The following is a 288,358-nucleotide window of genomic DNA, read 5'->3' on the forward strand; positions in this document are numbered from 1 at the left end:
GCTATTCTTCCTTGGGTCTGTTAAAATACAAATGCAGTTATAAAATACATACATAAATAAAAGAAGTTTACAATTCATTGTTATCATCAATAAACTGAACATTTCATGTCAACATATAAACCTAAAAACACTAAACTTTTATCTTTACAGCAACTTGAATTGCGAAAGTCAAAACAATCATTTGCATTCTTGTATTTCCTTGAGTAGTTCCTGTTTGAGTGTTTTTCTGAAAGAATATAAGCCTTTAGTGTGTTTGATGTATGAAGGTAACTTATTCCATAGACTGGAGACCCTGTAAATAACAGAATTTTTCAATCAATTCGGTTTTGGTTTGGGAAGTTCAAGGTGACCCATGGTAACCTGTCTGGTGCCATGATTATGTTGTAGACCTCTATGCCTTATTCTGTCTGTAAGAAAGTCAGGTTTCCCGTTCGCAATAGCACTCCTCATAAGATGGAGGAGGTTAAATTTAATTTTTGCCTCAACTATGATTAACTTGGAAAATGAGCTGCTGACATCAACAAAAAATGAGCTACCGGCACAACACAGACTTCAACATATATTACATATATACATATAAGTATACATATAAGCTTACATATGAGCACACTTGAATATTACATACTGAATGTTTAAAGAAAGACAATAAATTTTGATTGGGTACATGAAATTATTTGCTATTTGCATTTTACTTTCTCAACATCCGTATAACCACACACACCTCTTGATGTGTGTATCTGCATGTGGACAGTGCTTGACTAATCTGTCTTCATTAGCAGAATGGGTCCTGAGTGACTGCTGTCCTTTTGCCCTTTAGCTTGCTGTTGCGGTCTCAAAAGCTGAATAAACATCCCTGATACCACTTACAATGGAACTGAGTCGAATTAGAAAGGTGAGTCAAAGTCAAACATGCACCAGCAGCACTCGGCTGCTTAAAAGATACCGGCCTGAACAAATTAGTCAGAAAAACACTGCAAGCAAAGTCGGGGGGTTGGAGGCAGGGGCTGCTGGTGGGGGTTAGGAAAATAGTGAAAGATGGTGAGAGAAGGAAAAGAATGAGAGGGGAGAAAAACTTTTTTTTCTAGAGCAACACTATCACAACTGGCAGCAAAGGAGCTCTTAAATAAATGAACCCAATTCCCCAGTGTGCCTTTCAAGGGGCAATTCGCCAGGCCTATTGTTACTGCTTTAGTGTTGGCTATTGATTAGCTGCACATTTACATCAAGGAGGCTTTGTCGAGGAAGGCCTTACAGTGTGTACTGCTTGTCTTTTTTTCTGCTTCCTCTCCAGCTGTATCTGACATGGTAACGTAAAGGGTGCAGACTTTGCTACCATCTTAAGCTGATTTTTTTTTTTTTTTTAGCAGAGGATTTCTGATTAAGAACTCTTAAGCAGACAAATACAGATGAGAACGTAGAGTGTGTAAGAGATAGGAGACAAAAATACAGTAGCAGTTCACAAGTATTAGCAAGAAATGAGGCTCCTTCAATTTTTCAACTTTGGGATGGCAAGATGTCTAAAAATGTGTGTATTTTTCTAAGATTTATACTTGTGTTATGATAGCATTCCTTGTCTGTATGAATATACATGCATTGGCTATTTCCCAGAAAAGTTTGATATAACTTCATAAAATAACAAACAACAGCTGGAAATGGTAAAAAAAAATAAACAAATTTAAAAAAAGGGGAACTAGAAGCACTCGGAGAGCACAGACCTCTGCCAAGGCTGATCAGTGACCCCCCCCGTGGGTCCCCCCACGCCAAGGAGGTTATGTTTTTGCCAGGGTTTGTTTGTCTGTCTGTCTGTTTGTCTGTCCGTTAGTGTGCAACATACTCAAAAGTTATGGACAGATTTTGATGAAATTTTCTGGTCTGCCCCCCCCCCCCCCCCCCCCCCCCCCCGATCACCACCAAAAATTTAATCATTTCTTCCTTATCCCATTTCCAACAAACCCTGAAAATTCATCAAAATCTGTCCATAACTTTTTGAGTTATGTTGCACACTAACGGACAGACAAACAAACAAACCCTGGCAAAAACATAACCTCCTTGGCGGAGGTAAACATGGTGAATTCAAACCAAAATGATGGAAACCCTTTTGAGTGCACAGTTGTGGCTAGAAGTTTTAGTAGTGACACACATTTTGTTTTTGCAATCTTGGCTATTTTAAGGATTATATAAGATTCAAGGATTTTTGTCACCAAATAAATTTGTTTGAGTCAGCTTGTGTCATTACCCAAACATTGGTCATGACTATAGAGTATGGATCCGAGAGACTGGATTTAATATATACACCTGTCTACCAACTTTCACTGACTACCACATTTAGGCAAAACTGAATACAATGGATGACGTTTTGAAATTTTGATGAATTTCATGTGAACCATCAAAATAGGGTGTGTTGCCATTTTCTGACTGTTCATTGAACAACTGAAGTCTCTGTGGTTAATTTTCTTTTAGATGTGTGTTGTATTCAATTAGAAATTGCAGATGAATGGGTTAAAAATAGCTGAAGTTCATGTTTTTATTGTATGGCATCCTATTGTGGTTGGGTAAGTGTATAAAAAAGTGCAATGTGATTAAGTGATGTTAAATAGGGACAAATTATAGAAGGGATGGATGATTGGATGGATATAACAAATTCTGTTGACTGATAGAGAGCAGTTTTTGTCCAGTTACAAGCTTGCGTGGTTGATGAATTGATTACCCATCATGCCTAGTGCCTACAGCACAAGCCTGTGGGAGCAGCATTATGATCTGGGGTTGTTTCAGTTGGTCAAGTCTAGGTTCACCAACATTGTGCATCCATAAAATGACCAAAATAAATGTTTTGACAGTGATGCTTGTTGAAATGAAGCCACACTGAATGTATGCTGTAATTAAAGTTAAATGTAATAAAATGAACAGTGTTGGACTTCTGATGGCCAGGCTGTGTATGGTTGTTTGTAGGGATGGTTGGGAAGACTTTTTGTCCTTTAGGCATCATGGTACAGTGCTTTGTGGACTGTCACTTCTGTGATGCATGCACTTATAATTCACTGGCTCAAAAACTGCATGTTAGTTTATTTTAATACATCAGCGATTTTCAAGTGTAAGGCTCAAGACAAAAAAGGATGTTTCCATTAAACATCTTGATGGGAAAAAAATACCAGGTTAGGAAGAGACTCTAGCTCCCTATGGGCCTTCATGAGTCTCTAACCCCAGAGTGGAGTTTTCTCTCTTGCAAAATGCTGATCCAGCAGGCTGTGCCCTCCACAGATAGGCCCTGATGCTCACTGGCACATCCAGAAACGAACACAGAACCCAGCTCTTCTATTGTTGCTGCAGCCCCAAAGGCTTGCATACTGAAGTAAAAAGCTGAACGGACAGTTGATGAGAAAGAAGGCTCCGAACAGAAGCAGCTAAAGCTAATAGATATTCAGATGAGAGCAACAAATAGCACTGCGTGTGTTTCTGATTCTCTGCTGGAGAGAGAGGCAGAGGGGGAATGCTGTTGACTTTGCAGCAAAGCTTGCTTGCTGCCTTGCTCAGGGCAACGCTTCAGCAGATCACCACTCGCTCTGCCAGGGCCTTAATCGAGTGCTCTATAGTCTGTCACATTGTGTACAAACAGCAAGTGCTGCAGGTGATATGCACAAGCTACAGAGATGCACTTGTACAACAGGGACAACACGGTGCAGAAAGACAACGCTGCAGTGTATGAGTGTACAGCTTGACTTGCACAAAGTGTTCATTTAATAGGGTATCGTGTACCCATTTGAGTTTAACAAAGGCAGCAAAAGAAAAAATATAATTGTGAGAAAGTTGTGTGTTTTTGGAAAAGTAATACTGGCTTTTGTAGACAAACCAAAGAATCTTGTCATTATCCTGCCGACGCTATAGATTATATTGGCTATACTGAGAAAACTGGTGGTGTACATTTAAAGGTACAATGTGTAACATGTATCAGACTCAGTTTTATTGTCATTTGATCAATGGTACGTGATAGAACGAAATGTAGTTACCCAAGTCTTGGTTTGTAGCATAAAAAAGATAAAGAATAAAATCTAAAATAGCATATATAAATGGTAAGTAGGGTAGAATAAAATTACCATAGAAAATATGTAAAGAAAAATAAAAAAAAGATTAAAAAATAAATATATAAAATTAAAAAAAAAAAAAAAAAAAAAAAAAAAAATATATATATATATATATATATATAGATATATATAGATAGATAGATAGATAGATAGATAGATAGATAGATAGATAGATATAGATAGATAGATATATAGATATAGATATATATAGATATATAGATATATATATATACAGGGTGGGGAAGCAAAATTTACAATGAACATTTAGTTGTTTTTTCTCAGCAGGCACTATGTCAGTTGTTTTGAAAACAGACATATATTGATGTCATAATGATACCTAACAATATTATCCATATCTTTTCAGAAACTTTTGCCCATATGAGTAATCAGGAAAGCAAACGTCAAAGAGTGTGTGATTTGCTGAATGCACTCGTCACACCAAAGGAGATTTCAAAAATAGTTGGAGTGTCCATAAAGACTGTTTATAATGTAAAGAAGAGAATGACTATGAGCAAAACTATTACGAGAAAGTCTGGAAGATACTATTAAAGAAGAATGGGAGAAGTTGTCACCCGAATATTTGAGGAACACTTGCTCAAATATGAAGCATGTGAAGGCAGTTATTGAGAAAGAAGGAGGACACATAGAATAAAAACATTTTCTATTATGTAAATTTTCTTGTGGCAAATAAATTCTCATGACTTTCAATAAAGTAATTGGTCATACACTGTCTTTCAATCCCTGCCTCAAAATATTGTAAATTTTGCTTCCCCACCCTGTATATATAAATATATATATATATATATATATATATATATATATATATATATATATATATATATATATACTTAATATGTGAAGGAATTTTACAAATATGAATTGCTGTTATATTGCCAATGTGTTAAATGTGTAGCTTCCTTGACTTTATAGGTTGCCCACATCACTTCAGTGTAACTCAATTTGATTTCTATAGCCCAGTAAAATAGACATTGCCTTCAAAGGGCTTTACACTCTGCACAATAGACAACAGTGTATGTCTTAAACCTTGACGTCCAAGGATTCGGCTCATATTTTCCCCAAAACATCTGAAGGATGACATTTACATTTATGTTGACTGCCTCAGTGCATTTTTTATTTACCGTTAGGTTTTAAATGGAGTTAGCTAATGTCATCAAATATCTGGCTGTGTGTACAATTTAGTGACATCTAGTGGTGAATATGCGCCACTAGAAAACGATTAAGCATCTCCTCTGTAGTGGTTACTAAAAAATACCCTCATCAGAGACACTGTTTGATTGGTCCATTGTTTTTTGTTTTTTTTTTTAAGTTAAGGAGATATTAATAGGGGTATATAACAGTAACCCACCTCAGTGCTGGATATTACTTGCTATAAAACAAAAAAAAAGAAGAGGATGTCCATTCTGAACAACTGAAACATAGTGGTGCATCAAGGCCATCTGACATACAGATAATCCAGAATGGTGCATGTATGGGACAGTGACTCTGCTAGGTCTCTATTTAGTTTTGGAATATTCTTCTTTTAACTTTTTTTTTTTTTTTTCTAAAATAGTCCTTATCGTGGTGCTTTTCTAACCCTAACCATGTTGTGTCTAAACAGAGCCAATTCTTAGAAATGACAATGTCAAAGCCTACATGTAACAATCACATAGTAGGTTTATTTAGACTAGCTGTGGCATTTTTTCTGCAAATGTTGAGAATATTTGTTGTGGAAGTATGTGGCAACTGACTGATTCTCTCATTAACGAATGACGATGTGTTGCCTGAGAGGTAAAATACAACAGCATGCTAAAATTATTAGCAACCACTGGGAATATATTTATTGTCTATTTATGAACACCCTCATTGTTTTGTTTTGTTTTTTGTTTTTGTTTTTTTTCCCACACATAAAAAAAGTTATTTCGATATAAAAACTGTGTTTAGTTAGTATGTCTAAAAAAAAACAAACTGTGCTCAGGTGCCAAAGGTGACAGATCCACAGGTTGCTTGTTGCAGCAGGTTTACTCTTTGGCATCAATTATCTCTGGGCAGTAACAGCCACAGAGTTCAAGAACTGCTGCTTCACACCACTAGATATCGATCAGTGATTCCCCTTCAACATATACGACAGAAAGAGCTCCTGTGTGTGCTCTTTTTCAACACACTGCACAGTACATACAATGGTACACGTTTAGTATGAAAATGCCATTTCTCTCTACCCACCATGCTAAACAATTGACGTCCCTGATGGAGATACTGATGAGTAATGATAAGAGGACACAATGTGATGAAGTATGAGAAGAATTAAATAAAAGGCTGTCATCTAGTGGTGTAAGTGGAAATTGCCACTGTAAAATAGCAGTTGGGCTGATGCGCGGTGGATATTGTAAAAGTCCAAGCAGGGTAATATCCATCTGTGACGTCATGGGAAAGTGTTTTACCTGTTTCTCTGCCTGAATCAGTAATAAACTAAAACCTAAGCTCTGGAGGGTTATTTGCATAAACAACATTCACCATGAAGTACTTGTTCACCATTAAAGTGATGAGTACACACACTGTATTGATCAAGCTAAAGTGATTGATTAAGTTTTAATGGTGCAGCCATTGCTCATGAGAGACAATATTCAACGTCTTTAAAAAATGAAACTAAAAAGATGAAGACAAGACAATGCTAGTAAAGACTAATTCACATCATTGTATTTTCATTAAAAGATTGTGAATCTGAGCTGCCTTTAGGGAAAGAGACAAAATAATTTAGAGATTCATTCAGAGTGACCTAACTAAGGACTGTTGAATCCCATTGGGAATCCCTATCTGTGCTTAAAATGAAGCCAGCTAAATATAATCAATACAGTGGAAGAGGGTGCTAATTCCATTTGTATAAATTTAAGATATTGAGGTCAGCTAAAATCCACAGGTATCCTTGAACAGTTTATTAATATAAAATGTTTATCAGCAAAACTCATACTTTAGGAGTTTTTATTATTTGATTTTTATTCCTGACAGACAGTGCGACTGCAGTTGTGGATAAGAAATTGCAGAGTCACACAATGAATTCTGTTACGCTAACACAATTCCAATACTCAGCCTGTTACTCTAATTTGCAACATTAGCTAATGTTGATATTACCTTGGTACTGGATTATATTGGTCTGCCATCATATTACTATCACAAAACAATGGTACAGTATAAGATTTATCAAGAAACTGAAATTGTAATATATGAGTTTACTTAGCATTGTAGTCTATGTTTGCCATAACTTAAGTTATGCAACACTGACAATAGCTTTTCAAGCTTTCCAGGAGGCATTCCAGTTTCACTTGTTTTATTTGGAGCCTTTAAGAACTGGTCCATCTTTAAATTACTCCCCCATTAATCAGATCTCAGGTCTAATAGAAATTTTAATGTAAGACTTTGATTGACAGGTTTGTATGACAGCTCATTCACCTACTGAGGCAAACTTTTGTTTATTTAATAAAACTCTTCTTTTCTTGCAGACACTTCCACTGTAGTTGTGATTAATAGGCTCCACTGACAAGATGTAAGTGATGACTTTGTTAGACAATGCTTCAAGTTTACTGCTCAGTCTAAGTCAGAAAGCTAGCATTTAGCATTAGCTCACCCATGACCCACTGGAAATGCCTCTGGCCTCTCACAGTCCAACAGTCCTTATCAAAATTTGGTCACTTCTAGCTCCAAAAAGCCAAAATGGCAATAGCCAAATTGCAGAGCTACTGGCTTCAGAATAGCAATTCAGAAACCAACAGTTGACATAATGGTTCCTCTGTCCACTACAGGGTATGGTTAAGATTTATCACAGCTGAAATTACCTAGTGGTGTGTAACACAATGTTGTTGGTTAGCAGTATGATTAGTGTTTGCAATAAACTTTTGTTTAACATTACATGTGCCAGCTTGATTGCATATCTCTTTCTCCACCTCCAGTTTCCTTAATAAATATAGGCACTTGAGATTGGTTTTGAGGTGGGACTTGAGCATGTTGATTTTGCCTATTCTCAGTCCAGGATAAAAAAGATGTGGGATTTTATATCAAGACTAGAATCGTGACATTTCAAAGCATTTATTTATTTGCTGAGATCATTATGGGGGTTTATCTGGGATATTTAAAGAAAAAACTTATTTACCATAATGCTCTTGCTGTCCTTCTCACCTAGTCTTGATTAGGGATGGGAATCGAGAACCGGTTCTTTTTGAGAGCTGGATCCCAGTAGCTCGATTCCTTGGAATCATTTGCCTGCCTCCCTAATGATTCTGCTTATCAATTCCACCTTTGCTGCGCATGCGTGATGACGTCACACGTACGCTGCATTGTTTTGGTCAGAACATAGCCAACATGGTGCTGAGACAGAAATAGTCTAAAAAGATGACACCAGGGCAACTTGTAACATTGCAAAGCTTCCATGTCTTCAAAAGGGTGGAATCCCTCCAATTTGCTCAAACATTTGTCCACACTGCATGTGATTCATTTACAGGAATGTCACGTATTTGATATGCTACTTAGCAACGCTTGTGAATGTAGTGCAGAGTGAACGCCGGGCCCAGTTCCGGTTCTGGTGCGGGCAACAAACGTCGTACCCAAATACAAGTTTCTAAAGGTAGGGGAAAGGAAATGAGATGCACAACAACGGGAGATGAGCCAAGCCAAGTCGAACTGGTTCAACGTAGTGGACATGCGGCAACAGAGGAATTAGTAAAGCATCTTTAGTTTCTTTCACTGCACGCCAATTTAGTCTAGACCCCTCAAAGTCTTGGTTTGGTCCCACTCCTGATACAGTCTGGTCTTGATCATGACTTGGTGTCAGTTAATGTGGTCTTGACATTAACACCACTGGTTGTGACAACTTCTTTTACACAGTGATCTGTATTTAAGGCTGTTTTAATCAGAAAGAGATGATATTTTAACTATGTCTGCATTCATCTTGCCAAGTCCTTCTTAATACATTACCTCTTAGATGTTTTTTTTATTTTCACCAAGTCTCAAAAATAAAAATGTAATACAATTATACCAACTATACAACTATATATAATATATCTATACTATATGCAACTATGCCACACTGATGACATTTCTTCTGTCTTAGAGTGTGGCCATGGAAGGTTAAATGGAGTTCTAGCTCCAGGCAATTGTGTGACAGGTGCCCCTGAAAATGAAAAAGCAGAATGCTAGAACCTCCATTGTCTTGACGATATGTATTGACATGTTTGCCTGGGATGGATGGCAAAACAGATTGAAACTGAGACCAGTGAGGGGACATAATGGATACAGTCAGCATGGGTGGTCATATGGTTCCAGCATATAGGAGGGATCAACCAGCAGGACTGCTTTAAAAGGTTATTACACTGAAGCTGCATGCAGAGAGACTAGAATGAAGATCTCCAATACATTTACTGCTGGTCTCAGTGGTCACAGAATGACAATGAGCATTGGAGTCACTGTTGCAAGACTAGCTTACATGTTTTTAGTAAGACAGGTACTAGGTATGTTTAGGCTGAGTGATTGTTGGTGTTAATTTTAATTCAGTGGTATGAATTAAATAAGGCTGTATAAATTAAGCTGTGATAATTATTTTCATGCACAAAAAAACATTTAAAATGCAACTTAGGCCAAAGAAAATGTAAAATAAATAAAAAAAAAAAGTAAATAAAAAAAAAAAAAAAGAAAAATTCAATTCAATTTCCAGACAGGGAAAATATAGTCCCCGATTTTTTTACCACCACTCAGAGCAGCATATCCTCTACAAATTCTTTCAGCCACTAACATTTTAATGACACTGCAGGTATTAGTATAGTAGTATGCTGGCAGTACTACTCATTATTACACTGAGGAAGGGGTGTAATAGACTGTTGACTGGCTATGACACTGTAACATTCAATTTCCCCCACGTTACATTCCTTGTGATAGCATGTTTATATGTTTCATGGCAGACTTCTACTGTCCATCATTCCCTATTATATGTAAAACTTGGTATCTCAGGGATTACATAACTTCTCAAACTTTAGCACGTATGTTCAGTCTGCTTGTTATGGCTGACATCCTGATGCCATAAAGTCATTTCTGGATCCAAGCAGTCAACAATGTGTACTTGTTTACTATGACTTCTTTCTTTACTAAGGCACAAGTTTAGGGTTCAGAAGGGGTTACATTAATTTAATAAACTCAAATACAGTGATCATAAAGTTTTCCATGGTCTGTGTTTGCAGCAACACATTTAGGAGGTGGACACAGTACAAATACTACTGAATAAAATGATGCAAATTATCTGCCTGAAGTATACAATTAAATTAAGTTCTTCTTTCTTTCTTTCTTCTTTCTTTCTTTCTTGACATCTTTAAAGGCCAAAAATACCATTTCAACTGGTCAATTTACAGCAGTGCATCACCTTAGGCTGTATGTGTTGACATAAAACATTACTTTATGTACTTTCCTCTGGAATGAATAGCACAGATAAGGGGCTGAACAAAATAAGCACAAAGTGTGAATTTGTAAAACACCCAATAAAAGCCTCATTCTATATCAATGTATAATACACAAAGATCGATTTGACAGATGCAGTAGGATCTAATGTTAGTTAGCTAACACATTAACATTTGGTAACGATAAACTAGCATTGTTTTTTCCTCATTTGTTCAGACAGGTAACTTATCAGCTTCATCCAGTTCCCCAGCTCTTTATCATCACATGTAAAATGGGAGAATGACAACTGGATGTGTTTAATGGACTCAGGGACACAGTACTGCACTATATTGAATACAGAGAACTATACTGTATGTATATTAAATAAAGAAGTGGAGCAGAGACAGGAAACGATGTTACAGGTTAGCAAGTGGGTTGGATACAAGTATGAACAAAAAACATTTTGCTGTCCAAAAGTATTGCTCTGTGCTATTGCAATTTTATATTTGTCCATTGTTATGAAAATAATATAGTAGCAATTGCCTTGAGGATTATTTATTTTCTAATCTGACACAAAAATGTACTTCCTCACTAAAGAGTAATTGGATTTGGTGGCCAGAGGTCAAGGTTGCAAACACATTTTTGGCCTTAATTGGGAGTAATTAAGAGAAATATGAATATGATTCAAAAATTGGCAGTTACATTCACCGGAACTTCAGACAGCAATCCATATGAATAATCTGCCTGTTAGCAGGAAACATTAATTTTCTCTATAATAGTGAGGATATCATGTGTGTGGTTGTTCAACCCCAGTACATAATTTAGGTTTAATTTTTGTCTTTAGGAGGCAGTAAATTGGTCCAGTGTGTAGAAACCACAGTGAGGGGGGGAAAAAAAAAAAAAAAAAAAATTGTAGGTGGTAAAAAGCTAATAGAATATTCTCTTTCTCTCCAGTTTTCAGCCATCATTGTAAGCATACACTCACAAAAACTAAGCACTGTCAGCACATCAGGTCTAATACAAACTCAAATGACTGTATTTGTGATTGCATTCTTTATAAAAAATAAAGTCAGTCTTCAGATAGGCTACAGTGGCTTGATTTGCGCTGGTATCACACACCACACTATAATATATCTGCATATCAATTTCTATGCAGTGAATACTATTTTTCATTCAAATGCTGTTATGCATGGTAATGGGTTGTCGCTTTGGAACAACAGCCCTGGGGCAGATTGAGAAAATTGTTTCCACTTGCACTATTTATAAGCGTGTACCTTCACCTCCTGGTATGTCACTTATTATCTCTGCACAACAACACTTTTGCTGAGTGTGATTCACCTGCTTGTCTACGAGGATTAAATATTTCTCACTGCGAATGTGTGTGAGTTGATATGACCAAATAGGATGTCTATAGGAGCATAAGGAATCAGATACCTGTTTTATATGCTCACACTTGGCTTTGAATATGGTTTAACAATTTCTGTTATAAACAAAATCAAGTGTAATGTTTTTCAGACACATCTCACATTAGACAATATGACACTGCAGTATTTTAGCATAACACTTGATATATAAAAAATTGGACTTTGTTCTCCAGCCAGGTGTCAAAAACAAAAAAAATCATTACGAGACAGATGGCAAATAATGCGAGGAATAAAATATTATGGTCAAATAATAAGCAAAAGATGTGCTAGCAACCAAAGGATAATAATGATGGGATCCAAACCCACATCCTCATTTATTTGGTGCTGAGTTTGTTTGCTCTCTCTGCTCCATACAGGTTTCCTCTGGTTACTCTGGTTTACCCACCACCACCAATAAAAGGCACTGTATATGTCGGTTAATTCTCCCATCAATAGAGGGTATGCACATACGTGTCCCCCCCCCCGGGCCAATATGAAATTAAATTAAGGACAATTGAACTCGACATGGATCCGTACGAGCTACCAAAGAACAAGTGGTCCATGAACATTGACATGTGGACAGAAAATGGCATATCCTGTCATCCAGGGTGTAGAGGATCATCGCTATTTCACCTGAAACAAATATACATGGTTTCATCATTACTGACAACCAGGGTCCAAAACTAGGCAGAGAACCAACTGATCCAAAGTGCATCAACAGTAGAACCGTGTACTGACCCCAGTGAATACATGCATGATCAACTGGTACTGAGGATATTTACATCTAGTTCATATCAAGTACTTTATACAACACCGATACTACTGCTGTGGACCAGCAGGGTACCACTGGATTCTGGGAAATTATGATATTTTTCCCACCTGTTTTAAATTACAACTTATTCTTGTAATATGGCTTTATTGTCAGAAATATGACAATTTTAATCTCATAATGAGTGACATTTTGGTTAAATTATGAGGGTTTTGTTTATAACTACGACTTCATTCTCATAACATTGTGATTCTTTTTGTATTCGAGTTTATTATCATAAAATTACGGGTTTTATATCGATATTTTATGACTTTATACTCATAGTGACAAGTGTATTTATTTTCTTATGTGGCCCTAATACTCCGTCGTAGCTTTATTCTCCAGTTCCCCCCGTATTTGAAAAACTAGGTTAGCCTCAGTTTAAGTTAGTTTACAAATCATGTAGGAGCACAAGGTTCATAATCACAAAATGAAGACAAAAACCATGAAAGATCTGATCATGAAACCAAGAGCTTTGCTAAGAAGTAACATTAGCCAAAACAATACGTAATTTAAGGTCTGATTTTACCCAAAAATACAGTATAAATTAATGTTACCTGACACGAAACAGGATCCACAAATCTAGGTTTGGTTTTGTGGATTTGTGGATACATCTACTTGTCTTTTTTTTGTCTTTGGTGCCAGTAAAACGATAGCTCCGACTGCTTTTCAAACCTGTTCATACAATCAATCGCACAACAGCTCTTCCCCATTTTTTTTATTAAATATTGTTCTTAAGTTTAGATGGTATTGAAGCCAATGCTGTCACTCATCTCCCTCTTTCTGCCACTCAGTGGGCGGAACTGCTTGAGTTTTGGTAGCGGTGACGTCACGTGCATACCCTCTATTTGACCCATATGTGTGACCAATGTGCTGATGAAGATCTAGAGTTGGTTCTTACGCATCTTCAACGGCAGGTCACTGCTGCTACTGTGCTGAGTTCTAATACTAATGCTAATGCTAGCTACTGTATGTGTATTAAAAAATGTAATGTAAAATTTACATACTAGTGTAGCCTGACCATAGAAACTTCTTTCACAGTGCCTTGTGGGTACTTTATTATACCACATATGGTGATATAATAATTGTCTTTGGTGGAGTATTTTTTAGACACAACAATAAAATAATTTATATAATGTTACCTTGATTTACGAATGCATCAACTTACACCGTTTTCCGAGTTACAAGCAGTTGTTCAGTTGATTTTTTGCTTGAGTTGCTAGTCAAAATCCAAGTTATGAGCGAGCTTCAGATACTTCACCACCAATTGTTGTAGCTAATACAAAGTAAAATGTTTGAGGACAGCTAATAGGTGCAGTATTCTCCTGCCGGAACCTCCATCTCTCTGCTCACCATGGTGTCTTCGGGTGACGGGTTCCTCATGTGAACCCCATTTTTATATATCCTAACCGGGCAGCTCTGGAATGCATGTGGCTCTTTCAACCTTCTGCTGCAGCTCCCTGTGGGTTTGGAAAATTAATAATGAGTATTTGATTTAAATGTATTTTAATTTCATCCTAAAAACGTCAAATATGTCTATATGTCAATATGCATTGGAGATAAGTTCAGTATAAGTTACACAAAGGTTCTCATTTGGATATGCTAGACATTGGTCCAAATCCCAGTTTACCCCTTGGCCCTCCCCCTTCACAAATACACTTTTAACCATAACATTTCAGTCAATAAAAAGAGTCAAGTCCCTGTCACAGCTACATGTTTCTGTTTTCATACACTAACTGTACCTGTGAAGGGTTCCTCCTTCAACACTGCTGCCAAAAGGAAACTGAACAAAATACGGACAGTTCTACACATTTTAAATGGACATGCATGTGGAGATGAATGACGAGGCATTCTTTATTATCAAAGGTGAGGCTAATATTTGCTCATATTAGCTACCTGGCAATTTTGTCTTAATGATGGCTCATTAATTTTATTTAATTCCCAGAAGCATTAGACAAAATAGGTAAACCCATTTTCTTTAGGCATAAACCTAATCTAAACATATTTCTAGTATCAGATTAACACTTTCTACAGTTAAAAAAATTAGTCTTCACTGACGTTCTGCTGCCATGGATACAGGACTGGTATGGTTTTTATTCACTTGTATGGTAGGAGAAGTGTGAATATATTTTTATGTCTAAAGTTTCTTTTTTCAGATGGAATGGAAGCATTTGCTTGCTTCCAACAGAAAAATCATGCTGCCTTTTTGTTAAATAAATGCAGCAAAATAGGTGGTAGTGGAGGAATCTGTTGTCAAGGTGGGGATTACTACGAGCATGTGAAATCACATGAAAACTATAAATTGCATAGAAAGCCATTGTGTGTAGCTTTATGCAACCAAAATGGACTAAAACTGTGTCTATATACAGTACACGAACAGGTTAAAATCACTAACTTCACCTATTGGTGTTGGACTACAGTTTTTAAGCCTTGAGGTTTCGTGTGTGTGTGTGTGTGTGTGTGTGTGTGTGTGTGTGTGTGTGTGTGTGTGTGTGTGTGTGTGTGTGTGTGTTGCATGTCCGGATGTACAATATACTGACAAATAAAGATTCTTCTTCTTAAAAAGAGAAACATTTGCAGAAGAAAATCACTTCTCAACTGTACAAAGTCAAGCTGCATGTCAGGAAAAATATGTTTATTACCTCTATTTAATATTAGAAACTCCAGAAGTCCAACTTGAGCAACATGTTAAACATGCCAAAGTCAACTGTTCCTAAAATGTCATTAGCAGGGCATTCATCTTCTGAACCTGCTTTATCCTCTCTAGGGTCACGGGGGGTGCTGGAGCCTATCCCAGCTAACTTTGGGTAAAGGTGGGGTACACCCTGAATGAGTCACCAGTTCATCGCAGGGCCAACATACAGAGACGAATAACCAATCATTCTCACATTTGCTCCTTTGGACAATTTTTAGGTTAAGACCAGAATGATTCCTGGAAAAATTACTGACAGTGAATCTTGAGAGAACCTCAATGTAAGTCAACTGAAGCCAGACTCTTGGATGGCCAGCTTCAAATGGCTGTCAGTGGTATTACACTGTAAAATACTTCCAAGGTGACTTTGTTTCCAAGCTGTGGTTGTTGCTCTTGCCTGAAACCCATCATTTTGCCATGTAGTATAACATTTACAGTGAATTCAGCGTTGGTCTTAAATAAGCTCAGCTGTAAAATCCTTGTTAGCATCTTGGAAAGTATGTCACCGAAGCTCAAACACAAGGAGCAGAATGAAAATGATCAAACACCAACACAAACATCTATGAAACCAAAAGCTCCCACTGCTGTTGGTTTGCCCATTTAAAGTGAGCCAAACTCCAAATACACACACACACACACACACACACCCACACACACACGCACACACGCACGCACGCACACACACACCTATATACACATGTACACACATGCTTTACTTTAAATTATCACTAACAAACACACTTTCTATCTCAGTTCTCAGCAGGAGTTTTGTGGTGCCTGCAGCAGCATGGTATGAAAGCAAAGGTTGCAAGTTGGTTGCCTATTACCTTATCTAGCAGGCCCAGGCTCTGTACTTGATTGCCACTGTACCCTTGCACCGCCTCTAATTACATGCTAATCTTCAGGAGCGTTCAGAGAGATGGGTGCATGTCTCTGTCATTTCAGTGTGTTTCTGCTGTTACTGTACCTGCTACATACAATCATGTGTCCAGATACTGGGGATAGAAAGAAAAGATGAATGTAGTTTTGTTTTTGTTTTTAAAATTTCTCTGTTTTTTCCTTAGATGCCGGCTTGTCACATCATGTGCTCAGTTTGATTTCCTACCTGAGTATATATGAATAAACTATTGCCTATTGAGGCTCACATCGATTGGACAGGCACTTTCATGGATGATACAACATTCATATCTGCTGCTATATATTAAGAGCAGTGACGTGACACAATGACATAGCAAAAAAAAAAACAAAACTCACAGTGGATTATCTCTATGGAATAAGCTGTACAGAGAAAGTGACACATTGTGGGTAACAGAAATGGAGCTGGACTGCCGACTTGTCCATTCATGGTACTGGGACATCCAGCAAATATTACTGGAGACAGGTGTTATTAAGGAAGGGAGAGATTATTCCCAGACAGCAACAGTGAAGCATGTCATTGATTTGACATACCAGAGCTGCTTTCGAGTCCAAAATGCAAAATACAAGGCTACATTAAATTTCTGGGGTTGTCCAGAGCAAAAATGAGCTGTCCATTTTACCTTCTATAAGTTTTACTGACTATAAGTTCTATAAGTATTGAGTAGAAGAAAAAGAATTTGAATCCAATAATAATTACTCACATTTATAGCTCAAATATGTTTCATATATCACAAAGTTTTTTTGTTTGTTTTGAAAATGAATACAATAGAGCTAGACATTCCACGTCTAGGAATCAAGTTAATTACTGTATCTACAAGGAGTTGCATTGCAGATTTGGTTATGTGTATTTCTTATTAATATAGTTCTTATATGTTCACTGCTGAATAAGGTGAAATGACAGTACGACTTATTTTTCATGCTGTATCTAGAGGGCTGCAGATTCTATTGACGATAACCAAATGTTTGTTTTTGTCCTTTTTTAATATATGGTAATTGTATGTTCACTGATGGATACTGCATTGTACTAATATAAAAGTATGACTTTACTTTGTATGTGAATGGAACTGCAAGAAATATATTAGACACTACACCTTTTAACTTTATTACATATTGTGTTGAATATTTTAATTAAACATAATTTTTTGCTTTATTTTTGGAGTCTATTTATTTTTAACTCCACCAATGAAGTTATATTTTCACCTGCGTTTGTTTGTCTGCCTCAGAAATGTATTATATTTTGGTGGTAATTGGTCAGTTATTGTACCCTTGGTGAAACTAGTGAAACGCCACTGCCTGCAATTATGCTTTGTAGGCCTTCGTTCCTACAAATGGAACTACATTCCTATCATGTATGTTGGACTGGGAAACATAGGTACTGGGGAACATCGGTACTGGGTGACCCCCACAAGTTGGAGCAACTCTAAAAGGCCACTAGTGCCAAACTAAATGGGGTAAAAGAACAACATGCAAACTAAATCATTTTGGGATTGTTTTGAGAGGCGCCTCAATTGCATAAAGTTGTTATTTTAGCGGTAATTGTTATTTTATTAATTATTCATAAGAATATATGAAAATGATTTTTTTTCCTGGTGTCTGGACTTTTCCTTGTCTGGACAACATGATTTGTAATCCTTGGGCATCCCTGCAGCACCATGGTACTTCATGATAATGTATGTTGAGGTACAGTTTACTGTTATCAAATAATTGAAGCTCCTGCAATGTAGATACAACACTTCAAAATATTGAAATTGTGCTAATATTTTGATTAACTCAAACCTTGTCACAAAGTGGTTGTTGGGTAGAAGTGTGGTGCACATGCAAACTATAGGATGTTGACACCCGAGGCTGGCAAACTTGTCAGTGCTTAGGTAAACCAAACACTATACGATTAACTAGTCTTTAAAGTTTCTCCAGATATTTTCTGTATTTTGGGGAACTTTTACATGTAACTCAAATAGTTACGTTTGATCTAAATTGAACTCTAAAGTGTGAAACCTTCCCCCAGGTCATCATATTGACCAAACAACTAAATCTTGAGCCAAGGCACAGTGCCTTATTACACTTAAAGGTAATACTAGTGGTAGAGCATTGTACAATGATATCACAATTAATGTTTTTTTTTTTTTTTTGTTTGTTTTTTTTTAATTAAAACAGAAACTGGTCTGAAGAACCAGACCATGTAAGTGATGACAAGATGTAGGTATATGATAAATGGTGGTGTAGTAGCTATTACTGTTGTGGCTGGTGCATGGGTTTCCCAGGGGTCCTCTGGTTTCAAAAACAGGTACATATGGTTAATTGTCCTGTTGGTGTCCTTGACCATGGTGCTGATGAAGATCTGGAGTTGGTCCTTGAGCACCGTCAATGACAGCTCACTGCTAATGTACTATTTGCTAATGCTAATGCTAGGTGCTTCATATATTAGAATCGGTGAAATGCAGAGGGGATAATTAATCCTTCATCTTATGCAACCTTATTCATAAAGTAACACCATCAAACCAAAACTAACCAGAGATAATGTACTAAGTTTAAGGTTTGAGTGCAAAAAGCATAAACCTTGTTCTGACTTTCAGGTGTGAAAAGATCTTATGGTCACAATCTTTTCCCAACCCTTACAAAGGTTTCAAATATTGATGACTGGGTATATTGATGCAAAGCAAACAAAGTACATATTTCAAACATATCTTTCCCTTCTTTTTTTCTTTTTTTTTTTCTTTATTATAGCAAATCAGTTCCTCCTAAACATAACTTCTAGGACATGTTATGTCTTAAGATTTGCTGTGAACTTAAAGGTCTGACTGAGATGTGACATCTGTTGTTGTTTTGTAGATCATGTTTCTAAAATTTTGATTTTGGGAGATCTTCCTACTCTGTGAACGTTTTTGATTACAGAATCCAAAGGGAGAAAAAGGCCTGTAATTTCAATGTAGATAAAGGAAAGGTAATGATGAAAGTACACACCATTTACCATGGTTTACACTGAGTATTTCTGCATTCACCCTCCTACATGTGCTATGGAACATTTTCACCACACCATCAGCTAATGCACCTGAACTCTTGCCTCAGGGGAGGTAACAGTATAAGTAGGAGCACAGGATCAGAGATTGAGGCTGTAATTCTGTTTTATTTCATTGGCTCGGGGGCCTTGGGTTTATTGATTAAGTCATTATTACAACATTGATCTGTCCAGATCATAGAAACAACCAGCACAGCACTTAGGATGGCTCTGCTCTAACTGTTACTGTGCCCACATATTATTAAATGGGAACTTAAACTGACCCCAGCTGACTTAAATGAGCATTAGCCTAATGATATAAAATGAGTAAAACTGAGCTATATTCAGAGCCTGAGAACTAAATGCCCAGCATCATTATACCCGGTGGTCTGGCAATTTTTTAAGTAAACCATTTTTTTTGTTTAGAAGTTAGAAAGCTGAAACAAAATGTCTTGCATCACACCAGCCACTGCATTTTGAGGAAACATCTGAGCATCAATGAGGTTTATGATAAGGTTTATGATGTTTATGGTTTTGAAAAACAGATAACTGATTGGCTGAGGATAAACAATCAGTTCAATAAAGAAATACATACTAGTTTCTCTTAGGTACACTTTTTGAAAGTTCAAAATGTAAGAGTTGCATTTGCTTGAGTGCTTATTTGGAGTTTTTGTCTGTCTTATGTTGGCTGCCTTTTACTGACATCAGCTAGCTTAATTTCTAAGCTTATGGTAGCTAGTGATGCTGCTGTAGAGGAGCAAAAGAAGGGCACTGAAGAACTCAGGAGTGGAGCATAAGGACTGAATCATCAGTATAGAAGCTAGTGTAGAGGCTGCTTTTATGGGTGTATGCAACAAAGAGTCTGTAATTTAGAAACAGACTTCGCTATCTTCAGCAAACCGTACATAAATCGTGTAATATTGGACCTTCAACATATGGTATCCTGTTATTTTCACTTGTACCATATTAATCAAGTTAAGATTTTGTTATTAAGCCTCACACAGTTTAAAACAGGACTAGTTTAGCTGGTTTAGAGCTTAGCATAAATATTTGCAGGTTCTTACCTATAGCTCAAAGGTGTGGAAAGATAAGTGTGAAGAATCTGTACTGATTTTGTTTACATACTATGACATATTTCAGCAGTTTTTCAAAGTTATTAGTCACTCATCTATCAGACTTTAAATTATTTTTCATTTCCAACATGACATACCAGTAGTTTAGAAAGATGAACCTTAACCAACAGGAATAAAACCGTTTAGGGTCCACAGTGAACCATAAACAGTATAGCACCGGTGTGATTAGCTTGTTTCAAACCCACCAAAACAGCTGTAAAACTACTGATGGCAGGCTTCCACTCATCCATCTGCCACCTCAATCTCCTCCTGTTTGTCCTGCAACTTCTTTTTCTCTCCATAGGACATGCTGTAAAAAAATCAAACATGTTTAAACATGAGAATGTTTTGTTTACTCATGGTAGTTTCTTTGTGCCACCTTTGAGGCAGTTTTTCTAGTCATCTGAAATGCTTTTCCTCACCTTATTTGATCATATCCCAATGAGTGAAATAATCAAATAATATGGGTCTTATTTAATTTTAAACTCACCTTGTCTTAGTACAAGGTTTGAGATTAATCACATTATCTGTCTGCATATATGATAATGTCCTGTAAGGCTGAATTAGTTTTGGTTGTAAATTACTTTTCATTCAAGAAATCTGTGTTAAACAGCTGGACTTTAATGTTTGACACAGATATTAAAGTCCAGCTAAATTGTCTCAAAACTCAAAACACTGCTTTTAAGCTGCAGCTTTCAGTGTTCAATTTTAAATATTATTTTATAGATTTTTACATCATTCAGTGGTTTACCATGCGTACTTTATTCTCTTTTTTAGTTTACAGTTGAAATTTGTTATTAGTTAAGTGTTATTATTTAATATAATTTTCTCTTTACTTATGTCTAATATTATATCTTATACTATTCACATGTTTCTGGTTTGCATAGAATATCATATTTTGTACAGCACTGCTTCCACCTGCAATGAAATGTGCACGATTAATAATTTGCATGTTTGTTTGCCTTTTTCATGGCAATGATAAAAAGAAAAATTGTGCCATCTGCTGGTCATAAACATCTATTTCTGTTGGAACAGGAATCTGGTTATGTAGGGGCACCATACATGACTGAATAAATAATACATGTGATATTAATGCATTCACCAAACCTAATACCTGCAAATACTAACTGAATTTGTGCAAGTTCACAGTGCCACCTTAATATGAACTGTAAACTATCAACTGTAGTGCTTTGAGTTACATAGGGTGGTTTATGATGTATCTGTTCATCTGTTTTGTTTGTATTAGTGCAGTGTATCACTAAGAGTGACATTTGTAGCCAAATCACAAAGCAAAATGCAGTTTTTTGGACAGTTTGATTTAGACTATTTTAGGGGAAAGATTCTTGATTTCTTTTTTTTTCTTATTTTTTTTTTTTTTTTACTTTTGATTCGTCCTTTGCTCTATGGAGAAAAAAATAAATGTCTAGTGGATGTAATGAGAAGTCACTGTATTTGACCTTTAAACATAATTTGAGACTTGTTAAATAGTGTCTCCAGTACCATTATAAGGCTTAGACACACCAGTCAAGCCCTCTGGGCATCACCTACAACAAATTAATGCAAAATCAATTTGCAGAGAAAGCTCTTTTTTAGCTTTTGAGTATGTTGTTTATCTTTTCTAAGTTTTCCAAATCTTGTATTACAGATAATGTTATATTAATGGTCAAATGTTTTGTTTTTGTATAGAGAACAATGCTTACTTACATAAATTTGCTACAGGGTAATGTCGAGCCAACCTTGTGGAAGCCAGGACTGTACTCAGGGGAGCAGTAGGATCTGGACCCCACCACCTCATGGCAGGAGAAAGTATGTGTAAATATGAAGTTCAGGTCAGTCTTTAGGGTTTAGGCCTGATGTCATTTTAAATAGAAAAGATCATTTTGTTGTAACAAAAGTCTGTACGTGAATATGAGACTTAATGTGATGTTTCCTGTTCATGAAGACTTCATTATTTTATAGGAGAGCATCTTGCGTTTCTTCAGTCCAGTTCTGTTTGATGTTGGGATTAAACATCTACTGCTTCTTCAACTTAATGTATCATCTAAGAAGAACAATTTACACTGATGAATTGAATGCTAACATCAAAATCTGCTCTTGAGAAGACGTAAGTCTTGTTAAAACACTAATGATTAGAAAGACAGCATAACAAAGCTTTGTGAAAGGACAAAACAAATTATTACTTATGCAACAGCACATGCCAACTGGGAACTGAGCACATTATGGCCTTGGCCTCTTTCCAAACATAAAAATTAGAGGCTGTGCCAAAGTCTAGCTTTGCTTTGCACGCAAATAACTGTAGAAAGGCCAACACTGACACATATAGCCTCTTAATGATAACAATTAATTCCCAAGGTTGCTGTTGATGTTGGTTGACTGCTGCAGGACATCTTGGCTTACACTTGACTGAAATTAAAAGAAAATGAATACCTCATCATTTGCGTTGCTCAAGCAAACTTTAATCAGGTGGATGCTTGACAAAGTATAAGTGCCAACAGCAATGGGACCATTATAGCCACATCCTAAAGATTTGTCCTTGTTTGTCTGAGTTATATGTGTATTAGACATTGAACCAATTCTAGTCCACAGCAGATCTGTGGTTCAGTACAGACACCAAAGGCCTTTGCACATAACTCACTATTTTTAGTCTGAATCTGCTGGACTTTTTTAAAATGATTTCAATTCATTAGCTTTTGAGTAGTTTCATGTGTTGGCTTCTGTCATTAAGCTGAATAGTCAGTAAAAATTCACAACATGTTTTCGTAAATTTGGGTCCCGAGGACACTACATTCATCATTTGGGTCTTCAGCATAAAATATTTGAGTTCCACTGCTCAACAACCATTCTCTGCTACCCAGTGCAATGGTTTTCCTTAAAGCCAGCAACAAGTTGGTTTTCATTTCTGTTTGACTGATTTCTTTTGTGTATATGACAGGTTAGGTAAGAGGGGGGCCGCTGACCCCTCTGTAGAGCTTAAAGCTCCCAGCAGCCCTCCTAACGTTTGTGCTCTTAAAGTGTACCTGTACTGGTCATGCCTACGACAATAATTGTGCTTTGTGTATTACTTATAAGCAAAAGAGGTGCAAATTCAGTAAAAAAAAAAAATCGCTTTTACTTGCAACTAATACTTTTACTCTTAAAGAGCTTCATGGTTTTGATTTGTTTGAACACTGGTCTTGTTTCTGTTGTGCATTAAGATTTGGGTAACATGTTGATACAAAGCAATATATGACAAATATTTTAAAAGTATTTTTATGGCTCTTTTGTTGAATCCATATCCAACACCACCCTGCAAAGACCCCACCCCTTGTAAAACTTTCTAGATCTGCAGCTAGTGTTTGAGTTCCTGATGATGTCTTCAAAGGATGACATTTTGGTAATTCTGAGTCCTCATTTGTAATAAAGCAGCCTGTATGGCAGCTTGATCCACACTGAAGGTTGGCTTTGTTACTGAAGCTCACAGCAGTTGTAATAATTGTAATTTATTTGCATTAATAAGCAGAAATCTCCACGTGGTTATAATAAATACATTGATGGTAAAAAATGTGTGATGTGATCTGGAGATATTTTCTCATACAAAACTCATTCCACAGATGTAGAACATGATATGTAACTGTTTTCATAGGCTGCTCCCTGCCAGCAGCAAATTGACCTCAAGCACAGATGTTGGTGGCATTCCTCTTTAAAATATGTTTGTAACAATTTTGGCAGGTGTAAATGAGGCCTAACCACAGCCCTCTACTCATCCTGTTACAGTACAGTGATGTCAGACACAGTTATGAATGACTTGAAACAAATGAGAATATCAGAGAAGCTGCTGAGCGATGATGCACCATTGGATACTTAATCCACTGCATCACTAGTTGCCATGCAGACTCCTTGGTCCGTCTCTGCATCTACCTGTCTGTCTGTCCTCCTCACAGGCCTGCTGTCTGTCTCTCTTTGACACTTTGACATAACAACTTCTTGACGCCTCACAAAGTGGCCGACGGTGCTGTCATATCGTCACACGTATTGCAGAGGAAGAACGCTGTGACAGCATAGTGGTTAAGTGTCAGAGCCACAAAGACGAGTCCTGGAGTGACTTAGCACCAGTATGTGTGTCTATGCGTGTGTATCTGTGTGTGTGATGAGGTTGAGACGGATCTTAGCTGCTGGAGAATGAAAAGCTGCACTGCAGCAATTTTCTGTAACATCACGGGTGGGGGCTGACTGACAGGCTTAAGTGTCAGACTACAAAGCTCTCACATGAAGAAGCTCTGAAAGAAATAAGATGGCGGCTTGGGGTTCTGCATTCTCTCTTGCTCTTTTGAATAGGCCACTTCAGTTGAATGCTTAAACAACATAAGAAATTCTGAAGTGACACTTTTTGGAATATTTTGGTGTTTATCTCAGTATTTGTAACAAATATGAATTGGCTAGGAAAGTGTATCTCCTTTCAATACCAAATTTCAATATCCAAAGGAGTCAGTTCCATGTGTTTGATCTTTTACACATTTATTCATCATATTATGTTAAGTTGTTGAAAATACATTTATTTTTTCTGATGTAAATCTACTTTCAGTGGGGGAAAAAATTATAGGTGTCTGAAACCACACTAAGGAGTTTTTATGTTATGAAACTGCTCTGAGTGAACACAAATCTAGATGAACAAGAAACAAAACGATTTATTCAACAACCCACAACATGTAACAGTATGACTATCTGAACTTGTTTTAATTTTATTCATTGAATTGGTTTTAATTAGTGCTATTTTTTGTACTGGTCTAGTTTTAGTAGTATTTATACTTTTAATCTGCATATCTCGTATTTGTATCTTTTGATTTGTGTCTCAATTATCCTGTTAGGAAATACTGTCTTCATAGCAGTAAGGGTTTTGACCCACAATTTGTGCAGCAAGTGCTTCCACCTGGAATTTGTTAATGAAGTTGTAGTTTTCTCTTTGTTGATTGTAAAATTGGTATCAGAAAGTATAATTTAGGAGCCAGTACTGAAACCAATGTATCACTGTTGGTACTGGGACTGAGAACTATTTGACATATCTAATATCTTTTCTTCAAATACTCCCTTTCAGGCTTCAGACCTAAGTGCACCGAGTTCACTGTACTAATGACAGGTTTACTAATGAAGGGCTCTGGTCGTGATGGAGCGTAGAACCACTGACACACAGTTTAATTTTGATAATTAAACTACCACCATATTATCCTCACTTTATCACCCAGCTCCACAGTGTCTTCTAACAGCTCCTGTCCTAATGAACTGAGAAAAAGCCAGTAATTCGAGGCTCCTCAGTGAAGCCTCATCTGGTTTATAGCTGCTCACACCGGTGTCAATGAGCGGCGTGTCACGTCTCCCACTGTGAAGAAGACGGCTGCTTCTCAGTTTAAATGTATTTTACTTGAGAGAAAGCTGCAGGCTGTGACTTAAAACACCTCAGTAAGTTACTTCAACACTGTGTTCATTATTGGCTCGTAGAGAAAACACTGAATAGATCAGCCATTTATCTAGTCAAAAGTGCAGAACAACTTTACTACCGCGCGCTGTTGCTAGGCAACGAAGCGAAGTGGATGCGTGCATTCGTTTCCGTTTCCGGTCGGAACTTTCAAAATAAGGCTCTCATTGACGCATTAAACTTTTTCTTTTTCGTAATTGTCAAGCATATTCATGGCTATATTAAACTCAACGGGGAGCCATCAAGAAAGAAAGGAATATATATATATATATATATATATATATATATATATGTATATATATATATGTGTGTGTGTGTGTGTGTATATATATATATATATATATATATATATATATATATATATATATATATATATATATATATTATCAACACTCACTTGTATTGATGTTGTCTTCTTAAAATGGTATGATAGAGTTTTCCTTTACTGGGTTGTCCTTTATTCTCTTTCCTGTCCAGATGATCCCCTAGAACAGGGGTCACCAACCCTGGTCGTCGAGAGCTACTGTCCTGCATGTTTTAGATGTTTCCCTCCTCCAGCACACCTGACGGGTTGTTATCAGACTTCTGTAGAGCTTTATAGGCTTATCATTTGAATCAGGTGTGTTGGAAGAGGGATACATTTAAAACATGCAGGATAGTAGCTCTCAAGGACCAGGGTTGGCGACCCCTGCCCTGGAGCTACAATGTTTATCCCAAGACACAGTCAGCTCAGATAGGAGCACCAGCTTCTTCATCTCAGACCAAAACATGATGTCAGGCAACAGCATAGTGTGCATAATAGATACAGGGAACGGCCGCTGCCTGTCCATGTCCACTTGAAATGACCAGTCTGTGCCACTGGCCAGGATTGATGGTTTTCACTGAGGGGGGCATATCAACACTGACCGGCTCTGATAGCCCTGAGGCCTCTTGTTTGCCACCCGCTTGCTCTTTTGGTGTACTCCGCCAACTTCCACTGGACCTGGTTTTGCTGCCGCCTGTGGCTGCCATGGGCCAGAGCAGCACCCGCACAGGATATGATGGAGGTTCCCCTGCTCTATGCTGCAAAGGCCATTGTCTTTTTTTCTTTTCTTTTCATTTTTTTGCCACATACCACTGTGCCTGGTTGGCTGAGCTGAGAAGAGTAGTATAGTTGACTCTTTTTATCTGGGGAAATTCTTCAAAGGTCTCACCAACCAGTTGACCTTGGTAGGATGTCTTCCCACTTGCCTTGTTGCCCTTGGCGGACTGATTTTGCAAGGAGCCGATATTCTTTCATTTGCGTCACTTCCAAGACGACAAGGATCCATCCATCCATTTTCTGAACTGCTTTTTTCTGGTGATCGGAGATTGTGATTTATGTCTGCTGTGTTTACTAAAAAAAGGCTTGTCTTCTTTTTATTTGGACAGTGAGATAAAACCAGAGTACTCAACAAGAACCCACACAGGCATAGGGAGAAGATGCAAACTCCACAAAAGAAGGCGATAGTATCAAACCTAGGACCTTCTTGCTGTGAGGCGATAGTGCAAACCACTGTACCACTGTCCTACTCTGCTTTGATAGGGAGACTGAAACAAACAAACAAACAAAAAAAAAAAAACATGTGGCTATTACAACCTTGAAAAAACTACAAAGTTAATGGTGGCCTGAGACCTTTGCAATGGATATACATGTATTCATACAATTAGGCTATAACATACAATATGACAAAGATGAGATGACACATGAAATTCTGAATCTGAAGAATCAGATTTTTTTTATTCTTGTTTTTTAGTACAGCAGACAAATATTTCTCAGGTGCTTATGCACTTTTATTAAATATCTGCAAATGTTTCATTATTGGCCTTTGGCAGCTCTATTCAATAATTGAAAGTGTCACACGGTGGCGCCAAACTCTCAGCCAAACACTGGCCTCAAACCAAGCCTGGCTCCTAGTCCCTAGTCCTAGTCGACATGAATTTTAAAAAAATCTTTTTTAAAGAGCCAACACTTAAGTTTATTTATTTTTGTTTGACGGAGATCTGAATAATTCCGGACTTCCTGCATTCTTTTTTGGAGCATGTAGTGCCGAACCTATAATCATGTCAATGTGAATATTTTTCTTGTTTGCAAAATTGCCGTAGAGTAGAGATGCAACATGAGCATCAGTCAGTGTATTAGGAGCCGAGGACCAATTGTTTCTAATAATCCAGTTAGTCTTTTAAAGTACACCAGTTACACGCACACGCGCAGATGCACGCACACGCACGCACACCTGCTCTGTTAAACCCCCTGTTCACACGCCTTCCTGCACTATCTGCTCAGTGCCGCTGATAGATATCTTACTGTGGATCGAAGACAAACAGCAGCATCTATTAAGACATTGTGTATGAAGTGTCGAGGAGCTCCATCACTGACACCACCGCGCTTCTTCTTCTTCTGCAGAGGGTCTCCCGCTGCAGCCGCCGCTGCTGAATGGATTACCTACATACGCGTCTCCTGCTCCCGCTTTTGCGCATAAACCTCTTCTTACCACTTTGAATCCGTGACAAGAACGCTGCGTTTTTCTATGATTACCTGACCAAAGACACTGTGGCGGACGCACATTCATCATGCCAAGTGGACTGATTTGAGAGCGAGCGGCTGTTGTTTCTCTTGTGACTTCAGAGAGTGTGTTTGGGTGTACGCACACGCCGCTCTGATCATCTGGGTTTTTCCTGCAACAATTTGTTGTTGCAAACAGTGTGAGGAGGCGAAGTCATGATGCCGGTGCCACCTCGGCTTCTCACGGCACCTTGATAACTTTCTTCACCTTCTGTTTATTTCTTTTTTTTTTTTTTTTTTTTTTTTTAATTTTTTATTTTTTTATTGTTATTTTTTTGTTTGTTTCTTTTAGATGTTTGTCAGCGGGATCGTCCTTCTTTGGGAAATTATCCACCGTTTCCCCCTTTAATTATGTTCACTTTTGCTGCCTTCTGCTACATGCTGTCTCTGGTCCTCTGCGTGTCCCTGATATTCTTCGCAATATGGCATGTGAGTATCTTAGATTTCATTTATCATCCCTGCATCTTATCCTTTATATGTTACAAACAGCGAATATTCCGACACGCGCAGGTGTGATGTCTGTGCGTAATAGTGAGAATGCTGCTCCAATTTATCCACATTTACGTAAAAAAAAAAAGACAAAAAAAAAAAAAAAAAACGCGGGTCATTTCCCCATCATGTGTTTCCTTGGACACAAAAGGTGCGCACCTGTATCTCCATCCTCTTGCTTCATCATTCCAACATGTGCCTTTCGTTCGTTTCCACCACTTTGTCACAATCTTCACCAATCGCTCCCTGAATTTGGCTACTTTAAACATTTGCACTGACCCAATTTAAAATGCACAACTACTTGCAAGCGTTGTGCACAGCATCCTAGATCAATTAACCAGCCTTCTTTCCAGATCAATTAGGAAATCTTGTAGCGTGTTATTTCCCCTCTCTCATCTTTACGCTCTGCTCCCTCTGCCTTTAATCAAGTCTCTGCTTAGCTATGCGCCAGTGCCAATAAGACTGACTGCATTATGATATTTGAATAATCTAATTATTTGCTCCCCGAACAACATCTCCATCACAGGAGGCCTTATGTAAAGACAGATTTGGGTCAGTGTCTTCCAGCCTAGTGCCCTGGGTTCTGGCTTTTTGTGCGTGTGCATGGAAACAGCAACAGACCTGATGCACTTGGGATGACTGATCCTCTGGCAATTACAGCTAATAGTCGGTCTGGCTGTCTGTCAGACAGTGGCCCATGTGTCTGCTCACAGACCAGAAATAAAGAGCAGGAGACAAAAAAAATACAGTGAGTGCAAACCCTCATACTAGCACAATTATGCAAAAGGAGAAGACTGAAACCAATCATGCCAGTGACAACTTCTCTGAGATTCAAAAGCGGTTACGTGTCCTGTTATTGTGACAAAAGAAGTGAAACCACAAACACTTCCTTCAGTTATGTCTGTAATGTAAATTTAGCACTCACAGAGGATCACAATGGAACACATAATTCTGTGGCTTCAGCAATAATCCACATCGCGCCAGGCTTTATTTTGCATTCTGCTTAAGACGGCAGAAACAGTAGAAGAGGCCTCCTCCACTGATTCCCATTTTTACGGTGACATACAGACACGCAGCATAATAAGCTCGGGCTCCATACTGCGAAGAAACATAATTAGGAAGAGGCTGTGAGGTGGGAATATGGGGAGCTGTGGAAGGGAAAGCGTGCAGCAAGAGCCAAAGCTGCACATTAACGCCAGCCACCTGCCAAAAAAGAAGTCGGAACAATCTTTTTTGGCTGAAACTCTCTCACATATATCAACCACACTGGCCGGTAGCCATCTTTGTCAGTGCTGATTTTTTTTTTTAACATTTCAGGAACTCATCTGGTTTCAAAGAACCGCCGAAAACAATGAATCCCGCTGTCACAGTGGCCCACTTGACCAAAAGGTTACTGTTCATGCCCTCAGCGGTGGCGCATTTGCTAAAAAGAGCAAGTGAGCTGAGTCAAATCACCCCGGGTAAAATAAAGCTATAAATAAAATGAGCCAGTGTAAATGAACATAAAAAGACAGAGGCTACAGAGAGAGGACAATGGGAAAAAATGACTAATGAACCGGCCTGACTAAAACATATCACCAGGCCTGTCAGCAGGTAAGACGAGCCCTGGAGTTATTGAAGTCCAAAATGACTAATGGCTGCTCACATAGGGACAGAAGTCATTAATTGGCTATAATCAATCAAACACTATCCTACCAAGCCAATTAATTCCCATCTGAGTACCTTACCTTCACTCACTGTAGGTGCAGATAAGTTTTTTATTCTCTTGTTGTTCTCTTATCTCACTATGAAAAACACATTTTCTTCCTCAGAGATGTGAAACAGTTCTTTGGGACCGATGTAAAGGGGGAAAAAGGGGACAACGTGTTGGGTATATTTAGAACTTCTATCATCATTAATCATTTTCATCCCTTTCTGTTCCTGGATTCACAGAGGGCTGAAGCACTAACCTGCTAAAACCCACCAGATTAGTGTTAAAGTGTGGGGACAGCAGCAACACTAGTAACAGTCACTGTAGTGCTTATCAAGTTAGGGCTGCTGCTAGTGTGAAGTTTTACAAAGATGTAGTTAATGTTGTAAAATATACACTAATCAGCCATAACATTGTGACCACTGACAGGAGAAGTGGTAATAATATTGATTATTTTATTACAATGGTACCTTTCACTGGGTTGGATATATTAGGCAGCAAGTAAACATTTAGTCCTTGAAGCTGATGTGTTGGACGCAACAAAATGAGCAACGAAAGGAAGTGAGTGACATTGACATGGTTCATATGGTAATGGGGATGACTTGGTCAGAACATCTCCACAACTGTAGGTCTTGTTGGGTGTTCCTGGTCTGCAGAGATTAGTACTGACCAAAAACGGACCAAGCAAAGACATCCCAATCTCAGGACCATTGAGCATCTGTAGGAGATGCTGGACAAATAAGTCCCATCCATGGAGGCCCCACCTCTCTCCTTTCAGGACTTCAGGGATCTGCTGCTAACATATTGGTGTCCACAGCACACCCTCAGAGGTCTGGTGGAGTCTAGGCCTCAGGCCAGAGCTGCTTTTGTGAAAAAAGGGGAGCCTACACATTATTAGACAGGTGGTAATAATGTTATTCCTGTAAATGCATGACTGGTTGAGATCTGGTTGTGCCTTCGACTGCTTTTGGTAAGTTCTAACCTTTTTATACTGGGAATGACCAACAAGATCTGGAGATGTTCTGACCCAGAGATTTGACCATCTCAATTTGTTCTTTGTCAAAGTTGCTCAGATCCCTACTCTTGCCTATTTGTGCTGTTTCATCAACACATCAAGCTCAGGAGCTAAATGTTCACTTGGTACCTAAGTATCCCACATAATGACAGGTCCCATTGAATGGCATAATCAACATCATTATTATCATCACCATTATTATTACTGTTATTAATATTAGTAGTAGTTGTATTGTCATTGGTATTTATCCTACTATAATTCAGAAACATAGCTCTCTCTATATACTATCTGTTTCTAAATCACTTATAATGCTATATTAACCCCAACAAATAGTGCACTGACAGGCATTGGCCATATTACACTATAAGTGCTCTGTGTGTGTGTGTGTGTGTGTGTGTGTGTGTGTGTGTGTGTGTGTGTGTGTGTGTGTGTGTGTGTACACGTGTGCATGTGTGTTTGTGACAACTTAGACTCTGACTTCACTTAGAACAAGTTAATTTGGTAAATTGCTTCCACTGTGCTGTGCTGTAAATACCTATTCATTTCCATGTGATCAGTCAGGAATTTATTACTATATTTTAAGCTGGATCACTTTTTTTTTTACACTTTTAAGCTCATACTCCATATGTCAGTATCTCAGAGTCGCATTTGACAGCCCTCTCCAGTTCATGGCAAGTCTAATAATTCCATAAATTCCATCATGTCTTCATCCAGTTAAAAGCGATTTAAAAACTCTTGTGGTGATTGATTCAAGATTTTGGCTTGGGAGTGGCAGAGTTAGATACACTAAATGTAATATTGATGCTGAACATATCACAGTATCTCACTGTGGGAAATAATGACAGCAGCCAATCATCAAAATCTGTTCATTACATTGACTGCAGAGTCACAGTCACCCATGGGAACACTCGTGTAAGCCATTATGAAGCCATTTTAATTAATATACAAGGTGAACTGCGACCTCCGCCGAGCTCAGCGGCTCTGCACATTGATGATGCGACTCCACTTGAGTGAATCTCCTCTCATGTAACCACAGCCCTAATGTGCTCTGAGTGTCATTAAAGCCAGGAGCGAGCCAGACACTCCTCAGATGCATTTCTGATAGATGGGAAAGCCCTGTGGTGTAGATATGATGTAGAGGATGTCCTGGAAGTGTAGCAAAGGGTGGAGAGTCAGTCACATCATTTACTCGCTCACTTGAGATTTATGTTAAATGGTGGCACGTTTTTATATGTATTACATGCAAAGTACAGTGAGGTGCAAAAGCACGAGTAATGTAAAAGAAGCAGTAACAAATAAATCATAATCTGGGTCAAATGGGTTCCCACAAGACTCGCACTTACTGATAACATCATGATTTACTCCAAGTATTTAATTCATCAAATGTTGGACAACTTAAAAAAGTCAGTTTATGTGATAGTATGCATGACTTCAAGGTTTAAAGGATCACATTTAGGGGGATTTAAGAAGATTTAATGTTGTATTTGCAATTATGTTTTCTTTAGTGTACGATTACTTGAAAATAGGAATCATGTTTTTGTTTTGCTCAAGCCATTTTTGTATCTATGGAGGGATGTTTTCTTTGTAGCTCAGAACCAACATCCTTTTGGGAGGGGTATTCCAACATAGTGCATTACCATTAAAAATGATCTTGGTGTTGATCTTTGTGTGAACCATTATTTTATCCTATTAACCAAAAAGCCTAGACTGAACAAAAGTATCACTTTTAAATATCACAAATAGCATAAAATCATGTTGTGTTTTATAGAAAAAAGAGGGTAAAGTTGGAAAAAAGCAGAACATAAAACTGGAACATACAGAAAACACCAGCCACATCAATAAACTGTCATAATAAACGTTATAAAGTAATTGTAGATACTTAATGAATGTTAACACGAATAGTTGGGTTTGTCAAGCTCATGAAATGACCTGACACATTAATTACCATTGCCTGAGCTAATTAGCAGCCTATCTGACAGATCATTTAATTCAATGCATATTAATGCTAACATCAGTCACTGCAGTGATGTTATTGTGGTTATTGTCTTTAATTGTAAATAAACCTCATGACAGAATTATCTGATAACCTGTTGACCTAACTCCTTAAACACAACTACAGATGGTTGTCAGGCAGAAAAATAAGTTTCATTCAATAAACCAGAGCTACCGATATCCGACTCAGCAGCCAAGCTACGCTACCTGTCAATCAAAGCCCACACAGCACTGCAGACACAGACAGACTCTCCTGTCTATCACAGTGGCCACTCCCCGAAATATGCATAACATTTTGGCTTTGGATCAGAAGATTTTACCTTTTAAAACTTTTTGTTTCTATTTGGATAACAATAGATAATTTTACAATAGTCAAGGAAACCTTTTGTATGTCTGTCACATGGATCATTATACTAATGGCTTAATAGAATGTCCAAAACACAAAGATGATCTAAAACCCTGAAACTTTCCTAAAATATTAGTGTTAAAATGAAAACCAGTTAGTGTGGATGTATCCATACCAGCCTAAACTCCCCCACTGTGGCAGAAACATAAATCCATAAAGCTATTACCACTTTAACTTATCTAACATACAAACATGGTTTAATATTAACCATGTCTGCTTTGGCTTTGTAATAGGATGCAAATGCTGGTCTCCTGTATTTAAGTCCACTGGTTTGTTATTTCACAATATCCACCTCCAACCTACTCCTACTGAGAAGCTTATCAATACATCAATAATTTTACAAAAGAAACAACAATGCTTTTGCCTTAAAGCATGTTAAACAATCAAGCAGTATTGTTTTTTTTTCTGATGAGATTGGGCTGAAAATATCAGACTCTTTAAGGGGTTAAATGCTTCACCATGTCCGTCAGTTAGATAATATAACAAATCTGCCTCATGTTGCACACCTACAGGCTACCTAAAGGCAACAGGGGCCCAAAGTAAATTTAAGCAGCAGGTTTCCCTACCACCCTACCAGCGTAACCTGGTCCTGGGAGAACCCTTACTTTTCTCTCAGCCCCTTTCCTTCCTCTTGCCTCTCATTTATTCACGTAAATTGCCTCACACAAATCAAACATGGATAAATAACACAGGGAGGACACTAGACACCAGGATTTCACAAACACCAGCTAGCGTTGCTTCTTCTCTCAAGTATGACTTTGCATCACACTGAGATTTTGACAAGTACAGGGCGTTCACAGGCCCAACAGAGGTGTCATGTGAATAATCATTCACAGTGAACAACCATAACGCTCCCTCAGCTGTTACTGTCTCAATGGTGTTGTGAAGGCGAAACAAAACAAGTTATTTATGTAGAAAACTGAAGGGCAAAGGATGATGAGATTCACAAGGAAACTGAGAGAAGAGGGCTTTCCTTTGGCGAAACGTAAAGTGAGGAGAAGGTGCAGAAGCAAAATTCAAACTACAAGTGTTATTCAGCAGAAGTTTTCAGCTAATTTTGCTGAATAACATCAGCATGTGTGTCTGTGTCAGCGAAATTAAAAAGGAATGACAAACGGTATGAGCAGAGCAACTACCAATTTGGTTTTTGTAGGTTCAGACCAGGAGAGACGGCACCACTGGATAGACTGGCGCAGAATAAAAAATACTGATGATACAACATGAAAAGAAGGGTAACGGCAGATGCAAAGCTGCACATAGACAGCGATGTAGAGCAGGAGACATCAAAAGAACGCAGAGGTGATAAATAATAAAATTAAAGTTCTTTGTGGGGAAGTATAGCTTTGTGTTGAAGGGAGGGCATGCCAAGTTCATAATGGTCTCCATCTGGATTATTAATGTCTTAATAACAGCAATGAAATAAAGATGAATTAACTTTTTCACTTAATGCTTGGCTCACGACTGTCACAGCTGCATCCAAAATCATTCAGTCATTCTTTATTTACCACACTACTCTATATATACTATAGAAAATGCCCAGAGAGCTGTACAAAGTGTGCCAGATGGTAAATTCAGTACACAACAAAGCCATTACTTTTCCAGGCACCAGATTTCTTAGACCGTCAGTAGGGTAACACTTTTCAGATGCATTGTGGAGTCCTTTGAAAAGGCAGTGCAATATTTATTATCAAAACTACACTAAGATAAACTGTTATTATAATGACTGCACTTTAGACATATTGTGTTTTTGTAGGTTCTATTGTATAATAATACTATATTGTAGAGAAAAATAAAAGAAAAAAGGAGGCTGTAGGTCTTGTTCTTCTGTACAGCTTGTTGAAATTTTTGTCTTTTTGTCTTTATGTGCGCAGCATCAAACACTGGCAGTATATGTACACTTGAACTGCCTGAAAAAAATCACACCAAATTTGCTCACCAGTAGTTTTTGCTGATTATATACTTGTATTCTTTTTGTGTTATTTAGGAAAGGGAGTGTTCATGATGGCACAACTTGATCGTATTGAGACTTTTTTGTCCTCTGATTGGAGGATGGTGTGTTTTAGGCAGCTGTTATGTCTATATACTATGCTTCAAGACCAAAGGAAACATTTTACCATGAAGCTAGATAAATACAACCTTTCTGTTACATATGATGCTTGCTGTTTGTATTGTTTTTAGGTTTATTAGAACATGGTTCTTTTTCTTTTTTTTTTTCTTTTTTTTAATTATATATAGGGCTTATAGATATACTAGAAATTCCATTCATCCTTCCATCAGAGAATTTTGTCCAACCCATTTCTTGGACACTGTTAACCCAATGCTTTTCAATTTTGACACAATGTTCTTTACCACTTTGAGAGGTGCTGCGCACAGTTTGTTGGCTTTAATTTTTTTTTTCCACAAAAGTTTGAAAATTTCAACTGAGAAAATTTGTGCAAACCAATTTCTTGGACATTATTCACCCGATTATTTTCAAGTTTGACTCAAAAGGTCTTTGCATATGCCTTTCTCTCAATTTTTTGCATTTTTTTAAAAAACATTTTTGAAAAGTTTTTGAAAAGATTTGAAGTTATATCTCTAATAAATTAATCCCTGGGTAGGCAGGGGACAGGAAGTATTATGCGACCGGACGGGGGTATTATTACTTTTGCACTTGTTTTGCATAGCATTTGTAATGATGGACAGACCAGCATGATTGTCAACACCATTGAATTAAGTATAAAAAAAAGTACAGACAATACAAGTAAACAGTGATAGTACAAATTACAAGTACTCAGATAGGGGCAGAAGAATAGGTCTTTAACCCTACCTGATGCAGTGAGTAGCTTGTCATTTATTAAACAACCATCAGTTTGATAGAGAACGTACAGATTGGACCGTGTTTCAATGGGAAGAGGTCATGTGGTCTAACCCTGTTCCAGAGTGGTGGATGCATCAGGGTGAGCAGAAAGGGGAAGTGATTACCCATCGTTCCTAGTGCCTACCGTACAAGCCTGTGGGGTCAGTGTTATGATAAAACCTACACTGTCAAAGATGTACATATAACATTTGACTCTTAAATAGTTAGGTGTAAGTGTAAAGAAGTATAAAGTAGATTTTCTAAACTAAAGTCAGCACTCTCCTTAAAGCAGCATATGACTTTCATCACAATTATTTTTTTTTAATTTGTAAAACGTCAGTGATAGCTTAATTATCATTAATCCATTTGTCTTTCCGTGCACCTGAATCACTTCCCTCACAGTGAATAACTTCGAAGATGACGCCATCATAAACACAGTCCATTTCTTTACATAACAAACCGAAACATCACTCAGGGCTTTTCAGAAATTTTGTTGCGAAGTGCACTGTGGGAAGCGAAAGTAGTTTCTCACAGATTCAGCAAGAATTGCCAGATTGCTACAATGTAAAATTATACAGTCCACCAGGGTTGTTTTAGGGCATTTTCACACTGCGGACCCAAGTCTGTATCTGAGTACGTTGGACCCTAAAGTCTGCTTAATTTTATCAAAGTGAATGCAAACATTCTGTGTGCGAGTGCTGTACCTGAATCCAGCTGAGAAGGTAGTCCTAGGTACAGACTGCATGGACTCCAGTGCGGTACATTTCAGTGTGAAAGCGACCCGTTCCCGAGAACAGACAAGACCTAATCACCACTCTGACAACAGAAGTGATGTAATCACCATGAGACCATAGACGGCGCTCCTGTTGTCTCCTGAAAGAGCCTCACGCAGGCTTGCCTTTTAGACCGAACCACTCAGTGATATATCAATGACACTGAAGGTCGCTCTTCTTCACTTTGCCTCAAACAGGCTAACAGATAGTATTGCTGCCATTGTAGACAACTGAACAGAACAGTTGCTTGGTTGATGACGTAAGGGTTTGTCTTCTGACTTCCGCATTTGTTGGATAGTGACAGATTTCCTTCCACATTGTTACCAATTTCTTCGGCCCTGTAACACTCACTCGAACTCGGGCATGGGCCACGGTATGTGCCTGTGAACGCAACATCTGCGGGAAAGATGTGAGCGTATTCAGGTACAGCACAGATCCAGATACCCACTGTGAACACACCCTTAAAGAATGAGTATAGTTGGTGGATGGAGGTAAAGGCGACATGTGGGTTCAGCACTCACAAAGAGACAGCGACATTGCTGCTGTGTGTAATTCCCCTTCCCACAATGCACTTCGCGACAAAATTTTCGACAAAGCCTGAGTGACATTTTGGTTTGGTTTGTAAACATGCGTGTTTATGATGGCGTCATCTTTGAAGTTGTTCACTGTGAGGGAAGTGATTTAGATGCGTAAACACAGGAAGACTAATGGATTAATGATAAGTAGGCTATCACTTGGGTTTTACAAATTTGAAAAGAAATTTGTGATGAAAGTCATACATTGCTTTAAGTACCAGAGGCACTGTACTTGAGTAAAATAACTAAATTAACTCTTATTTCCACCGCGGCTGAAGGGGCATTAATCAACCCCCCAAATAATTTGGATATTACAACAGATAAGAGACATACAAAGAGTAAGAAGGAGATTCCTAAAAGCTAAAAACATTTTTTATTGGCTTACCATACAGTGTCTATTAAACTACGATAAAAGAAAATACAAATACATATGTTTTAAGGTGAAGTAAGGTAGGGGTACTAAGTGTTTAGCATATAGAGCCATGTTGATTTTCTACCATGCTCCCTGAACCGTGCAAACAACAATAGGAAATAGCTTGTGTTCAAGGTGCCCTAGTAAGACATCACATGGGAAAAAAATGCATAGGCGATCTAACTGATGTAATCTCAATGAAGCAAACAGTCAACACTGCTTTCTGGCACCATTCACCAGAGGCTAATGGAGGTGGTGTTCACTATATAGCTGGGCTGGCTCGGCATCGATCCACGTGTTCATTAACCCCTGCTGGCTCCTCATCCATCATCCTGACTCCACTGTTTCCATTGTTCCACTGAACAGTGCATACACTGAGATTATAGGGGTGATCCTTGTCCTCCCTGGCTGTTCTTCCAAGCATTCTGCTCTTCTTACAGCACCAGTACCTCTTTATTTTTACATTTTACAACAGTCACATAAGTACAATTACAACTACAAATAAGTTATTACATTCTTGCTTCAGCAGTGGTTCTGTTGATGTTACACGAGATTGGAGACTGTTTAGCCAAAACCACATATTCCCAATCACTTCTTAATTAGAAATGATTTCCCAAAGTCCTCAGCTCTTTTACTAGTGCCAACTGCAGACACACCACTCACACCATTAGACCAGTTATTTCTTTGTATTTTGGGTTTCTGAAAATGTAACTGGGGTCAGGTAATCACAGTCGACAAGGTAAAGCTCATAAAATGCATGGATTTAGATCAGCTGGATTTGCATTGATCTTTCGAACGTGCAAAGAGGCTTCGAAAATCCACTGCCGTTCATCACATATAGCAGTGGATAACACAGGGGATAATAGGACAGATAGATGGCTGATGTAAATGAGCATGATGTTTGTAGGGTTCCATATGCCACTGTAAGATTAGTCATGAAGACAGTTCACTTCTTTTTTCACTGGAACTGTGGTTTGTTTCTAATCTGTCAATGTAGCAGCATAGTGTAGGGTTTCTTAAATAGCAAGAAGAACTATGCTATCTGAGAGTGAGGCACAAAACACTAACCCAAAACATCAATATTAGTTTTCTTTCTTGCATCAATGCTAAGCCTGGAGTGCTGATGGAGGGGGGGTAAACATGACAAACTGATGGGGCGCAGCATTTGTGGGGGGCCCATAGAGCAGTGGAGGAGATCCAGTGGATAGAGGTTAGAAGTAGTGAAAATTTTGTGTAAGGTCCGCTGTATAACAGAGGCATAGAAGTCGGGAGTTGGACGTTGAAAGCATGTTAACTTTCAGTTTTCCGGTTTTCATTTCACCCTAGCGTAAGTGACGTCATGTATGGACCCCCCCACACACCACTCTGACAGATCGAGAACGTACTGAAATTATGAAGGGTCCACAACGTTTATGCTTTCATGGGGCCCACAATTGGTAGCAGCACCCCTGAATATGGCCTGTGAGATATTAGTCGTTGTGACCATATACCATAGCTTACTACATTAACACTGTAGCTAACATTTCACATAACTACACATTAACACTTCTTGACACACAGCTGAAGCTTGGTTTATATCTACACTGTGAATCAAGACAGAAAGAAAAAAAACAACAAAACACTGTCATTAGTTTGAAATTCAGGTCTGTTTTATTAAACTGGTTGTCGCATTGGCAAAAAGGCATTGCAAGCATGGCCATGGCTCAGATGGTAGAGTGGGTCGTCCAATAACCGAAGGGTTGGTGGTTCAAATCCCGCTCTGTCCCAGTCGTGTGCTGTTGTGTCCTTGGGCAAGACACTTCACCCTCCTTGCCTCCAGTGCTGCTACTCACACTGGTGTATGAATGTTTGGTGGTGGTCGGAGGGGCCGTAGGTGCAGATTGGCAGCCACACTTCTGTCAGTCTGCCCCAGGGCAGCTGTGGTTACAAATGCAGTTTACCACCACCAGAGGGAGAATGTGAGCGTGAATGAATAATGGATCCACTGTGTGCGCTTTGAGTATGCGTTCATAGAAAAGCGCTGTATAATTTTAATCCATTTTTATTATTACATAACACACAAAACTGGGATAGGTAACACCTGGGTTCTGAGTTTGAAGAAAACTTTTTTAATGTTATATTTGACCAAAAACTATAATAGACTAATATACAGTTAGGGGTCATGGAAGAAAGAAAGAAAATCCAAATGCTTAATTTTGAATACTGATATACATCATACTGATCAGCCATAACATTCTGACCACTGTCAGGCAAAGTAGTATTAATTTTGATTATCTCAGTACAATGGGACCTGTCAGTGGGCGGGATGTATTAGGCACCAACTGAACATGTAGATCTTGAAGGTGATGTGTTGGAAACAGCAAAATGGGCAAGTATAGGGATCTGTACAACTTTTACAAAGGAGAAATTGTGATAGCCAAATCACTGGGTCAGAGCATCTGCAGATCTTGTTACATTCCCAATGTAAAGTGGATAGTACCTACTGAAAGCAACTACAGAGGAACAACCAGATCTCACCCAGTCGAGTATCTATGGGTTGCTGCCTAATACTGTATGTACAATGCAGTGAAAGATATTGTAATGGAAAAAGTCAATATTATTACCCCTTTTCCTGTTAGTAGTCAGAATGTTACAAATTATTAGTGTATTTAGCTAACTTTTGCAGACTAGTTAGCTGTAATTAAGTAGATGTAAATCTGAAAAGAAGAGAGAAGGGAGATTGGGACAGAAAATGCTTAAATAAAATACAGGGAAACTTTTAATGAGGGGAAAAAGTGAAATGATAAAGAAAAAAAAAAGCAACTTCAAGGTTTGAAGTACACCGACACAATTTATTTATCCCAGTAGGTGGAATGTAATGAAACAATATTTATATATAAAATATAGAAGGAGTATTATGCAAAGAGGATAATGTATGCACCCAGCAGATATCAAAGCCAAGACCCAAAACCTACACTTATGAAACAAGCCAATGATTGTCTCTGCGAAGGATTTCATCCCTACTGCCTCCTCTTCATGCAAAATGTACAGCTTTAAGCTCCTCTTTGTTATCCTAACATGATATAAATTGCACGGACATTTTAATAAGTATATTTGCATGTGATTCTGTCCCTAAATGGGTGCTGTTTTCAGATGAGCAAACCAATTCCCTACTGGCCACAATTATGATCTCCTCTGGGAAAACAATCCAGAAAGTTGGAACATTTCTTGTAAAAATATCAAGGCGCAGATTTAATTTTAATTTTGATCTGTTAAGCACTGTATGCCAACACTTATTCTTTGTTTTACAAAGATCAAAATGATTCTGTACATATAGCTTGTGAAGAACCTTGCAAATATATTGTATATCGGAAATTGTGTTGCAATGCACACTGTAAGAAGAAAATGCATATCTCAAATAATATTACAGGAGGACATACAAATTTAAGATGCACTCAATAATAAATCCAACAACTGGTCCATTTCACTTGCATTTTTGTGTTTCTGAGCTTCGAAACAATTCCCATATGTACCATTTTAGATTCTACATTATTCAACCCCTCTGCTTAGCATCTGTCACATACTGAATATTCAGTATTTTGTATTTGTTATGTATTCACAACTTTGTGTCATTCTGCTCCATAATGAGATACTGACCTAATTTGGTGACCTCCAGTTTACAGCTGTGAAACACACATGATCTGTCACAATACTGAATTGCTTTTTGAGTGTCTCCTACATGTATCTGACACTAACAGCACGTTAGGTTAAAGAAACAAGTGCTGCTACGATCAATGTTTCCATGGTAATGTAACCTCTGCCATTGATTTCAGTATATTGTCTTGCAGTATATGTCAATGCAGCATCCTTACTTGGGCCAGTCACGTTGTGTGGACACTGCATTGTTTTTGTGTGCATGTTTGGATTATACTCAGCTGATATTCTGTCCACAGTAGCAGGCGTTTGGGCTTTAGCTTTTCCCTTTGATGCCTCACAGAAAGTCCTGACAGCTGAATACACAAAATGCTGATATAGGAATTTTCTGGAAGGAAGAGATTTGTCTCATTTGATCTCCTCAATGTGATGCAAGGGGTTAACTGTGCCAGCAGTGTTTATTAGCATCAAGGAGACTGCCTTCTCCAGCTGTCTATCCCTGCCAAGGTGTTCGGCTCAGATACAGGCTGACACTGACGGGAGCATGTTAGCGATTAAAACACAAGCCAACTCCCGGCACATGGACAGCCAATGACCTCTGGGTAGTCTGCAGGAGAGTGCAGGTTTTGATGTCCACTATGAAACCAGAGAAGAGCAAAAACGTATCTTCAGTTGCAGAGAAAGAGAAGCTTTTAGTGATGTTTCAGTTGATTTGATAGGAAATAAAATATATTCTCTGATTATTTGTTTGAGGTTCAGCATCAGAGTAATAAGAAGCCACTTTTGCGAACACACCTTTTCCAACTCAGGTCAATTCAAACTCTAATTTATGGACACAAGGAACCAATGATAATGTTAACCCATAAAGACCCAGTGTGACTTTTGTGTCAGTTCCCAAATAAATCTTTCTCTCTACCTAACCTTTCCTACATGATTTATCACCATTTTATTATAATATTATCCTCTGCATTTTGCATTAAAACAAACAAAAAAAAAATCATCTATTTTCCTATATTTAATTCACTGATCATGTCGATGTTCATCAAATCTCAGAGTAAATTCAAAGGTTATTATATCAAAATGTCGGGGCCTAGACTTCATGGTGAGAAAGAAAGAAGCACAATAAACCTGTAGATTTACAAGAATTTATTACAGAATGATGTTTCAAATTGAAATGAACAACCAACAATAATCAGCAAAGATCAGCACACAGATTCAGAGATGACGTCCCGCTGTTTGGACAAACAGGGTGCAGTCTGCTAAGACTGGACACCGACAACTAAAAATCAAAGAGTGTTTATACTGTGTAGGTCACGTATGCATGTTTACCTAAGTTCCATAACATGACCCTACAGTATCTGGTTTTAACTAGATTTTATTGATTTGCTCAGTATCTTCAGAATAACAAGTAGTCTAAAATTGTCACAATGTCTAAAGGGGCTACACAAAATGACTCATCAATAATTGGTTTTCCTTTCACACAAAACATAAAAACTGAATAAAAAGTGACTTGTTCAGTCAAACCTATCATTAACTGGACATAAAACAACTGTCTCCAACCAGTCATTCATCAAACTCCATGGGTCTTACTGATGAATTAATGTTGTAGAAGATTACGGTGTTTCCACGTTCACTACGGAGTCTCTGAATGTCTAAATGGGTCATTTCTGATGACCATGAAAAGATGACAAACTGCATTTTACAACAGTTATTGACATGTATTGATAGGATTAGTGGATCAACAGGTGTTAAAAAGTTTAGATCAGTAGATGCTTTTGGTCGACAGTTGATGTTTGGGTATTTATGGATTATAGTCAACGGAACCGCATTTAGTTGTGACAGTGTCATGGTTAAGGCTTGGTTTGGTACTGTCAGATTAACAACTTGGTTAAGATGAGGAAAAGAGTTATGGAAAGGCTTAAAATGAAGACAAATAATATGGCAATTATGGACATGGTTATGGTTAGGTTTAGGCACAGAAATGTTAGTAAAAGGCAGATATAAGACCAACTAAACTAACAAAATAATGTTAGCCTATGCTGCAACTAAAAGTGGAGCTAGGATGCTGTGTTTTCAGATTTATATGTATGTATATGGATGTATAACTTGACTTAAAATATGGTTACTGCTGGCTACAAAAACAATCCTGGTGATGGCCAAGACTTTAAAACAGCTTTGAAAAACCAAATGAATGACGGTTACATTGCCTGCATACACTTTTTTAGTACAGTTTATGGACTCCTCCAAAACCTCATTATTAAACCTACCATACATAACAACAACAACACGCTGTAAACCTAAGACAGACAGACCTCAGCCCATTATGGCCCGCGGTAGTCATTGCTTTTTTACTCTTTGCCTGAAAGAAGATGAAAATTTAATGCTCCTCATGGGGAAACTGGGCAGCCTTTGTTGCAAACTTTGCATCATGCGTTTTGGTTAATGCAGGGAAAAAAACAGATTGCATGAATTAAATCCAACATTGTTCAGTTGTCAGTTGGCTGCATGCAAATTAAGAGTGTTTGCCACTGCATTTGTCTGATTTTAAATTGCACGTCAGAAGTTGGTGAGAAATGGCTGTGCAGAAAATTAACCCGTATTGAGTGAGTTTAAAATTCCAATGAATAATTGAGGCAAGATTTTGAATAATTAAAATGGACCTTGTAGTCTTGCACATTAAAGTGGAGGTTCCTCAGATTTCTCTTGTTGTTTTTAGCGTTGTTATTTCCATATGAGTGCCTCATAGGCTGCATGGAGGGAAAACATATGTTTATTGCTTGAAAATAAGCACATTTTGTATTCTTTCAAGAAAACACAAAAAAATTAGGCTACATCCATCACTCTGTTCTTCTTTCTTCCCTTGGAGACACACAAACAGTGCAAGGTGTGAGTCCACTAGCATTGAAACACACTGTTTATGCAGGATTCAGGATGCCAAGACAGAAGCAGAGGGTGCCAGTTTGTTCACTGTTCCCGCCAGCCAACCTTGACTTCAAAGCAGTCTGCTGAAGTGAACATCCACATCAAAATAAAACCACATTTGCAAAATAAAAAAAAAGAAAGAAGCTATACTCCTTGCCAGTGGATATTCTGCAGGAATCACCATCTGAGTACGTCATAGATTTGAGTTTTGGTCCTCAGGTCTGCAGCTCAGGGGTAAATGCTGCTTCTGATTATGGCTGACTGAGGGATATGAGAGGAAATACAATTGTGTATTGAGGTGGATTTTCCCCAGAAGGAAAACACCATTTATTAAAACCTAGGTTGCATTTTTTCTTACTCGTAGTCATTACTCTCAATAGGAATAGTGCTTGCCAAGTTTTAATGCTCACAAATGGAGTTGCATCACATCTAAAAAGCAGTCACCAGTCTTTCATTTGACACAGAAGTATTAAAAGGATTCTCCAGAGGAACAGTGTTAGATCAGCTTCTGGTTTCACTTTGGCCTTCAGCTGGTTGTCTTGTACATTTTTAAGTAATAATTTTAACCTACCCTTCTTTGGCTTTTACCTCCAGATTAAGTTGAACCAAATCCAGAATATGGGTTATAGTTTTGTTACATTGCGTACAATTTGGTTAGTTTTGGTTTTACAGTTTTTCTTAGCGCACTAAAGAACTGTACAGTAGGCATGTAACGTGTTGTCATGATCTATGTGACCTGCGTGTCTCAGAACTTGGCATTGACTGGTTTGTCTGTTGCCATGTATGTCAGTTCAGGAAGAATCCTTCCATATTAATAGGGAAAAATGACTGAACCAATTAATTTTGTCGCTGCTGCACTGCTATTATTTTGGCATTGCTACATGTACAACTTCAAGTGCAATAATCAAGGCTAGTCTGTAACATTAAAATTTGCAGCATGTACAGGTTGTGTGGAAGTTGTATTGCTTTGTCAGATAATATTACTATTAACAAGTAATCTCCTCCCCTTCCCACATCCGATATGGGTAATTTTTCCTTTTGCAGGTCCTTTTTCCTCTTCTTCTTTTAGTTAATGACAGGCTGCCATAACTTTCTGTAATTTTTTTGAAAGTCTGAACCAACTACAAATGTGTTCTCACACTAGAAATAAAGTGAAATGTGGTTCAGTTTAGTCTCATCTTTGTTAGACCAATGTTTGTTTTGTTGCAGACTGTGGTTCACAAGAAATTTTCAATTTGGTTCAGGTCAAAATGAAAAGTTCTAACTCTTCTATTATTATTATTATTATTATTATTATTATTATTATTATTATTATTATTATGACCAGTGTTGTGCAAGTTACTTCCAAATTGTAATAGATTATAGGTTACTTACTGTTATTTAAAAGTAATTCCTACCTACCTTACAGCTTACCTTACTGTCTCAGAATTGTAATGTGTTACAATTCCCCCTATTCCATGAAAGTCAAATAATACCCCCCACCCCCAATACAAGGGATTGTAGAGCCTTGGGACACATACATTTACACCCTGAAGTACATGTGGTGGACAGCTCAGTAAGTAATGCTACAGTCTGCGATGTTGAACGCTTGTATTTTTTTCAAATTTTACATGTTCAAACGGGGGCACAGCACTGAGGACACCGGTAGATAACTTCGCAATCACAGTTTTGCTGTTTTTTATTTATTTATTTATTTATTTATTTTTTATTTGAGCAATTAAATTATGGGTGAAATGTGTGTTGTAACACAAGCGCTATTGAACATTCATTCATTAATTTTTTGAACCCTCACTAGGGTCATGGGGGTCACTGGAGCTTATCCCAGCTACTTACAGGCGAAGGCACGGTACACCCTGGACATGTCGCCAGTTCATCGAAGGGCTGACATATAGAAAGAAACAATCACTCTCACACCTATGGGCAATTTTTGATTAAAATTCATTAACCAATTAACCTATCAGTGTCTTTGGATGGTGGGAGGAAGCCAGAGTACCTGGAGAGAACTTGCAAACTCTACACAGAAAGGTCCCACCCCCATCAGCTGGTGTTGGAATCAAACCCAGGACTTTCTTGCTGTGAGTCAGGAATGCTATCCACTGCACCACTGTGTCGCCTTAGCTATTGAACATGTACTGAGTAAAATATGACTGAAAATTGATTTGTAACGCCTTACACTACTGCATTACAACAAAAAGTAATCTGTTACTGTAATGCATTACTTTTGGAATGCATTGCTCCCGATACTGATTATGACAAGCATTATAACAAGTTTTAGATTGGTGTTGTAGCTGCAGCTGTTACAAGCAGTCACAATTAATCATTTTGTCAGAGTGGTAATGCTTTATCTTAGAGAAATGATATTCTTAGAGTTGTTGACTGGGTGTAACAGGTGGAGGCTGCCTACATATATCAAAAAAGAACTTGTTTTGGCTGAGGAGTGTATTTTTTGATGTCACAGCAACCATAACCTTTGACGTATGGCCAGAACAATTTAATAAGTCCATCTTGGAATCCAAGTGAAATCTTATGCTTTATTCTAAGACATTTTGCTGAAACCGTTCTTCACATATCATGCCATAATACTGATGGCAGCCAACACAGAGATATAAGGACAGATATATCAAGATAAAGGAGAAAAAAAGGAAAAGAAGAAAAAAATGAGCTGCAGTAGCATATGGGAGTAGGAGGAGATGAAGCTTTTTTTATTGACATACGGTCTGACAAAGTAATAAAAACTCAACCTCAAATAACATTTACATTTATACAGTGAATTCAAGGCACTGGGCTTGAAGTCGGTGAGTTTGTGATGAGTTCATGTTATTGTCTGTCTCTGTATAATGAGAACCAGACTTTCTTATTATTATCTTATAGAGTTGGGTCAGTTCATGGTTTTGCTCGTCCATGTCATTACAACGGGTTGTGTCAAATTAAAACTGTATTGGTATGACATTTCTAAGTCCAACTTATTTTGCATCAGTAATGAGCAACACGACAACACGATGAACAAAACCTTACACCATGGCTGGTAACACAATAAAGATCACATTTCTGTAGAGGGTAGGGGAAGATATACATGGTACATGTTGTGTCTGTTTACCAGAATGTCCATGTGTTGAAGATCAGAAGAGAGGTGGCAGCTTTGAAGCAAGAAAGATGAGCCGAAAATATAGATGAGACAACATGTAACAGTGCAAGAAGTCATAAAGAATCAAGGACCAACTTTAGCCTTTAACCCTTTAATAGAGCTGTGCCAGCACTACTTTATCCTGTCTCCTCTTCTCACTGTGTAAATGTAGTTGTGAAGGCAGGTTAGAGATGCGTTACAGCTACCAAGTGGAGTTCAGCCATTTCTTTCTACTGAGTGGACCTAGTGGTAAAATGTGTTGTGAATTGTTGAGAATTTTTTTTACACAGTCAAAACTGTATTATTTTTATTTTTATTTTATGATAAGCAAGCTTTTAGATGTTTTACTGAAAACCTGTTTTTAATTTAGTCCTTGTTTTCATATATGTGCCTGTTTTTGTTGGAACCATCAGGCTTTGCTTTGACAGCGGTGTCACCATATAAAGTTAATAACCATATTGCTTCTTGGGATGACCATGTTAGCCAACTTGTCACTTGTGTGCCCCCTCAGTATTTGTGGATCAGATATCATATGGGAATGATAATGGAGATGTAAGCACACTGTGGGGATTGTGTTTATAACTATTTTCAATCTGTCAGACTACCTCCAGATTTGGTCAAGTTGATCAACACATTTGTGTTAGGATTTTCCGTGTTTGTTAATTGGAAGCTCCCAAGACAAGTTCAGGATGCACTTGGTCTCAGTTCAAGAATTTATTCTGATTACATGTGAAATATAATAGGCAGCGCTGGTCTCTCTGGACAAGACCTCCCACAGGAACTCAAGTCAAAGAGCCCCGAATTGTGGTTGACCCCGTGGTTGACAATTAACTTCTTGGGTGATTCCACCCCGAACAATGGGTTGGACATCACAGCGTCATCTGACTCCATCTTCTGATTGGACCTAACCTATTGACGTAACTTGCCAACCGTCAGTTCACGCCTTGCTGTTGGAATGTGGTACACAAAGTGTTATGATTGTTGTCGTAGACGTGTAACTGTTGGAGTGCAAGTTCTCAGCCCCTGTAGCCACAACATCCCTCAACATCTGTGAGCAGAACTCACCCTGAACTTATCAGTGGTGGCGCCCATGAGTTTACTGTGAGGCAAGTTTATCAGTACATGAGGCTACGGTGACACTATAATTATTTTTCATTTGTATCTTGCCTTAACATGCATTTTATTAGTGTGCATACAGGTTTCATGCAAGGTGTAAATGGGGTCTCAAATGTAGTGAAGTGGAATTATTATGATCTTGACTTCTTCTCAGAACATCCATCCTATAGTGTTCATTTCATGTGGTGCACATAAAGAGAGCTGTTTCTGCTGCACTTTGTATGCCTCTGTGGAAGATTGTGCTCCCTGTATGCATGGATTTATGCACCCATCATTATGTCTGCATGTGTGTGTTCCTATCTATCGCCCATGAGGTACAGCCCGGGGGAAGCTAACACACTGTAACAGAGCGAGGCAATGAGCCAGGATCACTGTAGGGATCCACTGGGAAATAACATGTAAAGAGCTGCCTGTCAGTGCGGAGGCGAGCTGAGGGAAATAACCCGGGATTGGTGTGAACCTCTGCTGTCTCTCTGATGTTAATTCCCCCCACACAGGCATTCACATGTATGAACACACATGCCACTGTTTTTTTTCCCACATACAACACATAATGCAAAGATATTTTTGCAGCACACAAACAGTAATCCAATTTTTCCAAATACTCACCAAATACACACACAGAATCCTGCAGCTCTCACATCCAGCAGTTCTCCCGTGGTGCACTGCACACACTGGAGACCCACAGTGTAGCTCATATTTCAGATACACTGACTGACACACAGATCTCTTTTCACAATATAGCTCTGTAGCTCATTCATACACACATTTTCCTCCTGAGGCCCACCCAGTTAAGCAATGACATCTGTCTTTGCTGTTGTCTTCACTGCAACACATGCAACATCACTGAAACTGTTGCAAACTTTCTGTGCAGTTCATTTCTTCTTACTAGGAGCTATACCTGACAGTGCAGCAGCGGGTGGGTAGCAGGATCAAATGTCACCAATCATGATCTCTTGAACGCAAAATTTTAGTTTGTCGTGGCAAATGTGAATAAAGAATTTCACAGAGAATAACATGATGATGATGATGATGATGATGATGAGGAAGACCTCTGTATGAAGATGTAGTGATTAGACGACCTGACACCAGTCCAATAAAAGCCCCATCCAGCAAATGTACTGTCAAATGCAGAAATGACTACCCAAAACAAAGATGTACATTTACATTTTTTGACCTTCCACAATGGGTTCTGATACATCCATGAAAAAGTATTTAGACCTAGAGCTTGTTTTTAGATTAGATTAGACTAGACTTTATTGATCCTACAAAATTCAAGTCATTCAGCAACAGAATAAAGTGCAAGAAGAAGTGTCCATGCATAGAATGCAAAAAACAATAATTGCAAAAAGTCAGACTTTACAGGTGAGACACATACAGGACAGGGTTACACTATTGTGTTGGGATGAATGACCTGCAGTCATGCTCTTTCTTACACTGTGGGTGTAGAAGTCTGCCACTGAAGGAGCTGCTCAGAGCCTCCATGGTCTGATGCAGTGGATGAGAGGTGTTGTCCATGATGGATGCTAACTTGGCTAATGTCCCCCAGTTCCCCAACTTTTCCAGTGTCCAGTGAGCAGCCCAGGACAGAGCTGGCCCTCCTGACCAGCTTGTTCAGTCTCTTCCTGTCCCGTTTTCAGTGTTGCTTCTATTTTAGGCTGTGAATAAAATATAAGTGATTTCATTAAGTTAGCTCTTAGTCCATTTTGTGTTCAGTCATGTAATTTTTATGTTTAAGGCCTTTATTGTGAAGGATACTGACAGAAGTGGTGGATCTGTAATGCATGGCAGTCTTGTGCTATTGTTTTGATTGAGAGATGCCTCGCAGCAGAAATGGCATCCTAGGATTTAACACAATTTTAAGGAAGGAAAAGTAACCCATAATATTCTCTTTATACAACCTAAGGGGGTCCGCAGGGGTGTGTGTGTGTGTGTGCATGCATGTGTATGTGCGTGCATGCATATGTTACTTCTAACACTGTTTGTTACATACATATATTCTTTCCCATGTGTCAGCCAAAGCACAAATGTAATATTCTATCATCACTTAATCTAATGTAATATCAGAGTCTAATCTTGGTATTAGAGAGAGGGAAGCATAGTTAGCTGCCTGATGGTGCAGCAGGTGGATTGGTTTGATTCAGCAGCTGAAATAGCATGCACTGTACAGCAGAAAATTGATTCATTTTGAACCTCAAATCACAACAGAGGATTGGAGGAAATATATGAAAAGAAAGCAGTGCAATGTGTGTATGGCCGCATGCTGACAGGATATCTGACATTAGTCTTTACTTGTCTCTCAGCATCCTTCTCCATCCATCCTGGATAGGAGACAAAAAATACAACATAATGGCCTAATACAGCTGTAGATTTTCAGTGTTATTCACACAGAATTATTATTATTATTATTATTATTATTATTATTATTATTTGTTGGCCACTTCTTTCATCTGAAGATTAATAAACAGTTGGTGAGTTAATGGGTATTGTGGCAATAAATTTGGCAGTGACTCCAAATGAATCTACACTGCCCATGTTCATAGTAAAAAGGTGTCACCCAAAGTAAGAGTGTGACTCTACAATGGATTTTTATGTTTGTTTGTTTTGTTTTGTTTTGTTTTTGCAATCAATTAATCATATAATACTTACTAGTGGGATTAAGTCTGTATTGCTTTTACTGGAATTACTTGACTGAAAAGAAAATGAAGAATACATGACTTCTGCTTGCACGGTACAGAAAGTAAATAGCTGTTTTTATCTGATCACTCTGCTCTTTCAAGGAAACGAAAAATAAATTAATAAAAATACAATGATGGCAATGGCCACTGTCACTGTACTGTGGATATCAGTTTGTCTGTTGCCACAGAGCCAATCAAATGTTAGCATTTGTACAGTGAAAATAAGCATTTTAATAACATTTTACATTATAACATTTTACATAATAACATTTTGTTGCCACAGAACCAATCATGGAAGCTGTTCCATGGACGCCTACTGTTGCCACAGTACTGCGGTGATATATACATCCTGTACACACAACAGTAAAATTATATCAATCCACAAAAGTTTGATATCATTTTGGCCTTTCGTCCACATGACACCAGTGGTGTTGGTGCCCTGAAATGGTATTTTTGGAGAACAGATCCCAGTGTGGAAAAATCTCACAATGCTGCCCTCATGTTGCCGTATGGATGGGCAAAACACCACTTTTTGGAAACAATGATGCCATAGCACCACGTGACCAGAAGAAGAAAAACCCTGATGTAACAACCGGTAACAACGACAACATCAACAACAATGGCGGATTACGGAGTTGTGTTTGTGCTAAAGGCGCTGCTAAGTTTATTAGCACTACTACAACAAAACCTGCCATCTTCTTCTTGTGTTTATGTTTGTGTACTCAGCGCGCTGAAGAAGGACCTCATGTGCATGCTCACTGCATTCTTCTGTGATTTTAGTGTATCCTGCGGCTCTGTCTTTGTTTGCAGTGCCACATATAGGTGTGGCATGCATATTAACCCAGTTTTCCTGTTTCCACCTCGATGCAGATATTTCTTGAAACAAAACGTGTATGGACGTGAACATTTTTTAACCCACAAAAGAGCTGGTAACTGGTACCCTAACCTTTTCCTGTAACTGGATAGACACATGGGATATGCAGTGCTTATTGTCACAGTACTGTAGCTGCAGGGTGACAGGTTACCAGTCTACTCTACACATGATATAACGAGGGTGCTCATTGGCTCTGTGGTAATAGACAAGTGAAAAAGTTAATCCCACAGTACTGTGGCAATAGCCACTTCATAATAATGTACTATAACCCTAACTCAAAAAAAGTTGGCATGCTGGGTAAAATGTTAAATAAAAGAACAAAGCAATAATTTACAAGTCTCATTAACCCATTTACTCATAGTACAACATAAACATATTGAATGTTAAAAATTTAAATTTACAAAATGTAAAAAAAAAAAAGTGATTTTGGTAAATTATTGCCATTAAATAAGGTAAGTTTGATGGCACAACACATTTCCAAAAACACTTAAATAGGGAAAACAAAAGGCTGGAAATGTAAGTAGTACAAAAATGAACAACTGGAGAAACATTTTGTAACTAATCACCCCCTCCAGGAATTTGCGATGTTGCGATCGCAACTATTAATGCAAATTCAACCAATCACAGCGAATTCCATGAGGCCAAATTTGACCAATCACCTTAGCCCCCTTTTGCCCACCCACTCTACGTGACATGTACGTCATCACATTCACTTCCTTGTTGACGATTGAGAAGATGAAGACATGTGTGACGCATAACGCCCACATTTACCGACAAATATCACTGCCAAAGTTCGTGCAAATCAGTTTTCAGATATGTTGCATGAAAGTGGAGGTAAACTGTTCTGTGGTGGAACACAAATGAAAGTGGCCGCTCCACAGACACTTTTCAACCGCAAAACAGCTGAAACTGGAAGAGGACAGACGAGACAAGTCCCAATGACAGAGGCTGTTATATCCAGAACAATAGCAGGGGCTGAAGGGATCAAGGTTAGCGCTGATATACTCTTTAAGGCAATATAAGTGAAGAGTAAATAACTTGTGGGGGCATGCTTTCCTTTTTAGCTTACCGGCCGACAGGCTGTAAGCTATTGTCATCTTGCATCATCGTCTGTTGTCATCTGTCGTCATCTGTCGTCGTCTTCTGTCGTTGTTTGTCATCGTCGTCTGTTGTCCGTCACAAAAAGTTCAATCGTCTTCTTCTCCAAAACTACAATTCCGATTGACTTCAAACTTGGTATACAGCTTCTTTATGATAATGTCAACAAAAGTTAGTGAAATTATTTGGATCCGGATCTGATTCTGGATTTGGTGCCACTTTGAAAAATTTCCCCATTATAAGAGATAGGAAGTGGATCGATGCAATAACTCAGTAAATATAAATGATATCAAGTTGAAATTTCTACAGTACAGCCCTGATGGGGAGATGACTAAAACATAATGGCCACATGCTGATCAGGATCTTCTTCTGGATCCGGGAACTTACAGAAAATTTAACATGGGCTCTTATGGGGAAAAAATTTCAATCGTCTTCTTCTCCAAAACTACAGTTCTGATTGACTTCAAACTTGGTTTACAGCTTCTTTATGATGATGTCAACACAAGGTATTGACATTATTTCGATCCAGATCTGATTCTGGATTTGGTGCGACTTTGAAAAATGTTCCCATTATAAGAGATAGGAGGTGGATTGATGCAATAAATCAGTAAGTATCAATGATATGAAGTTGGAATTTGAATTTTTAACAGGTCTGATTGGAATATGACTAAAACATGGGCTATATCTGTAATATAATAAATACACATAACTGGGTGATAATAAATAGCATCTGGATACATTTCCCAAAGCTTTTAATTTGGCCGGTAAGCTACAGGGCCATTGGTCCTATTTTTGTGTATTGTGTGTGTGTGTGTGTGTGTGTGTGTGTGTGTGTGTGTGTGTGTGTGTGTGTGTGCGTGAGGGAGTGCGAGCGCAAGTCTGTGTGTGAAGTCAAAAAACGAGCTCACAAACAAAAAATAGTTGTTAAACTTGGTGTTGATATTAATGTTTACTCTAATGTGTTAGAAAGCAACCTAAGTTTGGTTGCCCTGTGTACCTGTCTGTCTGTGTGTCTCTGTGTGTGCATGTGTGTCTCTGTGTGCATGTGTGTCTCTACGTGCATGTCAGTCTCTGTGTTTGCATGTGTGTCTCTGTGCATGTCAGTCTCTGTGTGTGCATGTCAGTCTCTCTATGTGCATGTGTGTCTCTGTGTGTGCATGTCAGTCTCTGTGTGTGCATGTAATGCATCTAACCCTAACCCTAAATTTACTACTATATCATTAAGGAAGCAAAAGTCATGCTTTCTGTGGTATAAATGTGAGATGGGGGTTCGATTTAATAAGTTTTCTTCTTCCCACTCCTTTTTGAGCCATGCATTTTTAAATTTATTTTATTACCAGTGTACATGGCAATTGATATTTTGTCTTGATCACCTTTATTTATTAATGTATTTGCACTGAAATTAATTCCTTGTACCCAAATTTTTTTTTATTATTTTCTTCTCCAAATTTTTTTTTATTATTTTCTTCTGCCTGCTCAAAACAAATAAATGAATGAATGGGGGAAAAAAAGCCTGTTTTGTTTAAAATCATTGCTAAAAACTCAAAAAAGATTGTTCTAGGTAATTTGCAAATGCCCATGTTCCTTTGACTTTAATAAAAGAAGCCTCAAATCATTGCAACTTTCATCGCAATTTTTTGGAAAAGCTGCCGCAAAATCAGGCATTTTAGGCCACAACAATAAAAAAAAAAAAAGGCTCGCGAAATCCTGGAGGGATTGACTAATGTGGTGAATTGGTTAGTGACATGATTGGGTATAAAAAGAGCATCTTAGAGAGGTGAAGTCTCTCAGAGGTAAAGCATAACAAAATCATGAGGACTTTGAATATCTCATACACAGTACATACAATAAATGAAAAATGCAGAGAATGTGGAGAAATCTCTGTGCACAAGGGACAAGACTAATCAGTATTGGATGCCCGTGGTCTTCAGGCCCTCAGACAGAACTGCATTAAAACAAGGCATGATTCTGTAATGGAAAACACTGTATGGGCTCAGGAACATTTTCAGGAATCAGTGTCTTTGAGCCAAATTCATCTTATCATCCACAAATGAAGATTAAAGCGCGATCATGGAAAGAAGAGACCATATGTGAACACAAGCAAAAAAAAAAAAAAAAACAACTTCTCTGATGGTATGGGGGTGCATTTGTACTGATGGCATAGGAAGCTTGTACATCTGGAAAGACACCAATGATTCTGAAATGTTTATTCAGGTGTTATGTACAGGTGTGTCTTTCAGCAAGACAGTGCTAAAACACATACTGCATCTATTACAACAGCACATGGCTTCATAAGTAGAAGAATCTGGATGCTGTGATCTTTCACCAATTGAAAACATTTGGTGAAACATGAAATGAAAGAGAGCAAGCATCCTAAAGACAAGAATGGGACAATGTTCCTCTTCCAAACTCCAGTAACTCACCTCCTTGTTCCCAGCTGTTTACAGACTGTTGTTAAAAGAAGAGGGTATGCTACATAGTGTATATATGATGGTACATTTTCTGAGTTTAAAGATTTGATATGTTTGCTGTGTTCTATTACAGACTGTTTGGGCTTTGTTAATAGTTGTGTCCATTTATTTATTTATTTATTTATTTATTTATTTAATTAAATTGGGTCATATTATTACAAACTATCATTCTATCATCTCTGTATTTTTCTGCCTATTCAGTAATGTGTTCATTTCCTTTCTCTCTCAGATAACAGCTTTCGATGAGCTCCAGGCTGACTTCAAGGTCCCCATCGATCAGGGCAATCCACTCCACGCGGTAGGTTTTTCATTCTCTTCTTCACGTATGGAACCCATTTACTTCGTGTGTTTCTTTAGATTACTGTTTTATATGTGCATAGTAATGCAGGCACTTACAGCAAATCCATTTGCCGAAGGCCAGGCACATTAAAACAAAACACTAGGCACACCTCTCGTCTTTGACTTTCCCGCTGTCTTTCCCTAATCTTCATTACTCTACCTTCTCCCCCCTTTTTTTTCCCTGCCTCCATTAATATTAAATCAGGCAGCTGGGAGCTTGGTAGTTTGCATGCCCTCCTCTACTCACTTCTCGGTTAACTACCAGGCTCCTTTTATAAGACTTTGCTCCAAAGCATTGGCTATGAATAAATCATCGTGTACAAATAAATCGTTGAATCCTCAAAATATATAAATAAAATAAATGTGACAAGCAAACATGGAATCTACAGTTGATCTGATCCAACTCACTTACACAGCACTAGTTTAAATGTAATTTATACTAATATCTATACCAGGTTTATGTGGTTGCTGAATACAGTGTCTCACAGTGAAATCTCTTGGTTGTATACTACTGGAGAGAAAAGGCTGAATACTGCAGGGGAGGGCCGGTCAATGTAGTCAAACTACAAGCCCAACACAGTTGCTTTAACACAGTTTTCCATTAACAACAGTATTTTTGAGGTGTGAAACAAACCCAAAACAAACTCTCACAGCTGGAATAAAGCATTGATGCTTGTTGTTGTGCTATTAGACTAATTGGCTATCTGCGAGACTAGGCATGTCACTCATCACTCGCTTCCTTGTCAACTTCAGTTGGTAGTTTGACAGTCTTTGGTTCAACAGTAGCACATCATATTGTATCGGTGCAAAGTATGGAGCTGTAGAAAACAACAAATGCATGAATATGGTTGCAAGCAGCAATGAATGGTTCAAGCGGCAACCATTTAATTACTGAAGCACATGAAGGATATGGAGGTTTTAATATGGAATTATAGAGACAAAACCAAGTGAAATAAGGCAGAAATCAGACTGAACACTCAACCTTTGGTTTGAGAATAATGTTAGATGTTAGATACTCAAAAGTTTGACAAATAAGATAAATAATGATTCTATTAATCATCTAATCTGAATCTATTTTGCATCAGTTAGTGTGTCAGGTTACATTCCATATTTTGTCCTTTTCGGTGTATTACTGCTGCATATCTCAAAATCTAACCATACTTTGAACATTGTAATGAATTAACAAGCATATGTTCATTCAGTTTCAACCCACAGACAAGGGATGCACAATTAATCAAATCACAAATTTTATCACAATAGCTGCCTGTGCACTTTTATATCCATGAAAGGCTGTATTTTAAAGAAATTAGGGTGATCTATTAACAAAAACACATCACTGTTTAGTCTCAGTGACACTGAGCAGAGGGCAGTACTGTGTAAAATATACACAAGTCATCACTGTATTTATATAGTTATTTATTTAATACTACTTTACATGTTATTTGTATTTCTAAATGAGAAATCCATGTATTTTGCTTTTATAAACAAATGGACTTAAATGGCATTATTATCCACAATATTAGCAATATTACATTTTATTTATTTATTTATAGATTTATTCATTCATTGGCAATTTTGTATTTCACAAATGTTGGAGTTAATTAGGTGTAACATATTGTAATTTATCCATAAAGGATGGTTATTTGTGTTGTATTGTGGTACAGATATAAATACATATAAGATAAATAATCATCATAAACATTAATAATGTTAATTAAAGAAATTTACATTTTAATTTTAATTATATTAATTATATAAATAGATATTAAAAGATTAGGATACAAGACAATTAACTTAAAAAAAGGTCAAAATAATGAACCAAATGTACTAAATTGAAAAGGATGAGTAAATTAGGGCATGGTTTCCTCACAGTTTACTATAGAGATAACACAAAGGCAGACAGAGTTTTCAATAGTTTTGTTAGTTTTGGCAGAAACCTCCAAACTCTACAAACACAAGCAGAAGGTAAGATTGTACACTCAATGAGCGTTGCCATACTGAGTGGATTTTTCTACCCTCTTGAAAATGTTCAGTTTTGCCCTCATTTCTGATCACAGTGTTGATTATCTAATCACTCATCTGGTTTGTACTGTCACGGTGAATGTTTTTGGTCATAGGAATCATTGCCCATTTATGTAGTTCAGAAACTCACTGTGGATTAAATCAAAATCAAATCAAATTTTTTTTCATATAGTGTCACATCATAACAAAACTTATCTCATGACACTTTACAATTAGACCTGGTCTAAACCAGACTCTTGAGCCAATTTACAGAAACCCGACAGAATCCTCCAGGAGCAAACACTCGGTGGCAGTGGCGAGGAAAAACGTCCTTTTAACAGGCAGAAACCTAGCCTTGACCAGTTGTGGTTAAAGAGAAAGGGTTAAAGGAAGAGAGAGACAGAGACAGAGAGAGAGAGATTGGGGGAGGGGGTAGATAGGAGGGAGACACATGGATGCATAGCAGACTGCACTACAACATTAAAAGTCAAATGAAAAATACAGATAGAAACCGAGCCCTGTTGGTCTGTATAGTTCATCATTACATTCTGCTCTTGATATTGTCAGGGCGAGGGTCTTTGTTGTAGTTTTGCAGTGCTGCAAAATATTTACAACCCCTGTATACCTTGGAAGGTATACAGTGGTTTGTAGGTTATTTTGAGTACAGTGGTTTCACAGACCTTATACAAGTCAGAGACATCAAATATACAATACAACTTCTATGAACATTGTATTGTAAAAATATTTAAAATTACATAGAAATTTAAAGCACAGCTGAGTGACTTCTTAGGAGTAAAATATTTGCAACTGACATTTTTTCCCGCTATGGTTGAATGAGTTTATACAGAAAGTAGTGAGTAGTTTCAACAGCAGCATGTACTGTACATTGACAGTAATGTGGTGAGAGTAGTGTGACAGAGAGCTGCACCATTCTTCCTGGAGGTGTTTACAAATGCTCATAGAATTTAGATATATGCAGTCTGGTTGTGTCCCATAGGGCCTCATTTCAGAAAAGAAAAAAAAAAAGTATTGTAGTCAGTGGTGAGAGACAAGAGACAGATAATTTTTGGTCTTGTTTGAGTTTTGCATCATTTACGCATAATGTTTGTTAGTTAAAGACAATTTAACAAGGCAAGTTGGTGTTACCTCTTTTTGTACTTTTTCACCTCACTGTTGGAAAAATAAGAAGAAATATTGACCATTGGTGTCCAATCATATTTTTTTGGTGAAGTTAGGTTCCAAAGGGCACAGCAAAAGGGACGGGAGATTAGCTCTCTATTGAATAGACCTATATTTGATATTACAAGATAATAAATTCCTATGTCCTCTATAAAATGGTAACAAATAAAAGAATATTACCAGCCACTCCACCCAGCCCTGCGTGTCTAATTTTTCAATAAGACCTCTAGAAAACAAAGCTATGATTAGTCAAATGTACATTTTTCCAAAATGGGTCATTTACTTCAAGATCACATTATAAGGCAATGATTCTCAATCTTAGTCTGTCGGCCCCCCCTTTGGAGGATGAAAAATCTCCAGGCTCCCCTCAACCCTATCAGTATAGTAACAGTGGTGCAATTATAACTTATGTCAAACAACACATCAATATCATAACAATACTTTTTGCTTTTCCTTGAATAATTTGTTGTGCAAATTAAAAATAACTTAGATTTTTGCTTGAACAGTACAACTCAACAAGACTGCTCCCTGAGATAATATTTTTCCAAATAAAAATAGGAAATGTGCAATTACCTTACAACTATAACAATAAAGTTACCTCTTTTAGAACAACAAACAAATTTTAGAAGCAAAGATGAACATTTTAACAGTATCAGTGGCTGCAATGAGCCCATTTACATTGCATATCTCAGAACATTAAAGTGCAAACTGTACAAACTGTGCAAAACAGAAACATTGCACATTTTTCTTTTCCAGTAAAATACTTGTCCATTCTCCAAACTTAAACTCTTTGTCTAGTCTAGTGACAGATCACTATGGCAGTAGATTTGTTTGTTGTACGTCCCTAAAATGAGTCCAGGGTGCTCCAACACTAAAACATGAGTTCATGCTACGTGTACTATCCTGAAGAAGAAGAAAAAACACCCAGGAGAGATCCCATGCCCCCCTGGCAAACCTTTGCGCCTCCCCTAGGAGGCCCACCCCACAGTTTGAGAAACACTGTCAAAAAGCAAGGTGCACCTACACTCCAGATCATGGGGTTTTCTGAGGGTTGATTTTGTTTGGCTTAAAAGTATGTATTTTTAAAGAATATTTTACCTTTAAATGGCAGCAAAAATGGTCAGGAACTTTTATTAATTCACAAATCCACTACTGTCACCCTTTATAGATAAGGCCTAAGGGCTTCTAGAAAATAAATGGGATGGAAAAAATAAATAAATAAAAACAAAAGACAGCCTGGTCCTTAAAGAAAAACAAAACAAAACAAAACATTGTATTCCATGTCCCTGTTCATCACAGGCCTTATTTATAAACCATTGTTTTACCACTACCCCTGCATCACCTTATAATTCCATCCCTAACAGCCAAACCAGACCTTTGGAAGTGACATTTGTTTAAGAAGTTTGAAGTCAAACACATTGAGGCTGAAATATTTTGTTTCCTCATGAGGCAAATAAACAGAATATACACTAAATACAAATTCATACTGAATACAACAGTAGTACAAGTATCAGAAGAATATTTTCAGTACTATCAACAACTTGGCTCTTGAAATGAAAATTTCTGTGGGGAAATAAAATGTTTGTGTATGGATGTAATAGACAGTCAACAGACTCAGCTGTCAGCAGAGTGGACATAGTTTGAGTGTGCACATCTCCATCCTTCAAGACCTCTTGGTGCTTGAAATCAGAACTTTCCTCATGGATTTTGGAAAGTATTGCAATGCATGTGTCAATATTTGTTCTCGAAGGATTGTTTAGGCTAATGCAGGAATTTTAGGCTTTCAGTTACACTGTATATCCAGTCTGTTTTACTAGGTGCAGTTATTTATTTGAGATTACAGCGTATTATGTTTCTACAATGCTCAATTCATGGATTAATGCACTGGATTATCCTACATTTTCTGAGTCTGGTAAACACAGAGGATGTGCAGAGAATATTCAATGCTGATCTGGAGACAGAATTTATATATGAATATGTGCAAGTTTAAAGTACTTGACCTTTTCATCATCCATCAGGGTGACCCTTTTAAAGGTTAGGGTTACATTTGAGCCATACTTGAGCTGTTTGTGGTTTAGGTTGTCTTTTAACCACACAGAAACTAGCAATTGTTCCTTTTCTAAACCCAAAACTGGATCATGGACTCACTCGGAAAGAGTGACAGAGAATATGATCAAAAAAAAAAAAAAAAAAAGCTATGTAAGACATTTCCTTTGACAGATGTTTGTGATACATATGCAGAAGCCTTGCCATTGCCAGGGCAACACCAACATTTGATTGAAAGATGACAGGTTAAGTTCATGTTGTCATTTTGTAGGATGATGCTGAAGCGAATATGACCTTGCAGCCTTGGAGCCAGATGCAACTGCCTGAGAGCAAATGTAAATTTTCTCTGGTACATAAATCTGTTTCTGCTTCTATTCAATTTGACTTCCTCTGAACATAGACTGGGTTGAGCCACTCACATCCAGTTAACTGATACAGGATGGGTCAGACAGTTTGATCACCTGTGACAGGTAACTTTTGCTGAACAGGCAATGGATATATCCAATCGCATCCACGTTTGAGCCTATAATAACGCTCTTGGAAATCAAAATTGAATGGACAAGGCCCAGACTAATTCTAATTTGAGAATAAGTCTGGTAATGACAGGTTATTGACCTTGAGAATGTTCAAGGTGAAATTACAGATGTCAACCATGAAAAGTGACTTGCACCACAGAGCAGGAAAACATCCCATTTTAAACACCTTGTAGAATCACAACAGGTGGGTCAGCCTCGAACACACAGTTGTGATTCTGAACTCACTCTATTAGAGTAATGCAGGAATGAAAAGATGTACATATTTTGTCTACTAGCCTATTTTTGAAAAGCAAATTTGCTTGGTTTAAATCCAGAAGCCAGTCATGACCTTCTGACCATGGGGAATGGTAGGTCCTGAAGTGCGACCAGATGAACAGCGGTGATCTAATCCATGCATTTTGGCTTAATGCTAACTCTAAATGCTTTGAAGACAAAAACTACAAAATGTCCCCCATTAAATTAGGTCTAATGTACATATTGAAGCTTTATGCTTATTTTGCTAAATGCTAAACTCTAAGCCTGTGCAAAAGTCGCAACTTCCACTTAAGGTTAGCATTACATTTGAGAGCTCATTTGAATGAACATGGTTTAGATGGAATGTTAGCCATACAAATCACAAAAGCTTGATGACTGTCCTGACCATGGGGAATTGTGAGTCCCAAGGTGAGACAAGTTGAGAAGCATTGGTCTAATACATGCATTTAGGCCAAACCCTAACTCTAGGCCCTTAAGATGAACCCTCACTCTAAGTGCTTAGGATTAATGCTGTTTTTGAGCTATGCTTGAACTGATATAGTTTAGATTGTGTTTTAGGTTTTAGCCTCATGCATTACAATAATTACAGTACATGCATTTTAGTTTTTTCCCTCCTCTGTTCTAAACTAAAATCTAACCATTTGTAAAATTTCCAATTTTCACTAAGGGTTACTTTTAAATTTGAGAATCTGTTTGGAATGATTCATGTTGTATTGTAGACACATGTTAATCACAAAATGTGTACAATTGTGGGACCCAAGCACACAGTACAGTAATGCTGTTGCAAACCTAACTTTAACGTTGCATATGTAGGGTTAGAATTACCTTTGAGCCATGTTTAATCTTTGTTATATTTTAGTCACATACCACACACACTGTAAACTGGAAGACATTCCCTTTCAGATGAAGTCTAGTACAAGTAGTTTGGCCTTACACTTCTTCTCTTAAATGCCTGACCCAAAGTGACCATAGCAGGAAAACGATGGATGTTGAAAGGTTAAGTAAGTAACTGTGGGTGCTATTAAAGTTAGTTTACGTTTGCATTGTGTTTTTTCCCCTCACCCCTTTAACCTGTCTCATCTCCCTCCACCAGCTTCTCTTTCTCAGGAATTCTCACAGTGAGGAAACAGGCAAATACGTTCTGCTTCATTGCTTCTCAAAATTGCCACAACAGCAATCACGAGCAGTTGAAGAATAAAAAATGTACATAGGCGGCGGCCAGCTTGAGGAAGCTGCCTGTGGTGAAGTTGTTTTAGGATGAATTCCAGGCCTCTAAATCCCATTCCCTTGAGTCTTTTGGGCTTTTACTAACACAGTTGGCTCTTAATAATGCATGGTGGCACAGTACAGTAGCAGCAGTTAGTTTGGAGGTGACTTTGACTTAAGAGCTGTGGACTGTATGGCTTCTCTGGAGTATTGACTTCTATACATCCTTGGGGAGGAGCAGAAAATATAAAGGAGGAAAGTTGGAGAAGGAAACAGTGACAAAAGTTGCAATCTGGATGAAAGAGAAGAGTTAAAGATGGAGACGGACAAAAAGAGAGAGATGGCTGAATAAGGGTTTCTGAAGAGGCAAATGAAAAGAATTCCTCAGCTTGAAAGGCATTTTCAAGACTCTGAAAACAGTGCATTAGACCAGATTTCCCCACTCAGTGCCACTTTCATATTTTGTCATATTTGCATATCATTATGCAATGCAGAGTGTATCAAAGGATTGAGTGTGGGAATGGGTACAAAAGGTTCCATCTCATTTTCCCTTCCTTTGCCTTTCTTCTCTCTCTCTGGATGTTTCCCAAACCCAGCCCTCTCATTTTGCCTCATGCTTCTTATATGATACATCATTTCCTGATGAAATTGTGGCCCTGACATGCATAATTTAGTTTTCGAACGTTCTCATTTTTTTTTTTAATACTCTTAAAAGTTGAGGCTAAAAAGATTTTTCATTTGCTAGTTAACATCGACTGGTTTCTCTCATGCATTGTGAAATCCCCAAAAAGTTGTTTTTAGGCCACCAGTGACTTGTAAATAACAACATGACACTGTTGGTTTTGACTTAAGTTGCCTATGAAGTGGCAATTTTAATGGAATAGGCCATACGTTCATTTATGGTCACTTAATTTATAAGATTAAGACTTCAGTCCAAAACCAGTTAAAACTCCATAGAACTGTGGACGTCATATTTAGACGTCCCATTTTATGCAATAAAAATAGGAATTCTGCTTGCATGGTTCGATTAGATTTTACTTATTTTGGTACATTTAGCAAATTATGAAATCCACAGGCACTTGCAAATAATGTTCTCATCAACAACTATATTTCAACTTGTAGGGATAATGGAAATTGGCAAAATTTGCAGGAAAAAAAGGAGAATATTTTTCATTTCAAATTGCAGAAAGAGTGAGGGGTTCAATGTGTAAGATTAAGGACTTACAGACTTTTTGTTCTTTGGTCTGTTTAATGGTGGGTGGTATCCAGTATTACGATATGTTACTGCCAACTTACTATGACTGAGTGTGGGTCAGCGTTAATGTTCCCTTTAGCTAATTAGTCCAGAGTGGAATAACCACTAAAGGGGAGGGTTAGGAGAGGCATATTCAGTTGTTTGCATACATCACCACTAGATGCCATATACTTAGATGTAGTAGAGGTCCGTCAGCAGTTTCCTCCCTTATCCACTATCTGCACATTAGGAAGTTCCCCTTATTACATGACAGGCCCTCATCTTCTGAGCTAACCTCTCTACACTGAAACTGGCAAGTTCTGACAATTATTCGCATTCATCTAAAACTTCCTCCTAAGACAGTTCTGCTTTGCCCAAGACAATTGTCTTTAATTTAAAGAAACAAGGCAAAGAGGAGAGTATTCTACTTATTTCACAGTGAAAATGACTTCAATTAAACCCTTTGGCAAGTCTGTATGACTGTTATTACCATAATATTCGAGACTACCAGTTCCATGATATATATATATATATATATATATATATATATATATATATATATATACACACACATATACACACACACACACACACACACACACATATATATATATATATATATATATATATATATATATATATATATATATATATATATATATATATATATATATATCTCCTCCACTGGTGCTTTTGATACTAATTATTAAATTTATAGAGTTACACCTGTCTTCTCATTGAAAATCAGTAGACATATACTTACAATTTCACAATGAATAATGCAATAAATTCAGCAAAAATATGTCAGTCAAATCCAGGAGTACATTCTCATATGAGCCTGAGTAAAGGTGGAAAATATTACAAAGAAAAAAAAAAAACATTAAAAGACAGGATTTCCTTCAGTACTCACACCTGCATAGTAGGCATTCAAGTTTCTTCTTACTGTTTGAATAACAGTTTGTTGGTGCATGAATTGAAGAACAGCACTATGAAGTGAAGTATTGATGCATGATTTAAGCTCCTCATCTCGCTGATCACTGTAAGTCTTACAGTGTCTTTACACTGAAACTTTTATGATCAGGAAGACCCTGTCATGAAGTTCATATTGTACTCATTAGCTGTTTGAAGCTATTTGCAGAGTTCCAGTTGAAGTTTGAGTATTGTTTCAGCGTCACACATTTTCTCCATTTTGGAGGATTTTATCCTTATTATGAAGCAGTCATAGCTCTGTTTCTTTCTATTTTCCACTCTTTCTCTGTCACACACAAGCGCACACTTCCAGAGATGATCCACATGATCCATCTAACTCTTGCATAATGTCTTCAGCGCTCTTTCCTTCCTCTCCTTCTGTCCTCGTCTGTCTTGCCTTGAAACCAGGCGGTCCAATTAGCAGTTTCTGTCAACCGGCTCTTTCGTGGAGGAAACTCACACTGAATGGACCCTCTGCACACACACATCTCCATGTGTTTAGGAGACTTTACATCCGCTTGCATCCAATTCCTGGAGACAAAGTCTGACTCTAAACTTCACACCGTACCTAGAACTTCAATATTCATTGTGTAAGATATAGGGCAATTCAGGAGGGCCTATTTGCAGAAATGAAATATAATATTCAGAATTATGTAATAATTAGTATACAATGATATACTGTTGTGTTTTTGTCACTTTAGAATGATTCAGTTTATCTACAGAGGGTGATCATTCAAGGTGTCTGTAATATTCCACAACCATTTTTCTACAGTAGCACAGACACTGTTCTTTTTTATTTTTTAGAGGGTGGTAGCTATACTGTCATCAATATATTCTTAGCATTTAAAAACCTAGAACTATTTTAGTGCACACTTTTTTGCATTTAACCTTTGCTATGTAATTTATCACCATTTCACTGAAATAGCTGAGTGGAAACTAATGACCCCATTTAATGGGTAAAAAAAAAAAATAAAGCATGCTCAAAAACTTTACTGTGAAAGTGAGGATTTGTCTGATTGTATGACTGTGACTGTATCGTTTCTATAAGAATTGCTTTTAGCCAATCTGAATAAATGAAAGAATGCAATTTACAACCTGTCCATCAAAGTGAAATAAGCACCTACTGGTCTTTTACTTATCAGCTGAAGCTGTGCCTTATAGATAACCATAAAAGTGAACTATGAACATATCTGAATATCCATATCCATATAGTCCTTATCCGAACTGTATGTATGTATATATCATGTCCTGTTAAATGGACGAATAAATTACTACTACTACTACTACTACTACTACTACTATTATTATCTGTAGCTGCCTCTCCACTGTAATGTTTTTATTTATCTAGTTATTAAGTACCATCCTTGCTATATATAGTATGATTGGTTCCTGGTACACTGTACTGTATTATATTGGTATTATTTGTGATATTTTCTTTCTTTTCTAGATTGTTTCTGTTTTTAGGCTGTTTTTTAACATAAGGGACAACAGATGAAAATTTACCCCGATGTCTAACTCTGGCTCATTTACAGGTTCTTATGTTTCTGTTTTTAATGGGCAGTGTCCCCATCAAGTAAAGCAATAAATAAATTTTCTCATACAATATTTCTAAAACTGCCTAAAATTACACTTGTGAAAAGACAGACACAGATTAGTTACCTTTATGTAACTTCTTTCTGTGAAATTTTTAGACAAGTTCAGACAGTTCAGACAGTGTGGATGATAATAAAATGGAGATAAATGTCATATCACATGAGGGAGAAAAAGAGGAACTAGTTTTGCTCTCTGTTGGTTCCCAAGGAAATTAGGGCTTCTGTTGCTAAAGGGGCTGATGCTTCACAAATTCTGATAGTTTATTCAAGAGCTGAATTATTGTAAATAAGAGTATTCATGTGTTTGGCTGACCATACTGTGTTAAGATTACCTGTGATCACGGCCTCTGATAGTGTTAGATAGTGTTAGATAGATTTTGTTACCACACCACAGTGATGTTAGCATATACCCACAATTTATTGTATAATTTATGTCACTGTTGGCAGGTTCAAGTTCAGTCTCTAGTGTGTTGCAAAACGCACAAAAAAGTGTTAAGTCACTTTTTCTACACTTACCAACTGTTAAAATCTGAAAAGTAGAGGCTATTTTTAAAAGTTTTGAACATGAGAGGAAACAGTTCTGCCATCTAATGTTATCTGTGAAACTACCACCAGTGGAGACATGATTGTGAATATCTCTATTTTCCTGAATAAGATCAGATAAGATGAGATGAGATGAGATAAGATATGCCTTTTTTAGTCCAACAAGGGGAAATTCCAGGTTTACAGCAGCACACAAGAGCAAAAGAAGTGCAAAATCAAGATAAACACAAATCAAGAAAGCTATATACGCTATTTACAGCTGTGCACATGCTGATCATGCCACAGGTTTATTGCACGGTTTACAGTACTGTTTACTGCACGGTTATTGCGCAGAATTTCTGGAACAGTATTTGTTGTGGAGCCTGACAGCTGCAGGAAGGAAAGACCTGCGATACCTTTCATTCACACACTTTGGGTGTATCATCCTCAATATAATGTTTTTATTTTTTATATTTCAGTTTCACTGTGTTTTATGGCTGTCTCTTCTTCTTATCAATTTCTAGTCCCAATAATGGAGAACAATAGAACTACTGAACTAGTCAACTAAAGTCATGTTTATAATACTGACATTTCTTTGTTTGTTTCTCTTAAAACTCCAGTAGGTTCTTAAGAGATCCCTTCATAGAGTCATTCTGTTATAAAACACTAATTCTAAAAGTGGGATCTGGAAACTCCTAGGGGTCAGTGTTCCATCTGCTTAATGAATAACTCTATATCTATTGAAAAAGGCACACACTGCAACAGTAGAAACTGTGATATCATTAGCCTCATAGCATAATTGCCTAACTCACACAAAAATGGGCAAAGGTATTGGGACATGTTGTATTCAGGTGTTTCTTTTCTAACAGGGGTCTGGGATACAAAACAATAATATCATATTATAGTCTATTCTATTGTGATAATTGTCATATTGATTATTAATATTGATATTCATATGTCAAATCAGCACAGCCGCCAGGTACACGGGCAGGTTTCTGTGTGGAGTTTGCATGTTCTCCCCGTGTCTGCGTGGGTTCTCTCCGGGTACTCCAACTTCCTCCCACCATCCAAAGACATGCACTAATAGGTTAATTGGTTAATCTAAATTGCCCATAGGTGTGAATGTGAGAGTGATTGTTTGTCTCTATATGTCAGCCCTGCGAAGAACTGGCGACTTGTCCAGGGTGTACCCCGCCTTCGCCCCTATGTAGTTGGGATAGGCTCCAAGCGACCCCCGTGACCCTAGTGAGGACAAAACGGGTTCAGAAAATGAATGAATGAATGTCAAATCAGCATGAACAGGACATCTTACAGCTGTAGCCATGATGTGTCCCAATATTTTTGTCCATATAGTTTATAAACATCAATATTTCCTTAATGTTTAATGGTAGATTTTTCTTACTAAGTGAGATGTGAAGAAAGTAGATGGTTAGCTGTGGTAGAAAATTATGATTTAGTCAGAGCATGAAAAATATTTAAGAAATTTAGAAGCAGAACATTTTAAATCTTAGTCATGGATAAAAAAAAAAAAAAAAAAAAAAAAAAAAAAAAAATCAATGTTGAGAGAAACTAAGTAAAAACTAATTTTGGAAGCAAAGATAACAATTTAAACCAAAATAACCAATGCAATGATATTTATCACAATATCTATGTTATTAAAGGGAAGTGGACTCTGGACAATCACAAACACAGCACAAATGGAAATATGCTTAATTAGTATTCTATGATTTAAAGGGATTTCCTTGGAAAGTTTTCTCTCTTGTGAGAGGCCCTGGTTCTCAAAAGTTTGAGAATTTCAGTTGTAACTTAACAGTAACAAATTCCACAGTACATCTAAAACTAAAATTGTGCTTGAACTAATTCATGGCCACAACAGACCGGCTGCCACTCAGTAGGTGCTTTGTCAAGGCAGTCATTTGGAAGGGTACTGTTCTGTTGCTCCTAATGCCAAGATGTATCACCATTTTGAAGCCTAGGAAGAAAACAGTCAGCGGCAACACAAAATATGAATTGGTTCACTTGTTTTGACTTACTCATATTAGATTTACAAGAACGCAAAAGGGAATGTGGTTTTTAAGTGCAGCAACACTGCAAAGAGCAGAGGAGGTGGTGTAAACTGCAGTTGTTAGAATATAAATAGTATGTGATGCAATGTGTAAGGCTGGGAGATTCTTTTGCCAAGTTGAAAACAAACTCATCTCTCAGTAAATAAGATGAATGAATACAAAGCATGGAATTAATATTACATACAGAGATGCAGCTCAGCCTGCAAAATGATAATCTGTGCGTAAACACACTTAACATGCATGTACGCACACACAGTCATGCATGTCAATACAGTGTGAGGTACGTGATGGGAACACCATTGGCTTTACATGTCTGTGATTTCACACGCATCGCTTTCTCATATGAAGACACATATTATGATCTTACTTTGCTTTGTTAAACCATAAAGCTACAGTGATTCAGAGCAACTGACATTAAAATTCTGATTTATTGTGTTCTCTTTTCAGTAATTTTATTCAACCAGTGACACTGAAATATCAATTAATCAAACAGTTTGTGGTCTTATTTTGGTAGGAATTTGTAGCTTTCTCTATCTCTGATGGAGTTACCATGGTAACAAATTTAGATAGCATTTATTTACATGTTTAAAACAGGCTGCCATGGTTCACACAATGTCAGTGTTACTCTCCATATTAACATTTTTTTTTTTTTTTACTCTCTAACTCTGCCTGTTCACTCCATTCATCATTTTACTCCCACATCACATAGAACTGAGATTTCCTCTACATGTTATATTGTTTTCAGATCTGGTAACAATAACATTATTGTTATTGTTTCTCGATATTTCATGACAGCATAGAGAATAACCACGATGTGTTCCACTGGGTCTCATTCAGTAACTGGATTTTCTCTTAATTGAAACTAACAATGTAACTATCTAAATCAGCTCTTATCTTTAACCTATGAATTAGTAATCCAACCATTAAATTACTTAAAAAATAAATTCTATATTTCAATAGGTACATCCACTCTTTGTACAAATTAAAAATCATTAAAAATGACAATGCTGTGAAAACTTTGCTACTTCACTAACATTAGCTTAAAATTACCCATTTGTCACTATAATTATGGCATTTTACAGAGAATGTTCCATTAACTGGGTTTGCAGCATTAATGTCACCGGTGTAGGTCACTAGGCTAGTGAATGCATTTCAGTGCATCTACAGTGATGCTTTAGTGTCTGTCTGGTCTAAAGTGTTCCTTTTCAGTCCACTTTAACTTGTAGAGTTTGTGTAATGTACTGCTGAAGAAATTATAATGAACAATTACTTTATGTCCATCAGCTGCGGGTCCGGACTCTGAACTCTGATGTGCAGTGAGTCTGATTTACACTGATATTTAGGAGTTATATGTAAAAATGTTCTTGATTCATCATAAGATTGATGGGAAAAATTAGGCTACAGTAAAAGTCATTCATTGAAACAACTGGAACGTCACAGTTATACGTAAAACAAAATGTGGACTAGTGTTTTATTTCAACTAGAAACTGTCAATGTTCTAATAATGTGTGTCCAAAATAATTTAAAATGTTTCTAGTTTCTAATTGGATAACAACAGAAAGCCATCCCACAAGCCAGAGAAAACTATAGGACTTGCAATTTGGTTGTAACGTGGTTACATTTGATAAAATACAATTGTGGATTCTACGTGATTCTACTTCAGAAGGTCATCGGATGATCTTTTGGTCAGACTGCCCATTGGGCAAACAATTTATGGACTCTGTAAATGAGACTTTGTTTTGTCACTGAAGGGCATTAAAAACAGATGCCAAGAGCACATGCAACGTCAAAATGTCATGACAGGTTATTTTGACACCTTTCGTTCTGATTCAAGGAGTAATGTAACAGGAAGTGTGACAGTGTTGCGCATCACCTTGTTTAAGTACGTGTTCACACTGCTCCGTGCCCCCAACACCACGCCCATGTAAATAGGTGGAAGCCTACTGTCTGTTTATGTTTAGCACCAGTACATTTTTGGCAGAGCCAATCTGCTTTATGGTAATGTTTGCAACATTGCAGCGTATCATACTCAGAGTCAGGCCTGGTTCAGTGCCCTCTTAAACAAATGTCCTGCCCCCTCAAATGAAAATTTCTGAAGGTAGGGAAAAAGAGAATGACCTGCTCAACAGTGGCAGAATTAGTAGTGTCTTAAGTTTCACTTTTCACTTTGTATGGTTGTATAATCTGCACATACTCATTGTGAGGTACACGTAATACGGAACGCATCCCTGTATAATCCCCCCATTGGCATGTGCACCCTTCACATTCCTGATTGCCACCTCGTACATGACTATTTGGAACTGGCCCCACACAGAGTGGTAACGAGAACTGTAGTTGTCTATTTCTATTGCTGTGGTCATGTGCTCAGCTCAGTTGTTTTGTTCCGGAACGGAGCACGATTACTGCTTTCACATATGCCCAATCGAACCGAGCCAAACACTTGTTCCAGAACAGTGGCTCCAATCAATCCAGGTGTGAAAACACCCTCAGCAGCAAGAATTTACTCAACAAACTATAACAGTGTACTGAGTCTTCAGTGTATTGTTCGTTCGCAATAGGTAGCAACTTTAGAAATGCACCAAAAACTCAAGCCAACATCACTTCCTACAGTAGTCACATGGTTGTCTCAGTTGACATGGTTTTTTCATGTTTTAGTTGCACTATAGCATATGATGTAAACAGCCTGCACTCATTAGCCTGGATGCATTGCTATAAACTCACTTAACTGTGATTTAACACTAAGCTACAATGCTGTAAATCAGGCATGTCCAAAGTCTGGCCCGAGGGCCAATCACGGCCCGCGGTCAGATTTTATACGGCCCACAGCTTGGGTTTTATATTATATTATTTATGGCCCGTTTGGACTGTTGAACCAAGTACATGAATCATAAAAGGTTCAAAATGCAGCTTCTCCTTTCACGTCATGGTGGCAGCACCACTAACTCTATCTGGCTCTGTGACCTTGCTGTGAACCTTTTTCGCTAATTTCTAACAATGGCGCCTGTAAATAAAAAAAACGAAAGTTGACAGTGAGGGCCGCCGCTTCCAGGAGAGATGGGAATTACAATTTTTTTTTCACTGAAAATCGAGGTGATTGTGTTTGCCTAATTTGTCAAGAGACTGTTGTCTTGTTTAAGGAATTCAATGTAAAGAGACACGAGCAGACAAAACATGCTAACGCATATGACAAGCTAGCAGGGAGTGAGCGTTCCGAAAAAGTGAAGCAAATTCAAGCTGCTTTAAACTCACAACAGTGACTCTTCATGTGAACCTGGGAGTTCAATGAATTCACCACCAAGGCAGGCTACCGAGTTGCCAGGTTAGTTGCCTGTAACTGCTGGTGTTATGTACTTGTAGATGTGACACGGAATATTACTTTCTGAATGATTTTGTGAAAGACAAGAGTAAGAGTCATATGTTTTCATCTTAAACGTTAACAGACTTTGCATTACTGAGTAATATATGAGTAATGATTACTCATATAAGTCATGTTTAAAATGAATGTGGGGTTAAGATTTTTATCAACTTGGAAGTTTAAGATACTCTATACAGTTTGCTCTATGTTATCTGACTCCAGATGTGAAAGGAAGGCAGAACTGTTTTGTTTTGTTTTTTTAATTTGTTCACACCTGAGTGGCTTAGATTTGGTTGCATTGCCATTTAAAAAAATGATATTGTGACAATGAAAATAAAATTGTTGTAGAACAGCACATTTATATGTAATTTTTAGTGTTTAAAAAATGTCTGAAGGGACCGCTGGCCCCTGGCAATGTCCACATTATCAGATCTGGCCCTCTTGAAAAAAAGTTTGGACACCCCTGCTGTAAATGTTATAATCATTATGAATCACACCCACGGAGCAGCTCGCCAGTAAACCAGCAGTGACTTGTTGTTACAGCAACATGTCATTCAGCTAAATTACCTTTTGATGGGGAGATAATTTCAGGTGCTACATGAAACCAGTGTTTGTATTGTGCGATTTCTTTGATCCATGTATTGAATAACAATTAAAACTGAAAAAAGAGGCTCATTTGCTTTTCATTTTTATTATGCTCATAATAGTTTTTGATTCAAGGTTATTTTTGCAGATTTAAGTATTCGCACTCACACAAAAAATAATACGCTATCTTCAGCATACACTTTATTGTTATTATAAAGGGATAAAGCCACAGCCAGGGGTCCTACTATTATTATTATCTGGGTGTGAGATTAGATAATAACTGAGAAAAGGCATCGTGCAAAGAGACTGTGGCTGTTTATAGGTCAGGTCAAGTTGAAGTGTTTTGAAAATTGACATTAAGTTAATGTTTATCTTTGTTTAACTGATTGAGACTCAGTATTAATCTACAAATGCAGTGGCAGCTTCCTCTTCACACTATTTAAACATTCCCCTCCATCCCACCTTCCTCCTCCTCCTCCCCCTCCTCCTCCTCTCCCTCCTTGTCCCCTGTATCTTTCCATCTACCCCCGTCGCTCCACGCCTGTCTTCACCACTAAAGTCTCACTCTAATGTGGGGAATTTCACTTCACACTTTGGCAACAGAGGAACAACATCAGCAACGGCTGGAACGTTCTCTTCACTTGTCTTTCTTTTAATCTTTTGCTGTTTTCCATCCAGGGAAGTTCCTATATATATATATATATATATATATATATATATATATATATATATATATATATATATATATATATATATATATATATATATATATCTGTTCTTAATGGCTCTGCCTTGTTACATGAAGGTCAATCTAAAGACCTTTGCTTTCCCCACCTCAGTCTTTTCCACCAGCCTCTATCTCTCTCCCTCTACGCTCTGTTTTTATACTTCCACGCCGCTCTCGCTTGTCAAGCAAATTCTCGCTGAGTAACATTTCAAAGAGCCATCAGCCTAATTGCCCACTAATGAGTAGACAGTTGCGGGTGTGTGTGCTCACATGAACACACAAACATGGCTGATTTGAGTGCAATATATTCACATGTCCTCATTGAAACCCAGTTAGGAATGAAGGCAGAGGAAGTTGGTGTTGCTCCAGATGTTAATGAGGTTTGAACCTTTATTGTGCCTGTCGTGCAGTGGTTTGGATGGAAGAACAATGTATATGTTGGGATCTATTGCTGTTGTTACACTACTAAAACAGCCCTATGAACCAACAGTATGTAACCAAATGGTCTTGTATTAAGCAAAAAAACAAAAAAGAACAAGAAAAGCACTTGTAGAGCGCAGACCTCTTCCTTGTGCCAGTATCAACATTTCCTGAAAATTTCATGAAAATCTGTCCATAACTTTTTGAGTTATCTTGCTATCAAACAAACAAACAAACAAACAAACAAACACGCACGCACACAAAGCAAAGCAGTCACAATACCTCCTGGCGGAGGTAGAGAAAGAAAATCTTCAAAGGACATGGCTAGATTTCCTAACACTTGAATAAAGATCTATCCAGTGACAGACAAATAAGTTTTTCATAAATAAATTAGAACAACTTATTATATGGCAAATTTTAGGGATGCACCGATACCACTTTTTTCCAGACCGAGTACGAGTACTTACATTTGAGTACTTGCCGATACTGAGTACTGATCAGTGGCGGCTGCTCGTCTTTCAGAGGGGGAGCTCATTGTCGGCTTACATCAAAAAAAATGTCAAGTTATTTAAACATAACTTTGGCCCTCCGTTCCTTTTTAAGAAAATGGTCGGTGACCTTATTGTACCAAGTAAAAAACGCTGAAATTATGTTAAATTGAAACAAGGAAGTACAATGAGTGTGTTTTATTTACAGTGCAAGAAATGAACAAGTAATTTTGTAGTGGTTTCTCTCTCAATTTCACAAGCAGAATGCACGACAGTATTAAACTGAAGGAGTATATCTCAAAATAGCTGTCAATCAAACGGGATTCAACCTTTGACTGATCCTCCAATCAGCGCGTGGAAGCCTGGCGTCCAGCCCAGCCAAGGTCCACCCACTGCTCCATTCACCCCCAGAGATGCCAAGCGCCCGGGGGCGGGACACCATCATGGCATTTATCCAATTACTATCCAGTTTTGAGGCAATGAAAAAAACTGTTCCATGAAGTCCGATTGAAGTGCATGGACAACGGGCATCTATGGGCAAATGCATTGACCATAGATTGTATGAGAAAACAGCGCAACAGGAATGTATGAGAAGTTAACAACATCGAGTCCGTTGATTTATGATAACACTGATTCAGAACAAATTCGTCTTTGAGATGAACGTGTCTTAACACATTTGTAGTCAATGAAATGTCAACACAACTGTACATATTTAACCATTTAATTTTCATAATTTTAGGTGAAGCCAAGCTTCCCTTGCAGTCTATGAGAAATCACCTCTGGTATCGATACAAGTCCTTAATAATGCCATTCCAGTTCTTAGTTCCTTTTGTAAATGTCCTTTATTGTTGTTGTCATTAGTCTGACTGGAACAAGATGGGCCTACTGACATTTAATGCGTTGGAATGAGCGTTTCTCAATCAATCCACCAGGGGGCGCTGCTCGTAATTAACCATACTGGACAAATACCACGAAGAAGAGTAAAGTTTTTTGCGAAGGAGAAAGTCAGTAATAACAAACTTGGAGACGACAGAGGCAACACTAATGTGATACTAATATTGCAGTGTTTTCACTGGTAAGGTTTAAAAGCTTAGCTTCAGGAGGTAGAGAAAAGATAAATGAGCGATAAGTTTCGTTTTCACTTCTGCTGGCGGCAGTCTGCACCACTCTGTACCCCCAGCCTAGCCCTGGGTAGTTGTCATAAATCTGTCAGTGGTTTTTTTCCCGTCCGTATCTGTCTGTGTCTTTAACGTTACTTGCAGTCAGCGTTACTTTTATCGCCGTCATTTATTTTGAAAAATCTCCACACTCTTCACACTCCCCACACAATTATTCCACCGCCGTGTACCTGCTGCACTGAGCTGTGAATGTCACACGGCTGTGAGTGGTATCGGTGCATTTGTATTGGATTACTTTTACGAGTATGAATACAAGTACACACACTGAGTATCGGAGCTGATGCCCGATACTGGTGTCGGATTGGTGCATCCCTAGTATATATCATTTGATTTATTCTGTTGTTGAGATATGTACATTAATATGTTTCAAGCTTTGGCAAATTCTGTCAGTTTGACTGGTTGATAATCAAAGAACCACAATGTTGGAAGTAAATTTAATATGGTACAAAATAAGTCTATGTTGTTTTTTTTTGTTTTTTTTGAGTGAGCTGAATGCATGTCTAAGTTAAAAGTACCATGTTTCCACAAATAGTGACTGGGGTTGTATTTTCCCTCAGCTCTAGCAGGTACCAGGCCTTTATCTGTAGGAGGCTCATATTACAGACAGGCCTTTATTTCTAATTTCTACTGGTTAAGAAGAAATGGTGCTTTTAGTAAAAAACAAACCTTGTTTTGATTTGCTGTTTATGTCAGTCTTAGTTACAACTGCTTGAAATGGCTGAAATCAATCACAGTAGCTAGTGTTGCACAGTGCTGCAGCTGTACAGAACAAGGGAGTTGCATTGAAACTGTAAGGATATTCATCAAAAATCCAACCCAGGTCCTCTATATAGAAATCTATATACAGGGTGGGGAAGCAAAATTTACAATATTTTGAGGCAGGGATTGAAAGACAGTGTATGACCAATTACTTTATTGAAAGTCATGAGAATTTATTTGCCACAAGAAAATTTACATAATAGAAAATGTTTTTATTCTATGTGTGCTCCGTCTTTCTCTATAACTGCCTTCACGCGCTTCCTGAAACTTGCGCAAGTGTTCCTCAAATATTCGAGTGACAGCTTCTCCCATTCTTCTTTAATAGTATCTTCCAGACTTTCTCGTAATAGTTTTGCTCATAGTCATTCTCTTCTTTACATTATAAACAGTCTTTATGGACACTCCAACTATTTTTGAAATCTCCTTTGGTGTGACGAGTGCATTCAGCAAATCACACACTCTTTGACGTTTCCTTTCCTGATTACTCATATGGGCAGAAGTTTCTGAAAAGGTATGGATAATAGTGTTAGGTATGATTATGACATCAATATATGTTTGGTTTCAAAACAATTGACGTAGTGTCTGCTGAGAAAAACCAACTAAATGTTCATTGTAAATTTTGCTTCCCCACCCTATATACTACTTAGATGGTCATGATGGATAGAAACAAGCAACACATTAGTCAATAGTTTAGAATGGAGTTAGCAAGTGGACCTAGTTGTGCTAAGTCCAGGTTTTTTATTATTTATTATTTACAGACCCCAATGTGCATGTTTAGTACATAAGCACACATGAATATTTCTCATAGAACCTTTAAAATAGACTTAAAATTCTTTAAGATTCAATACATAAGATGAATAATTACTCAGGTATTGGTGGTAGGGCTGCTCGATTATAGAAAAAAAAAAAAAAATCACGATTATTTTAGCAATAATTGAAATCACGATTATTAAAAATGATTATTTGTTAACCTTGAAGTTGTTTATTTTTTTCGTGCAAAACAATGTAAGATATACTCTTTAAATATAAATAAAGCTTTTAACCATTAAAACAAAGTATGTTCACTTTTGTACGAAACAAAAAAATCTTTGAATGCAAATAAGTATACTGTAAATTAAAGTATGTTTCCTTTTGTAAATAGTGCACTGGAATTAAACTGCTCTAGACTTGCCATAGAACTGGAGCAATTTAAAAAAAACTCACGTAAAGTGCAAATTATAAATTCAAGTATGTTCAGTGTAGTATGAAACATAGTAAATTCAGTGGCGTGCCGTGAGGTTTCAGTTAGGTTAATACGGGAGTTGCAGCGTAAAGAGATTCGGAGACTGAAGATTGCGGGCCTTTCTAAACTGAATGACGAATGACAAGGAATAACGAATGACCACGTAAGATTTGGCGAAGATCACGTAAGATTTAGCGTAACCACTGCTCCTTTGTCATTTGGAATAGTTTGCGTGGAATGACAGCTATAATGGGAACGACAGATGACTTCGAATAACGTTTTCAGATACATTCCCCCTTTTTTCCTACTTATACACATCAGTAATCACCTTTGACCTGCTGCAATGATTACATACCGACTGCATCCAGTTACACTTTATCAAGAATAAATCACAATACCACATTAATTTCATGGGAAGAGATAAAAACATTGTATTCCAACTTGATCGACAACAGTGCGTATAGAAATGTCACGTCACATACGTGATGCCTTGGCTCTAATATATCAGGAAGACGACAGTGGACGCTTTAGTCCCGTAAAGTTGATACGGAAGCGCTTTTATTTTGAAAATCAAGTTAGATGGGCTCGCGCAGCTCTCTGGAGCTTCACTTCCAGCTGAGGCTAGGGCTACACCGACAGCTAACTTCAGGGGATACATGTTGTTACTTCCATATTCTTCCATATTCTATATTTACTAGGGGCCGGCCAGCCAGCCAGTAAACCGACACGTCGTTTTCCGTTATTCGAAGTCATCTGTCGTTCCCATTATAGCTGTCATTCCATGCAAACTATTCCGAATGACAAAGGAGCAGTGGTTATGCCAAATCTTACGTGGTCATTCGTTATTCCTTGTCATTCGTCATTCAGTTTAGAAAGGCCCGAAGATTGCATTGCGGTCGAAGCTGTAGACAGAGTTTTTTTTTTTAATGTGTTTTAGTTTTTCATAAGATTATGATAAAGGTCACGGTGGTTAAACTTTAGATGGTTAAAAAGGTTTGCTGTGTTACCGGTTGGTGCGGACACAAGTACGAAACACTTTTTGCACGTAATGGGTTTTTGCTCTTCATCAAACCCAAAGTGATTCCATACAATTGAATTTGACTTGCCTTTTTTGTTTACCAAGCACTTCTGCTGCGATTCTCCTGCTATTTTTCCAGACCGCTAGGTACAACTTTCCTCTTGGGGTGGACCTGCCAGCTAGCAGGCAGCAGTAGCTTAGAGGGGCGCGGGGCAGAGCAGCTCATGGTAGCTTGCGTGCGCGTGAATTAAAACAACTCAAAATTAATAATCGTTTTTTCTCGATTACATAATTTTTGTAATCGTTGCGTGTAATAATCGAAATCGTAATTGAATTTCAATTAATTGCACAGCCCTAATTGGTGGCGTAATGGTTGGCACTTTGACTCTCAGTCAGACCACTCCACAGGCCCATCTTCAACCCTATTTCTGAGTAATGACACAAGAAAGGTCATTTTGAGCGCTGGCCCTTTAAATGCAAATGAGTCACTTCACGCCCCACCCCCTCCAGGTTGTTGATTGTGCTGCTCTGTCCCATTCAGTTGCTGGTGTTCATTAATGCAACCAACAACTGAACATTTTAGGTAATCAGATCGAAGTTTGGACATATTTTCAGTATGGACCACAACCGCTGCTGCTGACAAACAATTATGGCGTACTTGGAGAAATGTTTTTCAGAAGTCTTGACCTTATATGTGCAAATCTTGTGATATAACAAGTTGTAGACGCAACAAATTAAGAAGGAATTAAAACAGGTTGTAGAAATCCACTCAATTTTTGCCAGAATAAATAGAAAGATAGCTTTGCAGCACCTGGAGGGTTCAAATTCAAAGTTTTTGAACTATTAGGGTCCCCAAATACACAAATAAATGTACCAAAGACTATGGGTTTAGCAAAATATGACCCTTTTAACCTTTAACCTTCGTGTCCATGTGCTCATGCAAATGTTGTGTTGGAACAGTGTTGTACAGGAAAGCAATTGCCTGAGCGTTGACATATCTTATATTAACCTTTTGAGAACAATGATGACATCTTGAAGATAATATATGGAAGATTCATGTGTGTTTTTGAACTTACAAAATGTTAATGTTGGAGTCTTTGTTTGAAAGCTGGTCATTTGCTGGCCTTAGCTAACTGTAGACAAGCTAAATAAAGCCTGTGAAGAATTCAGGAGCGAGCATAATATTCTTAAAATTTCAGTATGTAAAATTTGCAACTGCTAATGTCTTTGCATAAAGTTTATATTAGAGTCTGTGCTGTACTGGTACCTGGTCAGTTGTTGTCCTTAACTAACTGCATTTCTAAGCTAATAATATATTGTTGTGGCCGACACTGTTGTTGCTATCAGCAGAAGGGAGCACTGAGAAACCTGAGCAAGCAAACATAAGTGTTTTTACTGAAAAACAAAATAGAGTCCTTTACACAGGAACCAGTTATAGTCTGATAGCATGGATGAATTCAACCAAGACAATCATTACCTGAAACAAGCTGCTGTCAGCTTCTTTGCTTGTTAAAGTGTTGGAAAATCTTATTAAGAAAACATAAATCTTCCTAAAATTAGTGTTCTTCTGATGAAAACAATCCCTGGCAAGATGACTCACTTTTTAAGTTTTTTGGATTTAATTTTCTTAGTGTAGGTGTGTGGAATCATACGAGATCAGATGGAGGACACATGATAAGATGGTTACAAAAACAGTTCTGAAGAACATGAAAGACTTCTTGTAAACTGCAAGAATCTACCACGATGAATACAAATTCAGAATTCGACCACACTTTTCCACTATTCCTCCTCCCAATCACAGATTCCCTTTACTCCCCATCATTCTGCTGTTGTACATTATGCTTCAAAGTCAAACTGTCTACAGCTGAAATAGCCTCTACTTGTACTGTGAAACATTTGAAGTAATGAAATCTTAAAAGGTATCGCCAGAGTTCCAACATCTTTTTTCTCGCACTTTCATCACTCTTGTGAAATAGGTTAAAAAACCAATAAGATGTTCTGGGAGATGAGAAATTGAAGTTGTGGAAGTTGTCAGCAAGTCTTAGCAGGTATTAATGTTTCAACATGCTACACCTTGTTTTTACACCCCTTTGACTTATTTTTTACTTTACCACCCACCACCGCTGTATTGTTACAGTGGTATTACCTCATCCTTCTACCCAAAAACCTCTGGTTTCATAATTTAGAGCACAGACCTATTTTAAACATTTATCAGGAGAAACAGTTATTTTTTAAAACAGTTATTAAATATGTATTCTTACATATTCATCGGTTCATAGTTTAGGACATAATATACTGACCCTAAATGTTGGAATAACATTAAAATTCAAACATTTCATTTTCATGCAAACATTTACCAATACAACACAGGGCTTGTACAACACAACACCTGTTAGCATAATGTTAGCTATGCACCCTGTAAACTAGCAAGGGTACAAGAAAGGCTAATAACTGTAGTAGCACAGTTGACGACACCTTCAGTGTGTGTGTTCACAGCACTGATATTCAGATTCATATAGGACTGATCACTGTAACTATTTTCACCAAAACGAGAGTCCCTTAAATGAGACAACAATGTAAAAAATAGGACATCACATCAGTCCATGGCCTCATTCTGTGTAAGAATGCCAGATGTGACAGCAGAACCATAGCCGGAAATCAGACTATTGTATGAGGCTGGACAGAAATGCTGGATCTGGGCATCGACACCATAAAGATCTTAATGAGAAGGCACAAATATTCTAACATCCATACAATAAAATATGTAACTATATGTCACAAGACAAGCAGAAATAGGCCAGAGCACTGACTGTCTTAAAATCAAAGTACCCACTGAGTCCATATCCATTTGTTTGTGGACAGCTACTACTTGAGACTGCCATTTTAGCCATTGCTTTCTTGCTTTATGGAGTCAGAAGTGACTGTGTACGAAAAAAGGGTGGATGTGTCGAGGAGCAAGATTTAATATTAGTCAAACGAATGTCACTGGTATCACGAACTCACTGAAAACATCAACCACACTGCTATCAAGGAAGCATCACTTTACATCTTGCCAAGTAATTTTAACAAATTTTATCTAAATGTAAGCACTCATACAGTTGTGTCTCATAATGGTAATACCAACATCATGTAATGTGTGAGAACACTATTTAGTGAACAGAATAGCTAACTGACCCTGCCATAGCCTCTTAAATGCTAACATTAGCCATAGCTATAAGGGATTTGGCTATGAAGAAATTAGGTTTGATCTAAATGCCACTTGCAGTATTTAAAAATATATGCATATACTGTACATGCTCACATTAAATGTGAACATGTGCAGTATATGCATGATATAATATTCATAACTACTCATCAAAGGTAACATTTCTATTCATTTTCTTTAAATTCCCCTATTACTTCCAAATACTGGCGATAGAAAGTAGCATGTGAGTTAAAAAAAAAAAAAAAAGGCACAGTTTCATGATATTGTCCTGTCAGATTGGCAGGACAGATGAATTTCTGTCTAATTTTAAAAAGTGTATCATTTATTTTATGGATTACTTTGTGTTTGAGATACTAAACGCCATTGACAAATGGGCAAAAGCCCCATCTTGCCCCTCTGACACACGCTTAATATTGTGTTTCTTGACTTGACCTCGTGTTTCAGTCTCTCATTCACATGAACATAACACCATCTGCTGCTGTAAGGTCTGTAGTTCAGAAAAGGTAGATCATCACTGCCACAGTTTGACACAGCAGAATGAGAGTTTTGGGCTTCGAGCCAGCACAGGTAAGTCAAAAACAACAAAGCCAGAACCTGGAGGATAGAGACAGTTTATAGATGGAGATAGCTTCCCATGTGTCTTATGTGAAAATGTCACTTGCAACAAGCAAGACCGCAGTGGAGTGTGACGAATAAATGTTGTGAGCTTTATTTTTAACACATTTTCATCACTTAATCCACTTTATCTGTGTGCTTCTATCAGTTCAGCCTTAGAGTCTCTGGCTTTGATGTTCTGTACAAGCCTACATGTTTTTTAATATACTTTAGCGTTCCCATGGTGTCTCTCTTGTTGACGTTTGGAGCTGCTTTATGAGAAGCAGAGATAAAGTCAAAGCGATGGTCCACAAGCCCAAACGGCGTGACGCTCAGATCAATATATGATTCATAAGCAGCCAGAGTTATGTATCGCCCTCTGTGGAACAAGCAGCACTGCCAGTCAAGTCCAGATTGCATCTCTATAGGAATTAGTTAATATTTAATGATGATGTTAAAAGCTTTGGTGGAATGGTGGCTGGTAGAGTCAGCATTGTAACAAGTGCTGATTTAAGCGTTTTACGATGAAAACACTCAAATCTCACAAGCAGTGACAAAAATAAATAAATTAAACAAACATATAGCTGAGTAATATCACATTCAGACTGGTACAATGACATGGGTTGAACACGCATCGGCGGTATGGCAGAATGGGTCAATGCAGGTCAGAGGACCCTCATTCCCAGCAGGGGTCAGTTGCAGGTTGACGCTCGCATCTACGTTTTCCCTGACACAGGTCGCCAGTCAGGAATTTGATTTGTTGTACTGTCAAGTGTGTGAATAAGATATATGTTCTTACGGGAAAATTGGCTGGCCGTGGTGGGATCACGCTCATTCTTCCTGGATGATTTATCACTGTTGGTGTTTGGTGTGCCACTGCCATTTATTCAAGTTCTTCATTGAACAGTTTTCATTATTGAAATATTCTGCATGTTTTGTGCAATGCCTAATGTTTGGCATTTGACTGCAAAACAAATCTATCCATGGGTATAAACAAAGTAACCTTAACCATTAGACTTCACCACTAGATGTCACTAAAGAAAAATGCTCACTGAACCTTTAAAATAATGTGACTCTCAGGTCTTAGATAGATATCTTTTGGGACCCTTCACTTATTTTATCATGCATTTGAGCACAAATAGGCCATCCTTAACTCAGGCCTTTTGTGAAATGCTGCCATTGTAACCAATCATGGTTACAGTCACCCACAGGGATTATTTGTGTGAGATTGCATTAATATTTAGAGTTTTTACCTCAGTACAAGTCCTAAATTGTCTTTTTGTCTTTTTCAGGCCAGAATGTTAGGGATAGGTGTGAATTCATAAATGAAGTAGTAGACTTTCTTTTTTTTTCTTTTTTTTTTTTTTGCGAGTTTTATCTCCCAAACATTTTTTTGTGTTTACCAAATCACATTACAGCTACACCAAAATATAACCAGTGAATTAATGAAACAAATGTACACATACTGATATGCAAAAACAGTGTTTTTTTTTCATGATCAAATTAGGTTTGCAGTCACATTTAAAACATTGTTTGTTGATGTTCAAGCATTTTTAACTCTAATGTTAAATGTTGATACGGCTACAAAGAGAGTCCTTGAATATAATAAGCAGCATATGAAAATCGTACAGTAATGAAATGAGTGGCTGATACATAGTCAGCATCAGGCCAAGGACAAGCTTGGACTATTTCTAATCTGTTCCATCTTTCATCAGATGCCAGTACGCACACGCATGCACGCACATACACATACACCAAATGAGTCATCAATAACACACTGTTCTGTGACTCCTAAAGCTCCAAACTTACCTTTTTCCTGTTTGTCCTCATTACAGAGGGAGAGACTGCGGAACATCGAGAGGATCTGTAACCTGCTGAGGAAGGTAAGCCGATGAGGAACAACTCACATCACGCTCAGGCTGTGGATCAGCTCCATAACTGGCTTTCTGTCATTAATGAGGAAAGCTCTTTACATTTCTATAAGGCTTCTGTAGTATTTGATTTTTGCATCATTTGAGATTATATTATAGCATATGTGTTTGGTGCAGGTCTGCCATCAGAAGTGGAGTTTTTTAATGAATTTTTGATTTGCACAGTGATGCTGTCTTTGTCTTCTTGCCTCATGTTGGACTGACATCAAAGGGGAGACAGAGATGGAGAGGTTCTGTGCTGTGCTCTGCAGAGCCATGCTGTCTCTTTGTGTTTCAGTGTGTTGTGTGCGTTGTCAGTTTGCCTTGAGTCCTCAGTATGAGGATGAGAACAGGCCTCCTCCCAGCCTCGATGAGACATCTGTTTCTCTCTCCACCTCTTTGAAACTCACACTGTGTTTGCATGTTTCATGCATGTGTGCATGCAAGTATGTGTATCTGTTTATGCTAGAGGTTCAGTGATTGAACAGCTGATCTTGGTGACTACTGTTGTCAACTCAAGCCCCCAGGCCACGGACTGTGGCCCCTGGGGAGCGCAAAGCGCCCATAGATACTTATGCACAGACAAATACACACATGTGTGATAACACAAAGCAGTTTACTGTACACACAGACATGTCCAGATGCTCTGTCCTTGTTGTTATAACCTACAATGGAGGGATCACTGGAGCTAACTGCACAACAGCTTAAAGGGAATATCAACTACTTTAAGAATGAATTAATCCCCCCCAAATCAATAATATTAGTTTCCAAATTTTCAAAACCTGTGATACAGTCAGCATACCATCAGAATCTACAGCAGTCCTCTGGCAATTTAAAGTGAGCCTCTGTTAAGAATCCATTCTAGAGTCTTTGTATTCTTCATCTACATTCCTTAATGCACCATTAGCAGGCTGTCACTTAGTTACCAGACACAGACACAGTTACCAGAAAAAGTAGAATTTTAGCAGTGCTTTATGGTAGCACTAAATATATTACTTTATTTAGACTTTATATTAAGAAGAGTCTCTGTGACCAGTAGGATCAGTAGGGCCAGTAGGTTTGGGGAGTGCCATTAGGAGGCCATGGATTTACATTCTGACCATCGCAATCCTAGCTCTGTGGAGAGTGAAATATATTTGGTAGGAACAGCACATCAATGAACATCTGTCCTGAGACAACATCAAATGCAAATACCCCCTGGACTGTAGCTAAAATGCTAATTTGTGTCCGTAAACTCTAGACAGGCAAGAAAAAAGCAGCAGCATTAAAACATACAAATAGAACAATAAAAGAACAATACAATAAAAATGACCAAATTTGGACATGAAAAGTGATGGGTGAGCTGATTTTAGATTACTGACATGAACCAGTAAGTTAATCAAAGAGCTTTTCTGTCAATCAAGAAACAATACATTTTGTTTAATATACAAGAGTTTCAAAATACCGGACCCAGCAGGTCAGGAAGCTGTCAATCACACCTGTCAAGCAAAGCCCCACATGGCAGACAGACGCCATTTTATTTGCCCTGTGATCTTCTTAACAGAGTAATTCCTTCAAGATTGTTTATCAGATCCCCTGTCAAAGGGTCCAAATAACATGGTTGAGACCAGACTAAAGTGGCAAAAGATACTGAATTTGCACAGTAATGTACATACAACCAAATCAAAATATTGAGCCATAGTAGGCAAAAAAAACACCCTCCATAAGGCCGAAAGACATACATATATTAAGGGTCAAACTTAGCTTTTATCAGGTGTATTTACCATTAAATTGGCTATTGTGGGTTTCCCTAATGTGTGTTTTTTTTTTTTCAATAATATTTGCTTTTTCAAATCTTTGTTACAGGGACAGGTAGGAAACTGAGCATAAACCAAAGAGCCGCTACAATATCCTCTTTTATGGGAAATGCAAAGAAAACTCAGTTAGGCAAAAGCCATTTTCCTTAAATGCAGGGCTCACTGAGACCATTACTTTGAAATTTGATATTGTGCTTTAGTGACACATATTCCTAAGCAGATTTGCAGATGGTTACTGGCACATTGTTAGATAAAGCCTGTGAGTCTGGGGTCCCAGGGCAGTTGGCTGATCTGGAGAGATTATAACCCAGCCCTATGTACAGTACAAGAATCACAACATTAACAGCACAAGGACAATCCCAAGGAAACTGAATGAATGAATTCTTAATCCTAAATATGTTAATTGACCAAACAGTAGTGGCTTTCCCATTGGACATCTGCACAAAACTTTACCAATATGTACTAAATATAAAAAAAACAGAAGTGTGTAATGTCGGGTTTCCATTAAATCACACGTGTGATGATTTTTTTTATTTATTATCATGAGATGACAAGAGAAGCCATTCCATAAACATGGCAACAAACATAAATATCACATTGATTTGTCAATATATTCATTATTATTATATATTACTCCACAACCGTACAAAATTTAAAAAGTATTCAGTTTCCTGGTGTTTTCTGTGTTTCTTTTAAAACTCTGCTTTGCTTGTTGTAACATCCGTCAACATCTGTTTTTTATTTTTATTTTTATTTATTTATTTATTTTTATTTTTTATTTTTATTAACGTGACTCTAGTTGCGGAAAAAGGTCTTTCCATTGCAGTTATTGATATACTAATTTTGCTATGCCCGAAAACCACCTCTTGCCAGTGCAAAAGCTTTTCATTGAAAAACGAGAGTTTTGGTGAAATTATCATTTTTCCATTAGGCAAATTTTTGTAGTTAAATGCGCACAATTTGAGGGTCAGTGGAAAAGCAACTAGTGAGAAACAATTTTTTTTGTAGGTGGTTGCAAACAAGAAGTGCAGAGATATGAAGTGTCCTGTCTAAACTCAACTCAAGCCGGCTGATGATATTTGTTTGGTTGTAGATCATCTGTCACAACATTATAAAGTCACAGTCCTGCTGAAATGCTGTCATGACAACTTTTTTTTTTTTCCATTTAGAGGTGACACCAGCCCCTCTAAATGATGCAACTGCTTTAAGAGAAATTCTCAACTATCATGTTCTATTACCTTTTCACTATATCATCAATATATAAGCAATGCAACAGTAGTGATCAACTCACTATAAGTGTAGTTTGATTAAGACACAGCATTTCTATCCAGCAGTCAGAACATTCCTATGGAAACAATACACTGGTTCGTCCAGTTGCATTGGTGTTACCTGGCAGGTGTTGTAGATTAACATATTGCAAGTATTTACTCATCTCGTCATGAATCTTTGATCTGAACTGGTTTAACCAGCAAAGATGCATACCTCAAAAATATCATAAATCTTTAATAAACACTGACTGACATTAATGATGCCGTTAAATCTCAGATCTAGATTGTTGCTTAGCTTCCTTTACCTTGATCATTTGATAGTCAGCATGTTACACCATTTACTACTGATGTACTACCATTTGTATCCTACAAATTGTAAAGTGTCAGGTACATCAACATTTATTGATGAGTTACCAACGTGTAAGATATCATCCGAGTTCAGGTGTTTAGCAAAACAGTTAGTGAAAAAGTCTTTTACTCTTTCTTTCATTAAACCCAAATGTGGAGTAAAGCTTAGGTTTCACCACCACCAACACTATATGATTAGTGGATGGAGGAACCATAATGTTACCCAAAGGTTTCTGAACTACTGTTTTGAAGCCAGTAATTTGTGATTTGGTCATCATCATTTTGCCTTTTTGAAGCAAGAAGTGACCATATTTGGACAAAAGAGGTGGCGCTGTGGGAATATAAGGGATCAGAGCCATCTGTGACATATCTTAGATGAGTTAATGGTAAATGCTAGTTTACTGATTTTGTAAAATGTTAAACTGGATCATATAGTCATAACATTTTTATTAAATAAAAAAGATACTCAGATAGTCAAACTCAGCAGGTGAGCAGGCTGTCACACCAATAAACAACCAGAGATATTATTAAAGGAGGACTGATTTCAACATGACCAGGCTACTTATTAGAAACAATGAACTGACTCTTATGCATTGACTTCATTTTGGAGTCAATGTCCTTGCTGGTTAGTTAAAAAACACCGCCATCACGGAACAGTTAATGGAATACACCATTATTACCACTGGTCATGTAGCTTAAATTACACCCATTTTACATAAATCACTCTCATAGCTCTTAATTTAAAGTCCATGCATTGTCACTGCACATACTATAACCGCAATTTAACATCTTACACATGGCTAGAAGATGTACATTCAGCTAGAGAGCTAACAACAAACACACTTGTAGCTTATAAAGTACTTAAATTACAGAAAATGGCAGTAACTAATTAATAAATATCAGACGAAGTCAGAAGGTACAAATGCTAATGATGGCCATGAAGTAAAGTCAGTAACTAATGAGATCTGAGACGGATCAGTCGCATAACAGAGCTTCCTATTGCCCTTGTTTTCCATTGTTTTATAACAGCTTATTAATGATTTATAAAGTGGTTGTAACTGAAATAATAACATATTATGAACATTATAAATCCTTTAGAATGCTACTCTTATTGGAAGATATGGTTTGCTTTAAATATAATTTATGTATTCTGTATGAAGTGGAAGCCATTGTTTCGTGATTCAAGAAGAGCAAAGAAAAACAGATATAGAATATAGCCCTGCCAAATATATCAAGTGACAATATTCTTTTTCATATTCACTATAAACATGCACAAAATGATGATGCATGATGTGCATTTCATTACTCTCTTGCATACTGTGTCTGTCAGTCCTGATGCACGAGGATCTGCTGCATTGTGCACGTTTTTTTTCCCTTACTTTCTCCCGAGCTCCTCTTTGCTATTCTAAACTATTCAGCTGCCTCCAACTGGCACAGTAACAGCACGGTGGTCCTTATTGATTTGGTTAAAAGCTCTGGCTGTGTTTCCTTATGTTGGCATACCTATTTGATAGTTTTCACTACAGACACACATACACATGCAGTCATATGGACACGTGCCATTTTTGTTCTCACTGGAGTGTGTTGTGTTCTGATTGGGTTTTTTGGAAGGCTGCAAACCAATGCAGATGACAATAGCTAGAGGGGATATACTGTGTTCTTTACTCTCCACTGTGTTTGTGTGTTATTCATTAGATGTGCAGTCTTGTGGCTTGAAGCAATGAGCCGGCACGTTGTCACAGCAACTAAGCAAACCTGAGTGTACTCATTAGTGCTCTTCCCTCCTTTATTTTTGGGTCTGTCTTCCTCTCTCTTCTCTGTTGTATCAGCCCCCCTCTCCTTCTTTTTTTGTCGTCCCTCCCTCGCTCCACATTTTACTAAGTGTGGTAATGAGTAGGTGACAGAGTATGAGCACAGCACCTTATAGATGCCAAGGTCCCCCCCCCCCCCCCCTTTTTTTAACCACTACGCTATCTTGGAAATTAAACTTTTCCAATCTTGTGTCTTTAGATGATTATCAAATCAACGAATATTCCAGAAAATAATCCTTGATTATCTTTGAACAGTAACATGTCCACAATGTCACAAAAGCAAGGTGCTTTTTGAAGCTCTGACAGCAAATGACTGACTGAACATAATGAAAAAGCTGCAAATGCCATCAGTGATTTCAGGTCTTTACAATTGTCCAGGTTACAGTCATGTAGTACCTGTTTATCTGTATAGCTGTAGCGACAACTGCAGCTTAAAATTAAAGTCTGGCTCCAACTGACTTCCACGGGGGGGTGTATAATGCTGCTAGACATGGGAATTGTTGCAGATTCCTTCAATAACAGTTTTCCGGCTGTGTGTGGTCAGTTGTAGTGTGAAGAAACGTAGAATTTAACTGCACAACAGCTGGTAACAGTGATGACAAAAAGAGGTAGGACAAGTTAGGGAAGGATACATAATTACTTAAAGACCCAATCAGGCATCAAATTCAGGAATATGCATTGTAACGCAACAATAGGGTTTCCAAACTAAATAGAGGTCAGCTGAATTTACAAAATTCTCTATTTAAGGGAGGTCAAAAAGCAAGGGGTATAACAGCAGAAAATGGCATTTACACTTTTTTTTTTTTTTTTTACATAGCTAAGGCTTGCTAATTGATGTGAACAGTGGACCTCACAGACTCTCCAAAGGTGAATGTACTATGTATTGAAAAAAAGGGATGATTATTGGTGATTATTAGCTTTATATATATGTAAAAGTTTCAATATACTTTACATTTGAGGTTACATGTAAAGCCAAGAAAGCAGAAGAGAAGACTTGAGCCAACTACAGAAGTAAAATTCCCCCTTACTGCTTTCCTGATATATGATATAGTTAAGAATTCCAACATAAATTGTTGGTTTGATGTTTAATCTACTATTTCCATGTTCCCTGAATCCCTGATTTAAATGCTACAGATCTTACTGCATTTTACAGATTTAATCCCGGTAACAGGTCCCAATTCATCAGACTATATAGAATGTGAACAGTCATTGTACATGTCACTGGAGTACTGGATCACAGAGGTTAAGTCCTCTGGGATTCCTTCTTTCTGAACATAGCCCCTCAGGCTGCTGCTTAAGAGGCTGAACCTTATTTTAATTAATCAAGAAAACAGAGCTGATCAAAGTAGGAGCCGGCTGCTCTCAAACTTGTTTTGATGAAGAATGTTTCATTAACATGCACTTGATTTGATCAAAGTTGAACCACAAAGTTGTTAAAGTTACCTTTAGCTGATCACTCCATCACTCAGGCAGCTTTTGATCATTTAGTTGCTGATGTGTGCTTTTATCATCTGATTTTACTAAATGTAGCTCAAAATTTTCTAGGATCTTCAAACACAACTTCATGTTGCTTGTACAAAACAAGAAGTATCAGCACCTGAGTGGAACATCTTCAGAAGAGTCTTAAACCATTTCAGAGACAACCCACAACATATCCTGAAGCAGTCATGACACACCTTCAGGTTTTTAAATAACATATCAATGTTATGTAACCAATTTCGTGATGAATACTTTACTCAAGTGTACACTCAAACTGTCATCTGCCACCTGCTGACAGTATAATGAAATGATAAAACAAAACCTGTAAATTCAATAGAATATATAATATATCTGTCATTGTACAACGAAATCAAAAAGTGTGATCCTTAAAGGTATACATTCATCTGACATAAAAACATTGTAAAAAAACAAACAAACAAAAAAAAAAAATCAGGTGGATCCACTGTCCTCAAACCATAATCCCATCATGAAGTTCTATCTTTTATTAGCAACATTCCATTAATTATGGGTGTTTCATAACCTGTAGCTTTTTAAGTGTCAATCTACATCTTCATTAAAAACAGTTTAAACTCATGTTTGAGTCCTGATGAATGGCCCTGGCAAGTTTTAAGACATTTTCTCAGTCCATTCTTGAGATATCACATTTTAAATGTAATGGGGACCAACCAATAGACATGGATGTTTAAAATGAACAGTGTGATATTTCTTCTAACTTGCTGGTGCTTCAAAGTTATTATACAACTACTAGATAATTTGACTTTTTTTTAATTCAGTACTGGGTAGAACAAGATCTTTCCCCAACATTGTGGTTCTTTGATTATCAACCAGTCAAACTGACAGAATTTACCAAAGCTTGAAACATATTAATGTACATATCTCAACAACAGAATAAATCAAATGATATATACTAGGGATGCACCGATACCGATATGAGTATTGGCATCGGCTCCAATACTCAGTGTGTGTACTCGTACTCGTACTTGTAAAAGGCATCCGATACAAATGCACCGATGCCACTTACGGCCGTGTGACATTCACAGTTCAGTGCAGCAGGTACGCGGCGGTGGAATAATGTATGGGGAGTGTGAAGAGTGTCGAGATTTTTCAAAATAAATGACGGTGATAAAAGTAACGCTGACTGCAAGTAACGTTACAGACACAGACAGATACAGACGCAGCGTTCTGTCCGTCCTCTGCGTACATTCCATCCATTTACCAGGTGCTTGCGGATGCATAAATAGAATGAGAATACCAGTGGGTGCAGACCATGCCACCAACAGAAGTGAAAATGAAACTTATCGCTCATTTCTCTTTTCTCTACCTGCTGAAGCTTCACTTTTAAACCTTACTAGAGAAAACGGTGAAATATTAGTATCACATTAGTGTTACTTCTGTTGTCTCCATGTTTGTTATTACTGACTTTCTTCTTCTTCTTCTCAAAAAACTTTACTCTTCTTCATGGTATTTGTCCAGTATGGTTAATTAAGAGTGGTGCCCCCTGGTGATTTAATTGAGAAACGCTCATTCCAACACATTAAATGTCAGTAGCAGCACTTTGTTCCAGTCAAACTAATGGTAGCGACAATAAAGCACATTTACAAAAGGAACTAAGAACTGGAATGGGATTATTAAGTACTCGTATCGGTACTCGGTATTGGCAAGTACTCAAATAAGTAATCGTACTCCTACTCGGTCTGGAAAAAAGTGGTATCGGTGCATTCCTAATATATACATACATGCATACATACATACATACATACATACATAATATTTGTATAACTAAAGTCACATGATGTTTGAAAAATACTGCAGCGTTTTACATTTAGGCTGTGGTTTGGTTTGGTTAATCGCACAGAAAACAACATGGTTAGGGGTAGGAAAAGACCATAGTTCAGGCTAAAGTTAGAAAACATAAAGCTTTAAGGCTAATCTTGCTTTATTATCCCCGTAGGGAAATTCAGTCTCTGCATTTTATTCATACTAATACACACACAGTACCTAGAATTAGCATTAGTAGTTAGCATTACCACATAGCACACGTTTGGAGCAGTGAGCTGCCTTTGAAGTATTATAGTTTTTCTGGTGAGGAAAAAGTACATTAATTGCAATAATTAGACAAGTGCTCTTGTGCTGTGTTATGCAGCCATTGCAGTTATTGAAAATAGAAAAAAATGTACAGTAAAAAATGTTTCCCCCAATTTACATCTCAAACATTTGCTCAGAATGATATACAAACTGATTTTGTAACTTCTAATGAATTCTTTCACATCACTGTGGGAAATTTGTTGAAAATCTGTTGCATATTAAATGAACTTTAAGCTGTAATTACTTTTTTTATATATATATATTTTCATAAGAGGATAAATGTCACTGAATTAAAACAGTAAGGATTTTTCTCCCCCTGTCAACTTTGGGTAAAAAAAAAAGTTACAACAATCCCTGTTTATTAATTATCTCTCTCTAAAGAAACAGAAGAAATATGACAGTGGGACAAATTGTATATTATTATGTTCAGCAGAGCTTTAATATGGAGAATACAGTAAGATATACACATGTGCAGTAGATTATAAGCAAATGGTGTTCCTGTTAGACATGAAAACAACAGCGGATGCATTTGGAGTTCTGTGCAGATAAAAGGCTTCATGTGATTTCCTGTGTGTGATCCCTCATGCAGGAATAGTGTAAGTTTTCTGTCAGTCACAGTAATGAGCTTATAAGTGAAACACGGGGCTTCCTTGATCCCAGTTACCGGGAAAACAGGTGAGAAGAGAAGTGAAGAAGAAGGACAGGATGAGCAGCAGGTACAGTAAAAGACATAACTGGAAGAAAGGTGGTAGACGTTGGAGGAGGGAGAGAAGGAAGACAGGTAACAAAAAGGGGGAAGGGTGGGCTGGATTTTTCTTCACAAGAAAAGAGCAACTGCTGAGAGGGAAATGAATATTAATGACTTTCTGTAGGACTTGGACTATAAAACAACACAGATTTTCATGGTGGAATCTCTCCCATATCCTCCTGCAGCTCTTGAGGAGTGTGGAAGCTGGTTTGGATGTGAAAGACTTTACTGTTCTATTCCAGATGTTACTCTGCTCACTTGCTAATGTGTCTCAGGTGAACACATTAGGTGATTCATTAAAAGTTTGCTGCACAATGCCTTTGCTGGAAAATTCCGTAATAGTCTAGACTCCTACACCTTCTCTTGGCCATGTTTCAAGGCTGTAGAAAGTCATGATAGAGTGTTTGACTCAGTTACATAGATGAGGTACATATCATTAACCTCATAGCATACTGTAAGTGCCTAACTCATACACAAATGGACAAAAGTACTAGGACACGTTGAATTCAGGTGTTTCTTTTCTAACAGGAGTCTGGGCTGCAAAACAATAATGTCAAATATCATGTATAGTTTTATATTGTGATATTATTATTATAATATTAATGTTTATATGTCAAATCAGCATAAACATGACATCTTACAGCTGTAGACATGATGTGTCCCAATATTTTTGTCCATATAGTTTGTAAACATCAATATCTCTTTAATGTTTAATGGGATTTTTCTTCTTAAAGCTATACCTACTGATGTGGCATTTCTCACATCACTTAGTAAAAGTTTGAACATGAACAACCCGCCTCCCTCCAAAGCCCCGCCCACTTCCCCTTGCCTGAGCTGTGACGCTCGCCTCCTCTCACCTGATGCGCGCGGAGGAAGCAGAGGGGCAGGTCCGGTCCACTTCGGTGTGTCCGCAGACCCCTCCCTCAGTAATCAGATGCATCCTCCACCTGCCGCGGGCCCGCGGCCCCTGTTCCATCAGTAGACCCTGTATTTAAGGGTCTGGTCTGTGCGGTACTGGGTCAGTGTCCTCACTGCACCACGGAGATGAGATGCCCAGGCGACGGGCGCGCGCACTGTGAACGCGTGGCCTCCGCGAATTTTTCCGTGGACATTTGAGGTTTCATAGTCCATACATTTATCATCCTACATAATCCTACACTGTGTGACACCAAGTACATGTACCTGTATGAGTCCCACGGTCACAAAAGCTGAGCTTTATGCAGACCTGTTCAGTCCAGTACAGCTGACTTCCAGACTTTTATCTCCATCCTTCATTCATCAGACTCCTGTTTGTTCTCCTTAGTTGTTGTTTCTGTTAATAAATCTGTTTATTCCCTTCCACATGTGCATGTCAGTTCTATCCATACACATCCTAGAAAGACTGTGGTCAGTAACAGGAGAAGCAGCGCGAGTGATGCGTCAGATTCAGAGGTACCCGTATAGGATGTGGGACAGCGATAATGGATCGGATGCTGGACGGCCGTAATGGATGATTGACAGGAGGCTCAGCCAGGTTCGGCCAATTATTTTATTCGGACCGACTAAAATGATTGGTCAGACTTTTATCAGAAATATACGAGAATTAAACATTTTTGAGTTTCAATACCTGGTGGATTTCTTTTACATTTTAGTTTAACACGCTTATTAGGAGCATTTTAAGATGACAAAAGAAAAGTGTAAAAATGCCACATCATACGGTATAGCTTTAAGTGAGATGTGAAGAAAGCAGATGGTTAATTGTAGAAAATGATTGTTTAGTCACAGCATGAAAAATATTTTAGAAATTTAGAGGTAGAACATTTAAAATCATAGTCAAGGATAAAAAGAAGATTTTTTTTTTTTTTTTTTAAATGAATGTTGTGAGAAATTAAGTAAAAACTATCTCTGAGGCATTTTGGAAGCTAAGAAAACAATTTAAACCAAAATAACCAATGAAATGCAATTATATTTATCCCAATGTAAAACTATATTATGATATTTATCAAAAGTTTTGTATCCGAGACCCCTGTTAGAAAAGAAGCACCTAAATTAAATGTGTCCAAATACTTTCGTCCATATAGTGTATGACTTAAGCAATTATGTGTGATGTGCTTTGTTAGTCTGGCTACTTTGCACTTTGGTATTCGATGATATAAATACGTAGGGAGACATAAAAATTCCTACTCAGTGGATAAGAAGTCACTGACAGTGTTTCAAACTACAGTGGGAACAAATTGAAGTTACGTAGTCTGTTGTCTATAAACACTGGCTGGCTGCAGGTTTGGAGCACTTCCATTGTAGTGACTGGTTGTAGCGTTTTTTGTTTGCAGATGTTTTCTTGGTTTGCATCGTTTCTTTATTTGCAGAGCATTTGATGATTTTGCATTTGTTTTTGTTTCTTGCAGTGCATTTTTTAATTTGCACCACATTCCTCTTTTGGTACCTCGTTTAGACTGGTGTGTAAATTTGCACAAGGGAGTAGGTTTGATTTTGACATTGGTGGGGACACAAAAGTGCTCAAAGGCAGTACTCCTGAAAATTGATGGGTTTTTTTGCATTTGCAATCATAATTTCATGTCATGTAGAGCTGATCAAACAAGCAAACAATCATAGCCAGAAAAAAAAAATCAGTAATTGACATGTTTAGAATGCATATCTGAATATCTAAAGACAACACAAGAATTTAATGCATTCTGCAATGTTATTTGCATGACTAACGTATCCATTATTATTTAACCTCACCTGTGAATTTACAACCTCTCCTCCTCTATCTCCTTCAGCTTCTCCTCCTCTACCTCCTCCTGCCTCTCTACTGTATGTCACCTGACATAAATATGTTGATGCATGACATATGAACAGATTAGGGATACAGTGATGATAGAGTTTGATGGTACAGTTATTGCCTGAGCAAAAAAGGCTTTTACTTTCAATTATTACCTTATAAATTTTTTCCCTAAAAATATGGATAAAATCACATCTAGAATCCCATTTAGAATCTGAGGTTTCATTGTATTTTCCCCACTAATTTTCTTTATTTATGTTTTTTAAACAGTTGCTCTCTTCCATAGAAATACATGAAAATAAGTAAAATAACATTTAAAAGAGTGTATCTGTTTGCATTAAATATTATCTTTTATTCAATATCTATTGTTGAGCCTCTGCAGTTCTATATCCTTGAAGTAACTTACATTTTGACTCCTAAAGAAGTGTCTTCTGTCCAGTTTTCTTTTCTTTGACATCCTTCATATCCTAATTACCAAGCACACGCACGGATGCGCGCAACCAGACATACTGATATTAAAATCCATCTACCTGATGTGACTCAAGCAGAACAAATGCCAAATATATTGACAACTTATGCTAGGTGCAACTGTCTAACTAGCAAGTTCCTTTTACGAGTAGATGGAGTGACAGCGGGGACGGCCAATCACATGTATGTTAGCAAAACCGCAGAGCCAATCGGAGAGCGATATTTAAGTTAGAGGTGGGACTTCCAGCAGAGGCTGACGATTAACCCTTTGTGTGCCATAATCATTGACTAAATACTATGGACAGTGGTTGTATTGATAGTGAGTACACAGTAGTGGCTGGATATTGGTAGGGACGTATCCCTAGCATCCCTACCCAGTTCTACACCCTTGAAATTGCATCATTTCTGTACTTACAGCTGTTTTTTCTTAACTGAGATGCACTGGGCCATTGCAATGTGTTTGGCCTTTGTCGGCCACCGTAAAATGCAGCCAGAATGCAACGAAATACAATTTACATCTCAGGGTGAAAACTATCTGGACATCATGGGTTTGGAGCCTCTGTCTGAACAAATTACGGATGTTTTGAGGACAAAGTCAGAGAGGCCAGATTGAGATAGTTTGCACATATGCAGAGGACAGTTAGTGAATATATTGGCAAGATTTTTATGTTGTTTTTTTTTTTTTTTCATAATTTGCTACCTCTGCAGCTTTAACAACTCAAGGTATTAACTGAACTGCCAAAGAAGACACATATATTTATAGATAATATGGAAACAACTACAGTAAAAGTTTACATCTACCCAATAAAAAATGTCAATGTCCAGCAAATGGACTTGTATTTACTGTAGTACAGACACAGTATTTGTGTTTCACTAAACAGTAAATGTCTCAAACAGATTTTTAAAATAGAGTTGTACATTATTATATGTCTCTACTCTTTGCATGAATATAAACTCTGATGGTCAGCCTGCTACAGGAAGTTAAATCAGTGTGGATTCAAGCCTAGGGCAAAAAAAAGCCAATCTGAATATTTTATAATTAGTCATGAGGTGTGCTTGGTTAACTGTTTCACTGGGATGTGGATACAGCTCTACTGTAGAACATGATATGTTTTAGTAAGTGTGTAATACCTGTGTGACTTACCTCAATTCTTTCTGATAGATACAGCACTGAGACATCATTTAAAAGAATGCAGTACAGTCATTCCTTGAAATCCTTATAAAACTGCAGTGATGTTTACATAAGAAACTGCTTAGTCAGTATAACAGGGCATATTATTATATTTTCATCATAAAAAGAACAGCTCTTAAATTTTGTTATAACCACATGATATGTTATGTAAAAATTGGATTTAAGCTGACTTTTACAAATTGTTCCAAATTGAGGTTGTTATCATGCAGTGAAATCATGTGATATTATTACAAAAAGCTGATTGGAAGAAACATGTTCAAAATGAAATATTTGCACCTAATTTGCATACATTGCCTTTTATTCTTAAAATGAATACCATTCATCCGTCCGTCCATCACCTGGCCAGTATATAAACTGCCTCCATTCACTCACCCAGTTCCAGATTGTTCAGCAAGTATCTGGAAAAGAACTATTATCACTACTAAGTGCTCCTCATTACCCTAGTAAAACTCCTGCCTTCCTGTTTCTTGTGTTACAGCCAAGATTTATTAAAGACTGTTCGGACTCTCATCTGAGAGACTGTAGTCCCTTTTCCATTGACCCTCAAAGTGCATGAATGTAATTTGTGCAAAAAAATTTACCTAATGGAAACTATGACAATTTCACTAAAACTTTTGTTTTTCGATTAAAAGTTTTTGTGTTGGCAAGAGGTGTTTTTTTGTGTGTAGCGTAATTGGTATATCATGCAAAACTGCAATGGAAAGACCTTTTTCTGAAACAGAAAAACAGATGTTACAACAAGCGAAGAAGAGTTTTAAAAGAAACATGGCCGGTATATGTGGACACACCAGGAAACTGAATAATTTTTTAATTTAGTACGGGATAGAGGGGTAATATATAATAATAATAATAATAATGAATATTTTTGTAAATCCACACAATATTTACATTCATCGCTATGTCTATGGATTGACTTTGTGTCATCTCGCGATAGTAAATAAACAAATCATCGCATTTGTGATTTAATGGAAAAACCAACATTACGCACTTCTGTTTTTTCCACATTTAGTAAATGTTGGTAAAGTTTAATGCATCCATCCATCCAATGAATTTGCTTTCAGACCTCTCTTTCTCCCCTTGTAAATGTTTTATATTAAAGCATTTTATTACTTGTCATTTTCTTTATTTTGACCAATTTTAATTGTATTTTACTCTTTTGTCAATTTGTTACATTTACTATTATGCAATTTTGCAATTCATCATTGGTTGTTTTAATGTGACTCAATATCACTGCACATCTACACTCACAGAAATATTTAACCCTAACTTTTAAAATTTATGTAATTTTATAACATGACTAATTCCCATTTACTTTTTTTTTTTTTTTAGATAATTTTGACACAAACCTACCAAATAAACCTTACATGATGCATATGCATAGTGTAATAAAGCCTATTTATTTGAAATGCATAATCCTCAGGTTTATGTATGTAGTATTAATAAAGTATAATTATTCTAAATTAATAATGAGTGTATTTATTTAAAATACATAGAGTTTATTGTTTGAATTGCATAATAATCAGGTTACCTGTACAAGATAAATACCATATATTTGTTTGAATTACATGTTATTTATGCTTATGTAATAAACCAAATTAATCAAAATGCATCACATTTATGTAATATTTTCCATTCAGTACAAACAATCTTAATGACCACCAAAAAAAAAAAAAAAAAAACTTTACAGATACACATTTATCAAACGGGTGTTTCCCTGAAGCACCCTTCAAGAACTAAGGGATTGTTTAAATACAAGGTCCTGTCTGGGAAAAAAAGAAGAAAAATCAGGTAGGGGCTGTGTAAATGCATTATTACCAGTCACTGGAGCAATTTGAGTTTCAGTGCCTGTACTTTTGGTGAAAGCTTGGTTGAGTCCAGGTCCATCAGGATTTTCTGGTACACCTCGAATGTATGCTTCAGGCTTTTTGGATAGCTCAAGATTAGTTTGTACATCAGTCCATAAAGCATCACACATGCATGGCTGACACTCTGCAGGTTACGGAGAACTTCCACGCCTTTCAGCACAACACCGACATCAGCAAAGCATCCATCAGAACCATGACCCTCTGCTCGAACTGTACAGATGCCCATGGTCTCCTCTGCAATGTCCTATAGATTCAATGCCCTGGAATATTAAGAGAACAGAACAATGGGCTGTGTGACCCTAACCTTGACCACCAAAATCTAAGTAGCTCATCCTTAGGCCAACTGAGTGTTAATTTGAAGATATTTCTTTAAGGCACTGTATATATGTGTTCATGAGAATGAGATGGATGCAAGTTCAAGGCAACAATGACCTAAAGACCTTTGATCACCTCCTAAAGAAAAAGAAAAGGGAAAGACAAGGATGCATTTTGTGTTCTTGTTAACACAGCCTACTCTCAAATTGTGCACTTTTCTATCAAGGTGACAACAATTAAAAATGTGACAGTTATCCTTTAAAGTAGTAGTCTTGTTCTCACATGTTTATGGGTTGATCCTCCACTGAGGGTAAGGTTCTGTGCTTCTTTAAGATGGAGGGATTTCCGGGGAGACTGCAGAGACTGTTCTTTTCCCAATGAAGCCTTTGACCCGCCATAAAAAAATGCAGTTAACAAAACACAAACTAAAAATACGTAGATATATAAAAATACAGAACCAGGAAGCCCCGTTGATTTTGTTCAGAGATCAGTGATGTAAATAAATAGCCAGTAGCTGTAAGAGTCAAATAAGAAACTGTTCATTGATGCAGGGAAAATGGATTGAAGGAAAGAAGGCAAACCTCTCTAACTCCCTCTCCCTCTCTTCTACCCTCCGCCATCTCTACTCACCTCCTCTCTCTTTCCAAACCTTCTCACTCATGCCATCCTCTCTCTCTCTCCTTCTTACCCTCCTCACTGGGATAACAGACTTGATGCACAAGCTCCACTACTTCCTGACAGGAAGATCTTTATTTCCTGTATATACTATAAGTTTAAGTGATTAATCAGGTGTGTAGTACTACGCTTGAATATTGTGCACTATTCTGCCAATGTGACAACAATTAAAAATCTGACAATTATCCTTTAAAGTAGTAGTCTTGTTCTCACATGTTTGAATTGAGCCTGGGCACACCCAGCATGCACCTGGTACATTACTTGAAACAATAGTATGGTACGGGAAATAAAGATGCAGTCTTTCAGTCAGAAAGTAGTGGAGTGTGTGCATCAAGTCTGTTAAGTCTAAAGTTGACTCACATTGTGCTTTGCCCAGTTTTTTGCTACCTAGTGACAAAACTTGACCATGTGATGTAATCAACAGGGGAGGTGCTGGACAGCATTGAAAAGTTGAAATGATTCAATTTTTCAGCACCCGTAAAAAAAGTAAGCTGTCTTACATTGGCCTATGAGGGGACAGTAAGAGTAAGAGGAGGGTTGTAGGGAGGATGATAGGGAAGAGAAAGGACCAACTTTTCCCTATCCTAACCTTCTCTCTGCCTTTACCCCTTACCTGTTGGAAACACCCCCTTCTAGTCAATAGATTCAGCTCCAACAGCAAAAATAATTCATGCTTCCAACTACACTGCTTTATGGCTTTCCTCTTGACATCCGGCTTTGGCTTACTGACTGCCTCAGATTCTCAGCTGCCTTTTGACAGAGAAAAATAATAATTATCCTATTGTTTCTCTCCATGGACAGCAGTCCTAAATATACTACAAGGTATGCTATTGGAGGAAGACAGAAATGACATTACATTTGTAAACTACATTGTAGAAAAAAATTGAGAATAACCCATTAAGACCAAATTTTACTCAATGTATGTGTGAAGTTACATTGGTGGGAGATAACAAGTGAGTATGAGAGGAAGAAAGAGACAGAAAAAGAGAGGGAGAGGACAGTAGGGGACAACAGAGAAAAAGCAGGAGGGAGAGAAAAAGAGAGACCGAGAGGAGAGAAGGTGGAGACACACAAAGTGTGAGAGGAAGAGAGAGTGAAATGGAGAATAGCTGATCAGTCTTGTATTGGTTGGAGTTCCAATTAACATGTCCACGTACTTGCCATATCTTCAAAGAGGACAAGAAGGCTTCTTCCTGTATGATGTTCTCAAGTCGCTGGAGTTCGTAAGCAGACAGTCCATAACATGCATACTAGTGATACCCCTCCACAAACAAACACAGTAGAATCCAACTGATCAGAACCGACAATCAAAATGACCTGACATTATCTGAAAGGCATTTCTTACTAAGCACTTCCAAAACATATGTCAATGAAGTAAAAACTTATGGTTCATAAGAACTATGAAGTGTCTGTGTCCTCACCTTGTTATTTGGGTGAGAATTGTCATCCCTGGCATAGTGGGGGCGTTTAGGTGCCAGGACCCAGCCCACTTTACCTTCAAGCTCCTCTGGACCAAGTGGATTTACTTCCTATAAAGTGACAGCACTACCACAATTTGCCTTGTGGGACTTTCTCATTCTAAACAAACAACCCATTGGACTCAAGGATGAACTATTGGTGGTCAAGGTCAGTGTGTCCTCATGTCTATCCCATTCTCATGAATACCACATGTCATCAGGCACATCTGGATGGAAATTAATTCCGTCTGGCACAAAAGACAGTAGGCTGACATACTTACCACATATTCTTTAACCATTGTGTCCAGGTCTTCATCTGGGTAGATGCTCAGACAGCTCAGCACACAATCACGCCTCATGTTGATGTCCTCATTCTGAAAAAAACACATTATATAATTCAATGCTTGTCAGTGTCAGAGACACAGTGACACACACGAGGCTAACCAAGTCACTGACATTTTCCTACTTGACCACCCCATCACCTTGTTTTACCCCACTTAGGTAAAGCTCACACAGGTCTAAACCCATTTAGTAAATGATAATTTTAAAAGGGCCAGAAAAAACATTTGAATAATGTACAACAATACCTGAAAAACCCACACATCCAACCTTGCCCAAGATCGGACACAATAAGCCTAATGAGTTTTTTGTATTGTAAATCAAATCATTTATGCTTTTAACATGCTTACTCTAAACATTTCAGCTTAATATTGTAAACCATTTTAACATCACATTAACTGCAAATTAATATGAACTACATTTAAACTGTGCTAAATTTTGATGTGTACATCCCCTTATACTTACAAAATCTATGTTGCCATATGGAGGTGAGAACACAGGACGTGAGTAGAACGAGAAAAATACCCCAAGAGTTAGGTATCTGAAAAAAAAAAAGAATATAAGTGAGAAGAGAAGCGGCATCTAACATTCAGTTCTGTAATCCAAGCCAGTATTTAAATATAGTACTCCATAAGGAAGTCACCTTGCTAACACCAGCTAACATATTAGAGTCCAAATTCTTGACTCAATTTGATTCTTGTTCAGTTCTTTAGTTAATTACAGTTGAATAGCTCAGTTTACAATGTGAAAATCATTACATCATTGACCTACACTGATTTTTCTGACAAACGACAACCTTTAGAGAAAATGTCTAGATCATTGATGCAATTCAATGGACTGTAATGAATCCATGCTTCCATGTTTACACACACAAACAGACGAGCAGCACACTCCATACAGTGAGCTGGAAGAATTAGGTCATAGCCACCACAAGAAACGGAGAAATTAAGCACACTGTAAAAGGCAGCATGACCAGTGACGTTTAACAAGCAGGGAAGCACGCATCACAAAAAAGGCGGGAAAAGAGGCTTACGCATCGACCAAACTAGTTTGGAAAACACTGCAACAAAGACATTTGTACTCATGACTGAGCTCACAAAGCACAATAACTCTCCCTACCCTCAAAAAAGTTTAATTGCAGATTTGCATGAATCACAGAAATGCCATATTTTGCATTCAAAACGCAGAATTTCGCCGAAAGGTTACGAGTTTGCTCCTACCAAAACAACCCCATGGAGTTCTCAAGTTATCCTTTAAGCAAACTGATCTAAAATAATGCTAGACAGAGCCTAACTTGTTACAAAATGAATAGGCTAAATGTTGTGGACAAAGGGAATGCTATCCAGCTAGCTTAACTACTGATGTTACTAGTAGTCATTTTAACTGGCATGATAACCGACTGCAAGGGGTTAGTTTAGTCCAGTATCAAGCTGTATTACCAAGCTAGCCAAGATGTTGTGAAATAGCTAGCTTGTTAGCTATGATGTTAGCAGGCGCTGGTATTGTCCAGTACACGCAATGTGACCAAGATAAAACTGCTTAAAATACTCACGAACTATACGTAGATTTTATCATAAATAAATTGATATTGATGTGATATAAACTGCACAATTAGGACACATTTGGAAGTAATTGGACATAGATTGTTTACCATCACATGAACGACTGCTTATTCCCACAAGGGCCTGAGGCTGTCGTCCAGCGGAAGTGCAGGAATTTGTTTCCCGTTTCCCCATTTCAAACTTGTCATAACTTCTATGAAAACCAGTCATAAATTTTAAACAGAAGGATCTTGTTTGTTTTACAACTTTTATTATTTAAACCATTTTAGTATGTATTAACTAATTACATTCAATACATTTTAGAATTGATTAAGTTAGGCAGATTGTAATTCATTTTAATGCATACATTTAAAGAATATGAGTTTTTAAATAAAATCAAATCGATGTAAATGCATAAAAATTAACTCTGCCATGAATCATTTCTGTGAGTGTATGATCTCTCCAGTATAAACAGATGTTGAAAAATAACCACAAAACTGTTGCGTTTATGCTTAGACAATGTTATTGCCAAGGTTTAGTTGGAGATAAAAAACAAACTTATGTCATCAATTTCTTTTACTTTGTCTTGCGCTGTTGCATACAACTACAAGAGTAACATTAAATATCAAGTACATATTGTTGCTTGGTGAGGTCTGCTGTTGGAAGAATATGTTGGCAAATCATTTAAAATCATATGTCCATGTATACCTGTTAGTAGGCTAAACAAAGGAAAAGTTGATGCTGAAATGCAGGTTTGTGTTGTCTTTTCTGTTGCTGAATCAGTTCACACACCCTGAAACACAGTGAGTGCAGTAATGTACCTGAGGAGATGAGTTGGACACCAGGGCTAACCTGCTTCTCTGCCTCCTGCTCCTGTCTCTTTCCTTCTCATCACTCATTCCCTCCTCACAGTGGCTGTAGGTCAGTGTCTCAGCTGCTCTGCTGGTGGGAGACTTCCACTTTCTCTGCACCTGTGCCTGTCACTGGAGCTGCAAGGTGCACAGTGCTTCAGACGTTACAGACCAAATATACGATGAAACAGAATTCAGGCTCATTTATCAGAAGGGCTTGACTTTAATGTTTGACTATTTGGATACTAGTCTGAATAACCAGTTTTTGACCTAGTCCTAGTTCTAGTTAAATAATTAATGGGGAGGGTTGCATCAGGAAGGGTGTCCATTGTAAAACTTCTGCCAAACAGGACTTCTGTACTGGATTAACAAAAGCCGCCACCAGTGCTGTTGATGAGCAGTGTGGAGTAGGGTTGGAAATCTTAGTTGTAAGGCCAATACGAAATGCATCTTGATACAGCATCTCTGATCCGATATAATAAAGATACATGTGTGGCACCTCATGATGTGATACGATTCACACTCAAATCATGATACAGAACGATTAAACACATTCTGATTCAACACATTCATTCTGCTAAAAAAAATATGTAGTGCAATTCAATGAGCTTGATTATTTATTTATCAAATAAGACCATGACTTTTTATAAAGTGGCTTTAGTTCAATTTCAGAACACATGCCCCACATATAGTCACTGAAAAAGTTAGGACTTTGTTTCCAAAGTCACTTCTCTGTTTCTAACTCTCAACTTCTTGCTCCCTTGCCAAATCAATTTGTAATGTAATGTATTTGAAATATAGATAATACAGAAAAAGGTTCTGTCACTTTAAGAGATAGATGCGCAAGGTATTCTGGAATGCACTGTTAGATATGTATGTCACTGTTTAAGGAAGTCTCTCTGGTATGTACGGCAGTATTCAGTATAGTTGATATCGTAAAAAGTATATGTTCAGAAACCACATGTCATCACCTCCCTTCTATCTCTGTCAGATTCAGATACAGACATTACAGTATTCATCGGTGGCACTCGTGCCACAGTGCATCTGTGGAGCCAATACTGTTGTGTGCAGTGTACGCATCCGCAAATCTGCGGCACACATCCACATGGGTCTACAGGAAAGAAAAACTTCACAAAAATAAAGAGCAAGACTTTTAAATGCAAGTAAAATATATATTCTATTGAATTTTATCGATACAAACATTCAATAACCGATGCATCACGATATCATTCCAAACTTTTCATTCACTCACAGCTTGTCTACCAGTGCACTCGGATCATGCACATGCATGTCGGCACATCGATATATATCGGATAATCTTCCCATCCCTAGTGTGGAGGCAGAAACTGTGGTACAGTTGAAAAAAAGACAGCTTTGAGACGTGTCCGTAGACAGAGCAAGGGCACGAAAGGCAAGAGTGTTTAACTGAGCATAGGGACAGCTCATTTTGGACAGTTAGGGGACAAAGTGCAAGAGGCCAGATTGAGGTGATTCGGACATATGTAGAGAGTGGATAGTGAATCTACTGGTATAAGCATGGTGAAGACAGAGCTACCAGGGAGGAGGCAAAGAGAATTTTCTTTGATACAGTTTATGGACTCCATTGCTATGTCATCTTATGTCATGGGGTCAGCTGAAGGGCTGCTAGTTTGATTCCTCAGATCGGCAGAGATATTGTTGGCTGATATGCCCTTGAGGAAGGCACTTAACCCCCCATATGCTCCCCAGGGGCCTGCCATGGCAGCCCTTTGGTCCTCGTCTGAAGTGTGTGGGGTATTTCTGCATGTTGTACTAGTGATCGTTTAAAAGCAGAGGGTCAATTTTGGTGTGTGCTGCATATTTGCATGTACAAAATACTGACAAATAAATATTATCCTTCTTGATAATTATCATAATGTACATTTTGAAATTTAATCTTTCAGGTTTATTTTGTCTACATTATCACCTAAAATACTATGACCTGAAAACATGGCTCAAAAAAACTATAAATTGCTGCGTTAACCACACAGACATTAAATGATTGCACTTCATTGATATTTGTGTGAAGGTGAGCTTTGTAAATTCACTGTGAATATAAAAATGGTATTCATGACAGTGGTTATCGGTGATGGAATTGAGAACTATTACAAGCCCCTTCCTCAGCTGCTCCTCTTTTTTTTTTGTTTTCCTTTTTCCCCCAGCTTAGTGTTAGTGATGTCAAGGTAAACCCTGCCTCCGCATCCCACTTCCAGCCAATCAAAGATGAGTAGCAGAGGAGTCGGCCGGGGAAGGGGGTTTGGGTCCCCTGTGGTTCCCATGATGCTTTTGAAGTTGCAGTACAAAGGTTCTTTTCCCCCTCCCTCCCTCTGTGTTTCTCTCTCTCTCTCTCTCTCTCTCTCTCTCTCTCTCTCTCTCTCTCTCTCTCTCCTCTCTCTCTTTCTCTCTCTGACTCACTCTCATTTTGTGTGTCCATCATGCAGGTCACATCCGCCTCCACATTTCACCCCCCCACCCTTTTGTCTTTCATCTTGCCTCTTATGTATACTCTGGCTACATATACATACACGATCAGTAGAAGCTCGCAGGTAGTCTGTGTGAAGTGTATTGTGTGATGTGGGGCCGCTCAGGACCTGTCCTGCATAGTTTGATAAAAGTCTGTGAAGTTTGCCAAGACGCAGGACACAAATGGAAGCTGGCTGCACTGCACAGATGGTGCTTCCGTTCATGGGATTACAGTTCTGTGTGTGTGTGTACATGTGTGTAAGATGCAAAAATACAAGTTGAATTTGCTTAAGGATGACTCCTTGCTATGTTCCAAATAGAAGATGCCAGTCATGATTCATTTGATGAAACCAAGTCAATGTAGATATTTAAAGGTGGCAAGGGACAGTTTAGACTAGATAAGTTCATAATTGTTTTGTGACAGTGGGAGTAGATAGGATGAATGTTTGATAAATGCACATTTTAGTGATATCACCCAGTTCAGTAAGCCTCAAAGTCGTTTCTGGGGAGCTCGTGGGGTCCTGGAGGGTGTTTTACAGGATCCATACTGTCAAAAGTTTGCTTCATTGCACATGAAATTTGTTAGTTATTGCTATTTCAGAGACTTTAAGGGATGAATTTTTCATCAATACTTTCCAAGACTTTTTCAAATGCTAATTTTTGCATTTTATTTATTTAACTAGACAGGGACAATGCACAATATACATTTAGCTTAAACAGGAGAGATGTAGTGTACCAGGTTGTAGCACTAATGCTAATTTCCACCTATAGTCCCTGGGCAGGCTGATGTTATTAATTAAACGCAGACATTGATGAAAACTAAAACATACAAAGAGTGGGTATAAGATGCATTTTCATAACTCCATCCATATAAAAAAAATCATTCACATCCAACCATTCACTCTCATTCATCCCACTGCAGTATGTCATACACACACTAAGGATGTTTACATCACATTACATTATGGCTACAGGTTTCGTTAGGGAGTAGCTGTTTTTTCACCATGTGGGAAAGTGTGTGACAGTTTGTAATTGTTAGTAGCTCCATTGGTAATGTGTTCCACTGTCACATGGCCACACATAAAAATGCTGAATTTGCAAATGCTGTTTTGTGCTTAGGAATCCTACACCACGTGCTGTTAATCGGGTAGTTTGAGATGTTTTTCCAGAACTCAAAGAAATAAACCTTAAACAAGAGATGCACATTTCAAGACATGATTACATTTTCAAAGTTTAAGATCTTATATTTTGACAGTGATGTTTAGGCAGTGATGGAACGCTCTTCTTTTCTTGTCATGAATCTTGAGATAATATGTATACAATGACTCTAGAGGCCTTAGGGCAGATTTACAAGCCTGTGACCAACTGGTCATATAGTAATATTGATAAATTAGCATGTTGGTCACTGCTAAATGAGAACTTTGTATACAGACCCTCAGGCTGGTCATGGACAGAAAAAATATGTTGAAACTATGTTTTAAAGAATTTTTTCCCCATATTTTTAGTGCATAGGGGCTGTTTAAACTGAATAACGTAACTTACATCAGTGGTCTCCTGTTTTATGGTGCTACACCACTCTTTTTTTTTTTTTTGCAAATATCTTCATATTTAAATATCTTGCTGTTTTTAAGATGAAGTACCTCTTTCGCTGATTTTATACTGTGCAAATCATTCACAGCACAGCCAGCGTTACTCATCCAGCTAAGAGAGAACCTACTTTTGATGAAAATTTGGTTTTGCTTTCTGTAGCAGACGATCCTGTTAGTGCAGCATTAATAAGGTTTTAGGGCCATGGTGGGCGTTGATTAATGGTTGTCTATCTATAGCATGCTGTCCTGCTGAATCTGACCCACTGAGCTTCTCTTCACTGAATTAACAGTTTTTTGTTCCAACAGATACTTTGTAATCTTACCTCATCCCTTGTCACCCCTTGTGTATCGACAGTTCCAATCTTTTTTGCAAACATGGTCAACACGGTGACACTAAAAAGCAACTCCTTGCCTCAGCAGTTCAATGTGAGGTTATGGTGACTCTGTTCCCTTCTTACATAAAGTGTATGATTGCAATCTTGGATAGCATCAGCCATTGAACAGAAAAAGAAAAAGAGGAAATACTCAGTGAGTTACTATAGAAACACAGCAGCACAGCATGGTGGAAGTGCCCAACTTGCTGGATAGATATAAACAGGTTATTAAAAGATAACAAAAAAACAACTGTTTGTGCTTTCAGGTGATTATACACCAATGAAGACATGATTCTGGCTATTTTATTCTGTTTCAATAGCTAGATTCACCTAAATCTTCACCCTGAATCTTGAATCTGGGAGGCTTGTATCTTTCTATCTTTCTTTCATAAGGCTCTCTTCATTTACACTTATTCCATGGCCACAATATTATCAAAGCATTGGCTAATATATTTTTTCCTCTGTGGTTCCTCTGGGGCTCCATATTTACAGATGTTTCAAGTCATGAAATCATTTCTGAAGCCATGACTTAGTGGCTGTGGTTGATAAGGTGTCTGCATATATGAGTGCAGCCACACCGCCATTTTCACTGAGCACATATGGGCAATATTTGCATAATGAAGCAGCATCATACCTCAAATTTCAATGCACCTTTGCAAAACTTCATGATGTATTTCATTTGATTAATTAAACACTGATTTAATTTAAAAGGCTGTATATACTGTAAACAGGTTTTTGTCTTATTCATTCAATTACTTCCCAACTGACTTTTCAGCTTTAACTGTAATCTTATCTTATAAAATGCTAACACAACCACAGAAATAAAGCTGGGTGGATCACAAATCATTGACCGATCAGCCTTTTCCACACCATTTTGTGCTTTGTACTTTCTATGAATTAGGCCAAACATACTTAAAAATCTAAAATAGTATGTACAGTCACAGCTACAGCAATGTGAAAACTAAACATATGTGAAAGAGAAAAGAAGTGTGGAGTTGAAGCATTTATTTGAAGCTTCACTAAGTAGCTATATTCTTAGAGTAGAAGTAAACAGGTAGCCTGCTAACTACCTTCTTGTCATCTGACCATCACCTTCTGGGTTCTAGTGAATCATTGTTGGGAAAGTTTCATGTCCAATCATTGTGAACTGCAGTAAATTTAATGATAAAATGAAATAATGTCAAATGAAAACATCATTTGGTGGCTAATTTGAGCATGTTACCATGCTATGAGCTCCTACATGCTATGAACTCCTAAGTCTGATAAATCTAGTGCAGTACTTTCCCATACTTTTACTTTCCTTTTCCTTGCATTCTCTTCCTCCTTCCACCCAGCCACTTAGCTCAGGGATTCACACATTTCCTGACAAGTTAATGAGTCCTCTACTCCCACCTATCCCTCGGCAGCCCCTCATCCCTGCCAACCAGCTAGCCCTGCTCCACAACTTGATTATAACTTGTCCTATTTTGGAAAAAGCATACACTGGTAGGCATTTCAGGCGACTCAGTATAAGCCTGGAGACATTATAGCATTTAAAGTCACAATCCAGGCTCATCGGGTCAAAATCAATTCCCGTTTAATTCAGATATTTAACAGATATTATTGGGAGATTGTAATCTTTTTGTGGGAATTTTATTCTGTGTTGTAGGCCACAACCAAACTAATACCTCTCATTAGTGTTCTGGCAAAGTTTCAGAAATAACCTAAGCACATGTCACATGACAACGGGAGCTGATAAAGACACTTGTCACACAACTTGCCTGAGTGAATGTATTCAGATCATGACATTATGATTTTTAAAAAATGACAATCTTACTTCACAAGTGCTGCTAACACCTGACAACAAGAACAGAATAACCTGTAATTCACTATTCATGTTGAATGAACAGCTGGTATTTGAGTCAGTCAGGCAGTGAATGCTTGGACTTCCCAAACTGAAACAGGGTGAGTTGTGTTCCAAAAGCTCTCTGTTTTCAGGAAATTTAAAGAGCAGTGTGGACTCCAAGTGTAAAAAGAGCAAAACCTATGTGGTTCAAAACAAAAACCAAAAAAAAAAAAAAAAATTAATATGGGCATGGCATTATTATTAGAACAGGGAAAATGTTCTAATCGAGATGTAAAATTTTAATGCAGTGATTGCTTTTCTTAAGGGCAGAACAGAACTTTGCAAACCCTAACTATACAATAAAAAGGTTCATTGCTGGTATGCACGTTTCCACCTACATTTTTATTGTAAAATATGCCAAACACACTTGTTCAAATCAGTGCGCAGATTTTCATGTTAGAGTGACAACCATTATGACAAATGATTCTCAGGGACCTCTTAATAAAATCCCTTTTGATTTTCTACATTTTTTGCAAGATGCTTGACTTTAATGTTTGATAATATAGTATAATTTTTAAATAAAACACTGATTTAGTTTTTTTCTGGATGACCTCCAGATTACATCAGAATTAATGTATGTAAAATCTGGTAAAAAAAAAAAAAAAAAAATTGTGGTATTGTGTTTTAATAAATATATCCTAGTACGGTGCTGCAGAATCCCATTTAGGCATTTTATATTTATTGGCAAAAATATGAAATATGCAGAACTCTCTTTTCCTTGTTCTTGTTGCTGGTCTTGACAGACAAAGACAAGCTTTCATTTTTGTAGGGATGTGTGAATCCTGTTATAACCACCTGCAACTTTTGTTCTTATTTATAAATTACTTATTTATATGAGGCTGTTATTCTATGCCAACACATGGAATGTTTCTGTGTGGTTCCTGAACATGTTTATCTAAAAATTTCTGAGCACAAACAGACAAAACTCTTATATGTAAGACTATGTTTCTTGTTGATTAGGAATATTATCATAATAAAAAATATCTGTCAGTGGTCGTCAATAAATATCAAGTCAATATTTCTTTTATGTTTAAAGGCTGATTTTTCTTCCTGATTGAGAGCCGAAGAAACCACACCATTGCTTGTGTTTAATAAGGGTTATATATGGTTAGAACATGACAAATCTTTTGAATTCTAGAGGTGAAACATTTGTAACAATTACACCACTGCCCATAAATTTGGAAAAATATATGTTTACCTCTTCTCATGAAAAGATTGAGACAATGAGATTTCTTCTTGATAAATAAAGTGTAACTGGGACTCACGATGTAATTGTTGCACCCTGTCAAAGTTGATTACTGATGTGTATTAACAGGAATAAAAAGAGGAATGTGTCTGAAAACAAAATTATGCCAACTTTATGGGCAACTGTGTATAATGACAAATAAACTTCAACAATAAAATTAAATAAAAACACTCATGAATGCAGGTGACAATATGAAAAATATTAAACCTAAAGACAAAATAAAAATGTTTCTTGCAATGATATTTATCATAATATAAATTATTTTATTAATTTGTCATAATCGTTTTATAGCACAGCCCCCTGTTAATAGTGATGCAATCAGTGTTGGGGAGACAAACTACATGTAGTTGAACTACGTAGTAGCACATTTTGCTGTAAGTTGCTGGTAGTTAAACTACTTTCATATTTTGTGCCACATCAAGTAGGTACTTTTTGGGTAATTTTTTTGTAGTCTAAATTATTCAATTTGCTAACTGTAATCTCGAACTACTCAATCAGCAGCACGCGGTGAGTGCAGGATTCCAAGACACAAAACAACATTTGCAAATTCATTGTTCTCATGTGTGGCCATGCGACAATGGAACACATTATTAACAGAACTACTAACAATTACAAATTATCACACATTCTCTCACATGGTGAAAAAACAGCTACTGTCAAACCAAACCTGTAGACATAATGTAATGTGATGTAAACATGTTTAGAGTGTGTGTGACAGACTGCAGTGGGACCAGTAAGAGGGAATGGTTGGATGTGAATGAATATTTTATATAGATAGAGTTATAAATATGCATTTTTTTTTTATTTTTTTTTTCAGTTTTTAATGTTTTAGTTTTAATCAATGTATGTTTTTTTTTTAATGATAACATCAGCTTGCCCAGTGACTACAGGCACACTACATCTCACCTTTTTAAGGTTAATGTATATTGTGCATTGTCCCTGTCTAAATAAATAAATAAAATGAAAATGAAATGAAAATGAACTTTTGGCAACAACATAAAATTAAGGGTTTTTTTTCAGATTTATTTTTTTGTAATATAAATTGTATTTCACCATTGAACGCAAGACAGTCCCTTTTTCTTACATCCTGAATTGCTTTGAAGGCATGATCATGTGATGACATGACAGCCAATGCTGCCTCTGATTGGCTTGTCCTGGCAATACTCAAATGCTTCACAGATGATCATTACTAACGTCGTGTGGTCGTCACCACCAAGGACAACCCTCCCGCCAGTGCCACACCAACATGCCATATTTTGTTTCACATGAATCACATGTCCATTCTCAATTGAAACTAGAAAAATAGTTGCTAAAACTACTGTTTCTAACTGTAGTTTTACAAACTCCATTTCTCCAGAGGTAGAAATGTAGTTTGTCTGAACTACTGCCATGCTGAATTACTTGTAGTTTTACAAGCTACGCTTGCCAAGTAGCTTCCCCAACACTGGATGCAATGGAATTCATTGTGTCCAGATACGTTTGTCCATATAATGTATGTCACTGGAACCCTTTGGCAAATTGCTAACTCTCTGGAAACAATGCCATCATTATCAGGGTATAATGTGATGATGATTATAGGGGTCCACTGCTGAAGATGGTCTAAAAGGATTCCAGTGGGATGCACAAATTATAGTAATTAAACTGAGGCCAACACCAACATCGTTTCAGACAGGTTATAACATAGGGCAGTACCCTGCTTGAGTCTGTAAATGACCAAAAAAAGAATGCAGTTCAAATTTTCCAACCAATTGCTTTGGGGATGGAGTAATGGTGCAGCAAAATCACAGCAATGCCTCCCATCACTGAACATCTCTGCCTGCAGCAAAAGCTCTAACATTACTCTGCTTCTAATGGCTCTTGTAAAATAGACTATGTATTTCATAATTATCTTAATAGACAGATAAAACACAACATAATCACATACTGCAGTGAGATGTGACACACTAATTCCTTTACAGTTTCACTCCTGTATTCTTTCTCCTACAAGCCTCATAATAGCCACGCATTTTCTGACTATATTCATATATTCCACTCTTAAAATTGCTCCCACTCCAGAAAACCCCCTATGTGCTCTTTTTCTACAAATACATCTTGGCAACAACACAAAGGACAAGAAGAACCACCCTCCTATGATGGGGGCTCCGCTTCCTTCTTCTTGTTGTCACAAACTCTTATATGAACTCCTTCTGTAACCGACTCATCTTTCATTGAGGCCATGACGCTGTCACAATGCTCTCAACAATGTGCCATGATGTACAAGTAAGATATCTTGGCATTTCTCACCTTGCTAAAGCCTTTTATTCCAAAATGAAACGTTTCACATTTGATTTAAGTGACACATTCCAATAAATTTAGTTGGCACTCTTTTTTATTAGAATAGATGTCTTTAAAAAGAAAAAGACATCACTTAATTCAGAACTCTTGTCATGAAAATCTCAGTGGAAACATTAGACAATTTGCATTTGCATTACATCCCAGTGACTGCCATTTTATTCCAGCTGAGAGGAATATTGCACATGTAGCCCAGCCTCAAAACTGTAGGCTCTGGACTCCACTGATGCCTCGAGCAGATGTCCTCACCAACTCGTGTGGAAAAAGAATTTCATCAACTCAATTGCAAAAAGAAGACTCTTCCAATTTCATGCCTATCATTCTTGGCCTCAGGGTGAAAGGGCATCAGCAGAGTGCTGCGGAATGCTGGAGTGGCCTCAGTTTATTTAAGCCTTGTACGCAGAGGCTTTGATGTTGCAGCTCAACGGAAAGTGGTCTTTTAGCAGTTTGGCATTCAAAGTAAAAAACTGGCTATGAATGTGTAAAATGTTTCTACCGTCAACAGCACAACTTATCTACACCTTGCAATAACAATACAATATTTATTCAATATTTATCAAAATGTAAATGCGCTATTTTATATTGATTTGGTTGATAGGTATACTGTTTTATAGATAAATGTTTCCATGGGTAATATAGCGATAGTATTGTTCATAAATATACATACTGTAAATTTGCATCTTATCAAGGAGAGTGAATGAATGAACTCACATGCACGGTGCTGAAGGAAGGAACAGGTTTTATTAAACAGGAAACAAAACAGAGTAACTGAAACCTGAGAGGAGAAAAGTGCAGAGTTTGCAGGGTGACTAGATAGATGGGTGAAAGTCTGGAGGAGTCTATGGAGGTCTGTGAAGCAATGATCTGGCACTGCACTGGGGCAGAGGAGCTCCTTATATGGGCTCCTAATGGAGATGTGCTCCCAGTGCAGTGCGCAGCAGGTGAATCTGATGAGCCTGAATGAGGGTTCAGCAGCAACGCAGTAGCGGACGTCTATTCATATTTTGACCATTTTTATTTTTTATTCTACTAAGCTTTATTCTTATGTTACTTTGTAAAATTATACAATTTATATTCTATTTTCCTATTGTATTTGTAGTTTTGTAATTTTATGTTCACTTTTTATTTCTGTAGCACTGGAGTTTTATTTTGTTGCACTGACTGGAGTAGCACTCCTAATTTCTTTGTACATACAATGACAATAATTGGCTGTTCTATTCTATTCTATTCTATTCTATTCTATTCTATTCTATTCTATTCTATTCTATTCTATTCTATTCTTTTGTCAGTTTTTCTATTACTTAGCTTGGGTTTTATTTTTTATAACTGCAAAAACAGTCACACGATTAGTGGTCTACAAAACTCCATGTTACTGAGAAATGTTTAACAAAGGCTAACAGTAAAACCCAAATCTTCGTCATGGTACAATCTTTGAGCAACATCCATTGTTTGACCTGGTTCCCATAGAAAAGGATTTTTTTTCCAGGATGAGTGTGATTGACAGATGTGACTGATACCTTGTTCTACTGAAATATTCTATTTATCGAATATGACACCCTTATCCCCTGCAACTCTACTAGTTCTGCTTAGAAGTTAAGTTAAGAAGACATGATTACCATACTTAGCAAGTTAGCATAACTTTGTAAGTTTGGCTGATATTAAATGTTTGTTCTTGGTCTGTCACCTAGTACACTAATTAAAGTTCATATATCATGCAAAATGATTAAACATAACTGTATGTTGTAACATTTATTAGGTAGTTTTTTTCATTAAATGTGCAGCTTTACCATGTCAGTAAGATAGTGTCAGCATTAGCTCAGCATCAGCCCTTGGTTATCTCCGCTTCTTACTCTTATCCAAAATATGTTCACACCAAAGAGTCAAGATGTAGCCAATCAAAACTCAAGGCTTCAATACTATAGTCGAGAAACAAATTGTTACACTTCAAATTGCCACTTCATTTATACATATTTTATCACTACAAGGTGATGATATCTGATGCAGTGAATCATTGGGCTACCTTGCTAGCTAGCTTACTTAACCCTGTTAACCCTTTAATGACAATATTTTTTAGATCTGTTTAACCCTTTATAGGACAGTCCTAAAAATACTCTTTAATTCAAAATTTCAACCATAGTACATTATTGGAGGACCTAACAAGACTTTATTACTTTTGTGAAATTATGTATATATATATATATATATATATATATATATATATATATATATATATATATATATATATATATACATATATATATTTACAGGGTGGGGAAGCAAAATTTACAATGAACATTTAGTTGTTTTTTCTCAGCAGGCACTATGTCAATTGTTTTGAAACCAAACATATATTGATGTCATAATCATACCTAACACTATTATCCATACCTTTTCAGAAACTTTTGCCCATATGAGTAATCAGGAAAGCAAACGTCAAAGAGTGTGTGATTTGCTGAATGCACTCGTCACACCAAAGGAGATTTCAAAAATAGTTGGAGTGTCCATAAAGACTGTTTATAATGTAAAGAAGAGAATGACTATGAGAAAAACTATTACAAGAAAGTCTGGAAGATACTATTAAAGAAGAATGGGAGAAGTTGTCACCCAAATATTTGAGGAACACTTGCGCAAGTTTCAGGAAGCGTGTGAAGGCAGTTATTGAGAAAGAAGGACACATAGAATAAAAACATTTTCTATTATGTAAATTTTCTTGTGGCAAATAAATTCTCATGACTTTCAATAAAGTAATTGGTCATACACTGTCTTTCAATCCCTGCCTCAAAATATTGTAAATTTTGCTTCCCCACCCTGTATATATATACTATATTTGGTTTCTTACCCTTCAGTGGCAATTAATTAATTAATTAATAAAATAACATAAGAATTAAGTGTAGAAACACAAGAAAAACACTTGTAAATTGAAAGGAACATGTATGTTAGAACATTAAAGGAAGGATATATTCCTTTTTTTTTTAAAAGGAATCGTGCATTTTAAAACATTTCCCTGTGGTCTACATAAACTGTAAATGCTATGCTTGGGTCTGAATTCTTCATTAATTAAACTCCACAGGTCCATCTTCAACCCTATTTCTGAGTAATGACACCAGGAAGGTTGTTTTGAGCACTGGCCCTTTAAATGCACATGAGCCACCTCACGCCGCACCCCCTCCAGGTTGTTGGCTGTACTGCTCTTTCCTATTCAACCAAAAGCTGAACATTTTAGGTAATCGGCTCAAAGTTTGGACTTATTTTCAGTATGGACTACAACTGCTGTTGCTGATAAACAATTATGGTGTATTCAGAGAAATGTTCATCGGACGTTTTGACCTTATAAGTGCAAATGTTGTGACGTGACAAGTTATAAACGTAACAAATAAAGCAGGAATGAAAATAGGTTATAGAAATCAACTCGATTTTTGCCAAAATGAATATAAAGATAGCTTTGCAGCACCTGGAGGGTTCAAATTCAAAGTTTTTGAACTATCAGGGTCCCCAAATACACAAATGAATGTACCACAGACTAATTAAAGTGGATTTAGCAAAATATAACCTCTTTAAAACAACATAAGTGCTGATACAGTCCTGTCAACATACACATTATCACTTTGAACATCATTCCTTACATTAGTACCATTGCCTCATGGTACCTAACAAAACAGTTGCACTCACTGTTAATGCAGAAGTGGACCCTGTAGACCACATTTGACCTGAGATTTTTGACTCACTGTCCTCACTGTTGTCATTGTCCTGTAATGTATTCAGAAATGATCATTTCTCTGACTTTTTGCTGTAGTAACTGATGTAACAACTGAAGTATTTTTAAATCCATCCGTGCATCTCTATTACAGAATTTGTCCATCGTCTCCACACACAACTGCAGCTTAATGGAATTTCTTAAAATTTGACTGAAATGTGGACTTTGCCTCAAGATTTAGGTCACTCTGAATTCAGAAAACATTTTATTACTCAAGATTTCACATCATCATAGGGAGTGGATGTAACTCTGGTTTCTTGTATAATTCCACACATATAATAGATACACATATAAACATATTATTTCTTTCTTTCTTTCTTTCTTTCTTTCTTTCTTTCTTTCTTTGGTAGGGACAGTGCACAATAATGACCATCTGTTTTGAGACAGCAGATATGAATGCTGGATTCTACCTAATATGCTAATTTGGATCCATAATCTGTAGGCAGGTAACAAAAAAAACAAAACAAAACAAAAAAAAAGACTGGTTTGCAAGACTGGTTTGCTTTCAGCAACTGTTTGAGTTGGGTTTTGAAGGTGGGATACTGTATGTGCTCCCTTATTGTGAGTGGTAGACTGTTCCAGCACAGACTACATTGTGTCCAAAAATTGTTCTTCAGTGTAAGACCTCTGATTGTCATGAAACGTAGTGTCAAGGAAAGCCAGAGACCAGGGGTGTCAAACTCATTTTAGTTCAAGGCCACATATGGAGCAGTATGATCTCAAGTGGGCCAGACAAGTAAAACAATAACATAATAACCTATGAATGATGTCAGTGAAAAATTACATTGTGAAAATGTTTATATCTATAAATGATACTTTACAAAAACGGAATAACATGACCAACAATGAACAACCTGAAATTTTTTAAGAAAAGTAAGTGTAACAAGAAGAGCACTCAGAGAGCGCAGACCTTCGCCAAGACAGATCTGCCCCCCCGATCACCACAAAAATTTAATAATTTCTTTCTTGTGCCAGTATCAACATTTCCTGAAAATTTCATGACAATCCGTCCATAACTTTTTGAGTTATCTTGCTAACAAACAAACACGCATGCAAACACACAAAGCAAAATGATCACAATACCTCCTGCCGGAGGTAATGATATTATACCTCAGTTTATGATTTACGCATTACACAGTGGCTCTACAAATACAAAAAACATTTAGTAACAGGCGAAAATACTCATAAGGTAATATTTCAGGTTTGCATCAAGTATATCAGGTTTGCATTTTTTGTGATAGGATTGTTTGTAGATATTTTCATGTACTTTCAGTCTTTTACACTATAACAAAGTGAAAAAAAATTTGAGTTGTCATTGTGTATAGGGTATCATGACAGTATTTTACTGGTCTAGACCACTGGAGATCATAGTGGTCTGTATGTGGAACCTGAACTAACACAAGTGATGCAGTTGGTTGTTATTTCATCAGTGTAGTTTTTGCATTTCAGTAATTCATCCTATGGGCCAGATTGGACTCTTTGGTGGGCCCACGGGCCATAAGTTTGACGCCTCTGCTATAGACCAAGGCTAACCCCACTAAAAACTGAAGTAGATCTGTAAAAAGGGACAGGATTTTTTGTAATTCTGTTTAAAAGGATGTGTAACTGAAACACAGGACTGTGGGGCATTGGCAGAGGTATTCACTGACTCTACAGAGTACATTTCTAGTTTCATCTGAATTCTGTTTGAACAGCTAAATGAACCACGTGGGTCCCTACTCCATGGCATCTCAGAGGAATATGAATCATTTAAAAGTCGTAAAATATGTACAATTATTTTTTGCCAAGCTTAATTACAGTTGCCTGTTCAGAAGGGGGTTGAGACGGTAATTGGCTACTGCCTCTATTTTATCTTAACCAGGGGAGGAAAAGCTGCCGCAGCTAAAACGGACATCCAAGCCTTCTACAGAGTGAGGCTGGACCCAAATGAATCAGGTGGAGAAGAGCATGGCGCACTTGATGAGGCTGAATGTGGGAGATTGGAGACGGAGAAGGCCATATGTTTCCTAGTTGGCAAAATCCTGTACATCTGTGGTTTTCATCTGCAGTGGGCCTGCAGCCTTTTTGTACTGAAACATAGAGGCTTTCTATCTGTGCCTTGGCTCAGAGACTTGAAGGGACTCTGCATTTGTAGATTGGAGCTTGAAGTCTGTGGGTGTATACCTAAAGGGTGAGTCTCATGAAAATGGGGTAGTTTGTATTACGATGTATGGTGGAGTATTTTTGTGGCATGCAAGAAATTAAAATTCCATGTGTCTTTTTCTGCTACTTTGATGCTGACTATAATTTCCCAGTTGTTTCTCATATTCAAGAAATAGAGATGTATTAAGTGCTTTTTCTTTCCACATTGTGTAGAAAAATTTTTTGTAACATCATAACTTTTTAACCCATAAAGACCCAAATGTAGTGTAAATGGTTGGTACTTATATAGCGCTGTCCACAGTTTTATGGTGCCCAAACACTCAACAAAGCCTCACATTTACCCATTCACACACACACTCATACACCAGTAGGCAGCTGGCACCATACAAGGTGCTGCCAGGCTCTGCTGGGAGCAATGTAAGGGCACGTGGACAGTCGGAGGCAGGATTCGAACTGCCAACCCTTCGGTCTTTAGAGGACCCTGTGAATGTGGCAAAATAGTTTTTTTTTTCTCTATGTTTAACTTTTCTTAAGTGATTTTCTCACCATTTATTATAATATTTCCTTCTGTATTTTGTGTTTTTACAGTAAAAAAAAAAAAAAGTATTTTCCTATATTTAATTCCCTAATCATGTAGATGTTCATAAAAGCTCAGATAATAATTGAGGGTTACTATATCAGAAACAGAGAAAACTGGAGAAAAAGTGACTATTTCAGCAAAATATGTCACTAACTTAACATAAACCAAGTGTCTCCATCTACTGTCGTTGATCCAACTCCATGGTTTTACTAGTGAATCAATGTTGTAGATGATGACAGTGTTTCCATGGTCACTACAGAGCCTCTGAACGTCCAAATGGTTCATATCTAATGACCATGAACAGATGACAAACTGCATTTTACAATTATTTACATGTATTGATAGGATTAGTGGATCAACAGGTTAAACATTTAGGTGGTTTTGGTCGCCAGTGGCTGTTTGGGTCTGTATGGGTTAAACATGAACTATACTTTCATATGTACCCACTATCTCTGCGTTATGGCCCAAAATGTGCTTTGTGAAGTTATGCCGACCTTGATGCTTGACCAACAAATTCTTATCACTTCATGCTTCAGTGGAAGTGAATATTTACTCCAACTGTGAAACAAACTGCTTGAGGAATCCCTGAGATTTCAGGTTTTAAAGTAATGGGGACAAACTGACGAAGTCTTATACAGATGTAGGTGTAGATGTATCTAAAATCCTTCTTTCCCTGACAGGCATGGATGCCCACATAGGATAACAGCCCACACTGATTTCTATGTAACAAAAAAAGGGTTGTCTTCAGAAAAATCTGTTTGCTAGCTTCCAAGATCTTCATTGTCTCCCCTCTGCTCCTCTACAGCAGCAGCAGTATACAACACTATCTACCATTAGCTTAGAAATTTAGTTAGTTAACGATTCCCAACCCAACAGAAAGTCCACAAAAACGCCAGAACATGTGTGAATATTATGCATTGAGGTTTAAAGATACAAAATATTACTGCATTTCATGTAAAATGTGGAAGTAACCAAAACAGAGGGATAACATTAAACCAAAAAAAAAAAAAAAAGTCCTCAAAATGATATATAGGGATTAGGATTAATTAAGTAGAGTTATTTATAATAATATATAACACAATATGGGGACATCAGTGACTGTATATTGCACTTAGTCATACATCATATTTTCCAACATATTAGTTCTGGTTCTCAAGCCAGTTCCATTCAGGATTCTTGGAAACTTTGTGCCATCCAGTCAACCAGCCCACATCTCCATCAGTGTTTGAAGAGAAATATTGCAACCAAACATGTATCATTAATGCAGGGTGTTGTATACATTGTAGTTTCTGTGTTTATATCATTCATTTATTTTCCGTAACTGTACAATTCTCTGAAGGGTTGAACATGTAAACTACATACATAAAGGTCCCATCTGGTCAGCACTGGGTTCACACTCAGGTCCTTCTTGCTGTGAGGAAACAGTACTAACCTCTTCACCATATCAGAACATGATATCTCAGGCATGTCTTTGATAGAATTTATTCAAATCTGGCTCATAGATCTCTCAACTGAAGAAATGTTGGTCTAATATCAAGGTCACTGTGACTTCATGTTCACTATTATTATATTATCAAAGAAATATCTCAGGAACACCTCATGAGATTCTTTTTAAATTGGGAACAAACCATCACCTAATGGCACCAAATGCACCAAATCTCCAACAGATGTGCTATCCACGTGTTACTGTAATGATGACATTTATATCCAAAAGGTTAAACTTCACTGTACCATCATAATGATCTTCAAAACCTTCTTTCTGTTCATTATTCAACACAATACTGCCCTGTAAGTCAAGACATGTTGTTGACATGTGGTTTTTCACTAACTCACACAATTGCTCGTTGAAAGCCGCTATTTATGGAAAGTATTCTGTTCAAATCTCAACACTGCCTCCAGTGTTCCCAGTTGTACTACTCCGTTTTGTCCGTCCGGGTATGCATCTGCAAACTCCTGGAAAACAAACACAAATACACAAGTAATGTTTGCAGGGGATGGACAGAACACTCCGTCCATATCTGTCTGCATCTTTAATGTAGAGCATAAATGAACCCTTAGACAGACTTTATTTGTCATTCCAGATTTTACATCAAAAGTGAAATTGCAGTTGGCTCAGCAGGCAGCAGCAATAAATACAATCAGGCACTATATATACAGGATAATATATACAACATAGAAAAATTGTCAGTGTAGGAAAATTTACTTTGCAAGCATAGCTTGTAAAACTACAAGCAGTTCAGTATGGCAGTAGTTCAAACAAAGTTGTACATACTTTGTTTTGTACAAACATAATTGTAAAACTACGGCTAGAAAAAGTAGTTTTAGCAACTACTTTTTATTTTCAGCGTTAAATTGAGAATGTATATGAAACAAATTATGGCCATGGTTGGAGTGGCACGTCGCTATTGGGAGTGGTACTTGCAGGAGGGTTGTCCATGGTGGTGACGACCACACAATGTGAGTACTGATCGCACATCTGGGAAGCATTCGAGTGCTGCCAGGGCAAGCCAGTCAGAGGCAGTGTTGGCTGTCATGTCATGACTTGATCATGCCTTCAAAGCAATTCAGGATGAAAGATGAAGGGACTGTCTTGCATTCAATGGTGAAGTACAATTTATATTACAAAAATAAATGTAGAAAAAACCCCTTCATTTTATGTTGTTACCCAAAATTGTAGTTTGCAAATTGAGTAGTTAAGCTACAAAAAAATTACCCAAAAAGTACTTGAACTACTTGACACGGCACAAAATATGAAAGTAGTTTAACTACCAGCAAGTTACAGCAAAATGCAATTTAACTATGTAGTTCAACTACATGTAATTTAAGTCCCCCCAACACTGATAATTATGCTTAGAAAAACTATAGAATGTAGAAGATAAAATAAATATGCATATAAAAAACTGGGCTATGTGTGAGTATAAAAACTATGGTTCTCTGATGAAAAAAAAAAAAAATCTGTTACATCTCTGCAAATTGCATGACAAAATCCAATTAATGACATGAGGAAGAGACAATTTAAGAGTGTGAAACTGTCTTCTCTGTACCCCTTCTGATTCCTATCTCTTTTATCCTGTTTATTCATTTCTCTCATTAGCTTTGAGTGTCGGTGGGTGATCTGGTGTTCTCACCCGCCGTCCCTTACAGCGGGACTGCGTGAAGAGTTGCATTTGAAATGCTCTCTGGCTTCTTTTCAGCTGTGAGTGAGTGAACACACTCCATGGTGGGTGGCCACTCTAATTGGACCTGGAGAGGTTGAGGGCCGAGTCCAGGCAGCTCCATCAGGTTCCACTTGGGCTTTGAATGGAGCGTGGGCTGGTGCTCTCATTTACGAGGCTGGATACCGACTTGCAGTAAGAGGTCTGGGAGCTGTTTGGCTCGACACAGGAGTAATAAGAGGGGAGAAAAAAGCATTTTAAAGTGAAAAAGTAGAGGCACTTCTTTCTGAAGAGACACAGAATGATGTTGGATAGAGGAGATATGGCCTTAATAAACTTGGAGATGCTACATGTGAATCAGTGGCTGCATGGTTTCAAATTCTGCATTTTTACCTCTACATATTGACTCTGCTCATTCTAATGTGCTAAAGCTGGCTGTCTAATCACTATGTACAATTATATAATCGCTGGCATGGCTCATTAGCGCTACAAGGAAGGCTTTTACATTTTGCCAGTAGGCTCGATGGAAATATGATGCAATGTCATCCATATGCAGAGCTGTGATGTAGCAGCAGCTCTGGAGCTGCAGTTTCAGAGGCGCTGCTCAGAGTGAGACGAAGCAGATGTGCTTTTACTCATCATCAAGTAAAAATCAAAAGGAAACTGAGGGAGGATAATGAGCAGCACAGATTTTAATGGGCTTTAAAGATAATATGTTTTCAAACTAGAAGTATTTGTTCCCTAATTAATTTCTTGATCCATTAGCATTCACAGCTTTTCTCCAGATGGAATCATTGTTATTTGAATATCACTGCATGAAGACACCAGCTGATGTTTCAGGAATTTTTTACTTTATTTTTGTTCTTAGTTTTATTTATTTGAATGTTGAAGGTAAAACAATTTTGCTCTGGGGGAAAAATAAACTTGTGTGGCAAAAACCAACATATGGAAATTGTTTTGCAGTTGTGAAGTTTGGCCAGCAGCTTAGAGTTCCACAGTGTTACTAGATTTAGTCACAAACTCATTTGATTGGTTAGACTGACAATTATTTATGAAAAGACAATTACAATCTATGGGGATAAAAAAAATACTGCACCACTGAGACATTCTGTAATGTTTATTTATTAAAATATCTAAAAATTATCAGATGTTCAAATTCAGTCAAGTCCATAGTTCTATTCAATTCAGGGCTGACATATAAAAACAAACAAGAATTCACACGCATATTCACACCTATGGGTGATTTAGAATCACTAGTTAATCTATTATAAGCATGCCTTTGGACACTGGAAGATGGAGTACCCTGAAAGAACCCATAAAAAACATGTACTCCACTCTCCAAATTGGATGTACCACGCCTTCACTCAGTGTCATCTGGGAATCAATCCAACCCCCTGACCCTGGAACACAGGATTAACCTATTAAACCCTCGGCCAATTGTTGTTTTGTTTAATGCAGTTATTCATGACACACACTGGAACTTGTTTTTGATGATTGTCCATTGCAGCTCTTCTTGTTTGAGTTTTGTTCTGTTGTCCAACAGTTAGTTTTGTTGAGTTTTTAGCTAACATTTTCCTGCTTACGAGGAAGTATAGCATATATATATCGCTACATGTATTGCGTAGTATTACCATGGCAACATAGACAGAACAGCCTTTAGGAGGTTACGACTGCAATTACAAACTCATTCTTTTTAGACAAATGTGATTGATAAATGTTAACACTTTCAATACAATAGAAACAAAAATTTGGACTGTAATGCAATTGAATATAGCAACCTTATATGCTTGATATTTTATTAATATAAAAGATTTTAATAGAAATATGTAGAAGCAAGGGAAGCCATCATATAATAATTATCCAATGTAATGTATTAGATTTTTATTTGACATTTACAGCCTTGTGAGTCATGTCCAGATGGCATACAGTTTGCTCGCAGCTGTACAAAGTGTTCCAAAGTTCAGTGGTGTTTCATTATGAGATACTGGGAGCGATTCGGGTGAAGTTTAGATTCCCTTGTGAATGGAACCGTGTCAGTGTTGGATCAGATGGGTGTAAGGGTGGCCCCTGGGCAGCACAGCCACAGAAACAGATCTCCAGTCCCAGCCAGGCACAGTCCCAGATGGGTCCCTCTGACAGCACACACACTCACACACATAGAGCCTCAGTGGATCTGCTAGACGGCGCACGATTGAGGAAAGAAAATCGTTTGTTACCCATCAGCTTGGAAATGGAATGCGTATGCTCCAATACACACTCATCTAGCGTATACAGTGAACATGGTTTCTGAACGCTAAGGAGTCACAGCAGGGTCACCAGCAGCGGACAAATAATTACAAATAATTTGCATTTTGTGTGCGTATATGCATGAGGGTGTGTTTGCATCCTGTCCCAGCAACAAAGATGTCGGAACAACTCATCCATGAAATAACAAACATCCTGCTCAGGATGGTTGCAGGGGTGAAGTCTGGACTGGACTCAAAAATTCTCCCATTTTCAGCTGTAAACACACACCAGTCTTTATATAGTTTTAATTAGACCGTGATAAAACACAACAAACACAGCTGTTCAGACAAATGATCCCATAGACCGGGATTGAATGTGGTCAAAAATGTACTTTGTAAATTGCTCTTTTTTACTTCTCTAAGCATAATTACTTATTTTCTCCAGTTTGTTGTGGCTGAGTCCTCCAGTCCTTGTTACTGCCAAGGTTTCTGCTGAGGAAGGAGGCAGCAATATAATGCCTTTCATGCAGTTATACACATTCCACCACAGAACACTGCCATTAAAACAGCAATGAAAAATGGATCCTAGACACTAGATTTGTTTTTTAACCCATAAAGACCTAAACATCTACTGTCAATCTAAACCATCTACTGAACTAAACTGTTTAATACCTGATGATCCATAATCCTATCAATACATGTAAATAATTGGTAGTTTGTCATCTTTTCATGGTCATCAGATGTGGACATTTGGACGTTCAGAGGCTCTGTAGTGAACGAGGAAACACCGTCATCTTCTCTTTCTTTGATTCACCAGTAAAACCCATGGAGTTGGATCAATGACAGTGGATGGAGACACTTGGTTTATGTTCAGTTAATGATGTATTTTACACAAAAAGTCACTTTTTCTTCAGTTTTCTATGTTTTTGATATAATAACTCTTAACTTTAATCTGAGCTTTTATGAACATCTACATTATCATTGAATTAAATATAGGAAAATACATTATTTAAACTGGAAAAAAACACACAATACAGAGGATAACATTATAACGAATGGCGATAAATCAAATATAGAGAAAAAAAAAAACAGTTTTGGAAGTGCCACAAAAGTAGCACTGGACCTTGATGGGTTAACCTCCTAAGAGCCAGTTCTGAGTTTTTTGTGCACACAGTATTATTGAAAAAGCTGTCCACTGCAAAGGACATTAATTATAAAAAAAAAAATAATTGAATAAATGAAAAATGTATCTGAAAAAATTGTTGCATCGTACTGTTTTCACTCAAGACAATTTTTTTCACGCAAAAAAGCAAAGACTTTTCTGGTTCTGGGTCTGAGGAGGTTAAAATTGGGGACATCATCTTCCACAGTGCATTGTTAACCATTGCACAACAGACCACTAGCTAATTGGAATAATTTGCTTCTGATCTCATGTACATTGTGTAGAATTTAGTGAGCTCTTGTGTTGAGGTTGCACATTGTGACCTTCTGAATTCCTGTTGCTTTATCCTGCTCTTCCAAGCTTGTTGGGAAATCAAGGAGGTAATGATTGTCTGAAGACATGCACTTAGTAAATTAATCAGACTTTTTGTTGGTGTGAATGTGAGAGGGAATAGTTGTTCTTTATATAATGGCCCTGTAATGAACTGGCAACATGTCCAGGGTGTACCTTGCCTTCACTGATAGGTAGCAGTGATAGGTTCTGGCTTCCACATGGCACTCACAAGGACCTGACGGCCGAAAAAATTGATGTAAGGATGAGTGGATGGGTAGTGATTATCTTTATATATGAGCTAGTATCATAGTTATGAAATTCATCCTGTTTTTAATCATATTTTGATTACAGTGGTTACAATGACACTGACAAATATGGTTATTCATAGTCTCCTAACATGATGCTCCTATACAAGTGTTCATGTAGCTAATGATTACTGCATGCTGTTTAAGCAACTGTGTGAGTCACTCTCAAAACTAGAAAAAGGGCTTTTTCGGGGTTCTGAAATTGGAGTTTATATACACAAACGCAATAACAGGATGCTAAATCCTAATTATAAATGGCATAGTCAAATCAATATAACTGCACCCATATACAATATAACTGTCTTTGGTTCATCCAGTCTGGGCTACATGAGAGATATGGTGTAAAATGATGGAATATAACTGGAATATTTCATAATACACAAGACTTTATCATCACTATAATAATGCAATTTCAGTCATTTTAGCATCTTTAGTTATCCTTTACAGGGCTGTTTAGGAAACTTTTCATTAAATTCTTGTAAATGTTACAAATGGACTGTACCTTTACTTGGTTGTGGCTGGCTACCTTGCAAGAAGAGGGAGAATGTAAAGCTGTTTAATTAGTTGTTTAATGAGTTTTTGGCTTGTGTCTGAGCAGGGAAGATTACGTGTTATGTCTTTTATCCATGTCCACATTTGTTTTCAATGCATGCATGCTGTGCACTGGTGTGTCTGTGCATGTGTTGCTTGCCTGCTGCATGTGTGAAACCAAATGGATATATTTAGGTTCTGTCTTAGCAGCAGTTTTTTTCTTGTCTCCCGCTGTTAAAGAGCTATTCAGTGAAAATATGTTTTTTGTGTTATTAGGAGGCATGTAACCATCTGAATAATGCATCGTGAGCACTGCCGCTTTATAGCAGTGTGTACAGTAATGTTCAAGGCCAGGCAGTCCACAATGGCACGGTAATGCGTTGCCCTGTTCGCTGTTAAATATACATGAGGACTGAAGTGGCTTTCTTTTTTGATAATATTAGTGGTGAAAAGCCTGTACAGAATTTGTGGGCTAAGACATTTGGGTTATTCAGGTGTTCATTGGGCTTTGCATGGCAAGCAATTTTAGCAAACTGCTGGAAACACATTAGACTTAATTGGTTACTGACAAACTTCTAGACGAGGACTTTTCATGTGCTTAGTCCACTGAATTCATAATCTGCAATGTCAGTCCTTAGTATATAGCATTTGTGTCTTGAATGAAAGGACAAAAGTAGAATGCCTAGTGTTCATGTAAATGCAATATAATAATCAATAAATTAACTGGAAAGCCTGATAGTTTTGGGATCCCTTGTACTGTGATTGTCAAGACAGAGTGAGTGAATGGAGTCAAAGGGAGTGACAGGTTTTATTAAACAGAAAATAGACATGAGGAGGAAAACACAAAACCTGAGGGTGGAAACAAAGTCTGCAGGGAGATGGAATCAGGATGGTGAGAGTCTGTGATCTGGAGAGGTGTAAGGGGAAATGGTCTGGTGCCACACAGCCACAGAGGAGCCCCTTATATAGGCTCCTGATAGAAAGGCGCTGCAGCTGTGTGGCGCGCAGCAGGTGAGTCTAATTGTTGAAGGAGGGGTTAGCGGCAACACTGGAGCGGACCGTGACAGTGATTAATTGAACAAAAGACTGAATATAGATATGGTTTCTTCAGCTCTTCAGTTTAAAATTTTTGAGGTTCTTGTTGCCGCATTTAACTTGTCATAGAAAACATACAGCTGGTCTGAAAGTGCTTGGGGACCAACTCCAGATCTAAACCACTACTTTGGTTGAGAGAACTGACACGATAATTAACCTAGCATAAATGTTTTTGATAGTGGGTGAAGCCAGCAGACCTGGAGTAAACCTGAAAGGCAAAGGGAGAGCATTAATATAATAAAATAATCATGTCATTATAATGAAGAAAATAAATTAACAATGCTTTGAAAAGATGCTGTAGAGTTGCAGAGAATGCAATACAAATCTGCTCACTGGTGAAATAACACTCCATCCACATTGACCTAACTAAAATAAAATGTTATCAGTAAAGCCAGGATCAATAGACATGTGGACCTCTGCAGCCACCAGCAATTCACTGATTTCCTGTAGTGCATCAGTTCATCTCAGAATAGTTTTCTCTGACAGTTGGCATTTTTTCTGTCTTTTGAGCTCATTGTTTTTTACAGCTGTAATTTTCTGCAGTCAGATAGATTGTCATTTTGTTCATTTCTGCAGTGACAGTTTAACACTGTACAAGCTCCTAGAGGTGGTTTAGTCCAAGACTTATTGTGCTGACAAACTAAAGTTTTAAGTCAGGTTTTGTTTTTAAGCACACTGGATGCTATCTATTTATTATTTGTTGAAGATTATTTTTAAATGGTGTCAAAAAACATAAAACAAGTTCTTGCTAGCTAAGCAGCCTTAATGCTAAAAGTCATGTCTGATGCAACATGCATATTACAGAGCACTGCCTCCACTGGTACTCGGCCCTTTCAAACTTGGATAGTGACTGTATTTATGTATTTAATGGTGTTTGTATGATCTTGAGTTATTGGAAAATAGATCGTATAACAAATAAATCTTTAATCAATCATCACCCAGACATGATATGGTGTGACTCTTTTGTTTATGTACTGATAGATAGATGAATGTGTATAATCTTACTATATAATCTTGAACGAATACATGTCAAATAGAAAGTGTGGCTTGCCATAACCAATTAGCAGAGGAGTCTACAGTCCCCTTCACCTCATTTTTCATATTTTCTCCACCTTGATGACAAAATTCTCATTTATATTCACAGTGAAGGGAAAAGCCCTAAGTGGTTTTAGATAAGGTTTTTTCAGAGGTTGTACTCTTTAAATGCATTTCAGTTTTGCTGCACATCAAACTATATTTTGGAAACAACTAAAAACTGACTGGTTTTTAAATCCCAACTTTTTGTTATGAATCATTATAAAGCTGCACAAACATAAGCTTCTTTCCCTTCTTCCCAACTTTTTAATTTTTTTTTTTCTATTTTGGAGAATTAAAGTGGAGCTTGTTGCTTTGGGGAGAATGGGATTGGCAAGGTGAAGGAGGGTTCGAACACATTTTCTCACTCTCGCTGTTTGCCAAGAGGTTGTCTTGCTTCCTGCATTCAGAAGGCCGAGCCCTCTGGTTATTATGACAATGATGGAGCCCTGCCATCCATGTGTGCTACCCATTGTGAAGCTAAGCTCTCCATAATCTAGATAGGGGCATTTAGCCACTTGGAATTCAGGCAGATAGACAGATTTGTAGCAGCTAAATATAGGCTGTGCAAAGCATTTTGAATGCTAATGACGATGCTTTTCTTACACCTGTGGGCATTAAAATGATAATGTGGCGTCTGCTAAAACACTGCCCTTTAGATTAATATAGTTGCAGTTCATTCATGCAGCACTTACATCACAAGATGTAAACCATTGCAGTAAAGGAATGGAGCAAATCTCAGGCAGCCTTTTCATTGATGATCCAGGGATTTCTATCTGTGTTTAAAGTGTGATAATCAATCACTCTTTATTCTTTCTTCTTTCTCATCTTCTCTACGACTCATCCTCCTCTTCCTCCTGATTCCATCTCTGTCTGTGCTGCAGTTGGTGCTACCAGAGTACTCAATCCATGGGCTCTTCTGCATCATGTTCCTGTGTGCCCAAGAGTGGCTGACAGTAGGCCTCAATATCCCCCTGCTCTTCTACAACACATGGAGGTAACTATACAATCTGTTTGTGTGTGTGTGTGTGTGTGTGTGTGTGTGTGTGTATGTGTGTGTGTGAGGGTGTGTGTGTGTGTATTTTATGAGGATTTTATGAGAATACATTTGCAGGGACTCACCAGTCTGAAGTACTAGGGTTAGGGTTACAGTAGTTTGCTCTTGTATGATTTGTTATATATGTCTATGTTTTATACAGGATGCCATTTGTTGCGGGGATGGGGCGTAACCGCGTCAATGATTAAAAACTAATTGAAATAACAGGCAGGTTGTGACGTATAGCCTACATTTCTGGTACTAGGTGCACTTGACTCCGCTAGTACTAGAGGCAAACCCAAAGCAGATGTCAGCCAGACATGTCCGCGCAAAGTTAAATTTTTATGACCGCACAGACTCTGTGTACACGTACTCGGTGTCACACAATGTAGGATGATGTAAATGTATGAAATTGTCACAAGAAATGTAGGAAATAGGTACGCTCGTCTATGAAACCTCAAACGTCTGCGGACAGTGTGTGCGGAGTCCGCGCTGCCCACAGTGCGTACACAGTGCGCCCGACTCTCTGGGAGCCTCAACTTTTACCTGAACCGAACTGTCGGCAGTCTCCATGCACATAAATACAGTGTATACCTTACCTATCTCTCTCTGTAGACTATATCAGTGTCTCCCTCTCTGTGTCTGAAAATTAATTTTTTTTTTGACATGCCTTAACTCAACCTGCGGGTAACGCACTGATCCGCACATCACTAGTATGTCTGTGGGCGACAATGTATATGTTCATCTGCATCTTAATGGATTAGGTTATATGTTACGTTTTACTGATTGAGTTGCCTTGTTGGCGTGATCGGCCCTTATCCATGGTCCATGGCCATCTCCCACATCGCAGGTATGGCTGTTAAAATTAAATGTTTCATGTATTTTTATTTGGCATTAAAGATGAATGTGCAACTATTTGACATGTAATAGGGCTTACCGTTAACTTAAAGAAGAATTAGGCCTATTGATTGCTTGTTTTTTCATGATTTTACAACATCTCCCCCTCTGTTTTTTTAACAAATTGCACCCTGGTTTCTATATATGTGTGTCTGTTATAACCTTAAATAAATTTGTGCTTTTGGTTGGGGTTCCATGTAAAAGGATAAAATTGGAATTAAGAATTATGGTTGGAATCGCAATCTTGAGTTTCTTGGTAAGATTTTAAATCAGATGCATTTTAACTTATGCATTTGCACGTATGGTAACACCAAAATAATGTACAGTTAATTTAGCATTTAGGAGGGGTAGGGGGTGTCACTGGGGTGAGGGGCACACCCTAATATAATGGTAGGAGAAACACTGATGTAGGTTTATTACCTCCGCCAAGGAGGTTATGTTTTTGCCAGGGTTTGTTTGTTTGTTTGTTTGTTTGTCTGTCTGTTTGTCTGTCCGTTAGTGTGCAACATAACTCAAAAAGTTAAGGACAGATTTGGATGAAATTTTCAGGGTTTGTTGGAAATGGGATAAGGAAGAAATTATTAAATTTTGGTGATGATCGGGGGTGGGGGGGGCCCATGGGGGGGGGGGGGGGGGCACTGATCGTTAGTGTGCAACATAACTCAAAAAGTTCTGGACAGATTTGGATGAAATTTTCAGGGTTTGTTGGAAATGGGATAAGGAAGAAATGATTAAATTTTGGTGGTGATCGGGGGTGGGGGGGCCTACGGGGGGGGGGGGGGGGGGGGGGCACTGATCGTTAGTGTGCAACATAACTCAAAAAGTTATGGACAGATTTGGATGAAATTTTCAGGGTTTGTTGGAAATGGGATAAGGAAGAAATGATTAAATTTTGGTGGTGATTGGGGGTGGGGGGGCCCACGGGGGGGGCCACTGATCAGCCTTGGCGGAGGTCTGCGCTCTCCGAGTGCTTCTAGTTTGATATGAAATTCAGTAATTGATCTTGAGTTTAAAGCAGTTTTTTAAAATCACAGTAATGATCATAACAAATAAATCATATGATGCACAGGCAGGTTAGTGTTATCTTAGTTATTGTGATCAGTCTTAAAATAAAGGATAACGTTGAGGCTGTCAAAAAATTGTATTGAAACCAAGTCAGAACCAAGACTGAGTTCTACAACAATAACCACGTGTTAATAAAATTTCACCATAAAAAGCCCCATTGCTGTACCTACTGGGTATAAAGCGATAACAATACTGTAATTAATGTAATACATCCTTTTGTTTGTATGTATTGATTGTATTTAACTAAGCTTTGTGCCGCTATCGGGGCTAAAGCATCGATGTGTAGTGATTAAAAAACACTGAGCCGCCAACTCTAAATTCTGGGTCAATTCCTGGCTTGTTTTGGTCTTTTAAGGACTTTGCTACTTAAAAACAGAATATTTCCATCCTTAATTTGAATATGATAAGAGAAAAGGCAACAAAAAGACAGCTATTTTGATCCGGTTTTGTTATGGTTATTTAGTCTTCGTGTACTTAATGTCCCCACATCTAAACACAGGATAACTATCAAAAGCACAGAAACATACTGTGGAAAGCAAGTGTATCAGTGCTCTAAACAGATTCCAAGCCCCTAAAAGCCAGTGTCTGAAAAATGGGTCACCAGTCAGTGATCTTCAGATTCTTTTGGCTGCTGCTTTCTTTCTTTGTTTTTGTCTTTGTCATTGCTCCTGTTCTTCCTGCTGGTGCAGTGTGGATGTGTACTGCTAGCAGCCCAAATGGTTTAAGATCATGTGCTCAGCTTGTTGGAGTTTACATGAGGAGAGGAGAAGAGAAAAGAGGAGAGGACAGGAGAGAAAAGGAGAGCCAAAGAGAGGAAAAAAAAACATCTTGCTGTCTCATTAATTGGAGACTGTGCCAGATGCCCAGCGGCTACAGATGCTGCTTCCTGCACAGCTGAGAGATGAGAAGACAAGGAAGGGAAGAGCAAGAAACAGATTAAGCCAAAGATGTTGCAAGAGAGAGAGAAAGAGAGAGAGAAAAAAAGGCAGAGGTGGAGGAGGGCTGAAAATGAGGCAGGAGACAACACGAGTGAGTGATAGGAAGGAGATCGAATATTGACAAGGTGATACAGAGGAGAGACAGAGGGAGGCGGGGGGGGGATATAGATGGAGAGCTAAATAAACACATGAACAGTTCGAGGTTACATGCCGTACTCTCAGGCCAGGGTTCATGGCTGAGTGTTATGTGTGGGTATGTGAATTCATGTGTGCATTCTCGCTCATCTGTCCACATGTTGATGTGACGCTCGGCAGAGTCTGCAGATGCTGCGGGGGGGGGGGGGGGGGGGGTTAGATGACAGATTGACAACTCTTCCAGCAAAATGTACAGTTTTACACATGAATTGCAGCAAATTGCCAACATGGGCTTATAATGAATGATACATTTGGAACCACAACCTGAGATAGTACAGAATAGTTTGAACCTGAGATAGTACAAAATATCACAATATGCCAGCAAAAAAAAAAGCAAACAAACAAACAAGTTTAATGATAAACCAAAACGATCAGGAGATGGTGATGCTAGAGTTGGAAATATTCTCTTATACACTCAATTAACTGTTTTAATTAAAAACAAAAAGTACATCTCAGGGACATCACCTTGCTGTAAAGCACACTGAGGTTTTTGTCTCCTTTCGCTTTCAGTGTAAGAAAATCTACATCTCATGTAGTCAATAAAAATGTACATTTTTACAGATGATTTGCAGCAAATTGTCAAGATGGGCTTATATTGAATGATACATTTGGGGAAAAAAATACTTTTTTTAAAGAACTTGGAAAGTGGTTGCTAAGATAGCTGATTTTAGACCAGTGGTTCTCAGCTGGTCTGACTTCAGGACCCACTAATACCCCTCAATGACAAACCACAACCCTAATTGAAGAAAATGTTCCCCTTCTCAAATGTATTTAGTACAAAAATGGTGCTGTTAGAACCTGAGATAGTACAGAGTATCACAATATGCCAGCAAAAAACAAAAACAAAAAAACAAGTTTAGTGATAAACCAAAACGATCAGGAGATGGTGATGCTAGAGTTGGAAATATTCTCTTTTACACGCAATTAGCTGTGTTTTAATTAAAAACAAAAAGTGATTCTAAGAGAAATCACCTTGCTGTAAAACACACTGAGGTTTTTGTCCTCCTTTGCTTTCAATGTAAGAAAATCCATATCTCATGTAGTCGATAAAAATGTACAGTTTTACTCATGATTTGCAGTAAATTGTCATCATGGGCTTATAATGAATGATACAGTTGGGATAAAAACTACTTTCTGTTTAAGACCTCCTTGGAAAGTGGTTGCTCAGTGGTTCTCAGCAGGTCTGACTTCAGGACCCACTATCATCCTTTAAAGCCAAGCCACAACCCAAATTGAGGAAAATGTTCACCTTCTCAAATTTATTTAGTGAAAAGATGGTGCAGTTAGAACCTGAGATAATACAGAATGTCACAATATGCCAGCACAAAAAAACCAAACAAAAAACAAGTTTAATGATAAACCAAAGTGATCAGAAGATGGTGATGCTAGAGCTGGAAATATTCTCTTTTACACTCAGTTAGCTGTGTTTTAATTAAAAACAAAAAGTGCATGTTAGGAACATCATCTTGGTCTAAAAAAGCACTGAAGTTTTTGTCCTCCTTTGCTTTCAGTGTAAGAAAATTCATATATCATGTACTTGATGTGCTACATGCATATCTCCATGCTCTATTAGCATGAAAACAAACTTTGCGGGTCTCCTTCAATCCTGAGAAATGGCATGTGTCATTTAAGATTACAAGATATTATAGTCACCTGCTGTTATGTTGTGTGAATCGACAGCACTCAATTGCATAAAAAATCCCCTTCAAAATAAAAGCACAAGATTTTTTTTTTTTTTGTGCCTGGGCAAAGGCCTACGTCCCACTGAAAAAAGGTCAAGCTGAAACCCACCAGTTTAGAATCACTGCTTTAGACCGATATTTAGATGAAAATTTTGCCCAAACACACATAAATCAAAGTTTGATTATTTATGTCTAGATCATCGAGGACTCACTAAGGGCCAGATTTACAAATCATGTAAATTAGCACAAAGCCAAGGTAATAATATTAGATAGATGTTGAAATGTCCATTAATTTTTTTTACATTTTAGTATAAAGTAGAAGTGAATGTCCAAGTTTTGGACACGGTGGCATAGTGGTTAGCACCTCCACCTCACAACTGCAAGGTTTAGTGTTCCAGTTTGCATGTTGTCTTTGCACCACATGGAATTCCTGTGATTCCTCCAGTTTCCCCCCGGTAGGTTAATTATCCTGTCAGTGGCCCTCACCAAGGTACTGATTAGGATCTGGAGTTGGTTCCCGAGCTCCTTCGCTGCTCTTAATGAGCTAATTGCTAATGGTAATGCTGGGTAACGTGTGTATTAGGATGGGTGAGACTGAATTTGCTTATGGGGATAATAAAGTGAGTTAACCTTTAAACTTTTAAGCCATTCCTACAATAGAATGGAGGTTGGAAGTAGAGGAATGTAACAATTTATATAAAATATTTAAATATATCAGTGTATAATTTTCTTCAAAATGGGGGCATCTGGAATAGAAGTCACATCTGGAGGTGACCTTTCACAATATACAGCATGTGTTTGTTTTCAGACTTAACAAACAGCTAGCATTTATGTCATGTGTTTAGTAGGGAACATGCAGGAAAGCAACATGAGCTCTCCATGGTCCTGAATCTAGAAAACTAGTTAATCAGGATTCAGATTACATGTATTTCTTGTTCATTTTTGGTGAGGAAAGTTACACAATGACACTACCGAGACAGAAGGAGTTTATTTAATTCCTGGAGAGCCTCCTGGCCATTTGGGAACATTGTACACCTCTGGATTCTTACCAACAGTGACCTCTGGACCAGGGAAACACAGGTGAAAATGAGACCAGCCACATGCATACACCTTTCTAGTTGGAACTTTTCACTGGCCATCTTCAGTAAATCCTGATAATAGTTTGTAACAGCAAAAGAAAGTCTGTACTGCTGTAAGCCATTAGTGACTCTGACCTTAGGATTTGAGAAATCTGCATTATGTGACAATACATGTAATATCTTAATACACAAAACACTAAAATCTTTTTGAGAACACATTATTCCACAATGATAGAATGAGATGAATGAAAGAATGATAGAATAACAGATCTATAAATAAAGAAAAAGGAAAGCAAAATGCGTCATTTAGAATGACCTGGAAAGTCACGGAGAACCATGTTTTTCAATTTCAGGGACTTAAATTAAAATTACTTAAAATAGAAACCTCAACAAAAACAACAAAACTATTGTAAATGTCTGATGCCATTTGGGTGAACTTATCATTTAGTTCAGTTGTTGACATGGGGCAGGTCCAGGTAAATATGCAAAGTTTAGGAGGATAATGCTGCTTTCATGGATGGGGATATTTCCCATAGTAACCAGGCTGACACATTCATGTACTGTAGGAATGGAGCTGTAAAAAAATGTTCACGTTGTTGCTGCTGCTCCAGAGACTCATTCTTACTATTACATGTAGGAGAAATGCTATCACGCTAAAAAGTAACTGATAACGTCGCTGCTAGAACCACATTAAAATTGATGTGTAAAAGTGTAAAATACAAAGAGGGATGATGTATTTGCTTCATTTATGGTTTGCAGCTGAAACTGCCGTGTGTGTTTTTTGACAGTATGGTGGTGTTATTTTGTGGTTTTGTCTGTCTTTTTAACGATCACCCTCAGTTTTTACCGTCCGAAATGAGCACCTGACCTTGACCAAGTAAGGAACTGTTGGTCAGTCCTCACCTTTGGATAAACCTTTAAACAGATCTTTAATGATAGACACGTTATGGTTAGAGTTAGGAATTTCATTGCAACGTTTAGGGTTAGTTGTTTGTGGAATGGATTATATGATTGCGTGTGTATATGCATATACATATGTGTGCATGTTCTATTTCTGTTTATACCCAAAGATGTAGATGACTGTTTTACTTTTCTGTTTTTTTCCTGGTTAATGATTAATGATTGATGATTACAATGATGTTTTAGAAGATGATGGTGATTTTTAACTTGTTTACTTCATCAGTCATCTGTGCACGTATATCTGTACAAATACATGATACTATACATACAGTGGCTCATTACAAAACCCATGTCACACTCAAGAATACATCAAGTGCATTACTGAATATTTCATACATGCATGAATCATATATAAACCAGAAATGTGAATTACGGGATGTACATTATAGTTAATTTATGACAACTAAATGTACAGTCACTTCATTGTTAACACCAAACGTTAACACTTAACTACCAAACAGTGTGAACATGTATAAACCATCAATGAGTCTGAACTGTGGTGGAGGAGACCACCTGCAAAACAATGGCAGCTTCCTTATTTGATTTCTATTGAGAAAAGCAAATGAGTGATTGGTTTTGTAAAATTGTTTGCTGAGAATCAAATGACTTAAAGGGAAGCAGACCTATCTCAATGCAAGTGGTCTTTCCTCATATACTAATCCACTGTTGCAGATGCGTGTTCATCTGTATCAGTTTTGGGGTCAGTTAAAGGCAAAGTCCACTTTATGAAAGCAATTATGAGGTTAGTGTACCTCTCTTAAAGCTAAAGATAACAGTGCTAATCCCCTTGCTTCATGATTCTAGCAGCCATGTTGAAATAAATCTCACTGGAACGTAAAAGCTCCAGGAAACATCCAGCTATTCCCCAACTCCGCTCCACTATTAATCACTTCTGTGTTTTGGAGTCTTCATTTTGCATGGCTTTAAGTGCAAGCTGCTCTTGTTTACAAATATTGATTATGCTAAAAGCAGCTTATAACACATGCAGATTCTATTACAGGGTGGATTTTCTCTTCAGCTTGTAAATCAGTCAGCTGGAGATGAATGAATGTCATTTGAGACAGGGACAAAATGTTTCATTGAAACCACATAATCAAGTTTAGGCAGTTGGAGTTGTAATTCATTTACTGAGCTGACTGAATTTAGAAACATAGCCCCATTACTGATACCTTTATATCTGTACAACAGACCTGGGTGAAGATATATTTGAATGACATTCAAATATTTTATTTTCCCTTGTTTATCTTGATGGGACACCACGAGATAATTCATCCCCTGGGCTTCTCCTCAGAGGTTGATTTTCTTCATGTAGAGGGTATGAACATGATGTCACAACCAAAGTCAATAAGGTTTAATTCACTGAGTGGCACAAAAAGGGTTTAATGAATAGAAGCTTGAACACAGGCAGAAACATGAAAGAAACAAAAAAAACATATAAAATGGGAAAGAGCTAATGTTAGTCACTTATTCGTTTCAACTAACAACCAAATACCTACAGTAAAAAACAATATGTAACCGCATGTTGTCATAGAGCAGAAATTACATCACATTTTCATATTAATATAACACTTACACTTTCCCGTAAAACCGTGGCTGTAAAGCTGTGAATGGAGACCTTGAAAAAGCAGTGACACAAACCAAGAATCAATTTTGGGTAAGCTACAGTTAATAGCCAAATCATTCACTTTCCTTCCTTTTAACACCTGTTTGTAACACACATTGTGTCTATCAGGCAAGACACCATGCAGAATCAGAGTCACTGACCTTCATTTACAACCAATATTTTTACGTCTAACATGTCTTGCTTATCACTGCTTTTCAGCCACTGGTAGGCAACCTGTCAGGCAGCTCATGGAGTAGTTAAAATTACTGCCCATATTCATTTAAATGTAACACTATACAAACACATTTTTATGTAATTCTCGCTGTCCTGAATCTTATTTTTTGTTGCTGGTTTTTCATTGACCAGTAAGTTAACAGTCATGGCTAAATAACCTAGTACGGTAGCAGATGCAGATACTGTAATTCACTATGCTTTATACACTTGTGTGTGTGTCTATGTGTCACTTTTAAGTTAATGGTAAGTTAACGGTTTATAGTTTCATGCACATGCTTAGTAGCAGTTACACATACATCACTGCTGTTGCTTGTTTGGACTGGCATGCAGGTTGACTTTGACTTTCACATATTTATTTCAATATAGCACTTCTTACAAATATCTTATGTAAATGCTCTTGTTTTCTGTTGCTACTCTTTCATTTACTGGTAAGCTGACAACCAAATACATACAGTCTAGTAGCTTAGGTTACATGCTTGGGTGCTCCTTTCTGTTAATATTGTAAAAGGCAAAATAAAAAAAAGTTTAACCACACATCAAGACTTTTGATTGCTTTCAGGGTTTTAGCTGTACTTCCCAAGCATCAGAATTGGGTAGCCTACATATAAATGACAAAACGGCTAATTCCTGACCACACAATAGTGTCTATGGACCACTGTTTTTTTTGGTAAGTTGCTGTGAGGATCTCTGGTGAGATTAATTTAAGCCTTATCGATTGTTTTAATGACAACTTTGCAGTTTTCCCTTCAAAATGCAGCATCATTGCAGAATGATTTGCCACTCATTCCTAAATGAATGATGGAGCATATTCCAGAGGGAAAGTGTTGTCAGTGCATACCCTCTATAATTCGACTGACTGCTCGCTAAGCCTGTCAAGCCTTAGCATGTAATATATGCTAAAGACAGATTCAGGTTGACAGGTCTACCTTTTGTGGTTATGGCTGCTAAGCTACGATTGGTTTAGTGAAAAGTCAATTCCCTCAAACATACCCAACTACTATTTCACCCATGTCTGCTGCATGATGGTGTCTCTTTAACTCATCATGCCATCTTTTTCCATACTATCTTCCCCATTTCCTCCCATCATGTCCTCCGCCTACATCCCCTTCCCCCCGGGGTCTGGAACGGGTCAACTACCCGCCGTGTGGTCTTTGCCCCCTGTGGTAGGTATTTCCATTCCCCAACGGACACTAAGGAGCTGCTCTACGATCCAGCATCTGTGATGAACGGCGACACGCTTAAGTTCTGCCTGAAGGAGGCCTGGTGCAAGTTGTCCTTCTTCGTCCTCTCCTTCTTCTACTATCTCTACTGGTGAGCAGGCAGTATGGGGGAGATAACTGGATTGCATGTCAAGAGATTACATTAATCTGATTAAAACAGCTACAGCAAAAAACTGAAGCTTTAAAAAAAAAATTAAAAATCAGGCCGGGGTTTGAAGGGAAAAATGGAAAACAGGGAAATGGAAAATAAAAGATTCCAATCCTGTTTCTATAACATTTTGTGGTATTGGAAAATATTGAAAAATGTCCTTAACTGAAATTTTTCCCCAGCTCTGATGACACAATCATCAGCAAGTGAGTGCAAATCACTGAATAAAGTAACAATTTCTCTGACAAACACATGCAAATACTCACTTTAAATGTGTGCCACATATTAGGTTAACTATCACGCCCCCACCTGCTAATGCATGTGATGTTGAGAGAATTTGATTCTTTACTTCATTGACAAGCACTACCTTAATGCATAGGACGATAGAAGATGGAACCTCTACAACATGCTTTGAGTTGTTTATGTGTTAAGAAGTTTCAGACATTATTCACAGAAACAGTTGCAGAACATCTTTTTAGGCCATGTATTCTTTTATCACTTGTCCAACATTTGATAATATTTGTAATGAAATGCTGTATTTTTCTGTGATAAGAATGTACTTTTATAATCTTGTTTCTTTCCCTGTCTAATGATCTTGTTATTAATGACTGTGGATTCTTGTTCCATGTGTCATGTGGGTGCTGCAGTGTGTGGAACCTGGAAATATCCCTCTAATAGGTCTTATCACTGGAAACACTTAAAGGTACAATCCTTATATTTTTGACATTTTACTGTATGGTAGCAAATGGAGGCAGAATAGCATCTTTTAAACTCCCAATACAGTCTCATATATTAATGTGCCATTAAAGGCTATTGTGGATGTATAGACATAAACTACAAATAAGATCAACATTTTTTTTTTATTTTTGTGAGACCAGACCAGTGATTGCAATATTAACACAGAGTTGTTCTTTTATGTGTGTGATAATGCAGTGATTAATCATTTAACACTTACCTGGAGGTCCCACACTGATGTAGCTTTTAGAGCTTTTTATTGTGCTTTTAATATATTTATCACAGCAATACTACACAGGTGGAAAAGCTATAGGATGCACACTCTTTGTTAATAGTTTTATTATTACCTGGATGTAAAATTAAATTAGGTAATTTGGGATTCTTAGATGCCCAATGATGAAAAATTACAATCTTGTTAATTTGAATATCTTTAAGAATAATTCAAAGCTGCATGAGTACATCTATAATAGATAAATTTTGCAATTACGTTTTTAAAAGATTGCATGTAATTTACTGCCTCGTGTAAAATCTTCCAAAAACTGTAATTTTCAACTAATAGGAGCATTGTTCTTTACTATTAGTGACAAATATTAGCAATAGAAAAGTTTTTGGGTTTTTTTTTCCCCAAACAATATGCCACCCACAGATATATTAAGATGACAGAATGCTCCCTCCTGGCATGGTAACAAAAGTAAGACAAGACATTTAAAAAACAAAGAACAAAACAGCTATTAATTTGTACTCATATCATATCCATTCTCATACCAGTGCTTACATCTTTCAGTAGAAAAACTCAAGTCAAGACAGATTTGGAGGTTTTTCATGTTTTAGCCCATTAATTTAGTTAATCCTGAGATTCTGGAGGTTCTATTAATATAATGAGATGCAGATTTAAGGACTGCTACTTTCTTGGACTAATGAAAAACACATTTTATACACACCTAAAAGTACAAAATAGTGACAGTACGCATGTGTCAATCAGATAAATAGGCAAGTGTGTTTCCATAAACATATTTAATGCTCATTTTGAAATAATGCATAGGAAAATATTGATGGAAATGGGAAAAAAACTGAAACATTTTCAGAATTTTGCAAAATAGTCACTTAAGGTGTCTTTTGACTTTTATTGCAAAACAGTAGATGCACATGGAGTAAGCGGAAACCCTTGGTAAACATATGATTGAAGATCTTCCCAGTTATTTCTATAATAGTAGTCTATATTAGTAAAACATGTCTGGTACAGCAGGTCGTGTAGATCGATGGAGAGACTGAATTATTCCTCTTAACTTTCTTTACCATGAAAAATTAACCACAGCCATCTCAATTTCTGTTTAGAAAACAATAACATGATGCTTTGCTTCTTCTACTCTGTTAACTGCAGGCATGTCCATAGTCGCTTACAGCACCACCTGCTCACAACAAAACATAACCTAACTTATTACATCATGGTGTTTTTTTGCCAAAAGTTGGCTTCAAATTTGTGGATACATAGCTATATCTGTCATTGAACTCCCAGTAAATCCAAGATGGTGCTATCAGGCTATATCACAAATTAGACAGCCTTGACCTGCTGTGTACTGGCAGGACTGTGCCAAATCTACCATATTGGCAGTGCTCTACATAGATCACAGAAGCCATGAACCTGCAGGCATTAGAATGCCTGTGTCTCAAACAAGGTTATATCACCCGAGTAATTCCTTGGATGATTAAACAGTGTCTGCTCCATTGGTGGAACAGTTCAATGCCTTGTTTACAAGAAACTACAAGGGGAGAAATGCAGGTTACTCACTGAAAAGAAATGAAAAAAATAAGTCGCAGCAGGGCATCATTCATATGATCTGTAATTAGTGGGCTAAAACATATGAAATCCTTATTATAGCTGCAGGTCTTTACGGTATCAATAACTGACTCCAGTCGTAAGCTTGGTGAGGTGTAGTATAAATAAGACAACAGCATCAATAAAAGTTACTCAAACTAAACAGAATTAGTTTTAGTAGTATAGTATTTTTATAACTCCATATTTTTGGAGAGAATCAAGAGGAGGGTTTGTCCTGGTGAGTACATTTTTGAGCGGTTGCGGACACTGGGCCTTCATCTCAAGTTTAAGTCATCTTGCTTCTTCATCTCACCCCATCCTGTCCTCTAGCTCATAACGGGCTGATGTGCTGTTTTACAGACCACTGACAGCAGCAGCAGGAGGAACAGCAGCGAGGTATTCTACAACGCAGGGTGATGGTCGATTCACTTTCAGTTTAAGTTCAACTGAGATAGTACTCTGTCAACCCTACATATTAGGGCTTTGCCATGGTAACTAGACAACAAAGATTAAAGAGTAGCTGAATTTTTTCACATCAAATTTGGACCACTTAGTTATGACATGACTGCCTACCAATAACTTGCATGGAATATACTACTGTGGAAAAATCCAATATTAGGTTTGCTGGTTAGGTAAAGTTCTAATGACCACAGATATGCATTTCTCAGCCTCTATATCACGATACAGTCTGGATACATGTGAAGCATGAACAGCAGTAATCATACACGTTTCAGGAAAAGGCAGCTTCTATAAACCAAAGTGGTAGTATTTTGTGTCACTTCCCTTTATACCTAACATGACCTTAACCCTTTTGTTCAGACAATAATAGGTTTATTTCATTAATTTTATGTTGTTTTATGCCAGGTTTATTCAACACATGCCAGATGTTTCTGTTTTTGTTGCTTCTCGTCATGGGGTCAGGGGTCACACTAAATAGTGACTTGACTGACAGTCCATTTAGTTTTTGTGTCTTGAGGCTGTGCATACATTTCCTGTATTTTGTTTTTGTATCTGAAGATAAGAGACTGAGAAATAAATATTTATGTTCATTTTAGCCCTGAAAAAACAACAAATCCAAAGGTTGCCAAGATTTTTACACAGTACTGTACACAGTATGTTCCATTTGTTTTTGTTCTTTTTTTATTGGCAAAGATATCCTTTTGTAGCTTTCTGTAACTGAACCAGAAGTCCAAGACATCTAAAAAAAGGTTTTCTTACAAATGAACCAACCAGACCAAACAATCTTTGTGTGAATAAAGTCCTGAATTTGTTTGCTATGGTCTCAGTTTTTCAAAACAAACACCTTTCAGGCAAAAGTAGAAATGGAAGCTTTTTTTTTTTTTTTTTTTTTTTTTTTTTTTACACATTTTAACAATGATATTCAACATATTCCAGAATTAGGAAATGTATCTGAAACTATCTATTTAACCAAAAAGTAAAATATTCAGGCCCAGCTTCACTAAATACAGTGTTTTAACAGCTGTTACTTGTATTTTATAAATAATTTAATACATTATTTTTGTCCAGTTGAAAATTCCACACATCAAATGGTCAGCCAAGGCACTGCTGATGTAGATGAGTTTGAAGTTAAAGTGAATCCACCTGAAACCTGCTCCATGGGGCTTGCGTTTGTTTTCTTGCCTTTTTGACACCAAACCCTCCTTTTCCACTGTTCCTTGAGACCTAAACACAATCCAGCCTTGCCTGCTCGCATCTGTGACCTCAAGATCCCTCACACCATTGCAATAAATCTTACTTGAAAGATACCCCCCCATACACACACACACACAGGCACAAAATCCCATATATGCACATAATGGAATTGTGCATGCTCTCACAGACACATACATGAACACAGAGCTCCACCTGAGTGTTCACCTCAACACCTGGGTGACAGGTGATTTAAAATCCTTTTTGGTTGCTCAGTGGAGCTGAACTGGTGCAGATGATCCAATGGAATTGCTCTATAACTCTTGATTTTGGCCATCTGGGCACAGCAGGAGGACAGAAGCACAAGCCCAAAGGGCATCCAACAGACTGCTACATAAACACATCAACTCTTTTGAAAGCCTTTAAATAAATCTATTCATCAATATTTTAGGAATTATTTTACATAAATCTTAAATGCAAAGCAGTTAAAAATTCAACAGGCCTATGTAAGAATGTAGCGCTTGTGTGCTCATGTGATGTTTTAGTCGGAGTCTGTTTCACGCTGAGAGCCGGTGTTATGTTGATGTCAGCCAGCTCCATGTCTAAGCCAAGTCTATTGTTAGACTGATGTCACCAAGTGGTCTCCGGATTATCAATTGACATGTTGGCTTTTTGGAACTAGAAGTGGCCATAGTTGGGCAAGTGGATGGAGCTAGGGAAGCATGAGGACTGGTTGGTGAGGAAACACTAGGTGAAATTACTGACACAGCTAAGACTAAACATAATGAAAGATATGGTTAAAACAATTTTATTAGTCCAATTTAATCATAACTACTAGATTTTTTTGTCAGTACAATTTATTTTGCAACCCTGGCTTCCACGTGAGCTGTGAAACACATCTGTTTTCAAAGCCCAATTAGTGAAAATGGATATGAATGCCCTCTATGATCATTGGTGCAGAAATACACCTTTGCCCATAAAGTTGGAATAAAATATTTGTACTTCTTCTTGTGAAGTGATTGTGACAATGTGTGATTTATTCTTGATAGACAAAGACCTAGGACTCGGTATGTTATCATTGCTCCTGGTTAGATGTGATTACTGATGTGTATAAATAGGATACCTAACTATTACAGCTTTATTACAATGTAAATTATGAAAGGACCTTTAGACTTATTAGAATAAATGAGACCAGAATGACTAGAAACTATGTGTTTACTTGGAATTTTTTGGAGGAGTTCAGTGTCTGTAAAGCACCAGTGGTATTACACTTGAAGGTGTCTTGGATTCAGATTCAAGCTGTGGTTTTATACACCTTGATGTCTGATGGTGTTGCATATTATTGCTCCTGTAGACAAGCATGTCCTATATGTAGAAGTCCCAGTGCTGGTTGTTTTTATGGATGCAGATAACTGAGAAAGTCGTTAGCTTAGAGATGGAATTAGATAATGGCAAGAAACACCGGCACTACCAGCAACAACTACAATACAAACCTCACATAAGCACATGATCGTGATTATAATGTAGATATAGACATTTTAAAATGTAAAATAATGTCAACGCAATAATAAATCCCAATCCACTGCTCAGCTTTTATTCTGTCTTGGCCCCCTGTGAGCTCTGTGCTACAGTTCCTCCTGGACCTCGCTGATAATGAAGCCCTGACTAACTAATGGAGTTCCCCTGAGAATGTGACCTTTTACCTTCACCCCTCTCTCTCTTCCGTTCTCTCCTCCTGAACCTGTCGTTTTTCGTCACAGGGATGCTGTGTGGAATGCGATGCACACTAGTAACAACCATTTCTCCCCTTTGCAAGATGCATACAGGTCTCCTGTCTTTTCTCAGCTTGGTTTTTTACCCTTCCTGACTAAAATACCAGACCTTAGCATGTTGGATGCTAATATCTGTGTGCTAGTTTAGCCTTATTACTGTGCTACTTGTTCCTCCCAGGCATGTAAATCTGTCCTTCTGGTTTAGTCCCTCTCTCTCACACACATATACGCAAGGGTAACCTCGGCTCATTAGCTAAACAGATGTTAAACGCTAATGAAACATGAAATAAGCGACATCTGTCTTAAAATCCAGAGCTTGACATAAAATGTTAGCATCAGGCAGAGACAAATTATGGCATTCATTAAACTCTTAAAGCTGCGGTGTTGATACTTTTCTGGTGTCTCTGGGAATGTATCAAGTGGTCTGAGATAAAACCAGAATTGTTCTGTGGTCACTGTTTTTGGACTATCACTGACAATATAAACCCCAGATTTTTGTATATTTAGATGACTGCATTTTGGAATAATGCAATTTGCAGTTCCAACAGAGGTTTTAATTAAAGTAGAAGGAATCTTGCACCAATCTTTCAGTGAATGCTTAAGCTCAAACTGTAGCTTTTACAAAAAATTTCAAGCATTTTGGGCCTATATGGCGCTTACTCCATTTACAAATTCTAGCTCTGTACCTTCATGCTGTATTTTAAATGACCTTTTTTTTTTGTTTTTTTTGAAGCATAAAGAAAAAAACTGCCCACATTAAATGTCATCAATAACAACAAGTGTACATCTCCAGGAACATATTTCTATAAACTTAATATAGATAATTAAATTATACAAGAAATTGCTCGGCTCTTACATTTGAGGAAACGCTCTGAGAGCAAAGAATACATGACATGTAACAAAGAACCTTGCAGCAGTTATGAGTACTAAAACACATAAAGAGCGTGTAACATGTCTTTCTGTGAGTGTTTCACCTCACACATTACATCCCGCTCACTAATTAAGCTACAGTAATTGGAAGTTGCCTCATTATCACAGGTGACTTCTGTGTAATAAGGTGTCATGTGCTCACCCCTGATTCACTCAATACCTCAGGGTGTAGAGTTTGACATTCATAATACAAATCTAGGTCCAGTTTTTACAGCTGGCCAAGTCTATGGCCGTTTTTCAGTATGCGTACTTATCTGTTCTTTTGTCCTTGCAATCTCGTGAAATGTCATCAGTCCCAGCCAAGTATTGTTACATTTAAAAGATGGGATGGAATGCCCAGATGTCGTTCTTGTCTGCTAGCTTAAACCAAGGATGCACTGGTTGGTGACATGTGTAGACTTGGCTGGCAAATATCCCAAGATGCATTTCATGCTACTCTCGAAGGCAACTGCGGCTTCTGTGACAACTTACCTCAGAAAGATTTTATTGGGTAGATGACTGTCACCAGATGAAGTGATACAATGTTGGAACACGCATAAGAGGCAGAACAGTGAGAAATACATCTTTATTATCATGACATGATTGAATGAAATTTGTTTATAAAGTTTTGAAGAATATACAAAATATATAAAAATATAAATGACATGTAAATAGTTGTACAAATATACTGAAATCAAATCCTGTAACATATGTATTGTGATAGCTTGTGGAAATAGGGAGGCGATATACCACAGGTGTCAAACATGCGGCCCGGGGGCCAAATTCGGCCCACCAAAGGGTCCAACCTGGCCCATGGGATGAATTTGTGAAATGCAAAAATTACACTGAAGATATTAACAATCAATGGTGTCAAAATCATTTTAATTCAGGTTCCACATACAAACACATACAGTCCAATTGGATTTCAAATGAGTCAGACCAGTAAAATATTGTCATAATAACCTATAAATAATGACAACCCCAAATTTGCTCTTAGGTTTTTGGTGTAAAAAAGTAAAATTACATGAAAATGTTTACATTACCAAACTATATTTGTACAAAAAATGTGAACAACCTGAACAAACGGAAATGCCTTAAGAAAAGTAAATGCAATTTTACCAATATCACTGGTCTGCAAGGAAAAGGCTTCCAGAATAAAAGTAATGAAATTTTACCACATGAGAGTCACTGATAAAGAAAAATCAAGTAAAAAATGCTGGTTGGCTTAACTTTCCAAGATACAGCCTTGGGTCAAAATATGAAATTCAAGAATTAATGAGAGAATGGGTTTGACTCAAAAGGAATATTTGTCTCAGAGCTACAAGATCTACTTCAAAACACTGTCTGCACATGAGAATACATTCACTTTACAGGTTCTATTTAGTGGAAGATTTATAAAACTATTATATAAATGTACATAAACCAATATATATGTGTAATAATACTTAATCATATACCTTGAAAACATCAGCAAACTGGCACTTTTGTCATTTATTTTCCAATTAATCTTATTAAAATACGTAACATTTAGCACATTTAATCTCTGAAGCAAATCATTTCTAAAAAATTGTAGACCAGTGTATTCTGCCTGTTATTAAATGTTTTGTGCGATTGTAATGCACATGGGCAAATGATAAACTGATAAACCGAGGCAGAATATTGTTAAAATTACACTTGTTTTTCTTAAGACAATTCAAGTTGTTCATGTTATTCAGATTTTTAAGGAAACTTTGTAGATATAAACCTGATCATAATATAATTTTACTTTTTTCACTGTTATTATTTTACTGGTCCAGCCCACTTGTGATCAAATTGGGCTGAATGTGGCCCCTGAACTAAAATGAGTTTGACACCCCTGCGATATACAATACAGCAGAGCCAGGGAGGAAAGTTCACAAGCATGCAGCCATTCCAATTACAGAGAGACTTGCATTCTTAAGAGGTCAGTCTTTGGGACCATTCTTACCAAGACCGTACTCGCCGAGTTTGCAAGACCATACTCAGCGAACTTGAACAAATAAAGACCAAACCTGCAAAAGTGCAGCTGATTATGACATACATGTTCAAGGTTGAATTAAAGACAGGTACATGAACTACTTTACAAACACAAATCATAACTCAATATCACTGTCAAAGAGAGATGATGTTGTTATGAGAGAGTATGTTTCCATAACTTGATTTAACCATGATCTTTTCCTAATGGTAACCAGTTGTTTTGGGGCTTTAAGGTGCAATAACACTGTAGTGTAAAATATTCAAAGAATTCAATTACATTGTATTTTCAATTTATGAGTCAGTCATAATTTTCTAATGGATTACGTACAAATTTCATGCAACGGCGGTTACAGCCATTACTTCTAATTAGATGACTAAGAAAATCTTTATTCTAGCTTACTTCAGTAGCGCAACCATATTAGAAGCCTAGCTATCTTTTGCTTTGAGGCAGTCTGCTAACTGCACCGCACCAAGTATCAGCACAACACAGATTTCGGCAAAATCTCATCCAACAGTGGTTGAATGTGATATATTGCACCTTTAAACCCAACCAAACTTTAGGTATATGCATACGCTAAAGCTAACTGTGATGTTGTACATTTTAACCTTATCTGCAGTATTTTGCATGTCCAGTATTTTGTGTAAAATTCTGTAATTGTGTATGGATAGACAGTTGTAGTGTAATTGTGGTAGAGAAGTTATACTAATAAGACAATCAAAGAATGCTGTCCGGAATATTTTGTAAGATTGACCATTAACTAAACTCAATACTCTAATTTAGCTATATTAGCAAATTTAACCTTAAGCCAGTATTTCATCACAATCCATTCCATCAGCTAGCTTGTTATGTAGCCTATGTATATATGACATTAAGTCATCATTTGACTGTTATCTAATTTGATCAAACACAAGTCTACGTTAATATTCAATAATTTGGTGAAAGGAAAGGCAACGCACTGGTAAACCGTGGTAATGTAACATTTTCCAATTACCTAGTGAGCTAAGTAGTAACAGCTTCTTTACAGACTGTCTTGTCAGACAACACATGCTAACTTAAACCACAGCTCTGATGCAGTCAAGGTTGTGGGTCATTTGTACAGGCTAGAGATGAAATGTAATCGTTGGATACAGACATTCTAGACTGATAACAGCATTAAACTAGAATTAAATCACGACTGTAATTGCTGAATCAGTCTTTAAGAGCTGAGAGAAATGAAATACTTAAAATATAGAGAATAATACGCATTAAACGTAATATAATAAGCAAAGTGAAATGTATGAGTAAATGTCATCGTTAGACTTGAAACTACCTACTAAAATATCCCTGGAAATCTCAGGAAAAGGAAATATGATAGTGAAATAAACACATTGTGAGAAATATTCATGAAACAGCATTTAGCTAATTAAATAGTAATATCATTTTTTCTCATAATGATGCAGCCTTAAGGCTTAGATTACTCCTTGCTGCAGTATCTCATATGACAAGTCATATTTTAGCATATATTACATTTTGTTAATGTCTAATTAGGATGTGAACATGTAGGGGCTGTAGTTTAAAGAGCTACAAGTCAATCTACTAATGATGAAGCCAGCGCTCAGAGGGTTTTCATACGAAGAGGTCGAGTCTCCAAGGAGGAACCATCCCTTCGCAGATTGGTCTCTCTCAGCACATACATCCCATCCTGTCTTTCGCTCTGCATTAATTTCCTGCCAGTCTGTTTCTCTCTGTCCATGGATATTCATGAGTCAACACAGTGAACTCGTAGTCCTCTCACCAGCAGAGGTGCGAGGAGCTGGGAAGACACCTCGGGGATGAACGCGAACGTTTGAAATCATTAGTTACTGTCAGCAAGCGGCTGATCTGTTTGTGTCAAGTCACAGCTCACTGAGTTAATTCCCCAATCTGCTGCTGTTCCTACCTCCAATCCCTTATTATTTTTCCTTCCACAGGTGAATGACATTGACTGTTGGTATTTTTTTGTGTCGATGCTTTATGTAAAGAAAAGCGTTTTCTGCTGCAACATGCTTTGGTCAAATTACCAAGCCACTCTGCAATATATATGTGTTGTTAACAGCTTCTATACATGCTCATTGCATTACATGATGCTCATCAGCTTTTACTTTTTATTTTGCATTTTCAGCTGCAGTTTTTTATTTCCTCCACAGCGGCAGTTTACTCTGCTAAATGATAGAGAACAGGACAAACATGCCAGGAAGGATTGTTTTACATTTTTAGGTCATGGTAAAATCCTAAAAATGTAAAATGCTCATTAAAGATTTACAGAAACAGTGAAGAGCTGATAATGTAGTGTGAACTTACTTTACAGTATCAGTGTCTTTAAGGATTCAGTGCAATGATGTTTATTATTTTAAACTTGTTTAGCTTTCATGGCTTTTGTTTAGCTTTAATATATAGATAGATTATACATAGAACAAAAGTTCTATGTATATTATTAAAACAGGTCCAATAAAAATAACAGTAAGAACATTGTGCTGTTGCTGTATATTGCAATGTTTGACACAGTTTAAAACAACCTTGACAAATGGTTAGTTATTAATAGGCTGTGATGTGAGTTGATATATCAGATTGTTTATGACGGAACGAGAAGCCTCTTGGTGTATTTGTCATGAATTCTTGCCACAAATTGAGCACTCAAGTGTTTCTGCAAAAACAAACAGCCAGAGGAAGTGACAGTACAGTAATTTGCCTGTGCATAACTAACAACAGGTACCAGCTGTTTGTTCCTCAGCCCCCGCTGCCTCTGTAATAAACAGATTACAGATGTATTATCAGTGAAAGCGTTACATTTTTCTGTATAATATGAACATTTTAGCTCCAGGTCTCAGTCTTCTTTTGTGCCACTTGTGATTTGACTTTAAATAATTTCTATAAAGAATCTTATTTTCGCTTCAGTCTTAAGTTCTTACCTATTTTTTTCCATGTGCAACAAAATCCAATGGAAGGTTTTGTGACAGCTTTCAGCTCCTTCTATTGAACTTGACAAGTTTATAAATTATATTCTCAGATAAAAGCCAGGAGTCAAGTACAAATTAGGTCTTTAATGAAAGCCGGTGTGGAGTTTGGTAGGAACAAATAACCAGCATTTCTCAACGACAGGCCAGAGACATACATAAACTTCTGGTACCTGTTGTGTAATGTCCTGCCAATTAAATACAATATTTGCTTCTATAAGTTCTTGATAATACATTCAGCAATATCATGTGGTAACAGGGATATGGTTCAGCCTCCCCACAACCCTCTTGAGGATAAAGCAGTTTGGAAAATGAATGAATGCACAATATAATATGAGCAATATCTGCTTTCAACACGTCTATCTCACTCATCTAAAGTAATTTTAGTCCGGTTTCAGGCACTGCAGGTGTGTGACACTTGTAGAAACTTAGAAGTATGACAGGAAGACAGCATTTACTCAATAACATCTCTGTTAACTCTATAACAGCAAGCGTATCATACATAAGTTTTGAAGCCCTCTACATGATCAGTGTGATTTTTTTTTTCTTGAAAAACCTGATGTATACAATTAGATACATGCAATACACAGATAATCCACCAGGGGGAGGAATTTGTTCACCAGAGGTCTTTCCAGTGACACTAAACAGTTGTCACTGATGAGGAAGGAGGCAGAACTTTGCCAGTTATGAAAAGGAATTACCAATTTATTAGACATCTTTGTGTTATGTTATGTTTTTGTTTGTTAGTTCTAAATAATTAAATGCGTAATTTAACATTTAACATTATTGTATTTATTAGCAGGAACCATTGATTCAATCACATGTGTTCACGATCCTGCATCATCATCTGTTCATGCAATTCTCAGATATTAGGTTTGACCAAAATAGTCACCAAAATCCAATTCATCCTTGAGTCCAAGTGAACGCTTGGGCTAAATGAGGAAAAAACACATTAAACACAGTAATAAGAATGGACTTTTAAAAGGTCGCAGCAATATTTTGATGGTCCCAGTTATTTGCATTAAATTGTTTCAGTTTATTCTTGGCTCAAAGAAAATGTTTGCACTTAATTTTGTGGAATTTTTCTTTAAACGTAGTGGCGGTGGACTGAAGGACAGGCACACTTTCTCATAGAAAAGTTCTATAGACATACTTAAAAGTGACAGTTAAAAAATACATTTTATTAAAGCTTCAATTAAAATGTTTACAGAGTTTTTTTTATAGTTGTTAGAAACCAATATTTACGTCATATAAACCCATCCTAAAGGGGCCTGAAACACCAGCATTACCATTATTGTACTATTAGTCCTCTGGCTGCTTGGACATACACTTGACCATAATGCACATACCTTTGACCTGACTGAACGGGCACATTCACTATACTGTAGACATAGTTGTCTTGATGAGAGGAAAACATAAAAAGCACAATTCAGCCTTTAGGAAACAGTGTATTTCTGTACACAACATTTAGTCTGAATAATGCAATTATGACAGAGGCTTCAAAGACATGTCACATCCAAAAGTTTGCTGTCAGCTACTGAGATGAATATGTTTTCGGAGTTTTCATCTCTCAAGTAGACAAACAAACAGAAATGAGGGAGCAGATGAGACAGCACAAATGAGATGAATCACGGGGAAAACTAACTATGGATCAATGAGATGTTTGAAGCCACACACACACAGACACAGACAGAGTGTTGGTTAGCCTTATTCGACTGCGTCACGGCTTCAAACAGAACCTTAGATGAATCTTATGTAATTTTTCCTCTGTCACCTTCTTCCTGCTGGTCCAATCACAGAGGTGTTGACTCATGTCTTCTCTCCTGTTCCCTCTTTCTTTCTTCTTTTTCTTCTTGTGTTTCAGTATGATCTACTCCTTGGTTACCTCATAACAACTGACTTAGCAGCAAAAGGAGAAAAAGCCCTCCTGGTTACACGCTTATGAACCACAGACTGACTCAGTGCAAAAAGACTACATGTTTTAAGAAGAAAGGCAAAGAAAGATCTGCTCTGTGGGGGAAGCCAAACAAAAAATATCTGGTCTGGGATCAGATTTGTTTCCACTGAACTAAGACGGGTGTGTTTTCTGCTCGACTGTACATAAAAACTGAAGATTAACACAAAAAACCCCGAAAAACTACTGTTTACAGTTTGACTGGTCGTAGCAAGACCTGAGTTCATCACTGCCTGGCCAACGTTTGTATCACACACCAACACACACATATACACCACACACACCCTCCTCCTCTGGAGTAGCAGTAGCAGGGCCATTAAAAGCCCAGTGGTGTAAGAGGAGGAGGAGGAGGACGGTGACGATGAAGAGCACAGTAGCGTTTGCACAGTTTCGTCTCAGGCACAGCATGGTGAAGCACTGTCCAGCCCAGCACAGACCAGCTCACCGACCCTCAGTCATTCCTCCTCGGTGCCTCACCTAAAAACGTAGCTTCAGCGGTGAGCGAACGAGGGTAAAACAGGACGGACAGATGGACAGATCACACTGTACAGAAAAAGAGAAACACTCTCTGGAGAGGAATAGAAGAAGAGGAAGAAGCACCAGAGCAGCCAGTTCTCTCTTCATGGTGTTTTTTCTTTACATTAACATTACGTGAATGGCTTTTGTGACGTGTGCATTTTGGTGTATTCTTTAACAAAAGGCATTTCCAAACTGAATCTTACAGCTAAAGGTTATCCTATACAGAAAATGCCTCCTTAAGTGTCGTCCTAGTGTTGTTCTCTTGTGGGAAACTTTTCTAAAAATTGAAAAACAGAAACCCGGTGAAGCTTTTATAGTAGAGGAGCACATTCTTTGCACAAATAGTGTCTTTGATCTTGCACAATACTCGCAATATTTGGCTATTTAGGAGTAGAAATCATTTATGATAGTCTAGCCACACAGGTGACGGTCTTCCAACATGTAAAGAACTATCCGACCCTGCTCAACAACGGGGAAACAATGTGAATCTTTTCTAGAGAAACCGCGGACCAAATGTTGTCTTTTCATCATGGGAATGAATTTATTTATGTCCAGCCTATTTGTGAGATACTGAGGGCTCGACCCCACGACCCATCTTAAACTAAAGAGTCCTCTTTTCTAATGCGAACGCTGGCATCAAAAGGCAGCGGGTTGTGATTATGAGAAGGATTCCCCGTATTAATCTGTTCCAATGAATAAGACTGTAGCATAAATATTGGAAAAAGGAAGTTCACAAGTAATTTTCATATGATTTCTATGGATATGTAGATGTACTTAACACCAGGCCAGAAAAAATCTGTTCATTTCACATTATTATTATTATTATTATTATTATTATTATTATTATTATTTTCTGATTGTTAAAAATTTCCTTGTTTTAACAAGTTATTTTCATGGTATTAAATTATTATTTATTATAGAATATTTTTGCAGGAAAATATATACTCATTTGGTTATTGGGGGTGGCTGTGGCTCAGGTGGTAGAGTGGGTCATCCAACAACCGAAGGGTTGGCGGTTCAAATCCCGCTCTGTCCTAGTCAGTTTGTTGTGTCCTTTGGCAAGACACTTCACCCTCCCTGCCTCCAGTGCCACCCACACTGGTGTATGAATGTTTGGTGGTGGTCGGAGGGGCTGTAGGCGCAAATTGGCAGCCACACTTCTGTCAGTCTGCCCCAGGGCAGCTGTGGCTACAAATGTAGTTTACCACCACCAGAGTGTGAATGTGAGAGCGAATGAATAATGGGTCAATAATGTAAAGCGCTTTGGGTGTCTAGAAAAGCGCTATATAAATCCAATCCATTATTATTATTATTATTTATTTTCATGTTATAACAAGATGATTGTCACATCATAGGAGGATTTTTTTTCCTGCAGAATAACAAGATATTTTTGCATTACAAGATGTCATAACAAGATGTTCAAAAAAAAAAAAAAAAAAAAAAAAAAAAGAAAATATCTCAACACTGTAACACCATATTTCCATCTTATACCTGGATGGTTTTCTTGATTAATCAAGATATGGCCATGTTAGAGCTAGGTATTTGCAATTTAACAGTATGATTTTTGTATTGTGATAGGGTATTTTCACAGAAACACATTTTCATATTATTCCAAGTTACTATCATGGTATAAAACAATATTTTTCATAATATGACATGATATAATATAATATGGTATTATAATGTTATAGCAAGATGTTTTAACAGAAGGCCAATTGTAACATTCACTGCCTGCCCAAAACAAAACTCCTGTGTTTTGTTGGACCATATTTAGCAATGTTGCAATATTTATTATTTATTTCCCCCCAGAGTTGCATTAATTTTTGTCCCAGAACTTGTATTTATGATGGAGAGTCTGACCACTGTGTCAAGTCTTCTCCATCCCATCCCAAACATTCTCAACTGGGTTCAGGTCTGGACTCTGTGGAGGCCAATCCATGTGTGAAAATAATGTCTCATACTCCCAGAACTACTCTTTAACAGTTTGATCCAGGTCAGTTCTGGTGTTGTCATCTTGGAATATGTCTGTGTCATCAGTAAAGATAAAATCCTGTCCTAGTTATTCTGTGTATTCAGGATCAGCAGACACTTAACCTTACTGAACCTAGACCTGACCAACTGAACCAACCCCAATTTATAGCACTACCCCTACAGGCTTGTACTGTAGACACTAGGCATGATGGGTAATCGCTTCTTCCACCTCTCTTCTCACCCATCACTCTGGAACAGAGTCAATCTGGACTCATCAGACCACATCACCTTTTTCCAGTGTTTCCCAACCTTTTTTGGCTTGTGACCCCATTTTGACATCACAAATTTCTGGCGACCTCAGACATTCAAAACAGAGACTTTTTTTTTTGGCTAAAATTAATTTGTTTTTGATCATGTAATAGTTTGCTATACTATGTTGCAAATAAACATTAATTTTAAATGACATTTAGTCTATATAATGTATATTATTATGGACGGAGGCAGAAAAGCCAGGTGTAGATTACTGCACAAAGTGAGAATTTTATTTTCCATGGTCAGGATATGTACAGTCAGTCCAGCTTGTATTTACAAGGCTGACATTTAATACTGTACAAACAAGAACTCAAACTATGAATTATGAAAGAGCTGCAGCATCTGAAACCGACCACAATGAACATTTGAAAGATAAACAGTACCACAGTGCTTCAGCTTCACAGTTTGTCATGTCTTTTATGTATTGAGATTGTCTCTCTCAACTCACCATATATTTTTTATTAATGTGGTTTTATTTTTATCAATTACTAGAAAATTCAAGCGACCCCATTTGAATTCCAGGAAACCCTACGTGGGGTCCCGACCCCAAGGTTGACAAACACTGCCTTTTTTCCATTGAAACAGTACAGTCTTTATGCGCTTTATCAAACTGATGGTTGTTAAAGACACGCATCGGTTAGGGTTAAGGAATTTGTTTCAGCTAAAACATTCACTGATCAGCCATAACATTCTGACCACTGACAGGACACCTGGTAATAACACTGATTATTATTTAATTACAACTGCGCCTTTATTTGGGTTTGATTTTTTTTTTTTTTTTTTTTTTTTTGGGTCAGGCTGTGTATTTTTATACAACAAGATCTTATTGAGACATTTTGATGTTATAATAAAATATTATTGTGTTACAATAAGATGTTTTCACACTGTAACAGGATAATTTTCTAGCATAACAAGATTTTTTCATGTTACGATATATTATGCTATAACGAGAACTAGCCGTACTTATCACACACAATATAAAATCATTCAATACATTTTATTGTGTATGTGGTTTTAAAATGAAAGTGTCTTGTTATAACATGAAAGCTATCTTGTCTCAGCATTAACCTCTTTGTGGAATGATGTGACACTAATTATTTTCTCTGGCCTGGTACTAACACACTTCCATAGATTTCTGTCACTGAATAATCACTGTCCCGGTTTATTAACAATAGTAAAAACATGATTTTAAGAAAGTTTTAATAAATCTGGATCCCCTCCATGGAGAGATCAGTGGTCAACAGTCAGGCTCACAGGATTATTTGCTGTATTTCACACACCAGGTTGGGTTTGGACCTGTTTCCTTCACATGTAGCACAGTTTTTCCAGGCACCAGGACCTTCTTCAGATCTTCACCATCACCGTGTTTGGTAGAAGCCATTGACTGAAGGATCTTATAGAAATGCCTGACCCTTGTTGTTTTCTCTTATTCTAATTCAAGCATTTTATATCCTTACTGTGTATGTGACCAAACAAGTTGAATTTAGATATTGTTTATGAAATAAAGTATTTTAAAATGAAGTGTGTGATGTTTTTATGATATTTAAGATAAGCCCAGTGCATATTAATAAACACAATATGTGGCAATACGCAAGATTATAGCCAAGGCTAATTTCCATCTTTAGTCCCTACATAAAACAGCATAGTTCACCTAAAACAGTACAATCCAGTGTAGTCATTCAACAGACAAAACACATCATACATTTACGCTACATTGTACATAACATACATACATACACACAATTTTAGAGTGAAAATGACTTTATATGAGATTGTGGAGGCAGGTTTGATTGTTCAATAACCATGATTTTAGATGTTTAGTGAATGAGCTGAGGGTGGGCAGTTAGTGTTTTTCATCGCAATGTATCAGTATCTATATCAGAACAAACTTTGCTCATTTGAACATGAAATGAAATAAAACTATGTATTTTGGGCGGGATTAGAAATACCGGCACTGCTGGTGCTCTTGTTTTCCTACTACCGGCATGTTATCTCAATGGCGAATTTACCTACTGGCACCCTTGTAAATCTTTTTCGGGGGTGGGGGTAGCAAGAGGGTCATGATGAGGTGAGGGGGCATTTGTTCAAAAAAGGTCGAGAACCACTGTCTCACAGTATAGTTAGCAGACCTGCAAAGTCCGTTTTCATATGCTAATTGAGCGGAGAAACGCAAGTACTACACCAACTGCATGAGATATGGATGTTCTTATATTGAGGTCACAACCTTGTGTTAGTACAAGGTATCACAGCAACACACATCAGCCAGACTCCGACTCCTACAATGGTCACTAACAGGCTAAAAGATTTTCATAAGACCTATATGTAATAAGCAACAATAGTGGATTTAGCGGGGAATGTAGTCTTCAATACTTGTTTAATATCCCAGATGTTAAGTTTCTAGCTTTGGAAAAGTTAAAAACACAATACCCATGTCTAAGGTTTGAGGACGTCTACTGTAGGACTTGCTGATTAGCTTCCATATACACACTGTTTCAGTATTTTCATTTGTTCTGAAAGCTTGACAGGCCTCCTCTGCCTTGTTACAAAACAAAGTTTTGCTAGGGTTTTCAGTTGATTTAGCTGCTGTCTGGGTTCTACAGCATTTTCTCAAGTTTGTGAAGGACTAAAGTGCATCAGTACTGTCTTTACCAGCATATATGCAATAGATACAAAAAAGTTACAAAAAGCTTAACATTTTCAAGCAAAACATCTTTCTCTGATAAACAATAGAAATTCCTTATCTGCAGCATCCACAAGGTCTCATAAATACCTGTGACGGTGACCATTTTCACAAACCAGAATAGATAATTAGCATTGCGCCCTCATTATACATCTTTAATTGAGATGATTTTCTCTACCATTTAACGCCTCATAATACGGACCTGACAAGGTGATCCAGGCCTGTTTCCATACAGACCCCACTTTTTGTCTTATGTGGATGACAGAGAATCAACAGTTGTTGTAAATTCTACAGTGCAGCTCACAGTAAGGACAGAATGAGTGACATACAATGATTCAATGAAAGTTTACAGGAGGTTGATGTGGCACAGCTGGGGTTACATGAACAAGCTGCTGTAAAGTAATGCATGCACTACAGTCTGTGTTTCTGGACAAAATGAAGGAAATGTATGTGCTTTGACAGTTCACTTACCTGATGAGTTAGACCTTTTCATTCTCATCAGGTCTGTCAATTAGCCTGCTAATGACGCCAATTAACACTAATTAGAGTGACTATACTTATATTCTTTCCATTTACCTCTTATTAGCGTCAAATATATATATTGTCATTAATCATGTATCTGAAGTTGGAGTTCCATGTAAAATTGTTTTTCAGCAGTGTGGTTGGTGTTTTTAGCTAGTTAGTGGTAGTGGTCACTTGTAGGTCGAAAAAATAATATGGTGATGGACAGATTGCAAACTTGAATGACACTAACAAACCAATGGATGATGACATGGTGACGATGTGAACATAAAAGTTCTATTAACGAATGTAAAGTCACTTCTTAAAAAACATCTTGTTACACATCAGAGTTTTTATCCCTCGGCCAAGGGGTATTGTAATAGTTTTGTCGTCTGTCTGTCCATTCAATGATATAATCGCATTATCTGAAGAATGCATTGAGATATCTGCACAAAATTTATACCGAAGATGCATCTTGGCATGGAGCAGAGGCCTATTGAAAATAGGTCACCTTGACCTACTTTTTCAAGATCAAATAGCCTTGTGCCTTGTGCAGTTGTAATATCTGAGTAAGTTAAAATATAAATATGTATGTAATAAGTTTTACACAGCGACATTGTAATCTAAATTTTAGGGCAGTAACTTTCAACAAAATCTTACACTATATTTGGGGGGGATATTACAAGCGCACAGCATGTTATGTTCAGAATTAGTACCACCACCAATGAAACTGGGCTGGCCTCATTGTTCTGCAGAAATCTGATTCCTGCAGGTAATGCTTACTGAAAACCATTCATGGTCATGCACTTTTCATATTAACTTTGCTTTTTTCATTTCCTTTTTTCCGTATATACATTGCCATGATGAAGATTTACATAAAAGCCACTGTGGCAGCAGGAAAAGCAGCATTCTCACATTCCAAGTCATTAAAAATTATAAATACATTATTATGTCTTGTGCATGTGTGTTTAATGTATTATAAACTAGACCTTCATAGAAAGTGTTACCAAAATAATAATAATAATAATAATCAAAGAGGTGTCCATGGGTACCTTTCTGAATTCATTCATTTTCTGAACCCGCTTTATCCTCACTAGGGTCACGGGGGTCGCTGGAGCCTATCCCAGCTACATAGGGGTGAAGGCGGGGTTCACCCTGGACAAGTCGTCAGTTCATCACAGGGCTACCTCTCTGAATATTTTTTTTTTTAAACTGTGACATTTAAACTATGATTATATTCTTAAAATAATCAATGAAATTGACAAAAATGCTCAAAAATAATTAGCAAATGGGCAATCCTCCCTCCTGAGTTTGGGAAAGGTAGATGATTGTTGCCAGAGGTGGATATTGAGGCCATGGACTTAAAATGACCAGTCTTTTACTGATTGTGTGTATGAGTGTGTGTGGTGAGTGTGTCTAAACTGAGGCCGACAGACACTGACAGTCCGGTGACAGCCTGTCTTCCCAGTGTGCACCTGGGTGCTGTCCACAACTCTGCTTCATCTTTCATCATAATTAAACCTGGAACACATTGCTGACCTCTTGGCCCTTCGCTGTGTGTGTCTGTGTGTGTGTTTTCAGAGATGTGTTTGGATTATGCATCCCCCTCCTCTCACCTCCTTCTGTTTCTGTTCGCGTTTCCCCAAATCCTTGCCAGCATCCAGCTCTCCTCTTAAAGCTGTGAAATGACACTGAGCTCTTGTCCTGCGGCTCTGGCACACTGCGCTCAGCCGTCTGGAACCTGAGGATTGTCTGTAAAACTCTGTTGCTTCAACTTTTCACAGCAAGGGAGGCAATTTTAATCTCACTCTGCGTGGCACCGAAGCTCACTCATGCATACAGCTGCTTTTTCCAAGTGGAGGGGCAGAGAAAATAGGAACTGTGACTCATGGGGAGTTCTAACGCACTTTTCCAAACTGTGAATGTATAGGATGGTGAGTCAATTTCAATCTAAACTCTTCAAGGTAGTTTTAATTGCTCTTAGAAAAAAAATTGTTTATCGCTGCTTTTTTTCACATCACAATTTGATTAGATAAACATTGTCGGTCCTTGGAAAAATTTGTTGAGTTGAGAGAGTGCATAGTTGCATGGCTCTATTTTTGAGATGTGTGACATTGAAGCTGGAGGCAAATTTATTAAATTGATTGGATTTGAGTTTTGTAGTGACTGGCAGAATTTTATCCATGTTTGGGGAGCATTTAGTTGATAGCCTTTTATGTTTTTGCTTTTATTTGGCTAAAATTGTGTAGTTTTACACAATTTTGGACCAATGTTTTTTTTTATTATTATTATTGCAGTTTTTATTGGTCTAAGTTGCTAAGTTGACCTATTGGAGTTCATTGTTGTTTCCTGAGTTATTGTCTGTCTGTCTATCTGTCTAGCATTTGTAATAGTTTGGACCTCTGCTAGAGAGGAGGGCCGACTACCTGTTATTTTAATTGAAGATCCCCAGTCTAAGGAGTTTCACTGACTTCTATACTACTACCTTGCATGCCCAATCATAATGCTATGAATACCCATTGTGTTGAAAAGAGATATCAGAAGTACATGAGTGTGTGACAACTTTTTTGATAAGGTTCTGAAGTTGCTAATTAACTTTTGATAGAAGTCAGTGCATTACACCGATAAATAGTGTGTTTGATGTAATTTTTCCAATCTGTTTTGATCCAATTCAGTTCAATTCAATTCAGTTTTATTTGTAGAGCCCTATATCACAACAAGGTTACCTCACAGGGCTTTACAGAATTAGTTGGATATGAAAACAAACAAGTCAAATAAACAGTAGATGAAAGACCACATTTGACTATTTCTTCTGTAATCAACAGCTGTACCTTTGAAAACTTGAGTAGAAGTATTTGTATGTTTGTGAGCCAGTCCTTGAAATATTCTTTGTACCTACGCCTGTTTGTGAGTCATTTCTTTTGTCCAGTGAACCAGTGAGCAGTCTATTGATGTGTAGGCAGCGTGAATCAAGACTAGAGTTGCCTGACTCAGCAGCATGTCCTCCAACAGAGTCTTCATAGTCTTGAAATGCAAGGTAGGAATGTGACGACTTGTTGGGCAGGCATAAGTCCACCCATTTAAGGCTGCATTATCCAATTGGTCTGTGTTCTACAAGATCATAGCAGCAATAATCAGTAAATCAAAACACTGTATGTTTTCTTGAATCAAATACTCATAGTGCTCTATGTATCATCCTTCCCTCAGAAAGTTCTCAAGCCAGACGGTTCTCCTTATGTTGTGTTAAAACGAGATGGGGACCGGTGTTTGGGTTTGTCACTTTGTGCTCACTGACTCAGGTTTTTTGTTGTTTGAGTTACTGACTCAGCCAGTTTGTCTTCAAAACACCCCTCAATTCGCCATCTGAACACTTCCCAGGGAGCTGGATGACTGCTTTTCACCTTATTGCAAAAACTTCTGTCTTCCAATTTCTTTTTTTTTTTTTTTGTTTTCCATGCATGCTTTTCACCTTCTCCTGTTCCTCTCATTGTCCAAGAGTGAAAGAAAATGAGAGGTAGGGTGAAGGAAACAGTGGCTAAGTATGATGGGGTTTGACACATGCACATTGTGGCATCCTGCAGCGCTGGATGGCCACTCTGTCACCGTACTATGTGCTTCAGATGCACCTCCTGTCAAACTAGATTACCCACAACACCACTGTGAGAGAGGGGGTTTGTCTTCACCTGCTTAGATGCCACCACCACAACAAATGAAACACACTTTCATCTTATACCTTGAGTGTCTTAGGTTCCTTGAGATTTGCTTTCTATCATTATATTGGAATTTTGCTGAGGCAACCTACAGTGCATTAATAAGAATTTACACATCCAATGACTAACTTTTTTCTTTGACTTATTCCTATTTTTTAATCATCAATCACTGTTTAAATCCAACATATGAGTCATGCCAAAGGTATTGCACTATTAAATGCTGTACTAGTGGGTGAGTATCTTCATTCTGCAGTTAATCATAAAATTAGATTAGATTAGATTAGAACTCTACTGGTCCTTTGGGCAGGGCCCTCAGGAAATTAAGTTTCCAATACAAGCACAACACTGAAAATACACACAAGTAACACTACAAGAAAATAGCAAAACAATAACTCTAAAAAAGAAAACGGTATTGGAAAAAAAAACACAAAAAAACAAAAAACAGGCAATTCCACATTGTAAAGTACTAGTAGAAATAACAAGTAGCAAGGAGTTAATAGTAATAATAATAATAAAGCTAATTATGTTGTATGTATGTAGGGTTTCCCCTATATACATTCTGCAGTAGTACTGCAAAACAAAAAACAAAAAAAAAAACAATAATAAATTTTAAGTTGTTAGCCGCTGGATAACCAACTTGGCTATTGCTTTAGGTGTCATAACACAACCTCCTCCCTCCTTACTATCTCTGCCTACGCTACTGAAGCAAACAATCTGGAATCCATATAGAATGGAAAAGAAACATTGTAGAACCAGGTGCATACTGTAGCTGCATTTTCAGACCAACGGAGAAACCGTGCCAGTGCCGGTTCCCGCACCTAATCTCGAACCAGCCGATGTGTTCACATCAAAAGTCAGAGCGTTCAGAAACCAAAAATTTGGTTCCCGATGGACACCAAGTAAAACTTGTTTTTTCTAAGCAAACTGTGATGACAAAAGTGGATGTCACCAGGTTGATCCAGGTCAAAAGTGAAAAAATAAACAAACCAAGAGAATGTGAGTGTGGTAAATGGCCAAAAAATGGGTTGTAATGTTCTTTGTTTCATTAAATAAAAACCGTCTTTTGAGAGTTCTATGTCATCTTTATTGCTACTCGTACTTTCACTTGCTGACGTGGTTTTTCTCCTACAACCTATCCCATCATACATCAGTCCTACTACATCTACAGTAAGTGTTGAGGGATAAAACAGTAGCAATACTACGTCTCCCTTTTTGTTTTTTGGTGCCGAAGCAACACTCTCTGTCGATGACGTATCATGGGTTCACATAATGGTATAAACGCGGGCCATTCACAGGGAAACACTTCCCAGTGTAACCGGTGTGGGAACCAGCTCCGACACCAGGCTGGCCCGTCTGAAAACAGCTAAAGAAATTCTAGCTGTCAACTTTAATTCTGAGGTAACTGGTTTTGATGGTACTTAATTGAGGTAACTAGTTCAAGATAATTTGAATATGGTGATTAAGTTGCAATTCATCAATTTATTTCCACAAAACTCACAAGAAGTCAGAATTTAAATGGTTATTTTGCAAAAATTTCCTCCAGGGGAGCATACCCCCAGACCCCCGTAGTTTTGCTAGGTTACTGACACAGCACTGCTACTACAAAAATTTCTAGGGAAAACACTGACATATGTATATTATATATGTATGTATGTATGTATGTATGTATGTATGTATGTATAGTTTAATAGTCACAGCATAAAAGCTGTAATAAGGTGGTATCAGCAATAATAATAATAATAATAATAATAATAATAATAATAATAATAAGCAGCAGTAAGAAAACTAAATTACCTGCAACAACAAAACAAACATTGCACACTGGAATAAGCAAAAATGAACTTAAACAGTATTGCACAGCAGAATTCTATCACTTCTCTTGATGAAATGGGAAAAAAACTACAACTGGAAACTGCTTTATTGAAGTTTGCGATGTGCTGGGAGCCAGGTGTTTGATAATGGTAATTCCCTGCATTTCTACAACTGTGGCCAAAAGTTTTGGGAATAAGTCTTGTTTTTGCAAAAGTTTTTATTTATTTATTTTTCACATTTACAGTACTGAGGTACACCGAGGAACAATTAGAAGCTTCTTGTATACAGGCTTTTATCGACAAATCAATCATGTTCAAGCAATAAATTCATCTGTGTCAGTCCTAAAACTTTTGGTCATGACTGTAAGCTAATGGTAGCTTATGTAGGACAGCTTTTGCAGAAAAAAACAGATGTAATTCCAAAACATAGAGGTCAGTGGATTGTAATTGTTTTAGGGATGGAGAGTAAACAAATCTCTTTAGCTTAAAAAAGGAGTTAGCAATTGTAATCAAACTTGTCTAAACACAAGACCTGTCAATCAACCTTATTGTGGTATAGGGCTCTACAAATACGATTGAATTAAACTGAAATGAATTGAATTGAATTGAATTGAACTGAATTGAATTAGTGTTTTCCAGCGTAACACAACTCCAGTACAAACTTGACGGTAGCAAATGAGCACACACAAGTCTTACATGCAGAACTTAAAATGATGATGTATCCCTACAACTTAAGGAATGTTAGTGACTTAACAGTCGCAACTGTTTTTTGTCTACCCATTGTGTTTGACGTGGCTGTGCCCCATGGGTGCTTATTTTGCAAAAATATGAATGTTGGTCAATGAAAATAGATTTTTAATTGTATTTGAATTATGTCATTATCTACATTTATGGTGTTTATCTATTTAAATTACCTTTTTACAAGTTTAAGTTAAAGATAGTAAAGCAACATCTTGTTTTGTGTGAAATGTTTAAGGAGACAGCATCTGTCATTGTACATGGTACATGTTACTTAAGCTGAAAAGACCACTACTTCTATATAATTATGTTTACCTCTGTACATGTCACAATGTTTTTGAGGACAAGTGAAAACATGTTTAAAGAGCCTTAAGTTGCAACAAGTCTGGTCATTTTAAGAACAACAGAATAAGACAAAAAGACAATGCTAGGATGACACGCTTATGCAACTTTTTGGTGTGGAGTCTCTCTCTTTACATATTTTAAGTCTTTCATTGATTTTCTTGACTTTAAAATACTCTTTGAATTCACAGCATGATTCACACAGGAGTATTTTTCTGAACTTAAGAAATGGGACTCATCTGAAAAGGGGAGGTACTTTGTATTGGAATGTTAATGGTAATTGAAATTACACATTTAACTGTGACACTTGTATTGTGTCTGTATATTTTTTAATAAACTTAGAGTTAAAAACATGTAGCTCCTGGAATGACCAAAATAACATTTCCAAATCATACCGTATCCATATTTTCTTGCATATTATGTAGGAAAGCACTCCTTATACCAATACTGATACTAATGTTTACTTTGATAATTTGGCTAGTAGCTGATACAAGTGGTTTTTTTTTTTTAAATTTATTTTAATGATCTTTTCTTCAGTAACCACTCAAGCAAAAGCAGCTACCATGTTAACCATTAGCGTGCCAACCACTAGCAGGCTAAACCCACAATTTAAATCAATAAAATAAATCAATCAACACATCATGATGTATGTTGTCGGTTTTCTGTCAGCTTCCTGGATCATCCAAAAATTAGATGCACTCATACAAGTCACTCCACCATTCTAGCTCACGACAATTTGTGGTCAAAGTTTATTTCTTCAGTGTAATCTGATAAATCATAAACACTCTGATTTACAAGAATCATACACAATTTGATAAATGAGCTATTTCAAGAAGGTTTTGGCTTTCTACCAAAGCACACATGATAATGCTTGGTTAATCCGTACTTTCTCTTTAAAAAGATACCAGATCAGTGGAATTTTTATTCACTTGCTGGCAACTAATTTCTAATAAAATGTTACTATCCAGATACCAGAGCAGATAGATTATAGTTTGATACAAGAGGAGAGAGAGTTCACAATGAATCCTTTCACAACATCATTGATTTACCTGCCAAAAAACAGGAAAATGAAAAATGAGCATCATGGCTTCCTGGCAGCAGGTGTTTAATATTATAACCTGGAATCCACCCAAAAATAAATAACACTCACTGTTGTTCTACAGCCTCACTTTCATAACTGCAGCCAAAAATACTTTCCCTGTATTGGCAAGATACAGTAAACCTTCTTCAGAAATGTCTTCTATCTCCTGATGCTAGATAGCCTAGCCTACATACAAATTGGCTATTCTGTCCATTTTGTCTTATGATGGACCAGTGATATATTTGACTCAAGGACCCAGCTGCAGTAGACCATTTTTTTGGCTAATAATTAGTATAAGAAGTAATTTGTTATATGTGACTACAACATTAGCATCAAGGTAGATAGTTTTGATAATGGATAAAAATCTAACTGGAGGCAGTTAGCACATGACAACAGACCTCAACCATAGCAACGGAGCTTTTATCATATCCTAAGAGTCATTTTTCCTTAATAAAAGTAGGTCTCAGCTGCTTTGTGAATAGGTTTATAGAGAGAACTCTTACATAGGAACTTTGAGTGTGATTTACTCGTTCTCTTAACGCTAAGATAAAAGTCTTTGTGAATACGGCCCCTGGTCAAAATAAAGATCTACTTCTAAAGGACATGAAGAGCACAAATAAAGCTGAAGACTTTAACACCTTGTCCTGTAGGAAGAAGGCTGAGATTGCATTGTGGACCGTCCATAGTCCCATCTCCCTGGTCCAGACACATTGCAACTGTCGAATCTGAGGATGAATGGAGAGATGATGTTGACTCTCATAAAACGTTTAGATAATTGTAAAGAGAATAGAGACCCCCTGCTTAAGCACATTCTCACAAAGATCTCAAAGGGAACAATATAAAGTGGGGGTGTCAAATCCAGGCCAAACACACCTTGTTCTGCTGTTGAGGGGTTGACCAAAGTCTCTAAGTACAGAACAACAGTAGTTTCCTGAGTTTCATGGCTACTGTCTGTGGCCTGGTTTGTATTTCCTAGAACAGTACAAAGACAAAAATGTAGAATATGCAATTAGGCCAAAATGTGGAAGGTAAGGCAAAATAAACCTACATCCCACATGCCTCAGATACTCGGAGAAGCATGTTTGCCCTTACTATTTCCAACCAGTGCTCACCACTATCTACATCTATATCTATATTATAAAAGCCAAGTGGCTTTTAAAAAACCAAAAGCATAAAAGTATATAGATGCATGTGTGCGTAAATGTGTCATTAGTAATGTAGCTATGTTAGTAGTAGTGTTAGTGGAAGTAGTATTAACTTTGGTGAACACTAAATGCTATTTTGTTTGAAATGGTTGTCCAGTCATCTGTCTTGCTTTAAACAATGCATTCTGCATAATACATAAGGCTGTTTCATTACACACCATTCACCCGTATGTGTTGTGCAAATACAGTGTCTCACTCATCGATATGGTCACATGGTAGCACCATAAGATTTCTGCTGGTCTGCTGTCTAATGCACCTCTGTCTAATTGGCCAAGTCTAGGTTACATGTCACAATGCCCCCAAGATGTGATTTCAACCGGACGCCATGTGCCAACATACTGGCACCTCTGCGAGCCGCTCAGAAGGGAAAAGTCAACTGTTCTTGATATGAAGAGCTGTGAAACATCACAACAGTACAGTAGGCTATGACCTGATCCTGAGAGTCTCTGGTCTATGTTTGCAACATTTATAATATGTGATAACAGGGTGAAGTTAAGATGCTGAAACTTGAATAAAAAGCCTAAATATGATATGAATATGATGCATAATTGTGTCTCAGAATCAGAAAGTAAAAAAATATAACCTGATAGGTGTGTAAAACTGCCACTATCCCGCATAGTGATAGTCGCCCAGATTGTGAACCTCCAATTAAGAAGCACTAAGCGGTCATTTGAAAAAATGCATGCATTTCAAATATATATATATATAAAAGCTCATCTGCCTTGCAGTTGTAATATGGAAGAAGACTACAAATGAAATCATCTCTAAAGAGCACTTGTACCTTCACAGCCTCCGGCAAAAGTGCTCCAGTGACACAGAAGAATCAGCCTTTAATGCCATTAATATGAATTTTCTCTTTGCTTTAATGGAGCTTGAGTGTTTGAGTGAGTGTCTCTGAACGGTTTTAGAGGCTGAATGACTGAGAGCACAGATGAGCAACATCATACACCAACAGATCTGGATGTGAGACAGACAACTGAGGGGTGTTTGTCTGAAGTAACAATAGTTCTCAAAACAGATCCATTAACAGTTGACAGGACCTTGGTGCCATCTAGCGAACCAGCAGTTAGTAGTAGTAGTACGAGTAAAATTACTGCAGTCAATGATGCATCCTCTGGAGCAGTGGTTCTCAACTGGTCCAGCTTCAGGACCCACTATCACCCCTCAGTGACAATCCATGACCCAAATTGAAAAAAGTTACATTTCTCAAATTTATTTAATAAAAAGATGGTGTGTTTTGAACCTGGGATAATTCAGAATTTCACAGTATGCTAACACAGAAGACAAGTAGTGATAAACCAAAATGACCAGCTGGCGGTGATACTAAAGAGGGAAATGTTCCCTCCATCCATCCATCCATCCATAATCTTCCGCTTCTTCCGGGGCCGGGTCGCGGGGGTAACAGTCTAAGCAGGGATGCCCAGATTTCCCTCTCCCCAGACACCTCCTCCAGCTCTTCCAGGGGGACCCCGAGGCGTTCCCAGGCCAGCCGAGAGACATAGTCTCTCCAACGTGTCCTAGGTCTTCCCCGAGGTCTCCTCCCGGTGGGACATGCCCGGAACACCTCCCCAGGGAGGCGTCCAGGAGGCATCCGAAACAGATGCCCGAGCCACCTCAGCTGGCCCCTCTCAACGCGGAGGAGCAGCGGCTCTACTCTGAGCTCCTCCCTGGTGACTGAGCTCCTCACCCTATCCCTAAGGGTGCGCTTAGCCACCATGCGGAGAAAACTCATTTCAACCGCTTGTATCTGGGATCTTGTCCTTTCGGTCATGACCCAAAGCTCATGACCATAGGTGAGGGTAGGAACGTAGATTGACCGGTAAATCGAGAGGTTTGCCTCTCAGCTCAGCTCCTTCTTCACCACAACTGAACGGTACAGCGACCGCATCACTGCGGTCAATCCATCTGTCAATCTCACGCTCCATCCTTCCCTCACTCCCCCTTGAACTGCCACTGGTCTGTCCAGTTGAGCTGCTCCGTCGAAGTAAGCTACCAGTAGCTTATATCGACAGCGACGTCTATCGATTGACGCTACCCCGTCAAAACATGCTACCTTACGTTTCGACACGCCTATTTGAAAATAAAATAATGCTTCGACTGTAGAAAAACACCATTATTTACTTATTCATCTGAATATGGGTAGAGGAAGCTCATTTCGACAGGCTTAACTTCTATCAAATAAAGCTCCCACTACAGGTAACATATTTATACAGGCTTATAACTTCTATTAAATAAAGCTCCTACCACAGAAACACCATAATTTGTGTTATTATCATCTCACTTCAATATTCTACGTCTATCCTTCGTGCACATGTAATTGCTTACAGGAATTGTTAACATAGATTTAGTCAGTTAAATGGTAGGCTACCATTATTGGTGTCTGTTGAACTAACTTAAACAATAATCTAAATGCCATTAACACCCACCTGACCCACGTACTTAACGCTATATCATACAATGAGAACTTCCTTACGCTATTATCATCTAACGTCAATATTCTATGTCTATCTTTCGCGCACATAATTGCTTCCATGCTTACTGCTCAAAAGGCTCTATTAAAGAAATATACTTACAAAATATGACTCACTTCTGCCTGGGGGAGCACAAATCGATGGGCATTTAAACTGTGAAAAAGCTTAGGGGCATGCGCATGCTCAGTAGCGCTAGGTAGCTCAACTCGACAGGTAGGGTGGCCCGACAGGACACCACCTTATCATGGTGGGGGAGTTTGAGTGCCCAAATGATCCCAGGAGCTATGTTGTCGGGGGCTTTATGCCCCTGGTAGGGTCTCCCAAGGCAAACAGGTCCTGGGTGACGGGCCAGACTAAGAGCAGTTCAGAAACCCTTATGAAAAAGAACCAACAAAAGTACGTGACATCGCCCAGTATGGCGCAGCCGCGGCCCCACCCTGGAGCCAGGCCCTGGGTTGGGGCTCGAATGCGAGCGCCTGGTGGTCGGGCCTATGCCCATGGGGTCTGGCTGGGCCCAGCCCGAAGGAGTGACATGGGCCCGCCCTCCGGTGGACTCACCACCCACTGAGGGAATCACAGGGGCCGGGTGCACTGTGGATTGGGTGGCAGTTGACGGCAGGGAGCCCGACAACCCGATCCCCAGAAATGTTCCCTTTGACGCTAAATTGGGTACATTTGAACCAAAACCAAAAATGTGCGCTCAGTTAAAAATTAAAAGTGCATTCAGTCACTTATTCAATAATTAAAGACACTGAGGTTTTTGTCCTCAGTGTAGGTAAAACCAAATCTGATGTAGCTGTTGTCATACCTGAATAGAAATTTTAGACTCTTCTTCAGTGCTGTTACTTGTCTGGTGACAGTTAGCATTATAACACCTTACCACCACATACTGTTGGGGAATGTGAATGAGCAGTGCTCAGCTTTTTAAAAAATAAAGCACAGGATTGGTTTCATAACATAGTTAAGACACAGACAAAGGCCCGTAACCCAGTGAAAACGGGTGTGCGACCCCCTTTTGGGTCACGACCCACCAGTTGAGAATCACTGATCCAGTGTCACAACGGGGGAAATGAGAGGACTCAAATGCATGGTACAGAAGGGAAAAAACACAAGTTTATTAAACAAAAAAAGAAAACTAAAAAACGGAAAAAACACACAAAACCTGGGTCAGAGTCCGTAGAGGAAGATGGATAATTGTCCGGGTTATGGAGTGGGTAATGGAGAGGAATGGACCAGCGCTGCATGGCAGCAAACCTAAGCCTTAAATAGGCTGTAAGGTGATTGGCCGCAGCCACGCAGTGTCAGCAGGTGAGTCAGATAATGAGATGAGGAGAGGGAGGAGCCGAGGGCCACACAGGCACAGATCATGACATGCTGTAGCCACGCAGCGCCAGCAGGTGAGTCCGATAATGAGGAGATGAGGAGAGGGAGGAGCTGAGGGCCACACAGGTACAGATCATGACATCCAGAGATCATTATACAGTTACATGCTACTGGGTATAGGTCTACACTTGCCATCTTTTTGTTTTTAGCCTAGCTGAATTCTTCTACATTCAAGTGCCAGCCACAGGCAGCTTTTCTAGTTTGCTACACATCTTATCATTTTTACAAACTTTGGGAAAATAATTTTAACCACTGATTTATGTACTTTGACACAAAATGAAAATATTACAAAGCAAAAAAACAAACAAACAAAAAAAAAAAAACAGTGTATTTGAAAATAAGTCAGTTTTTCTAAGCTTTCACACCAAATAAAGACATCAAACTATTATGTGAAATGCACGTCATGTAACAACAGTGATGTACCCATTCACCTTTACACACACTAGACCCTCCTCTTGGTTCTGTAGCCGAAGCGCCTTGACTCCTCGTCCTTCTACCTGAGAAGTGAGTGAAAGTGAGGACCTAAGGAGGGATGAGCTGATGAAAGCAGGAGATTCTGGATGGCAATCCATGATGGATATCCAGGTCACAATTGAGTATGAAGGAGTTTGGGAGCAAAGAATTTAAAAATAAACCTCTCTCAACATATTTACTTCTGTGGACTTCTCTTCTTGTGAATTTGTGAACTGATGAAATGTCATCAGCACTTGGATCACATCAAGCCAAGTTCACTCCAAATACCTGGATGTGTCCTCGCTCTTCTGATATTGGACCCAGAGGAAAAGAGGACCCTTATATTGTACTATTAAAGTAAAAAGTAAAAAGATAAAGAAAGCCCTACCTAAATCTCTTTGTTGTTGACTTGGGTGATTGCTGCACGTTTTGTTCTTGTTCTTGTTCTAAAAAGTCTGTTAATCTAAATAGCAGTACTTTGCTTTGCAGTTTCTAACAAGTGTGTGAGCAATGCCCATGTGAATGTAGCGTGGTTCAACACAGATGCTGGGATCTCTGTGGGAGTGCTAATTACCAAGGATATGTTCTTCTCCCTGATGCTGTGCTGACCTTCAACACTGTTGCATTAACCACAAGGCTGGCAAAACTCACACAAGCTCCCACACACTCTGTGACACACACATACCACTGAGAAAAACTGTTACTTTCCTGTTATGTCAGAGGAGCTGCTTGTCCATGGCCTTTCACTTCCAAACGGCCCTAGAAATGAAGTCTTTCCATCTGCCTCTAGCTCAAGGCTGAGCACTGATGGTGAACTGCAGACAGAGATGGATGATGACAGTGCTCACGACCGGATTTGTTAAAGAGCAGCAATACCTATATTCACCATATGTCTGCTATAACATATTTCATCTAAAGTGTGTTGGCCTGCACTCAGCGGATCATAACCGGAAAAAAAAACCCCAACATGTTTTATGTTTTAGCCATCTTTTATGCTGACAAACAATACATATACAAGTGATGTAGAGAGGGGGTGGAACTAATTCATAATTCAATAATCTACTTTAGAAAACATTACATCCTCAGACAGATGGCAGCATAATTATCCACATAATACACAAGCAGGTCTAGTATTAAACATGATGATACATCTCATAGAGTAAACAGTGGCGTAACACTTTGTCATTTAATTTGAGGACCCTCATAAGTACAATAGAATCACTGAAGAAACAGAAATCTGAGAGAAAAGAACCAAAAAAAAGTTATGATGCAGAAAGTCATGGGTTAAATTGTGTGATTGGAATTGAACCTCCATTAAAGTCTTTAACATGACCTCAATTTAGGATTATTTGTTCAAGTTTCCACATAGAATGGATTGGATCTGCTAACTGTGCACGGAATTGTGTGGTGTTTGTTCCTGTAGTCTGTACTGTTTCTGCATTATTGATATGCTGGTGCAAACACAGCTCCATGATTTTGCGCCTTTAGTCAACCTTTGTTCATTTGCCCTTCTTTGGCATTGGGGTTTCTAGTGGTTAAGGTGATTCTCCACATTTCAGTACAATGATTGGTCCTACTCAAGGATTGTGTATCTTTAAGAGCCTTAAGAGACATGCATCCACACAGAGTTCTCCAAAATCAAACTGTTTATTCTTTCATAGTATTTCACCTCTGCAACTCAAACTACTGAAATGTCCATCAGAATAGGCTCCAGATGTCAATCAGGCAGGACTGAAACATGTCTGACTTAAAATAATGTTATATGTATGTTTTCACTGAATATATGTAGGATTTTCCAAAAACAATGAAGAAATACTTTTGGTCCTTAATGCTATGCATTGCAGGATAATAAAGCTATATGGAAATGAAATGAAGCAGTCTGGTCACAAGCGCTTTTTATATTGTAATACCTGGAATTCCAAAATAATACACAAACTGACCTAATATCTGACTGATATCATTAAATACTGATTTAATACTATTCAAGCCTCACAAACTCAAAGACTTGAGGAAACAGAGAGATACACAGTCAAGCAGTAAGTAAGTGTAAAATATCCATAATATTTTAAAAAAAAAAGTTGATTCAAAAATGATTCAATTATCTGGCCACCTTTTCCAGCTCTACCTTTGTCAATGGTAAATAGACTGGAGACTGAGCTTATGACAGACGGTGGATTTTCTGCAAACACTGACATTTTTTTTCTCTCTTTTTTTTTCCTACCCTGAAAGACATATGAATTCACACTAGGGATTAGAAAAGTTAATCAGTATCTGTATCCTAAATATGAACTTTTCATGACAATTATTTGACATATTGAAGTATCCATGTACATTTACCATTATTATTATTCATGATTTTTGATTTGATGTTTATCTTATTTTTAAGCCCCACTGCACAATAACCTTTGACCAGGGCCGGACTGAGACTCATTTTCAGCCCTGGAGTTTCATACCTCAGACCGGCTCACTTTAGATCACGACCAATTATTATTAAAATCATGTAATTATAACCTTACATGTTAGGTCTACACACTGTTCTGCAAAGCCTGAGACAAACAGAGCAGTAGAGAGACTCATTTTTTTCACAGTAAGTCAGCTACTTGCGGTTTGTTCCATCTTTGCAGTTGAAAACTTTTGGTACAGTGATATTAGGGGTTTGACGAGGATGATAAGAAAAAAAATGTATGTATATCTTGTGACTGAGCAAAGTAATCAAAGCTAACAACAGACTCATCTTCATCTGTCTCATTTCTGATAGTGGTTCAGGTTCTGCTGCTGAGCTGCTCCTCTGCCATCAGTCCCTGAGTAGACTCTGCTCTCCCTTTCACATTTCCTCCAGTTTCTCTAGACTCGCCTGCACCTGTATCACGATAAAAAATAATATCTACAGACATTTTGACTTACTCAACCAATTAAGATATTTACATTGACAAAATATGCAGGCTTATTTGATATTACTTTATGCTATTGCCTTTCAGTTGTGGGCTTTGTGTATTTACTGTCTCTCTTTTAATAATAAAAAAACAAAATAGGTCAGGACTATCGTTTGGGTATAGAAAGTGGTTTTACTGGAACTAATGCTTGTTCACCCAGTCTGTTACAACAGCTCACCATTTTCTTCCATACTGACAGGAGCAATCCCCTCATCACTACTGGCTCCTGGCTCTGCTTCTGACACTAAATCACATTTTAAAAATGGTCATAATTCTCAGCACAAATCTTCTATTTTCCAAAGCCTTGGTGTCAGTTTCATTGTTGTAGTGCTGATTCATCTAGCATCTCAGAGCACCTTTCATATTGAACAGGCCTACACCATACTCTTCATTGTAGCCTATTTATTCTAATTATCTTCACTCTATGAGCAGTCCTACCTGCCCACTCTGGACTTGTGGGCTCATGGCTGGTGTCTGGTGCTGGATCTTCTTTCTGACTCTGAGGAGCTACAAGACAAAGTTTCCCAGTGGCGTCAGATCATACTGTTATTTAAATTGCATAACGTTATGTTACATGCCACAAAGCCACACAATTCATTGACTCAATAATTAACTAACTTGAAAGGTGGTTTACCCATTTCATCGTCCTCATTAGTTGTTTCCAACCGAGAGGTCGTTTTGTGAAAAAGTTGCAGATTTTGGCACATTTGGCTGCGTTTGCTTCAAGAGCTTTCCTCTTTTTAATTCTTGCTTCTCCACACCACCCTTGCTCTTTCTATTATCCATGTTTCAAACATCAGACACAGCTGACCACCGACAGCCTACAGAGCACAGATCGTATATGCTCCACAGCTACAGTATAGAGCTACAAACTGTATGGAAGGACATATTACGCCAAGGTGCGTCTGCCCACAAAAGGAAGAAAAACAACAGCTTGCTAGTAGAGGGGGTGGTGGCCCAGGAACAGCGGTTGCAGTTTACGTTATCAACCCAGTGCAATGACTGAACACCGCCCCTCCCAAAATAAATAAATAAAATATTAAATATATATTTAAAGTGAACTCCGGCCCTCGCGGCCTAAATATTATACCGGCCCACCGGGAATTGTCCCGGTCCTCCTGATTAGCCAGTCTGGGCCTGCCTTTGACATATTTACACCCAAAAAAGATGCCACTTGTTCACTCCTGCTTCATGAAACTGATTTAGACGTATTCCTCCAGTTTGAGTCCCTATCACTACAACATGTTCACTGTTTAGAAAGACGTCTGTGCAGAGTTTGACACTTTAAGATATTTTCATTCATGTTAAATTTGTGTTGCAAGAATATGTAATGGCTGGCGTTGTATCCAAACAAGAGTAGATTGTGAAAAGACTAAAACAATGCACCTCACTGTGTACTTGGCTACTTCATGTCTTTGATTCCTGTTGGGAAAAGGAGGAGGAAAACACAAATCAGAGGTTCACACAAAGACACTCTGTGGCCACAGTGCTGTACAGTTTTATTTGAAGATAGATTAAAAAAAAAAAAAAAAAGATGCTAAATTATTGAATGTGTCTCGTTCACACAGGCAATGGTGGAATTGGGTGGGAGCGTTGTGGAGGCTGTGTTTACTTGTTAACAAAGAGTCCTGGGGCTGAATCAGACAGTGGGGCTCCCAAAATAGACCCTACAACCCAGACTACAATGGTGCACCTTTCCTGGTAATGGTGTGTCTGCTTGTTCCTGTGTGTTTGCTGCTCTATCTTCAGTCAGCGAGGAAGTGAGCTGCTGTAGTGTACATGTAACCGGTCAGTCTCCTGGATCAGTGGGTAAAACCTCAGTGGGAAAGTAGTGGACCAACACACTGCTAAAGTGTAACCTTTAATGGAACTCCTGTGTTGTCAGAGTATGACTATTGTTTAAGGTGAACATAATAGAATAAAGAATAAAGAGCAATTATAAGGCACTTATAAATGAATTGAAATGATAAAATGGTTTAAAAAAAATCCCATTGATATCCAAATGGAAGATCAAAATGAAAATATTCAAACCCATACTGTCTTTATCGTCATATTACTTTGTGAATCCCGAATGTAGAAACATGGATGAAATGTTAAATTAGTCACTAAACTCAAGACCATATTGAGCTCAAACAGTACTTGGATTTCTTTAATCAAGTTTAAATTTCAAATTTTTGAAGAGTTTGCAAATAATAGTCACACTTGGGTATTGATACACTGGGCACTTTGTACTGTGTGATTAATTCATGCATTGTTGTATTTCTTCAAAATATTGTTTATGTAAAATGTGTACTTTAATACAGAACATAAATCCTTAGGAACCAAGAAGTGAATCAACAAGGAGACAGGAATTAAATAGCAAAAAAAAAAAAAGGGGAAGGTTTCAGTGTATCCAAAAAACACATAAACAATGAAGAGTCAAAATTGTAATAATTAGGTCTATGTATGGTCAGAGAAATATTATTAAAAAAAGTTGTGTTTAAAATTTTTGGATTAATGTTGATTTTTGCAGTTTTCATCATGCAGAAAGACAACAGTAATGATGGACCTGACTTCCAGCCACACTATTTAGTATAATATCCCTGGTATGTAAAGACACTTGTTACCCTGAAGTGAGGAAAACCGGTATGACTCATACATAAGAATCAGATTTGCTTACTGTGTGAACACAGTCTTAATATGTCCCAAAACCTTTGAATAAAGTAAAATTGTAACCAGACCATGTAAAGGCCAAATGCAAGATTATACTGCTAAACTCTAGGGTAAAATAATAAGTAAAGCTATTTTTCCTCACTATGCATAACACTTCACTCATCAGAGATTGACAGCTCAGGTCAGAAGTTGACATGCATCTTGTATGAATGAATACACACTTGGTTTTTCACAATTCCTGATATTTCACTTTAATATAGACAGGCCAGCCAAAAACAGTCTTGCACACATTCATCATGGCATCATTTCAGTAAGTTCATGTGACGTTATAATTATTCCTGACATTTATTTAGACACAACATTGCGAACCTAGATCTAGAGGTGTAGTCCAGGGTTTACGGTGGTATACAGCCTATACCTACTTATTTTTCAGTCAGCGTATACCCACTTCTAAATCCCCTGTGATGTGCACCATTCAGTAGTATCTGCAACCAAACTGTCCATTCTTTCCCTTAGGATGGTGAAACCATGACCCGCCCTACTCTGCCTCTAATTGGCTACTACTCGCTGCCTTCACTGATTAGATTGGTTAACTGTAGGCATGAGGACTGATGAGCCAATCAGAGGCAGAGCAAGGCGGGTTATCCTGAGGAAAATATTGTTCACCTGCGCTGGCCACCTCTGGAATCTGATTGATACCTCAGGTGCCAGTGCCGCCCCAGCTGATTGACAGGTCACTGTGCGTCTCATTGAAAGATGCACAATTATTGGAAATGCGAACAAGGAAGGTAGAATAAACGTCTTTCACGTGAGTGGCACATATTGAGAGAACTTACTTTCGTGGAATACATCATATTGAAATAAGTTTTAAGGTGGTTTCCAAATGAGTCACTGTTAAGCTACTGGCCATATGACTGTACATTTAGAGGAGAAGAGATTTTGTCCCAATAGTTAAACTGTAAGAGGAGGCTAACGTTTTGAAAGGCTAACTTTATCCTATGTTTGCCTCATGTTGAGTACATTTACATTAATGCAGCTGCTTGTGTGACCAGTAATACCGACAAACTGCTCTTGATGAAGTTGTGATAATTTTATAATAGTGAGCAAATACCACTGATGGATTTCTGGGTAAACTAAATACAGTATCTTACATATCACTGTTTCTAAAACCTTCTTTCTTATTTCTGGACTGCTTTAAAAAAAAAAAAAAAAGAAAAAGAAAAAGGGCAAAAATTTAGAGTATTCCCACTTCTCCAGGGACCACTACACCACTGCCTAGACCTAAAGCCAGATCATAACACTGAACCCACAGGCTTGGACTGTACGTACTAGGTATGATGGGTAATGACTTCATCCAGCTCTCTTCTCACCTGATGCATCCATCAGTCTGGAGCAGAGTTAATCTGGACTTGTCAAACCACATGAACTTTTTCCATTGAAACACAGTTCAAACTTATTTTCTCTATCAAACTTATGGTTGTTTACGAAATGAGAAGTTCCTCACTGCATCAGATAGGGTTAAAGAACTTGCTGTAGACTGAAACATATAATCACTGCAGTAATTATCCAATTATGTACTCGCTGAGTTAAAGCCAGGTTGGATTTTTTATTTTAATTTTTTTTCAGCCAGGATGTATATATTTCTTCTGCTTGTTCAGTAAAGCCCAGCAGTGAGAATTTTCCTTTCAGCATTTTAATTCATCACCTTCCTGAAAGTTTACATTGATTTCCATACCCAATTGCATTGCCTTTAATTTTTGTAACTTGAATCAAACATTTGTAGTATCTTTCCAAATAGACTGGGGTGTAGTATTTACCCTACGTTTGACTCATCTGGTTGGATAAACGGTGTGGAAAAAAGATACACACAAACCAATATACCAAAAGACAGGGGACTTAGATTTCCCTTTCTCTGTTTTTTGTCTTTTTTTTTTAAACTAACACTCTCCTCTTTATCTATTTCACCCTCTCTTCAACACACTCCATGTTTTAGTCCCCACTGGCTCCATGTCTATTGTGCCAGCCTTCATCTGTTTATGCAGGATAAGGACACCATAACTAATAAAAAAGGAATCCATGAAGCACATACACACACACACACACACACACACAGGCACATTGACATATAGGCATGCGTAGTGGAAAACACACACACACACACACTGTCACATGCAAACACATGACGTCTCTGGAGGAAATCTTCGGTGGCAGAATTTTATTTCCTTCGAGCTTTGCCTCTGTTCTTAGGTAACCTATTTCTGATGGAGATTTGGATGTGTATGTTTGGAGGTGTGAATGTGTGTGTTTGTAATGACTCGATGGTGTTACAGTACAGTGAATGTTTACAGTGTGAGCCAAACCTCAGCATTTACTGAAACACCAGGTTGACAAGCAGCCTCTGATGTAGGATTACAGTAATCTGATCACTGCAAGACTAACAGCCTGAAGCTCCACTAGCAGCCCCTACAGGACACTTGTGTCATTACAACTCACACGTTTTATTTTGGGAAATGCATTTGATGCCACAAATATCTTCATTTGAAGGACTATTTGTGTGCCAGTGATTCCTGTTCAGCATGCTAGCTATGTATATTGACTTGTATCGCCTTGGGCGCCTTGAAAAGTGCCATAGAAATCTAATCCATTATTTATTATTATTATTATTATTATTATTATTATTATTATGTGAAGCTTAACCCTTAAACACCCAAACAGCCACCGATGCTCAAAATCATTGACTGATGTAGAATGTTTAATACATGTTGATCCACTAATCCGATCAAGACATGTAAATAATTGGTGTAAAATGCAGTTTATCATCTTTTCATGGTCATCAGATATGACCCATTTCAATGTTCAGAGGCTCCGTTGTGAACGTGAACGCTAAATTTCATCTGAAGTGGGCCGAACCAGTAAAATAATAACATAATAATATAGAAATAAGGTCAACTCCAAAGTTTTCTCTATGTTGCAGAGCAAAAAAAGGTAAATTAGTAAAAAAGTAAAACAGGAGAATACAGAGGATAATATTATAATACATATTGTTAAATCAGTTGAGAAAGGTTAAATACAGGCAAAAATTCATTTGGGAACTGCCACAAAGGTAGCTCTGCATCTTGATGGGTTAAAAACACATATCAGGTCAGTAGCTGCTGTGTATAAAGATAAAGCTGGAGAATAACGGAACGCTAACTTATGAAAACATTGACTCCAGAGACTAACACTCTTGTGGTAAACGCTGATAAGCAATTTCAGGAAACATATTTAGAAATCAGAATCTGAAAGCCTTTACTGTCAATGTTACCAATTCCGTGTTGCAAAAAAATTGGTAAGCATTCCATCCATATATGCAACAAGAACACACAGCAAGAAGGCAAACAGCATATAATAAACAATAAATAAAGTGTTAAGTAAAATATTAAAATGTAATTCTGGAGTAGAAGACATTTGTAAAGGTGCTTAGACATCAAAGTGCCACACAAAAGTGGTAAAGTGGTCAAACTGGAGTTTATGTGTGTGTGTGTGTGTGTGTGTGTGTGTGTGTGTAGGTGTGTGTAGGTGTGTGTGTGTGTGTATAATTTGGTTTAATTTGGTTATTTTATTGTTACTTAATATGCTGATGACTGTTGGATAGAAATACTTACAGTTGAGTTTGATAAAGGTCATGTCAGCTTCATGTAATGTGTTTATGCACTGAGTTCTTTTTTAGCCTGGTGTATAGAACTTTTGCCATCGCCACCTAGTTTCATTTGGAAACATATCTCCTCAAATAAAAGCTGGGAGTTAATTACAAGTCAAGTCTTTATTAAGAACCGTTGTCGAGAGTGACACAAACAAATAAGAACCAATTTTCAATTACAAGCCAAGTAAAAAATATATATGTATAAACCTCTGGTGTTTGTTATTTAATGCATGTAAAGTGTTACCAGTAAAGCACAATGTATTCTATCTCCAAGTTTGATTGAATATATTCAACAATATTATCTATCTGTTTTAAGCACTGTGCTAAGTTTTTCTAAGTTACTCATTTTAAATGTTTTGTTGTTGTTGTTGTTGTTGTTTTTTATCCAGTTTTGGTCACTTGCAGATGTGTGCATCAGATTTTCATTAAAACTGTCATTTGTATAAACTTATGAGGAGGACAAGGAGATGATAATAAAAGCTTTGTTAAGCAATGGCTGGCTTCCAGCCGCTGAATACTGGGAATACTGGACAGCTTTTATTTTGTAAAAGTAAAATAAGTATTTAATTCACAGAAAGTGCATTGCAGGACTTATAATATTGCATACATGAGCAGATCAAAATGTGGTTTTGTACCAAAAACCATTTCTATATAAATTAAAAGACATAACAGCGGTTCTTTCAGAGAAACACTTTGTTTGCAATGGCGGAAAAAGAGCCACAAGAGTCAATATATAATTGAGGTACTTTTTGAGTTACCTCTACAGGGTAATACAGTTGACAGGTATAGTTGACATTTTTGCTGTTTTCAGACTTAAAATCAACATAACCATTACACCACATGGCATTTTACAGAAAGATTCTTCTAAATGTCATACATAAAATTGTGTACAATTGAAATACACTACTACACTACTTTATATTAAATTACTGAGAAAGAGGAGAAAGAACATATCTTGGTGTCTTGCCTGTGTTTTCTTCAGAAGGAAATGACATCATGTGGAGCAGGTAATGTGATTTGGAAATAACACACTTCCTTTAGAGGTGTTTTTGTAATGGGTAACTTAGTTGAAAGTGATTTCTCGGTCACAGATACAATTTGTTATTCTCCATATAAAAAATAAATTCCTGTCACGATTATCTCAACTTAATAAAGATAACGTGCGTGCACTCGAAAACCCTTGGCTTGAGTTATCAGGTGCAGTACTGCCCCCAGTGGCCTGACTTATTAGTGCATGGCAAAGTTTTTGGACAGACGGACGGACGGACGACCAACCAACTGATGACAATACCCTTCGGCCCGTGTGGCCAAAGGTAAAAAGAACACAATCAAAACAATTTTGAATAAGTGCATATTATTATTGTGTAGCTAATTAGAAGGTGGTTGTTATTAAATTCAGATGGTTATCTAGATGACGTTTTAGTATATCTAGTCATTTATTAATTATTTATTTATCATTTATCAATAAGTGATTGTTTCCATACTTAAAGAATTATGGAATTTTTTTATTCATAATCATAATGAACATAAAACATATATATATATATATATATATATATATATATATATATATATATATATATATATATAATATATATATATATATATATATATATATATATATTTTTTTTTTTTTTTTTTTTAAATAATATAGAGATATATGCAAGATATATCCCACAGACTTCAAAAGTCCCTCAATTATATATTGACCCATTAATAGAGGAGCTGTTCTTGGCAATTAAAGTTCAATAATGCTCGTTAGTTAAGATATAACTTTATTGATCTCACTTCGGGGAAATTGCAGAAAAATTGGAGAGGAGGATGGGATTCAAACCTCACCTTAACCACTCAGTTATCTCATCTTGACTCCACCCAGTAGTTGACTTCATAGCAGACTAGCTGACATTGTGTTTTTGGTGTGAAGGCCACTTCACAGCTTTTTTATGCACATGTCACAATATGGTATTTCTAAATTATTAAAGTAATAATTATTAAAGTTCTTTTAGTCTCTTAATAAGGTTTTTGCTGTAAAAAAAAAAAAAAAAAAAAGCCTCAACACAGAAGTATGGAAACATCTGATTTTAAAAAGTTCTAACATAGTGAACACACAACTGACATTGTAGGTGAGGTGTTTCCACCCTAAAATCATTTTCCCTATAGACCACGATGAGAAAAGAGATGTCAGAAAGACTGACACTCCTGATAGCTGCAACTGTAAAAAAAAACAACCAAAAACCATCATTTGTTACAACACAGAGGTTTCATGTTTGAAATCATCTGAACATCCACAAATGAGATTTCAAAGCCCATCAGAGCGGAATACAGCCTGCATGCCCAGGTGAAATGCTAATATGCATGTGCAGCACAACATGTGCATTGGGTCACCTAATGTGGAAGCTGCACAGAACCAGGAACTTTTTTGGCTCATGCACCAATGAGCAACTTTCCACCATTTCAGGAGCTTGAATCCAGCTTTCATAACACATACATCCATGCATGCATTACGTAGCCTTGTAATGACATTGCTCAGTGGTTTTACTGCTCCAAACCAGCTGATGCAAACACAACAAAGTCATGTGTTGTTTTCTTTCTTGCAATATTTCAACGATTCACTTAAAATTCACTTGACAATTATTTGGAAACAGCTAATGAAATGTTTACCAATGTGCACTTTCATCATATGTGGCTGCTTTGTCCCACGGTAATCGACAGGTTGAAGACAGCGTCCTCTGTACACTGATCTGTGCTTTTTGCTGGTGAATTATGACAAATACTTTCAAGATGAGAAGCTGTGGGAGTCGACTGATCTCTGTCTGTGCTAACATGACAGCTAACACTATCTAACAGGCATCTGCAAATATCAGGCTGATATTGTCAGAAAAGTGCCAGTGCAGCTGAATTAATGTAAGGATATTGCTGCTACATCTGCAAAAACTGTTTGCTAAATATCTATGCATCATTTTATACAGACATCTGATACTGTCAGTCTATAACTTTATGCCAACTAAATTAAATGTTGCTTGATACTCAGGCTGGATTTGTCTCATTTACTTTATACGGTTTTATTATTTTCATATCCTCCTGAGACCCAGTAAGTAAAGGTTTTGGGTTTTTTACATTGCATAACTGCCATGATTAGAAACCGTATGATGCCACAGTTTTTCAGATATTTGTTTTATTTTTATTTAATGAAATGTCCTTTGCAGTGGACAATTGCTTTTTTGTTTTTCTTTTTTTAAAAAAAGCTGTGAAACTCTTGTCCACTACAGAGGACAAAAATGCATTGCTGGGTCTCAGGAGGATATAAGTCACTTCCTTTCTGTGGTGTAATTTTGTTTTGTGGGGTTTTTTTTGTGACTGTTACCCCAGCAATTTGTAATAACTGAGTCTCACACCTCATGTACATGTACATCGGTCTCATTCACTGCTGTTGACACATTTCTATTTGTATTTAATGAGTCTCTGGAAAGACATTACCATTAATTAAAATACAGTTTTACTCTTGAATGTATGTAAAACCAAGACAAATACACTGACTAATTAAAATAAACCTTTATTAACCCTGATTCTACTGAATTGAACAAACTTTAGGTTTTACCATTTAGATTAAAGTTGTCTCTTTGAATAAATTCTTTATTTACACAAACACACACAAAATGCCATTATGAATTAACATAAATGGAATTATTATTGGAATGTCCTGGGAATGAGCCAGAATACATTCTCTTTAAATGTGATGTTTGTGTGTTTCTGTTAACTTTCAGCAGTCAGGATATCATGTACTATACAGTTATTGTATACAGTCTAATCGTACCGCAGCATTACTTCATCAGTCTTCTATGTGGTGGCTCTTCTTTGGTCTCAGTGTTTGACAATATTAAACTGACATCCAGAAATACATGTGCATCTCTGCATCCATGCACATCTGGAGGCTCGCTGGTGTTTGTGTGTCAGAGTGTGAAGAAAAGCACTGCCTCTGGGAAAACTAAAATAACATTCAGACTGCTACTGTCCACACACACAGAAAAGGCTTGGTGAACTGTTAAAGAAGAAACCGCTTACACTCTATTATATGTCATTCCTGTAGAGTGTGTATTTATGTGTTTGTTGCAAAGAAGAGTATAGTCACAAAAAAGTCAATAAAAGAACTGGGCTCAGTACATCTAAGTATTTGCAGGATGTGAAAATGCATTCATATCCCATAATGCACACATTTATTCGGACTTACAGGGGGGTCCTTGTCTGTCTTTCATCCTCTGACAGATGCCGTTGGTCAAAAGCTAATTTATCCTCCTGAGACCCAGTACGTAAACATTTTCAGCATTTTACATTAAACTAGAAGCACTCGGAGAGTGCAGACCTCCGCCAAGACTGATCAGTGCCCCCCCCCGATCACCACCAAAATTTAATCATTTCTTCCTTATCCCATTTCCAACAAACCCTGAAAATTTCATCCAAATCTGTCCATAACTTTTTGAGTTATGTTGCACACTAACGATCAGTGGCCCCCCCCGTGGGCCCCCCCACCCCCGATCACCACCAAAATTTAATCATTTCTTCCTTATCCCATTTCCAACAAACCCTGAAAATTTCATCCATAACTTTTTGAGTTATGTTGCACACTAACGGACAGACAAACAAACAGACAGACAAACAAACAAACAAACAAACAAACAAACAAACAAACAAATCCTGGCAAAAACATAACCTCCTTGGCGGAGGTAATAATTGCCTTAATTGGAAACAGCATGATGCAACAGTTTTTCAGATACATTATTTATTCAAAATTTCTTTTCATATATTGTCCTTTTCAGTGAACTTTTTTTTTTTAAAGTAAAGCTGTGAAACTCTTGTCCATTACAGAGGACAAAAACGTATTGCTGGGTCTCAGGAGGATATGACAGCAAAAGCCTGGGAGTAAAACAACTTTGCTTAGACTTGTACATAAAAAAGAACGGCAGATGATTAACTCTGAATGTGCATAGCTAATCACACTATTTACAGCTCATATGGCTATTTACTCTCATCATAATTGTACATACTATTAATATGGTATTATCCTTGTATGGATTATGTGCTATAAAGAGTATATTTTAACTCATATTGCCATTTCATAAAACCAACCAAGTTATTATGTTGTTGACACCTAACCATCCGCGGAAAAAAAAAGGAAAAAAAAAAAAAAGACGTGATGAAATATCTTCAATGAGACCCATTTTCTCATATAAATGAATAAATTATTTCAAAAAGTAGAATTTAAACACATTTCTTTAGTTGTTCCATGCAAATTGTCACAATTTATTAATGTTAAAACAATGATGAAAGCAGTATTTGAGAGGAGATAGTTTGAGTAAATACAGTACATTTGGCATTATCAACTGTAGACTGAAAAGAGAACAAAACTATGGTACAAATACAGCAATGATTCAATTCAATTCAATTTTATTTGTAGAGCCCTATATCACAACAAGGTTGCCTCACAGGGCTTTACAGAATTAATTAAATATGAAAATAAACAACAGTCAAGTAAACAGTCGATGAAGGAAATGGATTAATGTCCCAGGCAATCCCTGGGACACTAGACCCTCCTTCTCGGCGAGGAAAAACTCCAAAAACCCAGTGGGAAAAGAGAAACCTCTGAGAGAACCACAGTGAAGGAGCGATCCACTCCCATGGACGGACAGGCTGTAGATCAAACCAGGACTGATGGACATCCATTTGCGGATGTAATGATCATATACTATGAGGGGGTAAAGTTGTTCTGGTGATGACATTATAGTTGCTGAATCCCTGTACAAAAAAAAAAAAAAAAAAAAAAAAAGGACCAAATAAACAAGCAGCCTTATAGTTGCTGAGATGTACTTTCAGTCATTCATTTGGCATATCCAGCCACACAATACAAAGGCCAATGTGAACTTTCAGGCATTAATTACCTTAAAAACAAAACAAGCTTCATGCCTCAACCATCCTGCAATAATTCAGGTGACAGATGAGTGTAGTCTGCCACAGGGAGCAGGTGGAAGGTGGACTGGTGGTGATTAGCTTAGAGAAAAAACAACAGCACACACTGAGCAAATGAGTGTGACAGTTTAAATAGGCCACCCAAATGGTGATGGCAGTGTGCAAGCTCAGCTGACATGAGGTGACTCAGAGCAACACGGCACCTTGAGTTACCTACCTCCACTAATATGCACTGTAGTATCACAGATGAATCCAACCAGACAGAACAGAACTCTTTATCTTTGTTGTGTTATGTGTGCTGTGTTCAGCCTGACGTCACTAAAGGAAACACCAAACCATTGTACTATATACTAATGTGAGTTCATGACTTAACCCATTAAGACCCAGTGCTACTTTTGTGGCAGTTTAGTCATTTTTTAACCTTTCTTAAGTGATATATCTTCATTTATTCTAATATTATGCACTGTATTTTGCATTTTTCAGTGAAAATCCGGTGTTTTCCTATATCAGATTGACTGAACATGTAGATATTCATACAAGCTCAGATTGAAAGTTGGGGGTTATTATATCAAAAACAGAGAAAACTGAAGAAAAGGTGATTTCTTCAGTAAAATCTATCATTAACTAAACATAAACCAAGTGTTTCCATCCACTGTCATTGATCGACATATGTGGGTTTTACTGGTGAGTAAATATTGCAGAAGATGACAGTGTTTCCATGTTCACTATAGAGCCTCTTAACATCCAAATGGGTCATATCTGATGACCATGAAAAGATGACAAACAGCATTTTATACCAATTATTTACATGCAATGATAGGATTAGTGGATCAACAGGTATCAAACAGTTTACATCAGTAAATGATTTTGATCACCGGTAGATGTTTGGGTCTTTATGGGTTAAAATGCATCATACTGATTGACTAATTTAGCAGAAGACTGTATTCCTAGTTTTTTTTACCATCTTATATCTTTGTCAGTGTTTCTTTGTAAAGAAGTCATACCAGTGCACATGTTCATCATTTTCATGTTATGGCCATGTTTAACACCACAAAATCAACTGTGGTTAATTCTCACAGGCAAAGGCTGCAGAAAGAAAGACTTATGAAAAGTGGCATTTGACGATTTGAAAGGGGAACTGCCCTAAGGCCTGATGGGTTTAACAGGAAAGTCTGTGAACATAGACAGTGGGATAGGACCATGGAATACTGAACAGTTCAGAAAGTATGAAGCAAGCAGAAAGTCAAACATGAGAGAGCAGGGAAGAGACTGAGAGAGAACAGATATTTTAATAGAAAAACACCATTAAAGCTGCTTGACATAATGGCTGTGTGCGAGATGACATTTTATCTAAGGCTATGTTCAGACTGCAGACAAATGTGACCCAAATCCAAATTTTTTGCCCATATGTGACCCGTATCCCATCTGTGAAAGATAGTTTGAACGGCACAAATCCAATTTTTTCAAATCCTACCCAGGTCACTTTTATATGTGGTCCTAAATCCGATACGTATCTGATATTTACCTCCGCCAAGGAGGTTATGTTTTTGCCAGGGTTTGGTTGTCTGTTTGTCTGTCCGTTAGTGTGCAACATAGCTCAAAATGTTATGGACAGATTTTGATGAAATTTTCAGGGTTTGTTGGAAATGGGATAAGGAAGAAATGATTAACTTTTGGGGGTGATCCGGAAGAAATCCTGGATTCTGGATCACTTTGAAATTTTTGTTAACATTGTGGTAAATGGGGCCAAAATTTTCGTTTCCCAAAATCTCGCTTAATTATTGACCAAAACTCATGAAATTTCACTCAGGAATTGACAATGGGGTCCTCTATCACATTTCAAAGGCTGATCCGGATCTGATCCAGAAGGCGGATTTTATCTCAATTTATATAAAAAATGGGGGTGCCCTTACTTTTTGGCCTACTGTGCCTTTAATATTAAAGGTAGAAATTTCTGACAAGCGCCATCGTGTAGCTCAGTCAGTTCTGCATTGGGAGTATGCCACCGGATTTCATGTAGCTTTAATACTTAAGGAGCTAGATCCAGAAGAAAACCGCCATTACAAGAAATGTGATTTTCGTGAATAACTACTGAACTAATAAGGATATAATTATGAATCCAGTTGCTAATGGTATGTTTTCATGGTCAAGGAATCTTAAAATATAGGTAAAATAAATATGGGACTAATATTTATGGTGGAAATCACAATATGGGGGAATTGTGCAAATCTCATGCAATTTGACTCAGGGATTTACAATGGGGTGTTCTATCAAATGGCAAAGACTGATCCGGATCTTTCAAAAAGTTATGGACAGATTTGGATGAAAATTTCAGGAAATATTGATACTGGCACAAGGAACAAATGATTAAATTTTGGTGGTGATCGGGGGGGGGGGGCACTGATCTGCCTTGGCGGAGGTCTGCGCTCTCAGAGTGCTTTTCTAGTTTGTAATGTGACTTCAGTCTGAATGGTCAGGTCACATTTATCTGACTTTCACGTCATTGAAATGCAACAAACATCACATGCATCTGCATCCCAGGAGTGTTACTTCCATAAACACAGTGCGTGCCTGTGTGGTCACATATTACCTCAGGACCTCTTTTGCTCATGTGGGTCACTTCAGGGTCATATTCTGTTCATACTCAAAACTGACAGCAGTTGCATTTAATGCGTAAAATGAACAAGCTCCAAAAATATCAGATTTCACCAAAAAATCCAAATTGTGCATTAAGACCTGCTGTCTGAATGTAGCCTAAGGGTGCTTTCACACTGCGTATCCACATCTGTATCTGTGTACTTTTGACCCCAAAATCCGCTTAATTTTATCAGTGTGAATGCAAATGTTCCATGCTCGAGTATCCTACCTGAGTCCAGCTGAGAAGGTAGTCCTGGGTACAGACTGTGTGGACTCCAGTATGGTACGTTGCAGTGTGAAAGCAATCCGTGCCCGAGAACGGACGTGACCAAATCACCACTCCGACAATGGAAGTGACCTAATCACCACGAGACTCTAGATGGTGCTCCTGTTGTCTCCTGAAAAAGCCTCAGATCCATGCATCACAGGCTCACCTTTTTGACCGAACCACTTGGTGATATATCAGGGACAGCTCATCTTCACTTTGCCTCAAGGCAAACAAACAGGCTAACAGATACACAAGTATTGCTGCCATTGTAGACAAATGAACAGAACAGTTGCTCAGTTGATGACGTAAGGGTTTGTCTTCTTCTGAATTGATTTTAAAAAAAAAAAGATTCAGTATATATTTCATTATAATCAGAACACCACACACTTTTTCTAATAAAAATCAAGTTCAAATAAAATGCAGGATGTAATATCTGACAGGGCATATCTTGATTGACCTGATCATGTGACTTGCATGCATTAGGTACTACGCTTCAACCTGCCTGGACACAGTCGCAGTCAGAAAACCAGACTAATCAGAGAATGGAAATATTTCTTCACCTGCCTGGCCCCGCTAAGACATCTCCAAGAGAAAATGTCTCAGTTTTGAACGTCTGGGGTCGTCAGTTCTATGAAAATACAGTCATCATTGTTCTCTGTTTAAAGGTTCAACATGGAAGATCTGTGCATCTTCATTTGCTTACATGATTTTTTAAAATTTATTTATTTTAATCTCTGTGGTTGTGCTGTGAGCTGGTTGTCTGTTCATGTTTTTTTATTTATAATCTAGTAATAGCTAATGTACATTGTTGGTGCTGTAAAGGAGCAGAAGACTGCAATACATAAATATAGGACCAATGGCCCTGTAGCTTACCAGCCAAATTAAAAGCTTTGGGAAATGTATCCAGATGCCATTTATTACCACCCAGTTATGTGTATTAATTATATTACAGAAATAGCCCATGTTTTCGTCATATTCCAACCAGATCTGTAAAAAAAATCAAATTCCAACTTGGTATCATTGATACTTACTGATTTATCACATCAATCCACTTCCTATCTGTTATAATGGAAAAATTTGTCAAAGTCACACCAAACCCCGAATCAGATCTGGATCGGAATAATTTCAATACCTTGTGTTGACATCATCATAAAGACGCTGTGTACCAAGTTTGAGGTCAATCAGAACTGTAGTTTCGGAGAAAAAGACGATTGAATTTTTTCCCCCATAAGAGCCCTAGTTAAATTTTCCGCAAGTTCCCGGATCCAGAAGAAGATCCTGATCAGCATGTGGCCATTATGTTTTGGTCATCTCCCCATCAGGGCTGTACTGTAGAAATTTCAACTTGATATCATTTATATTTACTGAGTTATTACATCAATCCACTTCCTATCTCTTATTATGGGGAAATTTTTCAAAGTCGCACCAAATCCAGAATCAGATCCAGATCCAAATAATTTCATTAACTTTTGTTGACATCATCATAAAGAAGCTGTAATTCAAGTTCGAAGTCAATCAGAATTGTAGTTTTGGAGAAGAAGATGATTGAAATTTTTGTAATGGACGACAGACAACGTACGGCGACGACAGACGATGACGATGACACCGACGCCGGATGACGACAATAGCTTACAGCCTGTCAGCCGGTAAGCTAATAATAAAAACTGCTACTTGGAATCAGAGTCAAAGAGGAAATGAGAAGAAAATACGCCAGGCACCAACACAGGGTTCAGTTGGTGATTATATGTTTCTTCTTCAATGCAGTGAAGAGGAGAGGATCATCACTTAAGTAAACACTTAGATATGTTCAGTGACAGATCCAAAGGGTCTGACACATAAATGTAATACTTATAATAAATGCATTTGCCCTTTAGTTTGATCTCTGTCAGTGTTTTACTTCATGTTTGCAGTGTGAGACACTCACAGCTGTCTCCTATAGTTTTCCATTTTCATTGATTTTCTTGATAGAAAAGGAATCTTCATCTTCTCAAATTCACCCATTTTCTTTCTGCACTGATTGCACACCTCTGTGATGCAGACTGCAGATACTGAAGCTGTTGATGAGCAACAGCTCCAGGATGCTGATTTCTACTCTCATTAGATTTGCTGTTTCACATCCACAGGTTTTTCTGCGCAGGTCTTCCTAAGACTCTCTCTTCGGAAATAAAGCTCTTTTCTCTGAATTCATTCACTGTTATGTCCACTTTCTTGTGGCTCTACTGGTAGCAGACCCATGATGATAGAACCAGCACTGGCAAACAAAACAAAGTGCCATTGCAGCTCCAACTTCAGGATAGGGTCAGCATAGAGACATGACAGCCATGTACATTGTCTACAGTCCAATAATGGGTCCTCTGACTCTGAAAAGCTTGTATTCCTTGTGCATCATTTTTATTTTATCTGAGGGCCTCAGAAGTTCATGTGCATTCAATTGCAATGTCAGACAGTTGTTCAAACTGACTGTATGAATCTGCATTCAGGGTGTAATTACATTCCATTATGGAAAACAATGTCTTTAATTTTGTCAAAAAGTTTGCTTAATTATAATACTAGGCCTATCGGTAAAACTAAGCAACAATAGCTAATTTCAGCATATATATATATATATATATATATATATATATATATATATATATATATATATATATATATATATACACACACACACACACACACACACATATATATATATTGCATTTTGCATTTAGCACTGATTACAGTATATAAAAAGATCTAAATTTGATTTTGCTGTGAAACACAACTGTATGTCTTAACATTTATCATGTAACTGAAAATGACTTCTTGTTGTTTAACATGTTTCACTAAGTCAACATTAGCTAACTTTCACACCTCCTCCCTCCCTCTTTTCTGAATTTGCACATTTATGTTTATGAAAAACCAAAATACCAACAATCAAAATACACAGGCTTTGTTTGCTTTTCATATATGGTGCCAGGGGAGGTTTCCTCCACTAGACAATGAATCAATGAATGAATCAGTATTTAGTTAGATATTGTTTCCTTTAGTGGAAAAAAGAAAAAAAAAAGTAAAAAGCCCTCATTTTAATTTTGCAAATTCCTAAATGAACACTGTGTTATTGTAATGGAAATGTAAGGTTAAAATAAAGGTTCCTGAATTTTGTTCTAACCTTAAACATGTTTTCCAAGCTTTCAATTCTCTCTTTTTTTCTCCTCCTGCCTCATCTCTGTCCAGCCAACCCCCCTCTCACCCTCTTTCTTTCCCATCCCCATCTCATCTCCTCTTATTTTCTGTGTCATTTAATACAAGAAAGGCAGTAACAATGGCTCCTCTGGGAGAGTTGCGGATCAATTTCCCTGCCCCTTGGTATTGAATGGTGTCTTTGTGCTGGGGTAATGCATCACAGTCAGAGACTTCTCTTTTGCTGCCCTACCCAGCGCTCTTACTGGAAGCTATCACGACACCCAGCTCTCTGCAATCGTTCACTTCCTCCTCCATCCTCTGACACTGCTGACATGTTCAATTAAACACAGTATTGTTGCTTTAGTGGAATTATTCTTCAGTAATGAGATAGTAGCTTTAGCTCTGGAGGTATAAGATCTCAAGAGCCCTATTAATAATCTGGGCGGGCAGTGTGAATGAGTAATTCTTGGTCCTTTCTCAACAGCCACAGAGACTCTTAACCTGCAGTTAAGTTACTCAATAGCTAATAGCATAAGACTGAGGTTGTTCATGCCAAGTCCCTGTTGTAAGCAAAATGTATAACAGTTTCATGGAGGAGCAGAGATATACTTGTAATTCTATATATGTGAGTTCCAAGGGCTGGGATACACGCTGTAATAATAAAAAATACATTCATTTCCTGTTGGCATTTATGGAATATTTTTAGTCTTATTGCAACACAATCTGAGAAGTTAATTTATATCGGTTTTATGTCTGTGTAAAATCAATTTTAGCCTAGCTTAGCACAAAGAGTGAGGGCAGAGAAATGTGAAAATACTTTAAAATAACTCTGAAACCTCCCACTCAACACCCTGTATCTTTTTAGTCACCACATAGAGACAGATATGTTGTAGATATTGGAACAGATAGCATAGAAAGCTGCTGTCCAAACACAGTTAGCGGAATGACCATAGATTGTACATAATGAGTGGAAGTTGGAACCATGACATCACACATTAGTTTTGGAATTTTGAAGCCATCATCATCTTGGCTTTTTGGAGCCAGAGGTAACTACATTTCGACAAAATTGGTGGAACTACAGGAGTCTGAGGGGTCAGAGTGAGATGGTTTCAATGAAATGGTAAACTTTGTCATTGTACAGTCTTGTTAAAGGAGCCTGTTGTCTACAACTACAGAGGAACTGTCCCTCAGGAAAAATGCATTTAATAATCAATAAACTGAAACAATGGAAGTCTGACTCTGCAGGCGAGTGATCTGTCATACATACCTGAAGGTCAAACCTGAGACCTGATCATTAACAGAGCAGCAATTTAAAGATGGATCACTTAAAGAGCAGACGACCATGTAACACAAAAACTTAAATCTATCTATCTATCTATCTATCTATCTATCTATCTATCTATCTATCTATCTATCTATCTATCTATCTATCTATCTATCTATCTAAGACAGACAGACAGACAGACAGACAGACAGACAGACAGACAGATAGATAGATAGATAGATAGATAGATAGATAGATAGATAGATAGATAGATAGATAGATAGATAGATAGATAGATAGATAGATGTGTTTCAATATGACCTCAGCTGCAGCAGGTACCAGAAAACTTGTACTGGAATTAGGCTTTTATGTCTAATTTCCTCTCGATAAGTAGAAATTGTCATAATTAGTTGTGCTTTTCTACAAAATAAAAGCCAGTGGTTAGAATCTGTTCCTTGCTGAACAAAGCTTTTATATGTTAAAGAGGTTAAAAGGTTAACTGGCTTTATTATCCCTGTTGGGAATTTCAGTCTCTACATTTTACTCATCCTAATACACATAGCACCGAGCATTAGCATTAGCACATAATTCATAATAGGCTGCCGTTAAAGGAGCTTGGGGACCAACTCCAGATCCTCATCAGCACCATGGTCAGCGGCACAGACAGGAGAATTAACCTACATGTATATATTTTTAATGGTAGGTGAAAATGGAGCACCCGGAGGGAACCTGCATGCCACAAAGAGAAGATGTAAATGCAACATAGAAAAGTACCAATCCGAAATTAAATAGTCAAACCTGGAACCTTGTTGCCCTGACGCAGAAGTGCTAACCACTACACCACCATGTATACACGTGACAATTTTGCTACAAACGTAAGACACACACCTGCAGCAGCTGAAACAGGACACTTTACCTGAGTGATCTAGGACTACATAATGCTGAAACTAGCCAGACTGTATTGCTGACTGCAATAAAATCAACTTGTAGCAATAAACATTGTGCTTAACTGGTAACAGGCCCCAGAAGTTCATCCATATGATTTGTTTTATTGTATGTGCTCATGTCTACATCAACATCAGCTATCTAGATCTAGATCTGGCTTGTAATTGAATCCCTGTTTTTGTTTTAGGAAATATGGTATTATAACCCTGGTGCATGTATTCTTAATTGTTATTATTATAACATGTACCAACTTTTAGGATTAACCAGTTACATTTCCATAAGGATTTAAGTTTATGACTCATTTAAATCCATTAACAATATGTTATAATAAATTATGATTGAGTTATTAATTTGAGGATTGGTGTGAATTTATTTCACTCATATTTTATAAAACAGAAATAAAGGATTTTACTGATGTGGATTACCAATAAAATTCATCACTATGTGTACTTAATATTGTATGTCTTTAGGAGTTTAAGTTTGCCATGTGTCCTTTAAAAAAGGGTGCACAGAATGGTGGTCCAGGTAACATGGGGTGTCTGTTATGCAAATGTTTAGCTAGTTAACACCAGCCGAATTCATAAGTTGTACTTATTGTGCTGAGATAAATGGCCCAGTTCCATGAGGTCAAAGAGATAACCGGCCACTGTTGTCTTGCATGTTCGACACTGGTGTATTCAGTGACCATTCTGAGATGCAGTGACAGCCCTGTGCTAATGTCATAGAAAACATAGTTAACATTTTCTACTTGTATTATGGATAAAACATGGCAAATTGCTTTATAGTTATCAGGAGGCATGTTGCCAAATATTTGCAATGTAAATCAGCTAAAGCCTTCTGGAAATGCTCCTAGATGATGCAAGATCATGTCATATTCTAGTTAGAATATTTATGATATTGTCACATAACTTTCTACATGCGTTTTGAAAATATTAGTGAAGAGCAAACTAAACAAATAAGTTTCTTCATTAGCTTAAAATTGAGTGTAATTTGAAATGTTTGATCATATTTGACAAAAAAGCATCACTAAGGGAGTCCTGAAAGATGAAAAATATGCAGGATTAACGTAATGTATAAAAATACAGGGCATATTTTGCTCTGAGAGTTAGGTTAGCCTGCCATATATATTAGCTAAACTAGCTAAGGAAGTGTGCATCTTGGAGCAATCTATTATTATTTTAGAGATTCTATAACTTAATTTAAGATCATAGTTTTACACATGCACACAAAATATCATAAATTACCGGGTGTTTCCTGACATATAGTGAGAATGAGTCACACACTGTAATGTCACAGTGTCTTCCAGAGTATACTCACTAACAGAGGCACATCTAAGTATTGCATCTTGTTGCCTTTATCTCAGTTGTGCTCTCAGCTCCTCTTGGTTCTCTGTTATTTTCTCGACCTTCCCTCTGGGATCAGGGACATTGTGTGTGCATATTTGTGTGTATGTGTGTGTGTGAGTCCATGCAGTTAATATCTGATTACATATTCAAACTTTATGCAATTTAATCCTGAAGGCAAGTAATCACAGACAACAGAAATGCATAGCACAAATTGTGAAATAATACAGAGAGTACTGAAAGCATCCAAGGGCCATAAAAACAGATATCACGCATGCTGTTACTTTTACTTTTGGTGTCATATGAAAAGGTTTTCTTTTAAAGCAATAATGCAACACAGCTAAACTAAGCTAATTCATTCATTTTCTGTACCATGTAGTTTTTGAGAGGGACAAGGTGGTGGTATATCCATCCTGGATGTGTTGCCAATTGATCACTGACACATACAACCAGTGACTCTCACATTCACACTTATGAGTGACATTGACCTATTACGCATGTTTTTGGAGCAAGCTGGAGTACCCAGCAAGAACCCACATGGGGAAAACATAATAACACTGGCCAGCACTGGGAACAAACCCAGGACCTTCTTGCCATTGTACCACCATATCACCCAAAATTCAAAGATAGGTTTATTATCCTCACTACCTTAAAATCTGGGTCAAGGTGGAAGCAGTACTGCAAGCAACAGGCAAACATTTCCAATACCACCCATAATTTAGTTGAATCTATTCAAGATTTACATCATTTGCATTCAAGGAAACCAGACTAAAAGGAATAAGAGCATCTTATTAAAAACATATATCTGCATTATGCACCAATGCCAAAGAATGGTTGTTTTATTTTTTGCATTATGATAAAGAGTGGAGACAGAGATTTTGAGTTGTACAAATAACATGAAGAAAGGTTATGGTTCCAATAACTCCACACGACACCCATTTAGCTGCTCTCACCTCACATTCACAGGGATTATGGAGTGTGTGTGTGCGTTTGTGTGTGTGTGTGTGTGTGTGTGTGTGTGTGTGTGTGTGTGTGTGTGTGTTTGTGCGCATGTGCGAGTGTGTGCTGTATATGTCTCTGTGGGATCTCCATTTTGCTCCCAGTGTGTATCTCCGGTGTTGGAGGAAGACCTTTAGATGAGCTTGAAATCAGCACCACATGGTTCCATTGTGTAAATATTAACAACCTCAGCATGGCCCACACACATAGGTTTATACTCTCAGGCTGAGTTCTTTTAACCTTGGCTGTTATTAATAGCAAAGACTAAATCATCACTTACAAGGGCTGAAATACAGAGATTACTAACTACTAATACTAACTAATCAGGTGTCATTTATAAACCAGTCAAAGTACACAGAAATTGATTCTGTTCACTTGGCTGATCCAGAAACCATCCAAGGATTGTGTCCTTTTTAATGCTGCGGTGACTCATAGGGCTCTAATTTAATCATACAACAACCGGTGCCATGTGTCAGTACAGGTCTAAGTTTAATTAGGTGCAGTAACTTCTGAAAAAGGCTGAAGGGCCTGAGAGGACTCAGGGGCTATAGATGAATATACTAGTTTACAACCCCTCCGGGCCAATCACATCTCTGGTCTCGTAGCATCTGAATCAGTTCCGGCTTGGACATGAAACACAAATAGATCTGCAGAGCTAATGATAATAGATGGAAGGACATATTGTGTTTCAATATGACCTTTGTACTCAACCATGTAAATTTCATCCCTTTGTATCATAGTACAGTAATAGAATCAAACACTTTATAGTATACAGGGCTGCTCTTTCTAGTGATACAAAAGATCCACTTGTCCCAATAATTTGGTGTTTACTGGCAAAGAATAGCTCCCTAAATGGAAAGTAATTAATTCCTTGTAACTGCAATCAAATGATTAAAATACAAAATAAATGTAACTGTACTCTGTTTCAGCTACTGACAAAAAAAACGGGTTGGTGATTACAAAAAGGGTTATGTTTGAATATATTATTTTTCATAAAGGGCACTGATGTAGAATGTAATGTTCATTGTGTTACTTTGCAACAGACACATTAAGAATCTGACATATTCTTTTGTACTCATTAATTGCTGCTTGAATCCCACACCTATTTGCTATTGCATATTGCACTCCCTCATGTGCACCATATATGCTGTTCTAAGCATGTGCATCATATTAAAAGTATATTAAACAAATGAGTAAAGCAGATTTCAAGGTCCTCTGTATATTGTGTGCTGCTTGCACTGGCCTTTGCACCATCTTTAAAACACGGGGTCTCTCATGTCTTACTTTCTGCTTCTGAGACTGATAAAGTAATCAGTAACAAGGACTGACCATGGAATTCTGCATAAATTTAGAGACAAAAAGGTAGGGGGGGAATCACGTCCAGGACAGCAAGGACACAGCGTTCAACATCCGGTCGGAACTGGATGGCCTTACACCTTCAGCTCAGCTGCAGTTGCATCACTGTGCACCATCTGCTGCATTTTAAATGATGCTCTCAAGGCTTTTTGTATCCGTTGTGTTCTTGTTCAGGGAGCTGGCGTGTCACACAGCCTCCAGCTACAGAAGATAAGGCCAAAGCAGAGGCCTGTGAATATCTCAGCTGTGTTATCAGAACAAATAGAGTGGTGGCCGCTCCAAAATGTTAATCATAGCTGCTTGGAAGATGAATTCGAATCAAGGATGATAACGAGATTAGCGGCAAGTTATATTGCAATGTGCAGGTCATGGATTGTGTTGTTGTTTACTCCTAAAGGGAACACATGTTTGTTGGTGTGGTTCAACCATCACAAAGGTCATTTGTCCTGTGTCCTAAATTAACCACGTGTTACTGCAAACCCTTTATGTTAATCTGTTTCACATTTTGCTGCATATAGAGTTCAGTTATTTTCTGGAGCTGTGGATCACAGAGTCAATGTCATTCCTCTTATGACTTCTGAAAATCATCTATAATAAACAAAACCAATATCAAGACATGAAAGTCTGTTGAGCTAAATTTATGCACCAGAAAAGCAAAGAAATGCAAAGTATTTGCTGTATAGTGTACAGTGATTAAATGTTCATTAGGATCCTTCAGAAGAATTCCACTTTTAGTTCATCTATTCATATACTGGAAAATGTATCATGTTTTCAAAATATTACGCCTTAAAATATATTTTCCTCTACTGTTCACACACACATGCACACACATACCCATCACGATAAATGTGTTTTGTTTACATTTGGATTAAGAATTAATCCGCTTATTAGTGTGCAGCGCCAACTCATGGAAAAATCCTTTTATTATTTTGAAAAAATCAATTACCATAAAATCTTCCGCAGAAAGTTAAACCACAGCAAACCAACAGTCCAATTAGCTCCTGGTCGGAATGGGAAAACGTTAATGCATTTAGTGCACATCAAAGACATTTTTATGCTCTTCTCTCCTGCATCTTTTCCTCTATTCAAGGATTTAGTGCCTTACTTTTGAGCCCACTCTCTATTCTACATCACAGCCATTAATTTCACCTCTATCTTCCAGCTTTTCCACAGACAGAGATTAATGGCCATTTGATGATTTTGTACATATGATCTGATATTAATAGTCAGTGCTTTAGTGACCACTAGAAATGGGAAGCTAGAGGAGATATAATTGTGAAAAATCTCATGTTCATAATAATGTTCATGACTTGGCAACTATGAAAAACAGAAATTAACATTAGATAACACTAGAGGATGCTTTCTGGAACGCTGTTTGTATGCCAATTTGACGTAAATGTTACCAATAGTAAGCCAGCACACAGTAAAATGATGATGCTCATCTTTAACAGATAATTGCAGAAAAGTAGCAGAAAATAACATGTGAGCATGGTCATGACCAGATGATAGAGAAAAATATCCTGATAAGTGATTTATCACCTTTTTTTTTTAGTAATATTATCTTCTGCATTTTGCATTTTTCAGTGAAAATCAGGTATTTATCTATATTTAATTTACTGTATATGTTCATAAAGGCTCTGAGTAAAATGAAAGGTGTTCATATCAGAAAAGAGAAAAACAGAGTTTTTCAGGTAAATATATAATCAACTGAAAGTAAAAAATGTCTACAACTACTGTCATTTATCAAACTCCATGAGTTTTACTAGTGAATCAACATTGTAGAGGATGACATTGTTTCCATGTTCACTATTGGAGCCTGTGAACGTCCAAATGGGTCAAATCTGAGGATGATAAAAAAGCTGAGAAACTGTATTTTACCTGAATCATTTATATGAATTTATAGGATTAGTGGTTCAGAAGTGATTAAACATTTCAGATCAGTAGATGCTTCTGGCTGCAGATGTTAAGAGGGTTGTGGATCAACTTGGTCATCACTCTGGCAGAGCTGGACAGGAAATGCATGATGCAAATGTCTGATCATGTAACATGTCATCTGTCTCTTCACTCCTATCCCTGAAGCTTTTCTGCACCGCCATCCATCACCAAATAAGAGAAAGAAGACAACGGATGCTATTTTTGCATATTCTTTTCAACAGAATTGTGATTGGGTGCATGTGTTCCTCTGTTTCAGGCTGATGAGTCATGCTCTAATAGCAGACCATTGAGCCACTGAAGCAGCAGAAACACACAACTACATTCACAAGTCAAGATATTCCTCAACTACAGTTTGTAAATGCTACTATTCTGTTTCATATCTTACTTTTAATTCAGTTTCACCTGAAACCCTCAGTTTTTCACCTAATACAAAAATCTTTCCCTTTTCTTTTTAATTGGTGTTCCACCATCACAACACTGAGCGAGCCCTGGTTATACGAACCTGAAAGATCCTATTGGGATCAGTTTTGACTGCAAAGAATAATAGTGAATTCAGTTGTGAGCTTACTTACAGCTTGTTAAAATTAAACCATGTCACAATAAAACTGTGCATCAGGGCATCGTAACTTTAGCCCTCCAAATATATTACAGATCCAATGGTGTAAGACGTCCAAATTCTGAGTTAATGATCTACATCCGTGTGAACAGCCTGCACACTGGTTTCTATAGAAAGGACTCAAGTTAGTTTTGCCATGGAACTTCCAACACTTGCTGTCTAGATCATCATGATCTCTCTAATGTCCCTCTATAACAAGCATTAGCACAACACTCAACTTTTAAATCTTTCAATTCATAGTATAATTTGAGTGTACCTGCAAAACCATCAGTGTTGTGCAAGTTACTTCCAAACTGTAATACATTACAGATTACTTGTTACTATTATTTAAAAGTAATTCCTTATCTTACAATATTGCTTTCTCAGAATTGTAATGCGTTACATGACTCCTGTATTACTTTTGAGTTACATACACTCTCGTTATAAATGGCACGTGCGCAGTGCAACTCAACCCCCCTCCCCCAATACAAGAGATAGGAGAGCCTCGGGACGCATATGTTTGTGCCCTGAAGTACATGTGGACAGATAGCTCAGTAAGTAACGCTACGTTCTACAATGTTCAAATCCCAGCAGGCATGCTTGGATTTTTTTCAAATATTTTACATGTTTAAACAGGGGGCATGACACTGAGGACACTGGTAGATAAATCTGCAATTGATAAAGAATTCTAACTAGTCAAAGAAACGGTAACTTAACTTGTCATTGCTGATCACTGGGACCATGCTAACTAGCTTCTTGAAAGCGGGGTTAGGGTTAGTAATGAGCATACGTCCATGTGGAGAATGAACTGTCTTCTGTCATCTTCACTCACTGGCTGAACACCAACAGGAAATAGAACTTTCCTGCCGCATTTTTGAGTCCTTAAGATCTCACGGTCTTGCTGTTTTTTTGGGGTTTTTTTTCATTTTAGCTATTAAATTATGGGTGAAAAGTGGGTTGTAATGCTAGTGCTATTGAACACGTACCGAGTAAAATATTACTGAAAATGGATAAGTATGGCCTTACACTACTGCATTACAGCAACAAGTAATCAGTTACTGTAATGCATTACTTTTGTAAGACATTACTCCCAACACTGAAAACCATTTAATGTTTTTACACTAAATTTGCTACAGTTTACCATTAAGGTACCTTTTAGTCATTATCAACTGTGAAGCTTATTTTTTCAACCTCATAAAGACAAAGTGTAATACATGAACAATAACAGGATAGAGAAACATAATCCAAGGGAGTAGGTTTGATTCTGACATTGGTGGGGACACAAAAGTGTTCCAAGGCAGCACTCCTGAAAGTTGATGTTTTTTTGCATTTGCAATCATAATTTCACATCATGTAGAGCTGATCAAACAAGCAAACAATCATAGTCAGTCAGTTCTAGCCATTTTGGCACCCTAGGCAAGATATGAATTTGGTGCCCTCCCCCTTAAAAACACCACATAGAAACATAAATAAATAAGATAGAAATATTTATAAACCACATAGAAACATACATCAAATAGCCAACTAGCAATAAACCATATAGAAACATAAATAAATCAGATAGAAACATCTATAAACCACATACAAACATATATCAAACAGCCAACTAGCAGTAAACTGTATAGAACCATAAATAAATCAGATAGAAACATTTATAAACCAGCAGTAAACCATATAGAAACATAAATAAATCAGATAGAAACATTTATAAACCAGCCAACTAGCAGTAAACCACATAGAAACATATATAAACCACACAGAAACACATATAGCCCAGTTCAGCAGCAGTGAACCAGACACCTTAGCGGATATCTCATCTCTTAATCATCTACAGTTCCATTATTAGCCAACTTTGCTTCATTTCCATTCAGCTAGCTGTTGCTAGTAACATAGAATGTTTTTTAACATTATAACAGGTTACATCCCTCTATAATTGGATTACTTTTCTGCCTCCTCTTCTCTCTTCTTCTAAACTGTGCAGTTAAGGCCTTGGAGGGCCTTTTCATGGAGATAAACTCTCCATCCTTAGCCTGGATGCTTAGTTCAACACCTGTCTGACTGTCATTCAGCTCCACTCTGTCTCTGTCACTCACACACACAGTGAGCACCAGTCTGGGAGAGCTCACCTGAGAAATTACAGGGGGGGTTGTTGTTTTGTTTTTTTTTTCCTCTCATTTCTTTATTTTTAAGACAATTAATGAGAAATTATCATGTAATCAGTTATCAGCCTATGCCATGAACCAGCACTGCACGGACATGCATGGGCATGCACGCATACAGGCAAACAGACACATGTACAAATGTAAATGACACCTCTGATATTCAAATCCGTCTAGCTGACATGACCCAGGCAGAACAAATGCAAACATGTTGACAACTTACGCTAAGTGGTTGGAGATACAAACTGCCTGCTGCCCAGTCCAACTTTTTTTTTTCCTGTCCTGTCCAACTAGCGGATAACTGTAGCTTTTACAAGTAGATGGAGGGGACTGCCAATCACATGCAGCAAAACCGCAGAGCCAATCGGAGAGTGATAATTAGGTTAGAGGCGGGACTTCTAGCAGAGTCCGACTATTAACCCTTTGTTTGCCATTATCATTGACTAAACACTACGGACAGCAGTTGTATTGGTAGGGACAAGACAGTAGTGGTTGGATATTGGTAGGGACGTATCCCTAGCGTCCCTACGCAATTCTACGCCCCTGACATAATCTGCACTGTGAGGGAAAAGGAGGATCTTGACTCTTGCAGCCTGATTTTTAACTGTAGACCAGTGTCAAGGCTTTATGAGCTCTAAGGTCTGCTCCGGTCTGAATCTCAGATGTTTATCTGTTGTGTTTGTTTCTCACTTTTGTTTGTTGGCTTGGGCCTTTGGAGACTTTCCAGTTTGCTATCTCTCCGAAATGAATTGTTATCCTTCACGGCAGCGAAAAGAAGCAGGGCATTTTTATCGTTCAGGTCTGTCTGTGTGTGAACAGCATACATCACAAATGAATCACCCTTTTGTCCAACTGTATTTTGACTAAGTGAGCATCTAAAATGGATTAGACTTTGGTGCACATATCTTAAAAACTAACAAAGTATACTTAAAACTGGTTTGGTATTTGTCCTCCATGCAGTAGTTGTAACTGCTCTTGGATGTATTTTATTTTGTTGCAGTTGAACATGTGTGATTATGGCTCAGTTGCTAAAATATGTTAGATAAATATCTACACATATATGTTGTACTAATATGGGATGGATCTCTTCATCATTCTTCTTCTCTTTGCCCTAGCCATAATGTCATCAGAAAACCACCAATTATGATCCACTTTTCCTCCTTTTCCTTGTGTCAAATGGTGACACTAGTTAGCAGATGCTGGTGATCGTTGCCATGGAAACACGGGCCTAAGTTAGCCTGGGGGGTAAGTGGTTAATATTTTAGGCTTAAAATAAGCCAGTCTTTGCATTAGACCATCATTGAAAACATTGCTCCATGCTTTAATTCCCATGTGTGCACATCATCTCATTGCCTCACAGCCTGGCCTGAGGCACAGACAATCACACAGGTGTCTAAACATACATGTTGATGAAGAAGGAAAGCATTGTCATGATGGGAAACACAAACACACACTTCTTTTCTCACCATTTTTCACACAAGCTAAACAAAGATGCACAACAAGGCACAATGATTTCATTTTAGTGGAATTCAGCTTAATTACTGCTCTGCGATGGAGGTGTATTTATATCTGACCTCATACTGTTTCTCCAGTAATAAATGAGAGTTTGTATAACTGAAATTCACTAAGCTACTGTCTGTATCTGTGATACATAATCAAGACAATTATGAAATTGTTTTGGTTTCAGTGGTTTTAATTCCTTCAATTGTTCTTTGTTCTTTACTTGCTCTATTTCTACTGCTCTGATTAAGCATCTACTCAACAGGAACAGTTAGTCCACACTGTACATATTCACTTTAATACACTGTTCATGTTTTTGACACTTAAATATTACACGTTAGAGATTCAAAGCAGAAGTAAATGTTCAATGGTCAAGATTTGTGTGCTTTCATGCGCTGGAGTCTTTGTAGTCCACTCTTAAGCTAGTGTCTTTCTAATGTGTCATGTCGGGTATTGTGCAAAAGTGATATTTTCTCTCAATTTCTCATCCACACATAAACAGCATTTTACAAAACAAAAAATGAGATTTTTTAAAAATACCTAGATAAACTAGAAGCACTCGGAGAGCGCAGACCTCCGCCAAGGCTGATCAGTGGCCCCCCCTGTGGGCCCCCCCCACGCCAAGGAGGTTATGTTTTTGCCAGGGTTTGTTTGTTTGTTTGTCTGTCTGTTTGTCTGTCCGTTAGTGTGCAACATAACTCAAAGAGTTATGGACAGATTTTGATGAAATTTTCAGGGTTTGTTGGAAATGGGCCCCCCCGTGGGCCCCCCCACCCCCGATCACCACCAAAATGTAATCATTTCTTCCTTATCCCATTTCCAAAAAACCCTGAAAATTTCATCAAAATCTGTCCATAACTTTTTGAGTTATGTTGCACACTAACGGACAGACAAACAAACAAACAAACCCTGGCAAAAACATAACCTCCTTGGCGGAGGTAATAATCAGGTCTCAGTACGACACAAACTCAAGTAAGCACAAGGATACATTGAAAGCTTATCCTAAATAGTGTTTTGTATTTTTACTTACTTAAAAATCTTATTTTTTATATCACTTCAGTAATGTTTTGTTTTTCAGTTAAAGCATCACTGGCTGATTTGTTGTGTTTCACTGTCCATTGTTATCACTGTCGGTCCTGTAGGATCATACAGCCATTCAAAATGAGGCCAAATGAAATGACACACAAACATCCATACATCCTGCATGTGCATATGTACATATTTACAACATACATGCATGTCACATACAGAAGTGAGCCAATACAGATTTATTTTCATTTGCATGCCTGTATAAATACCAGTGCAAACAGTTTGATAATTCAACTACACACACACACAGATGGTAAAGGGAACGTAGAACAAATTATTTCCATCAAGCATAACGCATCGATTTGACATCTCCACCATGAAAAAAGTGCTTAAGCAATCACAGTTTTGGCCAGCCAACATCAGTGCTGCTAATACATTTTCTATGGTGCTCACTGGCACTTCCCAACACCCTACGGTATCTGTCACATTTTACAGACAGCTGGAAAACAGGCAAAGATTGAGAGGGGGGAGACAGGAGAGGAGGCTGAAGGAGACAGCAGATAGATGGAGGAAGTGGGTGACGGAGAAGTGCAAAGATAGGATACCAGAATCTGACTCATTTCAATAGCTGGTATTTTCCAAAAATATGCATTATGTAATATTTTTGATGTCTCACTGCTGTAATTGAGACTGAACTTTTCCAGTACCCAAGAAATGATGAGATAAAACTTCAGTACAGTACAAGAACAGTTTATATATTCAAGTCCCGCTTCACAAAAACAAGCATAATATCCTCCTAATTACTTTTGTCTAAACATAGCAAAAAATTTACATATCATTGTCTCTACCTATCACCAGATACCAAAATACTACTTTTAATGGGACACCTTTCAAATTGTGAAAGTGTCCCTCTTTAACCCTTCAACCCCTGATGAACATCTGGTGAGCATTCTGAATGTATAATTCTGAATATAAATAACTACTAAAAATTTAGCTATTTGCTCAAGAGGAAACATTTCAAAACATGTTGATAGAATAGACTTTATTCTTTCCATAGATGTCTGACCATGCCCAGTGCACCCCCCACCACCTGTGGAATGGGGGGCAAAACACAGAGCAGTGAGTGAGACCGACTTGCTACAAAACTAGAGGGTTTGGCCCTTTTTTTAAAAAAACACTGTTTTTCTTGTCATTTTTTTGTTTGTTTTGTCTTTATTGTTGTTTGCAGTGTTGTGGTGATTTTTACCTCCGCCAAGGAGGTTATGTTTTTGCCAGGGTTTGTTTGTTTGTCTGTCTGTCTGTCTGTTTGTCTGTCCGTTAGTGTGCAACATAACTCAAAAAGTTATGGACAGATTTGGATGAAATTTTCAGGGTTTGTTGGAAATGGGATGAGGAAGAAATGATAAAATTTTGGTGGTGATCGGGGGTGGGGGGGCCCACGAGGGGGGGCCACTGATCGTTAGTGTGCAACATAACTCAAAAAGTTATGGACAGATTTGGATGAAATTTTCAGGGTTTGTTGGAAATGGGATGAGGAAGAAATGATTAAATTTTGGTGGTGATCAGGGGTGGGGGGGCCCACGGGGGGGGGCACTGATTGTTAGTGTGCAACATAACTCAAAAAGTTATGGACAGATTTGGATGAAATTTTCAGGGTTTGTTGGAAATGGGATGAGGAAGACATGATTAAATTTTGGTGATGATCGGGGGTGGGGGGGTCCACGGGGGGGGCCACTGATCGTTAGTGTGCAACATAACTCAAAAAGTTATGGACAGATTTGGATGAAATTTTCAGGGTTTGTTGGAAATGGGATGAGGAAGAAATGATAAAATTTTGGTGGTGATCGGGGGTGGGGGGGCCCACGAGGGGGGGCCACTGATCGTTAGTGTGCAACATAACTCAAAAAGTTATGGACAGATTTGGATGAAATTTTCAGGGTTTGTTGGAAATGGGATGAGGAAGAAATGATTAAATTTTGGTGGTGATCGGGGGTGGGGGGGCCCACGGGGGGGGCCACTGATCGTTAGTGTGCAACATAACTCAAAAAGTTATGGACAGATTTGGATGAAATTTTCAGGGTTTGTTGGAAATGGGATGAGGAAGAAATGATTACATTTTGGTGGTGATCGGGGGTGGGGGGACCCACGGGGGGGGGGGCACTGATCGTTAGTGTGCAACATAACTCAAAAAGTTATGGAAAGATTTGGATGAAATTTTCAGGGTTTGTTGGAAATGGGATAAGGAAGAAATGATTACATTTTGGTGGTGATCGGGGGTGGGGGGGCCCACGGGGGGGGGCCACTGATCAGCCTTGGTGGAGGTCTGCGCTCTCCGAGTGCTTCTAGTTCTTTATTTTTTTTTTTACAGTGTAATTCCTGAGTTTTGACTGTGTAACTGCTTTTTGGAGTTCAACCAGGTGCCTCTTGAAAAAGAGATTTCATCTCAAGGGACTTCCTGGTTAAATAAAGGTTAAAAAAAAAAAAAAGCAGCTGGACTGATATAGAACAAAAGAGCCCCAAAACAAAAACTACCAGGCCAAAATTCAAATACTTTATGTTGTTCAGTGTGTTCTAGTTTACAGATGAAGTTAAACATTCTAAGTCTCTTATTGATGTACATTCTGAGTGCCTGATTTAGTAAAAACTTGTAAAACTTAAATTCCTCTCTTTGTACTTTTCTGTTTTTCCACCCTGTTTTGACCCTAAAAAATATAGTAAAGCAAAACCACTGAAGAAAAGGAACACAAGCAAATATTCACAGGAGCTTTTATGACACTGAAACAGATGCAAATTCACAACAGTGTGTTTTACTGCAATAATATATCAGGGGTTAAATAGTAAAAAAAAAAAAAAAAAAAAAAAAAGAAGCACTTAATATTCAGATAACACTAGTGGATGGAAATTTGCACAAATATTCTTTCATCAGTTTTCTGAATTGAGGGAAAATGTGCGCATTGTATTTGATGGTAAACCCACCAATGGTTAGGGGAGCTGCCATGTTGCTTGTATGATGAACCACAGACTTTGCAGAAGACATGAGGTACGTCTGAAAGAGCCATTACAGCTGTCTGTCACCTACTGTGTATCATCCATTCACCCTAATCTCTGATCCCTCTAACCTTTATATATCCCCTCATGCTCAATTTTCCTCTCTTTTCAGGCACCATCTAGGGATTGTAGACTCATCACCTGAACCGCTACTTAAATCTCCTTCTCCTCAACCGCCAAGTCTGAGGAATCCCAGATGATCTTGATAAAATGGACTCCTTATCCATTCTCCTCTTCACCTCCAGTATTTTTCAATGTCAAGCAGTATTTTTCCCAGTTGTGGAGTGTCCCATGCTAGCAAATGTACTTGGGAGTTTATTTTTGTTTCATGTTTTTTCTCACCTTATCTTTACCTTTTTATTTTCATTCAACTTGGACCTGAAAACTTAGCATATAGCACTAACTGCAATACAAAATACTGTCCGTAGGAAATCAAGCACTGACAAGAGGATGACATCATTATTATCATATTATTTTATTTCATATTAGAAGAATTGAAGAGAAGCTTTAATTTATTGCATCTCTAAGGGTCTGATGATCTCTGCGTTTTGCAGATGATTTGACTTCACTGAGCTCTGTTCTCCAGCTTTAGTTTGAAGCAGATTGAATGAAGATCATCACCCTCAGGTCTGAGGCCATGGTTCTCAGACAGAGGTTGATGGAATTCAAGTATCTTGGGGGTTTGTGCACCAGTGGTGGGAGGACGGAGTGGGAGATCAACAGTGGAGCAGTGTCGGCAGTGATGCAAATGTTGTATAAGTCTGTTGTGGTGAAGAAAGAGCTAAACCAAAAAGTAAAGATCTCACTTTACTGTTGATCTGTGTTGATCAACGTTACTACCCTCACTTATGGACATGTGCTGTGGATAGTGACATTAAGAACTAGAAGCACTCGGAGAGCGCAGACCTCCACCAAGGCTGATCAGTGGCCACCCCCGTGGGCCCCCCCACGCCAAGGAGGTTATGTTTTTGCCAGGGTTTGTTTGTCTGTCTGTCTGTTTGTCTGTCCGTTAGTGTGCAACATAACTCAAAAAGTTATGGACAGACTTTGATGAAATTTTCAGGGTTTGTTGGAAATGGGATAAGGAAGAAATGATTAAATTTTGGTGGTGATCTGGGGTGGGGGGGCCCACGGGGGGGCCACTGATCAGCCTCGGCGGAGGTCTGCGCCCCCCCCGTGCCCCCACCCCCACCCCCGAGCACCACCAAAATTTAATCATTTCTTCCTTATCCCATTTCCAACAAACCCTGAAAATTTCATCAAAATCTGTCCATAACTTTTTGAGTTATGTTGCACACTAACGGACAGACAAACAGACAGACAAACAAACAAACCCTGGCAAAAACATAACCTCCTTGGCGGAGGTAACAAGATCTCAAATTTAGAAAGGGTTTCTTTTCTAGGTCATATAGGAGGAGCTAAGAGTAGAGGGGACGCCAGATGAGGTGATTGGGGCATCTGGTCAGGATACCTCCTGGATGTCTCCTACGTCAAGTGTTTCAGGCCCAACCAGTCGGACACACTGGGGCAGATCCAGGACACACTCAGGCGACTGTATCTAGGCTGGCATGGGAAATCTTTGGTGTCCTCCTGGAGGACCAAGAGGAGATGTCAGGGGAGAGGGAAGTCTGTGCTTCTTTGATGAGGCTTCTGCCTCAAACCAGGACCTGCATAAACTGTAGAAAGTAAATGAATGGAGAGAATTGATGGTTGCACATAACATAATTGATGCTTCAATGAAGATGGTTGAGTGAGTGAATCCCTACTTGATTCAGTCATAGACAGAGGGACCACTCACCTTAAGGATCCAGTACTCACACAGAGATCCACTCACAAATAGAGGAAATATTCTCACATAGATATTCGGTTACTCACAGGATCTGCTCTGCTTTAGATTCATGTACACAGGGGACTATCTTCTCAATCTGTCGGACCGGGGTGGAGGGTATGTATGTGGGGGTGCGGTCCATACACAACATCACCTATGATACTGTTAAAATGAAAATGACGCTTAACATGGTTTCAGCATTCACCTCCCGACTTCTACACCACTCTTATACAGCGGATCTTACACAAAATTTTCACAAATTCTATATCCACTGGGCCTCCTTCACTGCTTTATGGGGCCCCCACAAATACTGGGCCCCATGAATTTGTCATGTTTACCCCCCCTTATGTCGCCCCAGCATGTACATATACAATCCGCTACACTGCGAGTCATCTCAGTCAGATTCTACAGAACAATGCAGGGAACAAATAATGATGCATCATATGTAATTGTCCTCTGAACATATCAAGTACTGCAAAATCATCCATTAATACTATTATAGTATTGTACTGTCAATTTCTCTGCAATTCCATCCAGACTTTGGTACAACAAATTAATGTTTCTTGTGGGGTTACAGCCCTAGAAAAGACCGAGCATGACAGAAAAAGTATCATTAAGGCAGCTTATGTTCCAATGTAAAGTTTCAGAGAAAGATGGGGGAGCTGTAGTGTCAAGTTATTCTTTCTATCCCATTGTCTTTTTGTCTCTCTGTTCTCCTTTTCATTTCCTTTCATTCTGCCCTTTTCCTCTAAGAATGACTCTAAAATTGCCCCAACCACGAAGAGCTGCAGTCTCATCTGCTCATCCAGCTGTGATTCCAGTTGGACACATGTGACCTCGCTGTATGTCAGTGTTTTGTAGTCATAAAACCGGAGCTCAGCCAAGCAGAGGGTCTCCGATACTGACCTCATACTGGTCATCATCCACCTCACTGATCAGGAAACCTTATATTCTCTGTGTGTGTATCATTGTTACAGTGCATTGTACACCCTCTCCCCTCAGTTCAAGGTGAGACAGTGCAAATTCGCAAGTGAATGACTCACTGCAAAGGAACACCATGTACAATTTCAGAGCCGATCAAAAGCTTTAATGATGTGGAAGAAATGGATGATGATCATACTGACAAAAGAGATGGAATCACATTTGTGTTAATGTAGGTGGATTTTTCTTTATTTATACAGATATTGGGAGGCTGCTCAGTCTGAAATAAACAACACAAACACAGTGAAGTTACAATCCTTATTTATAAAGTACGTAACAAGCCCAGCAAAAGAAGGCTGGCTACAATTACAAGTTTGATTGACAAGCAGAGGGAAAGAAAATAGAATCAGAATCAGAAAAATGTATTAATCCCAGAGGGAAATTATTGCATTACAGTTGCTCTATTCAAGTATAATAAAAAAGTAGCAGGAAAGAAATGATCAATACAACAAAAACAAAAATAGAAAATATATACATATACTTACATAAAGCTCAAATTATACAAATATATATAGCTCTGAATATATATGTGTCTGTGTGTATACACAATATACATATCAAAATATTAAAACACTATTAAGACACAACTACAACAGCAATTTGTACAATGTGTTGAAGCTGAAGACAGAGGAGATAAAAGGAAGGAGGATGTGATTAATAGAGGAGGAAATCTACAGATTGAGTTATGCCATTTTCTAGTAGATTGCCTCATTTGCACATGAAACATCGTGACAGGTCATATTTCAGTGTGTGAGCTGTGTGTTTTGTACTGATGAGCATGTTTTGACTGAACATTGTCAGGCTGTTGACTCTTCCTCCAGTTGTCCTGGTGTGCCTATTCCATCAAATACTTTGGTGGTGTCTTTCTGGCAGTGGTGGGGATGTATTTCACATGTAGGTGTTCTACCTGACTCAACTCATAAAGATCCAAACCTCCAAAAGCAGAAGACCAAAAAGACCAAAATCATTTACTGATTTAACATTTTAATACCTGTTGATCCACTAATCCTATCTATACATGGGGGGAAAAATGGTTTAAAATGCAGTTTGTCATGTTTTTATGGTCATCAGATATGACCCATTTGGAAGTTCACAGGCTCCGTAGTGAATGTGGAAGCACCGTCATCTTCTACAACATCAATTCACCAGCAAAACCCATGGAGTTTGATAAATGACAGTGGATGGAGACCATTGTTTTATGCTCAGTTGATGATATATTTTGCTGAAATACTCACTTTCTTTTCAGTTTTCTCTGTTTCTGCTAAAATAACCTTTGAATTAACTGAGTTTTCATGACCATCTAAATTCATTCATTCATTTTCTGAACCCGCTTGGAGCCTATCCCAGCTACATAGGGGCGAAGGCGGGGTACACCCTGGACATTACGCCAGTTCATCGCAGGGCTACCATCTAAATTAAATATAGGAAATTAAATATAATAGGAATAGACATTATTTAGTAAAAATAAAATAAAATAAAAAAGCTAACTATAGAGAATAAGATTAAAATAAATATTGGTAAATCACATAAGAAAGGTTAAATAGAGAGAAAATTTAATTTGAGAACTGACACAAAAGTAGCATTGGGTCTTTATGGGTTAATCCACCTTTCACCCTTTCACCCCCACCAGATGTACCCCTCAGCAGTCTGCATGTGCCCCTACCCTACTGCATCCTTACAAATGGATGTCCGTCAGTCCTGGTCACATCTACAGCCTGTCCGTCCATGGGAGTGGATCTCTCCTTCACTGTGGTTCTCCCCGAGGTTTCTTTGTTTCCCACTGGGGTTTTCAGAGTTTTTCCTTGTCCAGAAGGAGGGTCTAAGGATGGGGGATGCCTGGGATATTGATCCATTTGCTTCACCGACTGTTTACTAACTGATTACTGGACTGTTTGTTCATTTTCATTGTTTTTTTTTTTTTGTTTTTTTTTTATCATTTCAGTAATTTCTGTAAAGCCCTGTGAGGTGACTTTGTTGTGATATTGGGCTCTATAAATAAAATTGAATTGAATTGAATTAATATTAATACTGTACCATCAATGCTATACAAAAAATACCACATAGTGGGACATTGCGTCACAGGCAGGTATCTCACTTAGAGAAAATGTATGTCATTACTAAAGCATGAAACAAAGTGAACACAACTCAGCAATTATGCTTTTTGTGTTATTATTTATTTTATTTATGCACTGATTCTTTACTCTGAAATCCTATATGCCAAGACAATAACGAGGTGCTGGAAATGTTTTTGTTTTTTACACCCACTCTCTGGGTGTATATAATTTATGTGTATCTGTCAAATTTTTCAATGTTTGTAAAAACGTATCTTCTTTCAACAGAAAGAGAATTAAAAAAAACAAAACAAAAAAAAACAAAAAAACACAACTCAGCAGGTCTCTTTCACTAGAGCCACTACTGCACCTCAAGTCATCATCATCATCTCAAGTACAATCATTAATATTTACTGAATAAAATGACAAAAACACATATTTGTGTGCATAATATACATTATAGTCACCAAAACCACTGCTTGTTTTTTATTATGTCTATTTTACTATGTCTATTTATTATGTTTATTCTTCTCCTCTGTCAGACATTGTGGGTTGGGAAAACAGCTGATACATATAAACCAATTTATTTTAGCATATACAAGTCACTACAGATGAAGGTTTGCTAGCTGAGCTTGCTCTGACTAGTATGGTCTTTGGCCTTCCAATCAAATGACGTAAACCTGTTAGATCGCCCTCATGTGGCCAACATGAAATGTGATTGGGTAAAGCAACAGGTTAATTTCCACTTATTTCAAACTGTAGAGATTGCACTGTTGATTGTGAGCCTCAAGGCAGACTTCTTTTACTTAAATGATTGGACAAACGCTCTAACATTTGACTAACCCAAAAGTTCCCAACCTTTTTTGGCTCGTGACCCCATTTTAACATCACAAATTTTTTATTAGTTTTTTACTTTTTATTTTTATCAGTTACTAGAAATTTCACGTGACCCCATTTGAATTCCCTGCGACCCCAAGGTTGAAAAACACTGGACTAACCTATCATACATAGCTCTAACATATACTATTGGAAGCACTGCAACCAAGATAAGCGCAACGAAATAAAGAGAAAAGAGTATTTGGAATAATTTAATACATCTTTATGGAGCAAATATAAAAATGTTGAACGTAAGTGTGCCGCAGTCATTCTGATTCTTTAGACCACCTCCGCTCTCTGGTATAGAATTTATATAAGTAGCTCTTTTTGAAACCATGTTTCACTGTGCAAAAAATTATAACTTCTCAAGTGCCAAAGTTCAAGTATAGGTTGCAGTTTTACTCTCCAACCTTTATGTAACCTTCCCCCGTCTTTGTTTCGAATGTTATCACAAGCTATTAAGCACTGGCTCCAATCTGATTACATGGTGTCTTTATAGAAGTGAGAATAACAATGAGTATGAGTCATAGGGTTTGTGCATCACAGCTGTATTTAAAAGAAAGATTGCCCATCCCCCAGTCAAGGACGACCTGGGAAATTATTAAAGGAAACACACATATGGATGCTTAAATTTCCCAGAAAAAACATGTATGTTTCAATGTATAACTCCACTAACAGCTGCTAGATACTGGTTTCAATTCAACTCCCATTCAAAAAACATACATTTTTTTCCTAGAAACACACAATTTGTTTTCTTGAGAGGAGTGATTCTGGCATCCATTGCTTTGTTTTGACCTTATAATAACTGGTGATGCTTGTGTAAATTATTCCTTTGTAAATATGATAAAAATTTCCCCTGCTGTGTGAGTTTTGATGGGCACGGTTCGTTAATGAATTGAATTGTAGTTTTGAAGATTCAGAACAATTCTACACAAGACTGTCCAAGGACTTTGTGAGGCAAATGTTTTAATGTAGTTTACCATTACTTATAACTGTGAGTTAATAAGTAAATGTTTCAGTTTGCTAATGTTTACATCCTTTCATTATTGCATTATGTGGTCTGCAGGATGGACTACAAGCTCACTTATTATAGGATCCAAATAAAACAATGAGACTTGAATAACTACTGAGAAAAAAAAAATTCAGCTGTGTTAAATCAGAACCTTCCTGCAATGTTGTATGAAAGTATGAGCATAATGGATTCCTGAATTAAAACATAACCAGTGTAAATCAATCTGCAATTAACATTTTCCTTCTGATTCACTAACCAGCTCTCCTTGTTCACTCCTGCTGACTTGACCACTGCCCCTTCTCCATTATTTATTCAAGGGGAGGAGCAAAGAAAAAACAACTGACAAATCTGACATAATGTACTTAATGTACTTACTACCCCTTAAATGCTAGTTTGCAGTATAGTTTGTTTTCCACTTAGATGTACCCACTTCAATGCTTTCATCGTGCCATTTTGATCCAAAGTTAGAATTAGCAGGGACATACTACAGAACATAATTCAGCATTCATTGCTAAATTGTGGAGACATCTGAATTTGTTTTGTATTTCTATCCATTAGTTCAGGTTTTCCTTTTAATCTGTCACCAGTCTGCACATTTTAAAAGAGTGTGGGGCCAGTTATCTGTGTGAACATGTGACATTTTTGTTAGAGGTAAAAATGGACAATTGTAGCATTGAGCAGTGGTTCTCAACTGGTCTGGCTTCAGGACCCACAATCACCCCTCAGTGAAAAGCCGCGACCCAAACTGATAACGGTTCAACTCAAATTTATTTAACAAAAATATGGTATGTTTTGAACCTGAGATAATACAGAATATCATAGTATGAAAACACAGAAGACAAGTTTAATGATAAACCAAAGTGACCAGCAAGTGGTTGATGGTAAATATGAAAATATTCCCTTAACGCTAAATTTGCGACATTTGAACTAAAACCAAAAATGTGCATTCAGTTAAAAATCAAAAGTGCATTCAGTCACTTATTCAAGAATTAAACTCACTGAGGTTTTTGTCCTTAATGCAGATAAAACCATATTGTTTTCCATATTGTAGTCGTTGTCATACCTGAGATTTGCCTATTGAAACTTTAGGGTTTTCTTATATGCTGTGAAATGTCTGGTGTTAATTAGAATTACAGCACATTACCGCCACCTTCTGTTGGGGAGTGTGAATGGGCGGTGCTCAGCTCCATAAAAAATAAAGCACAGGATTGGTTTCTTAATATTATTTTTTGCCCAGACAAAGGCCAGTGACCCACTGAAAATGGGTTTACGGTCTACTTTTGGGTTGCAATCCACCAATTGTGAATCACTGGCATAGAGCAAACCATTTCTTTGACTAAAACATCCATTCAGAGGAAATAATGTTGAACTTAGCAGTACTGATTGAAAAAGCCATGCCAAACACCCAGCAAAAACTTACATTTATCATTAAATGGAATCTAGAAATCTCTCGTGACCAAAACTATGTTCAAGATAAATGTGTTCCAGATACTGACTGTATGTGACACATATCAATCTCGGAGTCAAGGTAGTGTCATTCATTTTGATCATTACTATCAATCATCAGGTGAGCAGGTGTTATTTTTCCACATGGTAGATGTGTCATTTGGTGGCTGTGGTTGAGAAAATTGATCACCAGACCAGTTTTAATGAAGGAGGAGGATCCTGGCTTCAGCTCATTGAATAACAGAGCAGGAAGGCAGATCAAAAACACATCTGTCTTACTTTTTTGTCTTTTTTTTTTTAATATGAAAGCTGTCCTTCATTCAACTCTGTCCTTCAAGCAACATTCAACAGCAACTTTGAAGTATTGCACCTCCTGGCGTAATACTTCTCACATTCTCTAACACCACACGAGGAGACAGTTAAAGAGCACCGAGGGAAATTTTAATCTCAGTCATTTCATTACCGCCTGAGAGATGAATGATGAATGCGTGTGGTAAAAATGCAGCTCATGAATCATAGTTCAGCTATTTCTCATCTGTCTGATTTTTGATTCACATATTTGTGATTGGTTTCCTCTCGTCGGCTAATTAAGTTATTATGTAAAAATAATACTAAGTAATACTTAATTATTAATTAACAATGAAGTAAATAACTGCCATCTTTAGATCATTTACAATTATACTATAACAATATGATGAGCTTTATTTTTTTGAGGGATTAGTTGATGTTTAATGGGTTACAAAATGGGCATTGTTTACATCCATATTAGCCATCCAAATGGGTCCTATTTGATGACCATGAAAAGATGACAAACTGTATTTTACTTCAGTTATTTACATGTATTGAGAGGATTAGTGAATCAACAGGTATTAAACAGTTTACATTAGAAGGTTTAGGTCAGTGGTGTCTGTTAGGGTCTTTATGGGGTAAACACATTTCTGAGTTACACTGAAGAACAATTATGAGCAAATTATCAGTTATAACGACTTTTACTTGGAAGAAAATCACATTTATGCAGAAAGTCAGCTTGTGTCACTGCCAGAATTGTTGGACTATATTGCGCAAAGAATGTATAATAATACCACCAAATTTCAGCTATCCATTTGATAATTATAGAATGGTGATTCAGCACTCGTCAATCCTCACCTGCCTCTTATTTGTGTTCCACTGAGTGAAAGCAATCTCTGAGGAGCAATGAGTGAAGAAACACAAGACTATTCATCACAGACGTTTTCTGCCAAAACAACATTAATTTGGAACACATTTTGGTGTTTGGACATCCAGCTAATCAGACTGATCTGAATCCATGTCACAGCATCACTTAAGTTTTATATCAGGGGACAAGAAAAAAAACAAAACAAAACAACCAAACTCTGCCTTAATTGCTTAGTTTAATATGACTTTTCTGTCAGTCTGAAAAAATGAGCCAAAGACGATTCATTTGCTCATTAATCTACATAATTTAAACTCTTCTGTAGCCTGCAAAACATCATGCCATTTAATCAAAGTCTCATTAGCTTATCTGAATTTATGAACAGAGTATCAATAGCCTAAAAACAGATGAAAATGGTAATTAAATCAAAAAACATTGCAGCCGTTGGACATTATTTATGTGTGTTCAGCATCTTGGGGGGTGAAATATATTGACACACTACTGGGCCTGATCTGTACAATATATTAATACAGAAAACTGTTTATAAGAAGTCTGTTAATATTTGTCAAACTGCTAAACATACAGAGAGACGCTGCTGTGCTGATGCTGGTATGCGATCACCCTTATTAATTGATTTAGACGGTTTATGCAAACAAAATGTCATTTTTGGTCTAGACATGAATGTGTAACTGTCTAAATATAAAACTTTGCTGTTTAATGAGGAAAAAGACAAGATTATAGTGCTTTTGTTGCAGATGTTCATTAATTAGAAGCCCTTGTCTGGATAGTTTTAACAAGTTGCCTAGAAGTTTTCCTGTATGCAGAAGTTTGTTGAAAGTTTTCAGTCTGTTTGCCAGCTGTATAAGAGCTCTGATAATGATGATTGTAATTACTTTTGACTCTGTCTTTGCAGTCATTCACATACAGATCCACAGCTGCAAGCATCTGTACTGTACAGAATCCGCTACTGTTTGTGATGTCAGCCTTCTTTCTCTTATTGTGCTTCACTAGCCTTTTGCAGCTGCATTTCCTGTAGCTATATCTTGTGTTAGCAACGGATTTCTGAGCTTTTGCATGTTTTCTCCATGTGCCTGTTTACTCCATGTTCCTGTCAGGCCTTTTGGCCATCAGCGGCAACATTTAGCAGCTGTCTAAACCCTTTGGCAGTAGTGATTAGGAGGTTCAACAGAACAGGGAGCCCAGGTGTCCCGTTCGGATCATAAAATGATTCCCGTTTGCTCGTATATTCGGCTAACTGTAATATGAATCTGACAGTGAACAAATTGACTGTGTGTATATGTGTGTGCCTGAAGAATGGTCCTGTCATGTCAGGTTTAAGTTACAGTGTAGACATGGAACACACAGCCTCATATCTCAGGTTTGTCATTGTGCGGCAGACAGCAGGCAGAGTTATGCATTGCGGCATAATTGATAGCTAGTTGGAATATCTCAACTCTATTCATGTCTCTGCCATTTGTCTGCTGAAGTTATGATGGCAGGCACCTACTTAAAAAACCAGGACTGAACGGAATATATGTGAGGAATAGGAGAGGATCATGTCATAAATCCGAAACAGTTAACATGAGTGTATTTTATGACATATTTTTATGTTTACGAAGAGACACATGAAATACTTAAAATGTGAACATGTCACATATAGTTGACTCGTTAATTTGCACCATGTTCTTGATCATTCTTTCATAAAGAACACATCAACATTGAATTTTTGACGGCTACAATTGTCAAATAATGTTAAAGTTAAAGAGGATTATTTCTGCCACAAGGATGAAGAAAGATCCTGTAAGTGAAAGACATGCTTTAGTCTCTCATAATGACTAAATTTCCTTAACCCACAAAGATCCAAACATCCACTGGTGACCAAAAGCATCTACTGATCTAAAATGTTTATTACTTGTTGATCCACTAATCCTATCAATACATGTAAATAATCAGTGTAAAATGCAGTTTGTCATCTTTTCGTGGTTGTCAGATATGACCTATTTGGACATTCAGAGGATAAACCTAGCATCACTGGTAAAAATCTGGCAACTGAACTGGCTTTGAGTAAGTTTACTCCTCAGTGTCAGCTGAAGAAATGGATGTTCAACCTAAGGTGCCTCCCCTTAGTCTCCATGGAGCCTCCATTGTCTGCCATATTTCTACATTAGCCAGGACAACCTTCTTTTTGTCTTATCCTCCATTTGTTTTCCCTTTCTCTATTAAAATAACAGTATCTAGTGTCATCAAGTCCACCCCCTTCCAGTTGTGTCCCATGGGGCCTTAGTCTAGAACAGTGTTTCCCAACCAGTGTGCCATGGCACATAAGTGTGCCATGAGAAATCATCAAGTGTGCCGTGGAAAATTTTCCAATTTCATCTGAGTGGTACTCTAAGCGAGCAGTGTGATATAGATACATATGACTACACACACCAATAATCCACTCTACAACAACAGTCTCCTGTTTCCCTTTGCAAAATAAAAGTGAAAGTGAACCAGCCCCAATGCGGTGCATTCTGTTGATAAAGCCCTCCTCACTAGTGATGCACGGATTAGCGGGTTACCTCCCATACAATACAACGGACCTCAATCCGTAAGCCGAGGGGTCTGTCCAACTGGGTCGCTGATGCACCCCTCTCAGCTTTCTTGTTCCAAACACCAGCTGAGGGTTATCACACAAAATCCGGAGAGAGCCAACTGCTGCAGTTTGGCATAATTTTTATGTCAGTACTTATAAAATATAGACTAACATCTTTTCTCAAAAGTCAGCTCTCCCCAGCATAAAAATGACCACATCTAGAACCCATGGTTCCCCATGGGTCAACGCGCTAGTATACAGTATATGAAGTCAATAACTGTTGGCTCTTACTATTGACCGTCGTTCCTATTTTTTCAACCAAAACCTGAGTTCTCTACATAGATCTGATAGTGTGTTGTAGTTGGTGTCATGAACGTTGGCAGCAGAGTAAGTTAATTTAGTAATGGATTTATCTTACGTCAAGAAACAATGGGTTCCTTGTCTAAAACAGAGTCCAGTACAAGCTTCACCCAAATATACAACCACACGAATCTTCTATATTGAACCTTTAGGTGAGAAACTTAAAGCTCTACCAAGGTGCCACAATAAACCGTCACTGCTGTGTAACTATTTAGAGCTTTGTTTTCTAGATAAATTACAGTTGAAAAAATATTAGTCAATTCATATCTGGAGACGCTACATCTGTACTGGAGTGGTATCTGTCTGAGTAATGACTGTGTGCTGCTGTGTTGTCCCTCTGAGTCAGATTTACTGTATGACCCCGTGTGCTGATACTGTCAACTAACACTACTCTTTCACAAAAACATCAGTGTCAGCAATCAGCATTGGTTTCACAGCTTTCATTTCCTGTTCATAGTGGAATCTGCACAAAACTGCTTCGCTTATGGTTAGTTTGACATTTACAATACACCCCTGAGCAAAGAGCGACTCTGTGAAATATCAAGGGTTATATAAAGGCCTGTCCAGATGGGATTAATTGTGCCAGAAGAGGTCAAGTTTGAAATTTTAGTCTTGTGCAGGGAGGCATTATTTAATAAAAAAAAAAAAAAAAAAAAAAAGAAAGAAAGAAAAATATGTGCCTCAGCAGTCTGGTGAAGTTGAACTGTACACAATTTATCCAGGACAGAACATGAAATAAAATCACTGTCCTGCAGCCTTAGGATTTACAGAACCAACCATTCCCGACACACTAGTCCTGTCTGGAAAAGCTTTAACACAACATTTGATGCCTGTAAATGGTGAAAAACAATCGATTATAGAGTAAAACAGCCTGCAGTGCTGCCCTTCGTACCCTCAGAGTACACAGTCATTTTCAGTTGATTGTTCATTTAACAGCCATATAACTGATTTAACAGCATCTGGCTGACAACCCTATATTGCTTCAATCTCGTGCTGAGTCCTCGTATCACCAGAACTGGTGGATTAACCTTTGGCTGACCTAAACAATCATTTTTCGGCCAAGTTGACATTTGCTATCTCCATTTTTAAGCTAATGATTGATTGTTATGTAGAGGAATCAAAAAGCAACAAGCACCCAACACAAAACAGGCACCAACACAATCGTATTAACATTTATCTGCATATCAACATCAATTTTGCAATTGTTGGAGTAGTGTTCATTTACTTTGCTAGGACATAGCTTTGTTGTCTTTGATAGTTGTGGGACAATTCACAAATCATCACACTTCCCCATCACTAGTTGTATTTTCTGAAATGAGATTTTGAAGTATTGCATGAGAAATAGAAAGTGCAGTTTGCCAAAATCTCCTCAGTTTCATTATGTTACCTTGAGGTGTTTCATGTTTTCACCTAATGATAGATGGACACATTTTTTGTAAGAAATTCTGTTGGAGCGCAGATCATCTGACTGATCCCTTCATCCTTCCATCCTCTTGGATATTCCCACAATGTCCAGATGGAACCCAAGAATCATATCATATAAGAGGCTTAAATTACTGTGTTTTGAGGAAAATTACTGCCCACAATCATAATCCAGAGGTTGAACTAATACTGCTCTAAAGTTATTGTATTAAACATGAAATACCTTGGAATACTGACCATTACGAGGATATTAAAGACATGCTCATGATGTTCATCTACACCAGACTGATGAGCTGGAAAGATTTCACTTAAAAAGAGATGTGTTGAAAGGCAATCCTAATTGTGTTAGGAAATGTATTAATATCAAAATGGTTTGAGTTGATGTCACAGTCAGCTGATTAATTGTGTGAGTTAAATGTTTGCCTCACATTTGCTCATTTACTTTTTTTAACAAACACCACCTCAACCAGGCATGTTAGGAAGTGTTTTCAAAGATGCATCCATCCATCCATTGTCTGCCGCTTATCCAGGGCCAGGTCGCTGGGGCAACAGTCTAAGCAGGGGTGCCCAGACTTCCCTCTCCCCAGACACCTCATCCAGCTCTACTGGGGGGACCCCGAGGTGTTCCCAGGCCAGCTGAGAGACATAGTCTCACCAACCTGTCCTAGGTCTTCCCCGAGGTCTCCTCCCAGTGGGACATGCCCAGAACACCTCCCCAGGGAGGCATCCAGGAGGCATCCGAAACAGATGCCCGTGCCACTTCAGCTGGTCCCTCTCAATGTGGAGGAGCAGCGGCTCTACTCTGAGCTCCTCCCTGGTGACTGAGCTCCTCACCCTATCCCTAAGGGTGCACCCAGCCACCTTACGGAGGAAACTCATTTCGACCACTTGTATCTGGGATCTTGTCCTTTTGGTCATGACCCAAAGCTCATGACCATAGGTGAGGGTAGGAACGTAGATTGACCGTTCATCGAGAGCTTCGCCTCTCGGCTCAGCTCCTTCTTTACCACAACCAACCGATACAGCGACTGCATCACTGCAGACACTGCACCGATCCGTCTGTCAATCTCACGCTCCATCCTTCCCTCACTTGTGAACAAGACCCCAAGATACTTAAACTCCTCCACTTGGGGCAAAGACTCTCTGCCGACCCGGAGAAGGCAAACCACCTTTTTCCGGTCGAGAACCATGGCCTCGGATGTGGAGGTGCTGATCCTTGGAGGTGCTGATCCTCATCCCACTCGCTTCACACTCGGCTGTTTTCAAAGATTATTTCCATACATGCAACACAGTTAGACATCTATAAAATATAAATGTACAAATAACAGATTGTCCATGTAAGGGAGGCTCCATAACTGTTTGTTGGTGAGCAGGAGCTGGAAAAAATTATTTCAGTGAAGTTTGTAATTACAGTGTAAATGTTTGGAAACAAAATCATATAGCGACCAAAAGCCAATAGTTTCCTAAGTGTCCAGCAACCTGCACTGAAGCCAAACCCAGAGAAGGAAGGGGCCTATGGGTAATCTGTTGTTTATCAAGAAATAGTTTCATCATATAACTTCCTCCAAAACCACAATTTATTAGCATGTTACTTGTGTGAATTTTAGAAATTGTCATTAGTGGAAAACTAGGAAAGCATCAGTGACTTAATGCTGAGGTATTAATCACAGAATAGAGGTGACAGTCATCTCATCTCTTTATTGCAATTGTTGATACATTTAGGTCAAGATTGTTTTTTTTTTTTTAGATATATAATTATTATATTCATGTGTTGGTGCCGACATACTGGGCACTTTTTCCCATGCTGCACCAACAGCAATTTTGCCTGGCCATTAAATGGAAAGGGAAAGTGTTCCAGCCGCTCTGACTGCTCATTCTGAAGCCAATGCACCTCCCTACTGTGGTCATTTAAATAGAACACAGGGATGTGTGCTTCACCCAAAATATTGAATGTTAGATTTGTCTCCAGATGTTAAAAATGATGCTGGCACCAGTGTCTGACTAATAACTACAGCCCTGTGGTATTAGCTCTATCCATCAGACAAAAGGGCATCACTGTAATGGATTTATTAAGTGTTTCTTTGGCAGACAACAACCATCTATTTAACTCATCACTGCTTATTTATAATAACAGTTATAGCATGGTTTGTGCTCCACAATCACAACCAGGCCAGGATTTGGCAAGGCAAGGCAAATTTCTTTTTGTGGTACAATTCATACACAGGGCAATTCACAGTGCTTTATAAAAATGGAAAAGAGACAAGTTAAAAACACACAATTACAATGAAAAGATCATCACTAAAACCTAAATGATAATCAATTAAAAGAAAGTAAAAGAGAAGAGTGCAGATAGAACCCTTTCAGTTATATGCACAGTTGAACAAAGCTGTTTGTATCATTCTTTGGTAGACATGGTTTTGCTTTCTGAAGTTTCTGGATGGGTCGGGTCATAAAATAGCTGCAGCACTAGCCAAACAAATGTTAAGTTATCATTTGCTGTTTGATTAAGCGGAAGCAGAGAACTGAAAAGTATAATCATGTTTAATTGTACATCAGGGGTAACACCAGGTGTGAATCACACTGATTGCTGCTTTATATGTAATCTTACTGCTGCCTTTATCAAACTCTGGAATGAGACCGAAAGTGAGTCACAAAGCTGTTTTCATGAGCCAGAGTAAAGTACACTGTTGCGCATTAAGTTGGAATAAAATATTTTTTGCCTCTTCTCATGAAATGATTGTGCCATTGAAATTTATTCTGTGATTATAGATAACTGTGACTCAGTATGTAATCATTGTTCCTGGTCAAATGTGATTACTGATGTGTATAAATTGAAATAAAAAAAAAAGAAAAATGTGTCTGCAAATAAAATTATTCTAACTTTATTGGCAACAGTGTACAATAGCATGACATGGCAAAAATTAAGTAACAAATCAACTATCATCTATCAAAATCTACAAAGACAAAAGTAAGTAATAAAATCCATAAAGATGCATCAAGATTAGTCATATAATTAAATGAAAATTGCTTAACAAGGAGCGACAAGACAAAAACAATGTAAAAGACACAAGACCAGAACCACGAAACAAATTAAAAGTCTCATGATGAAAAGGATGGCAAAGACAAAACAAGGTCAAGACAATGTAACAAGAAAAAAAGAAGGCTTAAAGATGTAATCCTATGAAAATTATGTAAAGGATACAAGACAAGAATAACATTAGTTGAAAATGCCATTAAAAATGTAGTTGTTAACTAGTAGCCTATTAGCAGGGTGCGAATTGTCAGAAAAACAGAGAGGGGGGGGGGGGTGTTTAAATCATGAAAAAACAAGCAATCAACAGGCCTAATTCTTTTTAAGTCATTAAGTTATTACATGTCAAACAGTTGAGCATTCATCTTTGAAAGAGAGCGAGATATCGCAGTACTTATGAAAAACTCTCCCCCCTTCTCTTATGTATTATTCCCCGTTTTCCTCATCTTCCAACTTACAATTTATTGATACCCCCATCTTATAAGTGCCGTAAGTTTCACTTTCAGTACGGCATGGACACTGACACCCCACACCCCACCCCCACCCCCGTCTGTGGATTTGTGCATACCTCTGAATTCAGGTCTGCAGGCGCACCTGCTGATATATACAGAGAGAAATAGGTAAGGTATACAATGTTTTTATGTGCATGAGGACATTATGAATTCTGAGACTGCCGACAGTTTGGTTCAGGTGAAAGTTAGTGCCAGCAATGTAGGCTATAGGTGTAAGAAAACTCCAACCCCCCCAAGCATGAAATTCATTCAGAAGTACGGATGTAAAAACCAGATCCCCCCAACAAATCACACCCTGGGTATCAGTGTGTTGCTGCCTACCTAACATTCCTTGTCAGTATGAAATGATTATTGATGATATCTTGCTGTCCATGATTGCATCTCAAGCTGAAAACGTGTGTAAACTCCTGATTCAAGGCTGCAGTTCTTCATAGTCACATCATTGGGCTACAATTCTATAATGACCTTTCAGTATGTTGTAATTCAAGTAGACTGAGAGGAAATGAGACTTCAGGTATTTTTTAGAAAGGTAGGAGGGTTAAATACTTAACTACCAATAGTTGATCAGATTCCATCAGATGCAACATGGACGCAATTCTGCTCCTCTACTCCATGCCTTGAAAAGCAGCTTCACATCTAAATGATAGTACAAAACACTGATTTTGGCCTTCGCAGCTAATGGATTGTTAGCAGTACATTGAAGGCAGTCATGTAGTTCCACATATATCGTATAAATGATTTCACTCCATTGAAATGTGGGACACTGTTTTACTCAGACAATACTTGGAGGGATATTTATGAATGCTGATGTGAGAGCTGGCATGTCATCACACACACACACACACACGCATGCACACACGCACGCACACACACACACACACACACACACACACACACACACTTGTCTTTGTGCTATTGTAAGGATGCACGACCAGACCATCATTTGTGAGAACCAGCCTTTCTGAAAGTTACACAGCACTGAAAAAAATCAGGCAGCATCCTGGAGTGTAGGTTAACAGAGAAATCACTTCATGTTAACAATTAGACAAAGTAGAGTTCCCTGACCTGACTAAACAGTCACACTTGTCAGTTGCATTAAAGTGCCATGGAACCAAGATTCAACATCATATTTAGCACCTGAAGCCTGGAAACTTTGGTCCATTTTGTGCCATGCTAAGATGTTGAGCAGCATATTTCCTCCAAGTATTACAAAACCATCTTAGGGACAACGCATTATAATTATCGCTATATTTGTCTCTTGATTTACTGTCAAACCTGCCCTGATACACATTTAAAGTTCACAGGAAGCATCTTTCTTACAAGTGCATTTGAATTTTTCTTTGGGGAGAAAGTACTCCCCTTTCTCTTGGATGCCTGAACTTTATTTTTCATTTAACACAGTGCAGTGCTACTGGATTTGGACCATTTTGATAACGATGCTGCTTTGTGTTTTGTGGTAAACTGTGCAAATAAATAATAATTGAATGCCTGCTATAGTAGTCAAGGACTGTCTCCTTTTTGTAATGTATGTGCTTGCATGAATATAGATAAATAAGATTGGGATTCTAAAAGTCTCCATGAGAATAATGATATACTGTCACTCAGATAAGGTGCCACATCAAGTCTCTAACATAATGGCATCATGGGTGAAACACTTCATATTAACTATGTCTGCTGTTAATGGCAGTAAATCCGTATATTTTTCATTTTCCCATGTAAATGTTTTTAAATTGATGTAGGCTGTTCCAAACATGAGACCTGGATCAATGGGTGCATTTTAAAAGCTTAACACTTTTATTCAACATGTTCCAGATGACTGACATACTTACTCAAAAAATCTTAGATGTCAATAAGACTTAGATCTGGCACTGACCATTCACAAACAGGACTATTAAAGGAGTCTGAGATGAACATTCTAAACTATGCAAAATGGAAAAATTACATAAAGACATTAACAATCATTTTAGTTAAGGTTCCACAGTCAGACCTATTCAATCTCAAGTGGTTCAGATCAGTAAAATACTGTCATTATAACCCATAAATAATGACAACTCAAAATATTTCTCTGTAAATGCAAACATTTTCATGTAATTTTACTGTATTTATACTAAAACAAACTATAATTTCACAAAAAATGTGAAGACACATGAAAAACCTGAAATGTCTTACTAGAATTCAGTGCAATTTTAACAATATTCTACCTGTTATTAAATTTTTTGTGTGTTTGTAGATCCACTTTGATCTGTACGTTATAGTGAACACATGTAAATGATAAACTGAGGCAGAATATTGGTAAAATTGCATCTGTTTTTCTTCCGAAACTTTAGTTTGTTTATGTTACTTGCATTTTTTTAATGATACAATTTGTAGATGTAAACATTTTCATCATATAGTTTTACTTTTTTCACTCTAATACATAGAGGAAAAGTTTGGAGTTGACATTATTCATATATTATTATTTAATTATTTTACTGGTCCGGCTCACTGCAGACCAAATATGGTTGAATGTGACCCGTGAACAAAACTGAGTGTGACAGCCCTGTTCTAAACTTTCCTCTTAAGAGCTGTGACTCTATTCTTGATGTAAAATTTGATAGCCAACCAGTTCCTGTTTCTGAGGGCTACTTCTTCCTGTTCAAGGCACTTATCGCACTCATTTTTCCCTGAAACATGGCAGGTAGTGATGAAGGACATCATGTGCTTCTCCACAGCCAGGACCTCGTCTTTTTCCCACGGCCTCTTTTTAACAGGCTGCCAAGCTGCTAAAAAACACAAAAAACAAAACCACATAATCATTTCTGTTTCCAAACCTATGAGCAACTGAAATACAATTGAAGCTCCATGTCTCATTAGAGCAGTGATTCTCAAACTTTTTACAGTGGAGCACCCCTTGAAATATACTTTTTTAGTCTAGTACCCCCAAGTCTCACTTCAGCATTATTAATTAAAAAAATTAGGCAAAATTTGTTCCTGTGTCAAAGGGGTTTGTTTTCATATTCAAAACTTTGTAAAGAAACAACATACGCTTAACTGTAATATATTAAAAATAATAAATTTTTATAAGTGGGTCAATGACGTGATGCCTTTTTTTTTTTTTTTTTTATCCCAGCCATTTATATTCATTTGAATGACTTAAAAGTTTAAAATAATTTTAGAGAATGCTCAAAGACATCTTTTAAAAGTAGTTTTAAATGGAAAACATAAAGATTTAATCTATTTTGGGTATGCATTTAGCAGTTTTGCATGAAAATGTCTAATTGGTGTAGCCACAAAAACCTTGCACCAAATAATTTACCTTGATTAAAAAGTGCAAAATTTGGATTAAATTGCCTCAAATATAGTTTGGCATAATCTCCCATTATATTCATGTAACAAGAATGGAAGGCATTTTTTAAATAATTATTTAAATTTCAGTATTTATTTGGGGAATCTTGACAGTCAAGTAAACTTAATGAATGGTCAAGATGGTGGAACCACCTTCAGAGGCCATTTTGTTAATATTTCAACAGAAGATCATGTGACAGTAAATTACATCATCAAGACGGACACTTACTGATCCTACTCAACCTGTGTCAAGGTCATTATCTCTCTTAAAAACATGAGTTATTTGGACAGTTTTAGGACACGATGTTTTGCTCTGACATTTATATGTTAAGTGGTATGACCCAAAGAAAACTATGGAAATGGCCAAAGAAAAAAAAAATATACAGGGTGTCCCATAAGTCTCCATACCAGTGACGTGCAGTCAGAGGAGGCAGGGGAGGCAGAGCCTCCCTTGTCAATCTTGAAAAGAAAAAAACTTGACTATAAAATATAATAAATGTTGATAGTTGTCAGCTGGTATGTCCTATAAAGTCATTTTCCGTTCAAATCCAATATTGTTATTATTACCTCCGCCAAGGAGGTTATGTTTTTGCCAGGGTTTGTTTGTTTGTTTGTTTGTTTGTTTGTTTGTCTGTCTGTTTGTTTGTCTGTCCGTTAGTGTGCAACATAACTCAAAAAGTTCTGGACAGATTTGGATGAAATTTTCAGGGTTTGTTGGAAATGGGATAAGGAAGAAATTATTAAATTTTGGTGGTGATCGGGGGTGGGGGGGCCCACGGGGGGGGCCCACGGGGGGGGGCACTGATCGTTAGTGTGCAACATAACTCAAAAAGTTATGGACAGATTTGGATGAAATTTTTCAGGGTTTGTTGGAAATGCGATGAGGAAGAAATGATTAAATTTTGGTGGTGATCGGGGGTGGGGGGGCCCACGAGGGGGGGCCACTGATCATTAGTGTGCAACATAACTCAAAAAGTTATGGACAGATTTGGATGAAATTTTCAGGGTTTGTTGGAAATGGGATAAGGAAGAAATGATGAAATTTTGGTGGTGATCGGGGGTGGGGGGGCCCACGGGGGGGGCACTGATCAGCCTTGGCGGAGGTCTGCGCTCTCCGAGTGCTTCTAGTTATTATTATTATTATTTTTTTTTTTTTTCAATTAGAATAGCATAATTTTCGCATGCTCCGTTCAAATACAGGGAGGAGAGGCAGCGCTGTGCTGTGCCTCCAGGAGAACTGTCTCCTCCCCTCATGAACTCTGCTGGTACCCAATGAAAATATTGTGTCGCTGTCCCTCTGTATATCGCAGTTAAAATGCTTTCAAACACTCTGATTATATGCTCTATCCTTCCATAATCTGCATAATGTATGGAATGTATTTCTGTAATGTGTTTAGGCTCGCAGATTAATCACAAAACCGCAGTGAAAAAGTCACTAGGGGAGGCAAACAGTACCCCTGCCTCATGATAGATGGCGCCTGTGAGTCCACAGATTCATGCGCTTATAATCTTCTTCGTTCTTTTTTATACACTTTAATTCACCAGGATCGGCGCATGGATTTCATGTACAAATAAAGGTAAAACCATAAACTTTTTTTATTTTTGGTTTGAAATGGCACTTTTTGAAGGTTTCCTGTTGAATTCCTGCCAGTCTACCTATGCTGACTTGATGCAGAGCCCATATACCCAGGCCATTCCTTTTGCTCACTCTCTCTATTCCAGTTTCTCAGGCCACCATATATTTGTAGATCTGGCTCTGAAAGAGTCAGTGCCTCCCCAGCCATGAGCCCCACTGCACGTCACTGCTCCATACATAGGAAAAATAAACATTTCTTGACATAAACCATTTTTATTTATATAATATGCTCTATATGACTGCCATTTTGTCTGGAACACATTTCAATGCGTGTCCTCCACTGCTGAAGAACTATAAAGAAGAAATATAAAGAAATATATGTTAGAACCATATGTATTATGTCTCCTATGTATGGAGACTTATGGGACACCCTGTATATTGATTTGAAATATCTGTTTAAGATATTTACATTAAGGTCAAGGCTGACGATAGGTGTCCATATTAATGCCTGAAAAAATGATTTGAAATTGAAATGTTGGTGGAACTAGTTACATCAATTGATCCCTTTAGTGAATGTTTCCATTTTAGGCCAACATGGTACATTTATTGATTACAGATCAATGATTTAAAAAAAAAAAAAAGAAGAAGAAGTTTTATTAGCAGTGATACTCACTGATAAAGGTGAACAGGCAGCTTCAAAAGAAATGAAACTTGGCTTTTTTTTTTTTTTTTTTTTTTACCAATACTTCTAGACTGATTAAATTCACATAAATAATCAATTTAATTTATTTTATAACCAAAAATATATATATATTTTTTACATTTATTGCAATATCAATGACATTTGTGTTATTTATTTATTTCAATCAATAAATGCTTCAGTATTTGTTCTTTTCTGTCTTTTTCTGTCTGTTTAATTCAGAGGAGTCCATTTTGTAATATGATGACTGTGTCCCAGCTAATTTCCCACCAGTGAAAGGAACACTCCATATTCATCAAGTGATTTCTGTGATCTGATGGACAGAGGTTTCATGTTTTTGTGCAAAGTCTGAAGTATCCCACTGTTCCAGCCCATTTACAGCTGACTTCTGCATCCAAACAGAAAGCCTTCCCTCCACCTCTGCCAAATGTCTGCAAAAGCTAAATGTCAAATTAGTTCTTGTAAGGTATGATAGAAGCCTTTAGTCGGACAAGTCACTCAGGTGTTAAAGGGTAAAGACAGAGAGCCTGATTTAGTAAGATCACAAATAATGGGTGCAAACCTTCACAGCCTGATCACAATCAAGGTGTACAAGTATACTTGTATCAGTTATTAATCAGTATTGCAAAACGATACCCCCAAAACAATTTCCAAAATGTTTCTTTGGCCATCTTATTACTAAATCTTGCAATCCTCCAAATTTGAGGAAAATCAGATAAAAACTGATAAAATGGCAACCAATGAGCGTGAAAACATGCACAATTTTATTGTTATAAGAGAGCAAAATTATTGTACATAATGTTTTGTAACACAATAAATAATTACTACTCAACTCCTGTGTCTTTTTTATTACAAAATACACACATCACATTTCTTTTCATTTTTTGATCATTTTAGTTGAACAGCTGTTTGATTATCAATTCTTATTTTCAGTATTAAGACAATCAACCATTTTGTTGTGAAAACCCTTCTTTTACAGCCCTTTAATTGTAATAATAGAATGGGAACCTGTTTTTTAAGTATAATTATAATTAAATATGCACAACTAGACAGACTTTGGTATGCTCCCTGGCTGCAGAAAATTTGGTAACAATGTCGCAAACGGATGTTTACGTCAAACCGCATGTTTTCAGTGGCGCGTTCACCAAAATTCATGTAGTGTCCATACACCAATATACTTCCATCAATAATATGGCATATATGCCTTATAGATATACTGTTACAACTTGTTCACCGATGTTTGTTTACTCCTGTACCAGGAAGACTTAGTTACAGATCTAACAGAGATGCGACCATGTGGTAAGCCAGATTTCCATTCCAATCTTGTAGAGTCCGTACACCAAGTAGTGTCCGTACACCATATCAGATATGTGGGTCTAATTTTATTGTTTCTGTCAATATATGGAATTTTTCAGCATGCTTTGGACATGACATCTATGCAATAAACAATGCATGATTATCCTGAGTGCTGAAACATTTGTATATATTTGTAGGCATTAAATATGGAGGCTATTAGGCTGTAGTGTCCGTACACCCAATAATTTCTGATTTGACAGGGGTACAAGCCAGCGAAATTTTTAGTAGACACAATACAAAAATATTTTGGGCTTTAAAAGAGAAATATCAGACAAATAAAATGGTCTGTCTGATTTTTTGATAGAGCATTATTATTTTTTATCTATATGTGCACTCTTTCTGGTACCCTTGATTGTGATCAGGCCGTTCAGTAAATCAGGTCCATAAAGGTGAGTTTCATGCAGTAGTTGGGTGAGAGGAACCAGTTCAGCTGGCCTCATCCACCTGACATCTAGTTCTATGTTGAATCTGATGGACAGCTGACCATGTCTGAGCCGGAACCCCTAAACTCACACTACTCAAAATTAAAGTCTGACAACTGGAAAGATTTCCAAGCTCTTATTCTTTTCTACAGAAAATAGATACTCTCTGCAACTGATTTTATATATATATTAAAAAAAAAAAAAAAAAAAAAATATATATATATATATATATATATATATATATATATATATATATATGTGTGTGTGTGTGTGTGTGTGTGTGTGTGTGTGTGTGTGTGTGTGTGTGTATATATATATATATATATATATATATATATATATATATATATATATATATATATATATGTATATATACACACATGTGTATATATATATATATATAAATAGACAAATTATGACTCAGGGTCATAACAGAATCAACCGACTGTTAATATTTTGTTTCATTTGTCAGGCAGCAGGAGGAGCTGCGGGGAGTATCTGTGGTATATGCACCCCCTTTTTGCGTGCAGTGTGGTTGGTTCTGAAGTGTGGTGAGCACCCTTAGTAGTTTGTAGGTCTGACTCAATTGTTGCTGTTATTTGCAGTGATTTGCGGTGATTACGGTGCGCATGTGGTGGTTGGGTCTTGCGATAGCGTCTCCCCACGGTGAGTGGCTTGAATGCATGTCTCCGGCTCTCCTTGTACCTGGGTTAAATTTGTTTGTTGGGTTAATGCAGGGACCATCACACTGACAACTCTAAAGGAAAAAAAAGCTGTTTTCAGCCCTATACAGTAGCACTCTTAAGACCCTAATTTGCATGTTAATACATTTGTTACAGTCCCTGCTCATATGATACTGACGGAGCTATGTAGTGCATGTAATGAGAAATACCAGCCTTGTTTACCTCAGACAGTTATGGAGTGCAAATTAGCATCAGCTGCATTGATTCGAAAGTGTTGGAATTGTTTTTCCCTTGTGGTCATGTACACTTTCTATTTTTCACTTGCTATGTTAGTGAGAAAAAGTCAGGACTAAATGGATTTAATGCACTGTGTCGAGTTCAGGACAGTCATCAAGTGGAGTAGGCAACAAACCGGCCTGACAGAACAGCTGTATGTCATCTGCACCTCAGAGGACTTTTCCAAAATATCACAAAATAACCCTTGTGATGTTATTTCACTATTTTAACTGGAAGCTTGGAACAGATTCTAATAAATCTTCTACATATTTAATTTAACCCATAAAAACCCAAATATCCACTGGTGACCAAAATCACCTACTGATCTAAAGTGTCTAGTACCTGTTGATCCACTAATCCTAGCAATACACGTAAATAATTGGTGTAAAAAGCAGTTTGTCATCTTTTCATGGTCATCATGTATGATGCATTTGGACATTCAGAGGCTCCATAGTAAATGTGGAGACACCGTCATCTTCTACAACACTGATTCACCAGTAAAACCCATGGAGATTGATCAATAGCAGTGGATGGAGAAACTTTTTACATTTAGTTACTGATATCTTTGCTGAAAATGTGACTTTTTCTTTGGTTTTCTGTTTTTATATAATGGCCCTTGAATTTACTGAGTTTTCATGAACATGAGCCACATTACTTAGTATTACATGATGCTTGATATGAATATTTAAACATTTTTATGTAATGCACACAAGTCAACACAAGCCTAGTTGTTTAATATATTTTAAAGTGGGGATGTTTCATGTATAGATTTAGTCAGAAATCCTTTGCAGCACAATAGATACATACTTTCAAACCCAGTCCAGTCTTCTCTCTAACCACTATTCTACACACAGAAGGACATGAAAAAGCAGTCACAACAGCTTGACATCATGATAGAAGAAATGCTATACAAATCAAACTGATGGGGCTCATTTATATGTAAATATCCAACTTTTATGCCTCTAATGGTAATCATGACAGGCCTATGAAGTAGCCCCAGGATACATCAGCTGTGGTTGTGTCATATTTGCCTCCGCCAAGGAGGTTATGTTTTTGCTGGTGTTGGTTTGTCTGTCTTTTTGTCTGTCTGTCTCTGTGCAAGATGACTCAAAAAGTTATGGACGGATTTGGATGAACATTTCAGGAAATGTTGATACTGGGGCCCACTGATCGGCCTTGGTAGAGGTCTGCGCTCTCTGAGTGCTTTTCTAGAAAAGAGAGCGCAGACCTTCTGCCAAGGCAGATCAGTGGGCCCCTGTGGCCCCCCCATTCCCGATCACCAACAAAATGTAATCATTTGTTCCTTGTGCCAGTATCAACATTTCCTGAAATTGTCATCCAAATCCGTCCATAACTTTTTGAGTTATCTTGCACACGGCAGACAGAGAAACAGACAAACAAACATGGGGGGGCTGATCTGCCTTGGTGGAGGTCTGCGCTCTCTGAGTGCTTTTCTAGTTTGGTCATATTTTGGCAATTCTGTCTTTAATCTCCCAACTACTTAAAGTCATTCAAGTTACAGCTTTGAAAATATGAGAGACTCAGTATGGCACTGCTTCTTCTTTAAGTAATATATTTTAAATGGAATTTCTCACTCATAATAAATTCATGAGTTTAATGATTGCACCAACTTAAATAGTTCTAAGGCATAGATACTAAGTATTAATTCTTACACCTAGCTTGGACTAGGTGTAAAACCCTCTGTGAAATTGCAGTTGGCGTGGGACACTTTTTGATTTGCATTTGTGAATTATTGCTCCAATCACTGCATCGGACCTTGGTGTTGAAGGCAATGTTCTCAGTTTACCAGTCAGTCTACATCCCTAACTTCACTTATGATTTTGAACTCTGGGTCATAACACAAAGAACAAAATCATACATCATTTGGAAAGGAATTTGAAAATCTGGCATAGGCCCATGGTAGAGTCCTTTCTCCACCACATTTAGAGGATGCGGTTTAGATGGTCTGGCCAACTGATAAGGATGCCCCCTGGGCACCTCCCTGTGGGGGTCTACCAGGCACAGCAATCTGGGCAGACACCCTGGGGCCATCTCACAACTAGCTGGAGGAATTACTTTATATCTATGAGCAGCTGGAGATAACTTAGGACTTGCTGCAGGATATTTTAAGGCATCTCTATCTGCTATTCTAGTTGCTAATCTGACCCAAAAATAGCTGTTCTGTGAACAGAGAATAAATAATTTGTTTTTAATGAATAAAACTTTTTTCTCCCATGACAGTCAGCTCAAGTGTTACACCACAAAATGGTCAAATTATTGTGTCACGCTGGTGGGTGATAAAGTTAACTGTTTTACTGTGAGTTTAAAGCATTAACATTAGCTTTACCACCTGTCACTGCTCATTTGTTCAAATATGGTCTCTTCTGGTTCCAAAACAGCCTAAATATTAACAGTCAAACTGCAAATTCCTGGATTCAAAATGAAAAAACAAACAAACAAACAAACAAAACAAAAGGTTGATGTCACAATGACATGTCCACTCATAATGTATATGGTAGAATGGGCCACTGGTATCCATATAATCACTATGTTCCAGTCCAGGATTATTGTCTGACAGAAGTTACCCTGACTGTAAGTGAACTTTAGACACTGTGCTTTTTTATCCTGTGTTGCCTCTAAAGGCCAATTTATCACAGGTAACAACCATTAGTCACACTTTATAAAAAGTAATCTAAGACAACACAACGAATGTGGTAACTGCAGACCAATAAGACAAACTTTTTTTTATTCCTTTCTCTGTCATTTTATAGTTTCTTGTTCTTCTGGTTTATATTTCCTGTCTCATGGGCTGCCCAGCTTAATAACTCATGTTCTCAGCTATGTGGATTCAAAGAGCCCAAGAGGAACATGTCGCCACGGTCTAAAATATCAATAAAGTTTTATTGGTCTGCATGGACAGGGTAGGAAAAACAAATAGCGAAATAAAGCCTGGGAGTGGAAGAAAACCATATTACATAACAGAGCATAAAAGCTGAGATTTTGGTGTGTGTTGGAAGGAAAGAAAGACACAAAGACAAACACCTGGTTCTAAAATGACAATCCTGTTAAATATTCAGAGGTTGTTGGTTGAACTGCAACAAGCCAAACAATCTCAGCCATCTATTTCAATTACAACAGCAGTGAGTACTTTGGAAATAATCAGGCTAATCACCCCAGAAGTAAGGTAATGAAATCCTGCTGATGTAATTTGTCCTGCATGCATATGTTCCCACGTAAAATAACAGATCATTTATTATTCCTACCAAAAGAAGCAATTTCCAGCCCCAGGGCGCATATAAAGTGAATTTGGTCCACACTGAAGGTTTGCAAGGCATACATTCAACACAAGAGCTTAACTGTGCATGATGACAATACGCCGCGAGATGTGATTGGATTAATATAATTCCTATTTGCTGTATTTCAGTGGTTAAGTTTGACCTGATTGTTCTCATATAAATTATCTTCAAATGCTCCATAACTCGTGAGAAAAAGTGTCCAGCACAAAGTGTTTTAGACTGGAGGACACAAAAAACCCAATTTAGTTCATTCCTTATGATAGTACCTATGGAGTAACATGCAATAATGAGTCTTTGTGTGTGTAACAGGAGGCACTGCAGGCACGGCATGTCCTATATATAACGCATGGATGATCAGTATGTTTCAGATACACACAGGTAATGAATTATCAGTGACATTATTTAATGACATATTGTATTAGAACTGTGTCTAATACCACCTATATGAACATGGCAGCATCACATATAACACATAATCTGCTTAATATGTTGATGATTAACTGAGTATTCATTTCTTTTAAAGAATGCCAGAAAATATTGTGAAATGGCAATTCTGTTAACCCGAGGAAATGCATTTGAGTGGCTGTTTTTTTAATCAACCCATAATCGTAGATTACATTTTATTCGATGTGCTGTCAGATTTGACCATAATGAGCATCAAACTGACGTTAAGAAATCGTTATTACTTTCCAGTGCATCTGACAGCTGTGTCCAGAGTGTTTTGCAGTTGAACTGTGAATCCATTTAATGTGTGACGCTTAAGAGTGGCAGCTGGTCCATAGGGGGCGCAGGGGTTCCACCCCACTTAAACAATTCTGGAGAGTAGAGCTATTTAAACTCATGTAAATTAAACAAATTTATATCAGTTTCATAAAAAAAGTTAATTAAATAAAGAATATCTTCTAATTATTATGAGCCAAAATTCATCCTGTTTCATGTAGATTATGTCAACATTTACTGATGTTATTTTTAACTGTATTTATGTGTGACTATGTTCACTTCCTGGTTGTGGGATGCCAGGGGCTCATGTCGCAGTCAACTGGTGGTCATGTGGGTAGGTAGTGGGTTGGCCATATTGGGTGCACAAGTTTCATTCTCACAAGTAGCATTTTTTTCCCTAAACAAAAAATAATAATGTAGCTCTACACACCATTCATACTGTGTTCATACTCCCTTGAGGTGGTTGCAGTGATCATAAGTGGTTTACTTGTGATTGGTTTCACTGAGGTCCTTGTCTCTTGGCTTCCAGTCACATGGAGGATTGTGAGTAGGAATAACTAGAAAGGCAAGCTGTCTTGCATGCAACAAAATGTGACCTTATGCACTTGAGCATCCTGGTGTTTTTACTTCATTTCTTCTGCTATGCTGTTTGTCTGTCTGTTTCCACTTGACAGCTCTTTTTTTTTTTTTTTTTTTTCCCAGATTTCAAAACTTGTCTTCAATTCATTTTACAAATGTATGGAAACCCAACTACTGTTTATGAAAAAGAAAAAGTTGGAAATTAACTTCCTTAGCTCTTCATATGGTTATATCTTAGTCCTTTTTACTGTAGATGCACTTTAGAGCAGTAATAATGTTGGCAGCTAGTTCATAATACTAAGTATAATGATACAGTAAATTAAGTTGGACCCTATTGTTTGAATGCCATTGTTTAAATAATAGTGCAGGAAAGGTCTGGCCATGGTCACCATAATGTTTATTACTGTATTTACTGTATCCATACAATGAATAATAATGAATGAATAACGGTGTAACACCCCAAACGATTTTGCAGTCTGTCCATTTGTGTAATGGTGTACCATGACTCCTAATATCAAGCTGATTGTGACACTGCAACAATGGTACTGACAACCTTGGTATGGACTGTATTTGATAGACCACAACAGTGACGCAGGCTGAGGGGATGACAGCGTTTCCAGCTGGTATGACGCAGCAACAGAGACAAAGCAAGAGGACATCAGGACTCACATCACAGAGGACATGACTAAGCACAAAGTAAGAGTCAATTCAGCCATGCTTTTAATTAGCACTTTCAACCCAAAAAAGACGTGAATATCCAATGACGCGCTTATACTGTGTGTCAAACTAAGACTCTGGCCAACCACATCAGCCCCTGTGAGTGGCATTCAATTACTCCAGGCCCTTTGGTGCTGCACTCAAATATTCTTCCTTGGACGACGGCATTCTCATTTCCATATGAAATTATCCCATCGTTTCTCCTGGCAGCTGGCTGAAGCTTGATATGGTTAAATTTTTTTGTTATTTTTTAGATTTTTCTAATTTTCCATGAACAGGCTTAACGGAACCAAGAGGGGGGTCCAGGGGAGAAGTTCAGGCAGCTGCTAATGCCAGACGAGTATTTCAAACTTCATAAGTTTGATGAAGGGTTTCTTTTAGTCTAACTGAGATCAACAAGCAGCTCAGCCTTACATGGGAAGGAGGGGGGTGGGGGGGAGATCAGCAACGCCACTCTGCATTTTGAAGATAACAGAGTTTTTACAGAAAAAATCAGCAGGAGACATTTTCAATCTGAACGAGAGTTTTGCGGGCAGGGGGAGGGGAGCACTGTTTGATGGGCAAGAGTCAGCAGCCATCTGGAAACACAACGGCGAATCACAAGGCTGCATTAGCTCCCAACACTGTGCATTTCAGGGTGTGTTTTCTTCTGTGGGATTCAGTATTTAAGTCTACGTGTCATCATATTAGCTAGGAAAATGCTTTACATCATGTTGTTCAAAACTGAGACAGAGAGTGCTGTTGCTAGGTAACAAAAATTTTATCACTCATTATATAGTCTTCTCTAGAGTGATCCTCTAGCATCATCGAAGATACAATGACTACAAATAAAAGATCCTGCCTGGTTGGTTTAACTGGTGATGAAAACATACCAGTTCATTAGCTGGAGCTTTGATGACATGACATTATCAAATATTCTAATATTTATGACAGATAGTCTTGTTGTGGTTCAGCTGAGCGGATTTCTTAGCCCTGTTGGGAGAGATGAATGACATGTTAGATGTGTTTGATAACAATGAATAAAATAGATATAAAATGTCATGTGTGTTTGGTGCATGGTTCGACTTCATGACTGTAGAGCTGCTGTAAATGGACCTTATCTGTCAAAAACACCCTAAACTGTCAATTATGTTATTAATGTTTGATCTTATCTGGCAGCTTTTTACTTGGCCAAACAGCATTGGATAAGTTGGTATAGAGCATCACAGAGGTCTTCTGATTGTTAGCCAATCCAATCCAGTCCAACTTTATTTATAAAGCACTTTACAACAACCACAGTACAGAACAAGAAGAAGAAGAATACAGAAGAATAAAAGCACAATACAAATTAGTCAAAGCATTAAAAACATTAAAATCAAATCAAATAAAACAAGGTAAAATATAAAAAACAGAAGCAAAATGTCAACACTGCACAAGTGTTAAAAGACCAAGGAGAACAGGTGGGATTTAAGAAGAGATTTAAAAACTGGCAAGGAGGAAGCCTGCCTGATATAAAGAGGCAAGTTGTTCCACAGTAAGCAAAAACCCGATCTCCTCGTAGCTTGCATGATGTTCTGGGCACCATCAAAAGCAGCTGATCAGCTGATCTGAGAGAGCGAGTGGGAGTGTATGTGTGAAGGAGCTCAGTGAGATAGGGCAGTGCATGACCATGGAGGGATTTAAAAACAAATAAAAGTATTTTAAAATGGATTCTAAAATGGACAGGCAGCCAATGGAGCAACACTAAAACCGGAGAAATGTGCTCATATTTACGGGTGCCAGTTAAAAGACATGCAGCGGCATTTTGCACTCTTTGAAGACATGCGATGGAAGACCCACTAATTCCTAAATACAAAGCGTTACAATAGTCCAGCTGAGTGGTGATGAAGGCGTGGATTACCATCTCAAAATGGTGGTTTGGGATGACTGGCTTCACTTTGGCTAACTGCCTTAAGTGAAAAAAGCTTGACTTCACGACTGCCTTTACATGACTATGAAGGTTAAAATCAGGTCCATTTTTAACACCCAGGTTTTTGATAACTGGCTTTTTGTACTGAGCCAAATAACCCAGATCTATTGGGGAGACTCCAGCTGAACCACCAAACACCATAACCTCAGTCTTATCTTCATTGAAATGTAAAAAGTTACAAGCCATCCATGCCTTAATGTCATGAAGACATTGAAGCAGTGGTCTGACAGTGGAAGGGTTCTTTTTTAGAGGCATATAAATTTGACTGTCATCTGCATACAAATGAAATGAGATACAGTGTTTCCCCAGTATGGAACCTAGTGGGAGTAGATATAAGGAAAAAAGTAGAGGACCCAAAACCAAACCTTGTGGGACACCATATAAGAAAGGGGCAGAGGAGGACACAGCATCACCAAGGCTGACACAAAATGTCCCGTCAGCAAGGTAAGACCTGAACCATTGTAGAGCTGTGCCTCTGATGCCCACCCAGAGCTCCAGACAATCTGTCAGGATTTCATGATCCACGGTATCAAAGGCTGCAGATAAATCAAGAAGTAAAAGAACAACACAATCCCCAGAGTCAGTGGCTAATAAAATATCATTAAAAACTCTCAGAAGAGCTGATTCTGTACTGTGTAGTGTTTTAAAACTAGACTGAAAGGTCTCTAAAATGCCGTGCTCCTTCAGAAAGGCAAGTAGTTGAATATAAACTATCTTTTCCAAAACCTTTGAGAGAAAAGGCAGTTTGGAAATGGGCCTGTAATTAGAACACACTGAGGGATCTAGATCTGTTTTTTTAACTAGTGGTTGAACTACAGCATGTTTGAAGTTTGCTGGGACTTTACCAGAGGCCAAACTGCTGTTGATGACAGTGAGAATGGATGGACCTACAGTGGCAAAGACCTCCTTAAGAAATCAGGGAGGGATGGAATCATTTAAAGAACCCGTGGGCTTCAGAAGACCAACAGTTTCTTTTAAAAGGCACAAAGTCATAGACTCAAACTGATCAAAGACAGCGGAGCAGGTGACAGGGACTGAAGGATCACAACCAGGCAGTGAGATCTGAGCCCTGGTGAGGGTGACTTTGTTACTAAAATACTGAAGAAAGTTTTCACAGGCAACAGGGGATATCTCCATAAAGTGCAGGGCTTTAAGAACCGAGTGAATAGTCTCAAATAAAACATGGGGGTTGTGGCAGTTTTGCAGAATAATGTCCGACAGGTGTTTTCTCTTAGCATCTTTCACAGCAATTTGATAATGGTGCCAGCAGTCCTTCATCATTTGAAAAGATATCTGGAGTTTATCTTTTTTCCAATTGCAGTCTGCCCTTCTGCACTCACGCCTGACAGCTTGAGTGGTTTCATTCAGCCAGGGTTCAGTTTTAGTTTTAATCACCTTGGTTTTAAATGGTGCCACTGTGTCCAAGACAGATTTGCAGGTGTTGTGAAACCAAGAGCATAGGTCTTCTGTATCTTTAGACTCAGGAATGACATAAATGGCAGTGATGTCATCCTAACATTATTTCTCCTCAAAGTGTTCACCACTGAAGATGTTTCTGAAGCTTCAACATGACCAGATGTGCAGTGAGTTTGATCTCTTTTAATCATTTTTCATCTGTTCTGGAGAACAAGGCGGAATACACTGAGGTATTGGCTGTTACAGTCATGACATCCATCACATAGAAGACACACAGTCCATTGAGCTGTTTTACACAAAAGTAGATGATACTATTCACACAAACTATGGCTTCATATGTTTTTGTGCAGTTGATCACACAATTCAAACTGAAGAAAAGGTAAAGTCCCGTGGAGTGCACTGGAGCTGGTGTACACCCACAATGCTTTGCAAAAATCCAACAATTGCATTTTACTGAAAATTACAGCCTGGACTGTTGATTGTTTACTGTATAAGAAGCAGTGACTGGCAGAGTTTCGGCCATAGGTATGCATAGGTAGCACACCGGCATATCTCAGTCTTTTGCAATTTTTAAAAACATGACACAGTAAACTAAAAACTTTTATACACTGTGTTCAATACATGATAATGGTAACTCACTCAATTTCAATCAAAATGGTTTAGTCCTGAATTTAACAGCAAGAGTTGTGTGAAAATACATGCGGTATTGTTAAGGGACAGAGGGCTGGATCTACTAAAGGCTTGCATGTATAAATATGTGGGCAAATTCATTGCACACGCAAAAAAATGTAAAAACTGGTTTACTAACAGTGCGCACCAAGGGTTACGTCTTTCAAAGGTGCAAAATAGCACATCTACATCCAGTTAGTACGTTTGCTGCAATGAATATGCAATATGGGGCGTTTACACGCAATTGTGCATTTGCTGGGAGGAGAAAATGTAAATATATTAATTTAGCACACACAAAGTGATTTATCAAACCCAAAAGCAATTTTGTTCATAGAAGCTGCGTCTATATTTAACATGTCTCAAAGGCAGGTGCAAATGGTTTGTATGTGTAACTGCACACACATGGCTGCAGTTATTGTTGCAAGGAGACATCAAAACAATGAAGCAAGATGCAGAGAACATATTTTTCACCCTCGTGAACATTTCTGGAATGACAGAAGAAAAAATAATTGAGACGTATGCCCTCCCACACTTTACAGGACTCTTGTAGCAAACAATACTTTTCCACTTAATCTGATGACTGTGATTAAAAACACGTACTGACATTAGGCTACAGTGTGACAAAATTATGTGACCGTCATTCAGTCCAACAACCCCCACAGCCCCCCACCTCTAAAATGAATCTGGCACCACTGCACTACGATGCCATTTTAGAACTTCTAGGTGAATTAGGGGATGACTTGAGGCCAGTCACAAGGAGGAGTCATGCAATACCTTCTATGACAAAACTCCTCGCGATGTTACATTTCCGTGTGTCTGGATCATTCTAGCTCACTGTTGCCATTAGTGCTGGTGTATCCCAGAGCAGTTTTTCCAGTGTATTGTCTCTATGACGACAACCAGTAGCGCACACAAAGTCCTTATTTACATAGGGCGGTCTCAAAGACTTTGCACCTGTTGTCATTTGCACAAGCAATCTTAGTAAATCTTAGCAAACCACTGTTCAACCCCCCCACACACAATTCTAGATTGTGCACAGAAATTAGTACACATAAACTGAGTTCTTAGTTGTTAACATTAAAGAACCTGAATAACTGAGTGCAGGAATTTTTTTTACGTTCGTCTTTCATTTGTCTGTCATCTATTTTGGCTTCTGGTTTTTATTCACTGCTGCGTCTTATAGAGTAGCTCCATAGTATTCAGTTGACCGTGGCCAAGGTGATGTCCAGTGAAATGGGTTCACTGAGGACTCCATGTTCCTCTTGAATAAGCATCTGTTTCATCTGGTTCCTGCTATCAGGTTTCTGAAGGTCTTTATATAGGACCTATAGGGTTGAAGTGGAGTCTGATTTCCAGGTCCGTCTGATGTAACGCCACTTTAACATCACTGCAACTCAAATGGAGCTGGATTTTGTTACTTAACATGTAATGTTTGCTACAACACAGAATCTTAATAAAGTGACATTTTTAGTACCATTCATTGTTTTCCTTCATCGCGTCATCACGTGAACATACATTAATTTGAGTGGATTATTATAATTAGGTAAATGTTTGGTCCCTCTGCCCACACAAGTCTTGTCACTTTCAGCCCTGATTTATAAGCATTAACCTGTGAAAAACTGACCCTGCTGTTGTGAGACTGATGCTGCATGGCTCATACGTAGTTGCAGTTGATGTTAAAGACGTAGTATGATCCAGATGATTCCAGAAGTTATGATTCAAAGTTAGTTCCTCATCTACATTCAGATGCAGAGTAAGAAAATAAAGAGAAACAAAAATCTTTGTACAGTACTACCTTATGGGAAAGTTCTGAGTGAATTATTCATTATTTCATCACACATTTCAGTGTTTGGTGCATTGGTTCATTAACTGCTGATTGCAGCAGATTATTATCGGATCTTTACTTTATTTTAGTATTATTTTAATGAGTGTATGCTAAAGAAATAATTTAATAATTATGCTAAAGAAATAATTCAATAATTTACAGTGATTTAAGGTAAAAACATGGCCTTGTATGGAATATAGCCATTATAGAGCTGCTATCACATAATACCTGCCAATTTTTCACAAGCAAACAGCAAAACAAAATGCAGAATGTTGTGAAAATAAACTCTCTTCTGACAAACAACACAGTTCTTTAGTGACATTTCATTGAGTAAGATATATGCACAGGGTAAGAGCCAAGTGAGACATATCCACATTTGAAAACAGACTAATTTTGTAAACATTTAATTATTACTCATTTCTGTTGGCATCCAGATTAAGAACCAGAACTATCGACTTTATAAGTAACAGGAAGAATCTCTTTAGTATGAATTCATACTGCTCACAAACACACACACTTTTTCCAACTCTGTTCAAATGACTTTGATTGCAACTGAGATCTGCTCTAATTATTTGTTGGTGACAACAGCACAGTGAGAGGCTAATGAAGAAATGTTAATGCATTTTGGCTCCTGGACTCAATCAACTTAATGGAACAATCTGCATTGAAAAGAAGCACACAGCTCCATCTTAATCTTCAGTAGACTGAACTGAATTCTACACTTTTATTAATACTTACTTTAGAATCTGAACACAGATGGGGCATTATACAAGATAACTAAGCTTAAAGCTGCCATCTTTTTCCAGAATGATCAATACACTTTTTCCACACTGTCAAAGGGACTGTGAGCTCCAGCAGATAAAAGAAAGGTCAGCATGTTTTTTTAATAGGGGAGGTCGATGAATGGTGGGCACACTGCACTGTAAAACTGTACTGTACTTCGAAAAGTAGACTCACAAAAACACATAAAAGATGTGTCCCCAAGTACCACTGTGATATTGATTATGAACAACTAAAATTATTATCAGGGAAAATGCCCCCATTTTTCAAGCCAACATTTTTTCTTTCAGTATTAAATTCAGATCTGGAGTCAGAAAACCTTGGTATGTGCCACATAACAGTTCATTTCTTAGCGCTGATCAACAGGCCTTAAATCCCCTACAGTTCTATCTGGGCCATTCTGTGCCATAAAGCCATAAAAATCGTACTCCCCACCTCTTTAAATGAGCTAAATGTCTCTGTGATGTGTGACCTGGAGCGAGGCCACAGTGGAGTCTCTTCAGTTTCTCCTGATGTTATGTAATGATGTTTTCCATGTCTGCCAGTGTGACCAACACAAGCTGTCATCAAGCTGTCATGCAGCCCTGTCCTCATGTGCACCTTCTCTCAGCTACCCACAGCCTTCCAGAGGTTTACACAACAGCACCAAGTAAGAACATTATTTTCTTACATCAAGCAATAAAAACATCTTAAGAGGTTTCCATTCATTTTAATATTTTTTAATTAATACCATTTTTCATTGTATTCCTTATTGAAAAAAAAAAAAAAAACAGCACAAACTAATGAGCAAATGTTAATGCTGCTTGGTTATCAAAGAAAATGCTCACAGATTTTGTTTTTTTTGTTGTTGTTTTTTTTTTCAGCTCAAACCTGCAAACATGACAACAGACACAGTCACAATGGACATGTGTACTGGAGCAGGATTAATTGTGCAGCACTTGTTTATGGGAATATATGAGTAAACACCAGAAACAGATGGTTGGTTTGTCAGAATTAGAGTCATTTATTTCCTTATTGGAAAGGGTATTTTTCTTTCCAGTTTAGCAGATTAAGGATTCAGTATACAATATTTGGAGACATCTAGTGGTGTTGCTTTCCCACTGACAGTATCAGCTCAATTTGCTTCAACTTTTTTTTTTTTTTTGCATTGTCACTCAATGACACCAAGAGCCACCAGATACTATTTCTAGTATTTTACTGTCACCTAGAGGTGGGCGATATATATTGCCTCCGATAATATTGTAAATGCTGATTTGACGATGTGCAATTTTACATTATCGAGTATTCATACTGTCTCGAAATGAAAACAAACGGACGGAGCATAGATGGTAAAGGAGAGACGCATGAAAGTACTCATTGGCCAAATGCATGCCTCAGAAGTCAATCAGCAGACAGGATTCAGTCTCGTGGTGACTCGGGGGCACCCAAAACACAACATCGTCTTGCATGGAGGAAATATGCAGGAGTCTCCCGTCTCAGCGGATGATTTCATAGCAGGTGTGGGTCCACAGCACTAGCCTGGAAATGGTTCAGTTTTGACCAGACTGATGTCGGTCAAAATAGCGTTATATGCAAGCTGGGGCGCCATAAAGGGGGGTAAATGTGACAAATACATGTGCAGGGGGTCCAGTGGATACAGGTTAGAAGTTGTGAAAATTTCATGTAAGATCTGCTGTATAACAGAGGAACAGAAGCAGGGAGTCAGACGTTGAAAGCTTGTTAGGTTTCACTTTCATTTTACCCAAGCATTGGTTACATTAGTTATGGACCGCACACCCATATAGATAACTACTAATCCCCCACCCCTGCAGGTTTTGCAGTAGATGTATGAAGCACTTAAAAACCAAACAAAAGCTATTGTTCTGAAATGCTGTGTCTATCCATAGATGTCCTGGTAAACAAGTGGTTTTACAACATTTTTCATATTAAAAAAAAAAAAAAGAAAGAAATTAACATTTTAAAGGATATCGTCAGATTACCGTTTTTAAAAAGTTTTTAAATAGTAATTGAGATATTTTTTTTTGCCCATATCGCCCACCCCTTCTGTCACCTTTGCTGAGGTTAGCCGAGCAAGCTAAAGTGATGCTAAACATGACGTAAAATCATGCAGAGCACAGATTGGTTGATCCAATCAAGTCATGATGTTGGACACCAAGCTAAGCCACTGGCAATCTTTGAAAATGCTGGTACAAATTTTCAGGTAGGCTCTACCTCCTCTAAATAGAACATAGTTCTTAATCTCAAACACCTCTAATTTCACCTGAAAAATTTTCATCCTCTACTGCCTCACTCGTAATTTACACTATGTCGGCTAGCAGTGGTGAAGCAGTGCAATACCCGTAGTCAAAATAACCAAACCTATACTGAGTCCAATCGAGGCAAGCTGAGCTGAAACTGTCAGTGGGAAAGCAGCATTAACTAATAAGAACATTCCTCTGGTCCACAGTCAAACGTATTAGGTTGTACTTGAATACTAAACACAAAAAAACAGGGAAATTTCCCCTAGGCCATCATACAAATATAGCAGTGAAACTTTGTGAACTCATGGGTCTGGTCCCTTTTTTAATACAAACAACTAAATGAACCACACTGATTGTTACTTTCAGCCAATTATGCAATACTAACAACATAATATTCAATATTATATTCCATTTTGCTTAATTACATTCCCCCAAATTTTACACAGTAAACATTCTCTCTTCCAAGGAGGGCAAAAACTACCTTAAGTAATTATAAAAATATTTGAAGGAAAATTGTTGATCAAAATGGCTGCCATACATACAGTTAGATGTGCAGTAACATAATATGTACAATCATCTTACCAGTCATATTCACTGCCGCTCCCTTTTCTGTTTCTTTTGCAAATACTTTTTCAGGCCTAACAATACTTGCCTTTTTATTTACCTGCTGCTTTTTTGTCACTTTATGTACTTTTTCTTCATCACTTGTATAGTTTTATATTTGATATTTTTATACTTTGTACTTTATTATCCTTTGTACTTTATTCTTGTAGCTTTTTAGTGTTTGAATGTTGCTATGATAAGAGTGGTTCATGAAATTTTTGTTGTACAACACTGCAATGACTGTCCATGAATCTTTGATTTCTACTGTGATACTTCATAATGGCAAATGTTACAGGCTCTGAACCAGCAAACTAGCCCCAAAACAAGTATGTCTGTTTGACATTGTTGAACATTTACATGTACCTACATTCACATTCATTTTATAGATACTCAAATGCAGATACTTTCAAGCAATTCACTTGCTTTCTGTTGCCAAGTTTCCGCTCATCCACTGGCAGCATTTAACGAACATTTCCTCTTTCATAAATAAAGTGATGAGATGAAAAATAGCAATCATTTCTCATTAGCAATTCCAGATTACCAACCTTTCCAAGGCCTCTGAAACATCCTAATTTACTCTCCAACAAATTTCATACATATTACATAAAAAAAAAAAAAGTTTGTGAATGTGTGCTAAATTGTTGTTCTGCAGGTTCCTAAAATGTGGACTCAGTGAAATCAAGAGACAGCAAACATGGGGCCAGGTGATTATGAAACAAAATATAAAAACGCGGCTCAGGAGCACATATTCCTCCCTAAAATATAAATGTCTGTAATAAAATTAGTGCTGATTGAAGAATAAATAATTCATGGAATTCTGGGCATTATATACCATTGTCTTTTCTATAATAACCTTCATTTCACTAATTCCACCAGCTCCCTTCACTTTCCCCTGTTCCAAATTTTTCCATCTAGTCATGTGTCCAGTTCTATTTGGTAAGTCACCCTCCTCATGTGTCTTTGTCTATTTTCTTCCTCTCTTTGTGATTTTCCTTCATTTCTCTGTCCATCTCCCCCTCAGCAGTTTTTCACCTCCCCTTTGTTCCCCGTCTGTCCGTCAATGTCATTCTCCATGTTCTAGCCTGTAACTCTTCTACTCCCTTGTGTTCCCTTGTGTTCCCTCATGTTTCTCTTGTCTTTGCAGACATTATGACTGCTCCTTTGGATTCTTGTTTGGCTTTTGTTAATACATTCCTTGGCTGTAGTAGAAGTCTGCATTTGGGACTTTCTCCTGACCACCACACAAATACTGACAAGAAACAATAACATGCTCTGCATTGTGCTGAGGTGCTTTGTCTAAGGTTCTTGCTCTATACCAGAAGTGGTGCATTCCACTAGAACCCACACCGTAATATCCTCCTGAGGCCAAGCAATACATTTTTGTCCTCTGTAGGGGACAAAAGTTTGACAGTTTTACTTAGAAAATGTTGTCCATTGCATAGGACATTCCATTAAAATAAATACAGGGTGGGGAAGCAAAATTTACAATGAACATTTAGTTGTTTTTTCTCAGCAGGCACTTCGTCAATTGTTTTGAAACTAAATATATATTGATGTCATAATCATACCTATTATCCATACCTTTTCAGAAACTTTTGCCCATATGAGTAATCAGGAAAGCAAACGTCAAAGAGTGTGTGATTTGCTGAATGCACTCGTCACACCAAAGGAGATTTCAAAAATACTTGGAGTGTCCATAAAGACTGTTTATAATGTAAAGAAGAGAATGACTATGAGCAAAACTATTACGAGAAAGTCTGGAAGATACTATTAAAGAAGAATGGGAGAAGTTGTCACCTGAATATTTGAGGAACACTTGCGCAAGTTTCAGGAAGCGTGTGAAGGCAGTTATAGAGAAAGAAGGAGGACACATAGAATAAAAACATTTTCTGTTATGTAAATTTTCTTGTGGCAAATAAATTCTCATGACTTTCAATAAACTAATTGGTCATACACTGTCTTTTAATCCCTGCCTCAAAATATTGTAAATTTTGCTTCCCCACCCTGTAAATGAATATAATTTTAAAAATGTATCTGAAAAAAATTTTGCATTATGCATTTTCCAATCTAGACAACTGTTTAATGTAAAAAAGCAAAAAAAAATTCACTTTCCTGGGTCTTAGGAGGTTAAAGGTAAAGCAAAGGCTTGGAATATTTCACTTGGTAGCATAATGAAGTATATATGCCCAGAGCGTTGTATAAAATGAACAGAGGGAACCTAAGAAAGATATGTCATTTCTTAATAAGAATAGAGGTGACAATACATCCCCATTGACAAGCACTAAATATTTATCTGAAGGCTAGCTGCTGAGGTGTAGTAAATGTATTCCTGCCTATATATCATTATCAGTAGGTTGTTATATTTGTGACACTGATTCTTGTCTGCAGTTTTTCATACAGTTGAGTTGTTCCCTTCCCTCCACTTTTTGCATGTTAGAACCACTCACTTGAGGTCTACTACAGATAGAGGCACCATGGCCGACCTTTGTAAGTATGGAGACTTTGTGCTGGGGATATTAACTCTGGTGCATTCTCAGACTTAGTCAGTGACACTAGTGTACCTTTTCACTGGATACTATTTGTTATGAAGTGTCAAAAAGAAGCCAAGGTTCATTTGGACCCACTCTATAAACATAGTGATGCAAAATAGTGGACTCATTCCAAGGTAACAATGATATAATGATCCCATGTGTCATGTGATTATACATTGATGACAACATAGTTACTCTATTTTCCATGTCTCCACTTACAACATCCTAAATCCTCCTACATCTGACACTGGACTTTTAGACAATGAAAACGCAGCGGCAAGACTATTAACAGGAGAGCACAATACTCCTGTTCTACAAGCCCTTCACTGGCTTCCAGTCAAGTTTAGAATTAACTTTAAAATCCTCCATTTTACATATAAGACCATTAATGGTATGGGCCCTTCTTATCTCAAAGATGCTCTTGTGCCATACCATCCTAACAGAGCACTTCACTCTCAGAATACAGGTCTACCAGTGGTTCCCAGGGTCTCTAAAATTCCAGTAGGAGATAGAGCCTTTAGCTACTAAGGTCTTGTCTTATAAAATCAGCTCTTACGGAAAAATCTTTGGCATTTGGAAAACAACCAGAAACGTTTGTGTTTCTATAAGTGAGTCAACAGGAGGTGTGTGTCATGTTGTGTTGGAGTGACAGCTGCTGAACACAGGGCAGGTGATTAACAGGGATAGGTATGAGTGCCAGAGTGGATGAAAAAAGTTCAACTAAAAAATAAAGTTTTTTCCCACTTTGCCTGTAGGCAGAGACGTCAGCAGTAGCGGCAGATCTGCTGTCAGACTGCTGCTGCATGACTCTCCTGTCCTGTAAGTGACACAGGGTGGCATGTGTTCAGCTGATCTGACAATGACTAAAAAGTTTTCTACAGCAGGCTGAGGTGAAGTTGTGAGTGAGTTATAAGCCTGTTACTTATGCTACTTCGCATCTAAACATAGCACTACCTGCCTAAAGGTTAATATCAGTACCAGTGCAGGAAGAGGCAAAGTGATGAATATGGACATGAAGGAACCTGGAGGGTGAGAGTGAGAGAGTGTGCACAGAGGAGAAGTGGCATGGGATTAATTAAAGTGGACTGAGAGGCTGACTCTGTACAGGATGTTAATGACTTAGTATCAGCAGTGGACAGGGATTAACAATGTGCTTCGTGTTTATGTGGGAGAATAAGGGAGCGACACACACACACACATCTACACATCCTGCCCACGCTGCAAGAAACTGATCCCTCCTGCTCACTGGAATGATCTGCACATATCAAGACAGCAATCACAAGACGGAAGATGTGGATAATGATACGGTAGGAAGATTATGCTGAGAGGCAAGAAATGACGATAGTGAGATAGTGAGAGATGGAGAGAACGCATTGCATTTAGCTGCCATGATCAGAGCATGATGTGGTTGCTGTTATTTTCACGATGTCATATGCTATCATGACGCACAGGCTGGGTATGTCAATGTTAATTTTGTTGATGAATAATTTTTGTCATACTCTTTGTCAACGACATATTTTTTCTGTTAAAAACAAGATGATAACTAAATAAAAAGTAATTCATGAAAGCAAGAAGACTGACTAAATGTAGTGACACTTTCATTAACAAATAAAAAGTAGATGAATAGGTTGGCCAGAGACGAGATCCAATCATAGAAAGAGGGAGAGGGAGTACTGTAGTTGAAACGACATCCACTCGATACACTGGAAAAAATCAAAATCTTATCAAGTGTATTTTTCTCATTTCTAGTCAAAATATCTCATCACACATAAAATAAGACATAATAACCTAAAGAGTAACTTCTCAATGAGATATTGGAACTTATTTTGAGACAATAGATCTTGAAAATCTTATTTCAAGAAAGATCATTTTCAATGAGGGGGGGGTTTATATCAGGAAAATTTTCAGATTCAACTTTTGCCCAGATTTTCTAATGCTCCCGTGTCTTGGGAATACAAAAATGTGAAAAAATTTCAAATCAAGCCCCAAACCCCCCACCCCGAAAATTACTTTTTCAACCCTGAAAACATGGGGTTTTTGGCAACTTTCAAACCTTCTTCACTTTTAATAAAGTACAATGAAGCAAACTGCTCATGCTGGGCCCTTAAATGTTTTTTGGTGAGACATGTCATGTCTTAAGAGTGCTTTGCACTACAAAAGGTATAGGGCCAAGGTCAAATTATAGGTCAAAGGTCACCCAAATGTTCAAAAATGCATATTTCATGGAATTAAGCTGTTAATGTGGGTTCTTCCAAATGTTGGGCTCAGGTTCTCTCCTCATAACACACCTACTGACCACAAACAACTTCCATTCAATAAGACACATTAAACAGAAGTGTTTACTCCATGTATTATCCATATAGACATGTCAAAAATAACAAACGGTAGTTTCACATGACTTTGCAGTTTACATCAATATGTCCAGTTGCAGGCAACACAGTGGTGCAGTGGATAGCACTGGTGGCTCACGGACAGAAGGTCCTGGGTTCTATTCCAACACCAGTCGATGGGGGTGGGACCTTTCTGTGTGGAGTTTATATGTTCTCCCTGTGTCTGCGTGGGTTCTCTCCGGGTACTCCGGCTTCCTCCCACCATTCAAACATATGCAGGTTAAATTGCCCATAGGTGTGAATGTGAGAGTGATTGTATGTCTCTATATGTTCAGCCTGATGATCTGGCAAAATGTCCAGGGTGAACCCCACCTTCACCCATAAGTAGCTGGGACAGGCTCCAAGCGACCTAGTGAGGATAAAGTGGGTTCAGAAAATGAATGAATGAATGAATGAAGTGTAAGTGATTCCCGCCAAAATGTGTGGTAGTGTTTCCTCCCACACTAATGGCGGCAAATTCAAATGGAAAGTACATGTTGCAATATTTAGTCTCTAATGTGGCTTTAAAAGGGCCAAAGGCCTTGGGGGATCCCACCAGGAAATCAGAGGGAAGAGAACTGAGGACAGATTTGATAAAATGTCGGAATGGTATGCATTTTTGAAAAAACTAGACATTTTGGTGACCTTTAACCTACAACATGATCTTGGCATAAGACTTTTCATTGTACAAAGTACTCTTATGATACAATATGGCACTTACAAGATCATTAAATGGCCCATATGGACATATTTATACATTGCACTGGACAAAAGAGTGGAGAAGCTGTGAAAGTTGTGATTTTCAGAGTTAAAAAAGTAATTTTCAGGTGGGGGGGGTTTGGACAAAAATTAAAAAAAAAAAAATTACACAGGAGTGCTTAGAATATCTTGTTGCATCAGAAAATCAGGGCTAATGTGATATTTGATGTATTCTCTAAAGACTATGATTAAAGCTGAATTAAAAATCACTGTCAAAATTAACACTGGTGTACATAACTACTAGGTTCAAGGTTCAAGGTTACTTTATTTATACCCGCGGGTATAAATAAAGTAAATAAATAAATAAACCCGTGGGTTTTGCAGTGTAGTGATCGCTTTTGGCATTACAACAAAACATACATTGAACCTTTTAGGCAGGTACTTGATCGAGTGTCCAGACAGGACAAAAAGTGCTCAGTGTTCCACCATTCATCAGTATAGCAGCATGGACAAGTAAAAGAGTAAAATAAATAAATAAGATCAAATAAATAAAAACAAGATGCAATAAAACAAATAAACAAAAACGCAGCTGGTGTCCCTGGCCCCCTGGGGCCTGTGCTCGGCTGCTGTGGGGCCTCTGGCGGGGGCCTCCCTCGACCATCTTCGGGGTGGGCACACTGTTGCCTCTCGGGGGGGTGGGCTGGATCCCCCCTCTCCGAGGTGTCTGCTGGTTGACCGGGCCTTGGGGCCCTCTCGGTCGGTCCCTGATCCTTGGAGGGAGTGCAGTTGCGGTTGCATGCCTGTGTTCTTCACCTCAGTCTCTTTGCCTTGTTCACTCTGTCACAGCAGATGAATGTGAACAACTGATGTGTGGATTTGTTACTAGTATTATTTGTTATACATATTATTTGTGCGAACGTGGTATACAATATTTTGTTCATGCTTTCTTTTCTTATATTCATCATTTCATAGGTCTCATGTATTTCATTGTTGTTGTTGTTTTTTTGGTTTTGTTTTTGTAGTTTTTTTTGTTTTGTTTTTTTTCTCTCTTATCTGCCCAGTTTACTCAGTTCTGGTTGTAGTTATTGTTACCATTATAATTGTCTCCATGGTTGTTACTGTTTGTATTGTTGATACTCTCTTGTGAGGGTCTTCGCCACCTTCTTCTCTCTTGTTCTCCCCCTTCTTCTACCCCCACCCCCACCCCCCATGTCAGGTCTGGCATCGAAATGTGGTTCAACAAAACTCATAATAAACACAATAGAATATCAAAGGGCGCTCTATATACTTTATGAAGTTACCCTTGGCAAAGCAAATTTGTTCAGCACCAAAAGGAACCAGACTACCATTCTGCTGTTAGGACACTGGACAAGACAATTAGGAAAAAAAAAAAAAGAAAAAAAAAAGTAGTGTGAGATACTCCCTGGTAAAATGTCCAAATAAAAGAGGATACACAAGCAAAGGTGTCAGAAAAATGGGCAATGATGACTAGGAGTACAGCTGGTGTCTGCTGCTGCTTTATTGGTGCAGACAGCTGCCTGTCAGCCTGCTGAGCCAATAAAAAGAAAAAAAGACAAAAAAAAAGAAAAACCCAGTGAAGATAAAAACTGTCTGGGATAAAAACCAGGATAAGAACATAAAATTTAAAAATTAGAAGTCACAATAATAATAAATACAGCAAAGAAATAGGATAAATAATTATAATAAGTTAATGAAGTGCAGTGTCACTATTTCTCATTGAACTCAGTGATGGCGAAAGGAAAAAAGCTGTTTTTATAACACTGTGTCCTGCACCTTGGGACTAAAAACCTCCATCCAGAGGAAAGGAGCTGAAATTCACCTCGTAAAGGATGGGAGTCATTATTACGAATTGATGAAGCCATCCTCTGTACCTGTTTAGTGTACAGGGAGGTGGGACAAGACTGGGACTCACCAATCAGGCGGGTGGACCATCGGACTATTTGATTCAGTGAGTTTCTCTCTGCAACTGAGGTCTGACCGAACCATGCCACCAGGCAAAAATATAAAATAGACTCAATAAAGGAATGATAAAACAAGGTTAAAATGGTTCGGTCAATGTGGAAGTGTAACCTACAACTATACACAAACTCTGTTGAATAGGATAAGTCAGAGTGACCCTTGTGACTATAGTGTCTTGTGACTTATTTTTACCTGTTCTAAATAAAAAATGTCTGAAAATATTCATTTGTGAGCTAAGCTTCCTTTTTTATAATTCCATCTACCTGAGTTGTTTATCCCTTTCTTTCCCATGTTTATGCTAAGGTAACCTAACCATACGCTTGCTTCGAGTCATATATTTAGCTCACAACTTTATCTAACTATGCCAGAAAGAAAACAAGTATGACAACTTCTCAAACTATTTTAAGTTTTAAGTTAAGACACCAGTGTACTTCTTCATACCTGAAAATAAACTACACATTTAAGAGTAGAGAAACATACAACACAACATTTGGAATATCCTTCTGCTTTACATAATGCTTAGTATAAGCTACACCTTCATCTCCTGACTCTGTATCTGAAGTTATCCATAGTGTATTTCATTTGGTTACTGGTGTCTGATCCCTATATTAAGCTAACATTCATATATTAATGTCTGCTTTTGGTTACAAAGAGGTGAGTAACCTTTGCAGTACCGTCAAAGATGAAAGTGGAAGCACAACCACATTACCCTTATGAGCAATCTAAGACATATTTATGCACACATACATTGTTTAAATACATAACATGTAAGATTTTTGGATCTCAAGCAATGGATATATTATTAGACCATTATCTCCCATATTTTATACAGGGGAGACAATAGTTGAAATCTTTTGATTCACAACCCAGCCAAAATAAAACTCCTAGATTTAACTGCAGTGATTAATATGTCTCAGATACAAACAGTTCCTTGAATGATGCAGTGAGTAGCTTCTCGTTTATTAAACAACCATCAGTTTGACAGAGAATGGAAAGATTGTACTATGTTTCAATGGAAAAAAGACATGTGGTCTGATGAGTCCACACTGACCCTGGTCCAGAGTGATGGGTGTATCAGGGTGAGAAGAGTGAAGGATGTAGTGATTACCCATCATGCTTAGTGCCTACAGTACAAGCCAGTGGGGGCACTTTTATGATCTGGGGTGGGTTCAGTTGGTCTTGTCTAGGCTCAGCGATGTTATGTGTCCGAATAAATAATTATAGCATTGCGTAAACTTATTGAAATGATGCTATGATGAATGTGTGCGAAGCGTTTTTCAGCCGGGCTGTGTATATTAAAGTGAAATATTGAGAAATTGTGAAAAACCAAGTGTGTCCAAAAAAATTGGTCATCTGACTACCTGAATATATTGAATGACCAGGTCTGAACATCAGCAGATTTTTTCTTCACAGATGACTTAAACATATTCCAAAGTGACAATATTAGGATTCATTAGGATTATATTGTGAAGAGTGGTTCTGTGTGAGTATGAGACATCATTTTCACACATGGATTGGCACCACAGTGTCCAGGCCTGAATCCCATTGAGAATCTATGGGACCTGATAGAGAAGACTTATACTTTTACACTGTGACCTGAGTCTCCCATCATCAATACAAGATCTGGGCCAAAAATTAATGCAACTATGGATGGAAAAAATAGATATCCTGGAATCAAAGCCAAATGTGGTCTGAAAGAATAATGTGTGTGTGACTTTTTTGGCTGGGCCATGAATATATCCTTTTTTAACTTCCAGTTTGCTCTCAGTTTTCTTTTAAAATATGCATTAGAGGGAGCGAGGAAGAAAATTACAACGCTATTGTGCACAGGGTTATCAAATGATCAGAAGCGACCCTATATCTGTAAAATAATTTTGAAATGCAAATGATAAAAATGCATTGCCAAGATGCATGCGAACATCCAACTTGTATGTTGGAGTGTGAAATGCAGTCACCGTCAGGGGCAGCGAGTGTGGGTGATGTTTGCAACTGGCAAAGTGATGAAAATGGGAAAATGGCGGAGTTGGAAGTACTGAGAAAAGCTGCCAATAAAAGAAATTGAAAAACATATTGTGCCAGTAACACTGCACAATCTAATTGAAAACTGCGTTGATAGAGGTTGACAGAGAAGGAAAAGACGCCCAAATGTGAGCCAGATGGAAACAACCACCTAGAGTGATTTAGACTGCCTCAGATACATGTCTTCACAAACAAAGCCTGAGCAAATAGAGACTTAGATTTACAACGACATCATGAGGGTAAACGACAGAAAGAGATATGGACACGAGTGTGAGACTGAGGCAGTGGGACCGAGTGAAAACAGCCAACAGGCGAAACAATGCAGAGCACACTGCCACAGCATCCTGAGCATATGGGTGCATTGCACACTGGGATATCCACACTCTGACCCTCATGTTGTGTGGAGAAGGGTGGATTTGTTACATGATCGTATCCTCGGGGGACTTGCTTCCACAGAACGAATAAGAAGAGGATAACAAGCTGTGTGTATAACAGAGGGCATGTTTGAAGGATTGCACAGCTGAAACACACATGCATACACAAAGAAGCTAAAATGGCTAGGGGTCCTTTTGATGTGGTTGAAAAGGGTCCCTCAAAGGTACGGCCACAGGGGTGAGTCAATGCAAGAACAAAGAGGAGAGAATGAGTTTGAAGGCCTGGGTGTACAGGGAATAGCCTCACAATATCTGGGCCATCAAAGACACCTATAGAAGAACCTGACAGAGCATTGTATCTGTTCTACACATTGTATGAACCGAGTTCGCGGAGTTAATCCCTGTATGAGATCATCAAAGGGTTGCAGGTTTCTGATCTGAATACTTTAGAGTAAAATGAAAGTCAGGAGCAACGAACAGTAAAAGAACATGAACTAAACCTCAACTCTTTAGATTACATCCCCCATGTTGAATAATAACACTCAGAGAAACAACATACAGTATAATTAAGCTCCATTACCCTTAAAACACACTGCCAGGATGAGGATTCATGTTTCTATTGTCAGTAACTGTCACCACCTACTTTAGGTGAAGTGCTTAGGTCAGTGTCTATACTGTCGGTCCCTATTATCAGAGAGAATATGAAAAAATTGTGCTGGGGCTTTTGAGTTTCAGGTGCCTAGAGACTTACAGACGGACTTACAGTGCATTACCCTTTTGGGGGCAGGGGTAAAGGAAATATATGGTTATGGTTTTATTGGGGTCGGGTGTCAGTTTTCAATAAGTGCTTAATAGGATGAGATGGTACAATATTACACTTCAACTAAATGATGGTGGCTACACCAGGCTTTAAAGTAGTGCATTTTAAGGCATATGTGCCTTTGAAATCTGCATTGAAATGTAAAAACTGACAAGTCATTAATGTGCCATAACCTGTCTGTATTATTTGATCAAGCTACCATGCTATAAAGGGAATGACTACCTGAGTTACTGTTTCCTGCTCCTCCCCTTCCCTAACCATCAGCAACAATAAGACAGCTTAGAAATGCAGATAGCTAACATCAAGTAATGACCGTCTCCCTGCACAGGACAGACACTAACACAAACATCACATAAACGCATATATGTGTTCATCCTGTAAAGATGTAGGAGCTGAAATCAGGGGAAATAAAAATCTGAATCTGAGAATTCACACCGCCTATCTGCAGCTCTTGGTCCAAATCAAAAGATTAACTATAAAGAGACCTCATACAGTTTGACACTTTTTTCTATAGTATCCTATCTGACAAAATCTTAACAATAATCAGTATGTACTTCTCTGAAAACACCAATGACCAACCCAAATCTCCTATCATGCAGAGTCCAGACCATGCATAGAATGCTTGAAGCACTGTTGTAGCACTGGTAAACCACAATTTATAAATGCAGTTTTTTCACATATTGTTGCACCTGTTTTCTCCAGTCATTCCTTTTTACCACTTTTTCACTCTTTTGTTGCAACTTTTCGGTTACCAAGTAAAGCACATTCAGTCAAAATTATGTATGCATCAATAATTTATCAAAGAAATATACATCACTCAGCAATTACATTATGACCACGAACAGGTAAATGGTATTAACACATAAGGATCCAGTCATACTTTGTGGCAAATCCCAAATAAATTTTTCTTCATATTTAACCTTTCTTTAAGTGATTTGTCACAATTTATTGTAATATTCTCCTCTTTAGTTTGAATTTTTTAGTGTAAATTCAAAGTTTGTTACATCAGAAAGAGAGAAAACTGAAGAAAAGGTAACTTTTACAGTCAAAACTATCATTAACTGAACATGAACCCAGTGTCTCCATCCACTGTCATTGACAGTGTTGACAGTGTTTCCACGATAAGTATGGAGCCTCTGGATGTCCAAATGTCCAAATATCTGATGACCATGAAAAGATGACAAACTGTATTTTACACCGATTATTCACATGTATGGATAGAATTAGTGGATCATCAGGTATTAAACAGTTAGATCAGTAGATGGTTTTGGTCACCGGTTGCTGTTTGGGTCTTTATGAGTAAATGTTGATTACAGACCTTAAGACAGACCTGTCCATAGGTGGGATATATCAGGCAACAATTGAAGAAAAGTGATGTCCAGATCAGGGCATCTTTAGATCTAGTGGGGCATACCCAATGTAAATTGGTTAGTACCTACCAAAAGGGGTCTAAAGAACACCTACCAGTTGAGCGTATATGGGAGGATAACATTATTAGCATCTGTCTAACATTGTGTATTGTGACTCCCTTTTTCTACAAAACAGCTCTGACTCCACTAGCCCTCTGAAGGTGTGTTGTGGTGTCTGGACCAAGGTTCAAGGTGACTTTATTTGTACCTGTGGATAGATTTGTTTTGCAGCAAGCTCTCGCTCACGGTGCTGCGTGCGCATGCACCCAACACAAATCCTTCGAAAGAATTACAGTGACGATAATGCAAGCACATATATCACATACATAAGACATTATAAACACAGTACATGTGGTCACATGATGGAACTTTTTCAATGGATTTGGTTGTAGGAGGGGGACAGGAAGAGAAGAAGAATGTTGTGAGGCAGACAGAGATGGGGGGGGGGGTTAAATGCTTGTATGTGGTGAGTCCTTGAAATTCTGTTTGTGTCTGAAAAATAAGAGACTCAGACTTCTGACTTATCAATTCATTCAGTCCTGAGTCTTGACCTTGGATGGATGTTTTGACTGCGAAGGAACAGATTGGACCAGAGTGGCTCCAACTGCTTTACCGGCTCCCAGGAGAAACAGAATTAAACGTGGAAAAATGATTTGATTTCTGCTTAATTTAGCTATAACTTAATTTTTGTTATAACTGGGCCTCAGCATTACTCATCACTTCAGAGCAGGTAGATCCACCTGCACAGTTCGTCCTTTTTCCCTCAGTCCCGCGATTTGCCAGAGCACATCCATGGTCTGTCTAGCGATGTAATCCAACTTTTGTGTGAGTCCGCAACTCGTCCAGCCAGGTCTCGCACGCAATCCTCCGACTGTGTCACCATCCATTGTAATACCTTCATGTTGTCACTAACCGCTCCAAAGTGCTCCTTAATTTCGATTGACAGCAGCGGGGTCTCTATGTGTGCTGCTGTCTTTCCAACTTTGCAATAAACCAGGGCAACTCCAAGACCAATTAGAAGGTGTCCTGTTATCAAAAATCCAAATAGGTAAAAATCAGTATCCTCCACCAACAGAACCGACAGCCATACTACCTCCACTTGTTCCAAGCGTCGATCGCATACTGCAAGGGTTCCGTTAGGGCAGGTGGGCTCCTCCCGACGCCATTGTTCCTGGGTGAAAAAATCTTGTCAATTGCGCTGAGTGTCCAGTTGATCAATTCCATAATTTAGTTGTTTGGGAGTACAGCAAAGACATTACCAGCAAATCCCTGAAGTCCTGGAAGAAGAGAGGTGGGGCCTCCATGGATCAGATTTATTTGTCCAACACTTCCCACAGATGCTGTGTTGGCCTGAGATCGGGATGACCTTCCTAAGTCCATTTTTGGTCAGTACTGTCCACTGCAGACCAGGAACACCCAGATCTGCAGTTGTGGAGATGCTCTGACCCAGTACAACGTGGACGTTGGCAGAGTCACTCAGTTTGTCTCATTTCTCATTTTGCTGCCTCTGACACATCAGTTTCAAGAACTAAAAGCTGACTTGTTGCCTAATAAAATACAACCCAGTGAAAGGTACCATTCTGATAAAATAATCAACATTATTACATCTTCTCCTGTGGTCAGAATGTTGCAGCTGATCAGTGTACAGAAATGAATGCATTCTTGGGTTTGATTGTTTTACTAAACTTTGACTGTGATTGATTATTGTTCGAAACAAACACAGTCTCTTAAAAAGATGAAACTGGCCCAAAAAATAAGTCTCTAGCATGCACCATTTCAGAGATGTGAGACAGTCAGAAGAAGGATATTTACTGAAAGCTATAAAACATAACATTTCTGTCATATAACTACAAACAGTAGACAAAAAATCTTATAAAATGTTTCTATGATTAAAGCTCAGTATATTCAACTTTGAATAATGGTTTTGATAATACATAATAAAGTAATCCTTACTGTAATGAAATGTAATGTTTGTGGTTGACTTTAAAGGAGTTACTTTGATAACACATTCTGAGTATTCACTCTATAAGTATATACATGTTAGAATGATTAGAAGCAATCATGGAGAGCTTCATCCAAGCTGTCAGGAGATCAAATATATCAACACTCTCAAGATGCTGCTTTGAACTGCTGAGAATCGACAGTTACTCCCATCTGAAATAAGCACCAACCACCTCCATTTGCCAATCTGTAACCTTTCCACTCATTAGTTAAACAAAATAAAATGCAATCAGATCTGTAGGACGAGCTCTAATTGCTTTTTTTTTTTCTTTTGCTGCTGTATTGATCCAAATCCAATGAATGAAACTGCATTTGCTTATCTATGAAGGTTCTCTGGAGAATCTGCGAAAAAACACAATCAGTCAAACAAAGAGCGTGATGATATGCATGCCTACAGGCACCAGAGAACAGCTGTAATAAGAGTGGAGTATCTTTCACATTTTACAGCTGGGGAAAACAACTAGATAGTCCCAAATATGTTAGGAAAAGCTGTTATTTCACTGATAGTGTCTTAGAAAACTATTTCAGAGACCAGACACAGCTTTTTCCACTTAAAAACATTGTGATTAAGTATTGACTTGTAATGCCAAGGCCTGTCACAGCTGAGAGAAATCAGATTTTCTTTAAACAAATATTTCTATTGATTTTTGGGTCCCCCTTTAGTAAAGTCAACAATTTATTAATTACCTCCACCAAGGAGGTTATGTTTTTGCCAGGGTTTGTTTGTTTGTTTGTTTGTTTGTTTGTTTGTTTGTTTGTTTGTTTGTTTGTTTGTCTGTCTGTTAGTGTGCAACATAACTCAAAAAGTTATGGACAGATTTGGATGAAATTTTCAGGGTTTGTTGGAAATGGGATAAGGAAGAAATGATAAAATTTTGGTGGTGATCGGGGGGGGGGGGGGGGGGGGGGGGGCACTGATCGTTAGTGTGCAACATAACTCAAAAAGTTATGGACAGATTTGGATGAAATTTTCAGGGTTTGTTGGAAATGGGATAAGGAAGAAATGATTAAATTTTGGTGGTGATCGGGGGTTGTGGGGCCCACAGGGGGGGCCACTGATCAGCCTTGGTGGAGGTCTGCGCTCTCCGAGTGCTTCTAGTTTGCTATTGTGATTTAGGTACAGATCGTCAAGGCCCTTCATTAAATGCAATAGCACAATTATCAGATAAAGAGGCAGGTAATAAATGAGGCAATGGCTACTGCCACAGTACTGTGGCATGAAATATCGGTTTGTCTGCTGCCATAGAGCCAATCAAATGATCCAAACTCTGCATTCTGAACGTTGTCGTCACAGTGGCTGATTTATATTCAACAAAAACCTGGGCAAATTCCTCATATGAGGCAAAACAGTCGCCACATTTCATATTGTTTGCCTGCTTGCTGAAACTGACAGTGCGAATAGGCATACAAACCAGCCTCTGGTAACTGGTACCCTAGCGTTTTCCTGTAACCAGATAGGCACACGGCATGTGTGATGCTTAGTGCAACAGTACTGTGGCAGCAGGGTGACAGGTTACAGGTTACCAGTCTACACATTATATAACCAGGGCACTGATTGGCTCTGTGGTAAAATAGACAAAAGAGAGAGCAGTCCCACAGTACTGTGGCAATAGCCACTTCAAATAATGCAATAACTAATAAACCAGAATAAAACTAAGATTAACTTCATTTTTTTTTTTTACAATTTACGTTCTAATGCCAATTCACAGTAATATAAATAATAAATATGTCCTGTTTCTACTGTTTTCCAGTAAAGGACATGTTATACACTTGGGTGTAAGAGGAGAAACGTGTAACATAAGCCTGTAGACATAAATACCAAATACTGATTGTTGCGATTGATTGATTTTGATCACATCCAGTCCCTACAAGGCTCTTTTCATTCTCAACCTGAATATGTCTAAATAATAGTGCAATTTAAAGGCATTTTGGACACATAATGGCAACTATTTTCCCATCAGTACAATGGAGGACTGTTAATGGGAACTCCCCTGTGGACTCCTGCTGTGTAAAAGTTTTTTGACACTATGCTATACTGTTAAAGTAGCACAGTTAATGTCTACTAGCACATTATTGCACACATAGAAAACTGAATAGATTAAAAAAGAATAATGTATAAGGAATGTCACAGATAGCACTAAAAAATAGTAAACAGCTATACTGCCTTGCCCAAACCTGACATTTTTACTATTTCATTGGATCTACTTTAGCTTAAAGCAGCGTGTGACTTTCATCACAAACTTTTTCAAATTTGTAAAACCCGAGTGATAACGTAATTATCACTAATCCATTAGTCTTTCCATTCTTTTTTTTTTTTTTTCTTTAATGGGCTCAGGTGGCTGACAGGCAGCTGTCTGTACTGATAAGGCAGCAGCCGACACCAACTGTACTCCCAGTCATCATTGCCCATTTTTCTAACACCTTTGCTTGTGTATCCTCTTTTATTTGGACATTTTTACCAGGGAGTATCTCACACTATTTTTTTTTTTTTTCCTACTTGTCTTGTCCAGCATCCTAACAGCAGAATGGTAGTCTGGTTCCTTTTGGTGCTGAACAAATTTGCTTTGCCAAGGGTAACTTCATAAAGTATATGAAGCGCCCTTTGATATTCTACTGTGTTCATTATGAGTTTTGTTGAACCACATTTCGATGCTGGACCTGACATGGGGGGTGGGGGTGGAGGGGTAGAAGAAGGGGAGAGAACAAGAGAGAAGAAGGTGGCGAAGACCCTCACAAGAAAGTATCAACAATACAAACAGCAACAACCATGGAGACAATTATAATGGTAACAATAACTACAACCAGAACTGAGTAAACTGGGCAGAAGAGAGAGAAAAAAACAAAACAAACAAAACTGCAAAAAAAAACCAAAAAAACACAACAATGAGATACATAAGACCTATGAAATGAAGAATATAAGAAAGCATGAACAAAATGTCGTATACCACATTCGCACAAATAATACCTATAACAAATAATACCAGTAACAAATCCACACAACATCAGTTGTTCACATTCATCTGCTGTGACAGAGTGAACAAGGCAAAGAGACTGAGGTGAAGAACACAGACATGCAACCGCAACCGCACTCCCTCCAAGGATCAGGGACCGACCCAGAGGGCCCCAAGGCCTGGCCATCCAGCAGACACCACAGAGAGGGGGGATCCAGCCCACCCCCCCCGAGAGGCAACAGTGTGCCCGCCCCGAAGATGGTCGAGGGAGGCCCCCACCAGAGGCCCCACAGCAGCCGAGCTCAGGCCCCAGGGGGCCAGGGACGCCAGCCGCCACCCCCCCGCCGGGGGCCGGCCACCCAGGGGCAGGCAAGGCGCCGGTCCCGGAGCCCCACAAGCCCAGGAGCCACCCATCTCCCCGGGCAGGGGTCCCACCCAGCACACCGGGCAGCCAGGCCGGCCCAGACTGCCACCCGCTGCAGGCCAGTGCGCACCCCGATGCCACAGCCAAGCGCCCTGGGGGCCCGGAGGCCCACCTCCCCATCCCACCGAGCCCAACCCCCAAACCCCACACACACCCCAGTCCCCCACTCACCCACACAAGCATATGCACACACACCCACTGACTCCCAGACATGCACACCACCCATCCCACATGTTCGACCATTCACACACACACACACACACACACACACGTACACCCACAAACACCTCCACCCATGCCCATACACCCATCTACCCACATGCACGCCCACACGTACACATCTTCATGTACACACATACCCACACATGTACCCACACCCATCAACAGCCCCTCCCACCCACCTGCACACACCAGACACGCGTATCCGGAGTGCCGCCCCCCCCAGCAGCGAGCAGCACCACTGTGAGTCTCCCCAAGGCACGGCACCCAAGCGCAGCCCCAGCACCAACCGCAGCCCAGGGCGGCAACACCAGCCGCCAGGAACCCCACCGCGGTCCACCACCCCGCCAGCAACCGCCACACCCCCGATGCCCGCATACACACATCTTTCCCAGTCCCAACACGACCTGCAGCGGCAAGAGAGCGGCTAGCCCAGCCCCCCACCCCCACCCCCACCCCCACCCCCCCCGACCACAATCCCCATGCGCACACATCATTCATCAGAGGGCGGGCACCCCCCAGCAATGCAGCCAGGTGAGCCCCAAGCCAATGTTCCAGCCCCCCTCCCCCAGGGCCCCCGCCCTAGACGGCATCCAGGAAACAGGGGTGTGGGAAGACCCCCCCTCCCCCTCCCCTCCCCACCTATCAGTGTTTTGAAGTGTGAGGTGTGTATGCAAGCAGTTAAAATTGAGGAGCATAACTGCACACCACTGAGGGCGACACCACACAGGCAGCCTCACCCACCGGCACGGCACCGCCCACCAGGTGCCACGCAGCCCGCCCCCCAAAAGTGAATGTGTGGTGTTAGTGTTTCTGTGTGTTGTGTTGTGAGTGGGTGTAATTAAAATTGAAGAGTTAGCCACCCCAGGGTACCACAGAGGGAGGCCATTTTAGTGACCCCCCCTGCCGTACCCCCTCGGGATGTGCACCCTCCCCAAGACCCTACGTGCTTTGCGTGAGGGGGGTGGGGAGGCGAGGGGTTGGGGATAGTATGACTAGGAGGAAGTTTCCTCCCAGAAGACGAGCCAGCCGGCATTCGGCACCCCCGTTCCCCAGTACCCGTCCCCAGGCAGGGGCCGCCAAGGAGCAGGGCAGCCCAGAGACCACGGGCACCCAACGACCGCAGCCAGAAAGCCACCACCCCCCCAGAGGCCACTCACGCACTCAATCATCCTATGCAGTCGAGGGAGCACGGACCCGGGACCAGCCGCCCCAAAGCCCCCCAAACAGGCGTGGGGACCCACCACACTCCACACCTCCCCAGTCTTACATGCACTAGGGATGTAGCAATCGCCGGCACAGTGCCACCCCGCAGCACGAGACCCAGCGACAAGTGCCCCCGCCCCAGGTCCCAATCGCCACCACGGCCGCACCCCACCACTGCACCCCGAGAGAACCCCCAGCGACGCCCCCCACCCCCCACAGGGGCCACAATCCCCCTGGCACACCTGCAGTCCTCCTCCCCCACCGCCACCACACCACAACCCTCTCTCATTCACCAAACATACATGTACATCCACACCCACACACCTGCTCCATCAGCTCCCCCACACGCCCATACACACAGACTTGCACGCACAATCCCTCATTCATACTCTAATGCACACATGAGCACTCGTTCACACACACCAACACACACCAACCCACCCACCCCTACACACAAACGCGTGCACACACACACACTCACACACATTCTCTCTCTCTCTCACACACACACACACCCCCACCCACCCCCACACACACACACACACACTCCCCCACCCCAGGACTCCCAGGCACCAGCTAGACACCGGGGCACGCACCCGCCCACTCCCGCAGCGGCAAGTCCAGGCCAGCCCAGACACCCCGGCGCATGCCGGGTCCCCACCCCACCCCGGGAGGGGCAGTACCCGGACCCCAGGGCTCAGGAACCGCACCCCGCCCACCCCCGACCAGCCCAGCCACCCGACCCGGGGGATGCCGGCCACCGACCCAGGCCCAACCTGGAGGCCCCCGCCTCGTCTTTCCATTCTTATGCACCTGAATTACTTCCCTCACTGTGAACAACTTCAAAGATCACTCCATCATAAACACAGTCCGCTGCTTTACATAACAATCCAAAATGTCACTCGGGCCTTTTTGGAAATTTTTTCGCGAAATGCATTGTGGGAGTGGGAATTCCACACAGCAGCAATTTCGCTGTCTCTTTGTGAATGCTGAACCCAAATGTCACCTTTACCTCCATTCCATCCACCGACTATCCTCATTATTTACAACAACCTGGTGGACTGTATAATTTTATGCTGTAGCGATCTGGCTAGATTTCTTGCCAAACCTGTGAGAAACCGCTTTCGCTTCCCACAATGGAAAGAGGGACAGAGGATCCAAATCCAACACACTCAGTCAAAAATGTTTTTTATTATGATTACAGCAGAAGCAAACTGAGTAGAAGGAAAGCCAAGTGAGCAGATGCATATGAAGGATTCAAACCCTGGTCTCCAATGTGACACGCAAGAACAATACCTCAGAAAGGCAGGATTGATTGAGGGCAACAGTATAACAGTCTTTGCATGCAGAAGCGACGTCCCGGAAAGGCAGTGGGTTGAGGAAACAGAACACCAATGAAGGCAGGTAACTGGGACTGGATTCTGGCTTGGACTGGAACAAGGACTGGAAGCAGACTTGGCTTGGACTGGAACAAAGGCCAGAACCGGACTCTGGCTTGGACTGGAACTTGGGCATTGACAAAAAGCAGAGCGGGACAGCAAATGCCACTGTCACAGGCCGACAAGAAACAGGATTCACAAAGGCAGATCTTGTAGTCCAAGGCAGAAGGCTGTTTGGTTTACCGGGACAGAGATGTGGTCAGGATCAGGCGAGGTCGGAGCTGGGAAATCAGGAAAGAACAGACTGCTGATGTGTCAGGCATACCACATAGGCAATCTGGCAATGAGTGAGTGAATAGAGGAAGCTTAAGTACTGACCAGGTGATTAGTCACAGCTGGGAGTAACAGGTGGAACTAATTCGGCTGACGAGGTGTAGCAAGGTGAAGGAGAGGACAGTAGCAAAGCAGACTGTGACTAATGGTGCACTGCATTATAAGTATTTGGTTGTGGCTATTTACCTCAAATAGCATAACATGGTTATACTTCACTAAATACGGTGTGAATCATACTGTAAACCAGTGTTTTTCATTCTTGGGGTCGGGACCTCACATGGGGTTGCCTGAAATTCAGATGAGGTTGCTTGAAATTTCTAGTAATTGATTTAAAAAAAAAAAACAAAAAAAACTTACTAATAAAAAATATATGGTGAGTTGAGAGAGAAAATCACAATATATAAAAGACACAACAAACTCTGAAGCTGAAACTGAAGCACTGTGGTACTGTTTATCTTTCAAATGTTCATTGTGGCTGGTTTAAGATGCTGCAGCTCTTTCATAATTCATAGTTTGAGTTATTGTTTGTTATTAATTTTGTAGCCTTGTAAATACAAGCTGGACTGACTGTACATATCCTGACCAAGGAAAATAAAATTCTCAATTTGTTCAGTAATCTCATCTTTTCTGCCTCCGTCCATAATAATATACTTTATATAGCCTAAATGTTGTCTAAAATTAATGTTTATTTGCAACACAGTATAGCAAACTATTACATGATCAGAAACAAATTAATTTTAGCCAAAAAAAAAAGTCTCTGTTTAGAATGTCTGGGGTCACCACAAATTTGAGATGTTAAAATGGGGTCATGAGCCAAAAAAGGCTGGAAACCACTGCTGTAAACAGTTGGGTTGAAATTCTTGATTAGACCTCCCTTTACTTATCTGTATCTGTATGATGACCTTTTGTGTAACCCATAACTTGATCTTTCATCAGACATTTGTGGTTCCTCAACATGTTATCATAGGAGGACTTGTTCATCATAATTTCAATTCTCTCTTATTTTAGTTTGGGTATTTGTCCAGTTTCAAATCCTGTGGCCTGTCTCTAATGGCTAGGGAAGGCTACGGAATGGTTAGGGAAGGTCCACTCTACTGTTAGGACTGGTTGTTTATCCTCTTTCTTAAAAGGCATCAAACTCCTTGTATTCTTTACCAGTATACTGCAGAACTCTCTATAATGGTACTGACCATTTTGCAAAACCTCAAAACCATAAAACTGCGCTCTGGGTTTGTCATCCTTTATGCAGATTTCTGACAGATAAACCATTGTAATGGGCCATCTATAGGTGAAATTAACTTTTATTTTGATAGGTAATAACAGAAGTGGTGGATTTGCTGTACTATGTGACAAAAATACAACAATTCTTCTTTGAGGTGGAAACACACTAAAATACACAAATATAGTTGTGAAATTTATGGTTGTGAACACAACCGGGGCAGTAATTTCATAACTACCCAAACATAGTTGTAAAGTAAACATAAAAAACGTTGTCATCAGGTGGTCAGAAATGTTTCCTCTTGTGTGTATTTGTTCTATGTAGTATATATTTTCTCAAGACAGCTCTTGTGTTGAATAACACCACTGACAAGAGGAGGAGGAATTTAGCACTCAGTTGCCAGCCAAACTTCCAGCCGACATGCGAGACAGGTTCATTTGGAAGACAAACGGGGAGAAGAGGTCATTTTCCTTAACCCTTAAGTCCATCAACTTTCTCCCTTTTCTTCGTGTTCTGTTTCTCTTCCTATTACGGTGATTGTATGTTATTTCAAAAATGACTTGCTGTCGCTTCAGAAATCTCAACACAACTTCTTTTTTTTCTTGTCATCCTTTCACTCAGTGCTCCCACCTCAACCTGTCTTGCCTTTTTGCCCTTTCAGGTCTTGTTAACATTTCTGTTAACACCTCCAACAACAGAAAAAAAAAAAAAATCTGAATCGAAATGGCTGTCAGCATTGAAACTCAGCCCAACGAATCCAACATGGGACAATTACTTTTTTTTTTTTCTTTTTCTAATCCTTTTGCTGTTCTTATTTAGAGAATGTCAAATGCTATTTCTCCTGTGGGTATCTAAGAAAAAAAAAAAAAAAATCATCCCACACATTCAATCAACCTGTGCCATTTCTTGTTATATGATACCTCCAGTATACCACTTGTTTTGGGTCTACATTGAGTGGTATCATACTGTTATTGCATTGTACTGTGCCTAACAATGTGCACCCTACTATCTGGTACCACATGTTCACAGCTAAAGTAATGCAGGAGACATATTCTGCAAATCCTCTTATCTCCCAAATGGTGCATACTAGTCCACCAACTCACCCAAACCCCCGCGGGAAAAATGTTGGTCACATCCAATTATGCCATTTGCACTCCCCGTTTGGGTTTATCAGCAACTACGCACTTCTCCACCTCATTTCACTTGCCTGCCACCTCCTCGCTTGCTTCCCAAGTCACATCAATATCACACCTCCGTTCTCTTGTCATAATATCAAACAGTCCCATGAGAGCTCTTCAGCTCATGCATTGCCCACAGAACAAAAGGTTCCCTACACATGGTGCATTTAGGCATCTGTGTTATGCACAGGCATCTGTGCATTACCACTGAGAAAAGTTGTGGTTTTATTTGCTGTGATTTGAAGATTCTTAAGGTGCCACATTGAATAGTGGAAGAGGGTGAAATTCAGTCTATGTACTCATGATACATTGTATTGATGACCCGTATCCTCACTTGTTGTACATATTTCCTATCTGTAGTATAACGTTAGCTTTTTGTATCTTTTTGTTGTACTTTTGTAGTAGTATGCATATTTAAAATTCTATCTTGTAGCTACTTACATTACACACTACTTACATTTTCAGTATTTTGAGTGATCTTTTGTGTTATATTTTTATACAGACCATTTTTGCACTAATTGTTTTTGCTGCAAACCAAGTTTTCATTGTTCCTGTGACAGTGAAAATAAAATTCCATTTGATTCGATTCTATTCTGATTATCTACATACACCCAGCTGTCTAGTTCTTTGCACAAAATGTTTTAGTGAAGCAATGCTCAGTTCTTGAAAACATAAATGTGACTTACAGACTTTATTTGTTTTTTGGGTCAGTGAGACATAATTCAGGAGAAATGTACTAAATCTGAGATGATGGAGTGTACACTTTTTCATTGAAGTAAAAAATGTGGTACACTTGGTACCAAGTTTTCCTGATTATGGATCCATTTTCAGAAATGAAAGAAAACAAATTGTGCTTCCCATTTTACACGGTACCTCTGGTGATTACAATCTGATCATATATAACAATGTAAGTGTTATATAGTGTGTGACGGATATTCTAACAAGTGAGTCTGGATCTGAAGTAACAAAATTATCCAGTAGTGCAGCAGTAGTCCAGTAACTCCTGCAAGCCTTTAGGTAATTTTTTTTTTGTTAAGGGAAGCTTTGAAGAGAGAAACATAGCTCACTTCGCAGCAAGAACTCATCATGAATAAAGGTATCTATTTTTGTACTGCATCATCAAGGTGTGTGTCTAAATGAGGTGCTAATTGTGATTAATGAGCTTTTGAAATTAGCATGTTTAAATTTGGTAGAGCTTAATGTACTAATCACAGCCTTGTAACAAAACAACTAACAACAGAGTCCAGTACATGGACTCAATACTCAAACAGGTTATCAAGTCAATTTTGATATAACTACAATACAATAAATTTTAATACAATATCATAGAAAATATATTTATTGACAAAGCTGCTATTTCTCTGCCCTCCATTGATAAATTTAGTTATTGTTTTAATGTAGAAATATTACTAATTGCTCCTTTAAAATATCTAAATATAAATGCCTGTAACAAATTAGCTATAATTTATGTTAGGCATGTTAGACTGAATTTCTCCATCAAAATATAGTATTTTAGTGTGTTAAGGGAAACCAATGTGAAAGATTTCAATGTTGATAATCCTATAAACTACAGTTTTTATTAAAATGTACCACTTTCCTGAAGATGTTCATATGGATCTGTTGCCATCAGCAGAGGAGACATGGGCTTTATTTTTTTTTACCCAGTAATCACCTCCCACTGGTATCATTACACGAGGCAGCACCTTGCTATTTTCTATCTGTGCTTATTTTTTCTCATTCCGCCTTACTTACTTCCCTTTCTGTCCTTTCTAGCCACCTCCAAACGATCCTATTCCCTTTCACCATCTTGGTCTCATGCACTTCACGTGGGCCTATCTCTCTGCCTTCACCTTCCTCCATCCCCCCCCAATCTTTCAGTCTTCCTCTCTCACCAGTATAACACTCTTATCTTTGCCTTCCAAAAAACGCTGACAGACATACTCCTGAAATGGCTTTTCCCTGTGAAAAATCCCACTGGCCGGCCAATCGCTTAGAGTAACTAAAAGGGCAAAAAAAATCTCCCAGTGGTAGCTTGATGACATATTTTTGATAACACGTCTGGCATGGCAGCAGCTCCCTGGAAGAATTCAAGGGAAGACATGACACAAGTGCATGTAGTGAAATTCCATGTACCCTTGGTGGTATTAAAGGTTGTTTGTTCATCTAAGAAGATGTCTCACTCCATCCTGTTAAGGGATCACTGGCTTCAAGAGGAGAGTCACTAGCTGTGGCTGCCTCTCCAATATACCAGACCACATGTTTTTACTGTGTGAAACCCCCTTTGAATAAAAGCTTTCATTTTTTAACAGTTAAAGAAATGTTGCATTTGTATAAAGTGTATAGTAGTCTGTTTAACATTACAAACGAAGAACAATTTTATGTTTTTTACTAAATTTGACCATTTCTACTTATTAGAAATAAAGGCCTGACTCTAACACTCAAATAAAGGCCTGGTACCCCCTGCAGCCAAAAGAAATAAAGGCCTTGGGCCACTATTTGAGGAAATATAGTATCTATATTTTGTCAAACATCAAAAAATCAAGAATGTCTAGGATCTGAAGTGTTACACAGCCCAAGGATGTCAAACAGTTAATTTGCTCCTCTTTGCCTCCTAGCTCCTCCTTGTGTTCCTCCTCCATGCATAAACCCCCACACAGTGTTAATTACTTTAGTGTTGCTCCAGAATAAACTAGTTGAACGATAAGGGCTGAAAACTGCTGACACCGGCTGATATGGTTAATAGTTAGCGTTGAGACCAGAGTCATCCCAGCCTCATTATCATTTCTCTCCAGTTTCCCTCAAAAGCCCCTTTTTTATGAGAGTAATTCCTAAATTAAATATTAGTTCATAACAGTTGAGCAAGCAGAGGAGTTGAAGATGTGTGGCTCAGGAGCTCAACTGTAAGTTCAACTGTACAGTCAATAACTCTGTGACATTTGACAGTATCAATGTTGCCCTTTAGTGGTTATAATTATCATTGATAGCCTACTCTTTGTCATTCCTGTGACAGAAACAAAGATCAGTTTATATTTCTCATTAACAAGATTCATCTCATGTCTTCGCTGAAAATATCTAACTGCGTCTAATCTATCAACGCTAATTCAGTTCCGATCAAATCATGTCCTGGATCGAGTGATGCATCTCCAGCAATGCTTTGAAGTAATAAAATTTCAACAACAGAAAAACACATGAATCATCCACTGTTCTCATTACCAAAGGCTGCATTGCTGAGTTGAGTCTTTTCCTCTCCTCCCTGAGGAGTTATCCCATCATATATACTGGGTATGAATGCTACATCCTGTCCAAAACCACCACCTTATCAGTACATTTGGAATATTTGATGAATCACTATACCCTTAAAGCTGCTTTCAGCAAATTTTATATCAAAAATGGATCAAATGATAGGGAAATGACAGTATGCAATTTGAATGCCACCACAATAAAAATTCAAGCAGGTTTACATATGTAACATAGTTATAACAGCACTATTAAATCCTGATAAATTGGGAGGTAGCGGCCCCTTGTGGTGCAGGATCTTTTGTTAAATATAAGTTTTTGATTTGAATTATATTGTTATTTTTGTAATTATTTTGCTTATTCTTTTAATTTAAGTGTGTTACCTGACATTGTTTTAGTTGTAGTCCTGTGTTTTGTTGGTCCTCCGCCCTCTTCTTCGTTGGTTTATGTCCGGTCTTCTTCATTTACTTCCAGGGGTACCCCAATATAAAGTTGGGGTCCTCCCCTTCCTCTTCCCTTTTGAAATGTCTTGTAGCGGGAAGAGGTAGGCCATCTGTTTTAATCTATTGTCATTGTGCATTATTAAGTGATTTTATGGGTTTTTTTAGCATTTAATTTTATCTATATTGTTGTCTGTGTGCTGTTCGAGTGGATTATGTGTCTGTACTGATGATTGTGTATGTTTGATGGGTGAATGGAGTGCAAGTGTTGAGAGCATGCTAATCGGTGTCTTTTCATTATAGTTTGGGGCTGGACCGTAGTCGGACTGACTAGTTTGATTTCAATTTTGTCAGGTATGTTTCTTTGTTTCCTCTCCCCCTTTTGAAATGTCTTGTAGCGGGAAGAGTTTGGGGCTGGACCGTAGTCGGACTGACTAGTTTGATTTCAATTTTGTCAGGAAATAAACGGAGTGTGAGCGTCCAATCTCCACGTCGTGTCCTGTGGGTCCATCTCGCATCACAACACAAAGAAACACAACGCAGAGACATACCGCCGGTCACACATAGAAATACATTTAAAAAAAAAAATAGCTAGTAAAGCAAGTTTACCTTTGGATCGTTATGTGTAAGTGATACGAGTTTTTACATCTTCTTTGCAGATGGGTTAATGTAGATATACTTGTTTTATATATGCAAAGTGAAAATGGTGTCATTAAGATCTTAAAAGTTCAATATCATTAGCTTAATAGCGTAACTGCCTACCTTTTTTTTTTAGGTCATAACCAATGATGCAAAATGAAGCCGCAGTGTTACAAGAGTAAAGTTTTGCAGATTTCACAATTCGGCCAAAAATATGACTCAGGCAATTACCATAATTTCTGGACTGTAAACCGTTACTTTTTTAACACACTTTGAACCCCACTTTTTGCGGCTTAAATAATGATGCGGCTAATTCACCATCAATCAAACATACTCACACGAAATTCTTCAGATCAGTCATTTTGCATGTCATGTACACACCCTCATCATGGAAAACACACAAAGAAATGCATATGAGGCAGATTTCAAATTAAAGGCGATGGATCTGGCTGTCGAAGGAAATAGAGCTGCTGCATGTAAGCTTTGCCTCAATGAATCAATGGTGAGACGTTGGAGACGGCAGTGTGCGGCTTATATTCAGGTGCTTTCAATAGTCTGGAAATTACGGTATGCTATGAGGCTAACAAAATGGAAGATTAACAGATTTGCTCATGTGCTTATGTAGAGATTGTTTTAGAATATATACATGGTTATGGGAGCCAGTCGCTGACCTGAGCTAACTCTATTCCTTGGTTTGTGCACAGTTGTCATACACAGTTTAATAACAGGCTGGATGGTCCCACTCCTGAGGTGGTGTTATCCATGGATTCCAAAAAGAATTTTATTTTCCAATTTATCTGTGTAATGGAACAGTTTTCTGTTTTTGCCTCCGTCCAGTTTAGCTGAGCTTTGGACCAGGCAAGATGGTTGCATTTGTGGATCATGTTCACATATGACTTCTTCTATGACATGAGCATTTTCCTTTATTTGTGGGTAATACAGAACTATGAACTGAACTATGAACTGTGTTAACAGATTATTCAAAGTATTCCTGAGCCCATGTAGTGATTTCCATAGCAGAGTCATACTTGGCTTTAATGTAGAGCTGCCTGGGAGTCTAAAAATCACACACACTCAATATTAATTTTTAGCCTTGTCCCTCGTGAGATATTTTCAGATTCCCTGTATCTCTTTATTATATTATGTGCTGTAGACAGTGTAATATTCAAAGACTTCATAATTTTATGTTGAGGAACATTATTTTGAAAATTGTTCCACAGTGCAATTTTTTTTTTTATATTTGAGAGGCTCTGTTTCTCTAACATGCTCTTCTCATACCAAACCATATTACTGACCTGTTACAAAATCACCTAATGACAAAATGTTGCTCTGTTTCATTTCTTTTTACCACCACTTACTTTTATAGCTTTTTATTGCCCCTTCAACTTTTTGAAGACATGTTACTGCAATAAAATACAAAATTATCTTGTTTTTTTCTCACAGCAGTACATTTTGTCATCTTCATTTGGCTATATCTCAGCCATATTTGTTGATTTCTAGAGTGCACATTACAGTAATCAGTGTACAACGTGATGTGTTTGTGAGTTACACTATTTTTCTCCAACAAAGTCTAGTTACAGTTTATAGTTGCCAAAGTTTAGATGACCCATATGTCTCAGTTTGAAGTCTTAAACTTTGCTGCTGTCAGCCTTTTTAAAAAGCTAACTCTCATTCTTAAGCTCAGTATCCAGCTCTCCCTTTCTCATTAGTAGTTCTCCCTGGTGCCTGGAGAAGCTCATTATTGGTGCTCGGAGTATTGATTATGGACTCGGTTCAGCACTACAACCCCAACCCAGATCCCAGGGCCTGCATTGTTTGGTTCTCATTTTCTGTGGTCCAGCCATGTGGCAGACAGTCAGGGACACTGCAGCCAAATTTATAGACACTAGTCATTGGAATAGCAGAGTGATGGAAAGTAGGAATGAATTCATGCGACTGCACGTTTGTACAACATTTAATGTGCTTTATGCACATGGTCTTCCCAAGTTCTGCATAACAAGAGTAACCAAAATATGAACACAGTGTGGTGTTTTGGGGTTATAGCAAGGCTGTACTTCCGTAAAATACTAAAATATGCCCAAAATGTCCAATGTCTCATTTTGAAATAATCATTAGCAAATGTAAATATAGCTAAAATCAACAAATTTCACTTGTAGTATGACTGTGGTTTATTTATGTTGTTAATTGGGCAGTGCGGTGGTGTAGATCTGCACTTCGGCCTCACAGCTACAAAGTTTTATCTTCAATTTCTGGGTAGAATTTACCTACTCTCAGGGTTCTCTGGTTTCCCCTGCAGTCATCAAGTACACCTGAGTTACTTCTCCTGTCAGTGCCCTCTGACCAAGGTACTGATGAAGATCAGGAGTTGGGTCCAGACCACAATGGCACCTCAATGCTACTGCTCCTAATATGCCATGTGCTAAATGCTAATGCAAGGTGTTGTGTGTAAATAAGGATGTGTAAAATGTAGAGACTGAATTTCCCCACATGGATACTAACATGAATTAACTGTTAATTCTTGTTTTATTCTTGTTTTTTATGCATTATAATTATTTGATTTAATTTCTTTTCATTCTACTTACCTTTCTTTGGATTTTCCTGGTCCAGCTAGCAATGCACAAGTCACTGAATATTATTACTGTAAGTTTCATAAAACCTAATGACTTGATTTTCTTCCTGTATTTCATGAGGTTATGGTAGCTGAGTAAGAGACGTGAGTGCATATGAATGTTTGGAAAAATACCTGGCTCTTGAAAGCAGCATAAATCAGGTGATTTGAAAGTGTCGAGGTGCCCTTGAAGTGAACGTTGGCTGTCTAGTTGTACTGCTCAGGATGGTAGAGCATATGTTTTCAGACACCTCAGGGAGGAAAATAACAGCATGGTGCGGGGCTCCTTGTGACAAGAAGCACCCTTACTCATTAAAGATCATTAATTCATGTTTTCGCTGTTCCGGTCATTAAAACCAGGCCCAAAGGGAAACAGAGCATTAATGCAGATGTTAAGTGAACACAAAAGAAACTATTTACGAGTAAAACCACGGGAAGGTCAGATACCAATAACAGTCTGAGTAAGCTTTTGTTTACTAAAAAACACATGTTGCCTCAGTTTTTTCAATCAAGTTTTAAAAATCTAAACAGTCGCTTCCAGAATAATAATGCCCCCCATCAATAAGGCATGAGGCTCGCTGCATGGTGTGAGGGCTGTGACATAATGATGTTAATGATGTGAATCATAAGCTACGGCATCCCGTCACCAGAGCTCCAGCTGAACACCTATGAGAGACTTTGGACAAATGTGTTAGAAAGTACTCTTCACCAGCATCATCAAAACACCCGCCGAGGGAACATCTTTGGATGAAAAGTGTTCATCCCTCCAGTAGAGCTCTCAAACTGTCTTCCATAGCCATTTAATATTGAAGTGGCTATTGCCACAGTACTGTGAGACTACTTCCTCATTCGTCCATTATCACAGAGCTAATCAGCACATCATGTGTGGACTGGTAACCTGTAACCTATCACCCTGCTGCCACAGGGCAGCATTATAAATTTTAATACATGGAAAGAAAGGTCCGTATAAATGGAATAGAACATATTTACAATATTTGTAAAGAGTATCTGTAAAAATAAATAAATAAATAAAAAATTCTGTCTGGGGTGTGTGAGGTTCACTAAATGCCCACACTTCACTCCCCCCCATCATGAAAATTGGTGCAGTTGTTTCTCCTTGTTTGGCACTACTACACGGGGATGAGTTTTTAATTAGTTGCCTTTTTAAGTCTCATTCATTTCTATAAAGGCGTTTGTGTGTGTAGTATTTAGTGACATCTAGTGGTGAAGTCATTTCCACTCTCCTAAAAATCCTAAAAGTCTGTCATGAGAGCCATTGTTTGCTTTATCCAATCTGTGCTTTATGGCATTTGGGACATTATGAGATTAACTCTAAGCCACACTAAGGTACCTTCACACTAGATACCGGTCACTATGAAACTGAACTAAACAGTAACAACAGGAAGTCCATTCAGGGCCCCTGTAGAATCATGGGAAATGCAATAATGAAATGATGCAATTTAAAGTGACTGTGCACATGTAATTACAGCTTCTTACATTATTCACTGGAACATTAAGCCTCATATTATGGTCATGGCTGCTTTGAGTCATATTTTCTGAGATTCTGCTTTATTTATTTATTTTCTTAACAGACAGCTCTACTATAGTTGTGGTTAAGACGTTGCACTAACAAGGGTGTTGAAGCATCCTTTCACACAAATGTTTCATGAAGCTTATCGTTACTATTTAACTGAACCTTTATACCTGTGTACCGTAGGTACGTCAGGTAATGTCAGCAGTAATTCAGTAGTAACTGAAATTACTAAGTGGCATTTAATATAACACTATTAGTTACAAACAGAAATAAAGGACTTAAGTCACAATTTTTAGGATTTGAATCTTACATGACACACTCATGAAAAGCTACACTTAACATAACATTGACATATAGCAGATGACTTGACCAGTTCTCCTCACAAATTAAGTGATGAGTAGTTAGTGCCACTAAAACCACTGTTGTAGCTGGACTATATTTTCATTGCTACATGTAATAAGGACAGCATCAGGAGAAGTGTTAGATCAGTTTAATTCCACAGTGCCACTTGCCATTGTTGTTCATTTCAGCTTGTAATGAGTAGCTCAGCTTTTTATGTAGGAAAGCTCACCACAAATTCATAAAACATGACAGCTGGGATCTTCACTACAAGATCCAAGGACTTGCTTGAGACTTGAAGGTTCAGACTTGAGATTTACTTGTTGCTTGTACATGTGTGTACAACAGTGGCAGCTGCTCGTCTTTCAGAGAGGGGAAGCTCATTGTCGGCTTACATAAAAAAAAAAGTCAAGTTATTTAAGCATAAATTCAGCCCTCCGTTCCTTTTTAAGAAAATGGTCAGTGACCTTATCGTACCAAGTAAACAAGAAAATGTTGAAATTATGTTAAATTGAAACAAGGAAGTGCAGTGTGTTTTATTTACAGTGCAAGAAATGAATAAGTAATTTCGTAGTGGTTTCTCTCTCAATTTCACAAGCAGAATGCACAACGGTATTAAACTGAACTCTGTCAAGTGAAGGAGTAGATCTCAAAATAGCTGTCAATTAAACAGGATTCAGCCTTTCGACTGATCCTCCAATCAGCACGTGGAAGCCCAGCGTCCACCCCAAGCCGAGGTCCACAGTTCCATTCAGCCCCAGAGACATCGGGCGTCCAGGGGCAGGACAACATCGTGGCATTTATCCAATTACCATCCAGTTTTGAGGCAATGAAAAAAACTGTTCCACTCAGTCCCATTGAAGTGCATGGACGCATGAGAAAACAGCGCAGCGGGAATGTATGAGAAGTGAACATCGAGTCCGCTGATTTGTGATAAAGCTGATTCTGAACAAACTCGTCTTTGAGATGAATGTGTTCTAACACATTTGTAGTCAATGAAATGTCAACACAACCGTACATATTTAACCATTTAATTTTTGTAATTTTAGGGGAAGCCGAGCTTCCCTTGCAGTCTATGAGAAATCGCCTCTGGTGTACAAGACAGTGTAGTTGGTTGGAATTTCAGTTAGCATTGCCTCTGATTCTTCCCTTGTTCCACCCTCTAGACCTCTTGAAATATGACTCCAAAATGCCAAACTCAAGGCTTCAAAAACATCCACAAATCAATGGACAGCATCATGATAGTTATGTCCATTTCTTTCGGACTATAGTTTTCCCCTCCAATTTCTGCCACATGCTGCTTTTTTTTTGTCAATTTTTC

The 288,358-nt window shown here is 38.1% G+C and overlaps 1 protein-coding gene across 1 annotated transcript; it reads left to right on the forward strand.

Moving 5' to 3' along the window:
• The first annotated feature begins 28,044 nt into the window (after positions 1-28,044).
• On the forward strand, positions 28,045-159,124 carry cnih3 (cornichon family AMPA receptor auxiliary protein 3). Its single transcript, XM_030128581.1, is given in 9 exon segments — positions 28,045-28,779; positions 28,782-28,880; positions 56,788-56,856; positions 85,890-85,937; positions 134,131-134,243; positions 144,103-144,246; positions 144,951-145,006; positions 147,215-147,250; positions 158,018-159,124. Coding segments are annotated over 7 exon segments (537 nt in total). The 5' UTR covers positions 28,045-28,743; the 3' UTR covers positions 144,979-145,006; positions 147,215-147,250; positions 158,018-159,124.
• Positions 159,125-288,358: the final 129,234 nt, after the last annotated feature.

Source organism: Sphaeramia orbicularis, chromosome 24, assembly GCF_902148855.1.
Source record: "Sphaeramia orbicularis chromosome 24, fSphaOr1.1, whole genome shotgun sequence".
Taxonomy (NCBI): Eukaryota; Metazoa; Chordata; class Actinopteri; order Kurtiformes; family Apogonidae; genus Sphaeramia; species Sphaeramia orbicularis.